This window comes from Corvus hawaiiensis, chromosome 2 (genome assembly GCF_020740725.1).
Source record: "Corvus hawaiiensis isolate bCorHaw1 chromosome 2, bCorHaw1.pri.cur, whole genome shotgun sequence".
NCBI lineage: Eukaryota > Metazoa > Chordata > Aves > Passeriformes > Corvidae > Corvus > Corvus hawaiiensis.
In genome coordinates, this window is record NC_063214.1 from 120,823,756 (window position 1) to 121,108,881 (window position 285,126).

The 285,126-nt window shown below is 44.0% G+C and overlaps 6 protein-coding genes across 14 annotated transcripts; 3 read left to right on the top strand and 3 right to left on the bottom strand.

Moving 5' to 3' along the window:
• Positions 1–1,900: 1,900 nt before the first annotated feature.
• VPS26C (VPS26 endosomal protein sorting factor C) lies at positions 1,901–19,646 on the top strand. Its single transcript, XM_048291200.1, has 8 exons — positions 1,901–2,008; positions 5,715–5,858; positions 7,563–7,712; positions 9,402–9,482; positions 11,316–11,390; positions 12,238–12,388; positions 12,685–12,837; positions 16,860–19,646. The coding sequence occupies exons 1-8, from the start codon at positions 1,952–1,954 to the stop codon at positions 16,940–16,942; spliced, it is 894 nt and encodes a 297-aa protein (XP_048147157.1). The 5' UTR covers positions 1,901–1,951; the 3' UTR covers positions 16,943–19,646.
• TTC3 (tetratricopeptide repeat domain 3) lies at positions 18,139–61,177 on the bottom strand. Of its 7 annotated transcripts, XM_048291149.1 has the most exons (47): positions 61,155–61,176; positions 60,431–60,507; positions 58,012–58,057; positions 55,495–55,627; positions 54,906–54,990; positions 53,990–54,043; positions 53,030–53,153; positions 52,663–52,748; positions 52,338–52,432; positions 51,066–51,128; positions 50,613–50,667; positions 49,808–49,970; positions 49,671–49,716; positions 49,024–49,147; positions 48,116–48,170; positions 43,407–43,467; positions 42,130–42,196; positions 40,713–40,835; positions 40,260–40,397; positions 39,706–39,786; positions 38,872–38,984; positions 36,973–37,099; positions 35,451–35,573; positions 35,200–35,301; positions 34,717–34,809; positions 34,266–34,330; positions 33,539–33,675; positions 32,670–32,984; positions 31,752–32,015; positions 31,491–31,537; positions 30,162–30,218; positions 29,041–29,117; positions 28,786–28,932; positions 27,728–28,589; positions 26,565–26,630; positions 25,984–26,133; positions 25,613–25,752; positions 24,888–24,956; positions 24,504–24,600; positions 24,155–24,255; positions 23,605–23,698; positions 23,087–23,185; positions 21,069–21,481; positions 20,425–20,545; positions 20,114–20,335; positions 19,823–19,912; positions 18,139–19,260 (listed from the first exon to the last, which is right to left on the bottom strand). In XM_048291149.1, exons 2-47 carry the CDS (start codon positions 60,494–60,496, stop codon positions 19,156–19,158), a joined length of 5,961 nt encoding a protein of 1,986 aa, XP_048147106.1. In that variant the 5' UTR covers positions 60,497–60,507; positions 61,155–61,176; the 3' UTR covers positions 18,139–19,155. The 7 variants fall into 7 exon arrangements, with proteins under 7 accessions (XP_048147106.1, XP_048147097.1, XP_048147089.1 ...); XM_048291140.1 differs by having other exon boundaries at positions 18,139–19,912; positions 23,605–23,695; positions 61,155–61,177; XM_048291132.1 differs by having other exon boundaries at positions 18,139–19,912; positions 61,155–61,177.
• A 222-nt stretch (positions 61,178–61,399) lies between these two features.
• LOC125319722 (phosphatidylinositol glycan anchor biosynthesis class P) lies at positions 61,400–65,802 on the top strand. Of its 2 annotated transcripts, XM_048291222.1 has the most exons (4): positions 61,486–61,747; positions 62,725–62,797; positions 63,289–63,407; positions 63,644–64,299. In XM_048291222.1, the coding sequence occupies exons 1-4, from the start codon at positions 61,666–61,668 to the stop codon at positions 63,772–63,774; spliced, it is 405 nt and encodes a 134-aa protein (XP_048147179.1). In that variant the 5' UTR covers positions 61,486–61,665; the 3' UTR covers positions 63,775–64,299. The 2 variants fall into 2 exon arrangements, with proteins under 2 accessions (XP_048147188.1, XP_048147179.1); XM_048291231.1 differs by lacking the exons at positions 63,289–63,407; positions 63,644–64,299 and adding an exon at positions 65,613–65,802 and having other exon boundaries at positions 61,400–61,747.
• Positions 65,803–69,064: 3,262 nt separating this feature from the next.
• On the bottom strand, positions 69,065–73,007 carry RIPPLY3 (ripply transcriptional repressor 3). The gene is made up of 5 exons (XM_048291210.1): positions 72,774–73,007; positions 72,536–72,680; positions 71,668–71,734; positions 70,784–70,851; positions 69,065–69,890 (listed from the first exon to the last, which is right to left on the bottom strand). Exons 1-5 carry the CDS (start codon positions 72,859–72,861, stop codon positions 69,743–69,745), a joined length of 516 nt encoding a protein of 171 aa, XP_048147167.1. The 5' UTR covers positions 72,862–73,007; the 3' UTR covers positions 69,065–69,742.
• Positions 73,008–77,795: 4,788 nt separating this feature from the next.
• Positions 77,796–194,626, top strand: HLCS (holocarboxylase synthetase). 2 transcript variants are annotated; one of them, XR_007200876.1, is made up of 12 exons: positions 77,796–78,000; positions 81,106–81,258; positions 85,400–85,562; positions 87,234–88,138; positions 91,103–91,285; positions 112,633–112,904; positions 172,091–172,158; positions 173,237–173,397; positions 176,498–176,612; positions 179,925–180,138; positions 192,970–193,119; positions 194,381–194,626. XR_007200876.1 is itself a non-coding variant. In XM_048291246.1 (11 exons), exons 1-11 carry the CDS (start codon positions 77,809–77,811, stop codon positions 180,998–181,000), a joined length of 2,595 nt encoding a protein of 864 aa, XP_048147203.1. In that variant the 5' UTR covers positions 77,796–77,808; the 3' UTR covers positions 181,001–184,723. The 2 variants fall into 2 exon arrangements, 1 of the variants encoding a protein (XP_048147203.1); XM_048291246.1 differs by lacking the exons at positions 192,970–193,119; positions 194,381–194,626 and adding an exon at positions 180,832–184,723.
• On the bottom strand, positions 184,805–239,370 carry SIM2 (SIM bHLH transcription factor 2). The gene is made up of 11 exons (XM_048291264.1): positions 238,418–239,370; positions 230,372–230,454; positions 227,656–227,745; positions 221,490–221,598; positions 210,420–210,505; positions 207,421–207,620; positions 203,890–203,996; positions 197,412–197,559; positions 196,190–196,358; positions 195,001–195,412; positions 184,805–189,150 (listed from the first exon to the last, which is right to left on the bottom strand). Exons 1-11 carry the CDS (start codon positions 238,590–238,592, stop codon positions 188,438–188,440), a joined length of 2,292 nt encoding a protein of 763 aa, XP_048147221.1. The 5' UTR covers positions 238,593–239,370; the 3' UTR covers positions 184,805–188,437.
• Positions 239,371–285,126: the final 45,756 nt, after the last annotated feature.

A 285,126-nucleotide genomic window follows, 5' to 3' on the forward strand; every position in this document is an offset into this window, starting at 1 on the left:
AGGAGGCACCAGGATGAGCAGAGGGATGGAGCAGCTCTGCTGGGAGGAAAGGCTGCGAGAGCTGGGATTGTTCAGCCTGGAGAGGAGAAGCTTTGGGCTGAGCTCAGTGTGGCCTTGCAGGGCCTGAAGGAGCTGCAGGAAAGCTGGAGAGAGACAATTCCCAAGGGCTGGAGGGACAGGAGCCAGGGAATGGCTTCCCAGTGCCAGAGGGCAGGGCTGGATGGGAGATTGGGCAGGAATTGTTCCCTGGCAGGGTGGGCAGGCCCTGGCACAGGGTGCCCAGAGCAGCTGGGGCTGCCCCTGGATCCCTGGCAGTGCCCAAGGCCAGGCTGGACATTGAGGCTTGGAGCAGCCTGGCACAGTGGGAGGTGTCCCTGCCATGGCAGGGGTGGGGCTGGACGGGCTTTAAGGTCCTTCCAACCCAAACCATTCTGGGATCCTTTCTTCAGAAGAACCACGCGGAGGGTGCTGAGCTCTCACTCCGGAGACTGGACTTGGACACAGATGCCTCAGGAAGCCGGGTGCTCCCTGGGTTTGTTTGTGGGATCTGTGTTGCCAGGCAGAGGGGCAGCTCCTGCCTGCACCAACAGGAGCTTTTTCTGGACATGAGGTTCCTAGAAATGAGTAACTGAAGTATCTTGGGAAAAGTTTCCCAAGAAAAACAGCTGATTGTGAAAGTGATGGCAAAATAATCTACATGCTCAAAAGCAGCGGTGCTGTCCAGGCTTTTATTTTCCTCTTTCAAGTTCTCTTTGGACGGGGTAAAAAATAAAACATAAAGATCCCTCTTTACCTGCCCCACAGTAATTAGATACCTGAGTCCTGCCAGTAATATTCAGTAATCCCAGTTAAATGCTCCTTTCTTTTTACAATGACCACTTTCCCCGTCTTCCCTGAAATGTGGGACAGCTTTGATATCTCACTTTTTTTCCCCAAAACAGGAGTGTGCACTGGGTTTTGCCAAGTTTTCCATAAGCACTGCAGGAGGAAGGGACATGGATGGGTTTCAGTACTGAAGGGGTGAGGAGGAAGAGGACAAAACCATCTTCCAGGTACTGCCAGCACTGATAAGGCTGGGCTTATTTTAATGATGTGAATCTGAATAAAATCTACTTTTAGTGAATAATGTGTGAAGAAAGAGGTGAAAATAATGACTTGGGAAAGCAATAAAATTCAGAACTCGACTAATGCTTTAGAGATTTCCTTCAGGACTTGCAATTCCACCGATGGACAACTCCTGGTTCCGCTGAGATCACGGGAATTCCGTCTGAGGCCACACATGGAAGAGATAGAAGCATTTCCCCTCAGCATTCGGACATTTCCTCACCGGGCGTTTCTGTGCCTCAGGTTTTTAAGGCGAAATTCCTCACTGCGTATTTTGCAAGGCATTGCCTTCCTGAATTTATCGGACAAGTAGCGGGGAACTCTGGGGACCGAGGCCGGGCCGTGTTTGGAAATCCAAAGCGATGAATCGCGTGCGGATTAAGAACACAGACAAGTTCGCTCGTCGTTTATATCGGTGCTTGGGGCTGCACAGTGTAGTCAGAGGGATAAATTTCAGTACAGCGAAGCCTTTCCCAGGCTCCCATTGCCACCACCCTGCTCCGAGCGCAGCCCCACAGTCCTGATAAGCGCCATTCGCGAGCTGCGTAACGCAGTGGCGGCCCTGCCTACAACTCCCATCAGCCAACACGGCGCCCCCCGCCCGCAGCGGGCGCTGCCGGCGCGCAAAGCACGCCGGGATCAGTAGTTCCCAGTGGTTACGACCTTGCGTCATTCACCCCGCCCCGGCGTTGCTATGACAACCGGGAAGTGGGCGGGGCCGCGCGGGAAGTGGCGTCAGCGGCTGGGAAGTGACGGGAGAGGACCCGGATGTTGTGGGGGCGCGGCTCCCGCGCTCCCCACCCCCCGTCCCGGGTCACGTGATCGTGGCGGTCACGTGACGGGAGCGATGGGCACGGCGCTGGACGTGCGGGTGAAGCGGGCCGGGAAGGTCTATCGCGATGGGGTGCGTCTGTCGCGATAGTCACCGCGGGGATCGCGGGGAACAGCGGGGCACCGCGCGGGGCGAGCGGCCAAGGAGGCCAGTGGTGTCCTGGGGTGCAGTGGGAAGAGCATTCCCAGCAGGTCAGGGTTATCCTGCCCCTGTGCCCAGCCCTGGAGGCACCTCTGGGGTGCCGTGCCCAGCTCTGGCTCCTCAGCCCAGCAGGGCCAGGGAGCTCCTGGAGCGGGGCCGGCGGAGGCTGCGCAGCTGAGGAAGGGCCTGGAGCAGCTCCGTGCCCAGCACAGGCTGAGGGAGCCGGGGCTGCTCAGCCTCGAGAGGAGCCCCAGCTGAGAGGGGCCCTCAGCCCTGGCTGTCCCTGGCTGCAGGGAGGGCTCAGGGCAGGGCCCGGGCTCTGCTCCGGGGCCCGGCAGCGGCACCAGAGCCACGGGCAGGGCCTGAGCCCGGCAATTGCCCTGCACAGGAGGCAGAACTGCCTTCCGTGGAGAAAAGGTGGCAGAGCCCTGAAACAGCTGCCCAGGGAGGGCCTGGAGTCTCCTCTGGGACATCCCAAGCCCACCTGGATGTGCTCCTTTGTCACCTGCTCCAGGTGACCCTGCCTTGGCAGGGAGTTGGACTGGATCATCTCCAGAGGTCTCTTCCAACCCCACCTATTCTGGGATTCCGTGAGGGTCTGTCGGGGACGCTCGGGGTCTGTCGCGACCCGGCCCGGCCGCGGGTCCTCGCTGGGCTCCGAGGCCGTGTCCTGGCCCGGGTTTCCCGCTGGGAATGGCCCAGGACCGTCCTTGGCAGCGGGGATTGCTCGGGAAGCGGAGTCGTTCGCCCTCTCCTGTCTGTGCTGCCGCGGTGTCGGCGGCTTTCCCTGTGTCCCAGAGCTTTTTCCCTGTATCCCTTCCTGGAGCTTTTCCCCTGCTCCGAACTCTCGCTCTGTCCCTGCCCGGAGCTTTCCCGATCCCGGCACGGCTTCCCGGTGGCCTCCCGTAACCAGCAGGTGCTCAGCCCCGGGCTTTTGGGCGTTGCCTTTGGGATTAAGTGTTGCTTTTTGTGTTTCCCCTTTTCCTGGATACCACTGGAAGACCCCGACCCCGCTCTGCAGAGGCCGATGTGGCTTGAAAGGGAAGGAATATTTTTAATTTTTGTCGCTATTTATCTAGAAATGCTGTTCAGGTCTCTCTTTTTTCCTTACCATCCAGCCACACACTTGTATCACAAAAATCCTTTCCATCCACCGAAATTCCATTTACTGAATGATTTTAATGCTGGAAAACTGGATTTGAATGGAAGGGCATGCAGCATCTGTCCTACAATTGTCAGATTATCTAGAGAATGGCTTTGGCAAAGCTCAGTTACCTCCTTTAGGAATAGCTCCATAGTGATAAATAGAGTCTGTGTCTCACTTTCACATCATTTTGTGCATAATAAAGTTATAAATTATTAGGATTTTGTTTATTTGTCTATTTCAGTATCTCACTGCTGTGCCCATTTTCAGTTTGACTGAACTTGACTTGCTTTATATCACTTTTAGCTGGTTATAGTTTTTTTTTTTTTTAATATGGGAAAGGGATGTTCCCTCTGTTTTAAACTGAAATTAGGATACTTCTGGTCAGTCAATCTGTCAGTTTTGTTTGTAGCTTCCACTTCAACTCCATGTGGAAAGGTTTGTAATTTTAGTTCATTAAGTGGGACTGGAATTTGTAAATCTTGAGATGAAAACACAATGATGAAAGAGCTGTACACCAAGGAATCCAGCGTGGATTTTTAGTAGGAATCTTGTAGGGACAGCAAGGAATGGAAGAGACCTTAAAGCCCATCCAGTGCCACCCCTGCCATGGCAGGGACATCTTCCACTGTCCCAGGCTGCTCCAAGCCCCAATGTCCAGCCTGGCCTTGGGCCCTGCCAGGGATCCAGGGGCAGCCCCAGCTGCTCTGGGCACCCTGTGCCAGGGCCTGCCCACCCTCCCAGGGAACAATTCCTGCCCAATCTCCCATCCAGCCCTGCCCTCTGGCACTGGGAAGCCATTCCCTGGCTCCTGGCCCTCCATGCCTTGGGAATTGTCTCTCTCCAGCTTTCCTGCAGCTCCTTCAGGCCCTGCAAGGCCACACTGAGCTCAGCCCAAAGCTTCTCCTCTCCAGGCTGAACAATCCCAGCTCTCTCAGCCTTTCCTCCCAGCAGAGCTGCTCCATCCCTCTGCTCATCCTGGTGCCTCCTCTGGCCTCTCTCCAGCAGCTCCACGTCCTCCCTGTGCTGGGCCCAGGGCTGGGGCAGCTCTGCAGGTGGGCTCTCACCTGGGCACAGGGGCAGAATTTTGAGCTGTTTTTTTGTTTCTGAAGAAATATTGAAAAAAAAAATTGATATTTAACTTCAAGTCATCCTTCCCCTTCCTGCTCCCAGGACGTGCACCCTTCCCACGTGGAGCTGTGTAGGCAGCAGCTCTGGAATGGGTTGTTGCTGTGTGACAGGAAACTTCTCCTTTGTTAAAGCAGTTCACACGTTCACAGTTGTCCTTGCTTCTCATAGTTGAGCTGGACTCATTTTTTAAAGCAATAACCTAATTGCTGGTGCTAATTAAGGCCCTTTAGCAGAGCAGTGCAGAATTTAGGTCAGCTTTTCTTCGCTGTCCTTTTGTGCTCGCGCCTCCTGTTCCGGCATTTCCCACTTGCTGCAGATCCTCTTTCCAGGCTCTCAGGATGTCAGCTTTGGTTGGGATGTGGATGTTTTCCTGCTCTTCAACCCCCCTGACCCATTTTTGCCATCCTGCACCACCAGGAAAGACAAAAATCTGCCAAAATTCCCAGTCTCCTGGAGAGATCCTGGTTTGAACTGGTCGGGTGCAGGGTGAGCAGTCGGGATTTTCCCATGGTTGGAGGGAGCTGTTCCTCAGGGCCTGTTTGCCTGGGGAAGGAGCAGGAGAGAAGGTTTATCCCCAGGGGACTCTCCAGTTCTCCATCACCTGCTGCCCTTTCCAGCTGGGAATATTTCAGGATTGAAGCGGATTCTCCAGTGCGGGAGAAAGGGAGGATAAAGCATGGAGTGGGTGAAGGGAGTTGTGTGTTGCTCTCCTGCAGTTCATCAGTTTTTCAGTGTTAAAAAGTCTGAGTTGACGCTTTGAGGAGGCAGCATTTTTGTGCAGAGGATATTTTGTGGACAGCACATCCTTCATGGGATGAATGACAACATTCCTGGAGTCACACAGCTCCTGCCTTTCATTCAGATTCACTTTGAAACTGTTTCTTTGTGTTCATTTTTGTATTTTAAATCTCCTCTGCTCCACTCTCGAGGTGGATCTCACCTTCAGCTGGGCCGTCCCTTTCCCAGTTGTGCCTTCTCTTCCCTCTCCCGTGGCCAACCATCCCAATTTTCATACAACAATTCCTCCTCAGAGTTTATTCCAACACATCGAATGGAACTTGGTTGTTAGCAGCTGACCCAGTGAGAGGGTTTTTCATCTTCCTGGACAGGAAAATCTTGAAACTTTGGGAAGAATTTGAAGCTCAGGTTAATACTTGTCAAGAGGAGGGTGATTTTTTTAAGGAAAAACCAAAAATTCAGAGCTCTCATCCTAAATTCCTTCATCAGTGTTTGTCTATCCTGACAAGGTTACACCATTCTTTGGCAACAGGGTTTTTTTGAGTTTGGAGATCAGTTCCACACTGTGTGGCTAACAGCTATGAAAAAATGGATTTAAACAGATGTTTTCCTCTTTCCTATTAGGAAATTCTTTCTGGAGTGGTGGTCATAACCAGTAAGGACACGGTGCAGCACCAAGGGATCTCCTTAACCATGGAGGGCTCAGTGAATCTGCAGCTCAGTGCCAAAAATGTGGGCGTGTTTGAGGCCTTCTGCAACACCGCCAAGGTAAGACCTGCACAGGTGAATATTCTTAACACAAAAACCTCTTTTTTTTTCTCAAGAAATCTTTCCTTAATGGCTCTAAGGTGGTCAGAGCTGTTCATGGTGTGGAAGTGATGGAAAGCACAGAAATGCTCAGCTTCATTTGGAGATCACAGAATCCCAGGATGGGTGAGGGTGGAAGGACCCTGGTGCCACCTCCCTGCTCCAGCAGGGCCATCCCAGAGCACAGGGCCCAGGGTTGTGTCCAGATGGCTCTGGAATATCCCCAGGGAGGGATATATGAGGACCTTTTGAGGAAGGAACTTGCACTGATGGGAGAATTTTCTTTCAGGCTGAAACACACTGCCATAAATGGTTAAAAAGGGTTAGTGGATGATGCATTGAAGGGCTGGGATTTAAAGAAAAATAATGAATTGTGTGATGTTATTTAATTTGTGTTAAAGTGACCAGGTTTAACTGGACTTCTGTGCCAGCTCAGTCCCTATCACAGTAATTCCTGTGGGGGCCATGGAGGGGTTCCTGGGCATGAGACAGGACTTACCCAGATTCCTCTGCAGAGAGTGGGACTGCAGAGCTCCTGTGCTGCTCCCCCGGTTTGGAACTGTGGGGTTTGGATCCCAGCAGGGCAACTTATCCCAGGCTCCACAGGGACAGGGCTATGCTGATGGGAGCAGGGCAGGCTGTGTCTGGAGGCAGCTACATTGGGAAAACAGTTTGGTTAAGTCAGGATGGCCTTGAATCAGGGAATCACAGAAGGTTTGGGTTGGAAGGGGACCTTAAAAATCATCCATTCCCACCCCCTGCCATGGGCAGGGACACCTCCCACTGTCCCAGGCTGCTCCAAGCCCCAATGTCCAGCCTGGCCTTGGGCACTGCCAGGGATCCAGGGGCAGCCCCAGCTGCTCTGGGCACCCTGTGCCAGGGCCTGCCCACCCTCCCAGGGAACAATTCCTGCCCAAGATCCCATCTAACCCTGTCTTCCTCCAGCTCAAGGCCATTCCCTGGGTCCTGTCTCTCCATCCTGTGTCCCAAGTCCCTCTCCAGCTCTCCTGGAGCCCCTTTAGGCCCTGGAAGGGGCTCTGAGGTCTCCCCAGAGCCTTTTCTTCTCCAGGTGAACACCCCCAACTTCTCCCAGCCTGGCTCCAGAGCAGAGGGGCTCCAACCCTGGGACCAACTTAGTGGCCTCCCCTGGACTGTCTCCAGCAGCTCCACTTCTTTCTTGTGCTGGGAGCCCCACAGTTGGGGAAAATAATGGTAAAACTGCAGAGAGAAAAGAAATGTCATCTCCAAGCCACGTCCCCAGTCAGAGCAGAGTTAACCCTCATTCCAGGGAGAGCTATCCTAAATAATAAAGTTTAGTGTGAGAAAGGGCCAGGTGGAGGTGGGAGCAGACAGCTCAGTGCTCAGCTGCACAGGTTTGGTCATTCCTGCTGCTGTTGAGGGTCATAATTTAGGAAATGAAGCTCCACTTCCCAAAGCTGGAGATGCTCCTGTTGAGCTCCCTGAATATGTTAGTGTGATGCACCCATAAAATATAAATTGTTCTCTTGAGCAAAGTAATAATACTTCTTTTCATTTTAAAGAAATATCCAGCACTGTGTGTTTAAAGAGGTCCCTGGGATTCTGGAAATCCAGGAATCCTGTTAGAGTTTAGATGTTGTTGGTTCTCTGTCTCAGCCTAAACCTCTTCAATATTTATCCTTGCAGCCTATTCAGATTATCAACAGCACCATTGAAATGGTGAAACCAGGGAAGCTCCCCAGTGGCAAGACAGAAATTCCCTTTGAATTCCCACTGCAAATGAAGGGCAACAAAGTTCTGTACGAGACATACCACGGAGTCTTTGTCAATATCCAGGTGAGGAAGCCCTGTCTGGAGAGAAAAGAGGAACTTTTATCTGCACAATGTGTCCTAGAGCAACTCTCAATCCATGGAAATGGAGGATGAAGTTTGGTGGTGGTTTCTTTTCACGCTGACTGAGCCTTCCACGCTTTTATCCAGTAAATCTTTCAGGAATGATGGCACAAACCAGATGTTTTGCCTGAAATACCTCAGCAGAACAGCTGTAACCTAAATCTGAGCCATCCTGATGTTGTAGGCAACTTTATCCATTCCTTTCCTGAAAAAGAAAAAAAACAACCCAGCACCACAGTGTGGTTTTATTCCAAATAAATGTGGAACTTCATAATGAAAACTCCAAGTGTTGAGAGCAAAACAAATCAGGAATTGTTTGCTGGGGAGAGAAGGAGTAACATTCTCTGCCCAGATCTGTATGGAATGCCTGCTTGGACACAATCTTGTGGAAATACAGTTTTGAAATTTGATCTTTTTTGGTTAAAAACTGCCTTACCATATGTGGGTTGGTTTGTTTGGGGGATTTTTGGTGGGATTTTTTAGAGGGAAAGTCTTTCTTCAGCCATCTCTTGAAGGTAAATACTGTGTTAGACAATGAGCTTTTATGTCACTGGAATTAAAAAAACAACCTAATAAATTAAATCATCCCCCAGCAGCCTGTCAGAAGTAACTAAAAGAAAAAAAAATCCCTTGTTTTTTGTCTATATTTGGATATTTTTTAAATCCTTTCCATGTATTTGCTCAGTTTTGGCTTCCTCCCTCATGTAACAGCTGTTGTTTGTGGTAGAGATGTCAAAAATGGTGCAGCACTGGTTGAGTTACTTCCCATATCCCAAATAACTCAATCAGTCACTTTGAGGTGCACTTTAATGGGGAATATTTGTTTTATTTTCTCATTCCCTCTCTCCTTTGTGTACCTTTTCTTGCATAAAATGCCATTAAAAATTAATGATTTAGATCTCAGCCAAACTTTGAGAGTCCTGCTCTCCTGAAGAGGGAAATGTAGCACTGAGGGGCTGGTTAAGAGACACTTCCTAAACCTCTGGGCAGTTTAACTGAGCCTCTCTTTCTTGATTTGGGGATTAGTTGTGGGTTCACACTCTCTTCTGATGCAGAGACCTTTAATCAGACACTGCTGGGGGGTCGTGGCCATGAACCAGAAGTGAGGAGCCCAAATCCCTGGGCTGAGGGAGGAATTAAAAATCCAACAAACTAAACAAGAAATGCCCCCATCCCAGCAAATTCCCTGTCCTGAGGGACACTGAGAGGCTTTGTTGGAGATGCTGAAGTGTAGGGTTACTGGGATAATCAAAGTCTTCCTATTTTTAGCCACTGGTTTATGGCTCCCATTTTAGGGCAGGCAATTGGAAGCAAATTCACCTCATTGCCTGATTTTAGTGCAAGCTGCTGCTTTGAGCTCAGCTGTGTGGCCGAAGAAGTTCTGCATTAAATATCCCAACAACTATTCCCACTGTAAATCCCACGATAAAATCAAAATTAGAAGGGCTGTGAATATGTTACATTGAAAATCCAAAGTAGGATGAAAAGCAAGACCATGATCACCCTTAAGTGGATGTAACGGCAACAACACTCTGCACAGAGGCAGAAAGGAGGTGAAAAGTTGGGAAAGATTGAGGAAATCTGAATTAAGGCTCTTGTTTTGTTTTTTCCTGTGTCATCCCATTCCCCCAGTACACCCTGCGCTGTGACATGAGACGCTCCCTGCTGGCAAAGGACCTCACCAAGACTTGTGAATTCATTGTCCACTCCCTGGTGAGTGTGGGTTGTGTTCACTTTGCAGATAATTCATTTATTTGGATTTTTCCCCCCCCCCACTTCACTTAAAGTTTGGCAGTAAGGGGAAAAAAAACCCAAATAAACCCATGGAAATTGGGATATCGAGACGAGGGATCATAGAAGTGTAGAATCAGAATATCTGAGTGGGAAAGGATCCACAAGGATCATCGAATCCAACTCCTGGCCCTGCACAGGACACCCCAAAATCCCCCCCTGTGCCTGAGAGCTTTGTCCAAAATGTAGGAGTAAAGGAAATCTGCCCCAAACCAAAACCACCCCGAAGAGCTGTTGCTTCTGATTAGAAAAACCCATCCCTGTTTCATTTTAAAGGACAAAGAGGAGTTGGATTTTCAGATGTTTTTACAGTGCCCTGAGTTCTCTTTATTCATCCTTTCAGTTCTGAGACAATGGGGTGCTCACATAAATACGATGTCATTTCTCCAAACACTGTTTTGAATTATCCCAGGAGTTCTCAGCCAGAGGTTCCAAGCTCCCACAGTCCTGGAAATGGGAGTTGGGTGGTGAAAATACCTGACTTCTGTTCTTCACATGAGGAGTAATGAGTTAGAGCCCTGACTCAAAATATCACAGCTGGGTCTGCATCAAGGTGGAAATCATGGAATTTTCAAGGTGGGAAGAGCCCTTCAGGACCACCCAGTCCCATCATCACCCCAAACCCTGTTCCCAAGGGCCACATCCAGACTCCTCCTGAGCACTCCCAGAGACTCTGCCACTTTCCTGAGCAACTCATTCCAATGCTTGACCGTTCCTGCAGGGAAAAATTGCTTTTAATCCTGATCCTTGTGGGAGGAGGTTGGATTCCCAGAAATGCTTTGCTGGTTGTTACAGAAGTTCCTGTGTAGGGTTTGGGGTTGGTTTAGATTGACCTGTGCCTGTCCTGAGGACACACCTGATGAAATGTCCCTTTTTCCATCTACAACGTGCTGGAACATCCTGCTTGTATCATTCCTTTGAACTCTAACAGGACAGTAAATATCAAAACATTTAGTGTCACTCAGGACTAGTGGTGGAAATGTGACTTCAGTTCAAAAGGACCTTTTTAAAAGATTTAGTTTGGTGTTACAAACAAGTTTCCTGTTGGTAAGATTTCAATATTTTCTGAACTATGTGATGCTACATTTTATTGGGCCATTATTACATTTGTAAGTGAGCCACACTTGTCAGAGGAGTGACAAATCACATCTCATGCAGTTTTCCTGGGTTTATTTCTCGTTCCCACTACAGCACTTCTGAGCTCACAAGTCAGTAAATCATGAATCTCTCAGTCAGGGTGAATTAATGAGGTTTTACTGAACATATCATTCTCACTGTCAGTGCTCAATGTACCATTCCCTTAAGCTTGTTCTGTGCCAGAATTTGTCATTTTGGGAAAATGCAGCCAATCTTTTGCTAATCTCTTCCATCTTGCAGCTGGGCAGCAGCAGCTATTTGGAATTCTTGAGCAGTGAGGGCAGATCCTCACTGAGAGTTCCAGATCAGCCCCTTGCTGGTGGAGAACAAGAGGGAGGCAGAGTTTTTATAAAGCAGGTTTGAAGCCATGGACACAAATTCATTTAGAATCTCCCCATCCCAAACTGAATAATGAAAGGAAACATTCCAAGGGATGTGTAAAATGAAGTTATTTGTACATACAGAAATGGGAAATTGAACTTTTTTCCCCTCTCTGCTTGAGATGGGGAGTGTATTCCTGCTTTTCCAGGTGGTTTAGGGCAGCCAACTGTTGTGGTTTCTAATATTGTCTCTGTGTTTTGGGGATCAGTTACAGTTTAACCCTTTCATTCCCTGCAGTCACAGAAAGGGAAGCTGCTGCCGAGCCCCGTGGACTTCACCATTACTCCTGAAACTCTGCAAAATGTTAAGGAGGTAAAAGGATTTGCTTATTATTTCATTTTAAAATGTAATGTTTGTGTGATTGAGTGAGACCAGAGGAGTGATTAAATTCTGCTTTGTAGATAATCAGCTCTTTTTTTTTTTACTTTTCCATTTTCTTTTTCACTTTTATAAGCAATCAAGTGATTCTGCCTCTTCTCCTGTACTGTGGTGACCTGTTGGAGGTGGAATTTTCCTCAGAAGTGGTTAAATATTTTTATCCTTTTGCTGAGTGAAGGATGGGAGTGGAGCAAGGGAAAACATTTCTATACCATGTACAGCCAAGAGCCTTTAAAAATGTGTATTTTGAGCCTTGGTTATGTCTTTTTTTACAGCCCCCTGTGGCTTTGGGAAGCCTCAAGGAGGGCAGGGTTAGATGGGAGATTGGGAAGGAATTGTTTCCTGGCAGGCCCTGGCCCAGGGTGCCCAGAGCAGCTGGGGCTGCCCCTGGATCCCTGGCAGTGCCCAAGGCCAGGCTGGACATTGGGGCTTGGAGCAGCCTGGGACAGTGGGAGGTGTCCCCACCTCCTTCAGCACACGGTTCCAGCTCCTGGATGAATTCTAACAGCCAAGTTCTGTCAGTTCTTCCCAGGTGAAGTCCATCCGTGGGGTGGATGGAGGAGCAGGAAGGAGGCATGTCAAGGGAGAAGATTGTTGGAGATACCCTGATAGAGACAGAAAGAATTAAATTTAAGCTACGTGAGGCATTTCTGAACTCTTGAGTTCTCAACTTTGGAACTTCTGGAGAATTTCCTACTTCTCTTGATAATTTTCCATAAGGTTTTATTTTTGCTTAGTCTGCTCTTACAGTGGCATCTTCTCCTCCCTCCAATGTTTCCAGAGAGCCTCCCTTCCCAAATTCCTGATCAGAGGGCACCTGAATTCCACCAACTGTGTGATCACGCAGCCCCTGACGGGGGAGCTGGTGGTGGAGAGCGCCGAGGCGGCCGTCAAGAGCATCGAGCTGCAGCTCGTGCGTGTGGAGACCTGTGGTGAGCCTGTGTCCATGGGAAGGGCAGGGAACAGGCTGCAGGAATGCCCTCCATCCCTTCAGAGGGAAGCAGGGAAGAGCATTAAAGAAAGGCCAGAGCATTAAAGCCTTGCAGGGTTTGCACTCTGGAGCAACTCTGTTAATTTAAACCATCTCCATGATCCTTAACTCCGTGAAAACTTGCAGGGCACTTTTCCCCCCTAATCCTGGTGTATCTTCATTGGAAATTGTGGCTGCTGCTTTCTCTCATCTCAGCCCATTTCCCTCCTCTCCCTGTGCCCCTCCTGCCGTGCCCAGGGTGTGCTGAAGGCTACGCCAGGGACGCCACGGAGATCCAGAACATCCAGATCGCCGACGGGGACGTGTGCAGGGGCCTCCCCATCCCCATCCACATGGTGTTCCCCAGGCTCTTCACCTGCCCCACCCTGGAAACAACAAACTTCAAAGTGGGTGAGTGGGGAGGCATTGTCATGGGAAATGAGTGTCCACATTCCCTTTAGATTGGCAGGTGAGGGGATAAATCTGCAGGAAGAGCCCTCTCCTTCCCTGAACCCTGCTGGATTTCAGACAGAGAAAATACAGCCCAAATACTTCCAATACAAACAGTTGTGCAGCCACTAATACTCCTAATAAAATTCCATGATGAAGGGACAGGAGGAGCAGTGGGATGCAGGTCATGTGATTAAACCCTTGAGTAAAAGTCCAAGAACAAAATTCCTTCTTTTCCTCACCGGGGAGAACCCCTCTTCCCATTTCCTCTCTTTTTTGTTTCCCACTCTCCTGCTGAAAGCCCTGGAAGCAGCAGGGTCGGTGTGGGTGTGACTTTCCTTATCTGCACCACGTGCTCCTCCCTGCTGATTGTTGCCAAAACCCAACTTTTCTCTTAACAAAATCAGGGTTTTCCTCACTTGTTCAAATAAGTACTGCAAGAATCCACTTGGTTGGTTTGTATTTCTCCCCTTCATCCTGCTGGAATCTGTTGGCACGGAATCTGTGTGCAGTGATTTTCCCCAAAATAATAATATTCTTTATTTTTTTGCCATTTTTAGCTCTTGAATAGCAATTTGCAGTGAGATTTTCAGTTTATTTTGACTTCTGCTTCCCTTCATTTATTAACTTGGCCTGGCTTTTTGTTCTGTCTCCATTTAGGACTGGTTATTGATCTGACATAGATTTTGGCTTTGAAGGACACAATGTAATATCTAAGGAGTAGATTTGCCTCTGGAATTTTTGTTCCACAGTTTGCAGGCCTGTTGTATTCCAGTATTTCATTTCCTAAGGCTGTTACATGATGGAAACAGGGAATGGGTCTGTCCTGGAATTCTCCCATTCCATGCTTCTAAACACCATTGTGGTGGAGCTGTCTTTCCCAAAACATCTTGCTCTTTGATGTCTGAATCCTGTTTTCCAAAGGATTGTTTGCCACAATTTATCAGTGATAAACCAATCCAGAGGAATCCCAAAGATCAGAACAAAGCAGGAATTTCTAGGAATGGTTCAAGATCTGGGATGCCTGGGTGAGCTCCTGCCTCATCCTGCTCCTAGGATTGAGCTCCCTATGGAATTGGGATAGGATTGCTGCTAGGATTGAGCTCCCTATGGAATTGGAGTGGGATTGCTGCCAGGATTCAGCTCCCTATGGAATTGGGATAGGATTGCTGCTAGGATTCAGCTCCCTATGGAATTGGAGTGGGATTGCTGCCAGGATTCAGCTCCCTATGGAATTGGAGTGGGATTGCTGCCAGGATTCAGCTCCCTATGGAATTGGAGTGGGATTGCTGCTAGGATTGAGCTCCCTATGGAATTGGAGTGGGATTGCTGCTAGGATTCAGCTCCCTATGGAATTGGGATAGGATTGCTGCCAGGATTGAGCTCCCTATGGAATTGGGATAGGATTGCTGCCAGGATTCAGCTCCCTATGGAATTGGGATAGGATTGCTGCTAGGATTCAGCTCCCTATGGAATTGGGATAGGATTGCTGCCAGGATTCAGCTCCCTATGGAATTGGAGTGGGATTGCTGCCAGGATGCAGCTCCCTATGGAATTGGAGTGGGATTGCTCCTAGGATTGAGCTCCCTATGGAATTGGAGTGGGATTGCTCCTAGGATTCAGCTCCCTATGGAACTGGGATAGGATTGCTGCTAGGATTCAGCTCCCTATGGAATTGGGATAGGATTGCTGCTAGGATGCAGCTCCCTATGGAATTGGAGTGGGATTGCTGCTAGGATGCAGCTCCCTATGGAATTGGGGTAGGATTGCTGCTAGGATTCAGCTCCCTGTGGAATTGGGATAGGATTGCTGCCAGGATTGTGCTTCCACAGAATTGGAGTGGGATTGCTGCCAGGATTCAGCTCCCTATGGAATTGGAGTGGGATTGCTGCCAGGATGCAGCTCCCTATGGAATTGGGGTAGGATTGCTGCTAGGATTCAGCTCCCTATGGAATTGGGGTAGGATTGCTGCTAGGATTCAGCTCCCTATGGAATTGGAGTGGGATTGCTGCTAGGATGCAGCTCCCTATGGAATTGGAGTGGGATTGCTGCTAGGATTGAGCTCCCTATGGAATTGGGATAGGATTGCTCCTAGGATTGAGCTCCCTATGGAATTGGAGTGGGATTGCTCCTAGGATGCAGCTCCCTATGGAATTGGAGTGGGATTGCTGCTAGGATTCAGCTCCCTATGGAATTGGGATAGGATTGCTGCTAGGATTCAGCTCCCTATGGGATTGGGATAGGATTGCTGCCAGGATTCAGCTCCCTATGGAATTGGAGTGGGATTGCTGCTAGGATTCAGCTCCCTATGGGATTGGGATAGGATTGCTCCTAGGATTCAGCTCCCTATGGAATTGGGATAGGATTGCTGCTAGGATTCAGCTTCCTGTGGAATTGGGGTAGGATTGCTCCTAGGATGCAGCTCCCTATGGAATTGGAGTGGGATTGCTGCTAGGATTCAGCTCCCTATGGAATTGGGATAGGATTGCTGCTAGGATTCAGCTCCCTATGGGATTGGGATAGGATTGCTGCCAGGATTCAGCTCCCTGTGGAATTGGAGTGGGATTGCTGCTAGGATTGAGCTCCCTATGGAATTGGAGTGGGATTGCTGCTAGGATTCAGCTCCCTATGGAATTGGGGTAGGATTGCTGCTAGGCTGCAGCTCCCTATGGAATTGGGATAGGATTGCTGCTAGGATTCAGCTCCCTATGGAATTGGAGTGGGATTGCTGCTAGGATGCAGCTCCCTATGGAATTGGGGTAGGATTGCTGCTAGGATTGAGCTCCCTATGGAATTGGGGTAGGATTGCTCCTAGGATGCAGCTCCCTATGGAATTGGGGTAGGATTGCTCCTAGGATGCAGCTCCCTATGGAATTGGAGTGGGATTGCTGCTAGGATTGAGCTCCCTATGGAATTGGGATAGGATTGCTGCTAGGATTGAGCTCCCTATGGAATTGGGGTAGGATTGCTGCTAGGATGCAGCTCCCTATGGAATTGGAGTGGGATTGCTGCTAGGATGCAGCTCCCTATGGAATTGGAGTGGGATTGCTGCTAGGATTGAGCTCCCTATGGAATTGGGGTAGGATTGCTGCTAGGATTCAGCTCCCTATGGAATTGGAGTGGGATTGCTGCTAGGATTCAGCTTCCTGTGGAATTGGGGTAGGATTGCTCCTAGGATGCAGCTCCCTATGGAATTGGGGTAGGATTGCTCCTAGGATGCAGCTCCCTATGGAATTGGAGTGGGATTGCTGCTAGGATTCAGCTCCCTATGGAATTGGGGTAGGATTGCTGCTAGGATTCAGCTCCCTATGGCATTGGGGTAGGATTGCTGCTAGGATTCAGCTCCCTGTGGAATTGGGATAGGATTGCTCCTAGGATTCAGCTCCCTGTGGAATTGGGATAGGATTGCTCCTAGGATTCAGCTCCCTATGGAATTGGGATAGGATTGCTGCTAGGATTCAGCTCCCTATGGAATTGGAGTGGGATTGCTGCTAGGATTCAGCTCCCTGTGGAATTGGGATAGGATTGCTGCTAGGATGCAGCTCCCTATGGAATTGGGGTAGGATTGCTGCTAGGATTCAGCTCCCTATGGAATTGGAGTGGGATTGCTGCTAGGATTCAGCTCCCTATGGAATTGGGGTAGGATTGCTGCTAGGATTCAGCTCCCTGTGGAATTGGGATAGGATTGCTGCCAGGATTGTGCTTCCATAGAATTGGAGTGGGATTGCTGCCAGGATGCAGCTCCCTATGGAATTGGGGTAGGATTGCTGCTAGGATTCAGCTCCCTATGGAATTGGGGTAGGATTGCTGCTAGGATTCAGCTCCCTATGGAATTGGAGTGGGATTGCTGCTAGGATGCAGCTCCCTATGGAATTGGGGTAGGATTGCTCCTAGGATGCAGCTCCCTGTGGAATTGGGGTAGGATTGCTCCTAGGATTGAGCTCCCTATGGAATTCTCTTCCCTTTTTTTCCCCTTCTCCCAGAGTTTGAAGTGAACATCGTGGTCCTTCTGCACGACGACCATCTCATCACAGAGAACTTCCCACTGAAGCTCTGCAGGATGTGAACACCCCCAGGAGAACCAGGGAAGGATTTACTGGGAATTCCTCAGAGGGAAAGTGGAACTTTATCTGTGCCTGCCTTCTTGCTGTGGGTTCTTCTTGTGCTTTCACTTCCCTGTTAACCTGGCCAAGACTCTGCCCATCTGGATTTCCCAGTCCAGCAGCGTTGGCAGGATTTCCCAATCCTGCTGCCTTCAACAACCATGTTTTCCCCATTTTTTTCTTGGGGAAATCCTGAAGGAATCATTCTGTAGCTTCCTAAGGCCTGCAGGAGTATGTAGCAAGTTCCTCTCTTGATGCAATTTTGTAATACTCATTCCAAAGTCCTCTGAAGACCCCTTAAAAGTCATAAATCCCATTACAGCCATACTGGGAGAGTATGGGAATTGTGGTATAATGAGAAATAAGGTCTAAAAAAATGGTGCTACAACAGTGGGAGGTGGTGCTGTGGGATCTGTCCCAAGGTGGATGGGGAATGAGTGATGGCAAATCCCACCAAGGAAATTTTGGTCAGTTGGGAACAGGAGTTTGTGTTGGAGGAATAAATGAATGTGTTTGTGACTGTACAGCCTAAAGGAAGAGTAGTTCAGTAAGAAAGAACCTTCCCAACACAACCAGGTTGTGGGGGTTTGATGTTGTTTTAATGGAACAGCCACAACTTGCAGATTTTCTGTTAATTTTCCATGTGGGGTAGAGGCAGGCTCAGTCTGTATTACGGAAATTGGAAGTGTAAAGATGAGCACCTGAAAAGGCAGAATTAAGAGAACTAAGAAAAATCATTTCCTTTGGTTTATCCAGCAGCACTGCCAAGCAGGAGAATGTAATTCCAGTTTTGACCCTGGTGTTTTAGGGGAGAAACAGCTGAAATTTTTATTCCAATGTCTGAGAAGAGGGAGGAAAATGCTGTTGACTGAAACTTCCCACTTCTCCCTAAGACCAGGGGATGGTACAGGGGGATTTGGGGAAGTGAAAGCCACTCCTTGGACTTCCCAGTCTGCTCCAGGAGTGCCAGAAGCTGCCAGCTCCCGCTGTCCCAAGGGATGTGGAAAGAGGGGCTGGCCTTGGGAAGAGCTGCAACCCCCCCAAAATACTGGAGGCTGAAAAGGATTCCAGTGCTGGAATTTTTAGGCCTTAATTCTACAGCACAGAGTAGTTACTCACCCCTAACTCAGACTGAGCAGAAATACTACACACAAACAACTTGTTGGGCTGCAGCAGTGATTTTATTTTTTATTCAAGTGGTAATTAATACACTGATTAACCACAGAGGAGTTTAAAATTTCAGCTGGAGGAGATGTGTGGGGAACAAGCGATCCCTGGACTTAGCCAAAAGCTCCTAATCCATATCATCCTGCCTGTATTCAGATATTTGATTTTCACTTTAAGGTTCTCAGGCTCTGGCCCTCATCTTTTGAGTCTCTGGGACAAACTTGTCACTGTTGAAGGTGCTCTGGCCAGTTCAGACTTGGGAAACAGTAGGAGAACAATTCCCTGAGCTGTTGGAATTCTGCCCCTCCTGCTACTGGTGACCATTCCTGCACAAAATACAGAGGAAGTGTTGCTTAAAAATCCTTTAAAAAATCCTTTTTTAAAATCCTCCCCATTTCAACAGACCAGCTCTTCAACAAGGGGGGAAATTCAAATTTCAACCTTATTTTGAGAATAAAGAATTGATCCACATGAATAATTTAGAATTCCAGTTTCAAAATGTTACTAAAAGTCATTATTTAAATGATTTGAATTCTCAGCTGTGGATTTAGGAGAGAGGAGCTGCAGGGATGAACTGCAAGGACCAGAGCAGGCTTGAATCCTGAATTGTTTGTGCCAGTGGAAGGGAATGGTGTGGCTGGTCCAGTTCTGCTGGTCCATCCTTCGGGTCACCTACTTGTTTGATACTGGAATAAATCTGAAGGAAAAGCCCCCTCTTCACAGGAATTACACACTGGCCTTTCAGATGACATAATTTGGTACTTTCAGTGTCCCTTAGCCAAAAATCCACCTGTTTTGTGTGCTGCCAGCCCTGAACTCCACAGCTTTAGGCAGGAAGCAGGAGAAATCCTTGATCTTGGAACGCTGTGGCTCAATGCCAAGGGCCAAATCCTGAGGCTGTTCCCATTGCCGATAAACCCAGGGTTCTGTCCTGTCCCCCATCACTGGGGTTATGCTGCAGCCCTTTTGCATCTTAGTATAAAGTGTGGAGGTAAAAGCAGGTTCAGCTTTACTTGTTCCATGCAGGAAGCTCAGGGAAATCCTCAGGAAGCAGAGCATGGACACGGCAGATGGGGCAGGTGCTGGAATGCTGCTTGAGCCACGTTCGGATGCACTGCGGGGACAGGGAGAGGGTGAGAGGCAAAATCTGGGAAGAGGAGTCCAGCTGGAGGCTGGAAAGAATTGGCACTAATGGGGAAGCTCTTCAACAAGTTCTACACCACTGAAATTTGGGGTTGGAGAATTGTTGTCCTGCTCTAATCAAATTCGTTCTGCGAGAAGAAATCGGCGTTAAACAAAAAAGGTAAAGGGGAAAAGGCACAGACAGAAACATGGAGTTACTCCAGCATAATCCTGACTTTTTCACTCCCTGAGTTTCCACTATCAGGTGGCAAAATGCAGGGTTTTTAGGGATAGCCCATTCCCTGAGTGTGCTGCCAACAGTCCCAACCAAATTCACCCTCTGAAGAATCAGCTTAAATTCACTGATGAATTATTTTACTTTAAAAAAAACCACGTGAAGCTTTCTGACACAGTCAGGCTGTCTGTGGGGCACGTTTTGGGGGGCAAAGGCTGGAAAAGCAAATTGTGCCCCGCTGTTTAAGCATTGAAGGGTAAGGGGAGGGTAAAGGGGTGGTTTTTAGGAAGTGGAGATCAGGAACAAGACCAGAACTCACCTCCCTGTGGAAGTGATGCCCACACTCGAGCTCACAGGAGTCTCTGCTCAGCTCATCGTGACAGATCGTGCAGGGATCCTCACTGGAGGCCTGGCCAGGAAAGGAATGCTCAGTTATATAAAAACCATCAGCAATTAACCAGCACTTTCTACTCAATTAACGAGGTCACTGACTTTAACCAAGTCTATTTAGGTTTTTGTACACAAAATAAACGAAGCAGTTCTTTTTTTTCCTGGATTATTTCGTGTCCTGTACAAAGCAACAACTCCATAGAAACAGTGGGAAACTTACAGCATTGTCCTGCTTTTTCCATTTGGCTTTAGGTATTGCTCCAGCATTTCCCCAGGGCTGCAGGTTTGGCTGAGGGGGGTTTTTACTGGAGCTGTTTTTAGGGGCAGGTGCTGCCCGGGGGGAGCCGGGGGCGATTCCTTCCGCAGGCACTTCCCGGCTCCGCGCTGCCGCCGGGGGAGCAGAGTCCAGGGAATGCACGGCCCTGCCTGCTGGAGGTGGTGCCTGCACAGGGATCACAAGGAATTGTGTTCCTTGGGGCTGTGCTGCTCTGCTTTCCATGGGGGGAAGGGGAGCAGCTCCAGCCCCAGTACCTTGAGCCGCTGGTCCAGGATGAGCTCCGTGACCCGTCTGAGGATTTCTTCCGGGCTCAGGCCTGCCAGGGTGTTCCCATTTCTCCTCTGCATGTCCCTGATGAAGCCAATGAAGTCTGAGCTGGAGGGACAGGAAAGGCAGGGTCAGAGATGGCATCTGGGGGGCACTGCAGGCTCTGTGATCCCAGCAGGATCAAAAGACACCAACTTTTCCCATGAACTGATGCAAGCTCCTGCTCCCAATAACTCTCAGTAACCAGAATCAAACCCCTAAACAATCATCAGAATCATGGAATGGTTTGGGTTGGAAGGACCTTAAAGCCCATCCAGCCCCACCCCTGCCATGGCAGGGACACCTCCCACTGTGCCAGGCTGCTCCAAGCCCCAATGTCCAGCCTGGCCTTGGGCACTGCCAGGGATCCAGGGGCAGCCCCAGCTGCTCTGGGCACCCTGTGCCAGGGCCTGCCCACCCTCCCAGGGAACAATTCCTGCCCAATCTCCCATCTAACCCCACTCTCTGGCAGTTAAAAGCCATTCCCCTTTTCCTGTCCCTCCACCCCTTGTCAGCAGAATAAAATCAATTCCTCTTGCACTTCATCCCTGGCTGTTCAGACTGTCTTTCACAGCACTCCTTCAATCCATACCTGCTGTAGTTTGGGAATATACTCTGGAGCTGGGCAATAATATTTTCAATGGCTTTTGGAAGCTTTTTGTTGTTTGGAATTCCAGGCAGCCTCGGCTGCAGAGCGGAGGGATCTTGGTGGCTCTGGCTGGCCTGGACGTGCTGGGTGTTACTCCCAGAAATCCCTGATGGGCGGGATGGTGAGAGTTTATTGGAATGTGATCCCTCTGGAGCTTTGGGATGCGTTTTCCCAGCTGCAGAAGAACCCTCAGAGGTGGCAGGTGCTGGCTTAGCTCCGGTCTGTGCTGGGAGTGAAGGCTGGGCTGGAGCTTTTCCATCAGAACTCAAAAATGCAGGAAGGGGACTGGGATGAGCGGATGCCGAGCAATAGGTGACAATGGCAGGATCACTCATGGGAGGTCTGCCTGGTATTGTCTAGGAAACAAACACATTTCACAGGAAAAACAGTGATTGAAACAAATCAAGTTGAACTCTGGAGTATTTGCAGTTTGAATTGTGACAGGTTTGGCTGTGCCCAGGACCTGGAAGGTCACAGCAATTTATCTTAAGAACTCCCTAAGATCAGGGCAGGTGTCTGACCCCGTGATTATTTCTCTTCTAAAAGGTCACTCTGGTGTTACTGCAGGAAAAATAAATTCCAAATGCAGAACAAGGGGCTCAGGAGTTGCTTTTCCCCAATAAATTGGTGGTGATTAAGTTGTCTCCATGTTCTGTGTCAATAAATAGAAAGGACAGACCTAAAAATAAGTGGGGAATTATGCAGGAGAGGAACTTGCAGAAGCCCAGAAAAAGTGCAATAACAATCTCAAATATTAGAACAGAGCCCTGAATCTAAATTATACCCAGAACAAAAAAAAAAAAAAAAAAAAACAAAAACACAAACAAACAAACCAACAAACCCCAAGATTTTCTGCAGAGAAAAAAAAATATATATTAAAAAAATAAAAAGGACCAATCAGAAGAAACTGCTGAGATTTGAGCAAGGCATTGGTGGAGCTGTTGGCCCATGAGAAAACATCTGTGAACAGCATTTCCTGGGGCTGCTCTCATTCCAGATGCATTCCCATAAATGGCTCTGCTCCACCTCGTTCCTGACACGCTGGGCTGGGAGCTGAGGTTGGTGTTTGTAATCAGTGACACACGGTGCTGTAGGAATTTCTTCAGGGAAGTTTCCCCATGGAAAGGGAGCTCAGGCCTTGGGAAGAGCTGCCCAGGGAGGTTTGGAGTGCCCATCCCTGGAGGTGTCCCAGGAAGGGCTGGAGGTGGCACTCAGTGCTCTGGGCTGGGGACAAGGTGGGCATCGGGCACAGCTGGGCCTCCATGGGCTGGGAGGGCTTTTCCAGCCTCAGGGATCCTGGGATTCTGCATACTGGGGCTTGTCCTGATGGATTTTGGGGCTGTTCAACCTGGAGAAGAGAATGCTCCAGGGAGCCCCTTCCAGTGCCTGAAGAAGCTCCTGGAGAGCTGGAAAGGGACTTGGGACAAGGGATGGAGGGACAGGACCCCGGGAATGGCCTTGAGCTGGAGGAAGACAGGGTTAGATGGGAGATTGGGCAGGAATTGTTCCCTGGCAGGGTGGGCAGGCCCTGGCACAGGGTGCCCAGAGCAGCTGGGGCTGCCCCTGGATCCCTGGCAGTGCCCAAGGCCAGGCTGGACATTGGGGTTGGGAGCAGCCTGGGACAGTGGGAGGTGTCCCTGCCCATGGAACTGGATGGGCTTTAAGGTTCCTCCCAACCCAACCCATTCTGGAATCCCAGGATTTTGGTGCTACAGGAACCCCACTGAGTACAAAACTCAGTGAGGAATCAACTTTGAACAGCTTGAGCCTCTCACAGGAGTTGGGAATGTGCTGCTCCCTGGCCTTCCCCAGGCTCATCTCCATCCCCTTTTCCTCTGGAGCTGGGATTTTGTGTGTCCAAGGCTGCACATTCCAGTTCTCCCTGGACACCTCCCCCCACTGCCAGCCACGCTGAGGGAGATTCCAAGCACTGGACCTGCTGTGGAAGGTGGGATACTCACAAGAACTCCCTGAGGATAAGGAACATCCACGATTTCCACTTTACTGAGGCAGTTCTGGGCACCATTTTTCACCAGCTCAATTTTTTCGTCATACTCAGCCTGCAGAAGGAAAACCAACCAAGCAACCATCATCTTCCTCCACATCAGCATCCACAGAGCTCCCTCTTCCTTAAAGATCACATTTTACATCGGAATTTCTCAGAGAGTTCCCTGCTGGCGTTTTTTTAAGAGGTTCCATGGATTTCTAAAGGTCACGAACCCAAAAAACCGGATTTCTTCATGTGGGATGCAATGTTGAATCAAGTGTGTAAAGGACAGATTTCTGCCTTTAAAAAATGAAATATATCCACTAGAAATTAACAACCTGGACTCCAAACTGTCTCTTTTGTAATTAAAAAAACTCCCCTCAGCATTTGGAGGACAAGCTGTTGGTGTTTTTAAAAAGAAATGCAACGTTATTAAATGTTTTCATTTCCAAAGTTCAACTTAAAAGCTTGTGGAGAGAAATGAAGTTTTACCTCAACTTTTTCCAGTTGTTTCTTGACATTTGCAATAAATATTTCCCAGGAATCAATCTGGGACTTCAACACAGGAGCTGCTGAAGCTGAGCTGCTGAAATATTGAGGATTTGCAGTTAAACTCCAACATTCCCATAATTTTTGAGACCAGTGGTGTTGTCCCAATAGTTCCTCCCTCAGCAATTAATCCCAGTTAAAGTTTTCAAGGGGTTTCAGGTTAAAATCAGTTACACTGCAGCCCTTTTCCAGGGATAACTGGAATTATTATTACCAAGATAATCTGATTTTCCCAGCTCAGAAAGACACAAGGATAAGGATGAGACTCAATTTCCAGCTGAATTTTGATTGGGGAAATACTATTTACCCCCAATCCCGTGCACATTTATATTATAATCTAATACTTCTTATAAATATTGTATATTTTACACAATTACGTAACAAAATAAAAAATATTTTATATAATAATACAATATAAAATAATTAGAATAATTAGAAAATTAAATAATTAACAACCAGGAGTAGTGGAATTCCTGGTGGGAACTCCCAGTACCTGCTCAGTGCCTTCAGCATCCTGAGATTTCCTTCTGCCTTGGCAATGGTGCCTTTGAGCTTCCAGATTTCAGTTTCCTTCCAGGTCTGGAGCACTGAGACCTGGAACCAAACAAAAAATAACAAAAAAAAAAAAAGGGATAAAACCTTGAACTAGGATTTTAATAGGAATTTAAACAAGAGTTTGGTGGTTTGAAGTGCACACACAGTCCCTACAGTGAGGAATTTCAAGAGGAGTTTCCATCCCTGGCACTTCCAATATTTTTGGTATCATTTCTCCACCTCCAATCAGCACAAACGACCCCAGCTCTTGAAAAAAAAAGGGTTTTAAGGATTTTTTTTGTTTGTACCTCTGCTTTAACAGCTCTTTTCTCACACTCCTGGCTGTTATCTTGACTCTTTTTTATCAGCTCTTCCAATTTTCCTTTCTCACTAGCAAATTTATTACTGTGAAAGAAACAGAAGGGAAGTATTTGAGTAACAGTCACAGCAGAGCAGTATTTAAAATTTATGCCATTTTAGAGGTTTTTTACAGCTACTCAGTGTCATGTGATCAAGGGAAATGTATGAGAATATGATTTTTATTCTTCTAAATATTAATATTTACTCATGGTAAGTAAAAGCAAACTAACTCAGAGTAAGAAATACGTGTTAAAGTGCTTATATTCCCCTAAGCCTTTACCCAGAGTGAAGCAGAAAAATGTAAATATTGCTGAAAGGGACACGAGTTTTACCTGGTCTCCAGAAATGTATTTAAACACTCATTATATTGCTTTTCCTTGTCATCAATGCTCTTCAAATACCTACAGGAATCAAACATTTATTAAGCTTGTTGTGACAAAGGTTTATTGGCAAATCTGGTACATGTTCCTCTATAACCACCAGGACAATCTGTAGCTTTTAGATGCTGTTTGATACCACAGGAATTATGGAATTCCCAGCCCTGGAAGTGCCCCAGGCCAGGTTGGAGCAGCCAAGGATAGTGGAAGGGGCTGGAATCAGATGGTCTTTAAAGTCCCTTCCTACCCAAACTATTCAGGGATTCTATTCTAAATACATTTAAATTTATTCCTAATAAATCAGTCATTAATATAAAAACTGGCTGATGATTTTTCAAGAGAGATTTGGCCCAAACTACTTAAGACTAAAGAGAAAACAAAGGCATTCAAAGTCTGGGCTCTGTAAACTGAGAGGACATGAAAATACAGCAGGAATTGTCAAATCTGGTTAGAAGAATTATTACTAAGTGGGTTTCATCAGTTACCTAAAAGCTAGTTTAGATGTTTACCTGTAATTTGCCAAGAAATACAAAATAAGGAAGTGGCCATGTCCATATTTCAGCCTAATACTGGGAGAAAATGGCTGGCTGGTTTCACAGCCAAGGATTAAATTTGCTTAAAGATTTCTGAAGTCTTTAGACTGTCAGAATGAGGGGATGCAAATCTATTTCCAATCATACCTTTCACTGGTGTCTGAGTGTTTTTTAGCTGTGCTCCTCAGGGCTTTTAAGTTCTCCCGACTTTCCTTCTTCTCCTGCTGCCATTTCTTCATTTGCGTTTCCGAGTCTTGGTGGAACCAATCCAGCTCGTTCTGGGAGACCTGGAGGCGGGAAAGAAGAGAACTTTTATTTCTGAAAACAGTGGTTTATTCAAATAAAAGTTGGAGCAGACTGAGGATGTTTACGAGCAATCAGGGAATCCTGGAATGCTTTGGGTGGGAAGGACACCTTCCACTGTCCCAGGCTGCTCCAGGCCCCGTCCAAGCTGCCTTTGGACACTTCCAGGGATCCAGGGGATTCCACAACCTCTGATCCATGGGGAAAAGCTTTACCTCAGTCTCTTCAATACTTTTTTTCAGGAGCTCTTCCAAAGCACCAATTTCCTCCACGCTTCTGCTTTGTAACTGCTCAAATTTCTCCTCTGCTTCTTTAAGTTGTTCCTTTAATACCTGGTGCTCCTTCTCCATGCGCAGAAGATCTCCCTGAAAATTAATCAGTTACAAAAACCAGTTTGATTTATACCTGTTACCAGTTCAAAGGCCACATTTTCTCACTTTTTATCTCCTGGTACAGACATAAACCTGCCACTGACACCACTCTGAGCTGTCTCTATGCCCAAAGGGAATACTGAAATCCAGGTTTTGAGAGAGGAAATAGCATTTCTCCGAAACATTCAACATCTGAAGAGCTACAGAACAAAGCCATCAGAACAAAGCTCAAAAATCATCTCCTTGTGGGGCTGGGTGATGTTTCCAAGAACATCACAGAACACAAACAGCTAAACAACCCAAACCACAAAATATCTGTTAAAACCTGTTGTTTTCAGAGAGTTTTTATTTCTTCACTATTCAGTTTCTGGGCATTCCTTTAACCTCCTTCAGGAGAAATGCAAACCAAGATGCAGGGAACTTACTTGTTGATTTTCATATGGATGGAAAGGCAAAGTATTGGTTTCCCTATCAGCAACTTCCTGGTTTACCTAGAACACAAAAAAAAAAAAAAAAAAAACCTAAGAGTTGATTAAAAAGCTTCTCTCAGTTCACAGATGAGCTGCCCTGGCTTGGAGCTTTTGCACCTCCCCTATGGTTTTACAAATCCAGCTCTAATCCAGGTCTATAAATGATGTAGGGAAACATTGGGGAGCTGTTTCTGCAAGGGGTTTTTTTTTATCTTTCCCTGATTTCATTCACCACAAGCAATTCCAAGCAGTTCTGTCAGTCTTTAAACAAAGCCATGCTCTAAATGTCTGAAAATTCAAGATTTGCAGGAATTGTCTCACTCTCCTGTCAGGGAGTTGCAGAGAGTGAGAAGGTCCTCCCTGAGCCTCCTCTTCGCCACAAATCCAAATCCTCAGATGTTGTGGAAGTGAAAACAAATCCCTGAACTAATCACAAAAGGAAAAATAATGACACAGAAGGACTTGGTTTCCTCTATAAAGTGAAGGTGAAACTGATGTGTGGCAGCTCCCTCTGAGACACCCAGGGCAAAGAGCTGCAAAAACTTCAGGCTGAACAAAATTCAGCTACCAGCTCTGGAGAATCACAAATGAAAAATGAGTCCTCACAGAAAGTGGCAGCAACTTAAACAGAAAGTTCTCAGGAAGCATGGAATGGTTTGGGTGGGGAGGGACCTTAAAGCCCGTCCAGCCCCACCCCTGCCATGGCAGGGACACCTCCCACTGTCCCAGGCTGCTCCAAGCCCCAATGTCCAGCCTGGCCTTGGGCACTGCCAGGGATCCAGGGGCAGCCCCAGCTGCTCTGGGCACCCTGTGCCAGGGCCTGCCCACCCTGCCAGGGAACAATTCCTGCCCAATCTCCCATCCAGCCCTGCCCTCTGGCACTGGGAAGCCATTCCCTGGCTCCTGGCCCTCCATGCCTTGGGAATTGTCTCTCTCCAGCTTTCCTGCAGCTCCTTCAGGCCCTGCAAGGCCACACTGAGCTCAGCCCAAAGCTTCTCCTCTCTAGGCTGAACAATCCCAGCTCTCGCAGCCTTTCCTCCCAGCAGAGCTGCTCCATCCCTCTGCTCATCCTGGTGGCCTTAAAATCTCCCCAGCATTGTTCTCTTCCCATTCCTTACCTGAACAGCCACCATCCTCGTGTGAGGATTGCTCGTCCTCCCAGGTTTATTCCTCCTTCCCATTTCCTTCTTAACCCATTTACTCTGTTCAGCTTCACCAGAACCATTTGGAAAAGCAGAATCCTCCTTATCAGAGTTCTCCGAGTGGCCCCAAAGGCCTTTGTACTCCTGGATTTCAGCTGGCACAGAACCTCCAGGGATGTATTTCCTATGTGAAACTGCTGATTCCTGACTATCCTGATGAGCTGCAGGATCAGCATAAATATATCCAGGCTGAGCCAGGGCAGAAGGCAGAGGCAATATTCCATATTGATAACCCCAGGAGCTCTGAGGCAAGAACACAGCAGGGCCTTGGGACTCAAAGCCCTTTAGTAAAACACCTGGAAACAGCGACTCGTTTTCCATGGAATAAACACCCTCGTTCTCCAGAGGACTCCCAGGTGTGCAGGAAGCAGGGAAAGAACAGGGCAAATGCTGTGGAGTCTCATAATCTGTTAAATTAGCAGGTGCTGATAAAGGGGGTTCCACAGGGTACGACAGCGGCTTGAATTCCTCAGCATAGGGATTCAACTGCAGCTTGCTCTGGGAGGAATTCCCTTGGAATTCCCCACCTATATAATTTTCCTCTTTATTTCCAGTCTCATTTCTGCTTGGATTTCCTTCCAAAAGGACTGAGTGCTTCCTTAATCCAATCAGATTATCCACCATAATGAAACGAAGGGATTTCAGCAGGAAGGGTTCCAGACCCCCTTCATCTTCCACCACCTTCCGAGTTTCCTCAGGGAAATTTTCATATTCCCCAACCAGTAACTTATTATTAATTTCCAGAGGGCCATGTTCTTCCAAGATTTGAGAGAAATAACTTGGGGAAAAAAAGAGAATTGTTATTATTAATCGAAGTTTTTCAATGTAATTCTGAAATTGTATTTCACAAACATCAATCCACTCCTTCCTGGCCATACCAGACCCCCAGGATTCCAATTAATCCAAAAAATTATTCAAATGATGAAGTAAAATGTAACCCCCCGAAGCTGCTGAGCCCAGGAATTTATACTCACTCATATAAATTCTCACTGATTGGATCTGGATTATTATTAATTTGATAATTGTTACTATTTGAAACATTATAGAGAGCTTCAAATTCGGCCAGTTGCTCCTGGAGATATTCTGGGATTACAAATGGTTCATTGGTAAAATCTCTGTACCTTAAAAATCAGCAGAAAAAAATAAAGTTAACCCAGCCTTGGTGTTTGTAAGGGATTCTTCTCCAGCACTCTGGAGTTTGGGCAAGAAAAGCAGAATAAAATACTCACAAATTATTTTCTTCTATAAATATCTTCTCTTCTTCTCGTGGTGCTGTACTAACTCCACTGGATAATACTAAAATAGACTAATTGAAAACAGATTTCTTTTAGCTTTTACCTCACAAAAAGCCTGTGGAAAATAATCCTGCAAAGACCAGGAGTAAGTTATTTACACTGAATTTTGTCCTATAAATTCATCGTGGCCACCATGAACTGCAAAATTCCCAGGTAAAATTATCCGTGCTAAGCCACAGCAAGAAAGTTTTTAATTTAAAATTACTCATTTCTTCTTCAGAACTTATTTAGGAAAAAGAAACTGGGATATTCAGCCCCAAATCCCTCTTTTTTTACCAATTTCATCAACATTTAATCAAACTTTCTTTTACATCTGAGGCTGTAACAACTTCACCACAAGCAGGAATTATCCCTAATTCCACATGCTTTGATGTGACATTGATTATTGTCCACACCACTACAGACACTTCAATTGTCTTAATTTTTATTATCTAATAATTCAGAAATACACAAATAAATGCACTTAATTCAGAAAAAAGAAATCCTGGCTGATGAGAAGAGGAAAAAATCTAAAGTTTCCTCTTGAAATTGATTAAAATGATTAAAAGTTGGGGGCACCAAGCTGGACCTGAGGCTTTCAATAAAGCAAAATCCTCCAAAAGGCCGTGTAAGACTCAGGCAGAAAAATATTCCAATAAAATCTATAAAATAATGAATCATTAATAACATTTCTGAGCATTACAGGGAACTTTGGCACTGAATTCACTTCTTCCCACTTGGCAAATTGAGATCACAGCAATAATTCAGGATTAGGCCAGTGGAAGGTGACTCCAGTCAGAGCCAAACTGAGTCTAAATAAGTTTAAAAATAGCTTTTATTCTGATGCATTTTAACAAAATTACACACTTGGAGTCTTCACAGCTTAATTTTACTTCAGGAAAAGCTACTTCACTAAGGATTCTCCTCAAGGTATTGAGGAAAACGGCCCCTGTCCACCTGAATGCCAGAAATTCTCAAAAAAAAAGCAGTTTTTAGGATTTTTGGGCGGGTTTTTAGTATTACAAAGTGCTCTCTGCTTGGTAACATCTGTTTTAGCAGCTTCAAAAGCTACTGACCTTTGACTCTTTCAAATTCTTCTTCCTGTTTTTGTTTTTAACTTTGATTTCATTATTCTGAAACAGAAAAATGCAACAAAGTCACGGCAAACGTTGCTTCAGTTTTCCAAGCTACACAAAGCTGAAGGAACCAAAATGTGAATTAATTCTTATTAATTCTTATTTTATTAATGTGCACATTTTTAAAATCTGCATTTTATTAATGTGTGCATTAAAAAAATCTGCATTTTATTAATCTGTACATTTAAAATCTGCATTTTATTCCTGTGCACATTTGAAATTCTGCATTTTACTAATGTGTACATTAAAAATCTTTATTTTATCAGTGTGTACATTAAAAATCTGCATTTTATTAATGTGTGCATTAAAAATCTGCATTTTATTAACGTTTACATTAAAAATATCTGATTTTTTATTAATATGTACATCAAAAATTCTGATTTTTATTAATATGTACATCAAAAATTCTGATTTTTATTAACATGTACATTAAGAATTCTGCATTTTACTAATGTGTACATTAAAAATCTGCATTTTATTAATGTGTGCATTTTAAAAATCTGCATTTTATTAACGTTTACATTAAAAAATCTATTTTTATTAATGTGTACATTCAAAATTCTGCATTTTATTACATGTACATTGAAAATTCTGATTTTTATTAACATGTACATTTAAAATTCTGCATTTTATTAACATGTACATTATCAGTGCATGCATTAAAATCTGCATTTTATTACTGTGCACATTTAAAATTCTGCATTTTACTAATGTGTACATTTAAAAAATCTGCATTTTATTAACGTGTGCATTAAAAAATCTGATTTTTATTAATGTGTACATTAAATAATAAAATGCAGAATTTTAAATGTACACATTAATAAAATGCAGATTAACGTGTACATTTTTAAATTTGCATTTTATTAACGTTTTTAAAAGCTGCATTTTATTAGTATGTAAATTAATTGACTCTAGAGCTTTATTCTGAATCAAAAGTAAATCCTGGATTTGTAAAGGTAAATTTAACTGCAGACAAGAACTTTAAATGTGAGTGCCTCAAACACAGAATTAACTGAAATACAGAATATATTTCTGCCAGTTGGGATGGATTTTAATGATGACACCAATCCCAAAGTGATTCAGAATGAGGCACACTTTAATAATTATTATTAACTAATGCAAATATCAAATAATTTAAGAAAAGGGAGCTACAAGATGAGATTAAATCTCTATTAAGTCTGAAGGATGAGGCTGCAAAAGATTTCCTTTTCTAAAATACCAACAAACTTCTTTCTGAGCTGAGACCAAACACAAATGAAGTTCACTTACTGATAAATTTTCATTTCCTTGCTTCTTTAATATAATGGTTGGGTCAGCTGTTGGAAGGAGAAGAGCCCTGGTGATTCATGGAAATAACAATATTTGATCTCATTTACAATTTAACTGGGAAATCACAGCAATTATTGTGATAATCCTTCATCCACCACCACCACAGCAGCTCCAAAACTGCAGCTGCAGAACTTTTCTGTTCAAAACGGAGCAATCAATGTGAATTTTTATTGGCAATGTTTGATCCCTTTGCCTACTCACCCATTTTATCAAAGAATTCATCTAAAGCTTGATGGAGGCCTGGGAAATGTGCTCTGTTTTCTTCTAAAAGCCATATAAAACATCGGGTTTTCTCTAGGGGGGGTTTGAGGAAATAATCCCAAATCTCTTGCTTTTCACCATCAGCTGCCACATAATCAAATTTACTGCCATATTTCTGGTTCCACAGTGGGATTAAAATAGAAAGGTCAAGCTCTTGCAGAACTTGGCCATATTGTAGGAGGAAGTTTTTTGTAGCTGTCAGACCTGAAAGAGATGGAAAAATCCCAATGTTGCATTCCAGCTTTAAATTTTTAGTGCTTAAAATGCGATAGTCCTCTTCAAAAGGGGAAGAGTTTGGTCAAGAAATTAAAGATACAGATGATGTCAAAGCTTTTGTGCCTCGAAAATGCAAACAAAAGAATGAGAAATGGGGTTGGTATAAATTCTACTCTCACCAATTATCATTTGTATAATAATATTTGTATGTTATTATGAATTCTTGGAAGGATATGGATGTGATAGAGCAGAATGAAGAACCCCCCAAACCCAAAATTCCACCTTCCTGCAAGTACAAACCCAACAGGAAACTGCAGAGCACCAACATGAAATTATTTCCAAGTTTAATGGCAAAACCCCACCATTATTTACTCTCCAAAACCAGATTAACTTCCAAATCTCAGCACTGAAGCCCGTTCTGGAATTTTAAGGCAATTAAAAAATTAAATCTGTTCCATTTTCTCCTTCCAGCATGGCCAAAGCCCTGCAGAGCCCCTGTGCCACCCAGGCTGGATCTCCCTGTCTAGAATGAGGGAAAGCAAAAGGAGGAGAAGTTTCATTTTGCTGTTTAAAAGAAGGGAAAGTGGAAAAGAGGGAATTCCTCCTCTCCTGTGCTGCTGCTGCTGCTGCACAGGAACCCACCCAGGTTATCCAGGTGCTTCAGCCACTTGTGCACTTTGGGATCCACCTCTCCCAGCTGGCTCAGCACATGGAGAAACCCCCTGGTCTGCACCCGGGATTTTTCCTGGATTAAGGAGTTGATGAGCTGCTCCAGCACCTCCTGGGAAGTGCTGCTACTTCGGGAATAGGAGGTGACATCCTCCTGACTGACCACACCCCACAGCAGTAACTCCTTCAGCAACTTGGCAGCGTCGGGAACAGCAGCTTTGATCTGCTCCGAATTGCGACGGATGTGCTGCAGCACCTGGTCCCCAGCACACAAGTACTGCCCATAACCTGGGAAATTAAAAACAGGGAATTAAAAAAACCCACAAAATGAGCAGGAGCTCATGTCCCTGCCACCATCAAAACCAACTTTCAAAAACAGGTGATTTGGATTCAGTGGTGTTTTGAATGATTTGCTTTATCACAAGGCTGAAAATTACAGGATTTAAATAATTATAGGGATTTCTACCATAGAGCCTGAGCACTATGAATTGGATCCAACACTGATTTACATTTTTGTTTAAAGAAATAAACACCTTGCCCAGATTTTAGGATGAGCAGTCCCAATGCCACAGTGACCTGCAGTGGCTCCAAGGATCACAACTGAAGATGAGCCAGAGAAAAGGAGAGAGCCAAGATTGAAAACAAAACAAACAGGGAATAAATGAAGGTGATTTTACAAATCCACAGGGAAGCCAAAATCTCCCAAATGATCAGGGTCTGCCATTGAACAGGGATCCAGAGAACTCTGAGTGTGACATGTATGGGGTAAAAAAAACTCCAAACCTCCCATTCCTGACGACTCTTTCCATGCAAAAATGAGAATAATCCACATTTCCACACACCCCTGTGCTGACTGTCCTGGGATTGCTCACTTCCCTCCTGGTTTTCCTCAGTTTTCTTTCTGGCAGAATTCCGGGCCTCTTCTCGCGCTCGTTTTCGCCGCAGTTTTTTTTCTTGCTTCAGTTTTATCTTCCTAAGACTGAAAAAACCAATTCAGCAGCGAGCCAGACATTAACTGAGATGAAAAGATCACACTGAAAAGTACAAATAGAATAAAAGTGGTCTTCATTTAGAAGCAGAGACCACAAAAGTTCATAAAAATATCCATGTCCTCAAGACGTAATAATTTTTACTCCCATTAAAGATGTCTGAATTAGGATTGGCTTCAATACTCTTATTCTTAGTTTAAAAGTCAGCATTTTGAGGCAAATACTAACATTTTATTCCTTTCATTTTTAAAAATCTGTTGTTTGTCCTCTCAGCCCGATTCCTCATTATTTAAAGGTTACTTGACCAAAAAATTGCAAACTCAGTTATATGAAAGGTCTGGGTATCAATAACTGCAGCAGCAGCACTAAATACATTTTTATTTACATTTCCTAAACAGTCACACCAAATAAATTCTGTGGAACAATTCAAATGCTTTTATAATGGGATCACAATGGATTTTACCAGATTTGTTTGGCTTCTCAGGCCAAGGGCAAGCATAACTTTCCAAAATCTTTGTAAAAAGGCATGAAAACCCCTCCTGCTTTGCTCTGAAGTGGAGTCAAACAGTGCAGATCTTACCTTGAACATTTCTGTTTAATGCAGGCCCTTGGTGGTTCCTTGGGTTTTGGAATTTTTTGTTCAAACTACCAAAAGCAAGGGATGAGACAGGAATTACATTTGAGCTGTGACACAACAAACCCAACACTCATTTCTGCTTCTCTCAGGTCCATTCTGCTCTGGGGAGAATTCATGATCTGGGGAGAATTCTTTATTAATTCTCCATCTTCCTGTGGCTCTGGGGAGTTATTCCTGAAGGATTACTGAACTCCAGTCCCCACCCATGAGAATCTCACCAACACCACAAGGCAATTCCTGCTCCACTAGAACAGGAAATTAATATTCCTAAATAATCACCACGTTCTGTAATTAAGGCAGCACAATTTTTTTTTTTTTTTGCAGTTACATTCCCATCCTCCCTTTATCCCCTTAATATTCTAATTATTTTCATAAAAAATATGACCATACTTACTTCACATTTTACCAGCCCAGAAGAACTGAAAATAACTATTTTGGAAATAAGGCCTTTACAATCAGGAGTAAAACACATTTCCTTAAGAAAATCCTGCAGGAGAAAAGGACACACACAACAAAGGGATTGAAATCCACACACAATTTATGTCCTCACACAAATTCATTTCTTAATTTGAGGTGACCAAAGCAATTAAAGGAAGCACAATCCTAAACTCTTCCTGGATGCTGGCTGAGAGCTGACTTGGGAAGGGCTGAAAATCAAAAATCATGGAAAATCTGTTGCATCTTTTATTCCCAAAGCTCCCTCCTCCAGCTTCACACCCAAGAGCCAGCTTCCAGAATACTTTTAGGAGTTCCCATGGTGCCTGACGATTTCCCTTCATTTTATCCTGGCTGCTGAATTTTGTGAAATCCCTTCACATATCTCAATACTGGAATCTTGACAAAAATTTAAAAAATTCTGGTCTGGGAGAGGCCTTACCTTATCATTTTTATCACTGTAGCTTGTTGTTTTCAGCTTTTTCCAGCAGCTGATGTGGAACTCCACTCTGCACTGCTGACAGCAAATAACACGTATAAAACCCTAAAAATGAGAAATGGCAGAAATGGAACCAAAAACAAATCAAAATCAAACCACAAGAGAAAGCAGAGCTCAGCTTAGCAGATAATATAAAAAGGGGCAGAAAACACATCAAGTTTTACTTCTCAACCCTTTTCCAACTGAAAATTTACCTTAAAGTCTGGGTCTGTAAAAAATATTTGGATTTTGGAGTAGCCATGGCACTGCTGATATCGACAAACAGCATCTGGCTCTGGAGGGAATTTACATTCCTCAATATAATTCCTTAAAGCCATCTGGAAAACACAGAACTACGTGAGACAAACTGCACAGAAATCAGGGAAAGATTCCACTTCTACTCACAAACTCCTGGGGACTGCAGTGAAACACAACCGTCTTGGAAAAGCAGTGACTGATCCCAAAAAAACCAACTCTTTCCTAGTGACAGCCATGGAAGATTGGCCTTTTATGGCCAAAATATTCCAGGGTTTGTTGGAAGTGCTGGAAGCTGTGAGCACTCAGCTCCACACACAGAGAAAAATGCAGGTTTATCCTGAACCAGTGCCCCACATCCTGAGCAATTCCAAAGGGTGGGAATTTTTCCATTGTCCACATGGTAAAACAGATCACTCAGATCATGGGACAAAAATGGGAGTTTTTGGCTCATTTCTGAAGATTCCCAACATTCCCAGAGTGTCTCACCAGAGATCTGGGCTAAGGATCAAGCTCAGACCCAGCCCTGGGGAGCCAGGGAGGTCTCCCACGATAATTTCTGAGGGAAAAACTTCAGAGTGGTTTCATGTGGAGTCAGTACAGGGCTGGAATTGAGCCCAGATCAATAAAACATCACCAAGAACAGAGCCCTGACAAACCCTGGCAGGTATCTGCATTATCCAGAGTTCCCAGAGCACGGATTGCTGTATCCAGGTTGCTGGTGGAGGTCTGTGAGAAATCCTGAGGTGGGATTCTGGTAGGAAAAAGCCCAGAAGTGCTGCTTGTACCACAAACTCAGCAGCTCTGGGGACTTTGGCCAAGCTCATCCACTGAAAAACCTTCAGAGTTGTGCTGTGCCAAAAATGCCTCTGTGCAGAGCAGCTCCTGGTGCCAATTTTTCCAGTCAAACAGGGAATTTTACCATGGAAATCCCAATGTTTTATCCAGGAGCTACATGGCCAAAGTCTCCTATTTGGTTTTAAAAGCAGCAGCTGCTGCAATTTTCAACTTCACATTTTTGCCAGTTCAGATTTCGAACCGCTCTCTCCAGAATTCTGCTTTGAATTGACACCTGAAAGTTTGGGAGCGTGCAAGGAAGAGAACCAAACATTATCCCAAAATCACTGAGGCTGGAAAAGAGCTCCAAGATCCCACTGTGAACCATCCCCACCTTGCCACTGAGTGCCACACCCCGGCCCTTCTTGGACACCTCTGATAAATGATCAATGATCAATGTCTATGCCTGGTGAGCTCACACAATGCTTGTTCTCCCAAACCACTGGCCTGTGGGAACTGCACAATTCCCACTGTGGAAGAAGGAGAGCTGGAATTTCTCACTGAATCCTCAGCCAGGTCACCTTGGGGTCTCAGAGCATGACACAGAGCTCCTGTCCACGGGGTGCTTCCCATCCTTCATTCAGCCACACCTTCCTTGGATCTTGGCAAGGAGGAGGAGGTTTGGTTCCTTTTTTAGTAACATACCTGTAAATTCTCCATTCGTGTCTCCTCGATGACCTGAGCTGTTCCTGGCCAGGTTAAAACTCCAGGGATAATCTTGAAATCAATCATTAGCTTTGACCTCAGGAACTGGTCGAGGGCGTAGGCAAATCTGGAGTTTGGAACAGGTAAAGCACACTCAGATCTCCTGGGAGGATCTCCCTCACAACTTCAGGAGTCATCTTATCCTCCCAGGAGCAAACAGTGGCAAGTGAGAGGATGTGGGATGAGAGAACACCTGGCTCCTTCAGTGTTCTGTTCATCTCCGAGATGAAACGCTCCAGGTGTGAGGCAGGAAGGGGCCCAGCACCCAGGCAGGGATGAGCCTGTGCTCCCAAGGGATCCATGGCTGTGGGAATTCGGGGTGAGGACATGGGGGACACGAGTGACCTTCAGCTGCTCAGCCAAGGAGGGGACACAGACTCTGCTGCCTGGATTTGGGTTTTCCCTAAGTTCAGGGAGTACAGGCATGGGAATGGCTCTGCCTGGATTAGCCTGGCTGGCCAGAGGTGCTGTCACCTGTGCAGGGACTTTTTTGGGGTCAAAACTGCCAAGGAAATGAGCCACAACCATGGGAATGGGATGCAGGCAGCTCCTGGGACACAGACTTCAGCCAGGAAGGAGGAATTCCCTCTGAGCACCCAGCACCCCCTGAGCAGGTGCTTTTAGACATCCCACAGGAGGAGGGGAGAAGGTTTAGTATGGAGTATTATTTATTTGGCATTATTTTGGCATGGCAAGGGTGGGCAGGGAGGTGGGGACCATTCCCTGAGGAATGGGAGAGGCCCAGTTCCAGCTGGATCCAACAAACCCAGCCCAGGGCACAGCTGGGCAAGGCTCTGGCACCTCAGGGAAAGCAGGGATAAAAGGACAAAACCTCCTGCACAGCTGTGAGGAGCAAGGAAAAAAGCTCCCCCATTCCCCATCCCTGTGGGCAGCTCAGAGGGAAAAGAGTCAGGAATGAGGGAGTGAATTCCAGCCTGGGATAAAGGAGGGAAGGAAAAAGGTGGTTTTGGTTGTTTTACTTTTGTTTCCCACTCTCCAATTCTATTTTAATGGACAAGAAGTTGGTTTTCCTCCCAGTGGGTCTGCTTCCTATGAGGGATTAGGAAGTGTCTCCCTGTCTTTACCTCGACCCCGCAGCTTTTCCATGGAATTTCTCCCCTCTCCCGCTGAGGAGCAGGAGTACAGCTGGATGAGGAACTCCCAGCCAGCCCAGCTCAGCCCACCACGAACCTTTATGGGGGATTTTGATCCCACAGAGCACCAGTGCCATCCTAAAATCCCTCCACAAGCTTCCCACCGCTCCTGCCCCCACAGCAGCCGGGATTGCAGCCTCTCCATGCTTCCCATGGGGAAGAAACTCCAGCAGGAATATCACTGGGAGCAGCTCCAGCCTTTTGTTCTCAGTTTGTTTCTTGGCCTGTCCCTGCATTCAGGCTCCCCCCATCCCTCTGGGATGTGGCCAGCTCAGGAAAACATCCCTCCTTATCTGCTCCAGGGAATTTGTGACTCCCTGGAGCCGCCTTATCTCGATCCAAGGTCACACTCCAGCTCCCCAGGGATGAGATAAATTCCTCTTTCTTCAGCATGCATTTTCCCCCCAGAACAAAGGGGTTTTGTTCTTCTCCCCCAAGCTCTCCCCCACTGCAGGGCTGTGCTGGGCAGGCCTATCCCTGAATCCCAAATACTCCCTCAAATCAGCTCAATTCAGCAGTTTCCATCAGCTCCTGAGCAGGAACAAACTTCCAGCGGGACCAAATCCATCTGATGGATGAATTTAGTGATTCACACAGAACAACTAAAGCCTCACCACACACAACTCCTCAAATAAAAAGATGATTTTTTTTCCCCTCAAACCCTGAAATTTTCCATTAGACCAACCTGTTTTGCTTGAGGTAAACCCTTCCAAGCCCGTAGTGTGCCAAACAAAAACAACTTTCCTCTGGATAGTCCTCCACTATTTTCTTAAACTGAACTTCAGCGTTTGCCAATGCCTTAAAAGAAAGGTGAGACACAAATACATGGAGTTTTGCCAGAGTACTTCCACTTTCCCTGGGTTTTTTCCTCCTTTAGAGTGGGTCAGTGTGTGCTATTTGTTGATCAGTCTGAGGAACAGTAAATGGAATTACACAGCCCTGTGATCACAGGCAAAGCTTCCCTCTCTTTTTCTAAAAAACCCAATTTATTCTGTACACACAGACTTGCTGTAAAATAAAGGAATTCAATGACTGAGCTCAGCTGTGTTTCAATTCCTTGCAAGACACTGAAAATCACCAAACACTGCAGGAAGAAACACCCAAAAAAACCCCGACCCCCAGTGCTGATTTTTGCATTTTCCAGAACCCAAAGCAACCCCCACCTCTTGTTTTAGGAGCAGAATATCTGGGTTCAAAACACCAGCTCAGAGCCACGTTACAAAGCAGAAATAAAAACTATTCCTATTTCTATAAAATTTTATAGAAGCTGTAATTTCTTAATACTTAGAATCTCACTTGAAAGCTTGAAAAGAAATTTTATCTGATAACCTAATTCATCAAAATCATCAAGGATTTAGTCCTAGATATTAAATTCTAAAATGTGGCACAAGGTTCCTTCCCCCCTCATTCTCTCTCAGTTAGGAAGACACAAAAATGGATGGGAAACTGCCCGAGCTAAGGCTTGGAATGAAAACAGTACTTAAATATAAAATAAATTAAAATAACCTTCATGTCCTACCTCAGGATGTCCCAATCCCAGGAGGGCAGTGGCATGTCCATAGATAAGTATAACATAATTAATATTAAGAATATTCGCATACTGCAAAACAAAAAGAGTCAAATTATAGCAAAAGCACAGCAAAAACATGGTACAAATACTGTAAATTAATTTTAAAAAATCCAGGATGACCCTGGGGTTGGGGACTGATTGGGTACCAGATACACAAACACCAAATTTCAAAGAATTTGCCATCAAAATCCTTTTTACCCTTCATTGTTACGAATCTGACAATCACAGAATCACTGAGGCTGGGAAACACCTTTAAGCCCAACCAACAACGGAGCTTTTTATTAAAAAAAAATAATATTTGAGCCAAACATTTGGTATGACTCTTCTAAGAACATTATTCTGGAATATTTCGGAAACGCAGGTGCGTGTGGAACATTCCCAAAATATCTGCCAACAATCCAACACAACAATGATTCTTTTGGGGGAGGGGAGGAGGGGCACAGGGTGTGGGAAGGCAGAAACCTCCATCAGTGGCCCCAAGCAGGGAAGTGCTCCCAGTTTACCGTCAATTTGGAGGTGTAGAGGAGGCTCAGGAGCTGGGAAAAGGCTCGTTCAGCTCTGTGGCACTGCTGCTCCAGCAGGGCTCTGCAGCCATCCCGAGCCAGGGACACCACATCCTCTGGCAGACTGTTGAAATCCACCTGGAATGTGCAGGGAAAGGGAAAGTCAGCCCAGAAGAAAACTGCATTTTCCTTTTTTTTTTTTTTTTGTTTTTAATAAATAATAGTATTTTGGCAAATATTTTTACACTGCACCTAAAACTCTTTTTACACTGCCCCCCCCAAATACATCCTGTATTGCTGGGTTGGTTTTCCACCCTGTTCTCACAATTAGCAGGGAAACACTTGGCCCTGCAGCAGCAACTCGAGGATCAGCCTCATTCTGGGGGAAGGGAGGAGCTGAATGGATAAATGTGAATTTCTGTAAAAATAACCAGGTTATTTCTCACAGTTTACCAGGAATTCTGGAGTGTTCAAAGCTCTCAGCAGCGGCAATAAAATGGGTTTATCACTGTCCAGCAAGGCTGCACCACGCTCCAGCCCAAAGGATTTAACATCTGGCAAGGGACTGAAATCCACCTGGAATGTTTGGAAAGGCAGTAAGTTCAAAAGAAAACATTTTCTTTGGGTTTTTTTTTTTTTTGCTTTCCAAAGCAAGCAAAATACTTGCTTTGGAAAATAAATATTTGCTAAAATACTTCTCTGACAGCCAAGTGGAAATTCTCTGCTTCCTCCTGAATTGTTTTACCACAATTTCACTTTTCAAGCAGCAAACGAGGTGCATTTTTACCAAACTCCTAAACTAGATTTTCATGGAGCTTCTAATCTCTTAAAATTCCAGTTTTCATTCCAACTTTCTCTCCAGAAAGCTTCACCTTTAGTTCAAGCATCATTTTAATTCTTCAAAACCCCAAAGCACAACCCAGACTTCTGCTTTTCCTCACTTCCACACTCCCATTTTGCATCCAAATGTTTTTGGAAAAGCTGGGAATTGCTTCCTTCTGCAACACTCTGCATCCAGCTCAGCTCACACTGGAAGGCTGCAGAGTTCATGATTTTACTGTGTTATGTTGTTATTATGTTATCAAGTTGTTATATTTTCACTACTGATACTTCCTGAAATCCACAGGAATTTCCACCAGGGAGACTGTAAATAATGCAGATTTATTTTAACTTCCTAAAACTACTGGGTTAACGCTGTCCCATGTAGTTACAGACCAGAATAAATTATATTAGTTAAATGGTAACTTGCACGACAGATGAAGCTGATTACATTAATTAAAATGCTCCTTCCAACACCAGTATTGAATTAAAAACCAAAAACAGGTATTTGATAGGAAATAAAGGGTCTTAGGGCAGGTAGAACCTGCACCTTCTGAATTCAGCTTTGTCCCGTGAGGTATTTAATCAGAATTGAGATTTCTGGTGTTTGCATCCCCAATTAACAGGGATGAAAGGATTAATTGTGTGCATTCCCATGATTTCCTTCAAGAATTTATTGATGCTGAGCCCAGAGAAGGAGAATTCTCCCTCAATGTATGAATTTTACAGCGTTTCCCACAGCCATCCCCTAAAATGCTCTGTGGTTATTCCCAAATGTATCCAGCACAGGAAAACATTTAGGCAGAATTTTGGGAAGGGCTTTATAAAGCCCTGAATGATTCCCAGGCAGGTTTTACAGCAGGAGAAGAAACAGGAACCAGAAGAGAACTCCAGAATAAATCAGTGTAACCACAGAGTTTCTGCCTCTGATCAGAGCCATGCAGAGCACAGAGCGTCCAATTTCGGAATAAACCGAGATTTTTTTGCAACATTCCTGAAAAATGACAAATCATTTCCAGTTTAAGGCCACGAGCTGCTGAATTCCCATTACCTGTGGCACAGCACTGCAGCCTTTATCCTCCATGGCTTTAGGCTCTCTCTTCACATCCATGTCATCCCTACAAAAAGCAGGACAGGAACACCAAGGGTTTGTAAAGTCCTTTAAATCTAAATTTATTTTTAATAAACTGTGTGATTTCCATCAACTCCCCCAGCGGAGAAGCAATTCTGGAGCTGGTTCAGCTGCTTTAAAGAGGATTTGTTCCAGAGTAAATGAAAAAATTTCCTCTCCTTATAGTGAAAGGAAAAGGAAGCCAGTGCTAATTCAGCTGAATGACATCAGTGACCTCTCCTGTGGCAAAATTTCAATTTTCCTACCTACAGGGGTACCCAAATAATTATGGGGGAACAACAGGATCGCACTGCAATAAACACTGATTAGAAGATATTTGGGTTTGTGGTCACACTTAGATTAGGACTGGGAGCAACCAGGTTTCCTAAAGGCTTGGGCTCTTCTGCACCAGAAATGTGCCTTGGAACAATTCTCTTTAATGGAAACGTCCCTATTTCCATGGGAAAATCTGATTTTGCTGCACCCTCATGTTTTGAGCCATCCTAAACACAACCAAGAATCTCTGGAGCGTGGCGGCCCCAGCACCACTGGCAGCAACGATTGCCTCTGTTAAACTTTGTTTTAAGAGGAAGCATAATCATTATCCATAAAACCTACAGTGCTTTTCACCTCCACTAATTGAATTTCAGCCCCAAACCACCAAACACAACCATTCACACTCCTGTTCTACAGGAGGACCACTGATTTAAAATCTGACTTTGATTGTGCTTTAAGTGAAAATTGGAGCCAACAACCAACCAAAGGATTCCAAGTGAAGTTCTTATCAGAACTTGTATATCTTTGTAAGTATAAAACTTATAAAACCAAATTTCATCTTTTTCCTGAGCTCAGGAAGTGTCAGAGTTTGAAAAATGATTTGGTGCAAAGGAGGCCTTGGAAATGAGGTAACAGTGAGTTGTGTCGTGGTGTAACTTTGGATGTAACAACTGAGACAAAACTCCTGTTACCCCTCTGCTTTAACAGCAATTATTCAAATTATGCCTTCATTTATTAAAATTCAGCTGGGCATGGAACATGTTCAGTTTTCAAGTAGTAACTGTGGAAAAACTGGAATTTTGGGGACATTACCCACTATCAGGACATAAAAAAATGTACACAAAGCCACAAGTAAGAGGCAAGCAGCACATCCAAGTGACATTAATCTTCCATAAAATAGCTCACAGTAATAACCAATTTTAAAATAAAGTCTTTTTTACCTCATCTTTTCATAGTCACAAGTTTTGGCTTTTGGCCTTCGTTTGTTTTGCTGACTTTGGTCTGTAACAAGGGAAAGGATTTTAAACAAAATGATCATTACCTAAAACAAGCAACCAAAAAAATGCACTGGGAACTCACCTTTTGCTCTAGAAATTGCAGATCTTAAAAACTGACCAGGTCAAAACTAACACAACCAAAAAGTGTTAATACCATGAATTTGGTTTTATTTTGGTTCAATAGTATAGGATTTTATGAAACCTAAAAAGAGGAAAGATTTCAAACAAATAGAAGAATCTAAAAATCCTGCAAGGTGTGATCTGACTCCACAAAATTGAAATTATTAAAGTGGACTCCAAGCTAGAGAAATCAGTCTGTCCTACAAAAGCACAGTTGATATTATTGTATATATATAAAATAATCATTATTATATAATTATGTATTATTAAACATATAATACATTATCTTATAATGTATTATATATTATATATATTATAAATTATATGAAAGTGAATAATACAGTATATTACAGTACATACATTCTACATTATGTGATGTATTATAAAGTAACACTGTGCAATATTTTATACTAAAATTGTTTGGGGTTTGGGTTTGGTTTTTTTTTTGTTATACTATCAGTGAACAATCAGAATTTTCAAAGGGAATAACAGATCCCCATGGAAGTTCAAGTTTCTCTAGAAAAAAATGATGAGGAAGACTTTTTTTACTTCAAAACCCCTGAGCTAAAATTCAGTTCAACCCCTGTCAATCTCAAATGCAAATAACCAGAGACAGATGGCCCTGGCTACAAAATAAATAAATGCGACAGTGTGGAAATGCTGGATGACAAAAACAAGGCAGGATTTATCAGGTGAGACCAATTTGTTTTTAACTCCCAAATTTCACATCAAAGACCTCACACAAAGTTCACTGAGGCACTTCCCAACTCCAGAGATCCAACCCTGCTGTGGAACAGGGACTGAGGAAACAATTCCTGAGCAACGAGGAAGGAGAAAATGTGTTCTAATACTTTACTGTGATGGGCAAACGCAGGAATTCCTGCCATTAACTGCAAAATCATCTTTTTTACTGGACACAGCCATGGGAAAAACAATCCAGCACCTGGATTGTGACTTTTGGGTTTATTGTTATGCTCAACTACTGGAAAAGTCAAATTTGAAAACAGGAGAAGGAGATATAAATGTTATACATGAAGTTTTAGCAACCATCTGTGCTTAAAAATGATACTCAGAGTATTTTAAACATGAAATACTGAAAGATAGCAACTGTGGAAAGATCCAGCCCTGAGTGCTCTCCCTCCAGGCAGGGGAGGTGTCCCATAAACATTCCGCAGGTTAAATCCTATCCGTGGGCACTTAGTGCCTCATCCCAGGAGCCATTTCTCATCAAAAGCTCCTCAATGACCTGAAATTTAAAGGAGTCAGCACAAAAATCAAGAGTCACAAAGACTGAACGTGTTCAGACTTATTTCATGAACCACTCCTTGAGTGGATGTCTGCTGGAACACATGGGAACTCCAAAGCTACACCGAAAATCACCACAAATTCCTCTGAATAGAGATACTTAAACGATGGGAAACAAGAATCCTCCTGAGAAGCAGAAAACACCTCCAGCACATCATCATTTAACCATCCAGAGGCTGAGATATTTCACCTTCTCTTCATTTTATGTGTTGCTTTTCCTTAAGGAACCAATCTAATTCACAACAAAACCTTAGTGAAGAGAAACCACCTCACCAGCAAAGGAAGAAATTAATCAGCATTGGTTTTGCACTGAATGATCTAATTTCAAAAGCCATTCAACAAAAATTACTCCAGAAACAATTCCCATAGAAACAACTCCTCCCCTACAACACCCAACTTCAAATGCTGCTTTCAGATTAAACAAAAAAGCTTCGGAATAAAGGTAACAAGCAAATCCAGCTGATTTACAGTCGAAATACTTAAGGAAATACATTAATTCCACAGAAAACATGATTTACTTACCCCACCAACACTTAAAAATATTAGGAGAAGTAGTATTACTTTTCCTAGCACTTCCCATTAGGAGTGACCAAAGATATTTAATAAAAATATACACAAGCTCAAAGAAGCAGTACACGAAGACCAAAAATAGGAAGTAGCACGAAAAATAAATCAAAAAGGCCAATAGCTTTACAATAATATAATGTGGCATTAAGTTCTTTTCCATTAAAACTCCTGCAAGTTCAGGGAACAAAGGCAAAGGGAAAAAAAAAAAAAGGCTCTTCCTCCCCACCCACAGCAAACTGGGGCCAGCCAGTCACTGGCAGCCTCCTCCTCCTCCCTTCAAATCAAATATTTTGCTCTGCAAAACGAGGGGGAGGAGAAAGGGAGAAGAGAAAGCGAAAACAAAGCAGTGAAAATGAAGAAGAAAACGTGGGATGAGCACGAGTTTTTGGAAATTGCTGTGTCCAACACATGTGGTGGTCTTTGGCCTAGGACTGTCAGATCTCTGCCAGCATTATCCCTCTTCCTTCCTCAACTCCTCCGAAAATCAGCCACCCTTCTCCAGCCTCTCTGTGCCAGGGTCTCAGCCCTCTCCCAGGGAAGAATTTCTACTTTAATGCCCAGTTTCATCCTGTCCTGACAGGCAACACGGAGAAGGGGAATTTTCAGTTCCCCTGAAGCTGCTGGATAAGAGCTTAGAGAGCACCTTGCAAAGGAGATAAAGGAATGTCAGAGAGGCACAGGGGATGCTGAACACAGCTGGGAACTGGGGAGAAACAGATTGCTCAGGGAGGAACACAGGGGGGGTTGTGGCAAAGTTGTGCACCAAGAAACAACAGCACACGCCCAAAGAGGAGCTCGAGGAAAGGAAACCCAGAATATCGGGGGCTCTCAAGTGAATACAAGCCCAGAGACCCCTTCAGACAACCCTCCAGGGCCACGAAGGGACTCCCAGGAAGAGGTGGATGCACGGAAATGAATTCCAGCAGAAGTGATGTAGAAGTCTCTGGATGTGTTCAGCACTGAGGGTAAGGAATGGCTGCTTTCTAAGGCTTCAGATTTGGTTACAAAGGTTGTTTCTAGCTGGTTTCAGCACCACCTCCTTCAGCTCAAGGCCATTCCCCCTCATCCTGTCTGTCCCTCCATCCCTTGTCCCAAGTCCCTCTCCAGCTCTCTTGGAGCTCTCTTTAGGCCCTGGAAGGGGATTTAAGGTCTCCACCTGGAGCCTTCTCTTCTCCAGGCCAAAAAATAGTCATTATTAAACTATTGCTTAAACAAACAATGCACTGAAATATCAGTTATAACCATTTCTATTGCGTAATAGGTAACTCTGATTAAAATCCCTGACTCTAATCGGTATCACCACCAAGTGAGATACAGGATTTATTTTACCTATATAAATATATTGGGTTTGCCATCCTTAATCCTGAGGGACAAACTCATAGGAAGGATCGATTACACCCAAATAAATCCTTGGACAGAAACCAGTGCCCAAGTCTGTCACTTAACCTGGATCCAGTCACGCCCACACTCCTCCTGGAGAAGGGACTTAGAAAGCCAGGGGTTCCACACCCTCACAAGGAAGGATTTTTTCCCAATATCCCATCCAGCCCTGCCCTCTGGCACTGGGAAGCCATTCCCTGGGTCCTGGCCCTCCATGCCTTGTCCCCAGTTCCTCTCCAGCACTCCTGGAGCCACTTTAGGCACTGGAAAGGGCTTTAAGGTCTCCCCAAAACCTTTTCCAGGCTGAGCAATCCCATCTCTCCCAGCCTGTCTTCACAGAAGAAGAAAGTCTTCATTCTTTTCTCCATTATCCTCCCACGTAACACTTTTCCAACAAAAACATCTCGAGCTCTCCTTTGCAACCTTCCCCGCATTTTCCATCTCCCAAGAAATCCTTTCATCCTTCAAGACGCTCACAGATGTCCGAAGCTCACAAGGGCAGGATCACCTCTCCTACTGCTCACTGAAAAATAGGATTTTCTAATACACCTTCAGTGGTTCCCTGAAATCCGATTTTCAAGTGCTCTGTGCTTTGCCACCTCCTCAGGTATTTAAATATGCCAAGGAACAGGCATCAAAGACTTCAGACAAGTGAGAGCAGGTGGTAAAAATCCCAAGGAAAATTTAAGGAAAGATTTCCTTTTGAAGCTCAGAACTGCCTGAACTCCACTTTCCCTGCAGAAAAGTAACTCTGGCACTGGGGGAGATTTGGGGGGTGGGAGTTCTGTCTATAAAATGATTTATTTATTCAAAAAAAAGCCCCAAACATGAACAATCAATCACACTTAAAACTCGCAAAGTCTGCCGCTAAAGATCTACTCTGCCAAATATTTTATGGCCTCTTTCCTCTTTACCTGCAGAATTATTTTCTGATGGAGCTTTTATTAACCACAAATTAATTGTAAACACTGAAATACACACTCCTGTTAAATTTAAATCCTTTCAGATCCTGGCTCAGGGGGAAGGAAAGCACTTCCAGCCTGTGACTCAGATTTTACTTCTTAATTCCAGTTTCAATCCTGAATTCAGCCATGTCAAGGAGATTCAAATTACTAAAGCATCAAGGACTTACGACACAACTACAGAAGTGTCTAAGAAAGAAGTAAAAGATGATTGGTTATTGTTGTGAAAATGACAGGAAATGCACTTCTAATTATTAATTACAGTAGCAGCAGAGGAAGAAGTGGCTCTGACTTGATAAAGAGCAAAAATAAACTCACTTGGAGGCTGCTCCAGCGTGGAAACTTTGCCTTCTGTTCTCTGGGGCTCAGTCACCTGATGACAAAAATATCAGATTACAAAACCCAAATCAGTCGCCCTCACTGGATTTAAACAAAGCAAAAAAACCAAAAAAAGCAAGCCTTCAGCAACTAAAGAAATGAAAATGTGCTGAATTATGTTCTTAATCAAGAGGTAAAGAAAAATAAGTTGCTTTTGTAATGATTTTCCCCTCAAGTTCTTATCAGTTGATATTAGCTACAAATCTGACACACACCAGCCTTTTCCACTGAAACATTCAGCCTGAGGGAACACAAACTTGCAGCCCTACAGAGAGATTTTCATGGCATGAAAACAGATGAGAGTTTTCATGAGAACATAAATCTGAGCACTTCTAGGCCTTTTCCCAACTTGTTTTTCTCTGCCAAGAAGCTCCAAAAGTTCCATCTCCTGCCCTCCTGCTCTGGTTTCATTTTCCCAGGGCCACGTCACTGCCCAGGGCCCTCCCCCTGCTCTGAGAGCACAAACAGCTTCCCCACAGCTCTGCCGGAATTGTCCTGGCCCAGCTATAAATTCACATTATTCATCAGCATTTTCTGCATGATGCAGCTTTTTTATAGTGCAATCCATAGGCTAAATCAGAATATATGAATTATGATTTATTATCTTACAAGAACAACAGCGAGGACAACAAAAATGTCACAAATCATCTCTTTAGATCAGTAATTCGTGTAAAAACATGACACTGGCCATCTCCTCCTCCAAACAACCACCTCCCACCTCCTTTAAATCCCAGTTTGGCAGTGACCTATCCCAGGAAAAGTGCCCAATTGCTAAAAGAATTGCAGAATTCCAGGCACAGCACTGAGTGCCACATTCCAGGCAGGAGTTCCTGCAATTCCAGCTGTACCTTGGCATCACGTTTTTGAGGACCATGGTGATGTTTGGGCTCAGCCTGGGCTCTCTTCCTGTCTTTTTCTACTTCTTTCTTTTCTTGGGAGCTTTTTAAAGGAGATTTTGAAGAGGTGCAGTCTCTGGTGTGTAAAAAGAGAGAATCCCTGTCCTTTTCTCCATATTTAACACATGTATAACATGAAAAAACGGACAAATAAAGGAGTTTACCCCTCTCAGAGGTGTAATTCCATAAATGTATTTAAAAGATTTCATCAGTCATTTTTATAGTTTCAAATTCCACAATCCAAACTTGTGCAAAGATACAGCAACAACAACAAAAAAATCACATTTTCTACAAGAGGGACTGCAATTGAATGATTACATTTCTAGTTTTTTAAATTAAATAATTAATAATGGCAATTAATAATTAAAAGTACCCTGGCCCTGCTGCCCACGCTGCTTTGGATACTCCAGGTAAGTTTATTTAGTTCTTAGAAATCCTCTGTACTCCTTATCAATTTATTACTTCCATTTTTATCTACTGATAAGACAACAAAATTGATGCAATATCTACATTATGTATTAGTTCAATGTTATGGTAAGCATTGCTACTTACAAAAAAACCCCCAAATTAAAAGCAAAGCCAACTTGCCAATTCCTTACTTTTTCTCAAGCAGAGGCTTCCCTGCCTTCTGTTGATGTTTAGTACCTACAGAAAATGAAATGAGGGAGGAATTAAAATAAAAACTGAGCTGGTTTCAAAGCAAAGGTACCAATTTTGCAGTCAGCAAAAAAATTACCGTGGATTTCTTCCAGGGTCTTCTTTAATTTTTCATGCTGCTGGATGAGTTCCTTGAGCCCCCCAGGGTTTTTCTTGCAGAGCTCCTGGGCTCTCTCGTTGGCCTCCAGGGCCTCCTCAGCTTTGCCCAGCAGGGACAGGGCTTTGCAGTAGTGGTGGTGACCCTACAGGGACAGAAATGGGGATTTCGAGGTTTCACCCACACCGCTGAGAGAAGGATTTATGTCCCAAGCAGCTGCAGTAGGCAGCAAAAAGTCAAAGTTTGTATCATCCAGGAAGGGAGCTGCTCTCTGCTGATGGATAATCAGTTTTGAACTGCTCAGCACGCTGAAACAGAGATAAATCACTGGGAAGAGCTTTGGAAATAAAGCAAATTTGCTTTTTTCCTGCTTTCTCTGCTTTGGAAAAGAGCAAATTTGCTTTTTCCTCCTAATCTCAACCACTTTGCAATTTTCTAAGTATCCGTTATTTACTCTCGTTCAGGCCAAGAATATTGGGAAACACCTGCTGGCCATTAATCAGGACTTTTGAATATATTCTATCTACATTTATTCTTTTTGAAGCACTGTGACAACTCCCAGCATAATAAACATTTTCTCTGTCTTTACACATGCCAAGCACCTTGTACCAACACTGACAAGCAGCTCAAAATAACATTTTAAATACAAAAACCCAAGAAAATTGTGCACTTGGCAGAATTCTCAGTCCCCAGGGCTCTGTGTTCATTCATTAGAAATCAGCTCTGGGTTCTCATCTTGCTTTAAAATGCCAAAAAAAGACATTTTTGGAACATGTAAGAAACCAACCTTTGGCCAATCAGGCTTGAGAATAATGGCTCTTTTTCCATCAACTGCAGCTCTCCTGGAAGGAGAGAGAGGAAAGAGGAGGGATTTATTATTTGTACCTCAGAAAAATCTACAGGCTGGTGTAAAAAGTATAAATACAAATAGAAGAAGTAGAATATGAAAATAAAAATTGAATAGAACAGCAGTTCATAGAATTATGGAATAGTCTGGGTGGGAAAGGACCTTAAAGTTCACCGAGTTCCACCCCAAAATGGGCAGGGATACCTTCCACTGTCCCAGGTACTCCAAGTGCCACCCTTGGGACACTTCCAGGGATGGAGAATCCATGGATCTCAAATAACTGCAGTCCCATAAACACAAATAATTCTGTATTTTAGCTTTAAAACGACTCTTTTCTTACAAATGTGCCCGAGTTTTAATGCAGCTCAGCCCAGCACCTCAGGGGTTACTCACTCGTACTGCCTGGTGAGGATGAAGCACAGAGCTCGGTTTCCATACAGGAGGTGGTTCAAAGGGCTTAAAAAAAATAAGATTACGAAGAGTTAATAGTGGGTATTACTTCTGGAAGCCCTAAGGAGAAGAAAAATGAAGTTTTCACAAGAACTGCCTGCAAAAACTCCAGCCCCAGCACACACAGAAAGCCCCACGGATTTACAGGTTCTCGCTGGGAGAGTTCATTTTAATTGTGGGATCATTTGTAAGATCTGGGCCCATTCAAGCAACTTGCAACTAATTCAGATTCTTCTCAGCCTACTCTCCAAGAGCAGCTCAGCCCTGCAGTTCCTGGAAATCACATGACCTCCTCTGCTCTTTACCAGCCACAGGATTTCCTGTGTTTTCCACTGAATTCTGCTCCTCCCTTCAAGGTCTTGACACGAGGGACTCCATTTTCCAAGAAGGCTGAAACCAGCTGGAATTTGAGACCAAAACCTATCCTGCCACGTGGCCTTTATGGGAATTTAGTCACAGAATATTAGGAATTAATTGATTAAATTGAATTGTACACGATGAGACCTCGGTCTGGGTAAAAGGGAGCATAAATAAACCCAAAATGCTGAACCTTTTTCCAGGGTACAGTTATAAACCCACAGCCCTCAAAATGAAAAATCCAACTCTCTGCACAACGTGGTTTTGTGGGAAGCGGGATTTTATCCATTTCCCTGGATTTTATAGACACCAGGATGAGTAAAATCAGCATTTTCATGACCACAACACCCGTGGTGAACACACCAACCCTGCTGACATTCCTGTGGGAGGGGGAAAACGCCCTAAAAATTCCCATTTGATCTCCTTCTCCCAGGAAAGTGTCCAGAGCCTTTCAGGAAACACCTTTAGGGAAGAAATTGAACAAGGCTTACAAAAGGAAATAAAGCCTAAGAGCTGCCAAAATCTTTGGTGTTTATTCCTTTTGCATCATAGCTGATAAATATTTGCACCACTTGGAAGAGTATTTCGAGGGAAGACACCCACAGTGGCTGTCCGTGGTTGTTCACCCCAAATAATTCCCTTTCTTGCAGGTTTGTTCCCCTTGCTCTTGGGTCATTTTAAACCCCAACAGGACTTTAGGAGCAGTAAAAGCACAAAACCCAGCAGTAATGGGGGAAAAATGGGTGATAGGGTTGGGTTTTTTCTTTAATTAGGCATCATTTGGCCTCTAATTAAAGTGGCTGATGCAAAATTGTCCAAAATGAGGATCAACGTGAAGAAGGCGAGTTCAGTTCTTACCAAAACTCGATGGCTTTGGTGTAGGACACAATGGCACAGCTCAGGGCTCCTTGGGAAAACTGAGCATTTCCTTTCTGTTTCATGGCTTCACTCTCCTGCGAGAGCAAGGACAAACAATTCAGCCCCCAGTGGGGTTAAACTCAATGAATTCAGCAGGGTAAAGGTAATTATTTCGTGTGGTAAAGGGAATTGTTTCTGCCAGCACAATGAAACACTCGAGCTTTTGAAACATTTCTCTTTAATCACTTGGGGATTTTTACAATCCCTGATAATCAGAAGCCCACCCCCAAAACCAACCCAAACACATTCAGAGAGCTTCTCTCACCCTCCTGGAGCTCTCAGAGGTCTCAGCTTTCAATTCTTCCACTAAATCACAATCTTCCAGTGCCACTCTGGTGATGGAACGTTTCCCTGGAGACAAAATCCAGGAAAACCCAGTGGGTGAGGGAATTTCTCCGAGCCATTAAGGGTTTATCCTCTGCCACTAAAACTCCTGCTCTGCTCCTGCCTGACAGCAAAACCTGACACACAAGTGAGGATCTGCAACAAATCCGGCAACAGGAGCATTCCAAAATAATTACTTATTACTGGAGAGGCCCAGAATGAAAATAATGACGTTAATTATTTCACCGTTTCTAAGAGCAAAGTGATTTTTCCTCATTTCTGGCCCCTCCAGGGGTGTCCATACTCACACTCAGCAAAAACAAGTGCAAGTTTGACCCGACCACAGTCCCCAAGCTCCTCCAGGCCCTGCAGAACCTTGGCACCCCCCACGCATCTGACCCAATCCACGGCCTCTGCAAGGTGAAAGAAACCCTGTTTCAAATGGGAAAAAAAAGAAAAGAAAATCAAGAAAAGGTCATTCATATACAAAGCAAGGTGTTCGTAAACAGAGGGCAGTGCTGGAGTCCTTTCTCTCTGAATTTGTTCAGGGTTTTGCTGATTTTTGAACTGACAACAGCAAAAAAAGACAAATATCTGGAGACCTCGAGCACAGGACAGTCAAAGAATCAAACCAGCCGTGCAACAGGAGGCAGGGGAAGCATTCAAATGCTAGAATTTGATTTAGAAACGTCTTTGTGATGACTGAAATGATTAAAAAAATACTATAAACCCCTAAAATTTGATTTAGAAACTTCTGAAATGATTAAAAAAAATACTATCAACCCCCTAAAATTTGGTTTAGAAACTTCTTCTTATGACAGTTGAAAAAGAATATAAAAATCCACATGACTAAGACAAATATCCCCAAAAATCCAGCAACTGGATAATCCAGCAGTGACACACAATTGTATTTATTCTGGTTTTCCTACTGCTGCTACAAGCTGCAATGTTGTTTTTTAAATTCACTGCTTGTCTTTTAGCTCTTGCACGGAACATCCAGCAGGCCCCAGACTTTATTCCAAGTGTGGAAAAAAGTGATTAAACACAGGGAAATTCAGGGATCTTCACAGCCCAAAGTTTACAAGCTGGAAAATTTAACGGGTTCTGTTCTACGAGAAACTGAATTCTGTTAAAAAAAAAAAAAAAAAACAACAACAAAAAATGGATCAAGGAATCTCCCAACCCCATTCTGCCTCTGCCATGCCCAGCACTTCAGGCTGAGGAGGTGTCAGTTCCAGGGAATCTTCCAAACAATTCTGGAAACTCACATTTTCTATTCCACTGCCAATCCTCAGGATGCCACTGATGAAATGTGGGATGTTCTGGAGCAGGGAGAGAAAACAAGTACAAACTGAGTTCTCAAGATGTGGTAATTCTAATTTCTGTCTGCTCAGGTTCAACCCAGTAACATTTCCTGCTCTGCTGGAATTCCCTATCCCTGGGGCAGTTGCTCTGGTCCATTCCAGATTTCTGTTGAAAAATAAATGTTGGCATGGGAAAAGAGAATTCATGGGTGCTGTGAGGTCTGCTTAGGAAATTCAGCCCCTTGAACCACTCCTGCAGCTCTCTGAATACTCAAGGACCAGCTGAGACATCCAAAGAAACCATCCCAAAATCTGCTCCTCCAAATCCATTTCACTCTGGGATGTAAACCCAGTCTTTTCCATGGAGGAGAAAAAGGCTGAGGGAGTGGGAAGAGGAAAGCAGAGGTGTGGTGCAGAAGAGTGTAGCTGGGGTTGAGCAGGGGATTTCAAGGAATGAAATAAGAAAAATGTCATTACCTAATTAAAAAAAAAAAAAAAACCCCACAACAAATCCCTTCAGCTGCTGAGAATATTCCTCATCTCCTCCTCCCCACTGCTCCGCTTCCGTTTGAAGTCAGCAACAACAGCAAATTTAAAATCTCATGTGTTGAATGAGGGAAAAATAAGTGAGGAGGGGGGGAAAAAAGTCTTTAAGTCATTCATCCATCAGCTTTATTGCTGACTGCAAATATTTCCTCAGTTATCCCAACTGGAATCAAGCCTAGGCCACAATTTCTTCCCAGAAAGCTGCAACTCAGTTCTCAAATAATGTCTTCACTCCAGCAAAAGGCAATAAAAATAATCCCAAGATGCTTAAGGGTCAGATTGAATTAATTCATTAGACTTGAAAACTCAGATCAAGTTAAAGTACAGGACTTACAGCAACTTTTTTAATTGAATCAGTAAGGTCTTCCAAAACATTGCGCTCACAGATTGGCTTCATGTTCCAGCCCAGGAACTGCACACTGAGGGAAAACAGAACAAGTTATAATTTAGACAAACACCAAGGTGTTACAGGGTCTCAGTTGTGACTATTTAGGGGGATTAGATCTAAGGAAGAGAATGTTTACAAATTCAAATCGAGCCCTTCAGAGGAGGAGGGAGAAAAGTATTAATAATAATCAAAATACTCATAATAATCAAAAAAAAGAAGAGCTGCAAAGGTTGTGGTGCTTTTCAAATGTCAGGCTTCTTAAATACTGAAATACCCCCCAAACTTCAGCTTCCCAGCTTCCCAAAGATCCCAAACTCTGGACTCGCAAAGACTCCAACTTTCAGAAACCCATCCTTAATATTTTTCTCCTATGAATTCAAGAACTTCTGCCCTCGACCAGCTCAGCCCCAACTGGGAACCCCACCATCCCTGCAGCACTGTGAGCCCTGCTGGAATCACAGAAGGAACTTCCACAGGCAACAAAGAAAAGTGGGAGGATTTGGAGGAAATCCCCTTGGAAAATGAGGATACTCACCCACGTTCTTCTAGAAAGGAAACGCTTTCCGTGGTGTAGAACAGAGTCCCAAAGATCCTGATTTTCATAACGTTGCAATATTCCCTTAATCTCTCCACAGGCAGACTGCACCACACCTCACAGGGATCAACTCCTCCAAGGGGAAAAAAATGGGAATGACACTGCACAGTCCAGGCATTACAAAGTGCCAATAAACATGAAAAGCACTGATTATTTCCAGCCTGCATCCCTAACGAACCAAAACAAGGAAATCTGAACACTCTCAACTCACCTGGCAACTTGAGGGGGGTTTGAAATGGAAGGGGGAGAGGGGATTCAGATGGAATTAAGGATAGGGATCTGCTGGAAGTATTTGCATCCCTGGGTTCTGAATTAAGATGAAAATGCAAGAAGAGAAAAAAAATGGAAGGAAGAAGAGAAAAAAAATGGAAGGAAGAAGAGAAAAAAAATGGAAGGAAGAAGAGAAAAAAAATGGAAGGAAGAAGAAGAGAAAAAATGGAAGAAGAAGAGAAAAAAATGGGAGAAGAAGAGAAAAAAAAGGGAGAAGTGAAAAAAATGGGAGAAGAAGAGAAAAATGGGAGAAGAAGAGAAAAAAATGGGAGAAGAGGGAAAAAAAAGGGAGAAGAGAAAAAAGGGAGAAGAAGAGGAAAAAAAGGGAGAAGAGGAGAAAAAAATGGGAGGAGAAAAAAATGGGAGAAGAAGAAAAAAAAATGGGAGAAGAAGAAAAAAAAATGGGAGAAGAAAAAAAAATGGGAGAAGAAGAAAAAAAAATGGGAGAAGAAGGAAAAAAAGGGAGAAGAAGGGAAAAAAAAAGGGAGAAGAAGAGAAAAAAAAGAAAAATGGGAGAAGAGAAAAAAATGGGAGAAGAAGAGAAAAAAAATGGAAGAAGAGGAGAAAAAAAAATGGGAGAAGAGGAAAAAAAATGGGAGAAGAGGAAAAAAAATGGGAGAAGAGGAAAAAAAATGGGAGAAGAGGAAAAAAAATGGGAGAAGAGGAAAAAAAAATGGGAGAAGAGGAAAAAAAAATGGGAGAAGAGGGAAAAAAAGGGAGAAGAAGGGAAAAAAGGGAGAAGAAGAGAAAAAAAAGGGAGAAGAAGAGAAAAAAAAGAAAAATGGGAGAAGAGAAAAAAATGGGAGAAGAAGAGAAAAAAAATGGAAGAAGAGGAGAAAAAAAATGGGAGGAGAAAAAAAATGGGAGAAGAAGAGAAAAAATGGAAGAAGAGAAAAAAAATGGAAGAAGAGGAGAAAAAAAATGGAAGAAGAGGAGAAAAAAATGGGAGAAGAGGGAAAAAAAGGGAGAAGAAGGGAAAAAAGGGAGAAGAAGAGAAAAAAAAGGGAGAAGAAGAGAAAAAAAAGAAAAATGGGAGAAGAGAAAAAAATGGGAGAAGAAGAGAAAAAAAATGGAAGAAGAGGAGAAAAAAAATGGGAGGAGAAAAAAAATGGGAGAAGAAGAGAAAAAATGGAAGAAGAGAAAAAAAATGGAAGAAGAGGAGAAAAAAAATGGAAGAAGAGGAGAAAAAAAATGGGAGAAGAGGAGAAAAAAAATGGGAGAAGAGGAGAAAAAAATGGGAGAAGAGGAAAAAAAATGGGAGAAGAGAAAAAAATGGGAGAAGAGGAAAAAAAATGGGAGAAGAGAAAAAAAAATGGGAGAAGAGGAAAAAAAATGGGAGAAGAGGAAAAAAAAATGGGAGAAGAGGAAAAAACAATGGAAGAAGAGGAGAAAACAATGGAAGAAGAGGAGAAAAAAGATGAGGAAATGAATGTAAAAACTGATAAATGCAGCCTCTGTGCACATGAGGAACTCACAAGGGCTGTTCAGGGGCTGGAAGGGAATGTTCTTTTCCAGGGAAAACATCAGCCTCTTCCACCTGCATCCCTGCAATTCTCAAGGACAATAAAACCAGGGCAATGCTGCCCAGAGCAGCAGGGCACAAAACCATCAGGGTTTGTCCTCAAAGCCACGGAGATTCAGGGCTCTATTCAGCTCCTCTGGAGGAAATGAAAAGGGGAATTAAGTTTCTTGGAGGGGTTTCAGGTGCTCTCAGAGCAGAGCAGCCTCACCTGAGGGTGTGAAAATACACAAAAATTCACTTTGCACAGCTGGTTTGATCTGTTTATTCCCACAAATTACAGCTTTGTGCAGCAAATGCAATTCTGAAGAACCTGAGCCACCTGCTTTTCTGTAACTGGGAATTTTTGGTTAATTATTACTGCAAAACCTTCCCTGCAAAAAAAAAATATCAACTTGAAGCTGTCTTTAGACCTACATTGCTAAAAGCACAAGCCTTGAATCTCCATCCTCACAGCACTAATTGCCTGCATTCATGTAAATATTACTGATTATTTCAGTTATATTAGGAGAAAAGGATGAGAATTGTTCCCGAATATAACAATGCTTCTGGTCAGAAATAACAATGAACTCATTTTCAGGCAAAATAAGGAAAAAAATAAAATCAAATAGCAATGCAAAGATCCACAAAGCAATAGGAATGGAAGAATATTGATTTTGTTTCCATACCTGTTTTACGATTAGGCAGCACTGGCTGTCCAAAGGTTCCATGACCCTAAAGATAAACACACAATTTACATATTTACATGTCATATATTTAGATATTTACCTTTTCTTCTACTGCGCAGCCAAAAAGCAAACAAAGAAATCAATAGCAGAAAGAAAAAAAAAAAGCCTTTTGCTATAGTTATTTAACAAAATGGTTTAGAGAAAAAACAGCTTCTGTTTACCTGCATATGCATTAAAAAATGTCCACAGGTTAATGGTTATGAAGGGACAGGAAAAGCTGTACTCCTTTAAACAATATTTTTAATCACACTAGAACAGGATTCTAGGAATTGAGAACTCCAAAATCAGGCAGCAAAATCATGTCCAAGACTACCTGACTAAACTTAAAGGTTTAAGAAGGTAACACAGCTTTTTTAAAAAAAATAGTAAATATTTTTGAAGAAGTTGTGACAGTTTAGGTATATTTCAATAAAGCCATAAATAAGTGGAGTAATTGATTTAGTATTTCTCGTTACTTTTAAGGGGTTTAAACCCTATTTGAGCACCTCAAGCTGAAGAAGAACTGGTTTATTCTGATTTACAGATCCCTACAAAGTCTGTTGTTTTAACAAACATTGTAAATGTGTCCTTTAATAAGCACTCTGTATCACAGCAAATGCTGCAACTCAATTATCATTTCTGCTTTATCATTTTACAGAAATGCAGAGCTGCTTCTAAATTACAAAATTGAAGCATTTAACAGGCCAGGACACACAATAACAAAGAGGGAAAAGAAAAAAATCAGCTGTGATTTCAAAGTCAGCTCATCTTGAAAGAGAACTGACATCTCTTACAGAGCTTTGTTTTGGCAGCAGCAAACACCCAAAAAGTTCTTGACTGATATAAATAAATTCTGAATGGGATCATGGCTCTGCTGGCACCAGTCCCTTGTAAAGGCAGAGCTTTACAAAGAAGAAATTCAAGTTAGATAACTTGAATTGTACTTTGGGGAGGACAATAAGCCACAGCTTGGATTTCACAACAGCGCTGATAAATAATTCCTGCTGAGCTCTCCAAGCAGTACAAATATGGATTAGCACAGGGATTTCTGAGATTCCTTAAGCACAGCAAGAAGGGGAAAATAAATAGGCAAGGGAAGTATTCTTGGAAGTATAGAAGCAGAAGAGCAGTACAATTCATCCAGAAAAAGCACAACACTAACTGAGAGGGAAAATTCATCAGGAACTGGAGCCACAGGACCCAGGGAATGGCTTCCCAGTGCCAGAGGGCAGGGCTGGATGGGAGATTGGGCAGGAATTGTTCCCTGGCAGGGTGGGCAGGCCCTGGCACAGGGTGCCCAGAGCAGCTGGGGCTGCCCCTGGATCCCTGGCAGTGCCCAAGGCCAGGCTGGACATTGGGGCTGGGAGCAGCCTGGCACAGTGGGAGGTGTCCCTGCCATGGCAGGGGTGGGATGGGATGGGCTTTAGGATCCCTCCCTGTTACAGTGCAGATACTGCAACACGATGTATCAAACCAGGAGTCCCATGGAAAGGAAACAGATGTGGACAGATTCTGACAGATGTTTCAGAGCTGTTTATTTCCCCAGCCATGGCCGGGGCTCTGCTGAGGAACCCTCACAGCCCCGGGCCCGAGGGTCCCTCCCGTGCAGGGAACACGAACCAACCAATGGGAACGAGGCTGCCCAGGGCAGGGAAATCCCGTGCCACCCCTCAGGGCCCCTCTCCCAGGGCAGGGGGAGGAGACCCCCACACCTCCCAACCCAAACCAGTCCGGCATCCTGTGATTAAAGAAGCACAAAGAAATGGATGAAATTGGAAGAGGTAAGAACAAAGAAGGGGCAATGCTGCAGTCACTGTGCAGAGCTGAATGAAATCCCACCAACCAAGAGCTGATTGCCCTGCAGTGACAGGGACAGAATCTGTCAGGCTGAGCTGCAGCATCCCAGGAATGGCCACAGGACCAATAGGTTGGGCAAGTTCTGCTGACAGGATCTGCACCTCAGTGCCTGCCCTGGCCCAGCGGCACAGTCAGTGACACCTGCTGTGGGGACACACAGGCTCAGGGCTCTGCCCCACTGTGGGGTTTTTGCAAGGGAATCAGGCACAGTGTGAGGTACCTGTAAGAGAAGCTTGAATCAACATTGTGAATGACTCTGTAGATCTGATCATAGAATCAGAGAATTCCAGAATGGTTTGGGTTGGAAAGGACCTTAAAGATCATCTCATCCCACCCCTATGCCATGGGCAGGGGCACCTTCCACTATCCCAGGTTGCTCCAAACCCTATCCAGCCTGGCCTTGGACACTGCCAGGGATGCTGCAGCCAAAGATTCTCTGGGCACCCTGTGCCAGTGCCAGATCCAGGTATAAATTCCCCTGGAACATCCTGCAAGTTTCCCATCTATTTCCAAACGCACTTACCAGTTCAAAGTAGGATGGATCTCCAAGATGAGCCAAGGTCACAAGGTCGGAATCGGACAGAGCCATGGCACATCACCCTGAAAGGATGGGAAGAGGAGAAATACACGAGAGGAAGGCAAGAGGCAAATGACAGGTGCTGTGCAATACTTCAAATGATCACATCACTAAATCTCATTTTGCCTGGGTTCTGTGAAGGCTGTGGCTTTGTGAAAGCAGAGGTTAATGCTGAAAACAGTAATCCTAACCCCAGCTTCTGACATCGACTGTGTTCTACACCCCTGACAGGACCCCGGGGCGCTGCCTCACCCCTGCCAGGCACCTGAGGCACTTTCTCCCTGGCAGCTCAGGGAGCAGCATCTCCAGAATCACGGCCGCACCTCCGGAATCACGGCTGCATCCCGGGATGCCGAGCACGCCGGGACAGTCCCCGCCCCGTTCCAGCCGCTCCCGGGCTGCCCCTCCGCCGCCATCCGATCCCAGAAACCCCTCGGCTCGCCGCTCATGTGTCTTATCCTGCCGGCACAGCCCTGTCCGTGCCGGTGTTCCAAGAGCCCGGACAGGCTCACGGTACCGCGCTCCGCCTCGGGCGGACCGGGGGCGCGTCCGTCACCCTGCCGGACACAAACCGGGCGAGCGGGGAGTCCTGGGCTGGGCGAGGCGCGGGGGAAGGCGGGCGAGCACTCCGCACTCCCTCCACCCATCCCTGCCCGCATCCCGCACTCACCGCTCCCGCTCCGCTCCGCTCCCGCCGCGCGGCCGCCGCCGCTCCCGCCGCCCCGCCGCGCCCCGCCCTCCGGCCGCACCGCCCATTGGCCGGCCGCCCTCTGACGTCACGGGACGCGTCCAATCCGCGGGCCGTGCGCCTGCGCGCGCGCGCGGCCGGATGCGGGCGGTGAGGAGGCGGATGCGGAACCGGGGGTAGGGAGCGCCTTCCTCCCCTTCCCCCACCCTCCTCCTCCTCCTCCTCCTCCTCCTCCTCCTCCTCCTCCTCCTCCTCCTCCTCCTCCTCCTCCTCACCCTCACCCTCACCCTGGCTCCGGAGAGCAAAGGCGCAGAGCCGGGCGGCGGGGGGTGGGGTTGCGGGCGGAGGAGAGAAGGAGGGAGGGTGAGGGAGCACCCAGGGTGCCCAGCACCCAGGAGTACAGGGGGGTCCGCCCACAACTTCCCGGGAAATCTCTGATAGCCTCGTCTGCCGTTCTCTGCCCTCCCCACGAAGTTAAAGGGAAGAGCCGAGGATGGTGGAAAACTCTCCGGCCCCGTTGCCAGAAAGGGCAATATATGGATTTGCGCTTTTTTTAGGATCGTGGTTTGGCTTCAGTGAGTATCCCGCAACTGAGTACATCACCCCGAAGTGTTGCTTTGCTGCATTCTCATTTGAATCAGTTTGTTACTTGAATCACATCCGTTTTCACCTTCACTAAGCGCTGTAGGTCGCTGTAGTGTTACCTTCCCCACCAAAATACTGAAAAATAAATTGAGTCAATCTGGTCAACAGCAATGGAGAATTTTTTGGGTTTATCAGTTTTTCTCTGCTGGTGTTGATGGCTTCTTCATTTCACTGGGGATCCATCTCAGGACCAACGTTTGAGAGGGTAGACAACACTTTCTGAACACAAGAAAAGGTGCTGCAGATACGCTTTAGTCAAGCAATAAACCAGGATCCTGCTGTCAGTCTTTGCCACCCTCGGGCCGTGAGAAATGAGAGGGAGTTGGGTTCAGTTCCTCTCCCAGGAAGCTGCTGTGGTTCTGTCTCTTGTGTCACTGTTTGGGTGCTGACCTCAAGTTCCCCTCAAGTTGTGTTAAACTTTTCTCTCAGTTTGTTGTTACAGAGCACGATTTCTGGGTATTGGTTTTGTTGCCGTGGAAATGATGAACTTGGCAGGAATCAGGAAGAATTTTCAGTAATTTTTTAGAACAGTCCATCCAAACACTGCAATTCCACCTGGTTTTCTTCCAGTTAAATGACCCCTGGGAGATCATTTTCTGCTTTAGTATTATCTCCATCCTTTGGCCTCTTTTTATTGAGGTGTTTGGGGTTTTTTATTTGTTGGGAATTTTTTGTTGTTGTTGTTCTGCAGCTCAGCTTGGAATAAATTCTTGTCTGTCTCCGTGGGAAATCAGAATTTAACTGTTAAAGCAAATACAAAACTGATCCTGTGTAACCAGGATTTGTGTGAGAGGCACCTCCTGCAATCTTTTGGGAGAGGTATTTTGGTTTAGAGAGTGTAAAAGCAAAATGTAGGAAGTGTAAAACAGCATCAGTCTTATTGTGGCTTTTTAATTCTCTTGTGCAGTTTTGTACCTTATCTGGGCTTATATTCCTGAGACTTGGCTGTTCTCCTTGGGACTGACATACTGGCCTCAAAAGTAAGTTCAGCCAATTGAACTCTTTAATTTGAATATGTTTAAGACACCATTAATTATTTTTAAATAATAAAACTTTTTTTTTTTTTTTCTAAATAGTGGCCTTGCATTAAATCAAATTTTCCCTCATGGTAAAGGGCTGCAGTGCTTGTGAAGCATTTTTTTACGTAGCTGTGGTGAAAACGTTTCACTGTGTCGTGAAATAAATAATACTGAAATGTTTTATGATAAATTTGGCATTTTGCTGATGGAAACACAGTAAACTTGAGGCCATTATCAAAAAATAAACACCTTCTTTAAGGAATTTGTCTGATGGTTTGTACCAGTAGCTCCAGTGGAGTCATCAATCTTGGGAGAGTGCAGGATCCATAGGCAGAGGTGTTGTTTCTTTTCCTCTTGGAGAAATTCCTCACAGATACAAAACCAAGGTTAAAACTGATTTATCATTAAGCATTTGCTATTCTGATATGTACAATGTGTGAACTTTTCCTCAGATACTGGGCAGTTGCTTTGCCAGTTTACCTCCTGGTGGCTGTGGGAATTGGGTATATTTTGCTTTTTGGGATTAACATGATGAGCACAGCTCCACTCAACTCCACTCACACCGTCACAGGTAATTGTACTGCTTATTTCAGATTTGGATCCTTCACTGATAATTCTGGAAATCCATAGAGAGCAGAACCCAAATTTTAAGCCTTTAAATATCTGAGTGCTCAGAAGTACTGAAAGAGAGCAGGGTGGGGTTTTCAGCATCGTTTAGAGTAGCTGAATTGACAGTGTTGCATTATATAACATTTCTGGGGAGAAAAGGATCTGGAGGCCATGAGGTGTTCTCCTTATCTTTTGTAGATAACTACGCAAAAAAGCAGCAGCAGAAGAAATTCCAAGAGGAGGCAATTCCAGCACTGAGGGATATTCCCATCAGTGAAGTCAACAGGATGTTCTTCCTCCCTGAGAAAGGGATCTGCAATAGCAGATAGTTGTTCTGAAAATCTGGTTGAACAAAGGATTAATCAAAGTGTTACAGGAGGACAGTTAAAACCTCTCCAAGCTAAAAACCCCCAACTCTTGTAGCTTTTTTTCCCCCCTGAATTTCTAATTAAATTGATATGACCACATTTTATTCTCGTGCACTTTTAGTAAGGTGTGTAATAAAGTATATTAATATAATATAAAAGAATAATAATAATAACAAATATATTTAGTAATAATTATTATGCACCTGCATTGCTATGAGAATTATGTCCTAATAATTTATCTGGTCATTCTTGTGGGTTTAAAAGTGTTCTGCTACTTTCTGCTTGGAATTCCCCTCTGAGAGGGAAAGAAGCAGCTTTTGGACAGAGTTTAATTCTATTTCCCTTTGAATTCAGGGAGAGAAAATGTGCCAGTCAAACACTTGATGATCTTTTTTTGTTATTAACTGGAAGCGTGTGCATTGTATATACACTGTTTTCCTTTGTAAATATTAATAAAATGTGGCTAATTTTGCCATGTTCACCATTTTCCTGTGGTTCTGGGAGATTTCTCCTGGGTTAAGGTGTGTAATGGTCCATCTGCCTTCACACAATTCTTTGTTCAGCAAAATACATTGGTCCCCCACCCGCTTAAATTATCAGATTTACTGAATTCCCAAGAATACCAAAAAATAATAAAGGTGGGTTGTGAAGATTTGCTGAAACAAGTCTGGAAATTACTTTTTTTAAACTATTTTTAAGGATACTGAAAACTAAATTCAAGGAAATAGCTGGAAATACAGGAACTGACAGCTCCACGTTGTTACAGCCCAAGGTTAAGTGGTTCAGATGTTTTTTAAACAGTCAATTTTACTTTTTTTTAAATTTATTTCCTTTCTTCCAAGCGTTACAAACTCAGTTATCTGCAAGACTCAAGATTATTTAGGTTGATTATAAAGCCCAGTGAATAGAACCTCATTATTTATTAGGCCTGTAACCAACTTCAGCAGAGAATTGAGTTAAAAATGTTATTATTTCATTAAAATACAATAATTTTTTGAGAACTTGTGTGAGAAATCTTATACCAATCCTTTAGAAATCTATCAAAATGATCATCACTTGATTTGGAAAGTTATAAGACCTGCTAATAATCACTTTGGTATGAATATAAATCTGTAGTTGGTTGGGTTTTCTGCCTGAATTTGAAGGAAAAATCTCCGTGTTCAGTATTCTAGATGGGAGAAAAATACCTCCTTAATGAAGGAAGAAGTGCTTTTCAACATTTCACTCTGAAATGCTGCATTTTAGGTGTATTGGCGTGTGGGGGCATGGTATAAAATTGAATTTGTGTCTAAATTAGAACAATACTGATTTGTGGGGGAGTTTTAGACTTATTAATGAAGTTTTGGGGTTAATTTGCTGTTGTTTCTCACCCCTGCCACCATCCTGTCCTTTTGTTCATTTTAATTTTCACATTTAGGCAGCCACACCCATAAAATCATGATTTGATGGCCAGCAGACATGAAGATGTGTTTGCTCTTTTGTCACTTCTCTAATCACGTTACAGACATTGAAGTATTGACTGTAATCTCTTTTTTCCCTGTGTGTTTTCCACCCCTTTTGCTTCCCAAGAGAGCAATTCCATTTGGAATTCAGACCTGACAACAAGTGAAGGCCACGTTCCCAGCATCATTTGATGTAAGGATTAATTCAGTCCCTTGTTAAGGATGCCCAAATCCTTCCAGGATCAAGGAAAGCTACTGGAAAATGCCCTCCAGCCCTGAGAGCACACAAATTAAAGGACTGTAAACCTTGGGCAAAGATTGGATCAGTGATGAATCTGCCATTTCATTTCTCTGCAGACCCCACAATTATGGGAAAACCAACAGTGAGGAGGCCAAGGGGGCTGTTTGTTTAAGGAAAACTTGCGGGCATGAAACTCAATCTTTGCTTTTCTGTCACTGCTGCTTCCAAGGCACCGTGGTGACCTTTCCTTCAACTTGGGCACGTTTGACACTTCAGAAATTGCCTCTGTGAGCAAAAGAAAACCAGGTAATGTGAGGTTTGGGGGCTAAAATATGTGTTGTGGAGAACTGGGGATCCATGGTGACTGTGATTGCAGAGAGGATACACAGCTCTGCAAAGAGGAGAGGAGATTTTGTTTGCAGATTCCTATAAATTTTGCCTTAGGTATTCAGGGAAAAAAAATCCCCCTCATGATTGAACGGTGGTGCCTCTCTTTACAAAACATACCTGGGTATCAGGTGTCCATTCTTCTCAGAGACTGAGGGGAAACTAAATAAATAAAAGGCAAAAACCTAAATTTGCCCTCATTTTCACCTTTCTGACTTATTGGTGTAGCACAACCAGGAGAGTTCAATCAACTGCATTGTCCATGCTGGAATAAACCCAGGGATGAAACTTCCCCTTCTTGGATTCTCCTGCAGGTTCTTATCCTGTTGGAGATGGATGGGATTTTACACATCTTGCTGTGAACATCATCTTGTGAGGCAGAATCCCCCCAGGTGGGATTGGAAGGAATCTGTGTGTGAATATGTCACGATAAAATAACAGAGGTGCCTGGATTCCAATGGAATGGGGCTGTGCCAAAGGGAAGAACAGAGCTGTGGCTGCCAAATTTGTGTCTCTCTCTCCTTTTCATCTTAGCTGGAAAGGGAAGGGTGGTAAAAACATGGACCATGAAGATGCTCCAAGGGTCCTTGGAGCAGCTCTGCTGGGAGGAAAGGCTGCGAGAGCTGGGATTGTTCAGCCTGGAGAGGAGAAGCTTTGGGCTGAGCTCAGTGTGGCCTTGCAGGGCCTGAAGGAGCTGCAGGAAAGCTGGAGAGAGACAATTCCCAAGGGCTGGAGGGCCAGGAGCCAGGGAATGGCTTCCCAGTGCCAGAGGGCAGGGCTGGATGGGAGACTGGGCAGGAATTGTTCCCTGGCAGGGTGGGCAGGCCCTGGCACAGGGTGCCCAGAGCAGCTGGGGCTGCCCCTGGATCCCTGGCAGTGCCCAAGGCCAGGCTGGACATTGGGGCTTGGAGCAGCCTGGGACAGTGGAAGGTGTCCCTGCCATGGCAGGGGTGGGATGGGATGAGCTTTAAGGTCTCTCCCAACCCAAACCATTCTGTGCTTTTCCCTGAGTTAAGGAAATACACTTTTGCTGTTACCCAAAGCATTGTCCAGACCATTCCAGAATTATTAGGCACATAAGGAATGCTGTCAGCTCGATTGGTCCATTGGTCAATTGGTCCCCCACTCTGGTTGGGGAGGGGGAGAAAATGAGCAAGGACAACCCAAGCCCCTCTGATATAAAATAGAAAGCTGTAATATTAAATGTTTATCCTGGGACACATCTGTGCTAGTGGGTCTATCAACATTAAAAATGCAACAAGTGTCTGTGAACTTCAGTTTCATTTGTGGGTGGAAATGATAAAATGTTTCTGCCTTAAAAACAAAATACTTGACTGATTTTGTGTAAATAGATTATGTTCATAATGCACCTTTCTCATGGGCACTTGATCCTGAGTTGCTAAAATGTTTAATTCAGAGTCCTGCTTGCTGAGTCCTGTTGAATTTCCAGTCAGCTTTCACCCAGCTGGGATGAATGGGGGGTTTTGTATCCCTCTCTTCAGGAACTGAACTGTATTCTGAGGAGAAAGTTTTGGAAGGGTTTAGTTTTGTTCTGCCAGTTCCCTTCCAGAGGGGTTGCCAGAGCCAATTTTGTTGGTGTGCTGTGCTATGGGTGAACTTAAATCTCAGCCTCCTGCTAAAAGCTGATAGATGAAGCCAGTGCAGAATAAATAACATTAAATAGGAAATATTTCAGTGAGTTGGGTGGATTTTGTCTCTAAAAGTCATAAGGCTGCTGTTGGGAATATTGCCTTTGTTCCATTCTGCTGCTGTTGTCATTCTCCCTGTATAAATGTAGTTGGGGGGGAAAAAATTCCTGTTGTGGTTCTTTTTCTCTTCATCCAAATTAATCCTGCATCTTATTTAGAAAAAACACATTTCTGTGGCGTGCAGGGATATGCTTCCCTTGGGTATTTGTATCCTCAGAGCTTGTCTTAAAAGCTCTTGGAAGCAGAATTCAAGGCTGTTGTATGAAAATAAGCCTTAATTATGACTTTTCATACAACAGAAATCTGAAATTGTAGAGGTTCTGTGGGGACTTGTCCAGCATCCCTGTCCCAGGGAACAACAAGTTGCTTTTTACTGCCATCATTTTGGAGAATGGAAAATGAAAGCAGCATTTACTGGAAGTGTTGCAGCTGCTGAATTCCCAAGGGAAGATTTTTGTGGCACAGAGACCTGAGCCAACAATTTCATCTGTTTCCAGCCTTGCCTTTGAAGTTCTAAACTCATAAACAAACTCGTTTCTGAGATGCTTTGTTACCTTTTTCCTGTAAATGACGGATGATTCTGAGGTCACGGAAAACTTTGCAGGGTCGGATTGCAGATCAGGTAACAAATCAGAAGTGGAAACTGAAAGTTGCCTGCAGCTGAACCACTGAGATGCTGCCTCAGTTCACCTTGGGGCTTCTCTTAATTATTAACAAGCTGGGGAGGGATCTCAGTGCACTTTTGTGTGTGCAATGTGTCATCACAGACCAGTTGAATCATCTTGCTTTTCTGCTTGCTTTTGCTCCAGACTAAACAATGAGGAAGCTGGAGCGTACATCATTTTAGGGTATCTTGTGAAATAGCTTTGAATTATCTGTATTTTAGTGCCAGATGTTTGGAAGTGGAGGTATGGAAATGATGAATGGGTGAAATGTGAAAGCTGAGATGTAAAAGCTGAATTTTCCTTTGTCTCTCTGGGGTTTAAATTCCAACTGATTCTTGTCCTTCCCTATATGACAGGATGTTGTCTCCTTGTGTAAATTTAATTAAAGGATCCTCTTTTGAGTCTGCAAGTGGAGATCTTCAAAAAATCCTTCATTCTAATACATTCATTCATTTGGAATCCCAATTTTCCAGACTTTAACTACGTGATACTCCCTTTGTTTGCCAGCACACGACTGAGAGGAAGAGCTGCCACACACTGGAAGGGGTTCTGAAAACTGTCTGACCTTATCTCACAACCACCAGTGGTGCAGGAAAGGTCAAGAATCTGGAATTCTGCATTTGCTTTGTCTCTGGGGAAAGTGTGGCAGTTTTGGTTGGAGTTAAGGCACATTAAACATCATTTTAAACATAGTGGGGCTAAATGGTTAATCCCTGAGGTAATTAAAAGCTGCTGGTAGCAAGGCAAGTGCTGAGAAACTCTCTGAGCCTACAAAATAGTGTGGGGAAGGCAAAACAGGTACCACATAATGCAAGTTTTAATGTGTCATTAAATGAAATCATGGGTTTAAATCAAGGCTGGGTTTTTTTTCTGGCTGGCAGAAGATTACAGGGGGAAAAGTCTGATAACAAGAGAATGGCAGCACCCCAGAAAATATCTCAACTGCGTGGGTTGTACTGGAGATGGATGAGGCCAGCTGGGCATGCAGCATTTCTGGCAGAATAAATACATCCCATGGAGCCAATAAGCAACAGTCTCTGCATTTTAAAGAATTCCTTGCTTAATTTCAATGTGTTTCAAAGCCTTTGGCTTCTTTTGGGGCTATTTATTGTATTATTCAGCCTCGTAATCAATCCAATTTTTACTTTATCAGGACTGCAGTGTTTAAAGTAATGAGTGACTCAGTCCAGTGCTCTTAATGTTCTTTATCTGTGTTACTTAAACCAATGTGATTTAAATCTTACAATCTTTTGTTCAGCTTCAGGGTTTTATTTGAAAGTCTCTGAAAACATGACAGGATTTCCTTCCATTTTCCAGTGCATTGACTCATCATTCCCCTTGGAAAGAGAATTATAAATAGTTTTCTTTTGGGCATTGCTGTATTTCTCTGCTTGCTCAGATGTTTGTCCATCCATTCCCAACAGTTCTTTTTTTATCTCTTCACTTTTTTAATGTGGATTTGGTGTTTTTCAGGGCTGTACCTCATTAGGGTGAGCTTGTCTTTTCTTCCTCTTCCTCAGACTCAGCATCATCATTGTAGAAATGAATTGTGGCTTGCACAGGAAAACTTGCCAGAACCTTCTCTCCAATGTCATCAAGAAACTTCTGGGATTTGGACTTGGGCAAATAAAGTCTGAGAAGAAAACACATTTTAAGAGGAAAAGTAAAAGAATGCAACACTTGTCCATTCAATCTAGCTTGAATATTAAAACTTTTTTTTTAATTAATTAATTCTGGAATTAACATTTGGATACCAGAGTTAGATTGGGGTTGGTGGCCTGAGGGACAGAGGTTGATTTTAGTGAATTTTGTGTCTCCATGTGGAGGAGGAGGAGGTGGTGTAGACTGATTTATTTATTTATTTTTTCATTTATTCATTTATTTACTTCAAAATCCACATTGGTTTGTATTAAAACCATAAATTGCCCCTCTTGGTTCCACTTTGACGAATTTCCAATGAAATCTCACAGTAACAAAGGTCACACAGAATTTAAGATGCCACACCTTTTGTAACAAATGCTTGTAAAGAAGAGGGCTATTCCATTGACTTTTCCTCCTCTAAATGAATACCCCAATTAGAAGTTTCCTAATTAAAGAATCCAAACGTTGGTGAAAACTCTTATCAGTCCCCCAAGCTTCAAAAGCTCTGCCTGGTGTTCAGCTTTTAATCAAGAGCAAATAAAAGCAACCTCAAATCTGTACCAAGTCCTACTCCATTAGCAGCTGTTCCCATTAATTAATTGGGCTTTGTGAGCTTGTTATCATAGCAATAAATGTAAATATAAATTAGATGAGGCAAAAAAACTGGGGTTTTAAGATTACTTTTTCCTATTTTCATGTTGTTTCAGGCTCTGTTCAGCCTGGGCATCTTTCCTGAGAGATAAAAATCCATGCAGTTTGGTGAGTAATTAAACTGGTACTAAAATGAGATACTCCAGGACCAAACTGATCCTTCTCCTGAGAAGGAATGAGTTTCATCTTGGAAAGTGTCACTTTTCCTCTGTCAGTTGACAGGATTTAACTCACCTCACTGGATGTTGGAATCCCAGGGCTCCTGTGGCTCTACAATTTCTCAGCTGACCATCCAATTCTGACTGGAAAGAGACACATTTATTAATTAGAATGGGCTCAAAATGAAGATTTCACTTATTCTCTTCAGGTAACTGTAAAATTCCACAGTAACATTGCTTTGTTTGCTTTTCCCTCTAAGTGGAATTCTTCAAATCACCCCTGTGAGTCTGTTCTCTCATGTGAATAAAACATCTGGACCTTTGCTGACTGTGCCTCAGTCTCTTATTTTTGTTCTTTGAGCCTTCCCACCCAAGCAAGTAAAACCAAAAATCACAGTGCATTTCAAAGCCAGTAGGAGTTACTTTTAAATTCCATCTTCTGTTGATTTCCTCAGTGGTTTGCTTATAACACCACCTCTCCCAAAAAACCCAATAAATAAAATTCTGCACCTGAAAGCATGTTTTTAAATTTAATCTTAAACTCATTTTCACATAAACTCCTTCTATGTACAAAATGTCACATCCAGACTGCGCCTGGAGATTTCAAATGGAATTGAATTCAAACTGAACTGAAAAATATTCTTCTTTTTTTAATTAAACAAATATAAAGGGCTGTTAAAATGAGGGTTGTGTGGAGTAAGCAGCTGTTTCTGCAGCTCTTGATAATAGTCAAATATTATATTAATAATATATTAATAAGAACTGATAATAATACTTTTATATCTGCCACAAAATTAGAGATACTCTCAACCATCACCATGTACAGAACACTAATTTAAACCATTATTCCAACCCTAAAGAAATGCTTGCAAGAACAAATGAAGAAATGACCAAGTCTCACTTCCCATGTCCAATTCCTGCTTTTCCACAAGGATTTTTCTCCCCAGCATTTGCTCTCACCATTGGTTGGTTCTCCGTGGCCTCCCCATCCCTTGCTGTGAGCATCCACGGCCTCCACAAAGCAGGGCTGCAGGAAGATTAGGATACAATGGAATAATGGAATATCCTGAGTTGGGAGGGACCACGAGGATCATGGAATGCAGCTCCTGGCCCTGCACAGACACCCCAGCAATCCTCCCCCATGTGCTTGAGAGCATTTTCATTTGGTAAATCTGATTTCTATAGCAATTTTTGGCTTCTCCCCCCACACCAGCCACCCTCCTGCCCATTTTTCACTAAGGGGTCCTTTTCCTTTAGGATTTCACAGCTTCAAGTGAACTCGAGATGGTTTAAATAACGCTGAGATGTTTTTATTTTTGCAGAAACCCCCCGAACTACCTCTCCCTCCCTCTCTGACAGATTCACTGTGCTCACTGAGTGCCTGGTTATTTATTAAGGCAGCAACTCCAGCATTAATCCAAGGAGGACAATGTGATCCAATTAGCCCAGGAGAGCAGATGGAGTGGTGGGTGCTGTGTCTGCCTTTTGTTTGGTGGGGTCACCATGACTCTGGATGCTCTTTGCACCAGTATTTTCCATCTCTGTTGCTGTGCAACAGATCCAGCTGGAGAAATGGAGAAGTGTTTTCAATAAACATAAAAATAATAATAACAGTAAGGTTATCACAAGCTTAATTTTAGTTCTGAAATCCTGACTGGAAAGGATGAAGTTTCAGCATAAATAAAATAGCGAGGAACATTTTCACGAATGTATTTTGCCCTTTACTCCTGAAGTTGACAAATGTTTTCTGTTTTCTATTCAATGGAATAATTCCATACTCACAGTTGGAGATTCCCAAGCTGGAAAAGCCTCCCTGTTCCTGCCTTACCTGCCCAGGTGCTCCTCTGGCCGGGGCAGGAGCTGCCAGGAATCCCGGGAGCGGCTCCCAGCTGCTCCCTCCATGGATTTGGATGCTCTAAAACCTGGGCCAGGCTCTGAGCCCCTCCTCTGCGTGAACTCCCAAAGGACCTCACCTAAAACAAACACGGTAAAAGCAGGGAGATGTCCTTAAGGAGACTTTTTTTTCTTGAGGAGCAAAGGAGTTCAAAGGTAGGACGGGCTCTCACCTTGGAGGCCATTCCAGGGAGAGCAATCGCAGGGAAACAGAGGCTTTTTGTTAGGTTTGGTTAGCAAATCCCATGGGATAGAACACATATATATCCAATTTATCTTTCTGTTGCTGTTCTACAGGATGTGAATGTGCAGAATGATCGGAATTGTTACAGAATCAGGATTTGCTCTTTATTAAATACACTCCGTAAAGGCACTTCTGGCGTGTCCTGGGAAAACTCATCCACGTCCTGTCCTAAAAAAAGTGTAACAGAAATGCAAAGAGAATTTTAAATGTAACGTAATTTTTTTAATGACTGAAGTATTTTTTGTGTCCCGGCTTTTAAAGAGAAAATAATACCAAAAATAGGGAAAGTCAGAGGATTTAAAGCCAAGCCCAGTGACTTCCTCAAGACCAGAGGGATGGTCCTTTGATTTGATTGCAATTTGGTGGAGGGAGGAGAAAGGATTAATTTGTCTATCAAAGAATAAAGGTTGTGAGTTCCAACACTTGGTGGAATCTTTTATTTGAAAGTATTCAACAGAGAATTATGGAATCATGGAATGGTTTGGGTTGGGAGGGACCTTAAAGATCATTCAGTTCCAGCCCTCTGCCATGGCAGGGACACCTCCCACTGTCCCAGGCTGCTCCAAGCCCCAATGTCCAGCCTGGCCTTGGGCACTGCCAGGGATCCAGGGGCAGCCCCAGCTGCTCTGGGCACCCTGTGCCAGGGCCTGCCCACCCTCCCAGGGAAGGATTTCTCCCCAGTAAATGCCTTTTTCTTCCTATATACATTTTAAACCTATGACAAATTAATAGAAACCAACTTGGTTTCTAACATAAACTTTCTTCCCAGAGGGGGAAAATAATTTTATTTACTGACCACAGAGTTCCCACTGATTATTTAGTGTGAATTGGGCACCTTCAGTCTAAATCTACTCTTTCCTGTGTTTAAATACCTTGTGACAAATATATTTAAATACCTTCACAATCTGAAATTGTAAATAAATAAATAGTACCCTATTACAAATTAAAAAACACGTGCACAGTCTCCATTGCTTTAAACATTTCTGTATCAAAATCAGTACAATTACTAGAATGAAGAACATGGTGAACTATATTTAAGAACCAAAATATTTGTTAAATAATACCACAGGTCCTGATGAAAAATGGCAAACTTCTTAAGTGACCTGAAGTGTAATTAAATATCTTGCTAAATTACAGTCTGACACACACATATTTGATTTCAGAGGCTTGGTTTTATTTAGTCCTGATTTAACTTGAGAGTTGAAAGGGAAGTTTGTTTTGCAGATGTGATATCTGTAATCTTGCAATCAGATCTGTGAGGATAATTGATTTATTCCTCTGCCAACATGGATACTAGTGCAGGACTAAAGCCTGAACTGCTGACATGTAACCCTCCAGAAGATGCAAAGTTATTCTCAATTAAATCTCATGATAAAGCCCTGCATGACCCAGTTTATTTCAAAATTATTGCAAATATAACTTTTGTGATGAAGCTGCAATGTAATTAAATATAGTCAGGTGTAGAAAAAATGTGAATATTCCATTATAGTACTAATCAATCAAACCACACAACTTTAATTGGCATTTTCATGGATATCATTAAGCAGAGTCAGGTTCCTTTTTGCAGTACACTGAATTTTAATGTAAGGTGCTTAGTTTTGGTGTTTGGTGAAGAACACAGAATCAGAAAAATTTTCCAAGAAGTCAGGGGAATTTTTCAGATCTCTTGACATTACCTGGGAATAACTTTGACTGATTCAACTCCAACAGAGAGATGAGCCCTGAGCTCATTATTTTGTGTTAATTGAACGAGGTTTTTATCTTTGTGAGAAATGGGTTTTATGCAGTTTTCTCATTAAGGCAATTGTGCATTTGCAAGAAAAAAGGGTGCTCAATAGAAATTGGTGTATTCAGAGGAACAGAACACCTCTCCAGCATTTATACTTTTAAATGTAATGTACTTCTTCTCACAGATAAATCCTTGGAAAAACTTTTAAGGAGCAGAGGGAGAAGGAAACAGAGCTGGTCACAAAGCCCAGCAAGGCCAGTCTCAAAATATTCCTTTAATGTCAAAAAGAGCAGCTCAGCTATGCTGAGGTGACACAGTAGAGCTGGGATGTTTCATGGCTGACATTACTCCCTGTTTTTTTCCAAGGCTTCCTTCCACCCACCTTTAACGAGGAACTGCTTGGCAAGGTTATTTCAGAAAACCTATTTCAGTAAATTCCCTGGTGCATGCAAGGCCTCGGTTTCATAATAAAAATAATAACAACAACAACAGAATGTCTTCCCACCTAAAATGCTGAACTTGTTAGTCAAAGCTTGTCATGATAAAGTCTAAGTTACACTGTAATAGAAACGTAGAAAACCTACAGCAACTTTACAGCTCTAAATTAATTCTGTGCCAACATATACAGGAGCTCACCTTGAAACAGGGACTGGTTTTGCCTGTTCTGCTTTAAATTCCCTTTCATGGTGAGGTTTTGGTTCCGTTTTCTCATTTACTCATAAACTTTTCTAGGGTAGGGGAACCTCAAAAATCAAAAAATGATCACTGTGGAGCTGACTGCATTTGATTTTAAGGATTTTAAGCAAAGCACGTTCCTCTCTGTGGAAAGGTTACACAAACAGCTGTGCTCTGTGCAGGCTCTGAGGGTCAGCAGTGCATGTGCTGTTCAACTAACCCGGAGAAAGTGAATTCCAGAGTTGAGAGCTTTCTTTGGAGATTGTATCCTTTGCTTGTTTTCTTTCCTTTGATGTGCCCAGGCAAGTATTTGGACTTCCTGCACAAGATAAAGTCACACAAAGGAGCAGTGTAAGGTGCCAGGTGAGGAGCGCTGGAGATTTGTTCCTCTCTCTCCAGGGCAGGATATGGCAGCAGCCCAAGGTTGGTGTTTCTTAAGCTTGAGATGAAGGAGAATTACTTAAAATATTTGACCTTGCACTGAGATTGTGATGTTTGTGCAAGGAAGGAGGTGTTCAAGGCCAGGTTGGACAACCACAGAATCACAGAACCATCAAGGTGGGCAGAGCCCTTCAGGATCACCCAGTGCCACCCCAGCAGCACCAGCATCACCCCAAAGCCTGTCCCCAAGGGCCACATCCAGACTCCTCCTGAGCACTCCCAGAGACAGTGACTCCAGCACTCCCTGGGCAGCTCATCCCAAGGCCTCACCACTCTGGCAGGGAAAAAAACTTTTCCTGAACATCCCCTGGCACAACTTAAAAGTCATTTCCTCTCCTCTTGAAATGTGAAAGCAGGGCCAATTTGTTCCTTGTTTATCTACAGTGCCAGCCTGCTGCTGCTGGAGATCCACTTAGGAGTAAAAATTGTTATTTTAGAATACCTATTTCACTAAATTTCCAAGTGCAGGACAAGGCCTTGAGTTCAGAATAATAAAAAAAAAAAAGATTGTGGCTTCCTGTCCTTCGTGTTCAGGAAACAACTGTCACATATCAATCAATGTTGGTCTTGGCTTCTTTCTTGTAGCCTTGCATTTTGGATCTTTTTTTAATCTTCTCTTTTCACTCACACACTAAATGTCTGCTAGGATCAGACTGATCCACATTCTTTTCCCAGAGCTCAGTGTTGTGCTTACTTTCCCTATAAAGTATAGAAAATATTTGATAACTTCTGTGCATAGACATATTGGAAGAGTAAAGGATAATTTGTTACCTGTTGTATATTCTGAAGGAGCAATTTGTGTTTGCAGCACACATGGCACATGCAAATCCTGCAGTTTTATACCGTCTCAGGCTGATCTTCACCCTGATGTCAGTGTTCAGCCCATTCTCGTTTGGTGAATCCAATGAATTGGCTGAAATTAAATGCTTTGCATTTGTGGCTTTGGTGGCTACAGGGATGGGACTTGGAGTCAGGTGTCTTCTCCTAGTTCTGTGCTGGGATACTGCTCCTCTAGGATATCATCAACCCTGGAACACGATCAGGTCACAGTGTGGAGACATTTCTGAGGAAAACAGGATCCTTTCCTGTTAAGTGTTAGCTTTGGAGAGCAGAAGCTGCAGGATTTATCCTGGGCTCCATCACAACAGGGTGTGAGCAGCAGGTGAGGGGGAGATTGTGCTCCTGTGCCCCTGTGCCCAGGTGAGAGCCCACCTGCAGAGCTGCCCCAGCCCTGGGACCAGCACAGGGAGGACGTGGAGCTGCTGGAGAGAGGCCAGAGGAGGCACCAGGATGAGCAGAGGGATGGAGCAGCTCTGCTGGGAGGAAAGGCTGCGAGAGCTGGGATTGTTCAGCCTGGAGAGGAGAAGCTTTGGGCTGAGCTCAGTGTGGCCTTGCAGGGCCTGAAGGAGCTGCAGGAAAGCTGGAGAGAGACAATTCCCAAGGCATGGAGGGCCAGGAGCCAGGGAATGGCTTCCCAGTGCCAGAGGGCAGGGCTGGATGGGAGATTGGGCAGGAATTGTTCCCTGGCAGGGTGGGCAGGCCCTGGCACAGGGTGCCCAGAGCAGCTGGGGCTGCCCCTGGATCCCTGGCAGTGCCCAAGGCCAGGCTGGACATTGGGGCTTGGAGCAGCTTGGCACAGTGGAAGGTGTCCCTGCCCATGGCAGGGGTGGCACTGGATGGGCTTTAAGTCCCTTTTAACCAAAACCATTCCGCGATTCCTTGAGGAGCCGAATCGTGGCGCCGGGGACGAGAAGACTTCGCTTGCTCCTCCTCCTCTTCCTCCTCCGGAGCAGGGCTACATCTAACCCGTTGCACAGAGACAACGCCCCGAGCCATTTTTAACGATTTCGAGCGATCTTTATTCCTTTTCACACGTTCTTTCGCCGCAGAACTGCGCATCCCCCTCTGCGCTCGGTCGTGAGGCGGCGCCGCCGCGTTCCCCCCAACGCCGGCGCTGAGCGCTGAGGGGAGGAGCGGGGAAGCGACGGCGCGAAAGGGGCGGGGCGCCGCGCGCGCCAGGCCCCGCCAGCCAATCAGCGCTGGGAGCGGCGCCCGCCCCCAGTGACGCACGGCGCTGCGATTGGCCGGGGCGGCCGGGGGGCGGGGCCGCGCGCCCGCCATGCTGATCACGCTGTGCTATCTGTACCTGTGGGCGCGCTGGGGGCCGCGCTCGGCCGCGCTCGTCCGCAGCACCGTGCGGAGGCTGCACCGCTCCCGCTGCTCCTTCACCTTCTGCGCCCGCCAGCCGCACCCCGAGGAGCGCGTCTGCCTCCGCGTCGGCGGAAAGGTGTTCTGCACCGGCGAGGCGCAGGTAGAGCCGCGGGGATGCGCGGGGATGCGGCGGTTGCCGCGGTAACGGGGATGCGGCGGGTGCGCGGTTGCCGCGGTAACGGGGATGCGCATCCCCGCCCCGCGGAGCTCCGGGAATGGGGATCGCGGATGGGGCTGCGGTTTGTGTTTGGGGATTGGTGGCGGGCAGGGATTTGGGATCAGGAAAAATAATTCCCCCGCGCTGTCACAGCCACGGGGAAGGAGGGGGGGAGATCCAGGTGGTTGCTTCGGTAGGAAATGTTAGTTCGGGTGTGGTTACCTCTCCTCGCTGCTTGCTAGAGCGTGCTGGACTAGGAAATGGGCTGAGGGATGCTCTAATGTGCTACATGTAGATATTTATATGTGCAGGTACATGTATATGTATGAAGTGCAGGTTTGCAAGGACAGCAGTGGTTATAGGAAAGCTTGGCTGGGAGAGCTTGATGGAATTTCATAGAATCACAGAATGGTTTGGTTTGGAAGGGACCTTAAAGATCACCCAGTTCCAACCCCCTGCCATGGGCACAGAGCCCTGTCCAGCCTGGCCTCGGACACTTCAGCAGCCACATCTGCTCTGGGCACCCTGGGCCAGGGCCTCCCCACCCTCACAGGGAAGAGGTTCACAGGGAAGATTTTCTTCCCAGTATCCGTCTAAACCTGCTCACTTGCATTTTAAGGTCATTCCCCCTTCTTCTGTCACTCCATGTCCCTGGGAAAAGCCTCTTTCCATTTCAGCAATGTACTTTGAGCACATATAAGGCTTTAGTCTATAAATTTATGCTGTGTTTGTGTGTTCAAGATTCATGTCAGGGGTTTAAAACGTTGCTGGATCTGTCCTGGAATGTGAACTGAGCCTTTGGTTACTGAGAGCTGTGGTCTCCTCCCCATACAAAACGTTGTTTTAAGCGAGGATAATGAAGCAAAAAATGAAAATCACAGTTTTGGACAAATGAGCAGGGGTGGGGGAGGCTGTGGCAGCCGCTGGCAGTGGAAAAATCCTATGCCTGAAGCAGTTCCACTTGGCAGTGCTGGCAGCAAAACTGAAAGTGAGCTAGCTTGACTTTCAGGATTAGAAGTAGAACTCCCCTGGCACAGCCCTCAAATAATCTGAATTACTTAAATGAATGTTGGATTTGTCTAAATTTGTCACTAAATGCCAGAATTGGTGTGGGTAAGGCTCTTCTCGATCTCTGCTTTTTGCTGATGTTGATGTGTGTGTGTTGGTGGGAATTATTTCGGTTGTTCCAGGCATTGCTGGAAAGGGATTTATGGAGCGTGTCAATGGCTAAGTGCTCTTTAGGAAGCAGAGAAGCTTTTCATAAGTTTGGTGGGTAAAGAGAACGTTTGCAGTGAGGGAAAACAAGATTAGAAATGCTGATGGAGTTGGTTCTATTTAAAACCAGGGGTTTTTGCTATTTAATGTACAGATTATTTCGCACTTAAGAGCGATGGTGGCAATCTCAGAATCTTTCACAGCCAAGTTAAATGCTTAGTTCACATTCCAGTAAAGCTCTTAAAAACCAAGCAAAGCTGTGTTTAGAGGAGTTCTGCCTGAGTTGCCCTGGATTATTGTTTTGTGAAGAGGATTTCAGCTGGTTTCTGCTGATCTTTGCTCCACTGCTGCTCATTTCTGAAACAGCTTCTCCTCAGTCCTTGCACAGCAAGCACATTTTTTTTCTGTCTGCAGTGCTATTCATGCAGACTGATTTTATAATCTGCTTGGTTTATTGGTGTTTATTGGGAGCTGGGAAGCCCTCTGGGGAGCTGCAGCTTGGCATGAAGTTTGGCATAGACTTGGGGCTGTTATTCAATAAGTTTTTGTCTCTTTAAAATGTGTGATGACAGTGTTTGAGAATCCCTGGGGCAGGTCCTGTCGTGCTGCACCTCGGTGTGAGGGCTCTGTCCCTGCATCACTGGGGAGCTCTTTGCATCATCTGTGTAGAGATAAAAGCTTAACTAGTATTTTTTAGGTTTTTTGGCTTCTGGGCAGCCAGCAAAGCTCCTTTGCTGTCTCAATAGCTTGAACTATGATCAGTAACTTAAGATACCAGCAGGTCATAAATCATAACCTGTAAAAGGTGCCTTTTTTTTTTGTTTGATCTTTAGCCAAATCAGATGTTTAAGATACTTTAAAGCTTCCTGAGTTCAGTTCACTTTCCCATGGGGGAAATCAGTGTTTGCTTGTGCAGCTTCTGTGCTCACTAAGGGTGGTTGGATCAGTGAACTGCCCCCAGAGCCTCAATATTCTGTGCTTTCATTTGGGATGTGCAGTGATGAACACATTTAGTGGTGGAATTTAGTGCCAGAGGGGAATTCTTTTCTGTTTCTGTATGGAATTACTGAAGGTGTGTGTTTGTAGTATGGCAGCAGCAAAAAAAGGTATTTCTAATGTTTGCCACTTTTAAAATACGACAGGCAAATCAGGTTCAATGCAAAATCTACATAAAAATTAAAAATTGATGGAATATTTTAAGAGAAGAGATTACTGAGAAGTTGTGAGGTGTCTCCAACGTGTTTGTTGGTCTGCTGATTCGAGCTTTTGAGCTTAATTTGCTCCTTGGTGAGGGCAAGAGAGGGAATCTTTTGTAATTTAATGAAGAAAACATTTGTCCAATGGTTTGCTGAGTGGTGGATAGAACAACTTGCAGAAAAATTGATTCTGAATAAGTTATTTCTTTACATTTTATGAGTTTCATAAGGAATGAGGAGTTTTGATGCAGATGCATGAGGATTCAATATTCAGTGTGAATGGGAGAGGAGGATCAGCTGAGTGAGGGATGCTGCCAGTGGCAAATGTCCCACAAGAGTCCCAGTGCCAGTGGCTCAGTGGTTTTGTGTCCCACTCACTCTTCCTGTAAAACTGAAAGCTGCAGTTTGAGTTGGCTTAAAAACGTGGGTTGTCACTTTTGGTTTTACTTTCAGTGTTCCTTTGTAGTGGTTGAGAACTTTATGCCTTTTTTGGTCTCATGGGGAACGTGAAAACATCATCACCCTTCCTGTAAGGCTGGAGGGTCAGATTTGAATTGAAGCTGAGTGTAATTTAAAAAGAAATTCTTAAATCAGCTGCTTCCTACACAGACTTATTTTCCTTTCCCGTTTCTTGCAGTTCCTTGATGACTTAAACAGGTGGAGTGTGCTTCTCATTTCTCCTTTTATTTACCCTGAGAAGTTGCTCACAGCAGAACACATAGCTTTTGTGACAGAAAGCATTTCTGCTCAGACAGAGAACGTGCAGAAAGGACCTGATTCTTCGAAGGAGGTGAGCAGCTCTCTTTGCTTCTTGCGTAGAAGGGAGTCCAGATGGATTGTAATGTTCTTGGGAATAAAAAGGGAATTGCTTCATTCAAATCCCTGATAATAATTAAGCTCTGTTTTATGTTTCAAACAGACCCAGAGACGTTTTGTTGAGACTTTCCAGTAGCATTTTTCTCTGGCTGTGGGTGGGAATTGCCCCCCTGCTCTGGAGTCAGGATGGGAGAAGTTGGGATTCTTCAGCCTGAAGAAGAGAAGGCTCTGGGGAGACCTCAGAGCCACTTCCAGTGCCTAAAGGGGCTCCAGGAGAGCAACTCTGGACAAGGGCTGGAGGGCCAGGAGCCAGGGAATGGCTTCCCAGTGCCAGAGGGCAGGGCTGGATGGGAGATTGGGCAGGAATTGTTCCCTGGGAGGGTGGGCAGGCCCTGGCACAGGGTGCCCAGAGCAGCTGGGGCTGCCCCTGGATCCCTGGCAGTGCCCAAGGCCAGGTTGGACACTGGGGCTGGGAACAGCCTGGGACAGTGGCCCTTGTGGAAAATCCTTCTCCTTCTCTTTTTTTAAGCCCCCTTTAGGCACTGGAAGGCTGTGAGAGAGGAGAGATGGATCCCATTGTCTCCAGGAAAGAGGAGAAAAGGGAAGATGTGCATGTCAGGATGTGTCTGTGCAGGCTGTAATAAAACATCTGGGCTGTCTGCTGGGATTCCAGAGCTCTTCCATGAATCAGGCTCTGCCCCAAGCTGGGATCACCCCTGGGGCCATGGATAAGGAGCTCTCCTGAGTGCCCCTGAAGGGCCATCTGTCACCCTTGTTTCCTGGAATCGGGTTTCAAGCTCCTTCTTGGCACATCCACAGGTGCTCGTGGCCTGTCTGCTTCCCTGGAGGAGGATCCAGTGTTTTCCAGGTCACTTGTTCTGGGAGATGCTCCAGCAATCCTCTGTGCAGTGAACATGGGGAGCAGAGGGCTGGGTAAACAGATTTATCTGAGGCAGGGACTGGAGGACAGGTTGGGAATGGGCTCAGCTCCAGATTTGGGGCTGCAATCAGACTTTGAGTGCCTCCACCCTCTGCCAGTTCCAGAACAGAGCACGGATTTGGAGCATGATAGTCAGGAATGATGTCCAGAAGTGCTGCATCAGGGAAAATCCTTGGCTCCGTGGAGCTCCAAGTGTGAGGAGGCACCCAGAGCTTGGTGGGACCTTTTCTCCTCAAATCTTCTGATCCTGCTTCCCACTGGGCACGTGTTTCCTTGGAGCAAAGCTGCATTAGCTGCTTTGGAAATGGCTTTATTGCCTTTGATGGAATCCATGCAGGTGGGCCCTGCTTCTGAGATAAAGGAGCTGTGCCCTCCTTCTTGTCTCAGAGTGCACCTGGGCAGTGCTGGGCCAGCTCAGATGGGAGATTTTTATTTTCTTTATATTTTTTGGAGCAGAAAGATTCACAAAAACATCTGCATTGAAGTTCTAATTATCTATTCTTGTGGGATTTATTTTTTTTTTTTAATCTTCTTGGGTTTGCTTTAGTTTTCTTTAAGATGGAAAATTTTGCATTCTTATGTGGACATTAATAATTAATTTGATTTAACAAGTTCAAAAGTGATAGTCCAGGCAACAAATCAAAACTGAAGAGGAAAAGGACTGCTGGATTATTTTGTTTACTGTTTTTCTGTGTAAAGTGCTCTTAATTTTGGTACCTCTGGCTGTCACCATAGCCAGGGGCTGTGGGAACACATTGCTCCTGGGAGAATTTCTGGCCAGAAAAGCCATTTTTTGTAGGACTGTCAGTGATCTGTGACTGTGAAAATGAAGTGGACTTAGAAAACAGAGTAGGAATAATTGCTCATCTCTTGCTAAGAGCTGGCCTCTCGTCCTTTATTCAGAATTTTGGTTTCGAATCGTAGTAAGAAAGCTGGAAAATATTCCCTGAGAATTTTTGCTTTTGCTCTGGAGCAAATGGGTTGTTGCCTGAGCAGGATTGCCGGGTCATGTGTTTTGGCAAGAGCTTTACTTTGTGAGGTACTTCTGTGTGTTCACTTCATTTGCACTGTGCAGCAATAACTACATTCTCCATCGAAGATTTTACTTGGTGTCACAAAGAAAAGCTCAGGAGCTTGGGGCAGTTCTGGCTGGACTTGGTCACAGACATCCCCAGAGTGAAGTCTCACTGATCCCATCTCCAGGGATTCAGATGGATCATGGTCAGCTGTAGCTGCTTTCCCAGCAGGAGATTTTGTTCTGCTTTAGAACTGGTCACTACTGGTGTGCCCTGAAATAAATCCCATAATTCAGGGCTGGCGTTTCTGTGTGGTCCAGTCCTGGGGATGAGCATTGAGAAGGTGCTGGAGGCAGGAACTCGCTGCTAGAGTGACTGGTTGTTATTCCCAGGGGTTCAGGACCCCAGTGGCAAATCTGTCATGAATTTTTGGGCTGGTTCTCACCAACTGTGGGCTCTGGCTCAAACCTGTGACATGCTCTGGTGTCACAGAGCTGGAGTTTAACCCTGAAGTTAAACCATGCAGTTGATCTCATGCTAAAAACCCACACACTGCTCCCCTTTTCCTTTTGGAAAGGGAATTTTCCACCAAGGCTCAGCGTCAGTCATGGATCAGAAGATATCCAGATGGATTTCTTGTTAGATATCCAAAGGCCAGAAATATAAATCTGGATTGAGAGCCCACCTGCAGAGCTGCCCCAGCCCTGGGCCCAGCACAGGGAGGACGTGGAGCTGCTGGAGAGAGGCCAGAGGAGGCACCAGGATGAGCAGAGGGATGGAGCAGCTCTGCTGGGAGGAAAGGCTGCCAGAGCTGGGATTGTTCAGCCTGGAGAGGAGAAGCTTTGGGCTGAGCTCAGTGTGGCCTTGCAGGGCCTGAAGGAGCTGCAGGAAAGCTGGAGAGAGACAATTCCCAAGGGCTGGAGGGCCAGGAGCCAGGGAATGGCTTCCCAGTGCCAGAGGGCAGGGCTGGATGGGAGATTGGGCAGGAATTGTTCCCTGGCAGGGTGGGCAGGCCCTGGCACAGGGTGCCCAGAGCAGCTGGGGCTGCCCCTGGATCCCTGGCAGTGCCCAAGGCCAGGCTGGACATTGGGGCTTGGAGCAGCCTGGGACAGTGGGAGGTGTCCCTGCCCATGGCATCCCATGGAATGGGATGAGCTTTAAGGTCCCTTTCAACCCAAACCCTTCTGGGATTCTGTGACTGAATGGTCTCATTCGGGTTGTGCTAATCACAAACTGCCTTTGAGAGTGGCTTAGGAAGGAGACAGAACCATTAGGGTTGGTTGTTCTTTCTTCTTGTTCCCTTGGGAAATACCACAGAATCAAAAGATGGAGCTGGATTCTTTTGGATGTTGTATAAACCATTTAATTGCAGTGAATAAAAAGGTAAATTTAGCTGATAGTCTAATTATGAACAAGTGGGATAACTGACAGCTCACCCTCAGTGTGTGCACTCCCTGTGAGTTTCTCCTTTGAGGTCTTTAATCAGTGTTTTACATCTGGTGTGTGGTGATAAAGTGCTGCAGCTGTTCTGTGGGAATTGCACTTTGTCTCCCAGCTTCTGGAACATATTCCATGGCAAGGGCTGATTTTTTTTTAGGCCATGAAGGCAGGTGCTGCTTCGTTGTCCCTAAATTATTCCTTCATGGGAGAACAACAGGTTTGTGTATCCAATTGTGTCTCCTACTTGTGCAATGTTTCTTTCCTGGAGAAAGGAATTTTTGATGCAGATAAGCAGCTTGAACCCTCGGGGTTTAGTTAATGCTTCTGATAATTATTGTTAAACCCTTGTAGTTTACTTTTGTTCTTTTTATCAGCGTTCTTGTTTGGAATTTGTGCTGAAGGAAATAAATCCAAATAGATTTTTTTCTTCCAGAATGTGCCAATGCTCTGCTGCCATTTTGTTGCTTGAAACTTTCAGAGCCTTGATCTTTGGGAATGGTTCCTTTGTACTCCCAATTTGCTCCCAACACTTGGTGTGGACGTTGTTCTCTTCCATCAGGGCTCAATCTTTGCTGCCTAAAGCAACCCTTCCTCAGTAAATTCTTTGGGTTGTATCCAATTCTCCTGCAATCCCTCTTGCAAAATCACAATACTGTTGCTATTTGGGTATTTTTCCATAACCTTTTCCAACTGAAAGCCATCCATATGCTCTGTTCTAGATTGTGAAGTGGTCAGACTTTTGTTCACCCTTGGCCTATAAACCTGGTGAACCTTTTAAGTTAATTGCTGAAGCAAGTGTAGATAATTTCAGTAGCCTTGGAATAGCCTTCCTGGAAGACAGGCTGCAGATGGATAACGGGATGGTGCCACACAGGATTGTTTGTAAGTATCCTCCTGATCATTTTTAACAGCACAACATGTTTGGTTTATGGCTCTTTCAGGACTTTGCATGTAGTCTTTATACCTACCTGAAAAATTGGCATTTATTTTGACAGAGTTTCCTTCCTGTTGGGATTCCAGGCAGTTGATCCCTCTGTAGCTCTGCTTTCATTTTATAGGAACGTGGAATGGTTTGGGTTGGAAGGAACCTTAAAAATCATCCATTCCTACCCCAAGGACACCTTCCACTATCCCAGGGTGCTCCAAACCAGAAGTTAGAAAATATTTTCTCCAAGTCTTGACTGTTAGATTAACAAATCTATTAAAAAAACCCTAAACCAACCAAGAAAAACCATGAAGTTTTTAGGCAAATGTTCCCTTTTTTCCCATATTTGAAATGGAATTGTATTCAAAGATGAGCATGGATTGACAACAATTTGGGGGTGGGTTTTTTTGGGGTTTTGTGAGGGTTTTATTTGCTGGGGTTTTTTAGTGTAGATCAGAGTGCACTGGCAGAAATTAAGGAATGACAAAATCGACAACGTGTAGCTGGAGTGCAAGAGGGTTGGAATATTCTCCCAAAGGAATCTGATGGGAACTTCTGTCTCTTGGTGCTGTTCTGCACAAATATTCCCCCAAGGAAGGGTAGGAGCTGAGAGTGCCTCAGTCACTCCCTTTTTAAAATGTTTTCTGCCTCCTTTTGCTTCCAGTGCTGTGTGGAAGCTGCTCCAGGACAGGCTGGGGGAGGCTCTAGATGGAATAACATAGGTTGGAAGCTGTGAAATTCTCTTGGGATATAAAAAAAAAATGCTTTTTCAAGTTTCTGCTCCAAAGGGGATGTAGTTTCATAAGGAAGGGGATTGAACTTGGATCTGATGTGTTGTAACAAAATGTTGTTAATCAATTTTCTCACTGAGTTAAAAGCCTAATAAATTTATTTGGTTTTGTGTGAGTGGAGAAGGATTCAGTAAAATTTTTCAGACTTTGATTTGAAGTATTTTCATGGCTCAGCAGCTGAAGAAACCCTGCCTTGTGAAGTGTGTTTTTGCTCTCCTCTTAGTTTGCTCTGCACGTCATGCTGTCAATAATCATCTTTGCTCTTCTCAGTTGGATTTGCTACAAATTATCTTCGCATTTCTATCATTTTCAGGGAAAAAGGGGAATTTGTAACAGTTCTTCATCTTTTCTTGTTTTCCCTTGGATTCTTAGCTCCCAAACCTTGCTGTGGGTGTGTCTCTCTCCCTTTCTGCAGACTGAAATCAGTTCAAATATCTTTTGACTCCCTTTTCTTGTGCCAAACCTTTGTCTGCAGCCTTCAGCAGTGCAAGAGACATGGTTCAATATCTGTATCTTACCCAATACCATCACTTTATTAGCTTATTTCAAAATAGTTCATTTCAAAACAGCAGCAAGTGATTTTAAACCCTGCCCTCTTTAAAAGAGCAGCATTTTTCCAGAGGTTGCTTTGTTTTGTCTTTAGATTTGTGTTATGAGCACAAATTCATGTTGTTCTGGGGGGAAATTGGATTTGTTGTGTCAAATAAGTGAAATTCTTGCTGCTACAGAGTATTTGTACTGAAATGAAATGAAATTCTTCTGTGTTAGTGCTGTTCATCATAACTCTTTCGATATCATTGTTCTAACCCCTTTTTTTGTATCCTTTACCTTTTCCAGCTGTCTATTTACAGGAATCTGCTCTGAAGGAGTTGGCCCAGGAGGCACCATCCGTGAAAGAGCAAAGTGCAGACATGGATGCAGTAACTCCTGCTGGGAAATCAGGATTAGGACGAGGTGAGGAGGAGAAATCCAAGCTGGAGGAAGGAAGGGAGCATGAGGATGAAGTCACCAGCCGGTGTGACAAGGAGCCAGGAGCTGGGGAACATCACCACTTGCACCTTTCCAGCTGCCACGAGTGTCTGCAGCTTGAAAACAGCACCATCGAATCCGTGAAATTCGCCTCTGCAGAAAACATTCCAGAGCTTCCTGATGATTGCAGCAGCAAACTGGAGGAGAAGGAGGATGAATGTCTGGAAAAAGGAATAAAGAGGGTAAACCTTGCTGGAAAACCCCCTAATATATTGATCTACCTGGGCTCTGAGACTGCCAAAGAGAGGTTTGAGCAGGTGAAATCAGTCCTCAGGGAATGCATCGATGCTGAGAGCTACACCATCTACCAGCTGCAGCAGGAGCAAGTGCTCAAAGATCCCTGGATTGAGAACTCCCTGCTGCTGGTCATTGCCACAGAGGAGCCCATTCCTGAGGGGAGCCACAAGCAATTTATGAAATTTTTGTCTAAAGGGGGGAAGATTCTTGGGTTTTCTTCGTCCTTCACCTTTGGGGGCATGCAGATAAAGCGCAAAAACAAACTGAGGAAGGCTGTGCATGAGCTGGTGGTCTCTAAAAAGGACAGCCCTGAGGTGAAGTTGAACCTGCTGGTCAGTGGCTGTGTTTTTGAGCAAGGGATGAAGGAAGATGCCAGCAGAGTGAAGACATTGAGTCGATTAAACAATGCTGATGAAGACACAGTTATTGTGCATCTGACTTATGGGAGCAGTGGAGGAGAAGCCGTCCTTTCCCAGGTACTGTGAGCAGGGAAGAATTCATTTCCTCCTTGCTGCATGCTGTGCAATCCTGAAAATGTTCCCTTGTCCCCATGGCATGTTCTTGGGGATTCCTGTCAAGGAGAGGTGTGGAATCATGGGATGGTTTGGGTTGGGAGAGACCTCAAAACTCATCCCATCCCAACCCTGACACCTTCCACTGTCCCAGGCTGCTCCAAGCCCCAGTGTCCAACCTGGCCTTGGGCACTGCCAGGGATCCAGGGGCAGCCCCAGCTGCTCTGGGCACCCTGTGCCAGGGCCTGCCCACCCCCTGAGGTGTAAATGGATGTCCTGGATGTACAAGGAGTCCAAATGCACGATGGTTTCACTTGCCCTTAGAGAATGGGAATGTCACTGCTGTTCCATTTCCTTGTTGTCACCACAGAGCCAGGCAGGTGTGGATCCGGCAAGATCACAGAGAGGGGTAAAACAAAGAACAGGTTTGTGTAGGGAGCAGGAATTTTACTCATCAATCCATGGAAGTATCTCCAAGAGGTGCCAGAGGATGGTGCCAGACTTCCCAGTGGTGCCCAGTGACAGCACAAGGAGCAGTGGCCATAAACTGAACACAAGAAGTTCCCCCTCACCATGAGGAGGAATTTCTTTCCATGGAGGTGACAGAGCCCTGGAACAGCTGCCCAGGGAGGTGATGGATTCTCCCTGTCTGGAGACATCCCAAGCCCACCTGGATGTGCTCCTGTGTCACCTGCTCCAGGTGACCCTGCCTGGGCATCTGGAGAGTTCTGGATCATCTCCAGAGTTCCCTTCCAACCCCAACCCCCTCTGGGATTCCGTCATCTTCCAGAGCAGAGCTTTCCCTTTCTGCCTGCTGGAAGCTGTGCAGGGATACAGCTTGAGCAGATTTTGGGAGGTGGGAAATACATCCCACAAAATCCTTACAAAAATATGAATTGTGGCCAAGCAAGAAGTGTAAAATAAACCTTGCTGGGAACTTGATTTTTTGTTTCCTGAGTCCATATCCAGGCTTTAAAGTTTTAAATGTTTAACATTCTGCACCTACCAAATAGCTCAGAGCACCTGGGGGATGGAATTGGGGGAGTCTAGGATGAGCCAAAATCATTCATTGCACTTAAAAAAAATATCCCAGGAAATAGGTGCCTCTCCAGTGTTACAGTGTTGTGATCTCTGGTAAAAAACCACCAAAACAGCCAAGCAACCCCCTCAAAAAATTAAACAGCAGATCAATTAAAGTGTTGATAACATTTTTTTCTTAGTTTTACTTTCTGGATAATGGGTGAGGAAGCTTCCATGGAAAGATCGGTATTGGTCACTGATAATTATTTAAATTATTTAAATATTCCCAGCTAAAGTTTTAAGTGATGGAAAGGCTGATAGGAGGTACTTTATAAAAGGTTGGTGCCTTTTGCATTGGAAGTTTAGGCTGTTTCTAATACTTCTTATTTAGAAAATAAATCTGCCAAACACATTGAGAAAAGCAGAGCAAGATTCGTTTCCCAGTGGTTAAGTAGATGAAGTTAAGGAAATTAACAGCCAGATGAACAAACTTTATGAAAGGTTCTATTTTTACCAATATTCCAGGTAGAGAACTTTCTCAGGAGCCCAGAGCACTGACATTGAACTGCTCAGGGATCAGATATCACCACTCTTGTAGCAGTTACAGAGCTCACAAATATTCAGGGGTGTCTTAGAAGTGATTTGTCTCTTACCATCTTAAATCTGCTGGATTTTTGGAAACTCTGTTAGACACAGTAGGATGCTTATGGCTTTTTTTGTAGGCAGCTCTGGCTCCCCTGTGCTGGCTGCTGCTGCTAGAAAATGGATTAGACACTGTTCCTGCAAGTTGTGCTTTGCTGCACCCTTTAAATTGATCCTGTAGAACTTAATGCTCCACAGGTTTCCCCCAGAAAAAAAAAGGTATTAGAACACAGCTTCAAAAATCAGATTAAAAGGATTAGTGTGACATTTTCTAATTCTAAATGACTTCCAGTCTGGATTTGAAAAGCCTTTTTTGTTTTCAGGGGACAGGCAGTGATGTCAGCCATTAAATATTCTGGCAGATTTGTTCCCCTTTTTTCTGTGCTCTCCTGGTGGGTGGGTGTGTCCTGCTTCATTTTTAATGTGTTTTTTACAATCATGGAATGGTTTGGGTTGGAAAGGACCTTAAAATCATCTCATTCCACCTCCTGCCACGGGCAGGGACACCTTCCACTATCCCAGGGTGCTCCAGCCTGGCCTTGGACACTGCCAGGGATGAGGCAGCCACATTCATTCATATCCCTGAATTTCAATAAAAAAATATAAAACACAAAGAGTATCATGAAATTTTGCAAAATGGAAGAAATGAACAAAAATAAGAGCTTTATTTAATAGCATTAAATGAATCTGCAGAGAGTCCAAGGGCTTTGAAATATCTTGTAACACGAAAGAAAAACCAGACAAAAACGAGCCAAAAAGGAGGTGTGTGAAGGATTTTTTTTTTCTCTTGCATTTAATTTCAACTTTTAAGCATCTGCCTCAGCCTTGAGGAGTGATTTTTACCAGGTGAGAAAATAATTTTTTCAGACAGAAGCATTTCGTTATCTCTGCTGATTTCCTCTTAATTCATGTGACTTGCCTGAGTTCTCCATATCTTGTACAGCTTCTAATAAAGCCCTTTCAATTTTAATGGAGTTTCAATTTTAATGGAATTTCAGTTTTAATGGAATTTCAGTTTTAATGGAATTTTAATTTTAATGGAATTCTTGTTCAAGGCAGAATTTGCCCAACTTCACTGTTGGTTCTGGCAGACCTGAAAAGCAGAAGGTTAAATTTAAGTTGGCAAATGCAAGTTTGGTCAACTCCTCCAGGGGAAGCTCATTAAGAAGGGAAAGTTTGGGTAGGTTTCAGAGGAAATTGTGCTGTATTGTCAGCTGTGATTCCTGATTTGGAAACTGATTTTTTTTTTCTTTAATATCCTGCTAGGCCCACTTGGAACTGGACAGCAATTCCATGGATGTGCAAACTGAAGAGGATTTTAATTTGCTCAAGATGAGCAATTCCAAGAGATACGATGTTCTCAAGGAGATCCTGACATCCCTTGGGCTGAGATGTGAACTGAGTGAAATTCCTGTGTTAGCACCCATTTTCCTGCTCTCTCCAGATGAGGTAAGCCTCCTGGGGTTTACCCTGCCAGGGAAATTCAGTGTTCTCTTAAACTCACCTTGCTTCTTGTGTGTGTTTTTGTTTGGAGAGTTCTCAGCAGATACTCCAGGTAAGCAAAAAGTGTTAATTTTTCATCCATCACTGTTTTGTTCCCTGCTGGAAGGAGTTCTGAATTTCACTGGGGGGGAATTGTGCAGGGTTAATTTCACTGTATTTCTCTATATTGCTGCATTTCTGTTTGCTGTATTTCTGTTAAGAACTTTTTGATGCTGTTCATTTTGAAGGCTGCAGCGAGCTGCAGAAAGAACTGCTTTAAAAAACAGGATTTCTTTTTCTTTGAAATCAAGGTAAAGAATTCTGCACAGGCTGGCAACAAAAGAGCAAATGGAAATTGTGAGGAGCAGAGCAGAGTGAGTAGGGAGGGGGTAGGATTGCACAGGGAAAACTTTGATTCCTGAGGATGTTGTTGTATTTCCTGGGAATATTCGTAATTCAGTTGTCAGCTCTCAATGCTGGATCCCTGCCTTTGAGACACTGCTCTGAAGAATTGTGAGGAATATTTAAAGCAGTGATTTTAACTTGTTTTCCTTTAAAAATGACTTCAAAATTGTGTTTGAATTGAGTCTCTATTTGTGTGGCAGCCTGGAAACAAAAGTAAAAGCCATTTAACATTTTTCACTAATATTAAATGTGCTCCAGATACAAGACTTGTTTATTGAACTCTTCCTATTTTTGTTCTCCTCTTTCACTCTGTTTTTTCATGGTTGTTTCTATCCAATGCTCTTGGACTTTTCAAACGTGCCATGAATTAAAATTCAGGTAATTTCTATCCAAACTTGCCATCTAGTGGCATATCCCAGGGTTGCAGACCATCAAGTAAAGATATTTTAATTATATTTCCTTTAGTTAAAGTTTATACCGCAATTAGTTTTTAAATTTTTACTCATAAATTCTATTAATAAATTGTTTTATTCATACAGTTAATCAGTTTTTAATGTGGTTTAATGTGATTTTAATTGTTTTATTTACATATTCTAATGGTGTTTTGCTGGGTATAGTCATTGTTTCAATGCCTTTTTCTCTAGCCATGATATAATTGCAGAATCTTGTGTAGGAAATTGCAACTTGTGCGTAACAACTACAGTTCCAAATGAAGAATAAAAATTAAAATTGACAATTAAAAATAAAAGATAAACATTGAAATAAATAATGAATGTGTAATAATTTAGCTTTCTCACAAATTATTTCTTTTTCTCCATCCATCATGTTGTCCATAGGTCTCCTTGCTTTCCCAGAGAGCCAGGAGATACCAAAAATATGAATTATTTGAGGAAATCCTTGATTTTATTGACAACAAGGGATTTTGGGATGATTTTCTTAGCCTTCCCTATAATAAAAATGCCATAATGAGTCAATTAATGATAAAAGAAGCTCAAGGTCCTGTTAACAGATCCCAGAATAATGATGAATACTTTGTTGTTCCTAAGACTTGGCAGCTCAGGAATGATTCCTCACCCCCAAACTGGAGTTTCCATTGTGTTTAAAAACTGCTGGTACCCCTCACCTGCTCAGATTTTCCGAATTCATTTTAGGAACCCCAAGCTCCTTTTGCTTATGAGGAAAAAACAATAATCAGGTTTGCTCTGCATTTCCTACTCCATTAAGAAAAGATAAAGCTGAGGGGGTGTTTTGGTCATTTTAAAATTCTTTCCATTTTAAGTGCTGCTTTGGTGAGTTTGTTCTTCAATTTACAGCAGAGCTGTCCCCCATTCCCTGGGATTCCCTTGGTGTCTCTTGCACCTTTTATCACTTCAGAACTTTCACCAGACTTGTTTTCTGCTACCTTGTGGGCATCAAATAAAATTCTCAGCTTTATTCTACAAACAAATATCTCCTCCTGATTTTTCCTTTGCTTAAATTCCTGGACAATCTGTGTTTTTCTGCATCATTGTTGAGGTGCTGTTAATAATCCCATCAAACCTATGCTGCTGATTTATATCAATCTGATTATTAAGAATTTCAGATCTTCCTCTCCCTCTGTGGGTCTTGGTTGGTGCTTTTGCAGTGGAATTTTAAGCTGTTTCCGAGGGATGGTTTGGAAATTCTTTTCTTTTCCTCCTTAGGATTCCCATTTTGGAGTTTTAATTTCCAGTTCATGTGGTTATCACGTACCTTAAAAACCACAGTCTTGCTGCATGGGTTTAAAAAAGCCAACAAAACATGAGCAGAACTGGAATTACTGTATTTTAAATTCAAATAAAAGCTCTGCTATCTGAATAATGGATGGCCATGTCCATCTTTAGGAGGTTTAAGGGGGAATTTTGCTACAACAGCAGCAAAGGCAGTGTTTGAATGAAGAACAATTGAAATGCTGGTTGAAAGTTTAATTAAATCTACACAACTTGATGCTAAGTGTAATTTTCGAGGCCAGTATTGATACCAAAACACAGCACCTTTGTCTTTTCTTCTTGCCTTGCTGGGCTGCAGAGCAGTTGAGCAGATTGTGAGGGAAATTCCGTGTCCCTGTGGGGAGGGGGGACTCCAGTGGCCAAACCTCTGATCCTGTCGTCTGGCACCCACATGTTCAGTGGCAGCTCCAAGCACAGAGATCTGATTTTTTCTGCAGCTTTGCCCCTAAACTCTCAAATATTTGCTCTTTCAGCCACCTCCAAGGATAATTTTTCAGACGTAAATGCCAGGATTGTGTTTTATTGCCGGGAGTTTCAGTCTAACATCTCCTAAGTTTCAAACCAAGGATTTACTCCTTGAAGAATGAGATTTGTCCCAGTGGTGATTATTCCCATTAGGAATTGTTACACCCACACATTTGCTCATCTTAAAACTTGAGTAGAAACTCCTCAGGCTCAAAATTCTTTGTGTATTTGAGTAACTCAGTAGCTGGAGCAGAAGCAGCTCAGTCAGAGCAGATTTCCATGTCTTGATTCTGGGGTGGCATCGTCTGCTTTTAAATTCCAGGTCCATTATGTCAGCCAAGAAAATATGGAATTACTTTATCCTGAATAAATCTTCCTTTGAGGGTGGGAAATTTGAACTCTCAGCTAACACTATAATGAACCCTGATTTCAGGGTACATTTTGAGACAATTGTTTCTGAAATGTTGCCATGCATATTCATGGGGGTTGTAGGGCTTGAAATTCAACTTCAGGGAAACTTGAGGGTTTTTTTAAAATTTCCAGTGCTAAGATCAGGGGTAGTTACACTGAAACTCCAAAGTTGTTGTTGCTGTCCAAGTTTTTGGTTTACAAGTGAACCAAAAATGTATAATCTACAAAATAGGAGATTTGCTTGTTTTCTCTTATCCTCAGAGCATGAGATTCATCCCTGCCTTACAGGCAGTCGAACAAAAAACAAGAGCTCTTTGGAATTAATTATTCCAGAAAGGAAATTTGCTCTTTTCTCTGGCTCAGAAGTAACAGAAGAGCTGAGGAAAATGTTGAATGAACAGACTATGTGAGAGACCTGAATTAATCACTGATGAATCATTTGTGTCTAATGTTTTTTACTTTTTTAATGTATTACATGTATTATTTGAAGTAAGAAAAAACCTTTGTACTTGAAAGCTTTTCCCAGTTTGTCTCTTGGCTAGAAATGAAAATATCTTTCAAGGCAAAGTTGCTTGAAAGAAAAAAAGATGAGATAAAGCAGTGTGAATGCATCTGTACCAGTAAAAATGTGTCTTTGCTGAAGCACCTTACTGGTTTTGGGGAATGGATTTGATGAATGTGTGATACTTTACCCAAGGACTGATAACAGTGCTGTCAACTAAAAATATCTGTAATTGAACTCTGTGGATTTAGGGCTCTTTTCCATAATAAATTCACTTGGGTTGCAAGGCTTTGAGTTGCCTGTGTGGGCGGGGAGGGTGGGTTTGCATTTGCTTGGTTTGTGTTCTTCCCTCTCCCCTCCTCAGATTCACTTTTGTTGCTTTATAACAAGAACTTCCAAACCCAGAAGGGATACAGAAACCAGAAAGCAAACTGGTTTCAGTGTTGTCATTCGTGGGAAGTGTCAGTATCTGGATTCTGATAATGATTCCTGCTGTTTGCTGGTGTTGGAGTGTGTGGTTCTGAAGGGAATTGTTCTCCAAGAATATGGTTTTTGACAGTCTGTGCTTCATTTGTTTCCTCTTGTTGCTTTATTGGCACTCAGGATAATGAAATTACGTAGGGATTGTGCCCAAACTCAACAGTTCAGAGCTGCTTTGGTCTGGTTTTTGTATCTCAGTGATATTTCCTCTTGTACCCCAGGGAACATTTGTAACACTTGTCCCACGGTCCCATGGTAGAATAAATTCTGTGTATTTTAGCACATATTTCTTTTTCTTCACAGTTTTCTATTACTCTGCACACCTTTATTAGTGTAGTTTCCTCATAGAATTGTTGGTTTGTGAGTTAAATTAGTAAATTTTTGGGTTCGGATGCTTTTCACAGGTAGCCTGGAGCAGAGGAGGCTCAGGGGGGACCTCACTGCTCCCCACAACTCCCTGCCAGGAGAGGGCAGGGAAAGGAGGAGAGGAAATGGCCTCAAATGGCACCAGGGGAAGGGCAGATTGGAGATAATAAAAAAAGTTTTCCCTGCCAGAGTGGTGAGGCCTTGGGATGAGCTGCCCAGGGAGTGCTGGAGTCACTGTCTCTGGGAGTGCTCAGGAGGAGTCTGGATGTGGCCCTTGGGGACAGGCTTTGGGGTGCTGCTGGTGCTGCTGGGGTGGCACTGGGTGATCCCGAAGGGCTCTTCCAAGTCTGGATGATTCCGTGACATCAGGAATAGCAACAGTGACTGTAGATCAAAGGCATGGGGAAGAAGATGGTGGGGCTGTTGCAGTTAAACCATGAGACACGGGCACAGGAGACATTCTTAGAAAAATTTTCCTGGCTCTTTGTTCAGAGGCAATTTTTTTTAACCAACCTTATAGTGTAACATGGCTGTGAAACTATAAAAGGCTTTTTACTGGTTTGTGAGGTGAAAACTCAGGTGGTCAATTGAGAGAGTTCATCCTGGTGGGAAACAGGATTGGATTGACAAATGAACTTTGTTCTTGCTGCCTCCTGTAAATATGGCTTTAAGGTGAAGGAGGGCAGGGTTAGATGGGATTTTGGGCAGGAATTGTTCCCTGGGAGGGTGGGCAGGCCCTGGCACAGGGTGCCCAGAGCAGCTGGGGCTGCCCCTGGATCCCTGGCAGTGCCCAAGGCCAGGCTGGACACTGGGGCTGGGAGCAGCCTGGCACAGTGGGAGGTGTCCCTGCCATGGCAGGGGTGGCACTGGATGATTTTTAAGGTCTCTTCCAGCCCAAACCATTCTGGAATTCTCTAATTATTAGAAGGCTGGATTATCTCCTAATTTGTTCACTCTCAAAACTTTCTCCAGCCTTCTCCCTGGAGCTGTTTTTTGGGGAAAGGCTGGCATGCTGCAGGTATTTCCAGTGCATTCACCAGTGACTCCAGTACTGACCAGCGTCCCTGCCCAGCTAAACCGCGTTAGTGTTGGCATGATACTAAAATCACTCTGTTGCTCCCCAAGCTGGATGCAGTTGAGGCTGTTCCTACAGCTCCTGTGGTGAGGGGAAGGTGTTTGCCACCAGGGGACACTTCTGAGCTGGATTTCGAGGGGAAAACCAAGGAAGGGATGGAAAGCATTTTATGCAGAGTGTGTGTGTACATAGATTTGCATTAAAATATCTTTACATGTTTGCAGCCACTGCCCTGTATAATATTTCCTCGGTTTTAAAACAGCCTTTGAAATTCCACAGGAATTGATGGCATGTAGTGTCAGAATACAGCAAAACATTTCCAATTAAGAAATCTTGATGGGAGATGAAGGGAACTCCAAATGTGGAGCCAAGTAATTCCAGGTGGTGGTTAAAGATACCTTTCCCTTTTTTGCTGTTTATCTTCAGGGAGTATTTCCCATGTATTTAGGGGAGAGGGAAAGGGAAATCTGGCAAACGTTCCCTTTATTTTACACTTCTCTACTTCAAATTTTGTTTTGCTTCTTGCAGGATGGCAGCAAACATGCTGTTCCTGTTAAACAAGCATGCAGCACATTTGTAGGCACATAATAATGAACAGCATTCTTACTTTGCATTCTGGTTTGTAAACAACTTTTGGGCTATGTATTGATTCAATAAATGTTTTTGAGGATCATTTAGAAAATGTAGGAAGCTTTGAGGAGTGAAAGAAAATATGTTGTTTGTAGCAATCTCCATAAAAAGGGTCTTTATACTGCTGTGAGAACTAGAAGTTAATGCCTTTTGTACCGAGTAGCATTTAATCTTTCTGTGGAGCTAACTCTGATACGAAATTATGATGTGCTGGCATCTGACCAAAGTGCCACTCATGGAATTGGATTCTCTCATGTTTCAAGGCTGGCTTCGAGTCAGTGTGCATGATACTTCACAACCACTTTCTTCACCAGGCGTGTTCCTTCTGTACTGGAGAGAATGGAAAATGTCATTATCCCCCCAGAATGGCTTATGTAATATATATTTAAAACATTTCTGATCTTGGGCTGCTGCTGGCTTCTCACTCTTGAGATGACAGAGAGCAGCACCAGGGCTGAGCATTTCTTGAGTACAGGTTACCCAGCAGAGTGGTGAGGCTGAGTTTTCTTAGTTTCAGTTTTATCTTGGAGTTTATAATCGGAATCTAAATTTAAAGTCAAACCTGTGGTGGCAGATTGATCCAAATGGAGGCGTCACATTCTGCCTTGGTGTGAAGGCCATAGTAAAAGTGGCTGGGTGGGGATTTTGTTTCAGCACTCCTGATAAAGCCTTTGGAGCCAGGGCTGCCTGGAGCAGATGGGGGTTTGGAGAGCAGGAATCCCGGACTTGTGACAAACGCTGCGGATCCGCGGCCATTTGGCACCGCTGCGCCCGCTCTGACCTCACTGCTAAAGATCTGACAAAAGTGGAGGGTTTCCAAGCATAAAAAACCCATCAAGATTCCCTGACTGTCCATGGGCCCTGCAGCTAATTTATGGAAGTGAGACTGGGAAAATGAGAGCAGGCTTGGCATCAGCTGGAGCCCGGCGAGATCCTCTCGAGTTACCATTGCTCAGAAGTGACGCCTCCTTTCCACAATGGGAAATTGTTGTAGTGGTTGTCTGACAATTTCATTAGGGCTCCTTTTGTAGCCTCACTCCTAAACAAATTATGGCCAGAACATGTCTTTAATTAATAGAGATTTTAATTACAGGGACAAGTTGAGTAAATATATAGATAAATAAATACATATAACTGAGAGGAAATAGAGGCATCTTCTTATATTGCTCTTCAAAAAAGATAAAAGTGCAAACTTCAGCTGCTTTTGGAACACTGCATTTGCAACATTCAGGTCTTCTGAATATGTATTTTATTCCTTTGACAATTCAGTTATGCACTAATGTTATCAGAAAAATAATTGCCCACCACATAAAGGTGATTATTTATGTTTATCAAGCTGGATTTATTCTGTAGAATTAAGATGGGAGTTGAATTGGAGTTAGCGAGTTAAAAGACGCTGTGGTGTTCTCAGAGTTTGTCACTGGACAAAGACTCCAAAAAAAAGTTATCAGGTGTGACTTGTGCCAGCAGTAGATGGGGAAGGGACTGCCTTGGTGAATCTGTCATGTTTATCCCTTGACAGTTCATTTCCAGCAATGATTTCTGACATGTTGAGGAAATCATGAAATTCCAGGTGCAAGGGGACTGGAATTTGGCATAGGCCTATCTGGCTGACACGATGCAGTTCTTAGAGTGAAAAGCTGATTAAAGAACAGCTGTCAGCTTAAATCAGAAAGTTTGCTGTCGTTTCTACTGCAACTGTCCTGTGAAAGCTCTTTTTTTGGGGTTGCAGTGGGTGTTCCCAACGAGGAGAACGTGTTACAGTTTAATAAAGCTCTGTACTCACTTGGCACTTGGGACTGGTGACATGAATGACAAAGGATTTACGGGAATACCGAGGCAAGTTTTTCTCAGAAGGAAGAAAATAAAAAGGGAAGACATCTTGTGCTGTCTGTTTTCATGGTACATGTATTTTTCTTCTACCAGGAAAAGTATCCTGTGTAAAGGTCCATCAGGGCAACTTGTATTTTACAGTTAGATCATCCAGAGCTGCTCTTCACAGGGTGACATGGTTTCATTTCAGGAATTTCAGCTGGTCAGAGGTTTATCTCTGCCAGCATTTCCTAGAGGGTGCACAGTAGTGATGAACTGTGGTCCTGCATCTGTCTAATTCCATAATTCTATATACGGGCTCGTGTATGTGTATAGGTGTGTTAATATGTTTAAAAAATACATAATTATTTAAATGTGTATAATTTTATTGTGTTAGCCATATTGGCCACCTCAAGTTTCAGAAATTATCTCCTTTCTTTACCCATTTCTTCCTAAATACACAAGATAATAAAAACAAGTCAAGTGCCAGAGGCCCAGAGGAGACCAGAGAAGTGCTCCAGCCCTGAGAAAAGTTGGGGTGAGAGTTATCCATGCACTGTGTAAATCAGAGCATGCTCCTTGACTGATGAGGATAAGAACTTTTTTTTTTTTGGAGAGAAAAAATGCAGGAGGAAGAGCTGGTGGATCTGGTTTGATAGCAGATGAAAAAGCAGAGGCTGTGTGGGAGGAGGAGAGAGGGGAATGGGGCAACAGCTGAAGAGCAGAGGTAAGGAGCAAGACTTGAACACAGAGAAAATAACCTTATTATTGCATTTTCTAGCATTCCCTACAGCTGCTACTTGTTACAGACATATCTAATAATTTTAGCTATAAAAACTGTGCTACTTTGGACTGATGGTTTCACTAAAATGTGGGACAATGTTGGATTTTTACAGCTTGTTTTATTGAGAATCATTTCCCTGATCTAGTGTGTTGTTTCTCAAGTCTGTACTAGATTGTGCTGCTGAACTTAATCTAAGAAATGTTTTAAGAACTACTTCAGAAAACATTTCAAAATACACTTTTTGATTTGTAAAAACAAATAAATGTATCATTAAAATAATAGTAAAAGCCAAGCCTTAGCAGGATCAGTATCGAGGAGATTTTAACACGGAAAAGGATCTTTTCTTCAGTTTGAGAGTATTGATTGTAATAAATTTACGATTTTTGCACGTGGTGAGAACTAAAATTTGGAGTTCAGATCACCTAGAAACCAAAATGTTTCAAAGTGGGTTCACAGATTGCTGAGTCCCAAAACATTTGCTGGACAAACAACCCACTTGTGAATTTTTAGTCAGCTTCTTGCCTTCAATATAGACTTAGAGAATTCCATGTCTTTACACCTTCAGCCAGAGAATCTAAATAAAAATAAGGCCGTTTTCATTTGCTGAGGGAAGGGAAGAGAGATGCTGGATATAATGTGGATTACTGAGCAATACAATTATGGCTCCTTTTTTTTGTGATAGTTTTTTGATGTTACACTTGCAACAAAGAAATGAATCACAGTTTCTTTTGTCATTTACCATTCATCTGATGAATAGGTCATAACTTAAGTAGAAAAGGTTACATTGGTCTCATTGTTAAAATAATTTAAAGTCAGAGCAGCATTCAGTTGGAGAAAGTGTCTCAGTTTCAAGAGCTGTGCCTGGATGCTCCCCACCTATGGAATAAAGTCAAGTTTCAGGAACTGAAAAACATCTTAAGATCCTTGAGAGTTCAAAGAACGATTTTGTGCGAGCATGTCTCAGCATTTCCATGGAGTCAGAATCGATGAAAATTAATTCCAGGAGGTATTTCTGAAATTCTTCTGCAAGATAAGGAAAAATAATTGTGTTTTGATGCACGATTGTCAAGATCTAAATAAAAAATTGCATCTGGCATGTTTTGACTTTAGAACTTATTACATGAAGCGAGCAATTACCCGTGCATTTTTCTGGTCTGGAAGACATTTCTTCTTCCCAAGATGGAATTGTTGGTTTTAGGACTAGTGAATGTACCACAGCTCCTTGTCAGGAGCAGCAGCTGCAGACAGAACTTTTATCTGGTTACTTTTCCATTTTTTAACTGTATTTTGGGTGTTGGTATCAGTACAATTATTTGCTGATGGAAAAGAAAATACAGTAGCTGAAAGCAAATGCTAATTCCTACTTTTTTGCTTCCTTAGAGAGAGAGGCACTTTCCCAACGTTACCATAAGCAGTAGGAGCTGCAAATTATTATAAAGATTTGAATTTCCAAGGTTTTGTTAGAAATACCTGGAGACACTTAAAGCTGGACTTCTGTCTGTAGAATATTTCTGTCATTATTATTATTATTATTATTATTATTATTGCTTTTTGCAATTATGGGAAGTTTTTCCTTCTACCTGTTTTAGCCATAGGCAGCATGTGGGAGGGTAAATGTTGGATTTGGTGTTTCAGTCCAATGGTATTTCTGAATAGACAGAAAAGATAAGGATTTGCTTTTGGTATCTCTGCAGCACTTTTGGAGGTGGAAGTGGACTTCTCTCTAAATATTTTGAAGCTTTTTTCTATCCTAGACAGTCCACTTTAATTAGCAGCCCAGGATTAGCAAATTAGACATTTTTGAATTGCAGTAAACTTTAATATAATTATTGCTGCCCTTATTGCTCCATACAAAACAATTTCTCCATCTGTTCAAGGACATTTCTTCCTTTTAGAAGCATTTGGTAATTTGCTGGTAGAATTTCACTTTCACAGCCACTGTCACAATCCTCTTTTTTTTTTCACAAGTTTGACAAACTGGAAGGCCATATCAAACTTTAAACTCAAAATTAAATAATAATTGTTTCGCTTTCAGTCTTCTGTTTCCCCAGCAAATTATGTTCAAGAAACAGACCCAAACTGTGCTTATTTAACCAAGGCTAAATTAATCACTAAATGTCACGTGTTGATACGGATTTTGTCTGCTTTGAGTGCATTAGTTTGTGTGCAACTATTCTGGAAGTGCATTTTAGACTCCTTTTTTCTGCATTTTAGTACTGATTGAAGTAATCCCTGAAGCTTTTTCCTTCAGGACAATTTATTTTTAGAAGTTACCCCTTTGGTTTGGGACTATTAATTATAACGTAATAACTTTCAGCAAAGTTGGTTCATATTTAATCAGTTAAAAGTTCATCTTTGGAGTTGATATGTGGTAGAATATAAAATTTTTGATCCTTTTGTGACACTAAAAAGAAAAATAACCAAGGTCAGGACAGTGTTTCAAAAGCATGGACGGAAACAAAAACACTTCTGAAGTCAAGAGAACCTGGACAGAATGAAGTGAAAAGAATCCTTGCCTGGATTAATATGTTAAATGTTAAAATGTTAATGGGAAAAATCTTTTTCAGGCGTGCAATTCAGATGAGTCTCAAAAAACAAAAGTGAGAGATGTTTGCATGCACTGTAGTTTGATTTTAGTCAATTTGAGTTCTGTCTGGGCTGTGTTCTACATGAAGTGTTGCACTTTGGATTAACTCCTGTTTCACAGTTGGTGGAGCACAAATATCTGCAGGGGCAGAAACAGGTGGCTGTCCTCAGAAACAAGTCAGGAGAACCCAAAATCCTTCGGGATAAAGAATGTGCCATTGTCAGAAATGCTCCTCCCTGCCTCTGTGTGGTTCTGCAGAACAATTCTCATGCACTGCCTCAGCCTCAGGTCTCTCCTTGTCTGATTCTTTGAGTGCCTCGTTTCCCAAAGCTGCTCCCAAACCCCTGAATTTCAGTCCTGAGCTCTGACTTTGGACGTGGAAATCCAAACATGGCCTTGTGGAGTAGGAGCTCGTGGTGTGTTCGTCTTGAGGCAAACCCTGGGTTTGTTCCATAAAATTTGGCCTTATTTCTGTGAGGGTTAAATAAGTTTTATGTCCAGCTTTACAGGACAGATTATATTTGGGGCATTTCTTTCCCCATTTCTCCCTGACCACTGCAGAAATACTTTCAGCTCTCTCCAGAGGCTCTGGAACTCATTCTGGGTCCCTAGATCCAAGGTGCAGTGTAGGATTGGATCTCCATCTTCCTGGGTTTCTTTTGAGGGAAAAATTTTACCCCTTTGCTCTGAGCAAGGTTCAATCCCAGCAGGAGAAAGTGTTAAATCTGAAAAGGCTGAAAAAGGAGGAAATAATTACAACGGGTTAAAAACCACACGGCTGGGATAGCTGTAAATGGGATTTGGATCATCCACTCTCACAGCTGAGTGTTGTGTGAATACTGTGTTTAAATACTCTATTTTCAACCGTGTTTTGTAAGAAAAATTTATTAATTTCTGATAAACTGGACATCGGTGAGGCTTCTTTCAGGGTTCTCCATTTGGTATCCAAGTTTTACATTGCTGTATATGTATATGATGAAGCATGAAGCTTGTTTGATACTCTGCTAAATAAAAAGCAGATTTACTTTTTTTTAAACTTTTTTTTTAAACTTTTTTTTTTACTTTTAAAAGAAATAATCCCTGCTGTCATGTTAATTTTTTTGAAATATCTTTGATTAGCAAAGAGATCTTAAATGAAAGTTAGTCAGCGTTCGCTTAATACTGGGTTTCGTCTTTGCAGTAGGTGTTTATAAATAACAGACCAAGCGTATTTTTTGCCATTATAGCATATAATTTCCGAGAAATTCTTCCTTTCCAAGATGTTCCTTTTGTAATTTATAAAGCACTCTGTCAACCTGAATGTGTTTTAGAAAGGAATATAAAATCCATGGCCCATGTTGAACATCAGCCGTGCAGCTTCAGGGACGGGGCTGTGTTGTAATCCCCGAGCCGTGGTCCACGTGAAAACGTGGTGTGGTTTCACCTTAATATTTCACAGGCATTTCTTTAGCTCCAAAACCCCTCCAGTGTGACAGAGTGGGGAGATTTTTTTTCCTCAGAAGAGGCAAAAATGAGGTCCAGCTGAAAGCTGGTCGTTGGAGTTTAAAGCGTATTTGCAGTGCTAAGAGGAGAATCTTTGGCTCCTGTGCTGCTATTTCATATTCACGAACACTAAATTCATTCACATTTGATGTGTGTAACCCTGCTGAAAGGCAAAACAAACCTGATGGAAAACCCTCAGCTAAGAATTGTGTATTATCAGTGCGAAGAAAAAATATTTTCTTAGGTTTTATTTACTTAACTCATTCTACTGCTAATTCCAAGATTTTCGACAAACAATTTTGTTGTTAGTTTTAAAAAAAAAAAACAAACAGGTTTGGTACCAAATAAAAATAGTATTATGTGATAGCTGTTTAAGAGAACCAGTTTTAGCTGCTGGATATATTGCATCTAATTTATTGCCCTATTAGCTGAGAACAAAATTCTTCTGTATTTTTTTCCTAGTCCATACAGAATATTTTTGAGAGTAATTTAATATATGTGTGTACAGCATTTAAGGTTAGATTTATATCTTAATTTATTCTTCTAAACATGACTTTGATTATATAATTTAAAAAAAAAAACAACCCACTTTAATATGCATAATGCTCAGATTTTAATGCAAAAGTGGAATGTCTTTTCCTTTCTGCTTGCTTTTCCTAGGCTTATTTTAGCCCAGTTGCACATAGGCTCAATTTACTGTACACTTTCCCTTCAGAAAAATAACAATTCTGTTACAAAGTAGGTGTCACGAAGAATTAAACACCCGGCCCGTAATTTCTCACACCTTTTCCTGGTAGGATAAATCACCACCTCGCAGGCCTCTGATTTATCAGCCTTTTTGTGAAGTGTTACGTGGTGATGTTGTGTCAAAGGTGGACCTTGTTCCTCTGGGTCCTTCCCCCTCAAAGGCAGATTTATGGGCTGGGGCAGCAAACGTGTCCCAATTACGGGGCTGTTGTGGGACCAGTTCCGCTCTCAGAGCTGCTCATGCACTCTTTAATTTCTGAGATTCAAAGCTGCAGGCTGGTAAATGAGATTTTCTCCTGTGATTTTTGTATCCTTTACTTTAAACTAAAATTTTATTATTGACTGATACCGAGCCTAAACTTGGTTTTTCGTGTAACGCATCGACGGTGCGTTTGTAATCAATTAGAGAAATCCTTATTTTATTGTTGTGTGTGGATATGGAGTTGGCTTAGCTTTGATAAAACATTTTGGATTGTTTTCACACAACTCCCTTTTGCTCTTTTTCACCACAAGACACAGACTGATCAGCAAATTCCGTTCTTAGCAGGAACCTCGAGTAGGCCTCAAAAGCAGCGCGAGCCACGAGAAACGAGTGCAGTGTTGTAAAACCCTGCTCCATCAACCTGAGGAGTTTTTAAGTAGACTTTTGGCCTTTCAGATGGAATATGCTTCCCTTCCCAGTGTCCTGGGCTTTTTTTCCACATGCGTGGACGGCCCCAGGATTTTTTTTGCCTTTTTTTTTTTTTTACAGCTACGCTTTCAGTTCTGGATGACGTTTAGCCTTTGACCCAGGCACTTTCTTACAATAAACAGTTTGTTGATGAGAGCAGCTGCTGGGAAGATTGTTTCCAGACTGTTCTGCCGCAGCTGAGGAAGGAAGGGAAGCAAAATCTGGGATGCACCTTACGGCCTCCTCCCCGTTCCTCCCCTCGGCTCTGGTTTGTGCTGAGCAAACCTCCAGCACCTATTCCCATCCTGCTTGTGCCTTCTGGTATCCCAGCTCCCAAGTGGAGCACTCTGCTAAAGCCAGGAGAGATGCAGAGATAGCAAACTTGATGTGAAGACCATAATTAATTTCTTTATGGATTATTTTTAACCTATTGACTCTCATTTGTCATTATTTTCTCAGCAAAAAGGAACATCCTGACTTATTTTTCATTATCAGTGAATCCTGACCTGGGCCCTGCTGCCTGTTTCCCAGGATGGGCTGCTGCCCGTTGGATAAATGAATTTTCTGCCTACACACAGTGCTTTTTAAAGCTAAATTTAATTCTGGATTCAGATTTAGGCAGGGATTTATGAGCAGTTGCTGGACGTGTAGTGCGGGAATGGGTTGAAATCTAAGATGCTTCGTGTTCAAAGCAATGGGGCTGCAATAAAAAGGATAAGGATACCTTGCAGCACTTTGTTAAAAATCTTGCCCTTTTTTGGATGAAGTATTCCACATATCAGTTGGGAAAATGGATCCACTCCTATCCATGGCTGTTTCTGCTGGGATGATGCACTGTGTTTATGTAATGCAATACTTGTTTTTAAAAACACACTGAAGAGTGGAGACAAAAATAAGGCACTTGACTAAGTCTCTGGAATGATCTTTCAGAAATGATGAGCTTTTTCTGCCTCCCTTCAGAAAGCACATCATAGACTGAAGTAACCCAAACCACTGGAGACTCCTAAAAATCAGATTGGTTGGGAATTGAAAAAGTTGCCAACCCTGCCATCTTTCTAAATGTTCTTCTGTGCTTTGTGCAGTCAAAATCTCCTGGTTTGCACCGTGTCTCAGTTTAGGAAATATAAAAATATTATTAATAAACTGAAACAGATTTCCAGGCTGTGCAGAATCCTGGGAATGCACAGCAAGTACCAGCCAAGTAACTCCAGTTCATGAGAACATGAAATGAAAATGTGCCTCGGTTGTAGGACAATAAAATCTTTATGAAGTTCTTCAGGCCATGGGGAAAGGAGGGAGTCGAGAAATGGGGATTTCTCTCCTTCCTAAGGTTTTTACCCTGTGAACTAAAACACCACCAGTGAAAATAATGGCCTGAAATTAATTGTAAACAGTTAATATTAAAGGAGTTTTCTAAATGCTGCCTAAAAACTGGATTAGTTTGAGTACTTCTTGTATTTCCAAACAGATTTTTAATGTGTTGTAAATAGGTTTTGTGTTTAAAAGTTGTTTGTTCCCTTTGTTTCAGTTGTTATAAAATCCCTCTCCAAGCTTGCACTTCCTTAAGTCTGGAAGGGCAACACTGAGGACTCTAGGTGTGGATGTGCAGTTTGGGAATGTTATTAAATATTAATAACATCAGCATTGAAAATATTATTATTATTATTATTATTATTATCTAATGAGATCTAATACCTGTCCTGCATCCTCTCCAGTTCCTCTGTGATCACCAAGAGATGATCTTTCCTCCTTTCTCTATCAAATTTTTGTGGTTTGCTTTTTAATTTCCCTCTCATTTCTTCAAACTTTTCCTAAAGGAAAAGTCACTGCACTTTGCTTTTAAGGGAAAACGATGCATTTTAATGAAAGATTGAGGCAGTAAGCTTAATATATAGTATTTTACAAAGCCTCATTAAAAGGTAATGTAGACATGGTAGGGTTTGAAATGAATAAAGATAGGAGATAACATCATGTGTATTTAAAGTAAGGAAATAAATATTTATATATTATATGTTATATATTAAAAAATTTTTTTTTGGTGATGTAAAATATTTTTTCTCTTGGATTCAAGAGATGCTATGGAAGCTCTCCCGTGGTTAATTTAAATTTAACACCCTCAAACCTGCAGGGCTGTTGAGCAAAGCTGTGTAAGACAAGGAGAACATGGCTGTATTTTTGTCTGTATGTGTCTGTGCAGGTGTGAATGTTTATATTTAAATTGAACTTCAAGCCCAACTCTTCATTAAAATATGTCCTTTTCTATCAGTGTTGATAGAGAATCCACGGGGATGAAATATATACATTGGAGATCCTACTTGAATTGTGTAATATTCCTTTGGGAACAGGCAATTCTGATAAAAAAAAAAAAGGCAGATTTTAGTCATATTGAAGGTGTGATGTCTGGTTTTGCTCCAGACAGGCTCCTCTAAAAGTTTGGTGCCTGATTCCTGTGTAATCTTGGTTTGCTTGCAGTTTACAAACATGAACGTGTAAATAAATAAATAAATAAATAAGAGATTTAATCACTCTATCAGCTGATAATTCCATGGATCAGTGCACCAACTGCAAACTCCTCAAAAATAGAGGTAGTTCATTGGAAAACATTAGATTTTATGCAAAGGAAGGGGGAAAAGTTTCTAAATCACGTTCTGTGTCTCCAGAAAGTGAATATTTGGCCTTGCTTCACAAGCACAGCTAAAGTGCAATATTTTAATCCCATTATTGACTGTTCAGGTGGAGCATCAGTGGTTAAAATCATCTCCTTTCCCTCACATGAGAGGAGGGAGCTGATGGGAAATGTTTGGTTCGTGGCATTGTGTTCGTAGCTTTCATTTCATTTCGCCTCCATGTTTTTAATAGGAACCAAATGAATTTAGGCTGTGAGTGAATTTTGTCTTAACAAAGATTTCCATTGATAGAGAGTTTCGGGCCCATCGTTGGAGTTTGGGAGGAAAGAGCAGCTCCCAAATCTGCCCAGTGAGAGATATTTGAATTAATCTGTGTGTGTGCATGAACATAGAGATAAAAAAATACATCCAAATCCTATCTATATAAACAGATTGTAAGAATAAAGTCTTGGATTTGGGTTTATTTTCAACCATTATAACTGGGAGTTTATGTGCTCGGTGCAGAACTCTCATTGTTTGACAGAGCCCAGGTGCAAATAAAATCTTCTCCATCAGGAGCTGTAATTTTGTGTTATTTTATACTACAACAGAGAAGGGTTCATATGCAGCTGGTTTTTGTCTCCCTCTTTCCTCCTTGTTCAATCTCAACCTCTAAGTGAGCGTTAGGGAAAAGTGAAACTTAATGGTTATGAAATTAAAAAGAATTTTGAACAGCAAAAGCAAACTTCTGTTACGGAGCAGTTTCTGCCCACACCTGACCAAACTCTTAAAATCATAGAAAGCAGATGTGAAATGAGAAATAAAATACAGCTTTTGCTCCTCCTTCTTTATGTTGAGATTACCACAACGAGCAATTTGTGCTGGTGAGTGGAGGAGCTGAGGGTCTGCAGTGTGCAGTAGCTTAACTTTGGATTTCTGGGAATTTTGGGAATTAATGTCCTCTACATCTCCCTTCTTGCTCGGAACTTTTCATTCAGTGCCACTCTCAGTCTGACAATCAGAATTCTTCTGGTGTGTCCCTGGGTACCAGATCAGTGCTTGGAAATTCCCAATCTCTCCTTGCTTCTCTTTAAAGGATTTAAATTGACCTTTGGAGTGTGGAGAATTTATTAGTGAGAGGTTTTGGATAGTTTTGTTGGTGCAGTTCTTTTCTGCTTCTGGTAAGTGCTTTTTTTATAATGCATTGAAATTACATTTTTTACCATTTAAAATACGGGTAGAAACATTTTCTCCTTATAAATACTAAACTTGTAGATGAATATTTTAACTCTGAAAAGCCGAGTAGGTTTTTTGTCACCGAGTTGTTTGGTTGGGATGTCAAATTTAATTCTTACTTCGAGAAAGAAGGGAATATCTTTGCCTATGGGAATGTACACGTGAAAAGTGTGACTGGAAGAAAAACCCCGCAGTTTTACAGGAAATAATGGCCTTAAGATGAAAAAGGACAGCATTAAATTAGGAATTGGGAAGAAATTCTTGGCTGTGAGAGTGGGCAGGCCCTGGCCCAGGGTGCCCAGAGCAGCTGGGGCTGCCCCTGGATCCCTGGCAGTGCCCAAGGCCAGGCTGGACATTGGGGCTTGGAGCAGCCTGGCACAGTGGGAGGTGTCCCTGCCATGGCAGGGGTGGCACTGGATGATCCTTAAAATCCCTTCCAACCCAAACCCTTCTGTGATTCTGCAATTCTACGAAATTAAATTTGGCTTGACTTCAGTTCTCCTGCCCAAGCCTGATGAATATCAGTTTCAGAATTTATTTGTGCCGCCCTACAACAAGTTTAGTTATTAAATGCACAAAGTATGTCGCTGGGAGGTTGGGAAATCCAGATTTTCCATGATTGTGTCTGTGAGTAGCTGCAGATCCTGTCAGAGCCTGAACACGGAACAGCTGCAGCTTCTGGGATTCCACAATCCATTAAAGCTTGGAGCAGCATCCTCCACGATTTCCAAAAAGGCCGGGGAAAGGCGTGTCCAGCAGTTCGGGTGTTCCCTGCCCTGGTGCTGGATGCCTGGGCTGCTCCCGAGGTGTCCAGCAGGTTCCTGAGCCAGCACTTGTCGTGTCAGTGGCCACCAGAGGCTGCTGCAGAACGGCGGATGCTGCTGGAATAGGAGAGGTTGGGAATTCCAGCCGGATCCTCGGGTTAAACCACACAGTTCTGACACGATTATATTCCTTTTCAATGGGCTTGAAGCAGAGATTAACGCTGACTTCATATATATGTTAATTTCATTATTCGATAATGTTGTTTTTGCTGTGCCAATATAATTTGGGGACCACAAGGCACCGGTTCAGCATCCCTGTCCCTGGAACTTCGTGTGAAGGAAGTTCTTACAGTAAAAAATCATTCTTCCACTGTGACCAGCACTTGAAACTTTGTTAAACGTGTAAGCCATGTTTTCTTAGGAATTTGTAAATATCCCCATCCTTGATTATGTGTTCTTCGTGTTTATATTTTTCATCAGCTCAATAAACCCTTGGACGTTATGGGGGGAAATGAACTTGAGAATTACACACATACAACAATTCTTAAATGGTTCAGTGTGTGTTAGAAGCAATGAAATCAAGAAGTTTGCCTAAAATCTATGGGGAAAAATCACTTGAAGTAATACACTCAGGAGGGTAAAAGGTTGGAATTGTGTGGCATATTTAGAATAATGGAGCATCACACAGGAATAGGTGCTACTTTGTTCTTTTCAGAAGATATTCTGAGCAAAAGTACACCAGAATTTCTGACACAGCCTCAAGCACTTTAATGATTTGTTTACGATGTCGTCACACTTTAATCTCCTTTATTTTGTAACTTAATTTCTGTAAGACTGTAAAGCCATCCTTAGGTGAGTTAAAATTATGTTTCTGAGCATAGGACTCGCACACCCAGTGCTGCTGAGTGAATTTCTGGGTTTGGAAAGCAATAGGAAAACACTCTCTGATTAAGCAGAGTTTTTCCATGTTCTCCCTGACAGAAATGAAAGCTGTAATTTTTCTAAATATCAGTTACAGCCAATCAGTTACTGTGGGTATGTAAAACAAGTAGGATAATGTGTAAGGAATTTATTTAGTCTGTCAGAGCTCTGGTGTTACACTGAGTGAAGGTGCAAGTCAAAGAAATGCTCACAAAACCTTCAGTCATCATCACATCATCATTTATGATGCATAGCAAAAGATAAAAAAAGAGGGGAAAGGAAATATTTAAAGCATATTTTATCCAAGAAGTTAGACAGAAAATATTCAGAGGCAGCTTTAGAAAAGCAAGAAATGAGAAGTAATTTCTCCATAACTAAAATGTAGCTGCTGAGTCTCTCTTAGGTTGTTCTGGGGCTTAGAAGCGAGTGCCTGATGGAATTTGGGAAAAGTTGCTCCTTTCTTTGTGTCCTGCTCTGCCACTGGTGCTGCAGGGCTGCAGAGCAGCCCCTCTGCTGGCACTCAGCACAGGCAGCAAAGTCGGTGAAATTTGAGAAAATGCCATTTCTGGGGGTGGAAAATCCAGAGAAGGTGTTAGGAACAAGAGCACTTCTCTCATTCCTTCTTCAGGTAGAACAGTGGGATGTGGAAAAGAGGAGTCATTCCTTGGATAGATAACTGTTTATGGGAAGTTTGCTCTTCTTTTGTGGGTTTTGAAGAGTTGGGCTGGAGCTCAGAGATGTCTTGTTCAAGGGCAGGAGAGCTTAGCCCTGCCTTCAGCACTCACGTAGGAAATGTGTTCCAGTTCCCAGATACAGCAGTGATGGGAACGAGGGGCATGTGCTTGGTTAGAACCTTTTTATTTAAAAATCACATCTCTTCCTCCTGGAAATTTGGGGGGCAAGAATCATGAGTGCCTTATTTCCAGTCGAATTGGAACCACAATTTTTTGTGGTTTCATTTATCACCTAAAAGACCGCTTCAACTCCCCAAAATTTAAGCTGCGCACTGAGCAAAAAGTCCCAGAATCTGTGTTTGTGGCTGTTCCTAAAGACATGGCAAACATTTCATATCAAACCTCTCAAAGGAGAATTAGTTACCTCCAGCAAGAGTGATGTGTAACATTCAGAGTGTCACTACATGGGTACTAAGGGTAGTAAATCATCCCTTAGCTGAAGGCATGAGCCATTTTAGCAGAAATTCCACTGAGAAATCAGTAAGTGTTTTTCTTAGCTGCTGGTTTAGCCTTTAAATCGAGTCTTAGTGATGGACTAAAGGGCTTCTTGCAGCTGAGGATCTGAGCACGTTGAGAATCCTGCAGGATGCAGATGAGTGTGTGCACTCCATGCTTCAGGATGGAGGAAGACCACTGCAAACCCTGCTACAGAGACAAGTGAAGTTTAATTAATCTGCAAAGGAGCGTGGTCTCAACTCCAGGACAGTGTTGAGTATTCAGGCCAGGCTGGACCAGGACAAGCAGCAGAGCTTACTTTTTGAAGAGAAATGGAGTTAATGTTCCTGTTTTGAAGTAGATGATTGCTTGAATAAAAATGGACTTGGAAGAAGGTTTGTGTGTTTTCACGTGGGGCGATCTGTATTTCTTATTTTATTGCCCTTGCCCGCAGGAAATCCATCTTGCTTTCCTGAAATGGCTGGAGGGAAACGTGGATGCTGAGGGATTAAGGGCATCCAGCAAGGTGTCTCTGAAATTTGTTTCGTCCTGTGAGTCCAAAGTGGAAGTGACTCCGTCCCTGATGCCAGTGGTCACGGAGGTGGGAAGTTTCTCCTCAGAACATTTCAGCCTGAAGACCTATCAGGAGCATCTCCAAACCAAGAAGCTGGGAAAGATCCTTCTTTTCACTGAGGTGACCACGACAACCATGGATCTTCTGGATGGGTAAGATGGGGATCCAGGCCATCCTGAATTAACTTTCTGATTGGGAATTCATAATTATGGTAACACACAATGTTCTGAAGGAAACTGGACACAAACCAGAGAACTTTGTGTTCACAGGATGTTAATTGATAATATATAAAATACTGAGCCATAAAGGGTGGGAAGAGATGAGTGGGTTAACTTTCTCTTGGTAGTGGAGTTTAATCTTTATTCCTCTGAACATCACCATAAGGAAATTTAATTTAATAAATATTCATATTTAGGAGATGAAATACATTCTCTAGTGCAAGTTATTTGCTAAGCCTGTTACTTGAGAACAGTGATACCAAGCAGATTGTACCCCTAATTTTAACATTCCTATTTTCTCTCATTTCTTTTGCTGAATATTTCACTAAAATGCTCTTTAGTGCTTGGTTTGGGTTTTTAAAACATGGATTAGGGTTCTGGTAGAGGTGCTTTCATCATCACACAGATGACCCTTGTGAATGAGCTGTGGGATACCTTAGAGAAGGTTGTTCATGAGAGTTTAAATGGGATTAAGTGATAGGAAAATCACAGTTACTAAATCTCAGCTTGGAGTCTGTGTACAGAGGCTGTACTGTTGTGTTTAGTGGAAGTCTGATGGAAAAAACTGTCTTTGGGAAGTTGTTGCTCTTCAGGACAGAAACTCTTAAGCCTGTTTCTACCTGCAGCTGTAAATCCTTGTGGCAGCTACTTTTGAATGTCAGGGTTCATTTATCTGCAGAAACTGCAGATGAATTTTACAGGTGAAAAATAACCTCAGGAATTTAGTTTGGGATTTTTTTCTTCAATCGAGATTAAATTGTCTGGAGTGTTGTTGTCACTGATGAGTTTAACCAACAATAATGGCTTCAGTTCTCAGCCTGGGAGCCTAAACTGGGAGACTGATAAAAGTTACAGAATATTTTTTCTTGCAGGTAATAAAGGTGATTTGTTTAGAATATGTGCACACAAAGTCTGTGCACATGGGTGCATTGTAACAGTGTTTAATTAAATCACTTTGTAGTCTTGCAGTGACACAGTGACAGAATTACAAATGGTAGATTTTGCTAGAATATTGCAAGTTAGGGACAAACACAAATTTCAATTCCAAACTATTCCCAGTGTGTGCAAACACCCACACATTAAAATTGTTGCTGTCTAATTTTGCCAATCCTCTCCCCTGGATTTCCATCCTGCAGCTGATTTTGCAGTGGCTTTTGGAGAGATAGAGACTTGCTAGTTTGGTAAGAGGCCACAAAGAGTTATTTTATAGAAATACAGTTATTTGTTGCATTTGCTTCTTCATTTTTCATACTCACAGCATGTTCAGCCCACAGGGTTGAAAGGACTGTAAGAAACTGGTGATAATTCAATAGATCAAGAGGTTTCTTCCCTCCCAGTTGGTTTTGGTTGTCAGTAACATTATTCCTATATCTCAATAAGATGAAGTGTTTAATTCCGAGTTTTGTGATTTGATTTGGATCAAGCTAAATAGAATCTGACCAATTTATGAGTGATTAATTATCAAGGCAAGGGAGATAAGAGAACTGGTCTTGGTTTTTCCGATGTGTTTAAAGGTTGCTTTTTTATTTTAAGTAATCCAAATACAATGAAGTGCTTACAGATGTCAGTCTTCAGGATTTCCCCCATCATGATGAAGCTTAAATAGTTAATTTTCAGGTAAATTGTAAGCTACGTCTCCTAGCTCCATGTGTCTTCTGGTAGGAAGATGGTCCTAGGCAGATCATAATTTGAATTATTAATTTTTAAATAATCTATCTGAGATTAAATTAATTTTACAAAAAGACCTTTGTTTTATGAAGTTAAAATATTTTTCTTAAGTATTATGGGTGATGCTGTAAGTACTTGGTTGTCATGGGTAATAGAATACTGTAATCCTTGTGACTTGCAGTCCAGTAAAGAACCTTGAGATTTAAATGATAACATTTCATAAATCTCTAGAAATTGATGCAGAAATTCGGTAATTTTTATTGAGGGACAAAGTTGTCCGGTCTTAAAGCTGCTTCCAAAGGAACCAATATAAATGTTAGGATATGTGTGTGGTGCTTGGTCTAATTGCCAGCTCTGAATGAAAGGAAAACACATCTCAGGGAAAATAATTTCCTTTGCTTGAAGAAAAAATAGTTACTTATTGATCCTTCAGGATTCCCAGAAAAACATTGCACCACTTTGCTTATGTAATCAGGCATTGCATGAGGGACTCTGTTAGGGACTCCCAGATTTGACTCTCTCAAATTTTACCAAGTTTTGATGGTTAAAAATATGATACAGACACCTCAAGAACTTAATGACTGGGATTTGTCGTAAAATAAATTGTTTAATTAGTGGCTTATCAAAAAAATTCAGCATTTAACTTTTGTGACTTCCCATTTTTTTGTACTCTGCCACCAACTGGATGCCAAACTTCTGTCTCCCTTGTCCACTTCCCCAAACCTCCATACCCCCCAAAAATGAAGAGATGGAAGGGGGAAAAGGGGGCTGGAATTAATTTAATGGCTGAGCAACCTCACAGTAGAGAAACAGCCGGAGCCTAATAGGGGCCTTTGTCTGCATTTCCACCCTGGCTGGGAACGTGCCAGTCAAAAGTCAGGCAGGAGGAACAGGTGGGAACTATTAGACCTGTCATAAAGTTTGAAAAATTGATTCTGGAGGCTGAGGGAATAGATTGGACTTGACAGTGTTGTCCTAAAGATTCTAAGGGAAAGTTGTGTCGTTTAATTTGGGATCCCTTGATTGTTCATTAGCTCTCCAGATGGCAGGGCCTGGTGGTTGAGGCATTTGGCGCTCACTGTACTGTCCCTGGCCTGAATTCGTGTGTCCTGAGGTCACAGCAAAGTGGGAATTCACCTGTAGGTGCCCAAAATTAAATGGCATTGGCCTAATTGTGAAATAAAAATTCCTTCAAATGTCATATGTTGTTTCAAACGATCAAAATTCCTTCTGTGATTTCGTGGTAGAAGTACTTTCAGTCTGTTTTTTAAAGCATTGCCATTTTTATTTCTCAAACTGAACTCCCCAAACATTAGAACCTTGGGGATTTTTTCTCTAGAAGGAAATGCTTTCTGTGAGTTTCAGAAACCTCTCCTTCACGGATGTTTATCCTAATGCCACCTGACCAGGTTAACCCTGCCAGAAGCAGTTCCACTTTCTGTGTCTCCTCAGAGCATCCCTGGGAGGGCAGGTTTTAAAATGAAGCCATTGTTTTTGAGGCTGTGTCTGGTGTAGGGATACAAGTGTTACGTTATAGAGACACACTTACTACACTCGTAAGACTTGAGATTAACAAAGAAATATTCCTATTTCTAATGTTTCTGCCTACCCTAATTGGCTTGGTTACATGAGCATTTCATTAAAATTAAATTAATTAGATATAAATTTCAGTTTTATGCTTTATCTTAGATCCTGTTTCAATATTTTAGTTGGCAGAAAAGTTGATTTACACATGACTAAGCCAGCATGGGATATATTCTGTATGAAATGCCATTGTGGATCCCTTTTCCCCAATATTTAAGAAGCACAAAGTGCCATTGTTAGGGAAAATTTGACACAAAAGTGGTGAATTTTAGTGGAAGTGAAATGTTGGCTGGGGTTCCTTTCATAACTGCTGCGTAGGATATTTAAATAAAATGTCAGTTGAGAATAAACAATTTCCAAACAGCTAAAAGCTTTGCAGAAGAAAATATTTTCCTTTGTTGGTGCCCTTTTACTTTCCTAGATTCATATTGTTGAATGTTGAAAAATTGAACTACAGTTCTAATTTTGGCAAGTGGGCATGAAGACTCATTTTATTTGAAAACTCTTGGTTTACTTGAATTGAAATATGGATGGTGCTGATGCAGGTCTGAGTTAAGGAAAAACAGTGTGTAATTGAAGGAGATGGGAATGGCACTTCAGGGGCAAACAAGCTGAGACTGACAAACTGTGTTATGGACTGGGGGAGGTTTAATTTGGTTTTCAAGTCTTTGTGATGTTTTACTCTGGGTTTGGTTATTCCTTGCACCTTGGTGATCCCCCTTATTCTCCACTGAAACTGTATTTTTACAAAACTGAATTAAAATCAGGGAGATTGTGGGGAATGGGTTGAAATGACACTTAAAGGTAGAAACTTGGCAATTAGTGTAGGCTTTGCAAAATATGTCACAAAGTCACCATGCTGCTTCTCATTTCATGGGCAGCTGGATCCACCATTCTTCCCTGGGAGGCTGGGCAGGCCCTGGCACAGGTTTTTGAAGGAAGCTGTGGCTGCCCCTGGATCCCTGGCAGTGCCCAAGGCCAGGCTGGACATTGGGGCTTGGAGCAACCTGGGATAATGGAAGGTGTCCCTGCCATGGCAGGGGTGGCACTGGATGAACTTTAAGATCCGTTCCCACCAAAACCATTCCATGATTCCATGATAATGTTTGTATTTTAGCATGGTGAGACTATCCTGTACATTTTCAGTCTGCTAAAAATGAGTATTTTATTACCCACATTACCAGTTTGTATAAATTAACCCCCTACACCCTCCTCCCTCAGGAATTTTGGCTGGGGAGCTGGGGAATACCCTGGCATGCAGGAAGGATTCTTCCTTGCAGGAAAGGCGCCTTTCTCTCAGGAAATTGGAAATTTAAATAGGAAATTTTAAAACCCTGTGCTGTTCAAGAGGTTACATGCATTTAAACACTGTACATATTCTATACTCAATCTTTTCTGCAGCTACATAACCCAAAAATGTTTTGTCAGTTTGGATATCAAGGTCACAATAGTTCATACTACCTTTAAAAGCTCAGATCCCTTGATTTTGTTAAAGTGTAGGATGGGATAGGAATGCTTTGCTTGGCTAATGTCTTACTTAAAATCCAAAGTTAGATACTAAGAACAATAGACCTGCTCTTTAGATATAGGAATATATGTATATATATATATATGTATATCGTATTTCTTCATTACTTACATCACTTTTATTACTAACTTTTAAACTTCCATTTCTTAATTTATTTATATGATTGAAGGACTTTTTATCCTCAAAACAAAAATTGGTGTGTTAAATAGCTGCTTCTGTGCTTTTCTTCCTTAAGGGTGTTTTTTATATTCAGTATTTTGTGCCTTCCTTTGGTGCTGAAGATCAGCTCAAATAACACAGTAAGGTTTGTTTCCCTTAAATCAAATCAAATTAAGTTCAACAGTCGGGGGTTTTTTGCTAATTTAGTTTTATATGTATAATATTTCATACTTTATTCTGCCATTCATTTATGGGTAGTGATTTGCACCAGCCAGTGCTGGAGAAAGCTCAGCCTGATAACAAAAGATCGTGCAGGAATTCTTGTGACACAGCCAAGAGTCTGTTCCCTCCCTCGCCTGTAAAAAGGGAGGAATTCGGAAGTTTTTGGCACTGATTTGGTCCTGTGCCATTCCCAGACTCTTCCCATACCATTTTCCACGACACACTTGCTGAAAGATTTCTCTATTGGGATTTGTCGTCTCCTTTGCGTCGATTTTCCCTGATTTTCTTTCCACCTGTTGTGCACCATTCCTGAGGGCACCGAACAATCAGGTCCCTATTTTCCTGTCATGCACCTTGTGTGCCTGATTTTCCATGGAATTGAAGGCAAAATGTGCCCTTCTTTCTTTTTTTATTGTGTAAAATTAGTGGATTTTCTTCCTGTTAACGGAGTGGGCCCCCCGCTTGCAGTGCAGAGGGAGGTTTGGCATTCCCAATGGGAATTGAATCATAAAAAAAAGATACCCTTTTTGCAGAGCAATTAACCCGTGTTGAACTCTGATAGGAGATTGGATTTCCCTGCTGCTGGAAGTTCCTGAACAATCCCCATTATCACAGGGACACGAACACAGCCTCGGAGCACCCTTCAATCTGAGGGGAATCATTCCTTAAATCTGAGGGGAATTGTTCCTTAAATCTGAGGGGAAAGAGTCGTTCCTTAAATCTGATGGGAACAATTCCTTAAATCTGATGGGAACCATTCCTTAAATCTGAGGGGAATCATTCCTTAAGTCTGAGGGCAATCATTCCTTAAATCTGAGGGGAAAGAGTCGTTCCTTAAATCTGATAGAAACCATTCCTTAAATCTGAGCGGAATCATTCCTTAAATCTGAGGGGAAGGAATCATTCCTTACATCTGAGGGGAAACCCTGGAAGGCTGCACAGTTAAAACAAGAGTGAAGGAATGGTCATGGCAGGGCTTCAGTCACATTTTGCTGGTTTGTTTTACACGGTGCTGTTTTCATGCCCACATTTTAAATAACAGGAATTTAGTAATAAAGTGAAAAAATTGAACGCTGAAGTTTCAAATCATCACAGCTTTTTGAAGAGGAGGACTAACTTGAGGCACATGACTCACATAACAGAATACAATATGCCATAACAAATATGGTATCTTGTTATATGTAATATTAAATGCAACATACTATGTGTATATTATTGCTATTGGTTTGCTAATTCCATGGCTGTCAATTTTGCTCTTGAATTCTAACTTTATTTAGGAAGAGGAAATGTTGCCTAAGCTTAAACTGCCCAGAAGTACTCAGGGATTAATATTTGTACTTCATTGAGAAAGATATCCTTGTCTTCATCAATAGCCATCTTACTGCCTTTTTACATGAGCTCAGATCAGAAAATAGTCTTAAATAAAGTCACGTGCTTCTAAAAATAATTTTAAGACCTCAAACCCAGGCATAAATCAGTGTAGGACAGTGTATGGACTTAAAAAGGGGAGGGCATGGCATAGAAAAATTAGGTATGTTATTAATGACAGAAACATTGAATGGTTTGGGTTGGAAGGGATGTTAAAGATCAGCCCATCCCACCCCTGCCGTGGGCAGGGACACCTCCCACTGTGCCAGGCTGCTCCAAGCCCCAATGTCCAGCCTGGCCTTGGGCACTGCCAGGGATCCAGGGGCAGCCCCAGCTGCTCTGGGCACCCTGTGCCAGGGCCTGCCCGCTAATAATATGATCAACTTCCCCACTCCCTAATTAACCTCAAAGAGTAGCTTGGACTTTGGACAAACCCTGGATTTGCATTTTTCCCCCAAACATCTTCATTATAGTTGTTACAATCATTAGACTAATAAAGGAGTATATCAACAGTGTTGCATTCAGATAAAACACAATAGGAGTTAGACATCTAAGTGATTTGATAATGTGTTTGATTAACAGATTGCTGCCCTCATTATGGACAGGGGCTTTTGTAGAGGGATTTTTCACAAGGGATGGAGTGACAGGACAAGGGGGAATGGCTTCCCAGTGCCAGAGGGCAGGGCTGGATGGGAGATTGGGCAGGAATTGTTCCCTGGCAGGGTGGGCAGGCCCTGGCACAGGGTGCCCAGAGCAGCTGGGGCTGCCCCTGGATCCCTGGCAGTGCCCAAGGCCAGGCTGGACATTGGGGCTTGGAGCCTGGCACAGTGGGAGGTGTCCCTGCCATGGCAGGGGTGGTACTGGATGATTTTTAAGGTCTCTTCCAACACAAACCATTCTGGAATTCTATGAAAGATCCAAAGGCTGAGCTACAACCAAATGCAGTTGCACGAAGTCCGAATGATTCCTTGGAGATTTCAGGCTCTCTTTGTGACTACGCCGGGAAAAGAGAATCAGATTTGTTAGAAACTCAAAGTTAGATCGCAGCTTCCCGTTTCCATTTTGCACATCTCCATCTCTTTGCCCTTATTAGATTGAAATACAAAAATAAAAGAAAAAAGAGAGGTTGGGTTTACTATGGAAGCAAAGTAGGAGCTGGGAAACTTAAAGCACCTCTGCCTGGGGAAGTTCACACAGCACCTGTTCTGGTGTGGTTAAGAATAAGGACACTGATTTTTGTTTATTCTTATGCTGCCAGTCAGAAGAGAGTGATTTAATTTCAGAATTGATTTGAATTGCTTGTTTCCAGAGCCAAAAACTCTGAAAGCTTGTGTAGTTTCTAACTTAAGCAGTAAACTTAGAAAATCCCACAGAATCTGAATTCTTGCCCTAAATCCCACTGGCCTAATTTATTTTCACTTATAGTCCTAGTTAAAATATTTTAAGAATCTGTTTGTATTCAAACGAGGGCTTGCATTTATCACACCTCATATCATTTAGCCTGAAATGTCATGGCCTGGAGAATGGTGTGTAAAAAAAAGTGAGGTTCCCCCACTGCAGCTTTGTGATCCCCAGGATTGCTATAAAATCCTGTACCTCATGTTGCTCTCCAGAAATTTACTGGCATTGTTCTTGTTGCTGAACTGTTAAACGTAGATGAACGTCCAAAGTTTTTTTGTAAACTTGAACTGACACTATTTTTACACTGCTTTTACTGATGGTATTATCTTACCTCAAAAAAAACCCCCGAAACCCAGAAGTGTTTTACAGGATTCTTTGCAAACACAAAGCTTTCATGGCATGTTGCATTAAGGAGTTGTGGGATGCAGCTATGAAGTGTCCCATGGATATTTTTAATTGGATTTATGTTCAAATGCATCACCAGGCTGTCCATCCACTGAGGAAGATGAAGAGGGATGCTGAAGAGAAAACTGGAGGAGGAAGAAAAGTAGGGAGATGGAGCTGGAACCACAGAAAGGAGGAAATAAAAATTCAAGGGAAACAAATTTTTACTGATTATTCTTAAGCAAATACTCCAAGCTTGAGGTAAAATAAGTGGGATATAGGGAGATTGCAGTATTAATTGGGGAAAAATCGATATCAATGCTCTTATCAAACCAATTAATAATGATCAAAAGCCCGAAACTCCCCTGTTCAGTTGGCAGATTGTCAACTGAAATATAATTTGCTCAGTGTTTAGGTTGGATTTTTCTGAAGTTAAAGACTGGCAAGAATTCCAGTTAAGCACGTGGTGGCTCCATTCCTAATTGTTTTGTTTTAATTGGGAATTGGGGAATGTGAGGAAAGAGGAGCACCTTTGTTTTGTTGCCACTAAATTACAACTTTGCTTGTGGTCGTAACCTTGAATCTGCAAATGATGATGTCCTGCTCTGCTGGTTTATTTTTAATCATCCTTTTAGTCTTTCCTACAGTCATAACAATATTTAAACACCTAATCTGAATCCCACAGATTGCTTGTATTTCATGCTTTTAAAAATGCAATTTGCAACATACCACATTCTACTTTTTGGATAAAAAAATATTAAAAATATTCACCGAATTGCATCTGTTATGTGACAATAGAAAAGCTTCAGAGTTCAGATGATCCTGAAGGCCCCTTCCAACCCAAACCATTCCATGATTCTATGATTTTATGATTTATTAGCAACAGATAATGTATAAACTCTGTATGGAGCGTGGTGCCAGATGTGAGAGATAAAAGGAATTGCTGGTGGCCACCTGCTTTACTGCACATTTCAGCTCTGCTGTGGTGGTTGATGTCATGAAGAATTCATGTGATAGACAGTCATTTAAAGTTAGCAGACCATGGCAGGTTAGCAAGGAGTGATGCTTGAGGAATGTTGACGTATCCATCTGTTTGAAAAACAGAACAGCCACCTTTTGCCAAGGTTTTGAAGAGCAGCTGTGAGTGGGTATTTGGGTTTTTCTTGTGGTAGGGAAGAACCAAAGAGCTTGAGTGTGAAGCTGTTGGAAATTCAGGGCAGTGCTCACGTTTGAGGTGGATAAGGTATAACTTCCTGTTGCTACAGTTTGCTTAATTAGTGCCAATTATTAAAACTAGAAATTGCAGAACTTAAGTCTTTCTTTTAAAAAAATATAATCTCTTCTTAAAATAATTCCAATAGTTGCTGCCTGATAGGTGAAAACCAATAAATCAGAAGAAATCGATCTTATTTCAGTTAGAAACTCAAATCTTGGCTTGGTATATACTAGAAAAAAACCTTTTTTTTCAGCTATGGGTTGCAGAAATAGCAATTTATGGTGGATTTTTTTCCCCATGTGTTTTATGCAGAAATAGGAGTAGACAAGAAGAGGTACAGAAATGCCTTTTTGGGGTGTCTGCAAGGAGAGCTGTAAAACACTGTACACTTAGTGCTAATTGACTTGCCAGAAATTCAACCCAGAATTGTGTGGAAACCAGAGAGTGAAAGGAGCATTGAAACCATTCACTCTGAAGAGTTTTAGTCCAATTTTTTGGAGGAGGATGGAAGGAAAGGGGAATTGTATGGGAGAAAAATGGGAATTTTCTTATTTTACAGAGTCCAGATTGGTCACTCAGCAGATCCTGTTCCATTCAGGATGTCTGCAGGTCATCATCATCACTGCTGGAGGTGTGAGGCTCTTCCACACTCCTCTGGTTTTTATTCCAGCATGGCATGGACAGGGAATGTCTGGTAGGAGTGTGTGGGAGTGTAGATAATTGGAATATTAGGACCCTACCAAATATCCTGTTATTTATCTAATGCACTGTTTGGATGTTTCAGCACTCAGTGGTCATCAGAACAGATAAAATTATTCATTGATGAATTCTCTTTCACCAGTAACTGGGGAGCAGCTGGATAGAAACTGTAGCCCTTTCCCTGTGAGGAAAAAGGGAATATTCTCCACTTGGCCAGGGCTGTAACAGGGGGTGTTGATGACAACAGAATTATATTGGTTTGGAGGGAAAATGGTAATCTGCTGTGAGGCCTGAGCTTAATAAACTGGTGTGCCAACAGCAGAGGTTAAGAAGGGTGAAAATGATCTATTTTGATGCTTTGCCAAGGTAAGTAGTGAAATATTGTGAGCATGAACCAAGTGAGATGGAATGTTTGGGATTTGGAGCCCAAAATCCCAGCCAGGGAGTGACAATTCTTAAGTGCTGGAGTGCAGCAGTAGATGAATGCCTGCCTTCCTTCCTTCCTTCCTTCCTTCCTTCCTTCCTTCCTTCCGTCCTTCCTTCCTTCCTTCCCTCCCTCCCTCCCTCTGAGGTGCTTATTTTAAAACACTTCCTGCCTCACCTCTCTGCCCATTCTGTATCTCATCTCTCATGCCAGATGTGCCACATGCAGATTAGCCACAGCTCATAAAGTGTGGTAACCCAGGACTTCCCAACATTTTGGGTGTCAATTTTCCTTTTATTTAACTGTCTCTTAACTTGTGTCAGGAAGGCTTTCTAGAAATAGAGTGCTTACAGCTCTTTTATTTAAATCCTCATTCTTCCAGTGTTTTAAACACACACTTCATTCAGCTCTTTACAAAAATACCTTCAAATGGTGTTAAAAAAAGAAATGTGAACATAGGGGTTGCATTCACTGGATCGAGAACCAAGTTCTCTTCATTATTTGGCTACGTCTGCATTTATCTAATATCCAGCAAAACCTTCTTGGAAATAGGGATTAAGTTTTTTTAGTGATGGTAACTATACAAGGAAAGCCTAAGCTAAATTTAGATTACAAAGGATTAGATCAGAGATGAGTAAAATATAAAAAAATAACACCAAGAGTCCAACTGTGCTCTAATTCCTTTTGCATTTTCCTTGTGCTGTGAGATGATTCAGATGAGTTTTTTATGCCTGTGTTTATCTGTACCCTGTGGTGGCTTGGGAGACTTCACAGATGAATTTGGTTGGAGATGAAATTGGGGTGTTTTTTGTACCACAGTGCTCCAGGCTCCCTGCTGTGGGCTTCCCAGAGGAGATGCCAGGCAGTTTTGTGGAGCTGCGAATGCTCATCCATCCTGGCTGGCTGTCACATCCAGCACAGGCCTGGGGGACACAACTGAACTGCTCTCCACCAAACCAGGATGGTTTTTCCTTTATTTAACAAAATCAGTAAACATCAAATTAAAAAAAAAATCAAGTTTTGCCCAGTCTGTACAAACTTTGACCACATAATTATTTTAAAAACTTCATTAAGGTTGTGTATTATGAAATATCCTTTAATTTTTTTTTAAAAAATCACTGACTAATTGTTTTGTTTTCAATCTGTCATGTGCTCCACTCTTTCTGAAGGTCTTTTTTTCACTGTGTGATATTAAGGTCACCCAGGGAACGTGCTGCAAGGCAGAAGTATTTGCCTACTCTGTGTTTGCAGTTTTATGTGTTCTAGTAAAGCTGAGGTGCTTCCTTCTGGTTGTCAGGTTTTCCAAACACATTCACCAGCTCAGCTCAGTGGCTCAGACCCACCTCATTCCAAGAGGGGTGGGAATCTGATCCCTAGATGTGGTTTTCCCAAAGTAGGTGATTATTGGGGTGTGTGCCATCGGTGCCTGGCTTTTGCACCAGACCTCAGAGGGGTTTAGCTCTTCCCAGCACTGGTTCCATTCACCTTCAGGGGTTTTTTTTCTGTGTGAACACGTTCTGGAGGGTGGAAATGCTGCTGGTGGTGTTAATGGGATGTGTGTGGTGTCTGCACTGCTGGCCAGGGATCTCAGCTGGGTTTGGTTTCAGAAAATGGGAGCTGGTTTTGTGTCCACCCTGACTTCACCTCTGCCTGTTTTGGAGCCCCAGCTGTGGGGCAGATGCTCACACTGAGGGTTTGTGTTTCAAGCAGAATCAAGAAATTCTCAGGGTACCTTATTTGCTTCTGCTCCAGAGTTTTCTCCTTCAGAGTCAGCCAGTCCATAATCGTGGGTACAGAACTGTTGGTCTTTTGTCAAAATCTGCTGCCTGGAACCTGTTTCCTTAAACTTCCCCTTTTCTCTGGGCTGCTTCTCTTCTGCCAGACCACAATTGGTGAGTACGACCCACAGTGGAAAAGAAAATCTCTTCTGCTTGTTCACCTCTATCAACTCCAAATTTTATCACTACCTGCAAGAAACTCTGATAAATTTATGTTTATTTTGCTCTTCACTATATCCATGTCCTTTATTTTGATTATTCAAAGGTCCAGGCTGTTGTTTGTTGGTCTTACACACCTTGTGTGAGTCCATGACAAATGATCTGGTCCCCTAAAAACAGCAAAGGTCCTCATCCTGTCCTTCCTTTGCATTTTTTGCTTTGTTTCTGAAATTAAAATCCTCTTGCCTTAACCATTCCCCTTTTTTTCCCCCCCTAACTACAGATAATAGTTTAAAACCTTATTTTTAAGCAGTTTTAGGTGGAAGGGGACTCACAAATGAAGGCCAGAAGTAGCACTGGCCATGAAGTACTTGGTATAATATTTTCCCTGCAATATTCCTGCTGCTGCTTCAAGATTCATTTGCTTGAGTTTTCACTTGAATATTCACTCACATCACTTTTTGTGGAGGGCTCTGTGGGGTTTTAAGGGTACTAAAAAAGTAGATTTTGGTACAGGAGTGGGGCTTAACTTTGCCTGTCATATTTATGCCATTTTCCAAGTTGGTTCTTTGTGTCAATTTATAATTGTTTTAAACAGGCTCTAAGTATTCAAGTCAAAACTACAGGCTCTAACTGAAAGTGTCATTTCCCTAATGTGGGAATTTAACAATCCTCCCTGAGTTTTCTTGGGTAATTCCTTCTTTCTTCTCCACGTGCTTCATAACTTTGCTTCCAGAACAAAAATATTTCTTTTTATTTTGTAGGTATTAGATTTTTGACAAATACACCTATCCAGAAGGGTTTAGAATGTGCTCAGGTACACTTGGGTATAGAAATGAATTTCTAGTTGAGAGTTTTAAGAACTTAAGGAGGTGAAGACTTCTGAAAGGAAGTATCTACCTCTAGTCCTTTATATGCTAAAATTCAATCTTATGAAGTAGTTTTGTAATGTTTCAAGGCAACCCTTTCATGCATTTATAGGACTAAGTTAATAAAAAAATTTGTACTCTGATTTCTTTATTTGAGAAAATTAAAATGTACTTTTTTCCTCATCCTTTAGTTCCCATAACTCCCTGCATCACTGGTTCAACAAGGTTTATGATAGGCAAAAATTGAATTTTTTGTGGGAGTTCTTGCTTGTTGTGTTGACAGAACACAGTTTAAAGAACTACCAAAGCAACATTTTATTACAGCACTTAGGAGGCTTTGAATGGTTCGATTTCATTTTCAAAAGGAGGTAAAAAAATAACTAAAATTAATTTTGCATCTTAGATCTTGAGGGAGATCGTAAGTTGCCTTCTCTGTGGGGGATTTTATGTTATTTGTTATAGGATGTAGAATCAAAGCTGCAAAATGAGGCCCAGAATAAATATTTGGGGGGAAAAAAGTAATTTCTTGGACGGTACCATGTCACAGAGATATGACAGAGGCAGAAAGCCAGAGGTGCATCCCTTTATATTTGAATGTAATGGACAGGGAGCATCTTTAAATTGTATTTATGTTGTGGTGCTGCACATGTAGAGCAGGGGTTCTGTAAGGAACAGACGTGGATCCTGAGGAAAACAAAAGTTTATGTGAATGTCAAGGGAGTAACTCTACAGAGGATGGTGAAAAATGGGTGACAGGGAGTTTTTCTTAGTAGGATCTGTACTTTTGTAGACCCTTCAGCACTGTGGATTCTACAAAATAGCACAGAGAGGATTTTTAAATTTGGAACATAGGAGATTTTGATGATTTGCACTTCAGTGTCTGCAAAAACATCGTGGTACTGTTGATAGAAAGGGAATATTTGTGTCCTGAGCAAGAAGAAAGCCTTGGAAGCTCAGCCAGGAATACAAATTGCAGCCTTTGACCCAGTCTTCTCCTAATTGGAGTGGGTTTTCTGGTAACAGGTTCTAATTTAATTCCACACCGGTGCCACACAAACTGCTGCTGCTGGAACTGCTTCTGCAGGCAGCAATAAATGAAGCTTTCCTCAGGTATCCTGTGGGTGCCTTTGGTCATTCCCAGTATCTTTTTAAAGCACAGAACATTGTTAGGTCTGGTTCAGCCAGCTTTAAAATTTTGGTCAGGAATTATCCCCTAAATCCCTCAAGTCGGGCAGGACAGCACCATGAACATTTTCCTGAGGGAAAAGGTGAAATGTCCTCCAGGACACTCTGTGGGCATTGAGAAATGATGCCTGAAATGTTTTTGGTTTTGCCATAATATGCCCTGAAATGTGCCCAAATAGCAACATTGCCTCGAATTAGGGAGAAAGTCAGTGGCTGCTGCACGTGTGGCAAGTGGAGCTCCCACTTGGACACATCCCTACACGTAGGAAACCGCTGGATAATAAAGCAGAGCTCCCCAGAGTGCCACGTTTCAGAGCCCACAGTTGCTGCCATTCCTTGTGTTTGTGTTCCAGCCTCTGCCAAGCACTTCTGGCAGGTTTATGGAAGCGTGAAGTGCTTCAGCAGAGACCCTGGGAAAGAATTCCTGCAGGGAAACAATATTTCCTCGCTGCGGTTTGGGGCTGGATGGCTGTAACCCACTGTGCAAGTGCTGCTTCCTGAGGGTGGCTCCTTGGCTTGTTTTGGTAGGGATGCAACATTTCCTTCGCAGGCACTGCTGCCCCTGATAGACAATTTAAAGGTTGCTTTGTGACAGCTCTTGTTTATTTAATATGACATGAACGGTGTCCTTTTTTAGGAGTGAGTGTCACAAGTGAGGGCCACCATTTTGAAGTACTTCCCAGTAAAAAAATTTCCAAGGGAACCACTGGTCTAATTCTCTGGGAAAACACAGCTAAGTGGACAGAAAATGTTTTTGATGTCAGATACAGCCAGTGTGCTTTTTTTGTGGATAAACACATAGGACTGATGGTGTTGAGTTGTGTCTGAGAAGAGAAAATTCTGAGAAATTCAGCTGCTAAGAAATTCATAGGAGAAGGTCACATTTCAAAAGGCACAAAGGACAGCTGGTGGAATGAGTTAAAACTGTTTTCATCATCTTAAATGAAGTGTGTTGCTCAAGGGAAGCTGATTCCTGCTTGGAAGATGTTGCTGACTCTTTCCCAGTGGAGATTCCTGGGCTGGATTTTCACTTCAGATGTTTCAACAGTCACAGGTTGGACTGGATGACCCTGGAGGTCTTTTCCAGCCCCAATGATTCTGTCTTTGCATGAGCTTCTGAATCTGGATACCTGGCTGGGAGTCACCTGATGGTACAGAGACTTTCAGTGCCTTGGTTTTGGTCAGCTTCAGCAAGAGTAAAACTTCCAGCTGAGGTGAATTCAGTTTTCTTGTTCTCAGATGAGTTTGTGCAGGGAAATTTGAACTAAAACTTGAACACAAATGAAGGTGAGAGTGGAGGACTCTGTGCCCTATGGGGCAGGGGAATGAGGGGGGAAAAGCCTGGTATTTTTTTCCTTTTCTTCCACCATTCACAAATGTCTGTGATCTTTCGAGCACTACAGTTTTAGCTGCCATTTGTCTCTCCCCTGGCTGTGAGTTGGTACAAAGGTTTGTGTATTGGAGAAGAAAACGTGTGGACACCTCAGAGCAGCTTTCCAGTGTCTGAGGGGACCACAGGGAAGCTGGAGAGGGACATTTCATTGGGAACTGCAGTGACAGGACAAGGGGGAATGGCTTCAAACTGCCAGAGGGCAAGGTTAGGTGGGATCTTGGGCAGGAATTGTTCCCTGGGAGGGTTTGCAGGCCCTGGCACAGGGTGCCCAGAGCAGCTGGGGCTGCCCCTGGATCCCTGGCAGTGCCCAAGGCCAGGCTGGACATTGGGGCTTGGAGCAGCCTGGGACAGTGGGAGGTGTCCCTGCCATGGCAGGGGTGGCACTGGATGATCTTTAAGTCCTTTCCAACCATCCTGTGCTTCTCAATAACAGAGAAATTTGCCTTCCTTGCATTAGTTCCAGATAACTCCTCGTCGTAAAGTTTTATTCAAGAAGCTGCCACTCTTACAACCATGTAATTACCAGAGGAGCAGAGCTGTCGAGATGATTTCTTTTACTTGGATTGGAGCCATGCTGTTTTCAAACAGTAAAAATAATAAAAGTCAGTAGCATTTTCACTCCATGTCTCAGTGAGCTGCATGAAACCTGGTGGCTGTGTGGGTGACAGCACTGGACAACTTCATTTAAAAATTCAGGCGCTTATTTCAAGAATTTGAAGCAGAGCAAATCTGTATTATGGCTTTATGATGAATTCTCTGTTTTAAAATCTGTTGATTTAGTTCCTATTAAATGTGTGCTGACGTGAATAGTGCCTTGCTGAGAGGAGAGAAGGGGGAAAAATATATATAACAACAAGAGAAGAGCAAATCAAAAGATTCCTCATCAAAAATGCCAACATGAGGAAATGCTTTATCTGCCTGGCCAAGGATATATTTCTGTCTCACCTTTAAGCACAGTTTTCCTCAAGTGGAACCTAACAGTACATTAATTACAACATTAAATGTCCAATCACCCTTTCTCATAACTGGGAGGTGAATGTGTGTGGATCTGCACAAACTCGGAGATTGAGAGGGGGACATAATCCCCCAGCCAGCTTTCAGTGGGTTGGGTCCTGTTTTGACTTTGTAAATCCCACTTAGGAATGCAGTTTCAAACTGCACAAGATGATAGTGGAATAGCAGAGTCCAAAAGATGGAAGATTTTAACCGTAGAAAGTGGTTGTGTGTCTGCAGTGGTGTTTATACAACACTTGTGAAAACAAGAGGTTACGTAAATATTTGAGTTTTCAAAGATCTGCTACAATCTCTCTTAGAACTTAACTTAAATGTTTTATTGCCCAAATTCGTGTGCGATATCTTGTTTCAGGAGTGGTACTGAGTCTGTAAATGGCAGAAATGTGGATTTGTCACATAAGTAGTCATGGCTCTCTTGCTTCTTCCTTGGTAAACCCAGCCTTGCCAGGAGACGAGGCCAGATTATTTTTGTGCTGTGGAAATGGTTCCAAAACAAACCCTCTCTGTAGTTACATTATCCTTCAATGTAAGGAACATGTTTGGCTTCCTTATTGCTGACATCTGCCAAATATTTCTTCACCAAGTGTTTAGTGTAATTTGCACTGAGCTGGTGAATACTTAATGGTCTTTGTAGAACTTCATCTTTTATGTCTTCCTCGGCTGAAGCAAATCCTTTCATCATCAGTGTTACCTTTGTGCTGGGTTTTTTTCTGGGTAGATCCTTGCATTTCCCACACCCCGTTTCTTGGGGATTTCTGGGATTTGATTTGGAAGTAAATGCTTTTTTTTTTAATTAACTGGTACTGAGTACTATCCAAGGAATATAAGTGGTATAAGGAAGGGACATGTTTTTCATTTAACTCCTAATAAAATGTAAGGACTTTTCCTCCTTTGGCATCCTGATTTAAGTGGCATGAGTGAAGTTGAATCAGGATTGAAATGGGAAATTTTAAAAGCTGGTAGAAGTGGTAATGATAGTTTTACTTCTCTCCTAAGTCCTTGTGTCTAGGTGCTCCTAGTTCTGTTTTCATGATGAAATATTACTCCTTTTCCTCTCTTCTCACTTCCTCAGGCAAGAAAAATACCCAAATCAGTTCAGTAAAAGCAGGTTAGACCAATAAAATCAGTTTTGTGCCATAAATGGTCTGAATTCTGAGGGGAAGGTTGGAGATGGAGTACTTTATGGCATCAGTCTTTTCTCTTTCTGGTTCTGAATGGACCTGGAGTCTCTGGAATTGCCACAATGGAGTTGTAGGTTTTTAGAAACAGTAATGTTAATTCTATTACCTATTCAATCTCGGTTAATGATATTCTGCTCAGCTGAGTTTAAGTTGAAGATAAAACCCACATGAATCCAGAAGTTTCGTTTACAGATTATCCATGGTAATCTCCAGACTCCACAGCCCTACAAAATGAAGCTAGCAACTTCCTTTAGAAGAAATAAAGAAATCCACAGTCCAGTTAGACTCTTCTAATTGCTGGCTGAAGGAAAACTGGCTTGGAGAAAATGACATAAAGACATTGAAAATATCCTTTCTAGTGCGAGAGAAGATGGATTGGGTGATAAGTTTTTAAAGCAGGCAATATTGGGCCAAGCTGGGCAAGGACAAGTCTTTATTGATGGGAATGTTTTCTGCAAGCTCTGATGTTTGCTGTCAGATTTAGCTGTTGTTTGGACAAGGAGGACTCATATGACTTTTCCAGATCTATATGAACACAGCTTCAAGGTTGCAGAAATAAAGAACTTTTTACAAGTTTTACACTTTCATCTCTGTTATACTGAATTCATTTTAAATAATTTCAACTGGTTACTGCTACTGATAGTAGAAGGTGAATACCTTCTTAGTTTAGTGTTTATTTCCTGAGATGGATTTTCTTTAAAATGTGCACAAAAATTGCTTAAAGTGGAATCTTTTTCACACTTGGTGCAAGCCACAATATTCAGAAGCTTTAAATGCTGTAGAATCCTTAATTTTCTTGCAGTGAATTCTAACAGGTAGTGATAGATTCTTAAATTGCTCATAAATATTTTTTTCCCAAATCATTAATTTTGATTTTTAATAGATCAGCATTTGCCATCGCACTGATCAGCTTTCTTGAAAGGATGAAGGCTGTTATTTTAATCCTGTGAATTTCTCTACATCACAGCATTTTTCCTTCTCCTTTTCATAAATAGATTCTGAATGTGAAAATCTTTCAGGCTTGTGTATTGCAAAGAGTATCTCCCATGTATTGCCAGTATGGTTCCAGGTGGAAGATGGGTTCTTGGGAGTGTAAAGGAAGTGATTCAGGAATCAGTTGAGCTGCAGGTTACTCACGGCTGGGCCCTTTGCACAGAGGGTCTGACTAATACACATCTGGTTTAATGCAGAGTCATGAAATTATGGAATGGTTTGGGTTGGAAGGACCTTAAAGCCCATCCAGTTCCACTCCTGCCATGGCAGGGACACCTCCCACTGTCCCAGGCTGCTCCCAGCCCCAGTGTCCAACCTGGTCTTGGACACTGCCAGGGATGGAGCATCCACCTTGTCCCCTGGTTGGTTCAAGCTGTAACTCAAACCAGCAGTTTCACTGTGTGTCCTCTACAAGAACCAGTCTTGAGAACTCCAGCTCAGGTTGGTATCCCTGAATTTTGGAGAGCTAATTAAAATCTGCAGTAGAAGCACTGCAGGTCCTGAGCGCTGTTGCTGGGTCCAGGATCAGGGGATTTTGTCTGGAGCAGTTCATCAGAAGATTGTTACTGGATTGTTCCAGTTTGAGGAAGGCTGATGAAGAGTGCTTTGAACTGAAAGAGAGCAGGGCTGGATGGGAGATTGGGCAGGAATTGTTCCCTGGGAGGGTGGGCAGGCCCTGGCACAGGGTGCCCAGAGCAGCTGGGGCTGCCCCTGGATCCCTGGCAGTGCCCAAGGCCAGGCTGGACATTGGGGCTTGGAGCAGCCTGGGACAGTGGAAGGTGTCCCTGCCCATGGAACTGGCTGATCTTTAATGTCCCTTCCAACCCAAACCATTCCATGATTTCCAGTGTTTCAGACCTACTGAACATCTGTGTTTTGTTCTGACACTTGAAAGAATAATTTTCATCTCGTAACCATGCGTTGTAATCAAAACTCATTTTTCTTTGGTTCAACAACTGAAGATTTCCTATCAAGATCTATAATTGGTGTTTAAAAGTAAAATCAATCATTTCTCTGTAATTGCTCAATTTATAACCTTTCCTTTACCTCATGGAACCGTGGCAGTGTGCTGTAGGTAAAGAGGAAAAAGAGGAAGGAAAATGGGTTATTTGGTGAAGCACAGGGCATGCGATTGTTGTTTGTTGTTGTATGAAATCACAATCAAAATTGACACAAGTTGCTATTAAACTCTATTTCCTGTGTTAAAAAAAGTCAGTATTAGCTAAAAAGAAACCTGCAGCAGTAGATTTGCACATAGACCTTAATGAGCCCAATTGACCTTCCGTGCTGTATTTACAATTGCCTTAAAATTGTAAGCAGATGTTTGAAAAACTTTTGTTAATAGGTCCCTAACATCTGTTTCACCAGAGATATTGCCCACCAAAGCAGCTGTAATTAGTAGAGCACCTCGTGCAGGCATCTTTTTCTTATTGGTGCAGATGATCGTGTTTCTCCCTCGGGTATTAAAGTAAAATCTTATTGGCACTTTTGTTTTCATACATTCTACAACATCTCTTTTGTGAGGAGGAAAGTTTTTCCACCAAATGTAAGAGTTGTTTTTTTCCTCCTTGTGAAATCTTAAAAAAAAAAAAAAATAAGCTTTGCAGCAGTGATACATCACCAAACAATATGAAATACTGTGTGCAGCTGAAACTTCTGATGGGCTTTGTGCTGCTCAGGTTCATGATAGAATGCGTGTTCCGAGTGGAAAGAAAGGCCAAATGAAAGGAAGAAAATCTCCAACCCTGCTGCTGCTGCAGGGAAAAAATAAAAATCCAGTGTCATTTGCCCATTAAAGTTCTTTTATGGGACATAGTTTCCATTTGTTGAGAACACAAAAACCTGTCTGCTTGCTGAGTTTACACAGCCCTGCTGACAGCGGGCAGGGGAAGGCTCAGCTCTGCCAGCTTTCAGAGCTTTATTCTTTTTAAATAAACTGCAATTTGGGAGTTATTCTGTGACTCCTGCTTTGTAAAATGGAATATGGAAAATGCAGCTGGGGGCGGGGGAGGGCTGTGCAAAGCTGCCAGTGAAGTTTCCACTCGGTTTCCAAGCAGATTTCTTTGGAGATAAGGCACTGACACAGGAATAGCCCCTTTTCCAAAGAGAGAAATCCTGTTGGGAATTTGGATCCTGCTAGATCCCAGAGCAGCCTCTCCAAAGCACAGGAGCTTTCCACAATCATCCCCCACGTCCTTTCAAAGGTGGGAAATGAGCGCTGTGTTATGCAGCAGTCGGAGTTGGTGTAAATAGATGGATTTTAGCCCCGTCCTTTGGACAATGCCATAGGTGCAGTGCTTCCAGAGGGTAAGGGAGGGAGGAATTTTAGGAAAAAGGGTTCTGATGGTGCTACAGTTAAACTGTGGAATATAACTTGGGGTGCAGGACTGTGTTACTACAGGCATTTGCTGCCTGAAATGTTAAATCAGTGCTCAGATTGACGTTATCAAACTCTCCAGGGCATGATCTGACGCGCATTTCATGGAATCATGGAATGGCTGGGGTGGGAAGGGACCTTAAAAGTCATCCAGTTCCACCCCCTGCCATGGCAGGGACACCTTCCACTGTCCCAGGCTGCTCCAAGCCCCAATGTCCAGCCTGGCCTTGGGCACTGCCAGGGATCCAGGGGCAGCCCCAGCTGCTCTGGGCAATTCCTACCAGACGTAGAAAAGAGTCTAGGATTGCCTTTTCCATCCAAGGAATATCCAGGGCTGCCATTAATGAGAGTCCTTCAGTTTTCTCCTTGTGTTTTTGGATTGAAAACAAGGAACGAAAGGAACTTTTTGCATCTTCCCTTCCCTGAAGTCTTTATCCTTGTAAAAAATTAGGAAGAGAGCACAAAAATGTGTTACTTATTCTCAGAAACTTTCTACCGTGTGTTGTTTTTTACAGAAGCTCATTTTCCACGAAAAAACTTTTCCTCAGGTCAGCTGCTGTGATGACTGTGCAGAGGTACCATTACTTCTTTAAAGAGCTTGAATAATCTCTCAAGTCCCCTTTTCATTCCAAGCCCAAAATGCAAACCAGCTTATTTCCTATTCTTCATGTGCCCCTGAAATCCTGGGTAGTAATGAAACAGGTTTTCTCTGAAGATGCCAAAAAGAAACATATTCGATTTATTGAGAGACATTTTTTATTATTTATATAGACAAATGTAAAAATAGAGAATACCATTATGAAAAGCAGCTGATACAGAGGCACTTTTTTTACTACTTTAAGTCATTTCCAGTGTCTCTCCTTCCTAATTAAAATATCTTTCCAAAGTAAGCTGTCAGGCTAAAAAAAGTTCCAGGTAAAAATGTGCAGTTCAGCTTTTAAAACAATTTATTTCATTGTTTCAGTGGAAAAAGCCACATTTTTTACCTGCTGGGTTTTTCAGCCTTCTGGTTTGTACTGGATAATCTAAATTTAATCCAAATTGCCAAGTAAATCATGCTTATACTTAAAATAAGACTGGAAACATTTCTGTTGTGAAAAGTCCGAGGATTTTTTTAAAGTCTGAATTCCATGTGGTTTTGCAAAGTGCTGCTTCACTTTGAGGTGTAGCCTTTTCTGGGGGATAAATCCTCAGTAAAGTCAGACTCACTCAAAGGAATTATTGGTTTGCAGCTGATATTTTGCATTTGAGTGTATTTGGCACCTGTGAATTTATGATGAAACTCATTTGAAATGTCAGTTTTCTGTGAAGATCATCAGGTTTTAAACCAGGGGACAACACACGGAAATATTCTTTGGAATTCCACAAAGATTTATCAAATGTTTCCTTGCTGGGTTTGCACAGAGCCATTGATAAATGGAAACTTGTGCTGTGCTGATGCCAAAAGGAAACATTCATGGAGTAAATTAAATTCCTCTCTGCTTTGATTTTTTTCTTCTTTTCTTTTCCTTTTTAAGGGAATGTATTTAAGAACATTAAACTCTTTTGATAAACACCATCAGCAAGTGATCACACTCCATGGACGAGCCAGATTCTAATCCAACAATTCCACACTTTTTCTTAAAGATAAAACACCGTGGACATCCTTTAGATCAAATATTCATCCGTTCACCTTCCCCTCCGTTAATCCTGAAGGTGAATCAGATTTTTTTATATTTAAGCTTTTATTTTTTAGATTACTGATAAGTAATTTAAAATTATTGATGCCCTCAGGCACCTCTTTGTACACATGAGAAACAGTGAGAACATCACTGTGAGATCATGTAGGTCACTAAAGATCCTGCCAGGGTCATCATATTTTATAGATTTATATTAATATTTATAATATATTTTATATGGTTTACATAAAAACATAATAGATATTATTTTATATAAAGATATATGTTTGTATATTTTAATTTATATTTTTTAAAATTTATATTTTAAAAATTTTATATATATGCATTTTTATATATATTTAAATACACTTTTTTTTCTTCACCTCTGGCTTCTCTGGGCACTGAAGATGAATTTAACCTGTTTCTTCCTTTAGGGTGAAAAACTACTGGATGCAGGCTTGAGAGTTCTAAAATTATTTAGGGTGTAAGAACTATTTTAATGTTCAAAAATACAGTTGTTGCCAGAAAAATAGCAGAAACAGGAACCTGTTAAATTTGAAATAATGTTTTTTTAGATGAGATTGTTTACAGGTTTCCTTTACAGTTACAGTGTTACTGATAATTTATATTTCCAATACCAAGTCTTAATGCTCAGCTCGCTGTGGCACAAAAAATTCCCCCAAAATCTTAAACTACACACATAAAATTCATGATTTTATTTTGGATTTTATTTTGTTCAGGACTTTTTTTTGGCAATAAGGAACAGCCAAATGAGGTTAGGCCAGATTTAAAGCAATTCCTGTTCTTATTTGTGTGATAAGAAAAATGTTGAGTGCTGCACACTTATTTGATTCTGAGATATTGAATTCCCATTGGAACCAAGTTGCCTTTATAGATTTACAAATACATCAAATCAGGTGACATCAACTTATAACATGAACTTGCTTTTCCTCCAGAGTCAAACAAGAGCTTAAATATTATTTTAAAAAGCTGGGAGGCTGTGAAGTACATCAGTAAGGAATATATTTGTGTTATGGCTTCAGACAGCTTGTGCTTTTTTAGGAGGCAATTAACTTTTTTTGAAAATTTATATGCTGCTTTTTTAAGGGAAAAAAAAAAAAGGAAATGCTGTAGAGGGAATAAGCAGCAATTTTGAGTGTAGAGAGTAGAAAGTCTCCCTGACTGTCTAGAATTTCATGGCCTCATGTATGGAAAACAGTAGCATTCATTATATACCTTGACAAAATGTTCCTGATGGCAGCTGACTTGCAAATTTCCCCGAAATTGCACTTCTGTGAGCAAACAGCTCTTGCAATGTGTAAAAATCCCCATCATTTCTGTAGTTCTGACCTCTGCTGATCTCACTAATTCTTAGTTATTCTCACATGTTCTGCTTTGGCTGGGAGGAAATGTGGGATGTAAAAACGTTTTCTGTTCTGTCCGAGATTTGGGGAGATTTTGTTTCAGAGCAAGAGTCAAGGTAAGATTCAATTCCAGTTTTTAGCAGAAATCTTTGAGAAAGCTTTAAACTTTCAGCTCCTTCAATTGCAGTGGAATTTGAATGTGCCAGCCATGAGGATTTTCTGCACATCTTTAACCATTAGCGCCAACATTTGGTTAAATATTTTTAAAGTTGCTTGGAAGAATGATCCACTTCCAAAACCAGATGGGGTTGACTCAGTGACTTCCCTGAGTACAGGTGGCTGCTGGAATAGCCCTAATTTTTGGAAAACTTCAGCTGTCTTTTAGGGGAACCTGTAAATTGAGTTATAGCTGAATATTGTATTTATTTATGTCAGTTCCTGTTAAGCTTTGCTGTTCAAACTGGTTTCTTCTCATGAAGCGAATGCCAAAGGATCATTTTTCCATATATTCCTGTTTTTCCCTGTGTTTGAGGATCTCAAATGTCATGACAGGGGTTTTTTTGCTGGATTTTCATAGTGTGGGATCTGTTGTGTCTCCAGGCCTGTCACTTCCATTATTTGGGGCTTTGTAGAAATGACTGCATAGAAAAATCAAGTGGGGTTTTCTCCCAGAATGAAAGAATTGAAATATTTCTGCATTTCTGTGTGAAGTACATTGAGCTGTTCTAAATTTCCTTACATTAGTGCCATTCTTTTAACTGCCTTCATTAACACCATCACTCCATAATTTTTGAAGTGGGGCCATTTCAACTTTCACCACAAAACTTAGAAATTGCAGGTAAAAATGAAAGTTTGCATCCTTTTAACTCAGCACAATGTTGTTACCTACAGCTAGAAAAAAAAAAAGGTGAAATTTATTCTTCCTTAAATCTCCTTTTTTAAAAAACTAAATACAATATTTCACTCCCTGTTATTTCCGTGCTTCAATTATTGTTAATTAGCAGCACTTACTGACACAGTTTCAAGTCTCACATTCAACACCAAGGGTTGATTTAACCAGTTTTGCCCTATTTAAAGCTGTCAGTTAGGGCTAGGATTTATTTTTTTTAACCAATGGAGTTGTCTTGATACAATTCCTAGAATAAATAGACTGAAATAGGTCTGAGGATATATTTCCAGCAATTTTTCCTATTTCCTTTTCCTGTCTAGCAGTACAGCTTGGTGGATGGATAAACTCTTAGGGAAAAAAAAACCCCAAAATCCAAAATCTTGAGAGGTTATTGCCCTGTTCTGTATTTTTAATTTCCCTCAGTGTCAGTCCCATTTCTGTGGTATCCAGAGAATTTTTTTGGTTGGTTTGTTGTGAAACTGTTGAAGTTCTGGTATCCCTGTGGCAACACAATTTGGAATGAGAGAATTTTCCTTTCCTGTCCAAACGCTGATATGACAGCTCTGAAATTTGTTTTTATTGCTAAAAGCAGGATTTTCACCTTCTTCTATTTGTGGATTATGCTTATGGAATACTTTAGTAAACAGGATTTACTCAATTAATCAAATTTACAGATTAGCTTATTGATCACAACTATTTCGTGCTGGGGATCAATGCTAATGTACTTCAAATCTGTAATTGTTAATCCATTTCTGAATTAACATTGATGCTTGTTGCTATAATCCCTGCTCATTTGATTTTTTTTTCTTTTTTTGGTGGAGTGCTAAAAAATACTTTCTTATCCATTAAGGCATTTAAGGGAAGAAAAGGACAAATGCAAACAATTCATTTTCTGTCTATAATTGAGGGTGCTCTTAGCTGAGGAATGTTTGACATAATAGCTTTTAAAGTTATATTAAGGTGTCTTGTATTACATTTTATACAGAGAGATATAAAAGATATGGGAGAAGTAGTAAAATATTTATTATTGAGGGCTGAATTTATTCTCATTTTAATGAAGGTCGGTGTTGTCTTGATCACTGTAAGCCATTGCTGCAGTTCTATAATGGGAATTATTATCTCTGTCTGGATGTATTAAAAGTACAAAATTAATGGTTTTTTTGCAAAACTTACAGCAGAAACTCAGGAAAGGTGAGTTAGAGACACTTTTGAGCTGCCTTGTCCATATAAACTAGAAATAGATCGTGCAGGAGCTTTGAGCATGTTCCTACTTTATCTGACAATTCAAGACACAATCTCACACTCCCACTAATTTTTCTGAGGTAGGAAAATGAACTTGGAGGGGATCAGAACTTAGACCAACAACATCACAAAACCCCAATGCTGTAAGATCTGTTTGAATTTCTTTTTTTTTTTTTAATAAATAAACTCTCTGGGCAGTCATTTACATACAAACTTTTTAAAATGAAACTCTAAAAGGGGATTATTCAGATGGCAGAGTCAAGCACTTTGGTTAATAGATCCCACATATGCTATTTATTGCATACTTGTGTTTATTGCTTAAGGCACTAATTCCCTTAAGTGAAACACAGGATTTTTTAGAATAAAATAAAATAAATGATTTCTTTACCCACTTTTAATGTGTTAAGCAGAAAATCTCTCTAGCAGATGAACGTTCAAGATGCAGCAAATGTAGTCATTGGTATTGTTATTGCTAAAAGCTTACCCATAATTTAACTAACAGCAAATATCGGAGTAAAGGCAATTTCTGTTGCATTTTCACGTGTTTCAGCATGGAAATGGAATTTCTGTGGGGTCAGGGAAACAAACAGCATCCTGTGCCAGCGTGTGGAGCTGGGGGTGCAGCTGCTTCACGGGTTGGGAAGAGCCTTCCCCTCGCTTCCAGAGGGACCCTGAGGGTCTTCAGCCCCTCTGCTCGGGAGCTGGGGGTGTTAAACCTGGGAAAGAGAGGGATCCAGGGAGACTTTGGAGCCACTTCCAGTGCCTAAAGGGGCTCCATGAAGGTTGGAAAGGGACTTTTTTCATGGTCACGTAGTGAAGCTTCGGGGTGAGCTCAGTGTGGCCTTGCAGGGCCTGAAGGAGCTGCAGGAAAGCTGGAGAGAGACAATTGCCAAGGGCTGGAGGGCCAGGAGCCAGGGAATGGCTTCCCAGTGCCAGAGGGCAGGGCTGGATGGGAGATTGGGCAGGAATTGTTCCCTGGGAGGGTGGGCAGGCCCTGGCACAGGGTGCCCAGAGCAGCTGGGGCTGCCCCTGGATCCCTGGCAGTGCCCAAGGCCAGGCTGGACATTGGGGCTTGGAGCAGCCTGGGACAGTGGGAGGTGTCCCTGCCCGTGGCAGGGGTGGGGCTGGATGAGCTTTAAGGTTCCTTCCAACCCAAACCCTTCCATGATTCCATGTGTAACACAGTGAAGGTGTGTTGGAATGCACAGAGTTTATTCCTGCACCTCAGTGTATGAATTTCACAAGATCCCAAGCACGGGAGCCACTCACACACCTAAAACAGTGCACATGTTTGGGTATTTCAGTGCACAGGAGCAGTTTCAGCATGGTTTTATTATCATACAGCCAAGTGAATTTCATAATTCTTTCTGTCTGTTGTTCTTCTATATCTAATATCTAGATCTAGTATCAAAGTATTACATCTAATTCTCCTTTTAAGGGCCACAACAAACACAGCGTGGGTGGACCTGCTTAGACTTTTATTCCAAGTAATTCCAAGACAGATGTTCAACAACATCCAGAAAACGCTGCTTGATGGATTGAAAAGCATTTCTCTAAGTGGATTAAAAGACTACAAGAGTCAAGATGTTTCTATTTGTGCTTCACACAATTATTTCTGTAAAGAGACTGTGTTAAAACTGTTACCGTGGTGTCTGCATTCTAAGGTTACATGTTGACAAGTATGTCATTAAAAACCAGCAGACACCAGTGAGAATCTGCTCCTGATCACCCCAGTTAAGCTCGTTTGGAGAGATTGTTCTGCCCATGTGTTTAGCACATTCAATTCCTTATCTGCTTTAAACAACACTCATAAAAGGCTTTTTCCATGCAGCAGCATAAACCATATCAAAAAGGTATCAGGTTTTGGCCATGTTGCTGTTTAATAACTGAGCACCAAAACAAGCAGCTTTATCTGGCAACATTTATCCAATTCATCAGCAGTCTGACACTTCCACTCAATTAAATCCGTCCTACAACTCCAGCTCTTAGAGCAAAAACCTGTTTGGTTTAGCAGCAAATCCTTCAAAATAGGAAAATCTTCCAGCGGGATGATGAGGAATTTATATCCAGGAGGTTAATACCAGCCTGGGCAGGTTTGGGGCAGGAAAGGAGTAGATCCCTCTTTGTGGCACAACGGGAATGTGCTGTGGCAGCTGTGGATTGGGGGATGTTCTGCACAGATCTTGTCTTTCTGTTCAGTTTCAAAATCCTGCAGCCACGTGGGGATCATTGGGAAGGTGCATTCCATTGGCAGGGACTGTTTTTACTTCCCTTTGGAGGGCATTTGGGTTTATGTGGGAACAGGCTCTCGTGTGCAGCTGGGAAAGGCAACAGAGATTTGAGAAGTGGCCCAGGAGAACCTCGTGAAGTTCCACAATTCCCAGTGCCAGGGGCTGCTCCTGGGTCAGGGCAATCCCAGCCATGAGCATGGACTGGGAGGAGAATTCACTGGGAGCAGCCCTGTGGGGAAGGACTTGGGGATCCCGTGGGTGAAAAGCTGGACAGGAGCCATCAGTGAGTGCTGGGAGCCCTGAAATCCATCGGCATCCTGGGCTGCATCCAAGGAGGAGAGACCAGCAGGGAAGGAATTGGGATGGTGCCCCTGTGCCCAGGTGAGAGCCCACCTGCAGAGCTGCCCCAGCCCTGGGGCCAGCACAGGGAGGACGTGGAGCTGCTGGAGAGAGGCAGAGGAGGCACCAGGATGAGCAGAGGGATGGAGCAGCTCTGCTGGGAGGAAAGGCTGCCAGAGCTGGGATTGTTCAGCCTGGAGAGGAGAAGCTTTGGGCTGAGCTCAGTGTGGCCTTGCAGGGCCTGAAGGAGCTGCAGGAAAGCTGGAGAGAGACAATTCCCAAGGCATGGAGGGCCAGGAGCCAGGGAATGGCTTCCCAGTGCCAGAGGGCAGGGCTGGATGGGAGATTGGGCAGGAATTGTTCCCTGGCAGGGTGGGCAGGCCCTGGCACAGGGTGCCCAGAGCAGCTGGGGCTGCCCCTGGATCCCTGGCAGTGCCCAAGGCCAGGCTGGACATTGGGGCTTAGAGCAGCCTGGGACAGTGGGAGGTGTCCCTGCCCATGGCATGGGGTGGCACTGGATGGGCTTTGAGGCCTTTTCCAACCCAAACCATTCTGGGATTCTCTGAAATCAGGGACATTTTTGCCAGGCATGGCATAAACAAAGTGCCTTGATGGCCTCTCAGGTGACATCTCCTGTAATTGGGACCATGCTTTTACCAAATGCAGCTCAATAACCCTCCCTAGGATGGGCTGACCCCCTTCTGCACAGTGATGGTGGCAGTTTATTTCCTGTAAGTGGCTTATCTTCATAACCTGATAATAATTGATATTCCAGGATGGGAAAGTAAGTGCAAAATGACAGGCAATGCCAAAAGATGAGTCTTGAAAATTATGAGACCATTATCATCTAGAGACTTTTTAAAGTACAGACTTGAATTTCCCTGAAATAGTAGAAGGGTGAAAAAATTAAATTATGTTTGTTTTCTATTTCTCTGTGTGTTATATATATATTCATTTGTCTATCATGCTGCTTGAAAATCCTTTTCCATAAAAGATCAGTCTTTCTGTATATCCATGATTTTTCTGGGGTGGATTATTGTGGGCAGTACCCCCTAGACCTGCTTTATCTTCTCAGTCAATGTAGTTCTTACTTCCTCAGTAGCAGCACAGCCTTTTCATTCCTAATTCCATCCAGCCCTAAGAGTTAGGACTTAAAAATACATTGCCAGTTTAGCACTGTCACGTTCCCTGCAGCAGGAAAATTCCCTTCATAATCTGATTTTTCAGTCCAGTTGTACAAAATCACCGATTTTTCTGCAGCACAACCTTATTCTGTAAGTCCAGGAAAAAATTCACATTCCGTGTGTGGCTTTTAGGCTGTGAGAAAATAAAGCATTTCCCATGAGCTCCCTTTCCAAGGACAGAGTGCAGTTTTTGGTGGAATATCAGACTTATCTCAAGTACACAATGTAATTTCCATCATATTAATACAAATTATTCAAAATACTGTTCCCGTTTCTACTTCTTTGCCTCTCCCTTACAAACTCAACTTCAGAATAAACAGTATTTTATTACAAGACATCATTTCTATTCCTTTTTCTTTCTCTTTACTTCAAACTTTAGACTAAAAGGCTCCTAATTATTTCTCACTTATTATTTCTCACTTATTATTTCTCACTCTTTATTTCATTTTAGGGGTTGTATTTTACAGCTTCAGTGCTGCCCGAAGAAAACTTTTCCATATTTTCTTCTCGCGGATTTTTTCAGCTTTTCTCACCGTACTCTTTCACAATCACATCTCATAAAAGTTGTAGTTTCCAGCTTGGTATCTTTTATGGAAAGAAATCGATGTAAAAGATTTTGCAGAGCCCAATTCTTACCAATTTTCTTTAGGGGTATTTTAAGGAAAGCTGGTGTACACATGAATTACATTTATTGTTCTGTCTACTTTTGGTCAGTATAACCTTTTCAGAATTCTTCTGACAAAATATTAAGGATAGGATCTGGGAATTCTGGAAGATTGAGAGATTAAGTTTTTGCCTAAATATGGATAAATCTATATGAGCATAAACACTGCCACAAAAACACCTACAGCACAAGGAGTGATGAATTGCAGTTACAGGATTTAGGTTTTTTGTCTTCACTGAGAATTCCTTAAGGTTCTGTAATAAAATTGTTTAAAATGACCAGAATTTTGTCACGTTTATAACTTTTTAAAGTTATAAAATGCATCAACAATGAATATATGAGTAAAATGAGAAAGCCATTACCTTGTTTTCTTGGTGGGAGTGTTAAGAGCTATTCAGCTGTAGGATATTCAGTGGAAAGCCAGGTCTTCGTTTTTAATAGCAACTCTGAATCCTAAATCAACTCTTTTTTTAATTTTCACTTTTTACTTAGTTGTTTTTAATAGGCTTTTTGTGGTGGCTCTTTCTCATGATTCAGTTATTTCAGTGAGCAGAGACTTCATCGCATTAAACTCAGGCCAGCTTGGGCTGGTCCATTGCATTGTGGAAACTGTTTGGTTCATTTCCTGGGATTTCAGAGCAGGAGCCATTTTAATGTCAACATTGCCATCTTCCTCTAGCCCGTCAGCTCCCTTTTTGAAAGGACTAAATGGACATCATTTTTGTTGAGGGGGGAAAAAAATGCATTAAAACACTTTTATTTTCATCTCTAAGTAGGTCAGTTTGTGGCAGCGTAGAAAATAGCGGAAAGTACTAGTTTGGATTTTCCATCTTCTCCTAAAGTATCTCCACGATGGTGCTTGTGTGCTGATTGCAGGATTATATCACAAAAGCAGACCCGAGTGAAAGTGAGTTGTGGTGTGAGGGCTTAGCAAAATGTGGTGGCACAAATCTCTCCCTGCCTCGAGTGGGAATCGCCCGCCCGGAGTCGCTCCCGGAATCTGTTTGCGCGTCGATGTCAAGGAGGCATTTTAATGAGCAGTGTTCCCAAAAAAGCAGCGAGATGAGGTATGATCTCGGTCATAAAATGCTTTTTGCCAGAGTCTTTTGGCCGAAGGGAGTGAATTCCGTTCCCGAGTTCAGGGCAGCGGAGCTCCAGCAAAATCCCGGCGCGTCGGAATCGCCGCCGTGCAAGGCACCAGACACGGGCGGTGAGGAGTCTGTGGGAATGACACTCAGCTCACTTGGCTTTCCTCAATTTATCCCATGTCAGATTGTAGCAGTTTACAAATGCAAGGGGACCTTTCATCCCCTAAGATTCATCCTGGGACCTGATAATCCAGGAATATTCTGTGGCACGCAGTTTACTTTTGAGTTTTATGATGTGGATTCTTTAACGAGGAGTGAGGGGCATGAATTTCACTTTCCAAACTTTGAGATCTAGAAAAAGTAACAGAAAATAAGTTTTTAATACAGATCTCTGAAGTGTTTTGTGCTTTTTTGTCACGCTTCCTGCTGAATCCTTACATTCTGGTGTCACCACTGCACACTTTTTAACCTGCTTCTGTCATATTTTACAAGCTGAAAACAGCAAAAGATTCTCGACCTCCGGAAGGCGAAGGGTTTTGCTTTTGGTTCTCCCAATCAAATTTCAACTTCAATGACAGTAAACAAGTTTGTCTCCTTTTGGTATCCTTTTCGTCTTGAAATGGGTGGTTTTGTTTTATAAAGAAAGATTGACACCATCTATTTTTAGATATTATGGTGCCACTGCCCTCTCATAATTACTGAGTGGCTTTGTGTAGTGGGAACTATTTCTGTCTTCTCTTGGTCGCCACTTTCTTTTATTCTCTGTCTTTACTGATGAATAAGGACTCTGCTTTTGACTTTTGAGACTTTTGATGTGCTGCTCAAAAACAGAAGATATCCAGATGATATTAAGCCTCTTCAGAGATTTCTTTGCTTAATTTATGCTGATTTAGATACAAGATTCAATTAAAAATTCTGCAAATTGAATATCTGGATCATGGCACACAGATTGAACGTGCCTTTGATGTCACTGGTGTTTGTAAAACCCAGCATGGGTGTATGAGAAGTGCCACATTCCCAGGTGATAACTTGATAATTAATTTCTTTCTGGGAGTACAAGCAAACAGAATTTGATGTTGTCTCACTGTAACAGGTACTAAGTAAGTTTTGTGTGTAAATATTTGCTTAAAGGAGGCTCCACTGTCCTCTTTTTGCAATGTCATGGAAACTGACAATTTCTATTTACATTAATACAAGTTTAATTTTATTTGCTGGGGTTTTCAAGAGCTTCTAAGAGGTGAAGCTGTGCGCAGGTGCCTCCGAAAAGACGCGCTGAGCAACGCAGGTCTCTTCTCTGAGACCTTGCACTTTTAATGAACCATCTCATTGTCACCCCTCAGCGTCTCTCCGTGCGCCTTTTGGTGACGTGGCTGAGAATTTTAATGCATTTGAGTTCTCATTCGGCACGGCCTCTGTGCTCCTCACGGGAGGGCCTTTAGAAATGGGATTAACTTCCAGAGGAATGCATTAGGCATGCCCCAGAAGTAGGCAAAGCTCTAACCAGCCTGATAGATTGCTCCACGCTCCAAATCCTCCTAACCACCCCCTCCCTCCTTTTATTGACAGCTTCCCATTGAGCGGCTCGGGGCATTAGCGTGTTTAGGAGTTGGGCTGTTTTGTAGGAGCCCAGGGCTGATCTCATATTCGCTTTCTGAAATTAATTCGACACTGCTTTACATGTTAATCCGCAGAGGATTGATTTGGGGAAGGTCAGAGCGGTGCAGCCTCAGAAAAATGGGAGAAAAGCTCCACTTAAAACAGCTCATTTCAGTTCCCAGCCATGAGCAGAGCTGCCTTTTCTTTGTGGCACTTGGCCAGCTGGAGGGGACTGGGTCCTCTGACAGAATACATCAAATGGTGGCGTTTGATGGGATCTGCAAGGAAGTTGAGCTAATTAAATTTACCTTCATTAACCAATTGCATCTTGCGAATGGCACAACTCTACTTTGGGAACCTGCAGGGTGGCAAAAAATATTCCTGCCTTTCTTTAAAGCGCCGACGGAACTCTGCAGTGAGAGCAGGCAGGAACACGGCGTCATTTGATTTATTTTTTCTCTTACTTGTGGAGTCTTCAGCGTTGCTAAAACAAAATAAATACACATGGAAAAAAGCTGCCGTTGTGGGATGTGCTGGTGTTGGACCATTATGGATAAATCGTATGTTTTATTTGGATCTACACAAAAGGGCAGGAGACTTCAGTGGGGAAATGTTATAGCAAGAGCAGGATAAGGGCATCTAATAAAAAAAAGTATTGCAGATATTGAGAAGGTGTCGCTGAGTTGCAGCTGCACCTTGCTGAAATGATTCTTTTAATTTGAAAACAAACCTCTGATGGTTTGGTAATAGCTTTTGGTATTTAACAGCACGGTGTGTTTGTATGATTTCAAAAAGTCAAGCACAAAAATGGGTTTTTCTTACTGTGTGGATTAATTTAAAATATATATTGTCTACTTTGTATTAAAATGCATGAGAAATTTTAATTGTAATCCTCTTTTTACTTGTGGGTTCATTAAACCATCACAATTAAAAATATCAGGAAATTAAACATTTTACAGCTATTCACCTTTTCTCCTTTAACTTTCATGAGTACAATATGCATATAACGATTTTACAACAATAAAAAACTTGGATTCACTTTTGGATTGCAAGAGTTCAAACTCTTTCAGATAGAATTTGTCCCCCAAAGCCTATAAATGTCGAAATTTGACTGCACTGCTCCCTGAAAGAGTAGTGAAGTCTTTTATGGAGTTCAGATGTGCTCTAATTTTGGAGGTTTTCCTTTCAGGAAACTTGCCTTATGTAGTAGAATCTTATGAATCCAACTATATATATCTATACTTTGAATATTTAATTTAAATGTAGGTGTTGGAGCTGTCAGGAATGAATGTAGTGTCCTTATTCAGCTGCAATATTTGGTCTGAATCTAATAATAGCTTAATATAAAGAGAAAAAAAGAAATTCACGTTTAAAACTATTTCAGTTCATTATCTTTCGTGGCTCTGCTGCCAGGGAACAGGGACAGGAGGAGAGGGAACGGCCTCAGGCTGGGCCAGGGCAGGCTCAGGGTGGACAGCAGCAGGAATTTCCCCATGGAAAGGGAGCTCAGGCCTTGGAAAGAGCTGCCCAGGGAGGTTTGGAGTGCCCATCCCTGGAGGTGTCCCAGGAAGGGCTGGAGGTGGCACTCAGTGCTCTGGGCTGGGGACAAGGTGGGCATCGGGCACAGCTGGGCCTCCATGGGCTGGGAGGGCTTTTCCAGCCTCAGGGATCCTGGGATTCTGTGACTGAGCCTAAAGAAAACCAAAATGTCTTGAAAATAAATTAAGAATAGTTTAGAGAAGTAATTTGTAATATTGTGACAATCCTGAGCTGTCATGGCCTGTGTGTCTCAGTTAGAGTAGACAAAAAAAGGCAGAATCTCTCATTAGACCACTTATTCTTGAACTTCGCAGCCTTGGCCCCCTTGGTCCTGTATCCCTCCCTCTTCCTGGGAGGTGGCTCCCGGCACTCCGCAGTTTTAGGGTTCTAAATGTTCTTTTGTGTTGGCTGTTGAGCAGCTTCTTCTCACCTCTCACATCATTGTCTTCATCTCTTTTTGTTCTGCAGCTGAAAGTCTCTTCAGGTGTGAACATAATTGAATAAAACAATTGTACTTTTTATCCTAATGGCATGTTATCATCAGAAAAAGTGCTTATTCTTGGAGCAGCCTGGGATAGTGGAAGGTGTCCCTGCCCATGGAACGGGATGAGCTTTAATGTCCCTTCCAACCCGGCCCATTTTGGGATTCTGTGACTGTCAGTGTGTGAGGAACCAGCTTCAAAGGAGACATGAGGGATTTATAATGAGCATTGTGTGCATATAAAGTTTACCTTTTCCGATGACAGAGTATGTAAAGACATAAAAGTTGCTCCTTAAATGCAATAAAATCGCTGCACAGATGAGTTCATGGGAAAGAAATCCATCGAGGGTTGTTATATGGAAAGACACTGCCTTTGATGTAGGAAGGAATTAAAATTTCTGCCTTCAGAAGAAATGAACCTTTCACCAGTCGGATCAGAACCTGATCCTTTAACTGTGGCATTGCCACTGGGCAACAAGATTTAGTATGGAAATTTTCCCTCAGAGTTTTTTTCTTACTGTGTTTTTCACACATAAATAATTGAAAAAAAATCTCCCTGAATTTTAGAGAGAGAATTTTGACACCCAGGGATCCACAGTGAGTTTGTCCACTGCCTTTAAGAGCTGCTGGTTTTGCGTTGGTTTTGTCGCCGTCCCTTCTGGTAGAAATTAATTGATGAACTGAGGCTGTAATTATTATTTAATGTGGCATTCTGACTGTGAAAAGTGTGTGTGCCAAGTGCAGCAGGATGCTCTAACACAGGCCATGATATGGAGTGCCGCAGTTTCATCTGGAATGCTTTTCTGGAATAAAAAGGCTTTTTTCAATCCTCTCTGTGAGCCCTGGGCCGTATTTTTGATGTCTGCCACTCTAGCCAGGGTCTGAATTTTTCCTTTTGGAATTCCCTACCTCTTATGTTTGTGCAGAAATCTTGTTTTAAGTCTGTTCTTTCTTGTAACACTTCCAGGTTGTGGAATATCCCTTCTTTTAGCCTGGATGCAGCTGTTTCCCATCGCAAAAGGAATGACTGGTTGTGTGGGGAGACTTGAATCACCTCCTTCCCAAAACTAACAGATGGCTTAAAGATACCTTTAATTGAGCCTTTGAGCACTTAGCAGTTGGTGATTTTGGAAAAAAGGGTGTGTTTGAGGAAATTGGAAGCCCACTATGACACATAATTATGCTCCAAACTGAAGGCCTGAGATGCAGGGTGCAGCTTTCCCTTCCCCCTTTTCTCCCATCCAGAAAAGGTGGAGGAGTCATAACAAATAGGAGACATTTCCTAAAAGTGGTGGAAAGTGGAAAGGGTATGAATGAAAGTTCCTTGTTAAAAGGTGATTTATGTGCACTCTTAAACTGCAGTTACTCAGGGTTCAGTTATAATTACTGTATTCCATAAGCTGAGGAGGTTTATGGGGGAACCAAGGTATAAATATTCCATGCTATGGAGTTGAGTTTGGGATATGAATGGGAGAGAGAGCAGCTTCTAAATCCAGTGGAAAACCTTGTACTGAAAGGTGAATATTATGATTAATGTGGATGCTCTCTAAATATGCTGACCCCTGAGGGAGGCATCCTTAATCTTAGTTTAGGTTGAATGTTGGGTTACTTTCCTGAAGTAAAAATCATCTTGGAATGAAAAAATTAAATAATAATTAAAGGAGGATGTACATTATGAACTTTTCAGTCCCATAAACCATGTGCAGTTTACATTTCTTGTCCATGTGCCCAAGTATTTGTTTCTGCTGATATTTGCCATGCCAGTGAAACACATGAAAATATGTCCTTCTGCAGGCACTTCATGAAAATATTTCCTTACTGTTCTGATTTTCACTTCTTTTTAAAGTAAGCAAATACCTTTTGCCCTCTCTCAGATTTTTTTACCAGAGCTACCTTGAAGTTAAGGCTTCATACAAGATGTAACCAAAGGCAGGGGGTGGGAGGGGAGAGAAATACAAGGACTGAATTGTTTTAAAATGCATTTTTTTAACTGAGGGAAATGATTGTTTCCATTCATCACAGCCTTTTCACATTTTTTTGTCATATCTGATTGATAGTGTCTAGAATAGAAGGGTGCACTCAAGCACTTTGCATAGGTAATTATTTCTGTATGTGGTTATTTCTAATTGCTGCTTAATTAGAAATGGAGGAATAGGGAATAGAGAAGTGATTATCAGGAGCAGGGCAGGGATTGTCCCTCTGTGCTGGGCACTGAGAGGCCCCTTGAGGGCTGTGCCCAGTTCTGGCTCCTGCAGGAGAGCCCTGGAGGGGCTGGAGCGTGTCCAGGGCAGGGAAGGGAGCTGGGAAGGGGCTGGGGAATCAAGACTTCTTACAAGGAGGAATTTCCCCAGGGAAAGGGAGCTCAGGCCTTGGCAGGGGCTGCCCAGGGAGGTTTGGAGTGCCCATCCCTGGAGGTGTCCCAGGAAGGGCTGGAGGTGGCACTCAGTGCTCTGGGCTGGGGACAAGGTGGGCATTGGGCACAGCTGGGCCTGGCTGGGCTGGGAGGGCTTTTCCAGCCTCAGGGATCCTGGGATAGGAGCCAACACTGATATGAATATTTCGAAATATTAGTAATTATTCCGTGACCTCCATGTGCTTCAGCTCTTAACAACCAAGTTAAGGCAGGTGCTGCCATTGCTCTTCCAATGTGCTTCATGCCGAGTCTTCAGGGAGCCCCTGTGCAGGTGGGAAAATCACGGTCACCTGCAGGAATGGCGGCAGAGGTGGCAGGAATTCATTAGCCAGTGCTGGACACTGCAGTATTAACACTGAGGGGGAGTGGATTGTATTTTATTTGTGTTGTTTTAGAGGGTAACCAGTGCTGTTTGTACACGTGGAACGTTCCTTTTGAATATTACAAAGCTGCACTGCTGAACACATCCTAAAGATTTAGAAGCAAAATACCAAATCAGTTCTAACAACCTGCTTTTTTTCACAAAACCTCCTCCAGCTTCAGCTTTTGTTGTGAAATTTTCTGTCAGTAGCCTGATAGCTGAATAATATTTATTGATTTTTGAAAGCCCTGAGAACAGAATTATATTTTAGCCCGCCTAATAAGATAATTCTTACCGAATTATTCACTAATAATTTTGATTCTCAGTCCTCCCCCGCGATTCTCAGCTCTGCTCACAGGGTCCCCAGCTGCGTTATCTATCCCCAGTGCAGAAAATTAAGTCAATGTAAGAGTATACTCTGTTTTTTAAGGAGAGGTCACGAATAACCTCCCTCCCCTTGGTAGCTACCAGCGTTCTCATTACGCTTCATTTCTGTGCCGGGAGGATTGGGGGGACCCAGCTGGGCCCCCCGTCTGCTCTCATCAAGAGTTAATTTCTGCAGGAGGTGCTGCTGGCATGAACAAGTGCAGGAGGTTCTCTGGTGGTCCTGCCAAACAACGAGAGCTCTTAATTAGCAGCGATGTTCAATCAGGCTCCTTAACGCGCCGCAGCGCCAAGCGGGTCATGTTCCTTCCCCGCGCGCTCAAAGGCGCCCGAGCACCCAGCCCAAATATTGGGATTTTTAAACGCAGCCTTGCTTTCCAGAGGCAGGGAAGGCGAGGTGTGAGCTGTACTTGAGAGCTGTCAGCAGTGGGGTGAAATCTGATTTTTTATGAAGGATGTGGGGATTTCTGCTCGGCAGGTTTTGAAGGGAAGATACTTCTCATCGTCATGCTGAATATGAAAATTCGTTGACTTTGTATGGTCCGGGAGTCCAGTTTTTTATAGAAGATTTTTTTGGCTACAAAACCAAAAGCAGAGGCTTTGCAAGTGCATCCTTTGCTCTCCTCGCTGTGATATTTGGATGTTTCACTGTTGATGATGTACCAGGCACAGTTCTGTGTCTCTGGAGGGAGGTTTTTGGGAGCTGCATGGAAGCCTCGAGTTGTAACATAGAGCTCAGGATGTCAAGTGCAAGCTGAGGAATCCCTTTAAAAGTTCCTAATTATTATATATAAATTACATGTCAATTGCTGTATATAATTGCAGGTGCTAGAAGTATTTTGCAGGTTGAGGATAAATGGCACGTGCACAAAAACCCCAAAGTAAACAGTTTATTGCTGCATGACCAACTCTGAGAGAGCCATTAAATAGACCAAAGTTTAGAAAACAAGGCTCAGCAAATGCCAGAATATAGGAAATAATAGTTTCAAGAAAACTGACCACATGATCCAGTGGAAATGCTTGTTTGCCCTTTTCAGTGGCAATCAGGAGTTGAAATAAAAATAAATAAAACAAATAACAAAGCAAACAAAGTTAGGCCTGAGCCAGATCCCAAGCATTCCTGTATTTTTGTTCATTATTTACATTTGTATTTAATTTACATTGATTATTCCAATTGATGGTCCTTCCTCTGTAAGGATTTTGATTCATAACTGGGGGGATATTTTCAGGTTTTTTTATTCATTTTTTTCCATGTTAGTCTTTAAAAACTGCCACACGTGATTGATGAATGCTCATTATCAATAAAAAAGGGGGGAAAAAAGCTGAGGCCCCATCTTCAGGTGCCAGTTTCACATTGAAAAGTATCTCATTTCTACCCTCTGAAAATTCCATTTTTATTTTAAATATGTTTGGAATTACAAATATGGGAAGAAAGTTTTGTTTGTTTTTTTAATCTTTCTGGGAAGTCTCTTGGAGAAGATCCTTTGATTTGAAGGTATAAATGGTTGCTGTTTACTGTAGAGGTGTTTTTTTAGGTTTTGTTTTAATTTTTAACTTAAGCCTTGGGGGTTTAGGACAGCTGTCTAAATTAGTGATCATCCCACTATTTTATAAGTAGTTTAAATTAAAAGGACCTTTTCATGTATCTCCAGTGCAGATAGTTGCATATGCACAATCTAAGTCTTCACTAGGTCAGAAATAACTATTTTTAAAATGGGTTCCATCCAAAATGAAGTGAAATAATAACATGAACAGAAGAGCTGTTATCTTGTAGGAAGAAAAGAGTTGATTGCCACAAGCCCCTTTTATAAGATCTTTTCCTTGGTGGGAAAAACCTGGCCCAAAGAGGTTTCTTCTGCTGGAGATGTGTAGATGAAGAAGAGTTTATTATATATACACCATTTTTACAGTCTTGTTTCATCTAATTACATCTGTTGAAAACAGGACCTTTAATTAATCACTAAAAGCAAGAATGAGTTCTATAAACAAAACATTATTTGAATGTAAAAAATGTGACTTTTTATTTTTAACTTTGTAGGGAGGATTGAATCCATGGTGTTTTTCTATTTGTTTCATCACAAGATTTAAGAAAATAAAAGGATTTTTTTTTTTACTTTTATGATTTGTGAGAATAAATAGATTTAAAGCAGACCAGGACACGTTACTCAGGATTTCTTCTTCAGCAAAATTTGTAGATCTTTGTGCCCTTAAAATTGTCATTTGTCTAACAGTACATCTTTATAAGTTCAGATTCTGAAAGACAAGGATTGGGACATGTAGGTGGAACTGAAAATAAATAATGTCACTGCTGAGCTAAACAGCTTTGTAAATCTTTACATTTAAGCCCTACTTTTAGTGGAATCTACCCAAATCTTACAACAGTGGTGTTCATTTTGTTCACTCTCTTTTCCTAATTGTCACTGTAGGCCAGAACATGTGGGACAATTAGATTAGGATAATAATTCCTTGTAAAATACAGGATTTCAGATGTCAAGCCTAAAAACGGAAATCAAGATTTAGTGGGAGGTGGCAGGAAAAAGATGGTAAATGTTGTATGGGTCAACTTGTTACCAAAAAAAGGGATGGAGAAGGAAAAGTATAATTTGTAAGGTGCCTCTTATGATAGAAGATAAAAAATATGTTAAATTTGCATGTAATATTTCGAGTCTTGTGACTGGACCTGTGTTGAGGTTTTGACCACTTTTGGTCTCAAGGTCAAAGTCTTTTTAAGCCTTGAAGTCTTTCAGAAAAAGTTACTCCTTGTTGGAGTAATATGTCCCTTTAAAAATCAGGTGCAAATTTCTATTTATTCTCTTGAATAAAGTGAGATTCTACATTTTTAAAATGAATGAGAATATTCCTTAAATATAAGTGTATCCAGGCAAAAGTTCAGTGTGGAACATGCCCATTGCCATCACTAAATGCAACCCCACTGCAATTTTAGAGAGGCAGAAAGGAACTGCACGGCTGGCATTTAGCCAGGAACGTGGCATCACTGCCCTGGAATACCAGACATCAATTATTTCATAGAATAAAAATAGAATAATCTGTGTATTGCAAAGCACTTAATGGGCTTCAAAGGATATTTGGACTGTATCATGCCCACGAGTCAAAAATAATTAAAACTTCAAGGCCTAAATGTCTCTTAGAGCTCTGCACAGAGATAAACCTCTGGTAAATTCTCTCTGTAATTTCCCAGACTGGAGGGAGATTTAAGTGTTTTTTGCAGTGGCTGCACATGTTTTTTTCATCAGCACATTGGGGCTGGGTTGTGTGTCTTGGAATGCACTTGAAATATCTTGGGTGGTTTGCAGATGGCCTCGGTCTCGTTTGCGTCATTACAAGGAGAAGAAGTCAAAATAATTCTTTGAAATTTGATTTGATGAGCAGCGCGTTTTAAAAAGGAGAGAGTGCCGTGAAGTTCCCTGCTTGGATTTTTCAGCTTGAAGAAAATTATTGAACATTTCATTACTAACTCCCATTTAAGGCGGGGAAAGCACAACAAAGTCAATCATTTGCTTTGTGCTTGTGTACCATTAAATGTATATTTTAGCTTAAGCTGTTTTGCTGGAATCAATCTTTTATCTCCTGTGTGTGGATCCGAGGTCTGGGTATTGTGTGGGCATCACCTCCAGGAGCTCAAAACCTTCAGAAACTTCCTGTGTCCCTTGCCTTGGATTCTGGGGATAACAAATGCTGTCCTTTCATGCCACTATCGCATGAGCAGTGAAATATTAGTTGGCCACGGGTGAAAAATGAAAGTCTGGGTGACAGAGGCCTAGAACAGAGGCCTAGAACAGAGGCCTAGAGGTTGTAATTTCTGATTTTGTTCCAACAGCACTTTCCACGTGGAGCAGGAGCTGAGTTTGTGGATAGGCACTTGATGCCTGTGGTTGTGGGAGAATGAGAGGTTTTCCATAAAACCTCTTCCTATAATAATTTTGCAGTCATTTGCACATCCACTGCTTGATTTGTTTCTCTGGCACCCCGGTGCTTTCTCCCCCAGCCCCTGGCTGTGGGATAAACATGGTTGGTACAACTCAATCTCAGATCATCCTGCCGTTTTCCCTGATTTTTAGAAATACTTGTTGCTGATCTGTGTCATTTGTAGGATTAGAAATAATAATAATAATTCCAGGACTTAAAGGGACTCCAAAAAAGCTGGAGAGAGACAATTCCCAAGGCATGGAGGGCCAGGAGCCAGGGAATGGCTTCCCAGTGCCAGAGGGCAGGGCTGGATGGGAGATTGGGCAGGAATTGTTCCCTGGGAGGGTGGGCAGGCCCTGGCACAGGGTGCCCAGAGCAGCTGGGGCTGCCCCTGGATCCCTGGCAGTGCCCAAGGCCAGGCTGGACATTGGGGCTTGGAGCAGCCTGGGACAGTGGGAGGTGTCCCTGCCATGGCAGGGGTGGCACTGGATGGGCTTTAGGGTTTCTTCCAACCCAAACCATTCCATAAGTCCATGATTTTTTCTGCTTTTATGGCATCGTCCCTGTGTGAATTTTGAAGTTCTTTGCTAATAGTTATCATTCAGCTTTCCAAGGTCCCTTAGGAACACCAGAGATAAATAGTAATGAAAAGTAGTTTCCTGACACTAACATGGGGAAACAGAAGCTCCAAAATGATGATTTTTGCTTTGGATCCTCCAAAGGCACATGAGAAAAACTGTGTATGGGAAGATCCCATACTGTCAAAGGGATAAATGGCAAGAAGTGACTTTTTAAATCAAATAAATTTTATCTAAGAGTAGTAGATTGAAACCAGAGGTTGAACATTCTTTGCATGCAAGCTTGAATCATGGAATGACAGAATTCCAGAATGGTTTGGATTGGAAGAGACCTTAAAACTCATCCAGTGCCACCCCTGCCATGGCAGGGACACCTCCCACTGTCCCAGGCTGCTCCCAGCCCCAATGTCCAGCCTGGCCTTGGGCACTGCCAGGGATCCAGGGGCAGATTCAAAACTACTAAAAAAGGGGGACTTGAATCAAAATTTTTGTGTTACTCCCCCCACCTTGAGTGACATAAAATTTTTCTAATCAAGTGCAAACTGTTACTGATATTTTATTCATCTTCATTTCTGTGATTAAAATAATAACTATATATATATATTTATTATTTTCTCTGCTTATATAAGTGATGTTTAACTCTGCCATGCTCGTGCCATCCTGATGGGATATTCCCATCCCCAGCCCTAGCTCTGGGATACAGGAATGCTGTGCCAGGACTGAAATCCACCAGAAACTTAATCCCAGTTTTTCTGGGAAAGGGGCAGCCCTGGAACAGCTGCATTTCATGAGGCCTCATGGCAAACTGCCTTCAGATAATGTTTTCACTAAGCTGCAAGACACCAAATCCGTTCAAATAAAGTGCAGGGATGTTGGTCAGCCATGCAGAGAACTTTATAATATTATAATAATGTAACTTCTTTCAAGTCCTTTGGTTTGCAGTGTTAAACTGAATTAGCAACATTTTTTCACTAGAAAAAGCTTGTGGGATTTTATTGATGTGGGAGTGGCTTAATTTTGACTGCAAATATTTATTTGTAGCCAGAATGAGTTAATTTTTGTGTGTTTAATACTACAAATACCACATGGATTTGGGCGCTCCTCTCAGTGTCTGTTCTACCTGGAAAGAAAATGTATTTGCTTAATGAAAAGGGAAAGAAAGCATTTTTCTGCTGTCACATCTTATATTTTATGATCTCCTTTCTCAAGTTCAGTCATGTTTTCTTTCTGGAAGTATCCTAAAAGCTAATGAATACAAGGAAATTCAATTAGAGGAGCTCTTCAATAACAAAAATAAATGTTCATGTCCAAGGGAGAGATAGAGTGTGATAAATAATCCAAGATGTATTTTATGGTGACTTGCAGGAAATTTTTTTGACAGTAGGGTTTAAAAATAGCATTTAAAATTGAGAACCTGACAATGCATTTCATGATTTTGGAAGCCACCTTGCCTTATGTGATACTGAAATCTAATAACATAAATTGGAGTATTATATAGAAGTTGGAACAATAATAAGTTGGAATAATACTATTATATATAAGTTGGAATATTATATAGAAATGTAAGTTTTATCCCTTGGAATGTGTAATTTGAAGGAAGAGTTGTTTGGGTTTTTTTTGCTATTAAAAAGATTCTGTAGCAGCTTTTAAAAATGGACAGTCAAATACAGAATTTATTTAAAAATACACTAAGAGGCAATAAGCAAGTGTAAGTTGACAATACCCAACTATTCAGTTGCTGCATTAAATCTGAAGGTTTTGGTTGATTAAAAAATTAGATTTTTATCTTCTGGTGTTGCTAAAGCACTGAGGATTTCCAGGTAGTGTCAGCCTGTAAATGTGTGGATTTCCAGGGTGAGAGTTCCACTCCTTTTGTTGCATTTGGCTTGTGCCACTTGGTGTCTCAGCTTTCAGTGTCTGCAGAAGGAAAAGCCCTGCTGGAGAATAAAGTTCTCAGATTGGCAGGGGTTTAATTGATCCTGGCTGTGTTTGATTTGGGGATGGATGTGCCAGTTCCTGCAGCCTGAGCGGATCTGATGTGGGAAGGACTCGGAGCTGAGCCCTCGGTGTCTCTCTTGTGTGAGCTGAACTTGTTCATGACAGGAACCCATGTACTGGGTGATGGCAAATTCATTTATTGGTCTTAAAAGTCGGTTCTCTGTGTCTGTTCCGTGTGTGGAGAAGGGAACGGAGCTGGGAAAGGGTCTGGAAAATGCATCCTGGCAGGAGCAGCTGAGGGAGCTGGGAAAGGGGCTCAGGCTGGAGCAGAGGAGGCTCAGGGGGGACCTTGTGGCTCTGCACAAGTCCCTGCCAGGAGTTGGTAAGAGTGAAAGGATGAGTGGAACTGGCCTCAAATGGCACCAGGGGAGGCTCAGGTTGGAGATTGGAAACAATTTTTCCCTGCCAGAGTGGTGAGGCCTTGGGATGAGCTGCCCAGGGAGTGCTGGAGTCACTGTCTCTGGGAGTGCTCAGGAGGAGTCTGGATGTGGCCCTTGGGGACAGGCTTTGGGGTGCTGCTGGTGCTGCTGGGGTGGCACTGGGTGATCCTGGAGGGCTCTGCCCACCTTGATGATTCTGGGATTCTGCCAATATTGGCAGGAATTTTGTGTGTGGGACAGAATAGTTTTCCTGTGATGGATGGACTGCAAAGATCTGCTCTGTGATTGTTGTATTTCACCTGTACTTGGCCTTTGAATTCCTTTCGTTGAATCATTTGAGCCACCCCCAGTGATACCTCAGAGGCCACCAGGAGTTCCACAGACACAAAATGAAGGTCCCTGACCCAGAATTTACAAATTGTGAATGAGAAAAAGACCCCCAGGGACAGGATGACTCTGGATGTTGGATAGAATGACAGCAAAAAGGGAACACGAGGAGTTTGTATTTGCTGCAATGGAGAGGTTATCCCATAAAACAAGGGTGATAGGAAAATCAGTTTTACAGGTTTATTCTGGGTGGTTAGGAAGGAGTACAGTGTTCTGTTATGTTAGTCTGATGTCCATGGTTGAAAAGTGAAAATTATTTATGGAGTACTTGCAGAAAAAGACATTTTTAAAAAAAATACGTGAAAGGAAAAGTATTTTCCTTCTCAGTTATTTTCAATGCTAAATATATTGTGCAAGGTGGAGGAGACAGCTGCAGATAGTTGACATTTACAACTGCAACTTTATTAATTCTGTGAAGAGTTGCTTGTTAAAACTCTCTTAGTGGAGAAAAGGAAAGATGATCATTTTTTTCTTCAGTGATCTCTTAGATGCTTAACTCCTTTGTGTCACAGCTGAAGGGTTTAAATGCCATCCTTAAATCTAAGATCTTAAATCTAAGATCTCTTTCTAGGCCAGACTGCTGAGGCTTCAGATCTGCCACAGCTTCAGCACAACTCAGTCCTTTCCATTAATAATTTGGATGGCAGAACTGAGGGTTTCCCTATCAAAAACTCCTCTTTGTAGGAAGAATCCATAAGGTTGTAAAAAGGTGGGGTTAAAACTCAAAGCTTGCTGAATCAAAGTGTGGCCTCAAATAATCAGATGCAAATCATTAAATGGAGAGAGGGTGGTTGAATATCAGTTTTCGTGAGAGGTTCTGGAAGTTTGAGTGAGCAACTGAAGGGAGGTTAAAAATAAATTCCTGTTGTAGCAAAGGAGGTGAGGACTAACACTGAAATTCATACAAAGGTGCTTAAACATGTGCTAAAAATGTCCAGGCTAATCCTTCCAGTTCTACTCAACGCTGGGAGGGCTTCATTGGAGTTATTAGCTCAGTTTTCAGCACCAGGCTTCAAAAAGTGTGGATTTGCTGGGCGTGGTATAAAGCAGGGAAAGGGAATGATTCAGGGTGTAGGAAACACGATTTCTTAGATGGGGAGAGTGGGGAATCAGAGAATTGTGTTTCTTTCATCAAAAGAACACAAGAACAATGTAAAGAAACTTTTACCCAAGTGAGGGTACAGGCAGAAAATGAGTGAACATTTCTCCATTTTCAGTGGGTATGGGACAACATTTCAACACAGAAATGCAGATGCAGGAATTTTGCCTTTAAAAATTGCTAAAATAAGGAAGTTTGCTTAACTGAGCTGGTTTTTCTCCATCATTGTGAGTTTTTATGAGTAGGGCAGAGGATCCTTCCAACACTCTGTGACTGTGGTGTGAAATTGTGTCAGACTTATTCTGTCCCTGTCAGAACCAACTTGATTTTGGAATGGGATTTCAGTTTTCTCCGTGCAGCTGGGGCTCATTTTGCCGTGGATGCAAATCCATGGGAGGTGCTGGAGCTGTGAATTTTTTACTTCACACAAATGTGAATAACTGCAGATTTGTTTTATTCTTCCACATATTTATTCCTTTTATTAATTTCTGACCATTTCCTAGCAGTTTTCTGTGGTGCCTTATCTGTGTCTGTGACTTCCCATTTAAGTCATTCCCCCACATTTTTCTCCTTCTCCAGCCAAAGGAATTCTTTGCTACATAATGCCCTAACCATGGATAAAACGTCCCTTTTTCGTTTAAAATAAAATACCACCTCACAACACCTGCTTTTTTAGAAGTGTGTTGGTAAAGCTGAATGAGAAAGTTCCTTTTCTAAGCCTGTGTTTTCCTTTTGCTTTACAGCAGAGTAGTGCACAAAAAAAAATAGGTGAAGGAGGACCCTGAGATCTGTCAGGAGGTTCAGAAATTGTTTTCTAATTTCAATTATTACTCCATGGGTATTGATTCCCCTTTGTCCTGTCCCTCCATCCCCTGGAAATAGTTTCTTTCCTGTTTCCTGTCAGCTCCTTCAGGCCCTGCAAGGCCACAATGAGGTCAGCCCAAAGCTTCTCCTCTCCAGGCTGAACAATCCCAATTTTTTCAGCCTTTCCTAGACCTAAAGATGGTTTAAAGTGATTTAGAATTAGAATTTGACATGCTTTTTGTCAGTATTTGGAAGCAATTCCTGGGTTTGGTGAGGTAATGCAAGAATCAAAGGCATTTTTTTCTTTGATGCTCTTTGGGATATCCAGACTTCATCCTCCACTACGTGCAGATGTCATCAAGCAGAAAAGTGTCAGGATACCAAAATCCAAGATAAATTTATCTTCCAGCCCAAACCTTCTGTGATTCTGTGGTGACCCATCCACTGCCTCTCAAGATAAGAATAATTTGTACAAATTTTGTTGTTTCTGGGCATATTTTAACCTCTCAGAAATAGGAGCTTCCACCTTTTCTTGCTTGTGAAGAATTTGTATTAACAAGGTTACCTGAGGACCTTTGGGGAGTTTTTTTTGCCCACCCTGCCAAAGGAAATCCCCTGATTGGGGCTTTGAGTATCAGCTACATTTTGTGTGAGTCTGTGGTTAAAATCCACATTATGATGGCTGTTTCTGGAGCCTGCAGAGGATGCTGTGGCCAGCAGAAAGCAACTTCCTTATTTTGAAATCCATTCTTAATCACCCATGAAATGAACTATTGGGAGTCTGCCTTCAAGCTGGCACAGCCCAGTCGTGAGGGGTTTTCAAAATATTTAGCAACATATTTGGAAACAGAACTTTTCTGTTCTTCATTCAGACACTTTCGAGTGCTGGCTCTCGCATGAGAAAAGCGCTGTGGGCTTTAATACTGAATTTAGAAATCTTGTGGTTTCTCTTGGCCCTGGGAGGGATGAAACTCTGGTGCTTGATGAGAGCATTTTTTGTGTTTTAATTATCAGATATATGAATACAGAGCCAACTGAGCTCAGCTATTGTGTTTATTGCCTTTCTTAACTCACCATGAGAAAGGCAATCATTTTTCTGGATTGTTATCTCTTAACATGATCTGTGACTTGATATCGGGGAAAACAAAAGCTGGAGTCTCATCTGTTCTTTCTTCACAAGGAAATTCTATTTAGGGACGTTGGATATAATGTTCACTGAAGTGTTTTAAAGGAAAAATGACATTGTTCCAGACAAATTAATTCCTCCTCTTAGAGAACAGCAGCTTTTCTGAATCTCTCTTTTCTTTGAGAAATTATATATGGTAAACATCCCATCAGGTCTAATAACACCTTTAAAAATTAATATTCTAAACTTTGATGGGTCTAATCCCAACAGGTCTAATAACACCTTTAAAAAGTTAATATTAGAAACTTTACTTCCCAAACTATTTCAAATGATAGCTGCAATTTTAGAGCTCAATTGCCATTTCCTGAGAATTTATTTTAAAAGAGAATTTCCAGAGAATTTATTTCAGCTCTCACTGAAACACTTTGAAACAAAAAAATACCTTCCCCCCACCCCGTTTCCATTAAATTTTTCCTTGTGTTAATCTCTTACATTGTAATTTATATTTACATTATTTACAGTATACATTTCTCAATGTTACACATCTACTTTTTTATTAGAGAAGGATTAAAAACCTGATACTTTGTCTGTGGGAGTTTTTTGATTAAATTCTGGCCTTATTAACGTGGAAGGAACGGGGTGTTTCGATTGCTTTTGCACAGCAAAACGTTCATAATACTTTTTTTTTTCCCCCCAAAGATTTCATGTATCACCATTCTTAATGGAAAAAAACCCATGCAAGTGAAATAATTGTGCTTTACCTGCCAATTTAGGAAGCCACAGTTGGGAAAAATTAGGAAGATTTGATTGAATGCCAAGTAATGTGTCCAATAACCACCTTCATGATGATGTTTGTACCATACATGTCCCAAAAATCAGAATATGCAGCAGCATTTTGAACTTTCAAGATGTTCTGTGTGTATTTTTCAATTAACTGGCGAGAGATGAGAATTTGGAAATTGAGGCCCACTTGTTTCACCAAGGAAAACAGAGGTAATGGAGAAATTTGCCTGAAATTTTAGTTAAATGTCTTTCACATTTAAAATATTTTTTCAGAAAGAGGGTTAAACTAACTGGCAGGACCACAAGAAATGGCAATGTGAAAACGTGCTGCCTCTTGTTTTAGTGTAGGAAAACTGTTGTGTTTGCCTTCAGAGAGAGGAGGAAAATTAAAATTATTTTTCCATTAACAATGGATTAAGAAAACTGGGAATTTTCTGCATCCTTATGTTTACATGAGCCAGCAGAGCCTCAATTTACAGCAAAATGGATGCTGCAGGCAGAAAATAAAAGAAATTAAAGCGAATCATGGAAAAAAATTCAAAGGTTTTAGAGGGTTCTCCTAAGTATAAATTACTTCTCTGATTTTAACTATTGATGAAACTTTCAATAGTAGTAAGATAAAGGAAAAATTATTCATTTAAATAAGGAGAATAAATGTTATTACTAATTTTTTAGGTCTTTTACAGTTCCTTAACAAGGAATTGATTTTTTTTTGTTGTTGTTGAAAGGTTTTCGTTTTTCCCAGTTTGCAAAGCTCTGGGAAGGATCCTGGAAGGGCACCTCCCACAATTCTTATCTGTGCTCATTTTAATTTCCGTGACAAATCCAGTGTCTTTTGTTCTACATTAACCCTGTTTGAGTGGCTGTTTGGGAATAACTTCATCACTTCTCTGGTCAAACATGGCAACTGTTTAACACTCTCTGTGATTTGAGACAGGAAATGAAGTGATGTCTTTGTAAATTGCACAGAAATTTTCATAAGGAAATGTAATTACCCAGACTAGAAACTGGCCAGAATATCAGTTAAACGCGTTGTGTTTGCAAAAAGTCCTCAGTTGGCTTTTTTATCTGAGAGGGAACTAAAGAATGTTGTATAAATTCACCTTCACAATGGATTACTTCTGAGATCCTCGTGTTTGTGATGCCTCACACTGTGAATTAGTGAATCCAGTGCTGATTTAAAATAGATTTGCTACTTTGCTGAAATGTTTCTTGCTCTACTTTATGGGCTTGTTTTGAGGCTTCCCTCTGACAGTGACCATATTTGAGCAGTCTTAAGGCATCTTGGAATCATGGAGTGGTTTGGGCTGGAAGGGACCTTAAAGCCCATCCAGCTCCACCCCTGCCATGGCAGGGACACCTTCCACTGTCCCAGGCTGCTCCAAGCCCCAATGTCCAGCCTGGCCTTGGGCACTGCCAGGGATCCAGGGGCAGCCCCAGCTGCTCTGGGCACCCTGTGCCAGGGCCTGCCCACCCTCCCAGGGAACAATTCCTGCCCAATCTCCCATCCAGCCCTGCCCTCTGGCACTGGGAAGCCATTCCCTGGCTCCTGGCCCTCCAGCCCTTGGGAATTGTCTCTCTCCAGCTTTCCTGCAGCTCCTTCAGGCCCTGCAAGGCCACACTGAGCTCAGCCCAAAGCTTCTCCTCTCCAGGCTGAACAATCCCAGCTCTCGCAGCCTTTCCTCCCAGCAGAGCTGCTCCATCCCTCTGCTCATCCTGGTGCCTCCTCTGGCCTCTCTCCAGCAGCTCCACGTCCTCCCTGTGCTGGTCCCAGGGCTGGGGCAGCTCTGCAGGTGGGCTCTCACCTGAGCAGGGCACAGGGGCACCATCCCCCCCTCACTGTGGGGTTCTGGGCTGGGGCAGGTCCAGCTCTCACCCACAGCACCCCCAAATCCTTCTCCCAGGGCTGCTCCATCTACTCATCCCAGCCTGGACTGATCACAGGGGTTGCTCCATCCCAGGGTCAGGACCTTGCACTTGGTTTTGTTGAACCTTTTGAGGTTCACACCATCCAGTCCCGAGCCTGGGACTCTGCTGAACGGGGATGAAATCACTGCTAGAAGTGGCATCACCACAGCCTGCAGTGGTCTGGATGTTCCCAGTTCTCCCTCCGTGCTGTTTTACCTCAGACAAGAAGGGCTGGATCTGGTTTTGATCAATATGTTTATAACTTTTACTCCAGCCCAAAGATTCTGCTCTTACCATGTTATGATAAATGTATTTCACTGCATCCTGGTAACTCTTTATTTCTTAAATCTTGGCACTGGAGTTCTATTTCCTAATGAAATCTGTTTCATTCCCATTTGTCCCATGTTCACTTTTGGCTTCAGGTAGCTTTTTCAAGTCAAGAAAGGCTGTGAATTGAAAAGATTACTTGTTGGAGGGGAAAAATGAAATAAATTGTTCAAAACAGGACAAGTTTTTGCTTTTCAAATTAAACATTGAAACAAACTCCTAAATTCTCCTCACATCTCCCCTGGAAACGCCCTCCTTTACTGTAACTTTGTGGTCTTGATGATATTCACAGAGAAGCTGATTTACTGAATAAAGAAGTCCTTCAAGTTTGCAGTTTTGGAACATGACCAGTGTGTCTGAACCCAGGTTTCAAATTTTACTGGCATTTTGTTGGCAAACTAATTTTTTGGAGCCCTTTCTTATTTGGGTATGTTTCCTGACACCTCTGCCTGTATGGTACTGTGTTTTAAAATTCTCTTTTTCTTTCTTTCTTTGTAAGAGGAAAAGCCTATAAACATAGACAAAGGACTAATTATAAAAATACCAGGTATAGAAGTGGAGAGACAAGAAAATGACCAGCTGAAAAATGCAGTGAGCAGGGAAAAAATGAGGATTTCATGGTAGAGTTCTCAAAGCAATTCCACCAGCAAAGCATGAACTACTCCCAGGCCTTAATACCATAATTTAAATCAAGCAGAAGCACATGGGTGGTAAAAAAGAAGTGATTTAGTCTTCCCTTCTCTCCCCTGGCATCTTTTGCTGTCGCTTCCCCTTTGCCAACAGCAGCTCTCATTTATGGAGAGCCAGATGAGAGCTTTGAGCCAGCTGAAAAACAGCTCAGGTGGCTTTGCCCTGCTCACAGCCCTCCTACATCCTGCATTTGCCCTGAAACTGTATTGTTATTATTGCCCTGCTCAAGGATTTACCCCCCCAGCCAAAGGATCTGTGAGTTCCTAACCCACGTCATTCGTTCAGGAGAATATTCCTTGCTGGAAATGTCATGTCTAGTTCAGGACAATCTTCTTTTTGTAGCGTTTATTGAGGTGAGGTACAAGGAACCAGCTGTCCAAGGTTGCAGTGCTTTTTTAGCTTTCCCCGTGGCTGGGATATTGTAATCCCTTTAATGCTTTTTCTCACTGATGCAGGACTTGGGTGTATCCAAGGAGTTCAAGGAGAATTTGACATTAAATGGCCCTTTCTGTGCTAACTTTGCTGTGGGGAGGAAACCCACTAGAAAGTGAAAGGAGCGATGAATTTTTGCGTTAGAACAGAAGAGTGCATTCATGTCACAGGGTATTCTGGCAAATGTTTTTGCCTGCTGGATTTAGGCACAGTTTTAAGTGAGATTCCTGTCATTTAAACCAGCCTCAGCAGGATTAACAGCTGAGGTGTTCTACTTGTCTCACCTGGGGGGGGTCAGTCTTCTGTGAGCCCACAGGTAGCACCTGGTCGTGCATAAAATGCCTCATAGAAAGTGGAGGATGGAGAAATGTAAATATTTAGGCTTGTAAGAGAGTGTGAAAATGGCTTTAGGATCCTACCTGGGAGATGGGATTTAGCCTTGGGGCTAAATCACTGATTTAATAGTTACAATGGCTAATTTCTGACTGATTGCGACCAAACCTAAATGTCTGCTGCAAACACCAGAGATGCCAAGTTTCTGTACCTTTTCTGGAGTCAAGAATCACTCAGAACCCCTGAAGGTCTCTAGTCCGAACACTTTCTTTTAAGGAGGATCAACAATGAATTCTGGCCAGCTTGCTCAGGACTTTTTTCAATCAGATCTGGAAAAACTCCACATCCTATTCCAGTGTGTAGTTATCCCCACAGTTCAGTGTTACTCACAAGCTGGATGGATGTGTGTGCCCTTTCCTCCTATATTCCCTCCCTTCCTTCTCCTATTGCTAAAGACATTAAGGTATTAAATAGGACAAGTCTCAGGACGAACCCCTGAGGATCTGCAGTTGTATCCAGCCCACAGGTGGAATACAGAGCATTATTTTCAATCCCAGAATCCAGACACTTTCTGCCCATCTGGTAGGGCGTCAATGGCTTGGCTTGGATACAGGGGTGCTGTGAAAGAACACCTTGGAGACGTTTTCCCTCTGTCTGGGACTACCCTGCTGTCCTTGGCCACGAGGATGGGAGACCTGGAAGTGCCCTCAGCCAGCACTCTCTGACCCATCCCATCTGCTCTCACCAACTTCACCGAGTCAGGATTTCTCAAGAGATTTATGAGATCAATTCTTTTCTACTGTTGGCGTTTCCTCTTCTCCTTGAGCGCTGTGTGTTTAAAGTCCTGGAAGACTTTGTTGGTGCAGACCTGGGCAAAGAATTCCTGGAGTAACTCAGCCTAAGGTGTATCCACTGAGCTTTAGCCTCAGTCAGCTCTGAGCCCACATTTTCCTTCTTTATTTTTATCACTTTGCAGTAGAAGTTCTTGTTGCCTTTTTTCTTGCCAATCTCAACTATAATTGAGCTTCAGCTTTCCATTCTCTGGACAATATTTCTGCATTCCTCCTTCGTAGCATTCCTTCTTGCTTCCATCTTTTTTTGTACATTCTTTTACGCTCTTGGATTCCCTTTTTAGCCAAACCAGACTCTGTTCATGTCCTTATTTTCCTCAGGATTGTGACAGGGTTATTTTTTTTTTTGGGGCGGGGGGGGGGGGGTTTGTCTGTTAAGACCAGGTCTGTTGAGCTCCTTTGCCTTTTTTCAAAGATGCCACTCATAAGATCCCATCTATGAGGTGCCTGAATAAACTGAATCCAGGGTTTGTTCATCCTCAAGACTTTCCCACATGGTTTGATGGCCTTCCCCAGGCTCCCAGCCTGGTGTCACTCACAGAACCTGCTGCTCTGTCACCCACTGGAGTCTGGCTCAGTAACAATGAACATTTATTTTATATTTGATAGAATCATGGAATGGTTTGGGTTGGAAGGGACAACAAAGATGATCTAATTCCAACTCCTACCACAGGCAGGGACACCTTCCCCTATCCCAGGTGGCTCCAAGCCCCAATGTCCAGCCTGGCCTTGGGCACTGCCAGGGATCCAGGGGCAGCCCCAGCTGCTCTGGGAAATCTTTTCCAGGACCTCCCCACCCTCCCAGGGAAGGATTTTTTCCTGATATGTAATCCAAACCTACTCTCATTCATGGTGTCTTCTCCTCTGACTGGGGCCCACCAACCCAAATGATTCTGGGATTCTATGATTTGACTAAAATTAAAAGGGGTTTCTTTTTGTGTTGCTTTTGCAATATTCTCTAAACAATCTATTTGAGAGTGAGATTTTCAGGCAAGGAACTTGAAGGGAAGGGACAAATGTGGCCATAACTCACCCCCTTGTGCCCAGGTATTTTAACATCTGGAGTGCACTGCTGCCTGTGGTAATGCCTTTGCAATACTGTAACACAGCAGGATGCTTTAATGAGAGTTTCAACCTTAAACCCACAACATCAACGAAATTTATAGTTGTTAACATTATTCAAACGTAGTTTCGGGGGTTTCAGTTCCCATTTTATGTTCATGTAGGATGAAAAGTCGTTGTGTTGGCTGGCCAGAGTCCTCCTTGCACTTGGAATTTCTATAAAATAATTAAATATTGTTTATTACTCTTGACAGCACTCTTAGTATGCACTACAGAGTGGGGAGGAGGGTATTTGTATAAAAACTTGTGCTAGAACCTCTCTCTCACTATTTCAGCTGCTTTAATGTTCTTGAATGCCAAAAGTGCCTTGCTCACATTTTGGAAAATACCACAAAAATGTTCAAGAAAAGGAAAAATTTACATTAAATTCCAGTATCATCTTCTGTGATCATAGAGATGCCATCTGATATTCTTCCAGATGGGTAAATTTATCTTCAGACATTTCATGTTTCCATAATCTTCTATCTCATTGTGGTCTTTGGAATTAATACACAGAGCAAGACAGTTAAAGAGCACAAAAAAAAAAGAATGGAGAATTTCTTGAGGGAAAAAATTTCAGGGGGAAAATGTGGTGAGCACTGTGATTAAGCCACTCTGCAGAAAAACGAAATTGTTAAGTCTGCAACTGATTAAGTTGAAAGAAAAGAAGGGAAGTCAATATGTAAAAAAGTGCACGTACAGTTAATCTTTCTGGTAAGGAAAATCCAAGTTGTTTCTCCCAGAAAAGAAAAAAAGCCCCACCAAACTAACAAGCACACACCATTTACAGAGCTCTGAAGTTGGGGTAAGGCAGGCAGGAGGCTGTGGGAAGATTTTTATTATCATTGGCTTCATGTTAATTCCAGCACCATCTCAGGAAGCAGTAAAAATAAATCTGTGTGTCTCTTGCTCTATCAGTCTGGGAATTAACAACTTCCCTATGTTGTGTCCTTTAAAGAATTTCTTCATGACCCCTAAAAGTCCAGCCTCAGTCTCTCCATGTAATAAGTTGTTACCTGCTGCCAAGTCTCCAAGAGCTGCATCATCTGTTCTCTAAATTGCATCTCTCTGGTGTAGAAGCCTGTGTTTTGGATTCCTAATTAGCTTCTTTCCCGCTCTGTTTATTTTCCTCCCCTCATGGCAGCACATGAGGGGTTTTTTTTATTTTTTTTTCATTATTTAAAAACAGATACGTGAATGGAGAAGCAAGAGAAATCAGTGTGTTCCAACAAAGCCTGTAATCTCTTCCTAACTGTGCATCCAAACTTAAATTAGATTTTCATGTTGTAAAACCATGGACTTGGTGTTGTAATCAGGCTGCTCCCAGAAGACAGGGCTGAAGCCTCCTGAGCTTTGGGGGATTTTCTCCCTGAGGGGCTGGAGCGTGTCCAGAGAAGGGAACAGAGCTGGGAAGGGGCTGGAAAACACATCCTGGGAGGGAGGAGCAGCTGAGGGAGCTGGGAAAGGGGCTCAGGCTGGAGCAGAGGAGGCTCAGGGGGGACCTCACTGCTCCCCACAAGTCCCTGCCAGGAGGGGCAGTGAGGGGGGGTCGGGCTCTGCTGCCGTGTGCCAAGGGAAAGGAGGAGAGGAAATGGCCTCAAATGGCACCAGGGGAGGCTCAGGGTGGAGACTGGAAACAATTTTTCCCTGCCAGAGTGGTGAGGCCTTGGGATGAGCTGCCCAGGGAGTGCTGGAGTCACTGTCTCTGGGAGTGCTCAGGAGGAGTCTGGATGTGGCCCTTGGGGACAGGCTTTGGGGTGCTGCTGGTGCTGCTGGGGTGGCACTGGGTGATCCTGGAGGGCTCTTCCCACCTTGGTGATTCTGGGATTTAGTGATGAGAAGAGGTAAAATTTCCTGCTAAGGGTGGTGGATAGGTGTTCCTGGTCTCAGCTTGTTATCCACGGTGTGCAAAGGACACAATTATCAAGGTGTGTCTCATGGAAAGTGACTGGCAAAGAGATTTTCTGGCTGTTGGCCTTTGATGGCATCTCCCTGACTCAAGAATAATGTGGGAAAACTCCTGCTGGTTTGTGTGTCCCTGCCCATGGCAGGGGGTGGAACTGGATGATCTTCAAGGTCCCTTCCAACCCAAACCATCCCAGGATTCTGTGATTTGTCATTAGCAAAGGCTTTTGTGATCCAGACTTTGCCTGGGCCTCCTATAACCTGCAGTTCTGATCATCATGAAAGCGAGTCAGGCATTTGAAAGATGCTCTGAAATCTCTGGGTTTCTTGCATTTTGGTGCTGACACAGTCCCAGGAGTTGCTGGTTTTTCAGCATGTGGGTGGATGTTTGCTCATCTTGTCACCAGCACAGACATTGTGTCCGTGGGACACTCACAGCTGGTCCATGGCCTTCCTCGATTGCAGAGCTTGAAACGCCTCCCAAATCCATCTGAAATTCAGGGGAAATCATTTTCAATGGTACTTTTTTCTCTGATTTGGGCTGCTCTTACCCCCGAGACAAGATTGCTTTTATAGGAATGAACAACATCACGTTTGTGCCCGTGGGAGAAGCAGATTTGTGGGCTAGACATCACTTTTTGGGCTTACCTCACAGGCAGCATCTTGAATGTGTTTTATCTCTTAAACAACTGGTCCTGAAAACGTGAAATGGAGGAGGATCATGGTACAGCTCAGATCTGTTTTAAAGTGGCTTGAACAAAGTTCTCACAGTAGGGTTTTTTCTTCTTTTCTTTTTTTTTTTTAAGTGCAGCATTGACTCATTTGGTGGTGTTAAAGTGCACTTTCTACTTATCCCCAGAGGAAAGTTAGTATTCTTTTAAGTGAAACTATTTTAAAAGCAGAACACAAGCCTAAAATAAGCCAGTGTTCTCTAGAGCTCTCAGAAGGTGTAGATTTATTTACTGTAGTTAAATCATAATTAGTTCTCAGGGGATAGTGTATCTTTTAAACTGCTTTATTGCCACCATATTGGTTTTCTAAATAATCAGAAACTGCTGCTCTTATATTTTGTAGTATGAACAAAAATTCCCTGTAAGTAGAAACAAATGTTTAGAATTGCTGGTTGTCACTTGCTGAAGATGGGGACTCCAAAAAAAGGAGCACTTCAGGAAAAAGTGAAGAAATCCAAAACCTGTGTTATCAGCACTTAAATGAGCTATGGCTCTGACTTATTTCAGTCTAACAGATACAATAATGTTTTACATTATCTTTTTTCAGTTAATCTTTTTTTAATATTTAATGGGTTTGGGTCAGGACTAAATGTTCACTGAAAAAATGGAGGTGCAACGTTAACATAAAATATTACCTGATATTTAAGCCTTGATTTTCATGAATGTAGCTTAGTGTTGCAGCTGATAAGCATGTGGGGTTTTTGGTTTTTTCCCTTAATTGGCAGGTTAATGTTCGAGTTGCCTGAGGAGATGGGTTTAATAGCGGTGGCTGTTCGACAAACACAAGGGAAAGGTGAGTAAATTTCCTTATTTTACTAATAAATGTGTATTAAAGTCACGAAATAGGACATTTTAAGATGCATTATGAGCATTTTTGATAATATAATCCATGGAATAAGCATGTCCTCTTCTCCTCCTGCTTAAACTGTGGATTCAAGCTCCAAACCCAAACGTTAACAAGAGACCAAAGTAAACATTTTCAGGATGTTTGGTGGCTTTTGTAGAAATGATTTAGTGGTCTCCTGGTTCCTGCCAAGAAAGTTTCACCAGTCACGAAAACTGCCATCACTACACTCAGTGTAACGCAAGTCAGAGCTCCAAATTAAAACTAAAACTGGGTTAACTGGAACAAGACTGGGGCTTGACTTGCTCTGAGATTGAGTCTGCAGGACCTGCCTGAGCAGATAAATGTAAGCAAGTCGTGTTTCTTGCCCAGAAAAATGCTGGCACTTCTTTGAAAGCCACATTTATTCTACTGGAAGAGCAGAGTGTGTGGCCCAAGAAGCTTTTCCGAGCACAAATCCATGAAAAGATGATCTCCTGGCTTTCAGTGCAGGATGGTTCAGAGTGTGGATGCATTTCTGGATGCACACAGAGCATCTTCACAAATGCTTCTCCACTTAACCAAGCAAGATCTTTTGAAATGTGTCTGTTAGCAGAGACCAGGAAAATCCTGGAAGCAGGGGATTTAGGACATGCTGGGAAATTGAGTAGCAGCTTGTACACTGGAATCACAGAATAGAATTACAGAATGGCCCAAGTGGAAGGGACCTTAAAGATCATTTTGTTCCACTCCCTGGTGCACCTTCCACAAAACCAGGTTGCTTGGAGCCCCATCCAACCTGGCCTTGAACATTTCCAGGCATGGGAATATTAAAAAACTTCCAGGTTTTTTGAAGAAAAAGCTTTGCACTTTAACCCTTTTCCTTTCAAACTTAGTTTGGAAACTCCATTAAAGGACTTCTGCTAGATTCTTGGATGGATACCTTTAAATCTTTCTCTTTAGTTGTTATTTACATTCACAAAGTGATCTCTTTTTATAAATATTCTTTTCTTGAGTTGAAGTTACCTTTTCTCCTCTCCCTGCCCAGGTCGTGGTGGAAATGTTTGGCTCAGTCCCGTGGGCTGTGCCCTGTCCACTCTGCACATCTCCATCCCTCTACATTCCAACCTAGGCCAGAGAATTCCTTTTATCCAACACCTGGTGTCCTTGGCAGTGGTAGAGGCAGTCAGGTCAATACCAGGATATGAGGTATGTCCTTCTAATTTATCTCAAAAATCCTGCTTCCATTTTCATTAAATTCAGATTTTAGCTGTGTCTTTTATTTGCAGAAGGCTGAATGCATAATGCAGCATTCAGCACCGAGATAGTGGTAAACTTCACCTTGCTAATGTTTGATTATTGATATGTTTGAAGAAATCTCATTATCCATATGTTGAATATTTTTTTACTGAGCTGATCAAGTGAACTGCACTCATAATCTTATGAAACTTAAGCCTCAATCCTCGGCAGTAAAGAAAAAGTCCATTTTGCTTGCCCAACAGCAGAGTTAATTTGTTTTGATTTTGAAGGAGAAGGAGGAGGAGGGAAAAATGAATAAAACTGACAAATCCCTTTCTGCTTTTTTGTTGGTGCTGTTTCAGTGGTCACTTTATCCCTTTTAAAGGATTTTTCCAACCCTTGTTTAAGGTTGAAAAACTGATTTCTAAAGCAAGAACTTAGGAGAATTGCTCTCGAGAGGGAATCAAGTGTCCTGTCATCAGTATTAAAATGAAGAACCAGTCTTCTTCATCACCTCATATATCTCCTTTTTAATGTTACCATTTCCTAATATTTGCTAACTATAAAACTTTGGTATTTTACAGAAGTAGTTAACTAAAGCATATGTTTCCTATATTACAGAAAATCAATGACTTATACACATTTACACATGAACTTTATTATAGTGGCACTCAGTAGCTTTGCTGGAGTTTAGGGTCTGTCAGCCTTTCTATTAAAACCTTCGAACTTCAGTGCTTCATAACCTGACTGTAAAACCAAAATGCTTCAGGCTACAATTTGCAATATAAAATATTTGGCTGGAGTGGATAATTTGACCACTTTAAAACGAAGGGACAAGAGTTAGTTTTATAAAATGCGGGGCTGACTGGGGAAAGGAGCTAATTTATGAATAGAGGTGGTTTTGCTTCTGTGTGCCTGCCCTGGTGTAGTGTGGCATTTTTTAATTTTATTCCATTCAGGAGGAAAAAGGTGAGTGAAGTACCAAATATTGTTGTAAAAAACCGTGGATCAATAATGTGTGTACTGCGCTGAGCTTTGGGAGAGTAAAGAGCTTTCTGTGACCGGGACAGATCTGCTGAGACTGAGGGGACATCAGCCCTTGGCAGGGGGGGAAACCAGAGTTAAGGGTCTGGATTCAAATACGTTACAGCAAGAAAATTCAAAAATTTATCAAAAACTTGGTGCTTAAATTTCCCCTTTAGACTCAAGTACTGCAGAGCTTTTCTTTATGTCCATATCATGCCAACTGCAGCAGCCACAAACAGTGGGATAATCTACAGAGTCATGGAATCCTGGAATGGTTTGGGTTGGAAGGGACCTTAAAGATCATTCCAATCCCTGTGCTGGGCCCCAGGGCTGGGGCAGCTCTGCAGGTGGGCTCTCACCTGAGCACAGGGGCACAGGGGGAGAATTTTCTCTACCTCTTTGCCACACCAAAGGTGATACTGCCAACTGCTCCTCATAATGAGAATCCTCCTGAAGTGCTCCACCAATGCTACTGAAAACTGAACCCTGCTTGAGGAACCATGCAGGAACCAGCCAGGGAGACAGTGACATCCTGAATTTCAGAAAGGAAATTCAGCAGACAGGAGAAATCCCAGTTCACAACCACATAAATACTTCAGAAATGTCCTAAACCTCTCCCCGCTTTCAGAAACAAAAACTGTGCTGTGTGACAACATCCCAGCCCTGTAGAGCAGCTTTTGTTGAAACCACAGGGCTGGGCTGAACTTTGCACTGGCTACTTAAACACAAAAAGAAAGCAAATGTGCTTCCTGCAGTTTGAAACACTGCCCATGACTGCTGCATCCCTAGGGGCAAATTATGGGAGGTGCTCCAGGACTGCAAGAGTCGCATTCCCTTCTATTGTAGAGGATGAAATCCCTTTACAGGATGTGTGAAAGCTGCACCTGGGTCCGTGTCTACTTTCCTGACAGATTTAAAAGCCAGGGAGGAATCCATGACACGTTCACTGACAGGAAATACTACCTGATTGTGCTATCAAAGCATTCTGAGGGAAAGTATCACCAACTCATATTCGTTATGGAAAAGAACTTGGCTCCTTGCGCTGGGGAAAGGTTTGTAGGAGACTCTGGAGACATGGGAGGTATGACAGAGTTAAATGGTGTTATCAGTGATAAAGGGGGAAACCCACATCTGTAAGACACCAGACAGTAGCTCTGTGACTGAAGTGACAACAAGCAGCCAGAACAACTGAGTCAGTTGGGTGTTCTCATGACTTGGCCACAGAGTGGATTCACCAGGTACCACACAAAATATCACAAAATACGCTGGAAGTGCAGCGTGTTCTTCTCTTCCCTCACTAGAGAGAGATTCTGCTGTTCTCAGAATGGGAGAGCAAAGCATTCTCTTGATTTAAAGCCCATTTGCATCCTCAGCATTAACATCTGACAGTGGAACTTCCAACTGAGCCGTCAGATCTGCTCTGGGAGGACCAGAACAAAGGTCCTGCTTGCTGCTCGTTCAGCAGAGTCAGTAATTGTGGCAATCCTAAAAACAAGGACTGACTGATGAGCTGAGACAGGAAGGACATGGACCCTTGGAAGCCAGTCCAGAGGAGGCACCAGGATGAGCAGAGGGATGGAGCAGCTCTGCTGGGAGGAAAGGCTGCGAGAGCTGGGATTGTTCAGCCTGGAGAGGAGAAGCTTTGGGCTGAGCTCAGTGTGGCCTTGCAGGGCCTGAAGGAGCTGCAGGAAAGCTGGAGAGAGACAATTCCCAAGGGCTGGAGGGCCAGGAGCCAGGGAATGGCTTCCCAGTGCCAGAGGGCAGGGCTGGATGGGAGATTGGGCAGGAATTGTTCCCTGGCAGGGTGGGCAGGCCCTGGCACAGGGTGCCCAGAGCAGCTGGGGCTGCCCCTGGATCCCTGGCAGTGCCCAAGGCCAGGCTGGACATTGGGGCTTGGAGCAGCCTGGCACAGTGGGAGGTGTCCCTGCCATGGCAGGGGTGGGATGGGCTGATCTTTAAGGTCTCTTCCAACCCAAACCATTCCAGGATTCAGAGTGATGAATGAGCCATAAATGTGTCTAAATGTCTGTTTTTGTTTCTTCAGGACATTGAGCTGCGAGTTAAGTGGCCAAATGATATTTACTACAGTGATCTGATGAAGCTCGGTGGAGTTCTGGTCAACTCAACACTCGTTGAAACAACGTTTCATATTCTCATTGGTAAATGTCTTATTTTGAAGCTTTTCTGTGCTGCTTTTTTTGCTGGGGGATTTTGTTATCAATGTCTGTGTCAGTAAAAATGGCAACGACGAGAACAGATAATGACAGCGGGCATAAGGAAATAAAGCACAACCTTAAATCCAGAGGAAGCACAAAGAGTAAATGTTTTCATTCTTCTTAATAATTCCATATGCTTGACAAGGAAAACACAAATGCAAGCATCTGGATTGGTGTACTAGAGTTCAAAGAAAGAGCATTACATGGGAGAGGGAAATTGTCCTCCTTGATTTATGGCAAAACCAATGGAATAGACTGAAAACTCCATCCTTTTTTTCCTATTTATGTGTTTTTTGTACCATGACAAATAGTTAAACGAAGAACATGCCTTTTAAATCAGAAGAGGAAGAGCTACATACACAGAGCAATGTCTTAATTTTTTAATTATCGAGATGTTTGTATCATCTCTAGTCTAATAATCATCCTGCTATTTGATAAGGAAGTTTTTCCCCTAACCAACAGCATCCCAGATCAGCTTAGAAACCTGCCAGAGTCTGGTTCCAAAAATAATTGTCTCTTCTGTGTCTAAAAAATTGAAAGAAAATTCCTTAGCAAGTGTAAAAGGTTAAAGAAAAAGATGACAACGTTTGATCGATATTTGAATGTAGCACAAGTAAAGTATCTTGCGAAGATGGAGTGGTCATGATGTTGTTTCTGTCAAAGTTCTGTGTTTTTAGAGGTGCAAACAAGCAAAAGAGTTGAAAAAATCACCTTCTCCTGTGAGACATGCCCCGACATGACATTTTCTGTTCAATTTATATCTTCATTTTGTAAGTAATCTGCATCAACAAAATGGAAATTGCGCCGAAATTTAAGAAGTCTCTCTGTACCCCATCAACCATTTACAGCTTCCATGTTTTTCTACAGCCTGGTTAACACAAGGAAAGCAGAAACAGACCCAAAATAGTTCATTGTATCAAGTATCTCTTAAGCACTTTACATGTTTGTTTTGGACCTTGTATTTCTTACCCTAAACACCAAAACATTCCAATTCAAATGGAGACTTTCTGTATCCGTTCTCTCTGATATCCACAGGAGTGGTAGGTCTGAGGTATAAATAAATGTCCATTTCCATCAGTCTGTTTTCACCTGGGAGCTTTTAAAATTGCAACCTCCTTGTTCCATATGAATCCAAGGATCTTTTCCATCATTCCAGTGGTGTATGTCATTGGGAATACTAGAGGGGACTCAGGACAAGTTTTTGTATGAATAGGAGTGATGGCATTCAGCTTCCCCAGCAGGAAAGGTGTGCCAGACCCATCACACCTTTTCTACAGCCGTGCAGGATCCTTAGCTAGACACAATCCCAGAATCCCTGAGGTTGGAAAAGCCCTCCCAGCTCATCCAGTCCCAGCTGTGCCCCATGCCCACCTTGTCCCCAGCCCAGAGCACCGAGTGCCACGTCCTGTCACTGAATTCACTCTTTCCATGGCATTCCTGGAAAATCTCCCATAAATGAGGATAATGATGAAAATCAAAGATCATCTCTGTGGCTTCACTGCTCCAAGAAGGACCTCAGGAGAATAAGATCAAAGACAAACGTGCAGATGACACGCTCCATGCCGAGACTTTTAAACACGGTTTTAAAAAAGCCCAACCAAAGAACCTTTTTTTTCAACCTGAAATTTCAAATTTAAGAACTTTACGGTGTTGGGACTTTTGGAAGAGGAGTTCTGAGAAGAATATACACCATTAATGTGAGGGCCAGACTCGGAACAGGCGGAGGAGCCAAGCACCAGTGGAATGCAGGGGACAGCCAGCGAGCGTGACCTGCGAACGCTCCTCTGCCTCTGCTCAGGCACGCCCGGATCCTCATGGATCCACCACTGGAACATCCATCAGCCACATCAGCACTGCAGGGGCGCTGCTGAATGCTCAGTTCTCACATGGACACTGCAGAGATGCCCCCAGAGCCCCGAGCACCTCATGTTTCTCAAATTCCCTGGCTGCCTTTTCCTCACTGTGTTCACTCCCAGGTTTTGTGCCTCAGCAGAGCTCCTGGTCTCAGGGCGTGTGTTGTGTCCCAGTTTTTGGATTGCTGAGTGGTGATCCTGAGGCTGCTGATGGACCCCATGGCCCTGTGACCCCCTGCCAGGACCAATCACAGCTTAATGGCCAGGGTGTCTCTCTTCCCTTGTGCTGTACTGGAGTGCAAAAGGCTGGGTTGGGATTTGCTGGCACAGCTCGTTGGATTTTCCAGTTCATTTTCCTTTATCTCTTTCCAGTAACCCATTTCAGCTCATTTCCACAGGACTGGTGTGTTGGGATCACTGGGCCTTGTTTGTGTGCACTCTCTGACTTGTTAAAAATCAAAAACTCCTTTTCACTGAAGAGATCCTTCTCCTCAAAGTTAATACAAATTACCTCCATATATGAATTATTAATAGCAAGTTTACAAAACAAGGCACTGCACCTCCTTGCAGATGGAGCTGCATCGTGTCCAAACCTGATTGACAGACAGGGAGGTTTTATCCCAAATGTCTGAGGAAAGAAAAAAACCCCAAATTATTAGGAGAAAAAAAATAAACAGGTAATACAATATATTTCTTTACATCCCTCGAAGCCTGTTCCAGCAGGCTGCAGAAAAGGCCCCAGGAGCCATATTTAAACGAGGGAGGCATTCTGCCAACATTATTCCAGCTGGAGAAATCTCAGTGAGAGGCTTGAGGCTTCTAAAGGATATGCTGTGGTGAGATAGATTAGGCAAACTGGAGTCTCACAAAGTTAAATCTTCTGGGCTTTGCAGAGCAAGCCAAACAAGGCTTAACAGCCGAGAGAAAAGGCTGGATTTTTGGAAAGGGCACTCAGCTCACTGCAGTAAACGGAAAGGTCTCTGAGCTAAATGTTAGACTGGAAGATAAAACTCCATCTTACAGTAGGATCAGTTGTTCTGTGAGTGGGCTGAGGACATGCCAGCTTCCAGGGAGTAAAAGAATGTCTCACTTGGACGGTTTTGGAACCAAGGTGCAGGTTATCCTCTTCCCAACCCTCTCTGATGGGGTGGGGTGTGGTTGAAAGGCTGTCCTGGATTTGCTTTTGTAAATCTGAGGAGGCATTTTGAGGGCAAGGAGCAAAATGTGAACTGAGAACTGTAATTACTGGAGTAAGAAGATTCAAAGGTGTAAGAGACTGAATTAAAGCAGCTCTGAAAGCCGTCCTGAGGGATTATGTATGGAGCAGGTGAATCAAGTGCTGGCTGTGGTGGTAACAAAGAGTTTGTCTCTTTGATTGTGTCCTTCTCTTTGTCTTCTCCAGGCTTTGGCTTTAATGTGAATAACAGCAACCCCACCATCTGCATCAATGATCTCATTGCAAAGTTTAACAAGGAAGAGGGGACAGAGCTGAAGCCTCTGAGTGCAGACTGTCTCATTGCAAGGACTGTGACTGTGCTGGAGAGGCTCATAGAGATTTTTCAGGAGAAGGGGCCCAATGGAGTTCTTCCCCAGTACTACAAGTATTGGATACACAGGTAAGAATTATGTTCTTCTCAAACTTTCTTTTAATAATTGGTGGAAGAACTCCCGAATATTTTGTCTTTTTTCCCACTAATTTCCCTTTAATACGGGTGAATAATTAAAATACATTCCCAAGCAGGATGCACATTTTTAAGGGAGAATTAAAGTAGCACATACCAAAATGAGTAGACTAGCATGAGTTAAAGAAAGCTTCCAGGTATTTTACATCTATCATCTCCAAACAGAGGGAATTGGGAATGATTTGGTTTGAGATGGATGAAGCTGCTGTACTTTTAGGGGGAAAAAAAAAGGACTATTTGGATTTACTCCAACTCCATTCGTTCCACAAAAGGAAATCAAAGCAGGTAGAAACTGCTGCTGAAAGTCATTCTGTGTGAGGAGCCAGTGAGGTGGGGAATCAAATACTCTGTTAGAGGGTGAAGCCTTTCCCATGAGGGTGGCGAGGCCCTGGCACAGAGCAGCTGTGGCTGCCCCTGGATCCCTGGAAGTGCCCAAGGCCAGGTTGGACAAGGCTTGAAGCAACCTGGGATAGAGGAGGGTGTCGGGAATGGAATGGGAGGATCTTTAAGTTCCTTCCAACTCAAACCAGTCTGGGATTCATTCAGTGATTCTGCTGAGTCCTCTGAGGTGTTCTGAAGTGCTGGGTGTCCACGCAGGAGCTGCTGACAGAACTCTCTCCGTTGCAGCGGGAAGCAGGTCCGTCTCCGCGGTGAGGAGGGCCCGCTTGCCTGGATCGTTGGGATAGATGACTATGGATACCTCCAGGTGCATGAGGAGGGCAAGGGCGTCGAGTCTGTGCACCCAGATGGCAACTCCTTTGACATGCTGAGGAACCTCATTGTCCCCAAGCACTGACAGCCCTCAGGGAGCTCTTTAGTACTGGGCACCGTCACCTAAGCCTGTGCAAGGCGGGAAGGGTCACTGAAAGTTTCATTTTTTCCTTCTGATTTTCTGCTGTCTCTGTGTTTGCCATGGATAACTTCAGCAACTGAAAAGAGGTTGTGGTCTCGTAGCTAAAGGCCTTTGTTCTTTTTATTAACCTTAAAGCACACCTATGTTGGCATTCTTTGTAAGGATCTTTGAGAGGAGTCTGACTGCAAAGGAGTATTTGTAGTGAACAGAACTTTCTCTTCATTTACACCCTGTAAATGGAGAGACAGAAGTGGATAAATATTTCCTTTTTTTTTGTTTCTGTGGTTTTATGATACTTTAGCACAATGCAGGACAATATTTACTTTTTCACTTCAGTTTTTTTTTAACTGAATCCTGCTTTTTGTGTTGTCTGCACTAAAACCAGCTGGAACATCACATACTCCTGAATTGCTGGGATCACCACTGTGCTTAACTCCAGGTCTAAGTGAAGATCCTTGCTGATTTGGTTCTTCTCTCTGTAGACCTCTACAATAATTTACCAACCTGTGCTTTGATCTCAGGTCTGCAACTCTTAATGGCTGCCTTGAGTTTTTGGGAGAGTGTTCCATCAGCACTTAGGAGCTTGGTTATCCAAGTGACTTGCTCTCCTTAGGCAGTTGGATCTGAGTAAATCATCTCACCTGTCCTTTAAATCATGGTTTTCCACGAGGTTTCAGCCCCTGGAAGAAAAGCCCACTGGAGCAGTGTCACACCCAAGTTATTGCAGAATCCCATTATCAGGGGAGGGAACCTCTAATTAATTTAGAATTTAGTGGTAATTATATTATGATCTCAGTGAAGTTAAGTGAATGAATAAATAAAGAGAATAAATGAAATTCCCTGCTGCAAACAAGTACTCCAGTGAAAAAGAGAAATCCCACCGTTCCCCCATGTCCAAATTCTCTTCCATAGTTCTGTTGTCACCCCCTTTCCCAAGCCGCTGTCTGGATTTGCTGCTAAGCACTAAAAGCAAGAGCTTTAACACCTGCTGACTTGAAAGCAGCTCATTTTGGGGCTGCCTGCACATTTCCAGGTGGGGGAACAGCCTGGGAATTCTGGAGCAGCCACGTGGGAGCTCCGGTGCCTCGGCGGGGTTTTCTCCCAAGGAGACTTGGCCACCACAGCTCCCCAGACAATTCTGTGCTAAGCAGGTTTGTCCCAGGTGTGATGTGGCTGCCTTCTTTTCTTTTTTTTCATGGAGAATCAGCCGAATTGGTTTCCAGAGAGGAAACTACTGTCTGCCAGCCAGAAATGGGGTTTTTAGGTTAAAGTTCACCTCATAAACAATCCAAACATTTTAGGTTGTTTCAGCTACAAAGCCCAGAAGTCTTAAAAGAAGGAAACTTGTCTGTAATGGCAATTTTGACCAATCCTCACTTATTAGGGTTTAGGTGGTTTGGCAGCAAGAGTAGAAATTAAGTTGTCCCTGTTACATTTAGGGTTTCATGCTCCATCTCACAGATTTGTCCTGATTGTCCATACCCTGCTGGGGTTTTTTTCTCCCGTGATCCAAATCATGTGAAGCTGCACACCAGCATCTCCTAGAACTGCACAGCCAGCTGTTAATTGCCATAATTAAATTTATACACCAACGTTGGCTTTTTTCACACCAGATGCTTTCAAAACTGCTTCGGGCTGAGAACGTTTGGCAGCTACCTTTGATTTCAGAATTCAATATCGATGCCTGTTGTAATCAACTGAAACTCCAGCCTGGCTTAACAAAGCTTCAATAAAGAGAAGAACCCATATATTTATATAGAGATCTATAAAAAATGGGTGTGCACGTGCACACTCACATCTTCCTGGTGCATCCTCACTTATTTTCTGCCTTTTCCTTCACGAGCAACCTGTGCTGCTGCAGGACAGCTGAGGACAGCAGAGCTCTGGTGCCGCTTTTCCAACCACAGAGTGCTACAAAACTTCACCTTAACCCAGAATTTGTAGCTAAAACTGTCTCAGCTTTAGAATTTGCCTGGAGGGATTGAACAACCAGGTCATGCCTCAGGCTGGGACTTGAGTGGCTTCTTTAAAACACATCCTCCCTTCACCAGGGACAAAGACAAAGATGGGGAAAAGGATAAAACATGGGAATTTCAGAAGGGCAGAATGGACTTGCAAAGCTTCAGTGGCTGAGCAGCAGCAGAGGGATTTTTTAATAGCAAAATGCTGCCACATTTCCTGGTTGCTGTTGTTTAGGATTCCTTTGTAGCTGCCTTAATGATGAGCTGGTTCTGTTCTCACCTGGAGTTGTCAGGTTATTCCCAAAATTTTTGCACTGGGGAGAAATTTAGCGTGGAATTTCCTTCCCACAAGGGAGAACTCCCCAAACCTGCATGTGCCAGAGCACAGGGGGTGCTGTGGGAACCACTTTGCCTTTTCAGTGGCCTCTTCTGCTGTCTCAGGCTTCCAGCCTGGGTTTGGAGGAAGGGTTTGTTGCTTTCCCTTTGGAAGAACCAAAGACAAGGAGAATTCCCATGGGACAAAGAGCAGCTGGATAAAGTCCTTGTGGATGAGTCCTTGGAGAAGCCCCTGACCTCTGTCAGGTAGATGGGAAGCACAGGAGTCTGACTCTTCCTCTGCCAAACTCGGCACGCCCACAAAGCCACAACATTTTTGCAGGAAAATCCTTGTTTTTCTTGTTCTTTATGTGTGACAGACAAATGTGGTGTGGGGTGTCCCTGGATGTGGGGATGGAGAGATCCAGACAACTCCAGGCCCGGGAATAATGCACTGAAAATGTTTCATTTCATTCAGCTGTCTGGATTAGTAAAACACCTCTTCCATTGTGAGGCTGAGGTCATATCTTAAACTATTTTCTTGATGAAGTGCTTTCAAAAAACCCATTTATTACGCTGTCCATATTTCTGTGACTTCATTTTTTTCCTGCTGGCCTCTGCTAGAACATTTCTCATGGTGAAAACATTTGTGGGGGTTGTTTATTGATAGGAAAACCTCTGGGTGTGTTGGCACGTGTGCATGTTCAGGGTGGGTCGTGCCCAGTCAGCAACAAAGCTGCTTCCAAAGATTTGAAAAAGTAATAATGTACTTCACATTTCAGAGCTCAGGCAGCACATCTCGCTTCTAGTAAAGGTTTTATAAGACTTCAGAGGGTTTGTTTTTTTTAAATATATCCAGCAAATCAAGGGCTATTACCTGGAAATAATATTAAAGCATTTAATTCTTTCTGCTGCTGCTTCACTGGACAAAAATTCATTTCTCCACTTTCTCTGATTCAGCTGCATCAGCAGCCTAAAAAAAAAATTGCTTTTTGCAACTCCTTGGGAGCTCTCTCTAATCAAAATATCTGTCATGGGCAAGATTTGTGCTGCTTCCTGGGGGTGACTTGGTTTGATAAGAGCATTTGCATGTGTAAGTGGTGCTGGGAATGCACTGCCTTGGTCAGACACCAAAGAAATTAAATCTGGGCCCAGGAAAGAGCAGAGGTCAAAAAATGATGGAGAAAAGAGAACTGCAGGGAAGAATTGTCAAGTATTGAGTATCTCATTAGTGATTCTGTGTTATTTGCATCCTCCAAGTGTCTTCATTTAAAAGGCAACGTGGCAAAAATACAATAAATTGAGAAAAAAATCTGTGTGTTTTCTAGGACATTAATTGTCAATTATGGAACATGGGACTGCTGAAATAAATTTTCAAATCTGAACCATTGCCCTTTGTGAAATGCTTTGTTTTGTAGTTAAAAAAAAAAAAAGAGAAATTCAACAGAGTTTTCCTTTGGCTACAGGATTTTATTACCGTTTTAACCGTTTTGTTTTACATAATAAATAAGCAAAAATGCTTTATATTTTCAGGGAATACATACATAATTCTGAGCATGAATAGGTTGGTTGGGTTGCGTGCTTCTTCACCTACACTTGCCAAATAGCTTTAATCTGCATCATATTAAAAAAAAAAAAAAAGAAAAAAAAAAAAACAACAAAAAAACCCCAAACAAAAAGCAAAATCTAACATTCAGGGAAAAAATGGAATAGTAACATTTCCTCTGTGGCGTTTTTGGAGTGTGATTGAAATGCTGAAAAAAAAGAATTTATGTCCTGCTTTGAGATTTCTGGAGAAATTCTGGCAGATTTCCCGTTCATTTGCACGTTCAGGGATGAATTCCCCAATTTTGCACCCATTGTGCTTCATTTCCTTAAATTACCTTTTTTTTCAAGTCACAGGGTACAGAGACCTGGGGACAAATCTGTGCCCTTGTCACCTTATTTTATTTCCATTGCACTGCTGCTGTTAGGAGGATGAAAACTGGGAGACCTCAGTCTGGGATTCACTTCTCCAGCTTTACTTTGGTCTCGTGGAAGATTCCCTGACTGGCAGGGAGTTGGAACGAGATCTTTAAAGTCCCTCCCAACCCAAATTTTCCATGATTTTGGTAAATTATTCCCTCTCTCACTCTCCTTCTCCCATTTTCCATGATTTTCTTGCCAGGTCTGGACTCCCCTGAGAGTTAAAATCCTGAGGAATCTCACGACAAAGGTGTGGCTCAAATACTAAAGAGAAATGAGGTTATTTTTCATAATATATTTCAATTCACACTCCCCTTCAGTGCCATAATTTTTTTTAATTATTAAAAAAATTATTTTTCCTTACTGAAACCATTTTTCATTGTTAAAACACTGCCCCTGTGATGTCAGTGCCCTGCTCTGCACTGTGTGCTGAGAACATCTGTAATTTAACTGACCAAAAATCCTGGTTTTCTCCCAATATAATTTACTCCCAGATGGGAGCACGGGATTCCTGTTTAAATTTTGGAGTGGCAGGAAAAAACATCTTTCACACATTTGCTTTTGCCATCTTTTCTGAACCTCCCCCTGCGTTATCAGCTGTGAGTTCATCATTGGTTCATTATTGCCTCACGGGGAAATTTCCTGTGCCTGGGCATCACCTCCCCTAAAACACCTGGGGGAGAATGATGGAACACCTCCTCTGCTCAGGCTCCTGGAATAAAGCCTGGAAGTGGGAGTAACAAGGTGGAAAATACTGTGCTGAAAAATATCAGTGGCCTTTTTTTTCAACCACGGCCTAATTTTTGTGTTTCCGTAGTGAGCAGGACTTCCAGGAACACCGAAATGCAGCAGTGCCACTGAGGGAGAAAGTGCAGCAGGAGGGGTTGGGCATCAGGTTTCTTTTTAATGATGCCAGCAATGCCAGTGGCTCCTTTGTAGGGCGTGGGTTTCATTTAATTGATCACAATTAACCCAGGAGTCTTTGCATAATTATCTTTGCAGGAGGTGGGGTCGTTTATGAGGAACAGGGGCTGGGAGGGCTCTTACCCACAGCCGCTGGAAAAGCAACTGGTGTCTCCTGGCTTTGATTTATGGGGTCAGCAGGATGATAATCCACATTTACAGCTTTTCTGGAGGCTTGCCAGCCTCTCCAGCATTAAACAAACCGAGGTTACAGAGGGAGTGACTCTGCTGGGTTGGTTCTGGTTTGGGTTTTTTTTGTAATCAATGATTTGGCTTTTTTTGTTCTGTTTAGCACAAAATGTATTTTTCCTGTAATTGAAAAAGTCAGACAACTGAGAGTGTTCAAGCTCACTTGCAAGTGAACATTAACTTAATAATAAAACCTCTGTTAACCTTTAATAGGAAGCAATGAAAACGCTGAAAATTGTTTTAAAACATTTGCCTTTAAAGTATTTTTGTGTACTCGTAGCAGTAAAAATTCATACACAGAAGGAAATAACTTTATTCCTGTATTCTGATGGAAAGTTCCCTGCCCATTTCAGGGGGTTGGAACTGGCTGAGCCTTAAGGTCCCTCCCAGCCCAAACCATTCTAGGATGAATTACTGCTGCATAGAAAAGATGGGGAATTTTTAGGACTGAGTATTGCATTATGATTTTTCTGACAAGGTGCAATCCATGAGCAAGTGGTTTTCCCATACTACACAAGCCAGGCAGGAATTTTCTTCAAAGAATGATGGAATGCTTTGGGTTGGAAGGGACTTTAGAGATCATCCAGTTCCAACCCCTGCCATGTGCACCTTCCACCATCCCAGGGTGCTCAAGGTTTCCTCAGTGAAGTTCTCTTTAGAGTCTGATGAAAGAGTTTGAAAAATTCTGAATTAGGCTCGGATTGGGGTAAGAAAGGAGCTGAGTGGGATCTACAGCAACATTTATTGTTTAGGGAGTCTTCTGTTGTTTTTTATCCACTCACAACATTTGGGGAAGTGGGCTGAGTGTTGTCAATTAAACTCACACAGATCCATCCTCTACAAAGAACTAAAAATAAAGGGGTGGAAATCGATTCCTGGCTGGCTGGGCCAAATGTGAGTGTTCCAAATGTGCTGTTTGGGATTTGTGAAGTGCTCAAATCGGGGAATTCCAGCCCTACCTTTGTGCTGACAACAGGATTTATGCTGGAGGAAGTTTGGTGTATTAAGAACTGGACCTTTCAAAGCTCACAATTCTACTGGTAAGTTCAAAATAAGGCATAAACGTTCATTATTCTCTTGGCTATAAAGAAAACATTTCTGGTGCTGTTATTAAGATATATTTGTGACTAGCTGGGTTGAAAATCTGCACAGCCTTCCCCCAGAATACTCAGGGAAACACAGGATTTAGGAGTTTCCTTTTCTTATTTGTGGGGCATTAGTTCCTGCTCCATAATTTGTCCCAATTTGCCATGACAAGACCTGTAACCCTGTAATACCTATCTTTGTACCTATTAATTTGTCATATTGTCCCTTGTCAAGATAAATGGTGGTGGCAACAATCTCAGAACACTGAAATCTGTGTTCAATAAATCAAATTTAGGCTTGATTTATTTAGTTTTAAAATTTTTTGGTAATTAATAAATAAGATTTTTTTCCTGTTTGGGGAGTGCAGCTGTGTTGTGGTCGCTCAAAATCACCTCTCTCTCAATAAAGTCCATTTGTCAGGGGGTTGGGTGGAGAGTTGATGCGAGGTTTCACACAATTTGTCAAAAAAACCCTAAACTAGAACGCGTATTTTATGATAATTATTTAAAAAAAGAAATCTTGAGTTTATTTTAAGGAGGGGTTAAGGAAAAAAAAAAAAGTTCTTCATATAAACCTCTGCATATAACACCTCTCATTTCCTTTTGTTGCACACTATAGAATAATAAAAATAAGATCTGGAACTTGGCTTCTCCCTGGCACCAGAGCTTTCTCTGGGACACCGAAGCACGGCAGGGGATGGAGGGGATTTTCCTGACCACCACAACTCGTGGCCTGCCAGGAACTCACCAGTTTGTCCCAGTTTGTCCCTCACTGCCCTCCAGCTTTGCTCAGTAAATGTCACCATGTTTCCTCATGCTTTTTTTTTTTTTTCTTTTTTCTTTTTTTGCAAATCATGACAGTTTGGCTTCTTAATTATACACAAAACCCTCCTGAGCTGCCGTCACCTGCCGTTGGCAATAATGACAGAAGTCCCAATATAATGGGGTAGTGCAGATTCCTTGTGGGTTTCTGGAGAAGACGCTGAGGAGGGGCTTTGGTTTTTGTAAATAAACGTGTTGACTTCCTCAGAATTGTAGCTGTAATTTTCTCCCACGTGTCCTGTGGCTGTGCAGGAGGAAGTTTGGAAAGCTCCATGTTTGGCCAGCACGTGGTGGTAGTTGAGGAGCACGAAGGGGACTTGCCCAGAGGGCCTCACATCCATCAGCCGCTCGCTTTCGGCCTCCTGGTCGAGCTTCACGCTCATCCTCTCGCTGCTCTCCAGTTCCTCCAGGCTCACTGGGTGGTGGCTGATGTGCCCAAATTTGGGGTCTTTGACACAAATCCTCCTGCTTTGCTCGTAGACCGAGGGCACGGGCAGCAGGTGGCTCAGCTGTCCCATGGCTTTGGCCTGGCAGCACTCGGATTTGGGCAGCAAGGAGTTGGAGAAGGAGCCCTCGTTGATGCTCATTTTTTCTTGCAGGTCTCTGTTAAAAGGCAGCTTGTTCTCCTCTTTGATGAGGTGGGGAGGGGGCTGGAGCCTGGGCTCTGTTTTGTTGTGTTTCATGATGCCAGATTCGTAAAGCTCCTCTTTGTACCTGCCCGGCACGGGCGCGGTGCAGCTCGGGAAGGCCTCGGGCAGAGCGTCCTGGCTGTACCTCCTGTTGGATAAGGGGACTGGCAGGGAAGAGAAAATGAATTAATTACTGACAACGAGCCTTTGGAGCAATTATAAGTCACTGACATTATTATCACAATTATATCAGGGGAGTTAAACCAAAGGAATATTAGGAAATATGACCTGAAATCAAAAATCTTCCCCTTAAGTAAGCTCTTTTCAGAGATTTATCAAAGGATTTACTAAAAGCTGGATAATGTCGGTTACTATCAATGATTCCATGATTAAAATAGTGGAATTATTTTAATCATATAATAATAAACAGAATAAACAGTGGGAGTAATAATAAACAGAATAATCACTGTGGGAGTGCACTGGACACTTGTCCTTGCAAAGGAGAACATCTCACTCATAGGTTGGACTCAGTGATCTCAAAGGTCTTTTCATTTTACAGAATTCTGTTGATTCTGTAATTCATGGTATTTATTTGGGGTGTATTTGATATGTGAATTAGATTTTAGAAGGTGACATGTCAGTATCTAATTAAGGAAATCTCTTTGGGATACCCACAGCAGGTCATGTTAAAGACTTTGCTCTTTCTCTTTGAAAAACTGACATCAGGTATTAAAAACATCTCTTGAAAAGCAACATAAACATCTCTTCAGTAATGCTGTATCTCTGTTTTTGAGATATTAGCATGTAATAAAGATAGAAATATAAATAGAAGTTACAACATGCACCAAGACTTTGAATGGGGGAGAAAAAATTGGCCATTCTCAGAGAAACAGAAGAGAATCACACGAATTTATCAAGAGTGTGAACCTAGGATGTCTATTCAGGCTTTTCCTCTAAAATATATTGGGCAGTCTCAGTTTTGTTCTCAGTTTCTGCATGGCAGCTGAGCTCTTGAAGCAATTTGAATTGTTTTGATCATCTTCAGCTTGGCTGACGAAGCTTTTCCTTTCTGTACACTCCTGTCTACAAGTGGTGAGAGAAAAGGCCCCTGCTTTGCTCCTGTACCCTGTGAGTCATCATTTTTTTGCACTCTCCTATGAACGGTTTGTGAGTTAAACAGCTCCTCCAAGGCACATTTGGAAGTTTTATGTTAAAGGAGAAATGACACACTGAGCAAATTTCTCAGGTTAGACCCAAACTCTTGTTTTGTGTGAGGTTCACTGGAAGCTGTGGCCACTTAAGTGCCTTTCTTTAAATGGATTTTCTGTTTTTCTAACGATTTTATTCAACATCTTAAAAGTTTTGGAGCTCCCCTCTATTGGTTGCTGATGTAACTGTGCCCATTAATAATTAAATATTCCCTGTGCTGTAATAGACTGGCAAAGCCTTCATGGATAACAGAGGAAGCAGAAATAGCTCAATTGTTACCTTTTTATATATATATATATATGCAGAGCTCCATTAATTTCAGAGGGAGTTGCACCACGTAATTGACACCAGAATTTAAACAGGAATCTGGTTCCAATTTCTTCTTCACCCTCCTAGAAACAATAACCTTTCAAGTTATTCTTTTCCATTTCTATGTATATATTTTGTCCCAAGAAGTAGAAGCTGAAGGAAGCTGAGTTCTCATCAGCTGTTGAAAAATGGCCCTTTCAGATCCCAAATCCAACCAGGGTTCAGCCACGTCCTTGAGAATAGCTTGGAAATGTTACTGGTGTAGTTCCCTGGGCTGATTTGAACTCCACGTTTGGTGTTTTTCCTGTGAAATAAATATAGATGCTGAGAGCTACTGAAATATAAATAATATGGTTGAATGATCAGGTGTTCTGGGCTTAAGATGTCCACAGGAGGGATGGGTTTGTCCTCCTGCCGTGTGAAGTGCTTTCATTTTAGGGCTTTTCTCTAATCCCTGAACAAAATATTGTCCTTTTCCATATTTAGAGCCCAAGAGAACCTGGAAGAAGCTGAAGCATCACAGTCACCACTTGGCCTCTGCCCTGTCACCTTTAATTTTCTAATCTCAAATCCTGCTGGGCTGAGCATGAACCATCAGGTTGTAAATCACAGAATCCCAGAATGGTTTGGGTTGGAAGGGACCTTAAAGCCCATCCAGTGCCACCCCCTGCCATGGGCAGGGACACCTCCCACTGTGCCAGGCTGCTCCAAGCCCCAATGTCCAGCCTGGCCTTGGGCACTGCCAGGGATCCAGGGGCAGCCCCAGCTTCACCTGTGCCAGGGCATCCCCACCCTGTGGGTAAAAAATTCCCTCCCAATCTCTAATCTGACCCTGCCCTCTGTCAGTTTAAAACCCTCTTCCCTTGTGCTGTCACTCTCTGCCCCTATAAAAAGTCCCTCTCCCTCCTGTTTATCCTCTGTGTCAAACAAGGCAAAGATAGAAGAGGTCTGAATACAACCCCTGCCCATGAAAAGAGAGTTTTTAGGCTCTCTCAGTCTCTGTGCTGTGTCCTGGTCTGAACCCTAATTTCAAATCATCCAAGGCATGGGCTGATTCTTCTCTGTTATTCTCCCTCCAGAAACAAAGGTGAGACAAAATCATCTCCCAGACCTCTTTGTCTCCAGTGGAATCCCCTTTGCAAAATGTCATTTATTTCTTCCAGCAGGGACTGGCTAAACCTGGGGAGTTTTTTCATAGATTTTCTCTGTCTTTTCCCTCATTTCCTGAGTTTTTATGATTAGTGCCACAAAGCTTCACACAGGTAGTTCAGAAGGGCCAACAGCACCAAGGGACAAGTGGGTCCCTGTGGTGCCCACAGCAGAATTTTCTCTATTTCAGGGTACAAAGGAAACTTCTGACTAAGAATACAGTTGCCTTCACTCAAATGATTTTTTTTTTTGATGACTAGGCCAGCTGGGAAAAAGTGGAAGAAGCTTCAAAACCAGATCCTGAAGCAGAAACATCTGATTTGCAGGCAGTTGTATTTGCTACGTGCTTCTTCAGAGCTTTGATGGCTTGGCACCATCATCCTCCAATCTCTGATCTCTCCAAAAGGAGCTATTTTCCATGGAGAAAAATGTCTTTGGCCCACGGCATTTTTGGCAGATGCTGCCGTGGATGTGATGTGGAATGGCCCTCGCATCCAACCCGGCTGCCAGATGTCATATTTGGCATTGCCTTTGGATCGAAGATGATGATGCTAAGCAGATCCTCCCTGCTTTGAAGCTCCCTGGCTGTCAGTTCTCCAGTGAGCCACTGGAAAAAAGCAGCAGTTGACAACCTAAGGGAGATCAGATGCGATTCCCAGCAAAAGAAACATCATTTCCAAAGGTTCAGAATTCAGCAGAAGTGCAACAGTGCTGACTCCACTTGAGGAGGAAACGAGGCTGCAAAAATTGGATGTAAATCCTCTCTGTAGGGGATGCTCTGTTTTCCTTTCCCCTTTTGCCATCATCTCTGACCAGCCCTGAGTTTGGCCATATTTTTTCCTCCTAAATAATGGAACTCAAAGTGCTTCTGCAGAGAATTGATTGTAGCAAGCCAGCTTTCATCAAATGCCCAATAAAGATCCAGAATAAATATCCATGAAAATGCATCAAACCGCTCAAAAGAGAACCCACATATCCCAACTCCAGCAGCAAAACCTTCAGTAGAAGCAGAGTCAGAAATGACAACTGCTGGTACTGCAGCTCTGTTTTCCTCCTGAAGAGGAAATGGTGATGTGGAAAGAGATTGAAAAATAGCAGCAGTTTCTTGCAGGTTTTTTATTGGGATTTTAATTTTTTACCCTATTCCTGCACACTTAACTGGGGATATGCAGGATTTACTTCAGTCTTTATCCTTATCCTCAAAAGATGTAGGGTTGTTTTTTCATTTTTTGGTTTTCCCCCCCCCCCCCAGCATCTTTAGAAAGGACAAAACCATTTCCTATTTTTGGTCTAAAACTCCTCCTTTTCCCCTGCAGCCCACAACAGCAACCAAAGGAAGCAGCAAATTAGAGGAGCACAAGCTGAGGAAAAGCATTTAACCTGCTCTAGGCTGTGAGAAGAGCTTCACTCTTGCTCATTTTCAACCTAAACACAGAAAAGTGAAATAAAAAGCTGCTGTCAGTGAGGTAAGGTCCATCATGGGTGAGGTCAAACCATCCTGTGAAGGACAAAACCCTGGGCAGAAATTACTTGCTGCTCTGTGGGAAGTTTGATACCTGATATCTGATTTTTTGATATCTGATCCAAATATTTTGATATCTGATCAATCTGAAATTTGATATCTGATACCATCTTCTGTCTAATGGAGCGAGCTCAGGTTTGAATGTCTTAATATTTTAATATCTTTGTATTTTAATATATATATGTATTTTTTTTTTTAATATTCCCTTTGAATCTTGGATATCCATGCCCGTAAGTGAATAAATGATTCTGGTACTCAAGAGCCTACCTTGAGGCTACTTAATTTTTTATATTTTGAATTTCCACTACTGCCTCCTCCATTCCAAGAGAGGAGGGTTTCTATCTGACTTAAGTGCTTATCAGTGATTTTTAATTAATGAAAATGGTGTATGCAGAGAGATGTAGATGAGATCCAAGGATTGGCTCTGGATTGGCAAGGGATCAACAGGAGTGCTGCTTAAAGGAGTTTAATGAAGGGTTTCCTCTGAGTTCTGTAGCAGCTGATCTGAATTCTGCACATGTTGATGTTCTCTGACATTTTCAGATACACTTTAAATCACAAAAACCCCTATATTTAGTATGAATAAACTAGGATGTGGTGGGGTTTTCTATTTTTTTTGCATATTTTTGGAACAGGTTTTTGTACAAACCTCACAGTTTCTGAAAGTAAGGTGGGGAAGAGGATGGAAATCCAGACCAACCAAGGCTGTTTTCACTAAAATCAGCAGCAACCTGAAATCTCAGCAGCACTTTTGAGGCTCATTCATGAGAGCAGTTAAATTCAGATTTGTGTTTGACTTGAAGGGGAAGCTGGATCAGGGGAGTAATTAATGCTATCAATTGAGTTAAAGATATGCTTGACACCCTCCCAAAATAGCCTGAATTGCCAGAGTCTGGTTTGTCCAAATATTTTTGTTTCTTTAGCTGATTTACTTTGTTCCTTGCCCATCACAACTTGATTCTGGTTTCATTTTCGAGTTGGGGCAGCTGTGAGACCAGGAGTGTTTATAATGAGAGATCAGTCTCTGCCAAAACTGCTGCAATAAACCCTGTTCTGGTTGAATACGGGGGAAATAAATGGGTTGGACAAGATGATCTCCAGAAGTCCCTTCCAACCCTAATTATTCCATGATTCTGTGATTAGAGGGTATTTTGAGCATCTTTACATCTGGTTATTTTATGACTTTTCAAGGTTATTTCTTACAGGTTTTCACCTCAGAGAAGTCAATGCCTACCTTCAAAGCATTTCTATCCCTGACATCTGTACAGGGAAATAATGCAGGTGATGGGAGAAATTTTCAACTTCAGAATTATTACCAAGTGAAGCAGAATTATTGCTCTGTAAGGTAAAGACATTCGGAGTGGCTTCATGCTGAGGAGAGGACAACCTTCAATTTTTCTGGAAGTAGATGGTGCTTATTTTAATTTCTGTATTAAAATTATCAAAAATTATTCTGGAGCTGAAGTACATTTTGTTTCAACCTGGCTTCAGCCATGACTTACCTGAGAAATTCCACTTGAATAACTCTGAGAGTGCAAAACATGAGGGTAAATTGTGCCCGTCTTGAAGGAGGAGGTCTCACTGTGCTGCTCTCTAAGTGATTCTGGTGAGTGCATTTTTGCAACTGGCACTTTGATAATATTCCCAATCAAGTGCTGATGGCAATGGGAAGAAGGAACATGGGAATCCCATGAATATCATGCTTGTTACACTTCACTGCCTCTGCTTTTCTGTGTTCCCTAAACCCATTTTCAAACCGCAAACACAAATCCTCCCCAGCCACCGCACGGCCGAGCTTTTCCTCTTTGCTCAGAGCGACACCCACCTTCATAACTCTGGGCAAGGTTGTGCCTGATGATGTTCACTGGCTGCTCAGGAAGGGTTTTGGATGGTGACTGGCTGCTGGGCACCAGGGAGTTGGCATAGTGCCACTGGCACTCGCCGTTGGTCTGCAGCGCGCCCAGGAAGAACCGCGCCACCTCGCAGGGCGCCCCTTGGGCCTGCCCAAACTTTGCAGGCAGCATTTGCTTCTTGCCACCAAAGACATGGGAATCCACAGGGAAGTGTCCATAGTGGTAGGAGAAGGGCAGGCTGTAGGGAGGGGCGTACAAGAGTTCGCTGTTTTCTGAATGGAAGTTCTGTTCCTGAATGGCGGCGGCGGCGCTGGCGGCGGGGCTGGAGCGCCAGCTCCCCACCTGGCTGCATTCCAGTTTGTCTGCTTGGAATGAGCTGTATTGCTGGGGGAAAGGGGGGAAAAAAGCAGGGGAAGAGAGTTAAAGGAGGCACTTTAATAGGGAACTACAGAACATAGTGGACAGGCACCCTGAGCTGGGCCTCGCTGGCTCAGGGGACGGACTGAGCGGTGCGGTTAAAGTTCCTCTGGACACAGCTTGGCCTTCACGTGGGAACAAAAAATCTGCTTTGGTTTGATAATTTTGGCTGTTCCATTTTACAGAATCACAGGATTAAGGTTGGAAAAGCTCTCCCAACCCATGGAGGCCAGGCTGTGCCCAATGCCCACCTTGTCCCCAGCCCAGGGCACCGAGTGCCACGTCCAGGCCTTCCTTGGACACCTCCAGGGATGGGCACTCCAAACCTCCCTGGGCAGCCCCTGCCAAGGCCTGACCACCCTTTCCAGGAAGAAATTCCTCCTGACATCAAGAACTCCACACACCAACAGTGAATGACACACGTCCTACACCAGCACAGATTTTCAGAGCACAATTCCAAGTACAGGATTTTCTTCTTTTTGCCAAGTATGGACTTTGTGGTTAAAGTGCTTTACACACTCCATGTCCCAAAAGTTTTACATCACTTACCAGAGCTGGTTTGTGCTACCTGTACTTTCCCCCCCAGAACCAAAAGGGTCTAATTTTACCCTGCTTTATGAGGGATTTCCTAGGGCAGACAATCCTGTAGTTTGTTTTATAGTAAATCCAGTCCTGGGTTACCTCTACACTGTCCCAAGCACTCTTTGAGAACAACTGGCAATCAAATATCGCTGGAAAATTTACCTGTGGTGGGTAAGGTGTTGTTCTGAGTTTTGCCTTCATTTTATTACTTTTGGGTTTTACTATTTTCCTTGTTTCCTGCGAGGTAGGTACTGAGTTTCTGCATGAAAACTGTGACTTGGAAATGGTAACCTGGTCCAGTGACAACTGAAGTTCCTTGTACTCAATATCTCTGCAAAAGAACAGCCCACGAAATTATACAGAAAAATCCAAAATAGCTCCTGTAAAAATACATGCTAGCCTTCACAATGCTTTAATGTTCACTCTTCCAAGATTTTCTGAGTCTGGGGATGTCAGGAGGCAGAGAATCTTATGGGGGGACCCCATTCCCATGCAAGTCTATCAAAAAATTCCACTGGGAATCACATTAATGCCTTTGGATGAAGTGTTCCCACTCTCTGAGCCTGAGCTCTATCATCTTCCCTCAGCCATCCGTGGCTCCCTGTGGTTTGGAATCATGGAAAGACAGAGATCAATTAATCTGTCTCCAGCTCAATCAGGAGTTGGTTTCTGCCCTGGTTCTCACAATAAACCCCGAGGAAAGGAAAAGGAACAACGTTCCTCTCCTTGTAACTAAACCACACAAGCTGCAGTGTTGGTTTTGATCAAAAGAGACCTTCAAGCTCTTCCAGTCCCACCATCACCCAGCAGCACCAGCAGCACCCCAAAGCCTGTCCCCAAGGGCCACATCCAGACTCCTCCTGAGCACTCCCAGAGACAGTGACTCCAGCACTCCCTGGGCAGCTCATCCCAAGGCCTCACCACTCTGGCAGGGAAAAATTGTTTCCAGTCTCCAACCTGAGCCTCCCCTGGTGCCATTTGAGGCCATTTCCTCTCCTCCTTTCCCTTGGCACACGGCAGCAGAGCCCGACCCCCCCTCACTGCCCCTCCTGGCAGGGACTTGTGGGGAGCAGTGAGGTCCCCCCTGAGCCTCCTCTGCTCCAGCCTGAGCCCCTTTCCCAGCTCCCTCAGAAGACGTTTCCCAGCCCCTTCACCAACTCCACTGCCCTTCCCTGGACAAGATGAGGATTTATACAATAATGATAATAATTGATATAATAATGTTTTCTCTCAGCTAAAGACGTGGGATCATATGAACAGAGAAAGCTACAACAGGCGAGCACAGAACGACACTGGAAGACACCAGCAAAGAAAACTTGGTGGATTTAATCATTAATGACTCAATTAGTGATAACAGGTAATGGTACAAAGTATTTGGACTTACGTAAGGACATAATTGACACTCACTATGCAGTGAGGCCGTGACGAACGGCTGTTGTGCACAATCGTGGCGTAGCTCTGCACCCACACCCAGCCTCCCTGCTTGGACAGCAGCCGGTAGTACTTGGTGGTCACTTGGCCTTTCACCAGCACTGTGAACACAAGAAAAAGAAAATTTTTTAAAATTTCACGGTTTTTTGAACTTATGACCACTTCCTGGAGAGGTTGGTTTGCACATCAAGGACTTTTCTCCCTCACAGAATCACAGAATTATCTAGGCTGGAAAAAACCTTTGAGATGATTGAGTCCAACCTATGTCCTAACACCTTCCTGCCCTTTCCTGAAATCTCCTCCTCCCACCAAACTTTAAATAACCCCACTGCAGAATTATCTATCCTGCCCCTTTACATGGATTCATAACATCACATTATTATTGATATAAAATATGTCGAAAACTCCTACGTTTTGTCTTCCTTCTTCTCTGGGTCACCTATGGCCACATTCTTCACAAAAACTGCTTTAAAATTTCTAATTGCAAAAGAAAAGCTCAAGGCAGCAAAAGTATTTTGAAGTGGACACGACTGTTGTGGAAGGAGGAGAGGAAATGGCCTTGAATTGCACCAGGGGAAGGGCAGATTGGAGATAATAAAATAATTTTTCCCTGCCAGAGTGGTGAGGCCTTGGGATGAGCTGCCCAGGGAGTGCTGGAGTCACTGTCTCTGGGAGTGCTCAGGAGGAGTCTGGATGTGGCCCTTGGGGACAGGCTTTGGGGTGAAGGTGGCACTGGATGATCCTGAAGGTCTCTTCCAACCTGGATGTTTCTGTGATTTTGAGATTTTTTTCCAGATTATTTGGAAACACTTCTCTCGTAGCTTGACAGATCATCGTGTATTTTGCAATGTATTTTATTCTGTGATGGATTTTTCCCTCTGTAAGCTCTACCTCATGAAGGTTGATTTAAAGGGTAAAATTAAAACTCTCTTTGGTTGTGAAGCACCCAAACAAAGACAAGGACAGAGAGGGGAATCAGATATCTGATAAATTCACCAGACATGTAATCCTCCCTGAGCTATTTTGGATCCTCTGTGAACAAGGATGTTTTGGCAGGAGGTTATGCTGTAACAGGAGTTGTGCAGCATCTCTAAATATTTAATCCAGCCACAAATATTTCTGGTTCAGTGCCAGGCCTTTATCTCAGGATTCACTAGAAGATAATGTCCAGGCTTTGAAGCTGGCTCTTCTCTTGTGTGGCCTTGGATCATTCCTCTGGGAAACTCCATCTTCTTACTCTCCTATGCAGTTATTTATTGTAAATTAGGAAATCATGGGCTGAGCTCGCTGTACAAATTATGTTCAAAAAAAGTGAGCAATGGCAGAAATTCCTTTATATAAATGTGGTTAAGAAATGGAATCTAAACCTGCTCTCTGTCAGTTTAAAACCACTCCCCTTGTCCTGTCACTTTTTGCCCATTTAAACAGTCCCTCTCCCTCCTTTTTTATCCATTACCTTATGGTACTGGAAGACTCAGTGAAGTGTCCCCAAAGTCTGGAGCACATGGACCCCCTCTCTGAACTGCTTCCTCTCCTATCCATTGCACATCCCAGCATATTTAAACTTTCCTTCAAATCCAGTTTATCTCCCAAAGAAAATCAGGCTCTTATGAAATGGACAGGTCTTTCTGGAAGTGTCAATTCTTCCGTTTTAGGATGAGGTGCCTGTTTGTTCAGAAGGCAACAAAATGAACAAAAACATCTACAGCTGTCTGCAGCTCCAACCTCTGCTCCCTGTGACCTGACAGGACCCAGGGAGCGGCTGGAGCTGGGCCAGGGCAGGGTTAGGTTGGATTTTAGGGAAAGGTTCTTCCCCCAGAGGCTGCTGGGCACTGCCCAGGCTCCCCAGGGAATGGGCACGGCCCCGAGGCTGCCAGAGCTCCAGGAGCGTTTGGACAGCGCTGCCAGGGATGCCCAGGCTGGGATTGCTGGGGGGTCTGGGCAGGGCCAGGGGTGGGATGAATGATCCCTGTGGGTCCCTTCCCACTCAAGATATTCCATCATTCCATGATCCTGCAGAATATCCAAAAACCCACCCTCCATGTCACCAAGCCACTGCTGTTTGGGGTTTGAGATCCCTCTTAGATGTCAGCTTTTTGCCTCCTCCTTGCTGGTGTCCCTTTTCACTCCTACATTTCTACATGGAATTCCTTATGGGATGAGGGTGTGCAGATGTAGATACATTAAAGACAACCATGAGGAGTGTGTGTGTAAATAAGTAAAAACACCTACAAATATAAAACCGTTTGTATTTTTTAAGTGGAATTTATCGCTGCAAGTGGAAAGTCTTGGAGGGGCTATGCAAAGATTCAGTCTGACAACATCAAATAAGCCTGTTCTAAAACTATTTGTTAATAATCAGCTCTATGCCATGGATTTACTATTCTTTGGTGCTCTATAATTGTGCATGGTGCCCTGTAGTTGTGCTGCCCCATCCCTGAAAGTCTCCCAGGCCAGGTTGGATGGGGCTTGGAGCAGCCTGGGATGGTGGAAGGTGTCCCTGCCCATGGCAGGGGTTTGGAATGAGATGATCTTCAATATCCCAAACCATTCCTTGATTCTATGATTTGGTGATTCATTCTAAAATCCAAATGGTCCCGTTCCAGGAAATGATCCTTACATTTTAGCACAGGCCATGTAACAGGTAATTTTTTGGAATGTGGTCTGGGTTTTTCAGAACTAAGTCTTTGTGCTGGTTTAATGAGAACATTTTCCTTAAGTTCAAAATGCTTTGCTACACTCAGTCTTCCGAAAGAGAAATTAATGCTGTCATGGCTCACTAACTCTAACAAAGTTCTTCCATGTGCTTTGGGACTGGTTTTGGCTTTCATCCTCTCTCACTGATTTTTTTTAAATCCCTGTTTTAGCTCTGCAGTTAAGACAGTGTTTGAAAAGATGTGAAAACCACTGAGGGCTACAGCATTCAGCTTTCCTTCCTAATTATATGGATTAACCAATATTTCTCCAGGGATGGGGGAGAACTCTGTGCATCCTGCTTTTTTAGCAATCTGGGGGAAGTCTGACTTTGGCTAAGGGACAGTAACTGAGACAGTAAGTGAGGTCAGCTTCCATCTGGCTCTGTGCTCAACTGCCCTGTTTGATGCTGAAAAGGAAACCTTAGGAATGGGAGTGAGGCAAATTCACCACCCAGACAATCTGTGCAGGCTCAGACTTCTTGGTGGCCTCTGCTGCAGTCCAAGGGGGAGGATTCCGTGGCTTTAGCCCTGGCCCTTGGATGTGCCCTTTGGAACTGGGTGTTCCAGTGCTGTGGCTCGCTGCTGGTTTCCAGCAGGGAAGCTGGAAAAGGCGCTGGGCTGTCAGACAGGACTATTTCAAAAGGTTCCACCAGGCTCCCGGGCATGTGGCTGGGAGTTCCCAGTCTGCACTGAAGGATACCACTCCAAGAAATGGATTTCTTGGTTCCACACTGGCAGCAGATCCCGTTTTAGCTGCCCTGGTGTGTCATGGGCCCAGCCCCTGGGTAGGGCACGGTGCCCAGCAGACCCTTTTTTTTTTGACCTTCTTAAATCTGGTGCTGCTCTGCCAGAAGGTTTGAGTGCTGGGGAAGTAGAGGCAGACCCAACACCAGAGATGGTGGAACTGTGCTTTGCTATAAAATAAGCCCCATAAATACACAGGGTGACTTCCAGGGAGCAGGAGGAGGGTTTGATGGGAACACCAGCTGGGCTGGGCCAAGGCACAGAGGGCTGAATCCTGTTAAAGTTCCTGTGGGAAGAGCAGGGATGTTGCAACACGTGGGATGCACAAAATCCCCCTCACAATGGCACAAACGAAGGGATTTCTCTGAGGGCACAAAGATATTTTGTCTGTTCTGGAACAGCCTCTCTTGTCCTGCAGTTTAGAATGCAGGATCCTTGGGCAGGGCCTCCTTATTTGTGTGGCCACTTTTCAGGGCACACACTGTGTGTATTAATGGGGCTCTAGAAATAAATATCACCGGTTCAAATGCCAGAAGTGTTTTCCTGGAGCTGGAAGCCAATCAAATGTTTCAAGCAGGAAACTGTCTTTGCTGCCAGTACACCTTCGGCAAATATTCACATCTACATTTCCCCCCACAGCTTGATGTTCTTGTTATACCCCTCCCAGCTTGTTCCCCTCACTGTTTCCTTTGTTTTATTCTCTGTGCTACCTCACTCAGAGTTCAGCTGCTGCAGGTCTTGAGTTTGGGACTTTTTTTTTGCTCTTTAAAAAAGCGAATGGTTATCCTAGTTTAGGGTTGCTTATATTTTTTTTTTCCCTTAATACCCTTATTAGGTGTAAGCTGTTTCTCTTTGGATTTCAGCATCAGGTGACACTTCATCATCAGATTGCTTTACAGAATGGTACAACGAACCTGCCAACCTTTTACTGTTCATGTTCCTGAGACATTTGCTGGTGGATGCTGGGGGAGCTCTCACGGTGCTCCCCAGAGGGACTTTGTGCACTTTACATCTGGTTTAATAATTCCTATTACTTGGTATTCCAACCATGACCCTGCACTGTTCCCACTGTTGCCCAAGCATTACTCATTATTCTGTGCTTCTTGGGATTTATCTGCTTTCATAAATTCCTATGCATGGCTCACATTTTTTCTTCTGTTTTTAAAGTTTACAGTCATTTATCTTTAATCTACAGAACTGCTCTTGGTATCTTATTTGGCCTAGGGTTTTTTTTCCCTCATGGAAGGATGTGGTGGGTAATTCAGTGAACATGATTTGTCTCTTCATTTAAAACTCCAGTGGTACATGGATCAAACTGGCAGCCACAGAATTATCCATCCTGCTGCTCTAAAATGGAAAACTGTTTTCCAGAGGTGATTGTGGCTCTAGTGGCATAATCTCTGTGCTGGTTGATGAAGGTATTTCAAATAGTCTGGTGGAAATATTGAGTTTATTTTGTCCCATCCAGATGCTGATGTCACCACTACAAAGAGGGTGCCCCTGACAGGATATTCCACGTGCCCTGGTCATTCTTTCTTCCAGATCTCAGTGGCCCAGAGTATTCAGAGATGTTTTGGTAAATCTGAACTTGCTGTAAAGATCAGCTTTTGCTTTCCCAGGTGTAGCATACCCTGGCACCGGTGGAATTCAGCACTTGGAATTTCAGCTCGGACTTGCCAAACACAGCTACAACCTCCTTGATATTCCAGCTCCTCATGAATAGCACACACTAATGGGAAGAAGGAAGCCTAAAAGAAGGATTTGACTCTGGCTGCTTCCAGCCTACAGGAGCAATCTGGAAAAAAAATTCCCTGACATTGGTTTTTGGATGTCATCTTTGCCTCGTATGGGTTGCAGCAAACGGAGCCAAATCCAGAGTTCAGCCATTCCCTCAATTTGCTTTTCAAATTAATGTGCTACTGAATGAACTCCTTCCCAGATCCAGATGTTTGAAGATATGATTAGTGACTCTGTTGGAAGATGGGAAATTATTAAATGTGTCATTTTTTTCCTGACAATCCATTCTCCGAACCTCATCCACATGCTATTAATGAATGTCCCTCTGAGGAGTTTTTGGGATTGCATTCCCTTCAAACACGGGATGATTATTACGAACATATTTCAGAGGAATGCAGAGCTGCTGCGTAGTTTTTGTTTTAACAGCAGAGGCTAGTAAAGTTCAGATTTTTCCCCTCTCACTCACTTGATCTTTTGGTTTTCTTTTCCTTCAAGAGATCACAATCCAGAATCAACTCCAAATTTTCAAAATAGCCTGGATCCCCTAAGATAAAACTGGCCAGATAAGTTGGTTTGGGTGGGTTTTCTTTTCAGAAGCACAGCATATTGAGTATTTATACAATTAATGGTTTCCTAAAGTGATAGCCAAGAACTTTCGAAAATCTGTCTCCAGTCAAGATTTGGGAAGGATTTTTTCTGCTTTCCAGCATGGTGCTTGTTGCCTGCAAAACTTCTCACTGTACCCAACATATTTCCTAGGATCACAGAATGGTTTGGGTTGGAAGAGACCTTAAAAATCATCCAGTGCCACCCCTGCCATGGACAGGGACACCTCCCACTGTCCCAGGCTGTTCCAAGCCCCAATGTCCAGCCTGGCCTTGGGCACTGCCAGGGATCCAGGGGCAGCCCCAGCTGCTCTGGGCACCCTGTGCCAGGGCCTGCCCACCCTCCCAGGGAACAATTCCTGCCCAATCTCCCATCCAGCCCTGCCCTCTGGCACTGGGAAGCCATTCCCTGGCTCCTGGCCCTCCAGCCTTGGGAATTGTCTCTCTCCAGCTTTCCTGCAGCTCCTTCAGGCCCTGCAAGGCCACACTGAGCTCAGCCCAAAGCTTCTCCTCTCCAGGCTGAACAATCCCAGCTCTCGCAGCCTTTCCTCCCAGCAGAGCTGCTCCATCCCTCTGCTCATCCTGGTGCCTCCTCTGCCTCTCCCCAGCAGCTCCACGTCCTCCCTGTGCCTCCAGCCCAGGTACTTACACAGATGGTGAGCGTATCGCAGGTGGAAAACGTCACAGCCGTGGACGTGGTGGTAGAGGGTTTTTTCTATCAGATCCTGGGGTTCATATCCAGTTAATTCCGTGACCCTGGAAAAGGAAGAATGTGTTATAAACAAAATCTCTAGGACTATTCAGTTTCATGTACCTAACATTCGATTGTGCCAACAAATCAGGTGCCTGGAAGCTGCGGGATGAAATGTTAGTTTTGGAAACAGAAACCTCACCTTTACAAGAAAATAAACCCTTTCAGCCCAGCCAAAGCAAGGTGCAGCTTTTCCCTGGTACACCCAGGCAGGAAAAAGAGCTCTTTTACTGATTTCCACCTTGGGCTTTTGCCATTGCCGTGCAGGATGCTTCGCACAAAGTTCCACTCGAGGAGCTGCTCATGAAGCAATAAAACCTCTCTTGTGGGCTGCTGACACATTTTCATTTTGCAAAGCTACGAGTGTAGAAGGTGTGTTGGGCCACAGGAGCTGTGATCAGGGCCTGAGAATAAGTTCAGGCTGGTGCCTAACAGGAGTACAAAGCAGGAGCTTATTCCAGCTGAGAACGTGGAAAGACAAGGAGGTGTGAAGACCACAGGGTGAGGAAAGGAAAGCTGAGGCAAGACTTCCAAAAAATATCCCAGAAGTAGAAGAATGGAACGAATTGGAAACAGCAGCATCTCTGCAGATGTTAAAGAACCAGATACAGAGAGCAGACTTACATTGGGTCAGACCTGAAGAGTCAAAATTTTATTTCAAAATGGACTTTTGTTTATTTAGTTGAGGAAAAAATAGTCCTTGAAGTACAACGTGCCACTCAGCCAAACTGTGGCTTGTTCACTCAGGGTTGATGGGGGTGTTTTGTGCTGTCCTGGGCTTTCTTTGCCTAGAAAAGGCAGAACAGTGAGGAATTCACAAGTGACACAGTCCCTTAGCAGGTGAGCTGACAGTGAAATTGCCCCTGCCGAGGATCTACTTCTGCAGCAGCAGATGCACCCGCACATTTCAGTTCCAGGAGTTTTACCTGGGACTAGCTCTAGCCTAGGCCTGTGGAGCGAAATCTTTTATTATAGTTGGAGTGTCCCAGGGGTTCTCTTGGAGGTTGTCCTCCAGTTCAGATTGAAGGAACCCAGTTTAAATGCCCCAAGCCTCTTCATGCCATGAGCTGAGAGGGGATGGTCAGGACATGGACTTCCAAAGGATGTTCCTGGTCTGAACTTTCCCACTGGATGCACAGCACCAGGGAATAACACAGGAGTGTCCACAGAAATGATTAGGGGGTCTCAAGCAACACATGGCATTGTGGGATTGCAGATAATGTACATTTTGACTAGATTTGGTTTTATTTTGTGACTATTATGCATCCTCTCTACTCATACCCTGACTCTAACCAGCCCTGTGGACCCCACAGAGACCGAGAACTTCCTTCTTGAGAGGGTTGAGGGCTCGGATTCTTCTGAAGGACCACAGCATCAAAATGCCTTTGAGTATGTGTTTGTGTTTCTCCTCTGCAGTGTGTGCTCACCCCAAATCCTCACTGAAGCCTATCAGGGTCACAAAATACTGGGGGAAGATCCTGATCAGATTTCAATTCTCCTTCTGACTTCAGCACACTTAAAACTAGAGTTGTAGCTCCATCCTGCCCCATTGGTGAGTACAGAAACCGCTCATCCAAACCAACCAAAGCACCATAAACCCAAGCCAGGGGTTAACTTTCCCAGAGGTGCAGTCTCACTTTGAAGCTGGTGACAAAAAAAAACATTATTGACAATTACTAGGACACCAAAATTTCAGAAAGGTTTGACTCTGGAAAAAAACTCAGCTGTTTTACTTCCTTAACATAAAATCAATCCCTCAACCAGTCTGGGCTCTCCAGGTGGTGCTTTGCAGGTGACAGGACACACAGAAGGAAGCAGAACTCACCCCAGTGATCAATTCTGGCCTCTTGAGGTCTTTAAAGTCTTTGTAAGCCACCTGGCAATGAATGCACCACGAAAATCAGAGTGAGCAGCTCACTTTGGAGGGAAATGATTGTCTCCTTCTTCCAGTGACCTCTGGGAATGAACTCTTGCATGTTTTATGTTGTGTCAGGTGTCTAGAAAGGGATTTTGAACTGCTCCTTCCCATGGCTTTCGTGCTCTCTGCTGTGACTGTTACATCTCAAGATCCATCCCCTTGTATGGAAACCAGAACCAAGCCTGAAACCATTTCTTCCTAACTCCTAATATGCCCGTGTTCTGAGCAAATGCAGTTTGGTTTGCTCAGCTGGGAGAGCAAAAGGCTTTGGTAAGGCTGAATTCCCCTGCTTGTCCCCGTGTGCGGATGACACTCATCTGCTCCTCGGTAAACAGAGCTCTGCAACAGCTCTGGGTCTATCCCTGCTCCTGTCAACACCTCTGCTTGTTCTGTGGCCTTTGAAGACACTTCTGTCTGCAGGCAGTTCCTCCCAGGCACATCATTTCCTCTTCTCCACATGCAAGGACGTGTTGCTAAACCCCTCGTGCTCCTTTGTAGCCGCTGCGCGAAGCAACGCGTGCCAAAAACTGAGGAAGGGTTCCAGAAACAACGAGTTCTTTGTGTCCCAGCAGCCGATGGAGCCACTGTCTCCTGGGCTGAGCAGGGAGAAAAGCCTCTTCTTGCATGGTGACTCCACTCTTTCGGGTACAGAGTCTTTGTCACACCTTCACTACATGAATATATTCCCTGCAAATCCAGGGAAATGGGGAATATGGGACACACAGGGGGGGATTTCTGAGGAGTGATCATCTTGTCAATACTTTGTGTATTTGGGATTTTCCCTTCAGGGTTTGCACTGGGCAAAGTACTGTTGTATCCTACAAGGTACCTGCTTCAAAAGCAGAGAAATGAATTTCAGTTCCGATGCTGTGCTCATCTGAGCTCCATCACCTGAGAGTGGAGACAGGGCTCTCTTTGCTCAGCTGTTTCTCCCAAAATTTTGTTTAAGAAGGTCTTGTTTTCATGTGTAGTAGCCAATGGAATTAATTTCCATTCTAACAAGCCCATCATTAGTGTTGGTTTCATGCTTAAGGCATTACATTAAAATACAGAACACTCTTTCCTTACTGCTCTGTCAAAAGCTTTCTGGATGACTCCAGCAAGTTGTTTAATCTCAGTATTCCACTTTTAGTCTTGGTTTTTAGGTTGGGTTGGTTGTTTTGGTTTTTTTTTTTTGGTACTTCCTCATTCCTTTTGCTGGCTTTGTATGTTTATATCCTGTCAGGTAAAAAACATATCACTGCTCCTGTGACCAGTCCTCCCAGCAAAAACGCTTTAGCTGGCTCTAAAAGTGCAGGTAACTCCAGGTTAAATTGGACAGGCTCTTATTTCTTGGCATTCCAGACAAAGTCTGGTCTATCCAGCTGCCTGAAGGGCTTTGAAGGCTCCCATGGCCTTGGAGTTCTAGATCTATTTTGGACTGCTTGATTTTTTCACGGATGTTTTGACCCGTTCGGAAACCACGGCAGTTTATGTGAGCGCTCGGCTCTGGAGATGAAAGAGCTGCTTACCTGGAATCGAGGAATATCAATTTTAAATCCAAACTGGCTCTGAACATAAACATGTTACTGTGGAGCTTGATCTCAGTGATTGCACTGGGAGGTAAAGATTGACCCACGGCCACCAGCCCAACGATTTGGTAGCAGGAATCATACAGGGACATATCCAGCATGTACTGACGGATCTTCAAGTAGCCACTGCAGTGGATCACCTGGAAAAAGGGGAAAACACACTCAGAATCTGCTGGAAAAGCCCCAGATCTGCTGCCCACCCAGTCCCAATGAGCTTATAGAGATTTAAGATTAAATTCTGGGTAGTCTGTTGATTGCAGTTAATTTGTAAATGGAGATTAAGACTCGGTAAGCGCAGTTTTGTGTTTGCTGACAGCGTGATTAATCCAGTGTTAAAGCACCTCCTCTCTGGGGACTGTCTAATTGCTTTCTAATTAATACTTTAAGCTCCTTGATACAGATTTCTTGTAGATACAGCCAGAATTCCTGTTCATTGACCAAAAAAAATCTGGAAGTTGTTTTTTTTAAATGTCCATCTCTCTCCCACATACACTCAGAGAGGAATAAAAACATTTACATTATAATGAGTTATTATTCCCATGTAAAACAGGCACTTTAAAAACCCAGTGGGTATTGATGCATCACAATGCAATAAAAATTACCTGATGTTTATGCAAATGCACAAGAAATGAGTTTTAAGTTCTCTGCTCAAGTTCAGAGGGTATTTTTTGCCAGGTGACCAAGCCCAGGCTCCCGAGATCAGATTTCGGGATCCCTGTATACAATTGCTGCTCACAGAGGTGATAATGACAGTGTTAGACTGTAAAAATTCAGTGTCAGCTAAAGAGGAGGGGGAAATGTAACCTGGGGACTATTCCAGGCCATGAGATTTATTTAGTGTGGTGCTGGTGCTCAGGAATCATCAGTGCCCCTGCCAATTTTCTGCTCCAAGCAGCAGGAGTATCACATCCTTTATCTTAATTTCTCTGTCTGTTTGGCTTTTAACTGTGTCCTGTGGAAAGGAATTAATTGTCAGTGTATTTAGTGCTTTGAACAACCCACCAAACGTCACCTGTAAATAGGTCCCTCCTGTTTAACCTTCCTTCCTTCCTCTTTTCCAGTCATCCAGTGATTTGTTTAGCAAAAGTACAGTAAGAAGATATCTCAGCAGATCTCAATTCCCACATCACTTGCTCCGTGAGTTTTTCCTGTGCTCCAGCTAATGAGGTGATGTCTTAAAAATTAAGTCCTGACTTTAAGCACAGTCAAAGGGAATAAATTTAGGCCAGCTGAAAGAATCCTTTACTTTTCACTGTGCAAACTTCTAATAGTGAGCCAAAGAAAGTGATGCCCCTGATTAACAGTGATAATTGGGAATTTAAAAAACCCAAAAAGCCCCAAAGCCACGCAGAGACACCACGACTGCAAGCTCTGCTCTTTTACCTGATTTCAGATTCAGCTTTGGGACAGAACCATTTTTGCTGGGGAGCAGCTGAGCAAACAGGGTTCAGTGTAATGAAGAATTATCAGTGCAGCCAGGTAGGGAAGAGTGTAAACAGCCAGATCCATGTCTGCACCTTGAGCACATTCCTGCAGAGAGCTCTGCTCCTCTTCCAGGCTTTGCTTTTTGGGTTTTGAATGACTCAAAATGAATCCCCACCAGAATGAATGGGAATTACCCTCCCTGATGGAGGCAGAGTTGTGCTGGGCAGATCAATGAGCAGCAAATGCAAAGGTGAAAATAAAAACTACTGCAAAGTTGAAAATAAAAACTACCTGCAAATCTGAAAATAAAAACTACTGCAAAGCTGAAAATAAAAACTACCCGCAAATCTGAAAATAAAAACTGCCTGCAAAGATGAAAATAAAATCTACTGCAAAGCTGAAAATAAAAACTACTGCACATCTGCAAATAAAAACTACCTGAAAAGCTGAAAAACACTACCTGAAAAGCTGAAAGTAAAAACTACTGCACATCTGCAAATAAAAACCACTGCACATCTGCAAATAAAAACTGCCTGAAAAGCTGAAAATAAAAACTGCCTGCACATCTGAAAAGGAAACTGCCTGCAGATCTGAAAGTAAAAGCTGCTGCAAAGTTGAAAATAAAAACTACCTGCAAATCTGAAGATAAAAACTGCCTGCAAAGGTGAAAATAAAATCTACTGCAAAGCTGAAAATAAGAACTACCTGTAAAGATGAAAATAAAAAGTAACTGCACATCTGGAAGTGAAAACTACTAAAAGGCTGAAAATAAAAACTACTGCAGATCTGAAAACAAAAACTGCCTGTAAAGATGAAAATAAAAGCTACCTGTAAAGATGAAAATAAAAACTAACTGCATATCTGAAAGTGAAAACTACTGCAAAGTTGAAAAGAAAAACTACCTGCACATCTGAAAATAAAAACTGCCTGTAAAGATGAAAATAAAAAATGCCCAAAGGACAGCTGGTATTCTATGACTCCAGTGTTTGCCATGGCTTCTGATTTCATGTCATAAATAAAAAACCCATACAAACTGTAAGGTTTATAAACAGATTTAGTGGTTTAGTACAATCTACCCCGAGGTGATGGCAATGGCTGGGATTTTTCAATGTTGAGGCCAAGGAGGTGCCTTGTGCAACCGGGTGGGATGTGGAAAATTTCCAGATTCCTGTGTCTGGGTTCCTGCCTCACCTGCCTCCAGTTCCATGGGGGAATAAGACTGAGCTGTGTGCTCTCCTGGCAGCTCCATGGCTGGGCTCCAGGGAATTCCCAGGCTGGGAGAACAGGGACCAAGATGAGGGAATGTGCCCCAAAATTTAGATTTGAATTACTGAGGGGATCTGTGATCAAGTGTGGTATTTTTGGAATCTTTTCTGATTCTTTTCGTCACAAACTTTGCTCTCAGCTACACATACGTAAAAAAAACCCCAAAAACCAAACACCTAAATAAATAAGTTTGTTTATTGTCAATCATCTTGTATTTGAGGGGTGGAAAAGGAGTTTAGATGCATTACCTTGTAGCCACTGCATGTCAGCCCTGCATTCCTCTTGGCCAGGACACACTTCATCCTCAGGAAAAAGGATCTCTCAATTTCGTATTCTGAAAGCACAAAGCACACTGCTGATTTATTCCTGAAGGTTTCAAACCTGCCCACAACGTTGCCTTTGGTACTTTGGGCAGAAACAGAAATCAGCCCTTCTCCTTTCCCACTCCATCCCTGCCCTCAGGATTTATTTCACCTTCCTGTTAGGATTCCCTGAGAAAGTTGGACAACTCAGCACAATTAGGTCTCCAAATTTCTGGTTTTACCACCCTTCAAAGGGCAATTCCCTGGTTTCTGAACAGCTGACACCAGTCCCTATTGGAAAGGGAAGGAAAAGTGTCCTTTGGAGTGCAGGGAAATGAAGGGAATCTCCAAAATAACAACAGAACGGGAAACAAGGGAATTCAGTGGGTTTGGAATAATTTGAGTGCACGTAGCTGGTCATGCCCTGACCTTCTGGGCTCCACGTGCAGTGTCATTCCCTGACTTCCAAAACTATCTTGGGAGGTTGTTTTTAAACAAATATCTTCATGGATAACCTCCAGAAAGGGTTTAAAGTTCATGGGGTTGTTTGCTCAGGTACACACAGAGTTTCTGCTAAGAATTTGAGGCAGGAATATTCTGATAAGAATATGATATTATTATCTGTAGTGTTAATTACTCTCATTAACAGTTCAGACACCATGAATAATTCTGATTTTTTCCTGAAGGTTGCAGTTTGGCAGAGCTATTTTAGGACAAGAAAGAAAACCCATTTGGTGCACCTGTGAATAGGAAAATCAGGGAAGCAGAAGGGTTCTCAGCTTTGTCCTAAATCCCCACAAGGATTCATCCCAATTCCACTGTCATCAGTTGGGATCTTTCTTTAATTTGATTCAACTGCTGAGTTTTACTCCTGATTTTTGTGCCTCCATCACCCAATTCACCCCTCCTGGCCACACACTTGCAGTGGCTTGAGCCTCACACCCCTGCCTGGATCCAACACGTTCTCTGTATTAAATTCTGGGTTTAAAGGTCTGAAGACACAATGGCAGAAAAAGGATTCAGCAAGGTGGAAAAAGAAATTCTTCCTGAGCATTTGAATTTCCCTTTTATCTTCCTAATGCAAATTAGATCCCTATGGGGAAAAGCTGGCACTTGAAGGAGCTGACACAACCACTGCAGAGTTTTAAATACCAACTTATATGGATGGGGGGAAGGCACACAGCACAGATTTGCTCATCCCATGAGTCAGGAATGGATCTGGAAGCTGGGAACATCCGTGCAATTCATGGCTTCAGCAGGAATGACCAAACACCAGCACGGGAGGGACACATCAGGGCACCATCTTGTGCCCTGTGCTCTGGGATGGCCCTGCTGGAGCAGGGAGCTGGCACCAAACCCCTCACATAAGGACCTGGATGTGCAAGACTGTGAATTAATATTCATTACAAATTAATATTCATAGTAACTTCACCAGTGTGACCCCCCCAGTACCCTCGAAAGTAGCAGAAATGGGCAGCAAAGCACAAAAAGAACTAAATTAAATTTGCAATTGTAAAGCTGATTGAATGGGAAAGAGAGTCCTGGAATCCTGCTGGATGCTGTCACATCCATCAGGATAAAGCAGAAGTTAAGATATCAAATCCAGGCTGTACCTGATGCAATTAAGACTCTCCACTCTGATGAGGATGGTGTAGAAAATGGGGTACTTAGAGGTTTAGCAAACAAAGAGGGAGACACTGAATATTCAAAGAGGAGAAACCACAATTAAGTTTTGAAAAAATTAGAAAAAATAACAACATGCAGCATCTAGACTCAGTAATAAAATTATTGATTTCACTGGGGTTCTTTCAAGCAAATGTGTGAGCCCAGAGAGAATCTTGGGCTGTCAAGAAGGTAAAAGAGGTTTGAAACAGAAAGAAATCCAACAAAGTGCTGCCAGTTCTTAAAGGTCAAGAGATCGCTGGGTGTAACCCAGAGACAGGAAAGTCAAGAGAGAAAATAATGAAAAATGAAATGTTATGAATGAATCACAAGATAAGAAACTCTGAAGGAAAATAACCTTCTTACTTGTTAGAGAATATTCAGCTAATAAGTGAAGCTTGGCCACTGTATTTAATTAACCAGGAATGTTAACTATCTAAATGCATCACAGGAAGTGATCATTTGATTGAACACCTTTCCTCTGAGTGTTAAGAAATGCTAAAAATTCTGTGTATAAACTATTCTATTCATCATAGAGGAAAGGTGAAACCAACAGGTTGCAGGCATCAGCTGATGAAGGATGAGGAACAAAATGATACTGGGGAGAGCAGAAAGTCTTACAGAGATACTCCAGCTGGAACTGGGTGATTCTTGTAGGTCACTTCCAGCTCAGCTATTCTGCTCTATTCCATTCTATTCAGTTCAATAATTGTGGATTTCCCATCCCTGGCAGTGCCCAAGGCCAGCTTGGATGGGGTTTGGAGCAGCCTGGGACAGTGGAAGGTGTCCCTGCCCGTGGCAGGGGGGGCACTGGATGGGCTTTAAGGTCCTTCCACCTCAGACCATTCCATGACTCTGTGATTCCATGAAGTCAGAGCTCACATCCATGTCCAGGATGTTCATTTCAAATGCACCACTGTTCATTTTTTACCCAAATCCATGTTTCCCTTAGCAAACTCATGAAGGTTTTCCTATTCTAGTAATTACTTCTCTATTGCCTGCTCAGCTTACAGAGCTCCCTCCCTGAACAGATGGAGCTGAGTAGATTCAGTAAAAGCTATAAATGAGGCAGAAATTCAAAGGCTTCATTCAAATCCCAGCCCAAATTTGTCCATACAGAGCTGACACGCAGCGACCTGGGAATGAGAACACAGAAAATCCTTGCTGGTGTGGACATACAGAAGTTGTATTTCTTTCCTGGAGCACCATTTCTACAAAGTGTCACCTCTCCATTAATCCCTTTCCTTTTATTAGCTTATCCTGCAATACAGTGTGACTTTAAGGCAAGAATAAACCAGTTTTTTTCTATTTCCCAGATTTGTATTTTCATACTCTCATAAACAGGATCAATTCCATGGTAAAGAAAAGGAGTCTTGATATTTCAGATAAAGAACTTGTGCATTTGTTCACTCCTATTGCACGACTGCCAAGCAGGATTCTCCGAGCATTTCTGGGAAATTATGGTTGGCTTTATGGAAGCCAGGACTGTCCATCCCTAGGGGAGCAACTCTGAAATTCATCTTTGCTTTCCAATCCATCTTTGATCTCTTTTGACAGAAAACAGCCACAGAATCCTGTGGTTGCTCAGTGGATTGAGAAAAAAAAAGATCACCATGAATTTTTTTCCCCACAGCTTCACCTCTCATGCCTTTGTTTTCTCTGAGGTAAAAGCTGCCCTTTTATCTCCCACTTCCAAGTTTTGACATTAGCAAAATATCGCATTGCTCTGTTGCAGAACCACTTTGTAAATGAATATCCCTCAAGCTGCCCATGTGCTGCTTTAGCAGTGGGGCATCTCATCTGTCACTACACAAAAAAATGTGGAGAAGCATTAAAATTGGGAGCTCCTGATGCAGCCGGTGATTTTTGTCTGCTCCGCACGGCAGCTTGAGTGCAAAACCAAATTCCAGCTCGGGTGTAGGGGATGGAAGATGGAAAAGGGAGTGCACTTTTAGAGCAGTGCACTCGTGGCCACCTGATTCCACCTTCCCTCCCGTCCACCTTGTGCCTGCCTCGAGCTCCTGCACCCCTCTGGAGATAAGGCCATGTGTGATAAGCTGTCTCCGTGTCCCTGCAGGGCTGTTCTACCCTGGGAACTCAGATACCACAAATCCATGTCTGGATAACGCCTCACTGCCCATCCCCCAGGCACTCTGCACGTTTTTGTCCCTTTTAGTTGGTTATTTTTGTTGTCTCTGCTCCATTCTGTGAAGTCACACGTGCTCTGCTGCTGTTCTGGTGGGATCTGCAGAGCATCTGGGTCCCACACAGCCCAGGGCTCAGTGAAAGAGCTCGGGAGGACCTTGGCTTGTCTCTCATCAGCACGAGGTTATGGATTTGTGAGAGACAGAATGCTGGAACCCCAGAATGGTTGGGTTGAAAGGACCTTAAAGCCCATCCAGTGCCACCCCTGCCATGGACACCTCCCACTGTGCCAGGCTGCTCCAAGCCCCAATGTCCAGCCTGGCCTTGGGCACTGCCAGGGATCCAGGGGCAGCCCCAGCTGCTCTGGGCACCCTGTGCCAGGGCCTGCCCACCCTCCCAGGGAACAATTCCTGCCCAATCTCCCATCCAGCCCTCCTCCAGCTTAAGGCCATTCCCCTTTGTCCTGTCACTCCATGCCCTCATGAAAAGTCCCTCTCCAGCTCTCTTGGAGCCCCTTTAGGCACTAGAAGATGTTTCTCTTCCCCAGGCTGAACAGGATATAGGACACCACAACTTCCATCCCTTAATTCTGAACGAGGGTGACACCAAATTCTAAACCAAGAAAGAGGCGTGGGGCTCAGACAGAGGAGATGCCTGCAAAACACAATTTTAAGCTAATCCTGGAAGGTGGAAACCCACGATTGGCAGAAGGGGCTTGCAAACACCTTGATATTCCTTGGTAAGGCTTTGCTGTGGTAGAAAATCAACTGATTCTGTTGTCAGCCCATCCTGGAGTTCCAAACTTGCACAAACTGCCCCAATTTCCTCCCCATTTGGGCAGTTTGTTCTATTTCCTGCCTGTGTTCAGAATCCTGGCAGCGCTGCAGTGGGGAAATTGTCTCTATTATCATTCCTATCATATCCAAACTCAGCCATTTACTGACATTTGCCTGAATTTTCCTTAAAGTGCTGTTTCCAAAATTTTGTTAGAGAAGAAACTCCACACAGAACTGGTCAGGAAAGGAAAATAACAGCTTTTACAGCCTGAGACTCTCTGCTTTGGTGTGTTTTACTGTTAATTACCAATGAAAAGAGATGTTTTAATGAGTTGTCAGCAATTTGTCCTCTTTGCCGCTTTTGTACATCAAAATTTCTAATTATAATTTCGAAATTATCATTTATAAAATTATTATTTCTCTGTTTCTCAAGTTTAAAGTAACCCTAACAAACAGTGGCAACAGGATTATGATACATCATTACCCCTCAGTAACTTTTCTTCAATAAAATACTTTCAAATTAATGAAAAATAAAATTCCTCTCAATGTTTGTCTTTTGCACAGGTACCACTAGAAAAAAAATCCTTTAAAACTTGGTGCAACAAACATCTTGCCACATGCAAAATGTTTCTATTCCCTTCTTTAAAGATGAGGTTTCTGCATGTAGGGAAGATGTAGGAAAAGTCTGCACGGAGATTTGCCTCTTGGCTGAGGGAAACAGAGCCCTTAAAGCATCAAGTGGAGTGGAGAAAGCCTGACATAATGTATTCCACATTCCTTGTGCAGCTTCCATCAGGTTGTAACTCATCATTTAAGAATTATCCAGTTGTTAGCAGAAAACTGGGATGGCTACAGGAACTACCACATTTCTCTCCCTGCTCTGGGGAATGTTAATAAACTGCTTTTAGCACGCCACGCCTCAGCACGTGAGTCAGCAAAATTTGGGAAGCTATGGATGTGTTTTAAAGGTTTCAAATCCCAGGAAAAGCATCCGAAACCAATCAGAGACACACAATGTCTGCCTGCAAACGCACATGGAAGAGCAGCATTGATTAATTCCTTGCCCTGCTTAACCTGCAGTGCAAGTATTTTTTATTTTGCTTGTTTTCTTGCTTGCAGCAGCCGCCAGGACAGGAGATGGATGGTTTGGGAAGTGTTGCTGCTCTGCTGCAAGCCTTAAACTCTGTGTTGTGAACTGTGAAAGAAAGATTTCTGCATAAATAGTTGGTACAGGGAGACAGAGCAGCAACCTAGTTGTTCTGATTGTAACATCATTTGAGGGCTTAAGGTCCTGGTTGATCACAGCGTGTTCATCCCAGCTTGTGTTGGTATTCCATGGTTTTCCCTTCAAAGACCCTGCTGCTGGGAGCTGGCTGTGATCAGTAATCCTGGAGCAACCTCAGCATCCAGACCCTGAACTGCAGCCCCTCTTTCAGCCTCATTCAAAGTGCTCATCACCCCTGCAGAGGGCACTTGCTGGCACCGAGTCACAAACCCCTGCCAGCCTCGTCCCCTCCCCATGCCAGTACCAAAAAGCCTTGCTGCTGAGCCCTGGCTGCTTAGACTGGCCTGGAGATTTAGATTTAATATCTGTGTGAGGAGAGGAAAGGGACAAACTCCTCACAGGCCTGCAGGGAGTTCTGGAGCTGCTCTGGGTTGCCAGCTCTGAGCTGGGTGACCTCGCCCCGAGTGCTGGGGGTGTTTTGGGTGCCACGATAGAAGAAAGATCTAAAAGTGTTAGAGAGCACCCAAAGGAGGGACACAGAGATGGGGAAGGGTCTGGAGGGGCCACACAAGGAGAGGGCACTTGGGATGTCCAGCTGGAGCAGGAGAGGCTGAGGGGAGACTCCTCAGGGGCTGCAGCTCCTCAGAGGGACAGGGACAGGACTCAGGGAGCAGCTGGAGCTGGGCCAGGGCAGGGTTAGGTTGGATTTTAGGGAAAGGTTCTTCCCCCAGAGGCTGCTGGGCACTGCCCAGGCTCCCCAGGGAATGGGCACGGCCCCGAGGCTGCCAGAGCTCCAGGAGCGTTTGGGCAGCGCTGCCAGGGATGCCCAGGCTGGGATTGGTGGGGGGTCTGGGCAGGGCCAGAGGATGGATTTGGATAATCCTTGTGGGTCCCTTCCCACTCAGGATATTCCATGATGAGCCAGAATTTGACAGGACACCACAACCACCACCTGCCAGGTGTCCTGCACTAAGGAGGAGGCCCTGAGTCTCCAGTCAGTCACAAACATAACTTTGCGGGTTTCCAGGACTCAAAAACTGCTGTTATCTCATCCTGGTTTAGGATAGAGGCCCAGGGATCCTGATCTCAGCCTATGCAGCAAACACAGGTGGCACAGGGAGTGTGAAAGTCAGGTTTGAGTCTTCACAGGCACCAAACCAATCCAAAGCACACCAAGGTGCTGCAGAGCAGAAATACTTAAAGCAATACTTGCAGTGAAGTCGTCCGAGATCTGAGCACAGCCAGCACTCACAATTTGGAACAGAGAGCAAAATATTTTCCTCTTTTATTTATTTACCTCTTTCTTATTTTTTCTGCTAACCCACCCCAGCTGAATAGAATGGATTTGTTTTGTTGCTGCAAATTTGACCTGAAGACTCACACGAGGTGGTTTGCTGAGGCATTCCCTAATTTTAATGTGTGTGTGAGGGAGATTATTCCTTCTCCCCACCCAAAACACCCTCAGAAAGAGCCCAGCTGTTGGCTTCTCTCATAGCAAGGGATCTGTACCTATTGCTTTACATTTTCTGTGCTGGTCATGCAAGTAAAAAGCAGCTTAAAGACTTTGTAAGTTCAGACTGAAATTCTCCAAAGCCTCCACAGATCATGGGGTTTATGGCTTTCATGGAGTCATGGCCTGGAGACTTAAAATCCAAAGGAGAATTAGATCAGAGGAGTAACCTGGGCAGTTCAGGTCATTAAATATAAATATTAAAAGGGTTTTACTCCTGTGCTGAGCTCAGAAACTTCTCTCTGCCTAAATTCTGTCTTCTACAAAGACAGCCAGCCTTGATCTGGAGACATCAACACTGGAAGAAATCACTGCTTCCCTCGGAATATTTTTCCTGTGGCTAATCAAACTCCCAGTTAAAAACGTGTGCATTATTCTGATTTGAGCTTTTGTGGTTTCAATGCACAGATGTTGGTCCTTGAAATGGGTTTTCTCTTCTAAATCCATCCTTTAGTCCCCAGTATTTTGTTTCTTTGGAAATCTGTACACGTGGTAATCAAGGCACCTCCTGATCTGCTTTCTGATAAAGAGATCCCAGAATCCCAGAATGGTTTGGGGTGGAAGGGACCTTAAAAATCACCTCATTCCACCCCCCTGCCATGGGCAGGGACATTTTCCCTATCCCAGGCTGCTCCAAGCCCCATCCAGCCTGGCCTTGGACACTTCCCAGGATCCAGGGGCAGCCACAGCTTCTCTGGGCACTTCCCTCCCCAAATCTTATTACCTTATTCCCAAATCTTACTACCTTTAATATTGCTACAAAGTCCAAACTTCTGGAATCATGGGATTATTCAAGTATTTCCCCTGTCTTTTAGAAAAGCAAGTTATCTACACTCTATGTTTGAAGCTGTGCCTTGTTCTACCTGAAAAACGAGCAAGTCCAGGGCAAACTTAAAAAAATAAAATATAATAATTTAAGAAAGTTTATGCTTTATAAATAATATGTCCTCTTTTTTTTTAATACCAGGGTGATTTATCTGAAGAAAACAATGTTACAGTGAGGACTGTGTAAAGAAATCCACACCCTGTCTGATGTTATGTAAAGCAATAATTTGCATTTCCCTAAGAAATAAATAAAAAATTTACATCCAAATTTACAAAGACTGTAAAAGAAGAGGTCAAAACCAATCTATGCTCTGGGCTATTTAATACCAGTAACAGAATATCACCAAGCACAGGTATTGTTGACATTTGTGCTTTTATTTCTCTCAAAACAGATCTTAGCCAGCTACAACAGCTCGACTGAAAATGGATGTAAATATCTGAGCTTTAGCTGAAGGAAACATCTTGAGCACGGCAAGTTCCGTGAGCCAAGCTGGAAGTTTGGGATATAAAAGTCTGTGTCTGCAGTGCAATATTGATTTTACGCCTAAGCAACGCCCCAGATTGGAGAAATCTATAACATAATGAAGTTACCAAAGGAAATTTTTTATTCCACCCAGTGACTTGATGATCCAGATGTGTTTTAAAAGATTAAAAGAGAGAAAATCAAACTGAAATGGCAAAAAAAAGCTCTTTAAAATAGTCTGGTTCCCACTGCCCTTTAAGTTATTTGTAGAACTCCATGTTTTATTTAAATATTGAAAATATCTACTCAGATACAGACAGAAGTTTCTTCCTTCCTGTCATTTATGAAATAGTTTTTAAGTCTTCACTGGATTAAATAAAAAAACCTGCTTTGATTATTGCAGGCCAGGTGGTTTCAGGTTATACCTCAAGATTTTAATGGATAAAACACTACAGGAAAGGGAATTACTGGCACAGGGAAGACAAAAATAAATAAATATTTGTTCATTCTGATCATTTAAAAACTATTGAGCTGTATATTCTGTACATTTAATACACCCACTCCACACAGACACAGAACTGAGATAAACTAAAATGATCCCTAAACAGAACACAGCTGAATTCCTTTATTTATCTCCTCCAAGCCTGGGAATCCCAAGACTATTCTATTACTTCGAGGTTTTTATCAATTCATTTCCTCTGCCACACAAAATTTGATACAAAACACACATAAACGGACCAAAATGTGAAATAATTCTCCTTATTCCTATCCTAAATTTCCTTATCAATGTAGGATGGGGCAGAAAGCTGCAGAGAATGAGGAATTTATCTGGGAAGAACTGGAAGAGCTGTGAGATTATTTGCTTTTGACCCAGAAATTAATCCCAGTCAGATGCTCGTGGCTTTAAATTTGTAAAAATCTCAAATAAGGAATTTAAAAACATTTAAGTTTTGAGAAAAACAGGAGGCTGTTGCCATTGCCAAGCCAGCAGGTATAAAAATATCTCATTACTAATTCTGGATCCCTGCAAAACTGCACAAAAACTCACGGATTTCGCAGAATTATTGAGGCTGGAAGAGACTTTAAAAATTATCCAGTCCCACCATCAAAATCACCCTGAAATCATTTACACCAGAGGTATCTCCTCTATTTATCAGTAAGGTGGAAAAAGGGAAAAATGTTGGGGTTTAAAAAATATCAATTTTTTTTAAAATTCTGACAGAAGAATGAGCAAAGCATGAAATAATCATAGAGAAGAGTCTGAGAAAAATAAGAGTTTGTTTTCCAAGATACCAAGGGAGGATTTTTTTCCAAGACAACCTGTTTGGGGAGGAAGAAAATAGAAGGAGGCTGAGATAATTCTTCCATTTCCAGCACTTGGAGCAGTCCAGGTGCTCCCAGACACAACATTCCCTGAATTTAGAGGGAGCACAGTTCTGCTCTGATGGAATCACAGAGGCCAGAACCAAGCACAGGCACCAGAACTGCAAAAAACCCCCAAACCTGATCCTAAACAGAATTGCAGCATGAACCCAAAATTCCTCGTGGTTTTTAGGAGCCTTGAAAGGACTGACAAAAGCTGGCAGGATGGGAGCTCCAGCTGATAAATCAATGATGAATCACAAGTGGAAGCTCCATTGTGCTGGAGCCAGATTAGTTCTGATCTTTTCAAGTTCAAAGGATTGCCCTCGAGGAAACACAAACTACCAGAATGTGAATATTTGTGTTACTGACACAGGAATTGCACCACTGGGGTAACAACTTCACACTCACAGGGTGATGCCAATATTTCTGTGGGTGGCTGAGCACGGCCAGGGTGACAGCAAGGCAAGAGGACATTAATTTCCTCCAAAAAATCACTTTTTCAATGAGATTTTCTAACCCCAAGTCCTTTACCAACCCCATTTCTGCTCTGCCTACAGAGGAGAATATTAGGTCTGTTTTTTTGTCCAAGCTTTGAATTTAACAGTTGTTTTGAAAATATTAAAGATGCCCTTCAATTTCCCAATTACCTGATGTTCTGTTAGTTGTTCTTCCACTCAGGCCATGCAGCTGAGCTGTGCATGGCCAGACCACCACAAGATTTCCACGGCCTCAGCAATGATGACAAAATAAAAGAGATCAAACAGCCACTGGGCTAAAGCTAAAAACCTGTTCAAAGCTTCATGGACTCCATGGGAAGAAAGGTATTCTTGAATTTAGGGTGCCTCATGCCCTTTAGTGCAGCACTCCAAAATCCTGGCTCACAGTTTTGAGCTCCTGCTACTCCTCCATTTGAGCTTCAAGCAGGATAAATATGAATTTATGGATTCATGGGATGCTTTGGGTTGCTATTTGTTCCATTTCAGCCTGGGATTGGGTTTTTTTTTCACTTTTTTTGCTATATTTTAATGCCAGATCCCACAAATACCTTGCAGGAGGTGAGGATGAAGAGGCTGGTGAGCAGTGAGGACAGCAGTCATCTCATCATGATCCGAGGGGTGGATGTACTCGTAAATGCTGTTTCCAGTGAGCTCCACCTGGGAAAAACATGGAATAAAAGCAGCTGGATCATTTACTGTCCTCAAACACTCCCTGCAGCTGGGGTACCACGCTCCAGTTCTAAAACACGAGCTGGGTGTATCAAAACCATCTTCCAAATCACAGCCATTAATCCAAATGAATTCTTTCCTCAGCAGTGATTTGTACTAGAGGGGTTTTTGTAGGAATTTCTGGTGTTTCATCAGAGGCAGAAGAGCTCCTGTTAGAGCTGGAAATGAAGCGATAAATTAGAGCAGCTGGAGAAATGTTCAATTGCCACAAATGGGGTCAAAAACTCGGAGCTCTATAAATGCCTCTGAAGAAGACAAATATTAAAACAAAAATAATGTTACCTCCAGGTTGCCAGAAACTCTCACCTGCACCCAGCTGGCAGCTGAGCCTTCAGAGCCAAAGCCCTGCTCTCACACAGTTCCTTTGTGTCCTCCCCACCACCAGCGGGGCGAGGGCTCTGAGAGAATCCCAAAAGCAGATTTCCATGGATTCCCAGTGCTCTGAGCAAACCCGCACAGTACAGAGCTGCCCTGAATAGCCGTGCATTCCCTGTTCTCCCCTGAGCTCTGCCTGCGGCAGGATGTATTCCTGCCTTTCCCACTGCTAACAGCAGCGCAAAACAGAAAGAGCCTCGTGCTCCGCGGGTCCCCCGTGCCAGCTCCGCTTGCCACGGCCCAAAGCCCCGACAGAAGTCCCCAGAAAGCTGCAGGGATGGATTGAAGGGGTGAACCACCACTCTGAGCCCGTGCTTGAAATTAGTGTCAGGCTGGCCGATTGTTCTGAGCGGCCTTGGGCCCCCAAGATCAGAGAGAGCTGAGAGGTGAAGTAATTGAAGCCATTCTTCGGAGCCAATCCCGCTGATTTGCTAAGATGTGTGAGTTGCCTTTTCTTTGGAATAAATGAAGTTGTCTGCCCCACAAAGCCATCTTTTTTTTTTTTTTTTTTTTTATGAAAATGTTCCTCATCCTTCCATTTTCTGCATTATTCATGGAATGTCCCTTCCCAGGGCTATGCAAACTCCCTCTCTTTTTTTTGCCTAACCATCTCTTCCCCACTGCTCCTTTGCAGCAGCCCCTCCCTGCAAACACAAAAACATCAACAGTGATGTGATATTCTAAACAGACTGAAAATCACTGAGGTAGGAAAAAGAAGTGGGGGAAAAAAAAAAAAAGAGGAAAAAGGGAAGGAGAGATGGGAAGAGAATAAAAGAAAGAGAGAGGAAAGAAAGAAAGAAAGAAAGAAAGAAAGAAAGAAAGAAAGAAAGAAAGAAAGAAAGAAAGAAAGAAAGAAAGAAAGAAAGAAAGAAAGAAAGAAAGAAAGAAAGAAAGAAAGAGAAAGAAAGAAAGAAAGAAAGAAAAAGAAAGAAAGAAAGAAAGAAAGAAAGAAAGAAAGAAAGAAAGAAAGAAAGAAAGAAAGAAAGAAAGAAAGAAAGAAAGAAAGAAAGAAAGAAAAGGAAGGAATTCGGAAGGAATTCAGAAGGAAGGAAGGAAGGAAGGAAGAAAGGAAGGAAATACAATTTTCTCTAAATTTGCCCTTAAAAAGCGCTGGCTGCTCCTTTTCAGGCCAGACACAGGTGGGGACTTTCTGCAGGAACACCCCATACCCCAATTTTTTTGTCAGAGAGGAAGGAAAACTCAGAATCTCCCTGTGAGTCATGCCTGGAAATTCTTCTGTTCATTTGTAATTACAAGGGGAGAAGCATCCTGCAAATGTCCAGAGGTGTCTTCATAAATATACAAATCACCTGCATTAAAAAAAAAAATCTAAAAACTCTTATGGTGATGGACATTTCCTTGTCAGAACATGACAAAAATTGCCACTCTGTGGTCAGTGTTCAAACCAAAAGGAGCATCACAACCCTCTTTTTATTATTTTATTTTTGGCTAAGAGTGATTTTTTTTTTCTCTGAATGTTTTGCCCTTGGAATGAAAACGTTTTTAACAGAGAATTTACCTTCCAAAAAAAAAAAAAGAAAAAGAATTAATGGGTGGCTGTGTGTAAACAACTTTTCCCTTAGATATAGAGACTTTCTTACATAAAAAACACAAGCAAGCTAACAAATCTCATGAAATGTGGTTGATATTTTCTCTTTAAAAGTGTGTCTCATGGATATCTCTTGCTTTTCCCAAAATCATCACCTTTTTAAAAACTATTCCTCATGGAAATGCACATTTTTCCAGAGGATTCACAGGCCCAAGGTCACGGTTTTATCCAGAATTTCATTTTTATCCCAGGGTTTATGTCTAAAATCCAAGCCTAAAATTCTTTGTGAGATAACGACTGGTTTTCCTCGTTAGATGCACAGAAAAGTGTTTTATTCTGATAGGTTTATTTGCAAGCCCAGGAAAATCAGCAGGAGATGAAGGTACAACACTGCCCCCAAATCTGACTTCAAAAATTGACTTTAAAACACAAAGCCACCAGCAAGGAGATGGGGGTGCTGAGCAAGAGTCAAATAACCAAAATACAGATCCATAATTTGGGATCTCACCCCCTATCCCCACTAGGCAGGGCACACTCAGGCTCTTTTAAAGCCTACAATGAAACCCTGAAAACTTGAAAAAAAAAAAATCAATTATATGGTTCAATTCATCAAGCTAAAATCCCATGCCTCAGGTTATTAAAGCAGCTTCCTTGATGCAGTTTTTAATAGCTGTAAATACCAAAAATCAGCATTTCCTACTAACAGGGGGTTTATGTGGAACTCAGGTATTTTTTTCCAGCCATGGAATGATTCCTAATAAACACACAGGATTAAGTAGATGGAATCTAGAGCAAATAATGACATATTTGACCTCTCATAGACTCATTTGGTGAAAGCGAAATAAACTCCTGGAAAAGTTCAGGTGTTTGTGGTTAAATAGTTCAAGATTTATCAAAAGTCAAAGATAAGTCTGGCTCCCTCACGGATCCAGAAAATTGCTGGAATAAGCTCCAGACCTACAAAATAAAATTAAAAGATGTCTTTCCCCATTGTTTCACGAGCAGATTTTCCTCTCCTTTTTTGTGCCTTTGGGCTCTGAGGGGAAAAAAAAATATTTGGGGAATTTGAAGCTGTTTGTTATCCATGGAAAAAAGAGGCAAGGAATTGGCTGTCCCAACCAGTACAAGTCAGTTCATCCCTGGGCTGAGGCCAGCTGGGATGAGGTGGAGGAGGGGGTCCTACAGCAGAATTTACCATTTTTACTGCTGCAGCTGGGAGCAAATCAAACTCCAAACCACAAATGAAGTGGCAGGGCCACAAATGAAGATGTAGATTTTCACAAACTCCGTTTCTGAAACAAAGTCATGCTTAAAAACAATCCTTAATGCTGGTTTTAAATTTGCAACTGGTTTAGCCACCCCAGCTTTTTCTCAAGCTCTAATTTCTTCCTGCTGAAGTTCAATCCAGCACCAACCTGAAGATAAAGGCCACTGTAGTAGGCCCCCAAAAATAGCCTGCAAAAATATTTTTAAATGGCTTTTTTATTTAGTTTAAATATATATATTTTAAACAAATGGCACTTGAGCTGGAAATGGATGTGTGGGCTAGTTAATTGTCAAGTTACTTCATAAAAAGGCTTTTCTGTGCCCACTCTAAGAGATTTTCTGCAATCACCACCACTCTGCTCTCAGCTTGTGTTGGCTGCCGCTCTATGAGAGCACTTGTTGGAAATTCAGTGTGGAATTATGGCTGGGGGAATTTCCTTCTCCTGCCCAATCCCATTCTTGTTGATGGCAGTGGCAAAAATCCCAGTGATTTCCAGAGGAGGGGGAACAAGAACTCCTTCAGAGGCCCTGGAAGCTGACAGGAATACCCCAGGGCGAATGGATGAATGTCCTGGGTGGTGGGAGCAGCCCAGTGTTCGTGCTGGTGCTGCTTGAAGTGAAATGATCCCTTCAAAAATGGAATATTGAGGAAGAGCAAGAACAGACTGGTGATAAATCAGGATGAGTAAAGGGGAGGAATCACTCCCTTGGTAACTGGGGTTCTTATTTATAAATAAAACCTGTGCATTGTGAAATTCTGTCTGTTGAGAAGCCCTGACATTTCAAATCCCACAGCTTTCAAGCTCATTTGTTTACAAACCTCTCCTGAAGTGGAAGGTTTGGGATTTTGCTGGTGAAACTGCCTTCAAAAAGCGACTTGACCAAACCTTCTGATTTTCCTCAGCACCTCCTGCACTGAGGGTTTGTGCATATTTCCTTGCACATGGAATTCAGTCAGTGCAGATGACCAGGAGGGATAAAAAGGATTTAAACCTTTGTGGCACTCCCACTCCACTCTTCCTGCATGTGCCAAAGTCTGTTTACTGTCCCAGTGATCCCATAATTCTTTAATTTCTCCAAATAACTGGATAATACCAAGATCTACAAGATCTGGTGGCTCAATATTCCTCCAAAAAGAACAATTTCTGGGCAAAACCCGGAAGATCAGGGAGCAAACTACACAGGACAGGGAGTTTCTGCCCCAGGATGGGTGGATGGGAACCCTCAGTGCTTTGGAATAATGGCACTGATTAAATGGATGGATTTTAATCAACAGCAGCCTGGATCCTTGCAAAAATTCAGGGTGAGAGAAAGCCAGGTTGAAAAATGAGTAGAAAACAGGGCCATTCTGTAGGGAAGTTTATTTTCAAACAAAGCAATATTTCAAGGAAGTTGAACATGAATTAAATGGTATGAAAGAACTAAAACTGTACCACAACAGAGTGAACTGAACAAACTGAACTAAGAATGTTTCCTGCTCATCTTTTTAAAATTAACAGGTAAAAAAAAAAGTATCTATGCTGGCTATTTATTCCCAAATTGACTTTTTTCTCAAGATATTAGAGAAAGAGGGGCTAAGAGATGGAGTTTGAGTTTATAGCCTTGTTTTCTCAACCTCTTGAGTTCTATTTTCTCTCATAGCCACTAATTCTAACAGCACTGTTAATAAACGCACATGCAAAGAACTTCACCTTGTTTTCAATTAAAAATATTGATTACCACCAAAATTAAAGCACACAGACCATCCCCACCACTAAAGTCCCCTCTCTCTTTATGGAAACAGCCACAGGATAAATGAACCAGGTATTTTCAGAATATTCTCCTCCCTCTCCCCTTCATCTCCTCATTTGTCTCCCCTCTGCTGTTTAGTGTTTATTTCCCTTTATTTATTTTTTTATAAGTGTTTGATACCCAGCTGAACACTCCAGTTTCTTGCAAGTCTCATCCAGGGCCTGCTGCAATTAATGAGGAATTTTTTTAGGGGACTTTGGCAAACTTTAGGTCAGGTGCTCCCAGTGAATTTCAGTTACAGACAAAGGTATGGAAAGCTGCATTTTACAACAAATTCAGGCTCTTTGCCCTTGTGTCTATCCCAGGAAGGCAAAAAAAAAATTAGAAATGTCCATCTAAGCAAAAAAAAAACCAAAACAATAAAACCCCCTCATAGTTCTGGTGCAGAACAGTAGTAAACTGAGTTTTATGAGTTCTATCACAACCATATAAAACGCTTTACTGAAAAGACCACTGAGCTGGAAAAACTCAGGAAAAACTACCCTGAATTCCATGTGAACACTCATAAATCTGCCCCCCTTTTCCTTTTTATTTTTTTCCACATTTACCATAAAACTCTTGTTCCACATCAGATTTCCTCTCCCTTTCATAGGCAGCCTCAATATCTTACACAATCTAAAACTCCCAGACTCCGATTCTGAGCTTTATTTCAGCCCTATTGCTCTGGGCTTGGGTTTCAGGCCCTGCCTAGATCTGCAATTTGCAATATCATATTATTTATGGCCCTTCTGAAAGGTAATGAGGAGTAAAATACAATGAACAAGAACAGATATAAAGACAGCCATGATGTGGTGGCAAGTCAAGGAAATTTGAGTATTTTACCGAGGCTGTTTTCAGGGAGAAAAAAGCCAAACCCTCAAACAGCCCTGACAAAAAAAAAAAAAACTTTGTATAAAGGCAAGGTACCAGTGTGAGGGTCCAAATTTGTATTTAGCAGGTTCCAAATTTGCATTTAGCAGCTTTATTTTATTTCTGCTTTAGCTGGCAGAGCACACCCCCCATACCTGGGACAAGCCAAGGTGCACAGATGCTGTTTCAGAGATGTACATTATTTTGCCATCGGACGCCACGACGAAAACAAAGCCATCCAAAGTCTGAAAGAAAGAGAAGTGCACAGGGTAAGAAGTAAGAAATCAGTTTAAAGCATTTACAGTGAAAACCAAATTGTTTTGGAGGATGATTTCTGTCTGATTTCAGCAGCAGCACACAGCAAAATTTAAGGAATAGAAACCTTTACCTGACTTTGTTCCTTAAAACTCAGGGATGTTGTGAACTCCACCTCATTCCCCTGAAGATGCAGCTTTGCTGCTCCGCTTTCAGGGAATATTTTGCTGTTGATTCAGGGTTTTTTTAGTGCTTAGCCCAAATCCTGAGCTCTGTGGTGCTCAGGGGGAAGTCAGGCCCTTCGTGAGCCATTTTTTATGGCATAATTGGCAGACCCAGCTCACTGCTATTTGCAATTTATTTAATGGCACCATGAGCAATGTTTAAACTTGACTGCACTTTCAGTAACATATTTCTGAACAGAGGGCTCTCTGCTCTGAAACTGTGGGAACATCCAAAAAGAAAGCAGAAAAGGTCAGCATCCAAAACTTTATCACACTTGAAGAGAGATGTTTGTGCTTATTAAGTTTTATCCCTGCAGTCTGTAAACCAATGCAAACTTGAGATCCAATCCTACAAATTCTTCTTGGCAGGGTATGGGCTGGGAGGCAAATCTTGCTTGTGTGAGTAAAAACTGAAGTTTGATTTAGTCAGATCTTATCGTATGAGAAAAAAATAAATGCTGTGGTAAAGCTGAGCTAAAACTGGCCATGATTTGGAAATCACAAAACCTCTCACTTTGAGGGGTCCTTGATTTTTCAGTGCCCAATTTCAGGCTTTTTTTCAAAAGTATCTGATATCAAAAAGTCTCCATTATCTCTACCTAGTGTAGAAAGCTTTGATCAACACAGGGCATGTGAAAAGTAGTGAATATTCACTTGTGTGAATATCACTAGACAATAGATTTGGAAGAGAAAAATGATTCTTACAGTACTTTGGTAAAGCAAGCACCTGTTTTAATCCATTTAAAGTCACTCAACTGGAAGAGATGCAATAAAATCCTGTCTGCTTCATGCACCTCTAGTGCCACCCTAATAAGAAAATATTCCAAATTATTCTCTGGCCTACTAATGACTCTACAGCATGTAAGTGAAACCAGGTTACTCTTTGCCTCTTTTTTTTCCTTTTTTTTTTTTTCTTTTGGAATATAAATTAGATTTTGTAGAAATATTATAATGGGAAATAAATTACTGCACACTTAGCCATAATTTTACTTTAAGCACTGTTGTCTTGCAATTGCTTTAGCCAGTATCATTAACAAACTTGTGTCAGTGCTGCTGTTACTGCAGCACATCCCAAAATTTCATTCACAGGAAAGCTGAAAATCCAAATGTAAAGTCTAAGTACCCTAAAAGAAAATTTTAAAAATGTTTTCAGTAAATGAGAGTTTATTAAAACCTTCAGCATTTGTCATTCAGAATTAACTGAACTGTAAAATGAGAATTACAGGTGGTCAGCACTTAATTTTGTGTAAATTCACTTAATGCCAGACAAAGCCGGGAAGGAGGAGGAGGAACAACAGTGATTTATACAACTCGGTCTGTATTTCAATATATGCATTATATTATGCACATAGAGTATTATACAGAACTAAATCAGCATTTTCAGGTGGACTTGTGGCTCTGGAACAGCTCAGAGGACATCAGCTACTTGAATTAAAATTTCCAAGGCTGGAAATGCCTCCCCAGGAGACAATTTTGAGCTCTGGGTGCGGTCAGTGCCTCCCGCTCCAAAGCAGCCTCCCAAAAATCTCTCTTTTCCCCGCAGGAGAGCGGCTGATGCTCTGCGGGAGCAAATAAATCACTGCGCTCGTCCTTCTAAAGGTCGGAGCCGGCGACACCGCGGCCGCGGAGCCCGAGCAGAGATTTTCTGTGAAGGTTTTTGTCCCCAGCCGAGCGAGACGGTGAAAACAGCCCCAGCTCTGTGACCAGGAATTCACCTCCCGCAATAAACCCGCCCGTTAAATGATTGTGGTTTACTGGCTCTTGAAAATCGGGGGAGAAAACCCGCGCTGCGTTAAGTTCACGTATTTAAAAAAAAAAAAAAAATTAAAAAAAAAGAGTCAAACGCAATTTAATTTTTTTTCCCCCTCCTGCTGGCACGCTCGGCCCGGCTACGCCTTCCTAAACTCTGAATTCAGAGGAGTTCCAGAGCGGATCACCGGGACTGGGAACAACGGCATTTTCAGGGGCTGAAGTCCACGGGAGACCCAGCCCAGGTGTTCTCCCCCCTCGCTCCCTCCCGGCTTTCCCCTGCCCCGGGGGCTTCCTGGGGACATCCCCGGCACTTCTGGGGCGGCTGATGAAAGCATTTAGGGCTGGGGGACACTGCCTGCACAGAGGGGATGAGCGCCTCTTGCTTCCGCCAGTATCAGAGGCGGAAAAAGCAAAATAACGGGAATACAAGTGGCTGCTGTCCCTCTTTCTGCTCTCGCAGCCCGGCAAGGCTCGGGAATGAGGTGAAGGGTTCAGCCAGGCTCCTGTAGTGGTGCGGGGGTGAAGAGCAAGTGGAGGAGGAGGAGGAGGAAGAAGAGGAGGAAAAGGAGGAGGAGAGGCAACACCTCAGCCCCAGGTTTCCGATGCCCAGCGCGTACGGGAGGAGGAAGGGGTCCGCTACCTGAAGCAAGTGGGATCCGAGCTCCATGGCCACGTTATCCAGGGGCCCGATCCTGCTCGGCTGGCCCCAGGCGTCGCCCAGACCTGCAAAAGAAACAAGGATTTGGTAGAGCGGGAAGCGGAGCCGGGTCAGTCCTGTCCTCCCGAGCGGGACCTGCGCTGCCCGTGCTCCCCCTTCTCCCTCGGGGCGCGGGCCTGGAGGTGGGAAAGGCTGAGTCCCTTCTACACGCAGGCTTTGGGAGGGAATTGTTCTTTTTTTCTGGAGCAGAGCATCCCCGCGGATTCGCTTTCTCCCTCCCCGGAGAGCCCCCAGGGACGCGGCAGCCGCTCCCGTCGCCCGCCGGGCCCGTCCCGTCCTTGCAGCGGCACCGTCCCCGTTCCGCCGTCCCTGTGAGCGGCCACCGCCGCGCTGCCCAGAGAGGAGGATGAGGAGGTTAAAGAGAGCCGAAGCTCGATCGGGGATGAACTGCCCCGACTGCCCCTTCACCTGCGCACGGACGGGACCGACACAGCTTCGGCCCCCCCTCCCCATCGAGCCCTGACCCCAGAGCCCGACCCCACAGCCCGACACCGCCCTGGTGACAGTGGAAGCTTTGTGATGGAGCTGGCTTGGGGCGAGGAGGGGCGGGTGGGCTGGGGTTTGTGTGTTCATTGGTTTGTTTGTTTGTTTTTCTCTTCCTCGGTGAAAAGAAGCCTTTCAGCAGCTCCCCGGCGGAGCCCAGACCGCCACCGTGCCAGCCCAAGAGCTGGACACTCCCGTGGGCACCTGGCGGCAGAGGGGCCACTGCCCGCGAGGGATGGAGGGGAAGGGAAGGACGCGACCGCATCCGTTTAGTGCCTCGTTTTTGGAGAGAAAGGCCAACCCTCGGCTTCGGGGAGGCCGCGGAGCCCGGAGGGCGCTGCGGAAGGGCCGGTGGCCCTGGATGGAAGGCGGGGATTCGGTGCTGCCAGCCTGGAATTCCACAATCGCCCCGGCTCACGGATGCACCGCTATGAAACAGAGCCCCGTGTTCTCCCCCGGTGCCCTCTCTCCGCCCAGGTGCTTCCAAAGAAACCTCCCCACTCCCGGCTGCGGCGGCAGCCCCGCTCGGCTCCGGAACGGGAGGGAAAAGTTGGCAGAAATTCCTGCCCTGAGCTCCAGCTCTGTGATTCCGCCCCTCCTGAAACCCTCACGGATCCGTTTGTGCTTTGGCCACTTAAATCTGGTCTGGAAATGCTGGGGGATTTCTCTCCCCTCTTTGGGCATCCCTTGGGATGGGCAGGATCTCCCACCGGAGGGACGGGAGGCGGCGGGGCGGACGCGCCTGCCCGCGGTGCTTTTCCCAGAATTTAGATTCCCTTCCCGTTGCCAGCGGAGCCTGGCTCCGTGTCCTACTCCCTCTGGGAAAGCACTAAGGAGCTTCCCACGCCAGGCAGGGGACACCGGGGACCTTGGCCGGCCCTGACGCCTCCTTTCCGCCGTCCCAAGGCAGTAGCAGCACCCAAAAAGCGGAGTTTTGATCCCCACCCCGTGTCCATCTCTCAGGGTCTCTCCAGACTCCGGGAATTCACAGCGGGTGGCTGCGCTTTCCCGTGGGAAGGGGAAGGACACCTTCCCTACTCTGAAAGAAGCACCTGGAAATTTGCTCGGAAGAGCCAAACGAAAACTCGCGCTTTTCTCTGCCGTTTCCCAATTCTCCGCTTGGAAAAGGCTCCTAAACTTCCAGAGACACGTCAAAAATATCCTTTCTGCTGAAACGCTTTTTCGTCTGGGGAGAAAAGTTTGGGAATCGCGGAGTCCTCCTGCAGTTTCTTTCCCGAGGCAGCAACAAATGCAAGCTCAGGAGCCTGTCCCTGTGCCGCGAGGTTTGCCCTTATTTCGAATTCCTAATTACAGATCTCGAAATATGAGACTGCAGCCCTGCAAAAGGAGTCACACACAGCGGTGTAAAAGCTGTCCTGAGCCCTTACATTCCGAAAGACGAAGCAGATTTATTTCTTGAGCTCTCACGAAGCTCTCCAAGAACGAGCCGCGTCTCTGCCCCACCCGTGCGAGACAATTCGCTCCGTCCTGTCCTTTCACATCATCCCAAAATCTGCACTTTCTAGGTTCTTTCCTAGATCTGGCAAAAAAAAAAAAAAAAAAAAAAAAAAAAAGCCACTTGCTCAGATTTGCTCCCTTTGGAATTTTAAATTGGAGTCGCAATCGCGAACGCGCATCAGACGTAAACACGTTCGGTGGATCAGCCTGGCATTCGTCTGAGCTTATTTTAAAGCCGGTGATTTTATAATTTAATCCGCCAGCAGATCGCTTTAAAGGTGAAAACGAAACGAATAAAACCTTACAGTGGAATAAAGGACCAAGGCCCATTAACTTCTCTTCGGAGAGATTTGCAAACGTGTCCTGTAAACATATGGATGCCATAGGCTCCGCCGGGCTGCTCCTGCCCGGCCAGGGAATACCGCACAAATTCGCTCACTGGCCTGGAGCGAGGCCAAAATCCCTGCCGATACACAGCGAGCCTTTCCTGCACCGCTCCTTCGGGATGGGATTTTGCTGGGATGGGAAGGGATCCTTGTCTGGGAGAGCTGCCGGGTGTCCCACACGGCTTTGCCACCGGACGGGTCGTTTGGAAGGAAACATTTCCAAATGCTCCCTCGTAGCAGGAATTACCTGGCCCGGGAGAGAGAATTCCCTGCGGGCGGGCAGCTGGAGCATCCCCCCGGCAAAAGCCGGGAGCACCCGTGGGGGTGGCCTGGCCCCGAGCGCGGCTCCTTTGCCGTGCTGGAGGGTCACGGATCATCCAGATCCAGCGACCGGGGGGGACTGGGCAGCGGAAAGCCCGGAAAGCCGGGGCTGGGCTCGAGCGGAGCTGGCACGGCCCAGGGCCGCCTGCGGGAGGGTGACCCGCCAGTCCCAGGCTCAACCTTCTCTTTTTTGGCACCCGCCGCCAGCAAACATGGGCGGGATGAGCCTCTCTCCTCGTCTGCCCGGCTTTTCCTGGTGTTTGTGCCGGTGTCAGTCCCCCCCGGGCCCAGGGCCGTGCGGGCAGGGCAGGAGAGGGATGCCCGGCAGGGAAGCCACCGGCCCCAAGGGCAGCTGTGCCCGCCGAACCCCTGCGGGCACCGGGCGGCAGCTCCGGCTCCGACAACGGCGGGCCGGAGTCACAGGGGGTTTTACACCAGCACCCCAAAGTTCTGGCTGCTTTTGCCGTCGAAAAACCGGGGGGTTTTCGCACAAACGCGTCCCCCTCCCTGTGGCAAACACGGACAAAATCCCTCTCCGTCTTTTAACATCTCTGGCTGTTCCTCAAAGTACCTCAGCACTGACTTTGTACCGTTTCCCAGTTTCCAGAGAGGCAGCGGGGTGAGTGAAACTGTAATAAGATCTAGAAATATTTGGGAACAACTCCCACCTTTGCTCTCGGCATACGAAAGTTCGTCCACACACACATTTGAAAGCCCGGTAGCTTTTCAGCTTGGGATTCTGCTTAAAAGAATCACTTAGCGATGTATTATGTTAAGTATCGGGTTGCCCTGTAACTTGGAGTATTTCCTTTGTGTCTGCTGGGCTGTTCCCCGGCTCCCCCGGAGCGCAAGGTCCCCCACCCTTCAGAAGGAACCTCGGGACAACGACAAGTCTCGGGGCTTCACCGCCTATCCTGGTTTTTTGGGTTTTCCCCAGCGCGGTTGTGCCTCCCTCGGCCGGGAGAGCCCCGGGGAAATTCCCGGTGGGCGGCCCCTGAGCTGCATCGAGATTTGTGCCCCTCGTTGAGGCGAGGTCCGAGGCTCTGCTGTCACCCCGTGAGGAGGGGGAGGCAGCGGGGCGAGGGCAGCGCTGACACCTCGCCCTAAGCCCCGTCTGCAGCGGGGGGCCAGGGGTCTCAGCCCCACGGCACCGCTGGATCCCGGGGGCCGCGATGGGTCTGGAGCCCGCGGGGAACCCCCGAGCCCGGTCAGGGGAACCTCTGAGAGGGGGGAAGCTCCCAGGTCAGGGGCGCTTTGGGAAGGAGCAGGGCTGGGCAGCGATGTGCCGAGCCGCCCGCTCCTCTCTGCGGGCTCAGCGCCACCGGCCGGGAAGGCGGCCGAGGGCTGGGTGTAAAAATCAAGATTTCTATTTTATAAAAAGAAAAAAAAAAAAAAAAGAAAACCAAACCAAAACAAAAAAACCAACCAACCAACCAAACAAACAAACAAAAAAAAAACAAAAAAAAAACGAGAGAGAGAGGAAAAAAGTCAAACTCCTAGGAAAAAAACCTAAAAAAAAAAAGTGGGGAAAAAAATACTCTAACCAATCTGCCCCCAGGACACCCGCACAAACCCAGCTCTCCTCGCCGAGCCAAACCCACCAGATCGCGTTAAGAGGCCCCAAAGCGGGCGTCCTACAGGCAGGGAGGTCACGGGCAGACCCAGAGCTCTCACGACAGTGACCCCCGCCCTTCCTCTCTCCCCCTGCCGTCCTTCCGTCCCCTCCGGCCGGGACAGACCTGAGCGACCCCGCCGCCCGTCCCCGCACCGACCCCGCCCCGACCCCGCCGCCCGTCCCCGCACCGCGGGGCCACCGGCTCCCGCCGCCTGGGAACGGCCCCAGGAAAACCCTAAAAAAAAAAGCACTTTTGTTTTAGTAAGACCTTTAATGTCGCTATTAGCGGTTAGTACAATAGGGGCTGCCTTTCCAAAAGGGATTACTCACGCCTCGCGCTTTATTTATTTATTTAATTCATTAATGAACCTTTTCCGAGCGCGCGTGACAACCCGATGAAATAGCTGCGATTCGCCTTGATTTTCTTAAAATATACAATTCGTGGCCAGGTTTAAATGGGGACCGAAGACTGTGAATATTCCTGGTAATTTCTATTGTCTGCCTCTCGGAATAAGGAAGGTCTGAGATCTGCCGCTCAGTCACTTTATTCAGATTATTTCGTATTGCGCACATCATATTTTGGGTCACATAATAATTAGCTCGCTCCCATCCGGTTTAAACAACCATAAATGTCCAATTTTATAATCAGTTTTGGATACTGCGTCGGGGATGGGGGAGGGAGAGGGCGAGGATTTAACCAGTCTCCCATCACCGGGGGGCAGAGAATCGCAGTTTTTAAACGCGATTCATTCTCGCCTCTCTTTCTTTCATTAGTTCCTCTTCAGAAAAAAAGATAATAAAAATAAAAAATACTGACAGCCGAGACAGAACACGACCGGTGGTGTATTTTTGTTCTACAGTAACAAAGCCGTGGCGACAACAACAAAAAAATATCAAAACGCGAGAGAAGACGGTGTTAGAGAGCGGGAGCGCGGGGGAGGCTGGAGGCTGCTGTGTCCTGACTTTAACTCCTGAATCTCAAGGTCGCAGCGATACCGCAGGGCACAGCCTGGGCTATCGGAGCACAAACTTGTCCCTTCCAGGGCTTGCACTGCGAGGCCGAAAGGAGCTGGGGTAGAAATCCCCTTTCGCTGTCGCTGCTTGGAGTCTGATCGGGCGCTAGTGCGGGTTCAGTCCATCTTCGGGAAAAGCCTGGCCGGGCTGAGCAGGAGACCTGTCCCGAGCCCCCGACAAGCCCTGTCGGAGTGCTGGGGTCAGTCAGCTCGCTGAGGGTCTCAAACTTTTCCTAAACTCTGTGTCAGCTCGCTGTGGAAATAAGGGGGGAAGCCATCCACCGAGGGTTTTGAAAACACAGCCCTCTGTCTGCCTCTCTCTCTCTCTCCCTCCAGTCTAGACAGAGCTGGAAGCCAGGTCTGCAGTTGAAGAACGTTTCTGGTCGCGCTGGCCGCAGCTACTCCGGGCCTAGCACGCGTCTGGTGCCGCCTCAGACCTGTCCCCCCCACCCTGTCACCCCTTTAAGCCTTTTAGGGTGACGGCTGGGGCAGCCCGGGGTGCTGGACCCCCGCTCCGAGGACAACTCCCTTGGGAGCGCATCGCGGCTGCCCTGGGAGCAGAGGCCGGGGCTGGAGAGGGGGCCTGGTACGTACCCACCTTTATTTCATGCCCCAGAATCTCGGATGGGGGTGCCCCGCACCCATCGAGTCCAACCCTCTCCACGGGGCTCTTTCCCCAGGTCTGGCTGCCCCAGGATTTAAGCTGGGAAGCCTTTCCGGGCTGTTGCTCTCCCCGTTTGCCCTCCCAGTAAAGCCAACTGGAAACCAGTAGCCGAGTATGAGGAGGAAGGAGGGAGGGCTGACAGACCGACGGAGGGATGGGGACCCCCTCCTCTCCTTCCACGGGCAAATCCCGAGGGAGAGGGAAGTTTGGGTAATGCGGGACTGTGTGGAAGAAAACCCCCCCTTACCCCCCCAAAAAGTCCTTCTGCAGCCGGCGCTGCCCGCAGCCGCCTCTCTCCGGCTCCCCTCTTTCCCCTCCACCCTCCCAGGCACTAAACGCAGGGCTCGGGGACCGGAGGCGGTAATTCCCCCGGCCTGTCATCCCTGGATGCGAAGCTTTGGTTTTAAATGTATTTCCACCCGTACTTAAGACGATGAAAGATCAGGAATTCGCTGTATGCATTTAAACGTTGCCCTTAATAAGCAGAGTGTGCGGAAGCGCACGCCCGGCCTGTTTAGGGAAGACAGACACATAAAACACACCCGAGCTGTGAGTATAAACCTGCTCTCGGGGTCGTCTCGTTGCTCTTGAGGAGCAGCAGGGCTGGAAAAGCCAGGACGCATCCAGCAGCATCTCGAAACGTGCCGCTTTTCCTCCCTCCTAAATCAAAGGCGTTCGGGGACACGTTCCCCAGGCACGGCCGGCGAGTGACCCCCCCTCGAAATTACGACGCTCTATTTCTCCTCGGGAAAATTTCCCGGTGGGGAATAATGGCTGGAAAATGCGGCGGAGCAGAGCCTCGCTTCCCTTGCCCCGTGCCTCGGGAGCTCACGCTAAAGGAGCCCTGGCTTTCCATAGCACGGCTGCTCCGCGCTCCCGAAATTTCTCAATTAAATGGCCACAACGGTAAGCTTTGCTCGGGTTGGGAGGGGGGGTTTTATTCCGCACCCCCCTCCCCCTATTTTATTTTTTGGTTGTGTTTTTCTTTTTAGCTTTTTAATAAAGCTCCTTAGAAACCGCGACGGAGAGCAGACCTTCCCCTGCGGAATTTGCTAATTCCTTCACCCTGCTCCCAGTCCGGAGAGGCACAAACAAATGACAAAGCGGGGGAGCTGGGCTTTATTTAGCCACCCGCAGGCACTGACCAGCGCTTCATTCCACGGCTCCCATCAGCTCAGCGGCCGCACGGACAGCATGGGCGGCCGGCGGCTCCCCACGGCTGCCGGCCCGCAGCCTCCCCTCGCCCCGGGCGGCCCCAAGGGCGCTCGGGGGGAAGGTGAGAGGCTCCGGGGGGCTGATTTTCCGCAAACCCCGAGGGAAGGAGAGATTGGTGCCGGGCCTCGCTGCTGGGTGCCCCCGAGAAGAGCCGCGGGAGCCACAGCCCCGGCCGAGGTGCAGCGGGGGTCCCGGCCCCGCCGAGGCCGGGCTGGGCTCGGACCCTCCTTCCCCGCTCTCCCCGGCCCCACGAGAAGGAGCAGGGCCTCGCTGCGAAGCTGCTGCGCCTTCATTCCCAGCCTACTTCCCTAGCTTCAGAAAACTCCAACCAAAACAAAATAATAATAACAACCACACAGTTTTTTTCCCCGAGGCCGTGCCTGGACGGGAAGCGCCGCGCCGAGGGGCCACCCCGGGGGCCGGGCGGGCTCCTCCGGGGCTGCAGACACGAACCGAGCCCGCTCTCATCGGGACGGTCCCCCTGAGCCAACGGAGCTGAACCGGCAGCCGAGGAGGAGGGGGAGAAAGGGGGGATGAACCGGCCGGCTCTGCCTCCCACCGCCGCCGGCTTTGGGGCAGCGCAGCGCTGCCTCCTCTTCCAGGGCACACGGGTTCATTTCCAGCCCGGCGGCTTTTACCTCAATCCCCGATCGCTCTCCACCGGTTCCGGGACTCCTGCAGGCATCCCCTCCCTCCTGCCAGGACGCCGTTGGGGTCGTACCCACCCCAGCACCCCGTCCCCGCTCTCTCTCGGCCCGCGGTGCCTCCCCGTCCCTCCCGTGCGGGCTCCCGGAGCTCCGGGTGTGGTTTTACCTTCGGGGAAGACGGCTCGCATTTTCAGGTAGCTGGTGGTGAGGCGGATGATGGACGCCTTGTCCAGCTGCGAGGTGATGGCCGAGGGCAGGGGCAGCAGTTTAGCCAGTTCGTAGAATTCTCCATTTTCTTTTTCCCGTCTAGTCTTTGCCGCGTTCTTGGATTTTTCCTTCATCGCGACTGCTGCAAGGCGGGGATGTCACTGGCATATTAGACCCGATTCTTCCGAATGGCAGGGGGCATGGATTTCGACTGCAGAGTTAGTATTTTCGTTTAAGGAAGGGAATTTACCCAAATCAAATCAAATAATTAGTAATAATAATAAACAGAGGGAAAAAAGAAGACAAAAAGGGGAGGGAAAAAAAAAAAAAGCCAAGCCAACCAACCAAAACCAACACCAACAGAAAGGGTGCGAGGAGGGGGGAGGCGATCTCTGAGCCACAACCAGGACAGGAAAGCGGCTCGGAGAAGGCAGTTCTGCTCTGATCCTGCAGTGGCGAGGGCTTCGAAAGCCAGACTGAAAGACCCACGGCAACCTTCGTCCTCTGCGTGCAGCTGGGAATGGGATCTTGATCTTCTCCTCAAAACGGGGAGCAAACCGCTGGGTTCCCTTCACCGAACGATTTCTTCTACTCAATCCTTTCCCGTCCAAAAATAATAATTAAAAAAAAAAAAAAAGAAAGAAAGAAAGAAAGAAAGAAAGAAAGAAAGAAAAAGAAAATAGAGCGTCCGTGCAAGAAATCATTGGGCTAAGCAGGCTGAACCATTTTTGGACATTTTGTCTCTGAAGGAAAAAAAAAAAAAAAGAAACCGAACGACCGCGCTGCTCGTTGAAGGAAGTGCAAAATGATCTGGTCCCGGAGCCCGAGATGCCGAGGACACGACGAGCTCCCCGCTGAATCAAAGTCAAAGCCGGTGCGGCGGCAGCTGATGGCTGGAGGGCTCCGGGATCACCGGCGCTCCTCTCCGTGCTCCGCTGCCCTCCGGGCGCGCTGCTCCTGCGGCTGAAGTGCGCTGCTCCTCCCGTGCCCGAGGGGCTCCAGCAGCGCCGGGGCGCGGGGGCCGCCGAGCCCCGCTGGCTGCGGGGGCTGCGGGGGCTGCGGGGCTGCGGGGGCTGCGGGGCTGCTCCTGCCGCTGCGGCCGCTGCGCCCGGCTCCAAATGTGCTTCTCATGCGGAGTCAAATTAAAGGATCCGTTTTCCTCGGGACCAGTGCCACTTCAGCGTTGTCTCTTTCCAAACAAGTCCGAGCGCTGGCAAAGGCGCGGGGTTGATTTTGTTGCTTTTATTTATTGGTTTGTTTTTTGATTTTTCCTCCTTTTAAAGAAAAAGAGTTTGCAAGATAGGAATCGTTTCTCTCTCTTTTCTCTCTCTCTTTTTTTTTTGTTTCTTTTTTATTTGTCACGTATTTCAAGAGCGAAGCGGTGACTCTTTGGCAGAGACATGCCTTTCAAAGGCAAGGGGAGGGTTTGCTACATTCACCTCCCGCAACGAGCAGCGATCCTCACCATTCGGCAAGGATCGAAGGTAAAATTCCCCTCCTCTCGGAAATCACAGCCGCCACGCTCCTCGTCTGAAAGCACCGATATCTCCTCTTTTTTTTTTTTTTTTTGTTCTTTTCTTTCCTCGCCTTTTTTATTTATTTATTTTTTTTTGTTTTCCCAGGGCCAGAAGGAGCTCTGAAGTGGACCTCTCGGTTAATTCTTTAGCAAAGGCTGCAGAAAGCCAGGAGAGCCTCAAGAGGGGAGGGGATAATGTATCCGTGACGTGTCCTCTCGCGCAGCGCCCTCCGAGGGACCCAAATCCAGAAGAGCCAGCGCAGAGCCGCAATTAGCACTTGCGAGGGGACGGGAGGCCGGCCCGGGGGGAGCCGGGGGCGGGGGCCGCTGGCTGGGGCAGCCCGAGCCCGCTCCCCCCGGCCTCCCCAAGCGGCCGGCGGAGCCCCTTGCCCCTCGTTGCCCTTCTCGGTGCACCGGCCGTGACCCCGAGGGGGCCCTTGTCCCCCGTGCCGGGGCGCAGCTGCCCGCGGGAGGGGCCACGGGGGGGGTGTGGGGCCGGGACACGCGTGGGGCCCCCTTGCCCAGCCCCGCGGCACCGCCGGGAAGCCAGCCGAGACTTTCCTCCGTTGTTGTGGCGCTGGGTAAAGCGTACCTGGGTACTCGCGCAGGTATAGACACAGCGCGTATTTATACTGTATATAAAATATGTATTTTGCGTATTACACGTGTATGCACGCACACAAATATATTCACAGACGGCCTCTCGTACATGCAGAGGAGGGGGCCGAGCTCCGCGGGAGCTGCCCGGGGCCGCCCCGCCGCCCTCCCCGCCGGCAGCCGCTGCTCATCAGCCCCCGCTGACCGGGGCTTAACCCCGGAGCTGCCGAAGCAGCGCTCGGGGAGAAGATGAAGCAAATCCCCGAGCGCCCAGGCTATGCCGGGACCCCCGGGGCCACCTCCCTCGGAGAGCTCATGGGGCCGTGACCGCAAGGCTCGGGGCCACCTTTGCTGTCGTTGTCACAAAAGCGATGCCTGGGTCCCTTATCGTGTCCCGAGTGAGGGAATTAAGCCCAGCCCGGGCAGGACTGAGCCGTGCCCGGCCAGGTTTAACGCGGCCCCGACCCGACGGGAGATCTTGGGCAGCCCCGCGCTGCTTTTGGGGACAGAAACCCGCGCGTGTGTCCCTGTCCCACTCGCACGGGGACACAGCCCCGGCCCCACGGGCAGCCGGCCCTGCCCAGCGCCACTTGCAGCGATCCGCCCCGGACACGCGTGGGGATTAAAGCAGCGAGGAAAGGAGAGAAAGGAGGCACCAGCAGAGCCCGGAGAGACGCGGCTCCACATCCAAGGGGGCCGAGGGGGATGGGAGCGCCCGTTCGCAGGACACAATGCACCGGTCCTTAATATTAATCCCCGGGAGAGGCCTGGCCGGCGGGCGAGTGTGTTTGCTTAAGCTCGCCCGCCCCTCCGTAATTATCCCATTACAGCAGAAAGAGCCCGGCCCGGCCATGCCGAGGGAAAGGCCACGCTCTTTAACCTCCCCGCGGCCGGGACCTGCCCGGGCCACCGCTGCCCGTGGGGTGGCGAGTGGGGACACTGCGGCACCTCCTGCCTTCCCTGCTTGAGATGTGGGGCGAGGAGCCGGCGAGTGGAGCCCTGAAGGGTTCCAGGACATGCCCGCACGGCCTCTGGTCCCAAATCCATCCCCTTCTGGCTCAGACACCGGGACCGCGCCCGTCCCTCGGCTGACGCGCCTGGGACAGCGGCTTTTGTAGGGAAGACAAACAGGGAATGGGAACAGGCTCTGCCGCGCCGTCCTGGGTGGGATTTAGGCTGGAGCTGGCTCCCAGGTCAAGGAAACCTGAGCGAAAGCCTTGCACCGGCGGGACCGGGAGATGTGTCCCGTTTCACCCTCCCGCATTGCCCTTTTTACCCGAAAATAGGAGCAGCTCCGTGCCCCTCTCTATGGGGACACCTCTCCTGGGCACATTGGCAACGCCAGATTTAACCCGCTGCTGTATTTTTATTGTTACGAAAGAGTGTTCCGGGCTGGGACTTTTCTCCGAGCAAAACAAACCCAAATTAATCTAGGGGAAAAAAAAAAAAAAAAACAAACAAAACCAAAAACCACCCGTCGAAAAGAAACTTCAGCTTTTCGGGGAAATTCTCAAAATTCAATGCAATCTCCGCCCGCCGCCGAAACTGGACGCATGAGCAGAGGTAAAAAAAAAAAAAAAAAAAAAAAAAAAAAAAAAATATATATATATATATATATATATATATATATATATCGGGGAAAAATATTATATATATATATATAAATCAATATATATATTTATCTATTTATTGCTGAAAATTAGCTGTATATCAAGGCAGGTCCTAACGGGTCGGACACAAGAAGCTCTGCGATCGCTACCCCCGAGAAGGAATGCTTATGGGACATTTCCGTGTCCTGTAAACAAAATAGAGGGACAAACGAGGTGCAAAGGAAAGCGTGAGAGGAGCGTGTTGTGTTTCTAACAAATTGCGGTGGTCCGGAGAAAGGGCAGGTCTGCGAATGTTTTCAACAGAATCCCGACAGAAAAAGAAGAATCTCGGTACTACAAGGGTGGCCCAAACCTATCGAGGTGGATTCGCGATGTGCAGCTCGGTGACTCCGAGGTGGCTGCAGGGGCTTCCCTGCGACCCTTTTCAGAAGAAACTCCTCGTCAGGAGGAAAATAAATAAGGAGAATAAATAAAGCAATTTATTACTTCAATATTCAGATCGTGTTTCCACGGATCCGTTGTTGTTGAATCCTAAACCGGGCACGCACAAACCCCAGTATTATTTAACAACATTTCTCCCTTGCTTGGAGGGGAAAACCCTTCCCCGAGCGGGAGACACAGAGAGAGAATTTCTTCCCCAGGTGAGCTGTGTTGCAGAGGAACATTTCCAACGTTTCCCCTTTTTTTTTTTCCTTCCTAGGGGTTTCAACTGGAGACGGAAAACAGAGAGGAAACCGAGAGGTGAGAATAACCCCTCTGCACCCCGAAATAAACTCTAATTGCAGCGCTCCGGGGTTTGCAGGTGGGTGCCCCGTGTCTGGGTGCCTCTGGGGACAAGCCCGAAGCTCCAAGGGATGGGGTTCAACGCCTTTTTTTTTTTGGGCAATCCTGCATCTTGCAGGCGGGGGGCTGCACACCCGGGACCTCCGGCACACCCGGGACCCCCGCCCGGGATCCAGGGGCATCCCCAGGGCCGCTCCAGCCGAGCTTTACAGGGGCAGGCGGCAGGACGGGGGTTGCCATCCCCACTCCGTGTCCGTGAAAGTGCCACTCTTGCCCTCAAAAAACTTGGCAGCGCCGCGATTTTGGTGTTGGTGGAGTTTTCCTGCTTTTTTTTTTTCCTCGGTGGACGCTGGCGCGGGAGAGGGGGGGGGAAATCGGGGCTGCAGATCCCAGCACAGAGCGGGGCTTAACTTTAGTCTGAGGTGCTTAGCTGAAGTATTAACTGTGAGAAATACCACCAAGTTCCACAGGAAAGAAAATATCGTCAGATATTTGAACATTTACAGCCTGCACCATCAGCACTGCTCCGAGCCCGAGGACCAGCAGCGCTTATCGTCCCCGGAGGAATCCCCCGGATTTTTTTCCCCTGTAACTACTGCTCCCAAGTGTGGCTGTACACACACAGCCGCTCTCACACGCAAATCCTATAAATGCTAATAAAACAGATTCCTCGGGATTTGTTTAACTTGCCCTGGCACCGCGATCCTATATTGATATTCAATGGGGTCACTGGTGTGCGGGAGGATTGCTGGTGAAGCGTAAGGCTTTGGGATCAGCCTTCCAGGGTGCCACTCGGCCACGTCCTTGCAGACAAGGTGGGAGCCACAAGCGTTGGCAGTGCCATGAATTTGCACTGAACACTTGAAAGGGGAAAAAAGGAAGTGGAATCTTGGTGCTGGAATTACGAAGCTATGCAGAATCGAGGCCTCCCGTTGCAGGGGATCGTTTTCAGCTCCTTTCTGGAAGCTGTATTGCTGCTATTGTCCAACCTTTGCTGGCCACATGGGACACGTTTGGCAATAGGACAGAAAATTATTTCTACTGGGCATGAACTGGAAATATCCAGCTGGGGCATGGATCCCATTTCTAATCAGAGTGGAGGGAAGGAAATCTCAACTCTCTTTCTTGTCACTCAGACAGCGTTTGGAGAGTTGGTCAAAAGCTCCTACCCAGAAAAAATACGGCTGTTTAAAAATGAAATAAGGCTTGTGGGGTTTGGGTTTTTTTTACCCTTTCCACTTGTAAATTTTGGGGTTTTATGTTGCTGCCCATGCTGCAGAATGGGGTGCACGCCGTGTGGAGTGGGCAGGGATAACACAGGCGTGCAGCGCTGCAGGAGCTGTCAGAGTTGATGGACTGATCCAAATGGATGATATTTGCAAAAAATACGCCCAAGTTAAAAACCCGCAGTGCTCATGTTCGGGTCGGGTTTTCGATTTCAGTTTTCTAAGGAGAATAAAGTTGTTTTGTTAAGGTCAACTTAATTTTTTTTCCCCCTCACAGCCGGAGCTGGAATTCGGTGAATTTTCCGAAAGTTTTTTCATACAGCTCTGATAATTGGTATTAATTATGACACCCAAAGTTTCGTGACCAAACATTTGCTGCTGCTCAAATAAGCTGCAAATCGTATTTCTTTTAACTACAGGAGATAGTTTAAAAAGCAGAAGCTGGGAATAGGAGAGGGAGTGTATCCATCAGGGAGAGGAAGCTTCTTGGCTGGAGAAATTGGAAAAAACCTAGTGGGAAAAGCACACACTGGATCATTTTTACTCGATCTGTCTGAAATCTTTGAACATTACGAAAGTCAATGTTGAGAATTTTTATTTACTTTTTCAAAGTTCTGTTCAGAGATTTGTTTTCTCAGTGGTCCTTGGCTTATATGAGCAGTGTGACTAATCTAGTGGAGATGAATAATGGATCTGTGAGGAATAGAGGAATTCTGATTCAAAAACATGTCCCTCTCTTTTTTTTTTTTTGGTGGTATTTTATGCTGCTTGGCGTTCAATATGTTATATAATGACTGTCAGAAGAACTTCGGTAAAACTTGATGGTCAAGTTTATAAATACTTTAGTCATGATTTAGAAATGATGGATGGAAAATGTTATTTATACATAATGCTATTTTGTGCCTAATTATGGGATGTTTTACTCTGTTCTGAGCACAGGAATAAGCAAATGGATGTGCTGTCATTAACGACGGCACCTTTGATTTCTAAATAGGTTTTTTACCATGGACAGGCAGAGAAATTTAAATAAAGAATGAGCTTTTCACATGGGACTGGGATTTGAGGGGCAGCACAGGGGCAGCTCTGATCTCTGCTCCCTGGGACAGGGATGGGACCCAGGGAGCAGCTGGAGCTGGACCAGGGGAGGTTTAGGGGGATATTTAGGACAAGGTTCTTCCCCCAGAGGCTGCTGGGCACTGCCCAGGCTCCCCAGGGAATGGGCACGGCCCCGAGGCTGCCAGAGCTCCAGGAGCGTTTGGACAGCGCTGCCAGGGATGCCCAGGCTGGGATTGGTGGGGGGTCTGGGCAGTCCTGGATGATCCATGAGGATCCCTTCTGACTCAGGATATTCCATGATTATTGCAAGGGAGAGGGGATGGAGAAGGGAAGCAGAAGTGCTGGTCAAGGTCACTTTTGAGAACTCAAGACCTCAGCCCTGCAAATGGACCTGGATCAGCCAAGGCTCCAAGGCAGGAGCTTAAACCAGAGTGGGATTCCCACAGTGCAGCCTCAACAAGGCAGGAGAAACACAGGGAAGGGAAGGGAAGGGAAGGGAAGGGAAGGGAAGGGAAGGGAAGGGAAGGGAAGGGAAGGGAAGGGAAGGGAAGGGAAGGGAAGGGAAGGGAAGGGAAGGGAAGGGAAGGGAAGGGAAGGGAAGGGAAGGGAAGGGAAGGGAAGGGAAGGGAAGGGAAGGGAAGGGAAGGGAAGGGAAGGGAAGGGAAGGGAAGGGAAGGGAATGCCTGTCTCCTTGCTGATGTCATCAGGCTGATTGGGAAGGTCCAGCATGGCCATGGGAAAAGTGGGAATGTACCAGAATAAGAACTTGCTGCTTTTTTTTCATTATTGTTTCCAGCTTTTCTTGCCTTTTTCCTGTAGTCAGAGTTTGTGTCACCAAGGTTTCCGTGTTTTATTATGGGAATTTGGGATAGGTTTGATCATAACTGAACAAAGACGACCCAAGTTCAATCTCTGTCACCGTTGGAAAGACATCCAGAAGATGCTTCCCTCTAAAATGATCTGTTTGACCTTTGCACACCGATCCTGAACTTGGATCCCCAAAATCCACCAACACCAGGGAATCAGTGAGGAATCCATCCTGCAAATGCACTGAAAGCTTCTCCCTCTCCATTGCCAGCAGCAGGAAGTTTTACACACAGGATCAGCTGGACGATGAATATCCAGGCTCAACGCCCTCCTTTCTCCCAAGGGGTTCAGCCATGGCCTCTTGTGCTGGGTGGGCCCTGACTGGGTGCTGGACACCCCCCAAAGCCACTCTGTCACCCCCTCCTCAGTGGGGCAGGGGGGAGAAAATATCATGAAAGGCTCCTGGATTGAGACAAGGACAGGGAGAACGCTCAGGAATTGTTGCCATGGGGAAAGCAGGCTCAGCTTGGGAAAAAAATTAATCTATTTCCAATCCAACCAGGGTAATGAGAAATAAAAAGTAAATCTTTAAAATCACCTTTCCACCACCCCTCTCTTCTTCCTGGGCTCAACCTACTCTCAATTTTTTCCAGTGGCTCAGGGGGAGCTCCTTCAGGAACTACTCCAGCATGGGGCCCTTTCCATGGGATCAGTCCTGCAGGAACTGCTCCAGTGTGGATCCCTTTATCCATGGGGTCAGTCCTGCAGGAACTGCTCCAGTGTGGGTCCCTTTATCCATGGGGTCAGTCCTGCAGGAACTGCTCCAGTGTGGGTCCCTTTATCCATGGGGTCAGTCCTGCAGGAACTGTCCCAGTGTGGGTCCCTTTATCCATGGGGTCAGTCCTGCAGGAACTGCTCCAGTGTGGATCCCTTTATCCATGGGGTCAGTCCTTTAGGAACTGCTCCAGTGTGGGTCCCTTTATCCATGGGGTCAGTCCTGCAGGAACTGCCCCAGTGTGGGTCCCTTTATCCATGGGGTCAGTCCTGCAGGAACTGCCCCAGTGTGGATCCCTTTATCCATGGGGTCAGTCCTGCAGGAACTGCTCCAGTGTGGGTCCCTTTATCCATGGGGTCAGTCCTGCAGGAACTGTCCCAGTGTGGGTCCCTTTATCCATGGGGTCAGTCCTGCAGGAACTGCTCCAGTGTGGATCCCTTTATCCATGGGGTCAGTCCTTCCGGAACTGCTCCAGTGTGGGTCCCTTTATCCATGGGGTCAGTCCTGCAGGAACTGCTCCAGTGTGGGTCCCTTTATCCATGGGGTCAGTCCTGCAGGAACTGCTCCAGTGTGGGTCCCTTTATCCATGGGGTCAGTCCTGCAGGAACTGCTCCAGTGTGGATCCCTTTATCCATGGGGTCAGTCCTGCAGGAACTGCTCCAGTGTGGGTCCCTTTATCCATGGGGTCAGTCCTGCAGGAACTGCTCCAGTGTGGGTCCCTTTATCCATGGGGTCAGTCCTGCAGGAACTGCTCCAGTGTGGATCCCTTTATCCATGGGGTCAGTCCTGCAGGAACTGCTCCAGTGTGGGTCCCTTTATCCATGGGGTCAGTCCTGCAGGAACTGCTCCAGTGTGGGTCCCTTTATCCATGGGGTCAGTCCTGCAGGAACTGCTCCAGTGTGGATCCCTTTATCCATGGGGTCAGTCCTGCAGGAACTGCTCCAGTGTGGGTCCCTTTATCCATGGGGTCAGTCCTTCCGGAACTGCTCCAGTGTGGATCCCTTTATCCATGGGGTCAGTCCTGCAGGAACTGCCCCAGTGTGGGTCTCTTTATCCATGGGGTCAGTCCTGCAGGAACTGCTCCAGTGTGGATCCCTTTATCCATGGGGTCAGTCCTGCAGGAACTGCTCCAGTGTGGGTCCCCTTTTCCCATGGGGTCAGTCCTGCAGGAACTGCTGCAGTGTGGGTCCCTTTATCCATGGGGTCAGTCCTGCAGGAACTGCTCCAGTGTGGATCCCTTTATCCATGGGGTCAGTCCTGCAGGAACTGCTCCAGTGTGGGTCCCTTTATCCATGGGGTCAGTCCTGCAGGAACTGCTCCAGTGTGGGTCCCTTTATCCATGGAGTCAGTCCTGCAGGAACTGCTCCAGTGTGGGTCCCTCTCTCCATGGGGTCAGTCCTGCAGGAACTGCTCCAGTGTGGATCCCTTTATCCATGGGGTCAGTCCTGCAGGAACTGCTCCAGTGTGGGTCCCTTTATCCATGGGGTCAGTCCTGCAGGAACTGCTCCAGTGTGGGTCCCTCTATCCATGGGGTCAGTCCTTCCGGAACTGCTCCAGTGTGGGTCCCTTTATCCATGGGGTCAGTCCTGCAGGAACTGCTCCAGTGTGGGTCCCTTTATCCATGGGGTCAGTCCTGCAGGAACTGCTCCAGTGTGGGTCCCTTTATCCATGGGGTCAGTCCTGCAGGAACTGCCCCAGTGTGGATCCCTTTATCCATGGGGTCAGTCCTGCAGGAACTGTCCCAGTGTGGATCCCTTTATCCATGGGGTCAGTCCTGCAGGAACTGCCCCAGTGTGGGTCCCTTTATCCATGGGGTCAGTCCTGCAGGAACTGCTCCAGTGTGGGTCCCTTTATCCATGGGGTCAGTCCTGCAGGAACTGCTCCAGTGTGGGTCCCTTTATCCATGGGGTCAGTCCTGCAGGAACTGCTCCAGTGTGGGTCCCTTTATCCATGGGGTCAGTCCTGCAGGAACTGCTCCAGTGTGGGTCCCTTTATCCATGGGGTCAGTCCTGCAGGAACTGCTCCAGTGTGGGTCCCTTTTCCCATGGGGTCAGTCCTGCAGGAACTGCTCCAGTGTGGGTCCCTTTATCCATGGGGTCAGTCCTGCAGGAACTGCTCCAGTGTGGGTCCCTTTATCCATGGGGTCAGTCCTGCAGGAACTGCTCCAGTGTGGGTCCCTTTATCCATGGGGTCAGTCCTGCAGGAACTGCCCCAGTGTGGGTCCCTTTATCCATGGGGTCAGTCCTGCAGGAACTGCTCCAGTGTGGGTCCCTTTATCCATGGGGTCAGTCCTGCAGGAACTGTCCCAGTGTGGGTCCCTTTATCCATGGGGTCAGTCCTGCAGGAACTGCTCCAGTGTGGATCCCTTTATCCATGGGGTCAGTCCTGCAGGAACTGCCCCAGTGTGGGTCCCTTTATCCATGGGGTCAGTCCTGCAGGAACTGCTCCAGTGTGGGTCCCTTTATCCATGGGGTCAGTCCTGCAGGAACTGCTCCAGTGTGGGTCCCCTTTATCCATGGGGTCAGTCCTGCAGGAACTGCTCCAGTGTGGGTCCCCTTTATCCATGGGGTCAGTCCTGCAGGAACTGCTCCAGTGTGGGTCCCTTTATCCATGGGGTCAGTCCTGCAGGAACTGCCCCAGTGTTTATCCCTTTTCCCATGGGATCAGTCCTCCCGGAACCGGCTGCTCCAGTGTGGATCCCTTTATCCATGGGGTCAGTCCTGCAGGAACTGCTCCAGCCTGGGGCTCCAGTGGGGTCACAAGTCCTACCAGCAAACCTGCCCCAGTGTGGGCTCCTCCACGTTTTTTGTGGAGAAGATGGAGATTAAAGTTAAGTTTGAACTTCCTCAAAGACAACTGAACTTTCCCCTCAGTTCATCAGTTCGGGATCACTTCATGGTATGGCAGGAAAATGAGGGAAAATGGTGTTCTGCTCCTGAGTTAGAGCTTGAACTGTGCTTTCTTTTTTGCTTTTGACTTTAAAATCCCAAACCTAAACAAAGAAAAAAACCCCAAAAAACCTAAAAACCCAAAACTCAACAAAAATGAAATGAAAATTCCAGCCGGGAAATGTCAGGATGAGGAAGATGTTGAAGTCTGAGGTGGGGAAAAGGCTCTAAGAACCAGCCCACTACCCCCTTAAAATCTCCCTGCGACTTCCTACTGCTCATTTTTTTTTGCATTCTCCTTGGAAGAGCCCAATCCCAGAGCAATTTATGAGTTTGGAAATGATGCTGTGATTTGGATTGTTTGCAATAAAATGCAAAACCTAGTTTTATGTCTCCAAAATAATTTTTGGGGCATTTTCCTACCTAAGAAAAAAAACCCCAAAACCTAAACAAACAAAAAACCTCCCATCCCAACCCCCAAAAAACCCCAAATAAACAAGCAAGCAAGCAAACAAGCAGGAGAAAATTTCACATTGCTATAGATAAATATATGGAATTATTTCACTGGTTTCTCTTACTACTTATAAGGAATTTCCAAAAAATTCCTGGAATTATCTGTTCTCATACAGAGTTCTCCACAAAACCAGCCCCACCAAATAGGATCCTTGGCTCTAAGTCTCCCAATACATTTATTTTCTGAGGGAAGAAATCAGTAGATTCCCTGCACCAACACAAACTGGTCCAAACTGTTGTCTCCAAACCTTCTTTTTGTCACTCGAGTGGCTTCAGAAAAGCTTTTATTTCTTCACCTCCTGCTAAAAGACGAATTCTGAATGTGCTTTTCTCCTCTTTGCTCCCTTTTGAACCCGGAGCTTGCTCTGTATTTATTTTTTTCCCCCAGCTTTCTCTGCTGCAGCGTTTTTCCAGCACTGGAGAGGTGCCATTAGCATATCTTGGGAAAGCTTCCTGCAGTGGGGATTGGCAGAGAAATGTTTACCCTGAATAGATTGCAGATATTGGGCAGTGCAAATACAGTGGGATTGATTCCACCGATGCCTCTGACCCTCTGAAAATGCAGCGTGGACTGGAGAGCTCAAAAAAACACCAGAGAGGATCTTAGAATGAGCTGGATTTGTGCAATTAAAATGAGAGAAATATTCTCATTTTAATCATTCCCAGTGCTTTACCCACCATCAGTGGGGAAATTTGGGCTCTCAACCCATAAATGTGGGGTTTCAGGCAGGTCAGTAGAACGGGATTTAAAGCGAGATACACAAAAAGCAAAGTGACGGAAACAGGAGCATGAAAAACACAGGGAATATTATTTATCATGAATGCCCCAGAGAATCAGCTGGAGAGCTGAACTGAATTTAGGAGGAGATAAAGCTGACAAGATAAATCTCAGGCAAATCTGAGATGAGAGCCCAGCGTGGTCGGAGGAATAAAATAGATGTGGTGGTGAGAGCTGCTGGAGGAGGAGGGGAGCCCTGCACGAGTTCAACCCCTTTTTCAATAAGAAGTTGGATCTTTGGGGATTACTCAGCCAGAAACTACAACTCCCCTGAGGTTTGCCTCAACACCAGTAAAAACTCCCAGGTCTGATGCTGCAAACAGGGGTTCTGTGAAGAGGCCAAACTCCTCATGAATCACCACCGTGGTCTTCAGCGGTAACGTGGCTTTTCCAAGTGATGCAATGTTTGTAACTCGATATCCTGCTCTGTAATCTCAGCCAGCACGGGGATATTGTGGATTCAGGACAATCCTAGAATGCTTTGGGTTGGAGTGGACCTTAAAGATCATCGAGTTCCACCTTCCACCAGCTCACGTTGCTCAGAGCTCCATCAATTTTGATTCCCTGTGAACTTCTGGGGAAGTGGTTTAATAATTTCTCAGGTTCAGCACCTGGGACACCCAAATTGTCTCCAGAGCCTGATGTACAACTGAGTGAATTCAGACCTGATGCTGAAATAATAAGAAGGAGACTTTAAACCCCTGTGCTGGACCAGTAAATTAATGAAGGGAATACTCAGGCTCCTTGTGTGTGCACATCTATTTCCTTGATGTGGGACTTTTGATAACTTGATTTTAACAACAAGCCAAGTAAAGGACGGACTCTCAACTCTCCACTCTAAATTTCCTGGGTTTTGACAGATTAAATCAAATCCTTAAGGCCATTTTATCACAGCTTTTTTTCTCTCTGTGCCAGCGTGTGATTGATGCCCCTCTTTTATTGCATAAACCTTTGTCTCAGCGCTGTTTGATTCAGTCCACTAATGGCCCTCAGCTGATTTTATTTTAGGAGCTGCAAATTTTTGCCCACCGAGCTGGACAAATGGGGTGCAGGGGTGAATGAAATGCTGGAATCCAGTGCAAAACAGCAAATTCGTGAGAGAGCAAGATTTTAAGTGCTGATCCAAAGCAGCGCTGCATGTAAACAATGGCTCCTTGGTGTTTACTGTACATTATCTGCCCAAATCCAAGGATTACTGCTTCCTCTGGAGCAGCCACTGGCTGGAGGTTCTCAGTGGTAGCTGTTATTAGTAGCAATGACATATTAATTGAACTTCACTGCTTCCAGGTGTGTGGCACACTCCGGGGTCACGCAGAGCACTCCGGCTTCACGTGGATTCAATTACGGCAGCGTTATGAAGGAATGCGACATGTCATGCATTAAAATGTCAATTAACCACTTTTTATGGGATGCAGGGGGAAAAAAAATCAACCCATCAGACTCTTGGCAGCATCACTTGTGTCTGCTTGGGTGCTGTCTTTACCTCCTACTTCATCTGTGCAATTAGAAAAGACAGAGAAGTCTTTAAAAGACTAAAAGAAGTACCTTTAAAAAGATGTTATTAAATTCCTTTAGTGGCTCAGATGGATCATTGGGTGTTGTGATCAGTGACACAGAAGCATGGCGGGGGTTGGAAGCATTTAGGTCCTGCTTTGAGATTTCTGGAGAAATTCTGGCAGATTTCCCGTTCGTTTGCACTTTCAGGGATGAATTCCCCAATTTTGCACCCATTGTGCTTCATTTCCATAAATTACCTTTCTCAAATCACAGGGTACATCCATTAAGAGGATGAAAACGTGGAGACTTCAGTCTGGGATTCACTTCTCCAGCTTTACTTTGGTCTCATGGAAGATTCCCTGACTGGCAGGGAGTTGGAACAAGATCTTTAAAGTCCCTCCCAACCCAAATTTTCCATGATTTTGGTAAAATATTCTCTCTCTCACTCTCCTTCTCCCATTTTCCATGATTTTCTTGCCAGGTCTGAACTCCCCTAAGAGTTAAGATCCTGAGGAATCTCATGACAAAAGTGTGGCTCAAATACTAAAGAGAAATGAGGTTATTTTTCATAATATATTTCAACAAACACCTTGAAATGTTCCTCCAAAGGGAAATGCCCAGTGCTGTCAAGGTGTTTGTTCTCCCTGAATAGTTTTTTTCCCTGCTGCCCCTTTAGACCTGCTATTTTTGTCAGGAATCACTTAAAATCCAACCTTTCGGATCAGGTGCAAAGTGGAAAACTTTCAAAGCAAATTTTAGCTAAAGGGGATGGAATAAAACAAAAAAAATATTTTTTTTTTCTCGTGGTGCACTTTCACATCTCTAACTGTGTTCCATGAGATCTCAATCCTCATGCTCTTTGCTGGCAAACTATTTTTAGATTTCCTTGGAAAATTCTTTGTTGGCTGTGAAGCAGGGTTTGGGGAGTGAACATTGCCAAGCCCCATGGGTCAGCTGAATCCTTATCAGCAGCATTTTTTTGGTGTGGTTGCTCAAGGCTTTTGTGAGTCAGATTCATCCGGAGATCCTCGTGAGGATCAAGATAAGAAAATTCCTGAATGAAGGCAAAGATCTACTTTAGAATTGAAAATGAGGAGCTTTTTGTCCTGTTTCTGTGGAGGTTGGGAGCTGACAAGGGTAGGAACTTGTGCACTGCTGGTGAGGACACTGGAGCAAACTCCTACACCCATGATATCCTGAAGAAACACTTTAACTGCTTCTATCCAGACATTTCAAACCGTGGATTTTCTATGGAAGCCTGGGAACAATGGAAAATAACAGGTCTAAAGTATTCCTGCATTCATTCATGGTGTGCTTTCTACACCATTAAATTCCAGTTAAATATGTTCGCCACAACTGCAGATTTCACCTGTGATTTCTGACGTCCTTATTGACCAAAAAGGCTGGGACCACAAACCTGCAGCAGATCCAAGACTGGGAATGATCACTGCATTCCCAGAGTCTCTCAGGGCCCCCATTTCCCTGCTGGAAATGGGCTGGGAGAGAGAATCATCCCAGGGAAGCTCCTTATCTGTCAGACCAAAGGATTCTGTATCCGACTGCAAGATCAGCCAAGGAATAAACCAACTTTTACCACAGAATATGATAAATTTCCAGTAACTTGAGGCTTTTAAAGTGGCATTGCATCCCAATCCCACATGGTTAAACATAGGCAAGTCACAGCCGTGGCATCTCATGGCCTGGATCCTGCTCTAGATCCAGGGATATTTCTGAGAAAGAGAAAATTGTGATGATCCTTTCCAATCCTAAAATCTACAAAATTGTCCTGGATCATGTAGGAAGAGGTTTATAAAATTTTTCAGTCCTCTCTTTTAGCCATAATCGCATACAATCCCTACTTTCTATTAGGAAAAAATATAAATATATCAATACATATATAAAAATATAAATAAATAAATATATATAAGCTAACTAAACACGTCTTGCCAATTTTAAGGGGAAAAGGAAGTTTCAAAGAGCCCCCAAAACACACAACAGTTCTTAAAGTCCCCCAGTGTCAGAAGCAAATTTATTTTAATGATTTCTTCAAAAGGGTGCAGATGCCTGAAGGATTGTGTAAATATTTCCTGTTGTGAGCAGCCTTTTAAAGATTGAAGGATAAACATATTCCCAATACATAAAAATATCTCTGCACATGCATGAGTGGCCGTGCAGAACACCAAGCTGCACATCATTACTTTCGAAAGAGCATAAAATGGCTCTTTCTGATCTTTGTGTTTGGGAAAAAACCCAAAGCCCAGCAAATTCGAGATCACACAGCACTTAAAGCTGAAAGTGCAAAATATGGGCTGTGAGCGTGTCTTATTTATAAACATGTGCTCTGAAATCCAGAGCGGGCACTTTATTTTTAAAGCCAAGGCACAAGGGGACATTGTTTCTCAGCAGACATTCAAAGTCGCTGTCGGGCAAGATTAATCCTTCAAATGACCAATAATACAGATAATTTGAATAGCTCCATTGAGAGGGAGGCAGCTCCGAGGGAGCCTCTGGCTCTGCCCCGTTGTGGGGAGCTCTTTGATAAAGTTATTTATTGCTGACACTGAGGATGATCCTTGTGGGTCCCTTCCAGATTGGCTTGTTCTGGGATTCTGTGGAAGATGTGGCACATCCCCTGGGGGTAGGAGAAGGCAGAGAAATCTTTGGAAACAGTTCCTTCCCTCTTGTTTGAGGTGTTTATCCCAGCTAAGGAAGGAGTGTGGGTGCCCATATGAGCACACTGCAATTCCCCAGAGCACCTCACGAGGGATTTTCCTTGAGATTCCCTCTTTCTTTCCAGGGATGAGCCTCTCCCTCCCCATCTCCTTTCAGACCCTCCAGCAGGGAAGTTTTTCTGCTCCATTAAATATCTATTCCATGCCCGTGTTTTGGGAGAAGACCATCCATCCATTAAGAGCTGGGATGAGAAATGCTAATGTATTTTGGAGTCTGTTGACTGAGGCCTCTGTGCAGGCAGAAAAAAATCCTAATTTTAAGTGGTCTCCCCACTGCTGGGACTGCTGACATGATTAAAATGAAGCGCAGGTTCCAGGCCCTGCCTGAATCAAAGTTTAAACGAGATTGGAAATGGTTGCTTGACTTTACATCACATTAACATTAGCAATTTCCTGGCTATTGTTTTTCTTTCCCCACAGTGGTGACTTTTCCAAAATAGATCCCTCATCTGACTGTAAAGGTAAATGAAAATCAGGCCCATTAAATTTACTGTCTGTAAAGCACTAATGCCTAACAAACAGTATCTTTACATTTAGATGGCATTTTTATCCTGAGGAATCTCAAATCACTCCATAAAAACTCTGACCTCGATCCTAAAGTCATTTCCAGATATGAGCAACTTTTATATTGAGTATTGAACAGCATTGCACAAAAAAATCTATAATTACTTACAGGCAGATTGAATTTCTTAATATACAAGTGTCACTCTGAGAAATTATTATTAATTGTGCACTTTATACATAAAAATTAATATGTTAAATGAAGGATTCGGCCAGATTTCACGCTCTTTATCATATACCAAATAATATTTCTGGTCTGCATCCTCGCAGCTGTTGCCTCTCCCCTTTTTAAAGGAATGCCAGTAATTCCAGGATTTATTGGCAACTGTCACAGGAAAAGTGTTAATGAAAATCAGAGCTGCCAGTCCCATAACGAGGCATCATCTCGGGGTTTTTCCCTTTTCAGTCTCGAATACTGGAAATGCCAGATTAGAATGCACTAAGCATGTGATGACATCTGGCTGCTTGGCCAAATTTCATCGTCCTGTTATGTGCACTAATCTGATGAAAGGTAAGTTGAACAAATCCAGAACAATATCACTCGTAGCTACAGCTCCTATAAATTCTCCCTGACTGCAGACTCTACTCAATATCCAGGCAAGGCATTCTGATTTAGAAAACAGCTTCTCTCGGGGTGTTCCTAAAATTATTATTATTTCTTGAAGTTTTGCAGCATTTTTTGAAGTTCACCGCCCTCTTGGCTGTAGCTCTTGCCCTTCTACATAAACTACAAAAACCCTGCTTTTTTTTTTCCTAATTCTATATTTTTTTCTAATTCTAATTCTAATTCTAATTCTAATTCTAATTCTAATTCTAATTCTAATTTCTATGCTAGAGGAACACAGGATTTAAAGGAATCTCTTGTATCAGAAGGCTGAGCCTTTTTTCTTGCAGACACTGTCATTCTGCAGCCTTTTCACTGCAGCACCAATGCAGCCAGGTCTGGTTTGAGCCCATTTTCAATGTCCCAGTCCTTCAGACAGTTCCTCGTACCTTCCAGGCATTTACCAGGGAAACAGTTCCTACATGCCAGGCTCAGAGGGAATTGCCTTGTAGGCAGCTGTTTAAATACATTTTTAAGGGAATAATTTAAGAAAAATACATTTTTCCATATCTGGGTCCTTTTGAATTAGCAAATCTCCCATCGTGAGCTAAAATCCTGGTCAGGCTGTGCAACACTTGATGTTCTCACAAGAAAAGTCCCGACTTCATGATTTTTAAAGCAAGATATAAAAGACAGATTCTTCTCTCTTATTGTTTTCATTCATCTTGACCCTTGACAACGCTGCCTCTGCTGGGCTCAGCGTGGGATTTGCTGTTTTCCTCTTGTTGCTCCTGCTGGGAAGGATCCTGAGATGAGCAGTTTGGAAAACAAACACCTTTCCCTCCCTCTCCTTTCCTGGATCTCTCAGGATTTTGTCCAGTGCCACACATAACCCAAATAATGTTCACAACATCAAAAGTTTGTCTTCCAGAAATTCAGTGGGATGGAATTTTTTTCATTATTTATTGCATAACTGAAGATGTACTGGACAACAGGAGCACTCAGGCTTTTATTTCACTAAGCTGTTAAAAAAATGCTGGTTTTGTTCAGGTGAAACATTTGATGGGATTGCATCCTTTCTATTTGCTTCAGCAGAAAGATTATTTGTCAGAATCTTCCTGATAAAAAGTCCTCTTCATTTTCCTTCTACCCCCCCGTATTTCACACACCACATAAAACCCACTCTTGTGTCTGCAGGGTTCTGTCTGTGTTCAGCCCTGGCACAAGTGCTGGATAAATGCTGATTATTCTCCTCAAGCCCTTCTCATTATTCTATTTAAGTCCTGATCACTCAGCACGGTGTGAAGATAAGACAAAAATCAGCTTTATTTCTTATTCTGAGAAAAGCTGACATCAGGATCAATAAATCCTGACAGAAGCTATTAACATTTTAATGAGTTACTCAATAATATTCTAAAGATGTGCTGGCAAGTCAAGCCTCCTTTGATTAAGGACAAATTTCTTAGACTACTGTAAATATATATTTCAAGGCCCAGAATGCAAAGCTGTCACTTATCAATCAGGAAAAAAGGGCAAAAGTCAGGGCTAAAGGAACTGGGGAAGGGGCTGCCCACATGATTATGATGATTACTGTACATGGTGGAACTTTTTAAGATGCCATTCATCTTAAGCAAACAGAGCCAAATATTAATTGTGGGGTTGTGTGGTTGTCACACAACTGAAGGGACATCCATGGAGTCCTAAAACGTGTGGAAACCCCACAAGATTGGGAGCAGTTGGATGTGGTTGAGTGAGAAGATAAATGCAGGGGGAAAATCAGGTGAATAGGGAAAAAAAGGGTCTGTGCAAACCCTGCTGAGCCTCAGGCAGCCATCAGGGTGAAATGTTCTTGTCCAAGGGTGAGTTTTGCCCTTTAATTCCACTAAAATCAGGATTGAGGTGCTGCCTGACAGGGTGTCCCAAACTGCAGTAAATCTGCTGTCAGGATCATGCTATTGAGCACAATGCCAATAGCTTACAGGAAAATCCTGGCTGGGATTCCATGCTTGCAGAATATTGACCTGAGAGGCATTTTAATAAACAAATATGAGCCTTTGGACACCAAGTCAGAGGTGACTTCTCTCATGGAGTCAATCCCACGGAATCCAAAGTGCTGCAACAAAGCTGGGCACAGGAAAGGGGTGGAGGAATCGGGAATTGGGGAGAGCAGGGTAGGGCAAAAATTCCCAATAGCAGCTCTTCCCTGCAAGTTTGAACATATAGAAACATGAAACAGCTCCTCCTGGCTCACAAGGAAAGCATTCACTGATTTCAGGAGGATTGCTCCAAGCTGGAGATGAAACTCCTAAATCCAAAGGAAAAGCACAGAAGTGGCAGCAAAATTTTGTGTCATCGATGATAAACTCCTTGGAGATGGCTCCTGATGTTCTGACAGCTGAGTTTACAGCTTGTAATGAAAGAAATACATGCATGAGCTGCAAAAAAATCCTCTTTCTGCACCAGAAAAACCACAGGATCAAGGGTCTGGAGTTTGATGACCACAATTCTTACAGTTCCTAAAATATAAATTTAAATGGAGACTCAGAATAGTCTCATCCAGCATTCTGATGCTTCGCAATTAAGAAAAATTCCTATTACATAATTAAGAAAAATTCCTGTTAAAGAGAACAAAGAGTAGAAGGAAAATTTTTGAAAGGGAGAAAAAAATTTGGATCACTTGAGTAATCTACACAAGTTTTTCTCCCTTGCAGTTGGCCATATTTAAAATGCTGCCATTTCGAAAATGCTCTCATCAATCATCTCGTGGTAACTTCTCACAGACATCCTGCTCTGAAATGAGGAGTGAGAGGACTCCACACTCAAGGAGGTCATGTGGCTCTTGAGTAAATTGAACCCCATCAACTGCAGAGGGAAATAGTCCAGATTTCTCCTCTTCGTGCTTTCTATATATAAATTACACCTCTAATGGGTGTGCATGTGCATAAACAAAACAGAAGAGACCCCAGGATTCCAGGAGCAAAATGAATAACGTTGGCATTCATAAATAATTCAACAACTGAGGCTTTGTTGCCACCAAGTTGCTGTTGGCACTCACTAATAGACAGGACATTTATTTACCTCTCAGATGGCCTCGGTGCCTCGTGACATAAACCAGCATTTATGGGGCTGAGCCTCGAAAACAAAACCTCTGGGGGAACCCTGAAAACCACCTCAGTACCTTGGGCAGGTGGCAAAGAGGGGATGCACCCAAACCCGCTGATACACTCTTATTTTTAATTTATTTTTTGAAACTTTGGTCAGGCATTGCTCATAAATATCAACAGTCAGTAATGATTTCGCACACAGCTGCAGTTTTTTAAATTGTTGTTTTGATTGAAAGGATTGTCTCACAGTCTGTGCCGAAGATTTGCTTGGGGAAGTTTTGTGGAGGTTGACTCTTTTTTCCTATTGAAGTTCATGCACTGAGCTTCATCCACATCATCCACAGGCGAGAAACCAGTTCATGGAAAGCCTGAAAATTATCAAGTTTGTCCCCATATCAGTTGAAGGATTTTGAGAGCCCTAAAATCCCTTCTTCTGCAAGTGGCCAGAGTGGCTGCCAACCCCTCAGAGCTGTTCAGGTTGGGTTCAGACCCTTCCTGGGAGCTGCTGAATAATTTCCTCCGCTGCAGACACCATGTATAATGTATGAGTCCCTGTGTTCCCGTGTGAGGAGCACCTGATTAGAACATCCCAGTCCTTCTTAACCCACTCTTGAAGGCTTTTTTTTGTGTGCATGACCCGGCAAACAGAGCCCCAGCGCTGGCTCTGTCACCAGGGCAGCGTCTGGGCAGCGCCTGGCACAACCTGTGAGCTCAGAAGTGCTTCAGCTGCTGAATTGGGGCACAAAGGGGCTTTGTGGGCACTGCAACCTCTTGCTCTTTTTGAGCCGCGGTGACAAAAGGGGAGGGTGACCTCTGGCTGTGTCAGTGAAAGGAACAACAGCCTGGGTTAAGAGCCTAAAGCCCCCAAAAGGAGCCAAATGCATGACAGGCTGCTCTTTAAAATGTTTTTCACTCCAGCAGCAGCAAACTGGGGAGCCAAGAGAGCCAGGGCTGGACCTGAGCCACGAGGGAGGACAGAAAAAGCATCTAAAGGGACATCTCAGGTGTTTTTTGACATCCAGGTTAGACTCAGTTTTGATGCAAATGGACTGTGGTGACTTCACCTGGAAGCACAGGTAGGAATAAAATCTCGTGTCCCCTCACAGATTTATAAGTCCTTGTTAAAGTTGTGTTTTTCAAAAAAACCTCTTTCACTTCTGAGGAAGGTTCAAAGGAGATGAGTCAAAATCTTCCTCTCAAAATGTTAAAGTTCTCTCAATCAGGTGGGTCTAATTTAGCTGCTACAAGTTTTTTTAAAAAAATAATTAGAAATAAAATCCCGATTCCTGTTAATGTTAACAGGCCTTGTATGAACGACTTAAAAGGTTGAGAGATTTAAAGTATTATTATGTTTATTTCTATTTTTTTCCCTAGATATTATTTCCAGGTTTTCTTCTCCCATTAATTCGATCTTTTCTTCCCAGACCCTGCTTTCTTTATCTCTGGTTATTGACATTCCTTTTTTTTTTTCTGAATTCCCTCTAACTGACTCCTTCTGTGGTGGAGAGGATGGATCACATCCAGGTGAGCAGAGCAGGCTCTGCTCCCATCCAACCCCTGCTGATGTTTGCCTGCTGCTGCTCCATCCCTGGCAGTGCCCAAGGCCAGGCTGGACATTGGGGCTTGGAGCAGCCTGGGACAGTGGAAGGTGTCTCTGCCCATGGCAGGGGGTGGAACAAAATGATCTTTCAGTTCCCAAACCATTCCATGATTCCATGATTCCATAATTCTGTGACATTTGCATTTCCACTAGCCTGTCCTCCAACAGATCCACCTGCTCTTGGAACCCTCCAGAACTATCTCCCCTCTGTTCTCAACACCAGGAAGCATTTTTGTGCCATGTGCTGGGACTTATGAGACATTTTGTACTCTGGCAGGGTCCTGGGTCCGTGTTCAATCCTCTTCTGCCCTCTTCCTGTGGCACAGAAATAACTGAGAGGTTTTGGCAAGAGGACATCGATTTTTTACAGAATTTCAGGTACAATTTAATGACTTAAAGTTGGTGAAGCAAATCAATGCTCTGTGCAATCTTTGGGACTGGATATTGTCTCAGGACAGGGAGCCAAGTGAGCATTCCCTGCCTGTGTTTTTCTGCATCCAATATAATTGGTTTCCAGTGAAATCTGCATTTCTCTTGTGTCTTGGCCTCCCTGACTTCATCACTGCATGGTCATGCTGAGTTTCTGTGCTCATCTGGAAGTTCCTGATCCAGCTTCTAACTTGTGTTTCAGAGCTGTGAAAAGAACTCACAATTTACCCATCTTGGTCTTCTCTACTCCATTTCCCATTCCTTGGGTTTATAGTGCAATTTCCTTAAGGATCTTTCCCACTTCCTCGAACCAATTTCCTGGGAGATTGGTCCTACAAAGCTTCTGACACAGAAATCATGGAATCATAGAATATAGAATGGTTTGGCTTGGAAGGGACCTTAAAGCTCATCCCATTCCACCCCTGCCATGGCAGGGACACCTCCCACTGTCCCAGGCTGCTCCAAGCCCCAATGTCCAGCCTGGCCTTGGGCACTGCCAGGGATCCAGGGGCAGCCCCAGCTGCTCTGGGCACCCTGTGCCAGGGCCTGCCCACCCTCTTGTTTCTATTTTGGTGCTTTTCCTTCTCCTTCATTGTGAGCTCTGGCATTTCAGTCCTCTTTCCTCAATTTTCCTTCTGTGTGAGCCAGTTCCTCCCCAGCCCCTGGAATTCCCTCAGGGAAAATTTCCTCCCTAACAGCTTTCTTTGCTCTTAAAACAAACACATTAAAAAGAAAAGGGACAGCACTGTGTCCCTCAAGTTTTCTGGATGGATGATTTGCCTTTCTCCCCCAGAAGATGTTTGGTGTTTTTCTCTGCTCTTTCTTCAGAGAAGCAGCTGCTGTCACCCTGTGCTCCTGTTTGAGAGTGGCAGTGATGAGTCCCATGGTCCTTATGGGCTCATACTGAAAGAAGGGAAGTTTAGGTTGGATCTTGGGCAGGAATTGTTCCCTGGGAGGGTGGGCAGGCCCTGGCACAGGGTGCCCAGAGCAGCTGGGGCTGCCCCTGGATCCCTGGCAGTGCCCAAGGCCAGGCTGGACATTGGGGCTTGGAGCAGCCTGGGACAGTGGAAGGTGTCCCTGCCCAATGAATTTGGAAAATCCCAATCTACCACCTGGGTCCGACCTCTGGCTCTCAGTGGTGCAGGAGAAAAAACCTTACAAAGCTTCTCTGCTGAGACTGAAGGGATTAAAAACACCATTTGTAAACCAGCCAAACAAGGTGTGATCACTGAAACAATATTTATTGGACAGCAGCAGGAATTTCCCCATGGAAAGGGAGCTCAGGCCTTGGCAGGGGCTGCCCAGGGAGGTTTGGAGTGCCCATCCCTGGAGGTGTCCCAGGAAGGGCTGGAGGTGGCACTCAGTGCTCTGGGCTGGGGACAAGGTGGGCATCGGGCACAGCTGGGCCTGGCTGGGCTGGGAGGGCTTTTCCAGCCTCAGGGATCCTGGGGTTCTGTGATTTGGGCCCAATTCTGTGGGTAAGTTCATGAAAGCCACCAGCACTTCAGCTGCATTGACTGATGAGCTGATTCCTCTCTCAGAAACCACTGCCTTTTAGGACAGAATGAATAAATAAATAAATAAGCAAATAAATAAATAAATAAATAAATGAGTAGTCCAGGAAAGGCTTCAGTGTCCCAGAATTACATTTCCCCTTCTCTGGCTGCTGCTCCCACTCCTTGCTTCCTTCCAGAAGGGCTCTTTGCTGGTTTTTAATGCAATAGCTGAACAAACACCAAGCTTGCAGTGAGGCAATGGGGTGGGGGTTACTAAGCAGCCTTTGTGAAGAGTGGGCACTGCTCAAACGCCCTCCCCCTTTTAGCTCTTGGGTGCTATCTCACAGCAGCCCCTGTTGTATGGAAATTCTGACACTCAAACACCAGCAAACTTTCCATTTCTGCTCCCCTATTGTGCTTTTATCACAGCACTTATTTTTATCACACCACAAAATCATGGTGATGATTCTCAAATGAAAAGACCCAGTGTGGGCTATCAAAAAAAAAATCTAACAAAAACATTAAATACGTCCCAGGAAATAAAATTTATAGTGCAGGAAAGGTTTAGTGACTTCATTGCTCAGATTACCAGCTGGATATCAGTTTCATCAGCAGCAAGCTCCAATTTCCTGTTGTGCTTATCACAGAATTACTGTTTTCTTTTTTTAATGTTTGCACAGCCCATAAGGCAACAGCTACATTAAGAGTAAATACAGGACTTTTCTTTTTTTTTGGTGATAGATTAAATGCCATGGCTGTTCTATGATATTTTAAGACATAATAATGCAAGAAAAATCAGGAACTGAATGTATATAAAACACAAATAGTTCTCGTATGTTTTCTTTTTTGCTCTTGGAAAAAGGATGATTCATGGCCCTGGGTGCTTTAGGATTACAGAACCACTGCTGACTTGTGCCCTGGAAATGGCACAAATTTTGTGCCGTTTGGAACAAAAAATTGGAACTGTTCCTTCTCACTGACCAGTAAGTGCCACGAGAACTCTGGCAGTCCATAATAATGTTAAATATTCCTACAGAACCTTGTTTGCCTCTTCTGTCCTTACCTGTATGAATTAGACTCTCGTCTCTTTGTGCTTGAAAACTTCCCTGTTCATCTTAAAAAAATCACCCAGTTCCATCCCTTGCCATGGGCAGGGAACCTTCACTATCCCAGGTTGCTCCAAGCAAAAATGAATTTTTCATTTGGAAAAAAAAAACCCACACTGCAAAAGATATGCTGAGATGCAAAGCCAATATTAATGGACAAAATAAATTCAGCTTCATGACTACATTAAGAAGCCATAAAAATGCAGTAGATTTGTAAATGGAGGAGCCTACAGCAAATGTCTCCTGTCCTCCTGCAAGCATCAGAATCTGCTGGCTGAAAAGTAAATATTAGCTAACAGACATTCAAACTAAACCAATAATTACCTGTGCAAGTAATTGTTTCCTATTTGCAAGACCTGACTTGTTGGCTACTGAAGCAGTTCAAATACAGTTGTGAGGTTATTTTTTGTTTTTTTCCATGGAGAACAATGCAGCAGCACTCCGAAAATTTTCCCCTGTGTAGGTGAAATTTAGTTCACAAATCCATTTTGCACAGAACTTCCACATTCTGCAGTTCGGGAAATCAGACTCCTCTTTTTGGCATTTAGACCAGGCAGGATCAAGAAATTTTGAGTAGAAGTCCAGTTAACATCATTCCTTTCTCCCTTCCCTTCCCTTCCCTTCCCTTCCCTTCCCTTCCCTTCCCTTCCCTTCCCTTCCCTTCCCTTCCCTTCCCTTCCCTTCCCTTCCCTTCCCTTCCCTTCCCTTCCCTTCCCTTCCCTTCCCCATTAAAGCCTTGTAATAAATTAAATTTTTGGCCTGGAGTGGGTTTAGAGCAGAACAGGAGGAGTTTTTGTCACACAATTTGTGGGATCAGGTGTTTGACACCAACAATTGCTGTATTTGTAATATCACTGTGACTCTGAAAATGTTTTATTTATCTAAGTGAAATAATGTTTAATTTGTGGAATAAGGCACTCTAAACAGATTGTAAAATTGTAAATATGGATCTAAATATGTGGATATGAACAGGTAATAAATTGTTTGGAGTAACAAATGTTGTTCCTGACTAGGAGTTCTTAAAAGCTTTCCCCAGAAAGAAATTTGTAAAAGTCCAGGGCCAACAAGCTGCTCTCAGCTTTTTGGGGGGGTTCTCTTGTTTTGGCAATTAATAATAATAATAGTAGTAGTAATAATAATAATAACAATAATAGTCATATTCAGATGGCATGCTAACCTTAAATTTCTGACTCTCAACAAAAAATATTGCTAAAAATCACACTTTTTTATGTTTTTCCTCTTCTTTCTGCCCTGCTGAGCAAGGTCCTGAGGCTGTGTAGTTTTTCAGCCTCATGAAGAGGAAGATTAACACCAAGGAGTAAAAAACTTGCATTCACAGCTTGGTGCTCACTTCTTTTTTCTTCTGCTTCACCCTTTTGCTGAGTGGTACCTGCTTAATTCCAGATAATCTGTTTTCCTGAATTTTTTGGCAAGTTTGGAGTGTCCAGTGTTAATGCACAGCCAGTAGGGGAGGAAAACCAGAACCCACAATGATTCCAGGGCCATGAAATTCATGTTCAGTGCAGGCCACTGATGGGAGAATCTTCTTTTTAAGCAGTGCTGAATCACCCTCAGAAATTTCCCCTCTACCTATGAGGCAAAATAGAATTAAATTATTTTCCCCTCTGGTATTTCAGTGCCCAGGTCTTTCACAGGCTCTGAATTTTCCAGCTGTGAGAGGAGGAGGACGAGATGCCAAAGTGACCAGGAAATACCAAAAACCTCTCAAGAACTTGCCTGCCTCTTCAAATAACTTGAAACTAGATCCAGGCATCAAAACACCGCTTGTGGTACACACCAGTCCACACATTTATTCAGTAGCACTTGGATAATCCAGATTCTGTCCCAGAATCCCAGGATTAAGGTTGGAAAAGAGCTCCAAGACCATGGAGGCCCAGCTGTGCCCGATGCCCACCTCGTCCCCAGCCCAGAGCTCTGAGTGCCACCTCCAGCCCTTCGTGGGACACCTCCAGGGATGGGCACTCCAAACCTCCCTGGGCAGCTCTTTCCAAGGCCTGAGCTCCCTTTCCATGGGGAAATTCCTGCTGCTGTCCACCCTGAGCCTCCCCTGGCCCAGCCTGAGGTTTTTCCCTCTCTCTTTTGAAGAGGATCCACACCTTGCCTTGGTTCCTCTCATTCTCCAGCCCCAGACTCTTGGTGGGAAGCCAACAGCACCCTCAGATTGCTTGGAAAGAAAACAATTCCCATTATTTTGAGCTGCCCACACGCTCAGACACCCACGTGCTCCCCAGGATCTCCCCATCAGCACAGCCTCTCGTGCTCCTGGGCTGTATTTTATTTCAACAGGTGCCTGTGGAGCAGAGCAGCAATTCAGGCAGCACTCACCTCCCATCAGGGCACACGTCTGCAGCCCTGCAGCTGCTTATGCCCAGCCACATTCGTCCTGCTCACCACATATCCCCACCTATTCCTGCTGCTCCCTGCACATTCAGCTCGTGTTTCTGGGAGAACTTACCACTGCAGAAAGTTCTGACAAAGGCTTCTTTAAAGCAGCCCCATCCATCCATTGTGTCCTGGATTTCACTCACACGTTGTGAAATGAGGCTGGGGGAAACGCTCCTGGGCCGGCAATTCCCGCGGGAGAGGCACGGCAAGGCCGCTGCTCGTTCCGTGTTGTCGTGAATGAAACTCCGAGTTTCACGTGTCAGCCCTCCAAAGGAATCCCATGGGATTCCCACTGGTTTCCTGCCCCTCTCAGCTTTAAAGTCACTGCATTAAAACTGGGAGTATTTATACATTGAGGCATAACACGCACGCGGAGCAGGGAGTGCTGCTCCTGGAGCACTGAACTACCGAAAAATTGGCCGTGGTTCAGAGAATGCTCCATGTTTTGGAGACTGTCATGACAGGCAGGGATTAGATTTTACATGAGTGGTGATGAGGATTCCTCTGCTGACATGTGGGGGCCGTGTGTTTTCTTGCCAAGAGGGCTGAGACACGTAATTCATCTTCCTCCCTGAGAAAAGAGCACAGCGGCCACAGAGACTCCCTGTTTTTACACAGGAGCACAAATGGAACACAGATACATCCTGAATCTGGCCAATTATTAATTCTGCCTTTCTCCCTGTTCATTATTTAGAATTTCTTACCTTGGGCAGATGTAGAAACGGACTGGGTTGAGATATTTTAAATATATATTTTATTTCAAAAGCCTTCATCACTTTTTATTTACTCTGGGTTATAAGCAGGCCATGTTTCTTTAGTTTTTCTATAATCACTCCAAAATAATTAAAAAAAAAAATTTCTACTTTTCATGTCTTAGTTTTCTACTTTTTGTGGGGGACAGAGCACCCAGAGAAGTATGGCAGGAGCTGCAACATCAAATACCCCAACAGAAATCAGTTATCACCAGTCGATGAGCGCAGGTTTACAGTGCATATCTGCTTTTAGATGTCTCATTTATGGAGCAGTGAAAATGTGAAAGTGAAATTTCTCTCTTCTCTATTATATCTGGTGGATCACATTACTGCTGATATTTTAAAAGAATTTATTTCAAGGAAGTTGCTGGCAGCATTTTGTTTTTGTAGAGGGCAGTCTGAGTGGACTCGACATCTTTTTATTTTAAATCAGTGCCATTTTTTTAACTGATCAGCCCTTATTATTTTAGCTAATTACACATGAAGCTGGCAGGCAGCTAGAAACCCCTGGTAAGTGTGTTTTAACTTGAGTCACAAGGTGGAATATTTTGGAATATTTTGAAATCTTCCCCCAAGCCATGCGAGCCATGATGGCATTTTCGGTCTGGGCAGCACATAATTGTGCTCATTAGCAATTTCTGTCCTCCCCTCTCTTTTTTTCCTCTTCAGTAAAATAAAAACAAACCTAGAAACTCATGCCAAGCAATAAAAACGTGAGATTAGCAGGCTTTAAAAATGGTATCTGCCATTTCAGCACAGCAATTTTTGGTTTTTGGGTTTGAGTAAGATCACGAGTGATAAAACAAGTACGATGAATGGAATATTTTCATGGTATTTCCAGTAAATCTCACAGGGCAGAAAGATTTCCAGCATACCTGTAGTGGTTGGAGGTCTGAATAAACAGAATTAATTTATTAAAAGTCACTCCTCACTTGGGCTGAGCATGGCCCAGCGATTGTGTTGCAAACGCAGGAGTACCTTTTAAACGACCTTGTCATCTTCAGTTTTGAGTTCGTTGTGCAAATGAAACCAAAACTCAACCCCCAGAAACTCAGCTCTGGTCTTCTTTTGTGGCAGTTTCCACCCCTGGGTAATGATTTAACTCAGGCTTGCTTAAACCTTAGGCTGTGCTTGCCTCAAATTTGCCAAACTGAGCTCAGCAGCAGCAACAAGAGTCAGGAAGCAGCATTCACTGTAAATGAAATAATTCCTATTTGAAGGATTTAAAAATTAATCCTAAACTTCTGTCATTATGAAGGACGGAGGGTTGTAACAGGAGGAGGATTGAATTCTGCTTGGGAAGCACAGGAAGCTTGGAATACACAGGAGAATTTGCCAGGGAGGGTCAGGCTGGGCACCAGGAGGAATTTCTTCGTGGAAAGGGTTGTGAAATGTTGGCAGGGGCTGCCCAGGGAGGTTTGGAGTGCCCATCCCTGGAGGTGTCCCAGGAAGGGCTGGAGGTGGCACTCAGTGCTCTGGGCTGGGGACAAGGTGGGCATGGGGCACAGCTGGGCCTTGCTGGGCTGGGACGGCTTTTCCAACCTAAATAGTTCTGGGATTCTGTGATATTTCCTAAGACAATGAGGCCATGTTTTGGGAGCATGGAACGTTTCCCTCCAGCTCTGGTCACCAGATTTCAGAAGGAGTCAGATTCATTCCAAGTGAAAGCATCAAAAAGGAAAGATCTGTAACCACGAGGACACGTCTGCACTGGGAACGGGGGATTTGGGGCATTAAAGGATCCCCAGCAGCTGCTGTGCAGGCAGGGCAGCCACAGCCACGTATTCCCATTCCCAGCCTTATGGGAACAGGGATTCCTGCAGCGGATCTTTGAGATCCTCATCAGGGAAAGGGGCATTTCTCCACCGTGCAGCAAACTCTGGTTAATCACTGTGGGAAATGGCTCCAGGCAGGGTTTTTGGGGAGGATCCTGCTCTCCTCACAGGGCTGAATTGGAACAGGTCTGCTATTTCTTGCTGTGATGTCCTCAGCAGAATTTTATTTGACACTCAGGAAGAAGAAAGGAGGGAAAGGTGCCTTGAGGAGCTGCAGGTTTCCTCTGTGTTTGGGAGCCTGAGCTTTGCCTTTGAGCAAATTGGAGGCCAAAAAACCTCTGCCTGTTCCAAGAGCTGTTACAAGAGGAGAAAAAAATATTTAGCCACAGGAAAAAGGGGCTTCGGGAGGTGAAGTGCCAGAGAACAGAAGCCTAAGAACTGCTGTCATTGACTCAGGACATGAGCCACTGTAATCCAAAATCAAAGATTGTCCAGTCTAGGGCCAGGAGTTGGACTTGGATGATCCTTCCAACTCAGGGTATTCCATGATTCTGCGGGATTAACCCCAGATCTAGCTGAGACCAAACAGCAGAGATGCTTAGTAGAAGATGATTAATAGAAGATAATTAATCGAAGATGATTTACAGAAATTGGTCCTTTTTTCTTCAGGGAAACCAATAAAGGAGATAAAAGATGTTGGAAAAAACCCAAATGCTTCTGTTCCCCCCACTTAACAGCTGGGAAACTGAGGCACAGAAAGATCAGTTTGATGCACATCCCCTACAGAATCTGCTGCAGACTTGACAACCCTGTCTGGTATTTAAAATCTGGGTCCAGTTCCTTTAATACGATCCCACTTCCCTGCTCCACTGGAGCTGCTGGCGGAGTTCTGAGGTACCACTGCCAGAACAGCTGCCTCAACATGTATTTTTTTATCCATTCATTCATATTTCACTCCTAATTTTCAGTAGGAACCACAGCTCCTCCAGCCCGGGGCTTCCTTTTGGCACTGCAATAACAAACCACATTTTGCTCATCACTTTCTCCCAGTGGGAATATCTGGTGCCGTGCTTGGATAATCCACGTGCTGCTGGAAACATCCTGCTGGAGATGCAGCACTCAGAGTCTGACACTCTCCTCTTATCTCTGTCAGGCTGGGCAGATGGGGGTTGATGGGGAAAAAAAGGCAACCTTTATTTTGATTTCATCCCCTCTGCCCCCAGATCCCACTTCCCCGTTCTTACAGTCCACATGACAGCAGCAGCAGAAGGAGAGAGAGAGAGATTTGGGATGGCTGTTGTGCTAAAAATGAGGTGTCTATAAAAGGAAGCATTTTTCACCTCAAAATATTTGCTGGTGTTGTTCTCCAAATGTGAGAAAAATGCCGGGATGTACTGGAACAACCACAGGCTGCAAGGAAAGGTAACTGGGATAAGGATCCCGTGGAGTTCAACGAGGCTTTTGTGATTTCCAGTGCACTATGAAAAAAATGCCTTCAAATTACCCAAGAAGTATGTTAATAGCTGACTAATGCACAAGCTGGCAGGAATCATTGCTGCCTGAGCACGGCTCATTAATCTTACCATTCATTAAAGAAAAAAAATGCCAAGCTTTTTAATAAACAATTTTTATTTCAGAAGCAACCAGCAGCGGGGTGTGCTTTTTTGCCAGGCAGGCGAGCTGCCTGTGAAAATAAAACACTTATTTACATTTTTGGTTTGCTTGTCGGGCCTTCTTTATTCCATCACCAGCTTTGGAAATGCACTGAGGACTTTCCACTTCTGTAAACTCGCAGGGCTAATTTTTTACTCTTTCTTTCCACCTTCCTGAGCTGAAAACCGCTTGCTGTTGAGAGCCAGCATGAGGGGGGCAGAGTGGCTCTGGTGAGGAGCTGGGGGGAAGCAGGAAACAGAGGAGAGAACTTCTTGGTGACAGAGGGACAAGACCCTGAGTGCTGACCCAAATTCAGACCCACCTGAGGTAGTGTTTCCACACCAAAAAGATTTCTCTGCCTCCCAGGAAATACTGAATTTGGTGGAACAGAATCCTGGCACAGTTTTTCCTGCTGGGGGAAGCAGAAAATACAGGAGAGAACTTCTTGGTGACAGAAGGGGAAGCAGAAAATAGAGAACTTCTTGGTGACAGAGGGACAAGACCCTGAGTGCTGGCCCAAATTCAGACCCACCTGAGGTGGTGTTTCCACACCAAAAAGATTTCTCTGCCTCCCAGGAAGTAGTGAATTTGGTGGAACAGAATCCTGGCACAGTTTTTCCTGCTGGGGTAATTCCCTCCGGGTTGTCTTTTGCCTGTGGTTGTTGTCTGAGAAATTTTAATGGAACAGACGACTCTGTCCAGCTTTATTTTTGGGATCTCTTCGTTGGTACTTATTCAATGAAAAAGAGAGATAAATTCCATTATCACTTGCAGCTACAGAAGCAGGCCTGGCTTGGTGCTGTTTTGTCAGTAAACACTGGGGCAGAACAACTCAACATCAGATGTGAAGTCCTGATTGCCCAGAAAAAAACCATGGAAAACCCTCTGATCAGTGTTATCACTGGCATTTCACATTCACACACATCCCAGTGCACACACAGGCTAACTTTTCTAAGTAAATGCTCTTCCAGCTCTCTACAATATTTTTATTTGCCTTTCAAAACAAGCCAGGCTTCAGGATTTATTAATGCAGCAATTAGTATGCTGATCATGCCCAGCATGCTTAAATCTTTATTGGCTGCGTGCAGCAGCGAAAGTTTTGGTTTTATTAAAGCTGAGCCTCCTCCGTGCTGCTGTTTAGTGTGTGTTACAAAGCTGAGATCAGCCCTGAGTGTAATGTAACCCACATGTTGGATTGCTTGCTCCAGTGACTTCCAGAAATATTTCAGGTAGCGAGTATTTTCTTAGTGCTCTGTTAGAAAAATATGTCAGGCACACAATGTTTGCATTATGCGGCGCTTTTCTGGTACAGAGAGGGAAATTCTGCCCCCCAACCAACCCCCTGTGAGCCATCCTGAACTGTCTTGAACTGCTGGGAATCCTCGTGTTCCAGTGGGTTTGTGGTGAGAAAGACAATGGGTGAAATTAACTTCTATGACCTTCAACATAAATAAATTAGTAAATAAATCCATCACACGCTGCATCCATAAGGCAAAACCTACACATAGGTTGTAGTTTTTTCCTCTCCTGAAGGAAAGGGCAAGCTCAGCTGGGGTTTTATTTTTCCCCAGCAAGTGCTGGGGGCTATAGGGGTTCTGCCAGGTGCATTGATCTTTGTGGGATGTCTTTCTTTCATAGCCTGGAGACAAAAATGGCAGTGGGGTGGAGAAACATCCTGAAAATCCTTGGTCTGAGCCCCTGAAGGCAGCACCATCCTGCCCACAGCATCCAGCTGGTGTTTGCACCATCGATGGCAAAGAGAAAAGCCGGGGAGATGGGATTCTGCAAAAATAACTGCAACAGGTGATGCGGAGGTGGTTTAAAATGTGAATTCCCAAACACCACACAAAGGAGAGGCGATTTGCCAGGTTGGTTCCAAGTTCAATCTGCAGCAATTTCTACGATTAATCTGATTTATAGAGCTGCTCTAAAGACATTCCTAACAACAGCAGCTGCCCCTTGGAACATTCTGTTTGTATTTAGTTCCAGCTTTCAGATTTTAGCTCCAAGGGACATCTCCAGCCATCGATTCCCACTTCATCCCAGGTTATCACCTCCTGTAAAAGGGGAAGAGGAAATTGTTTTGCTGTGCTGCTTACCCTGATAGGACACAACATCTGGGCACCCTGATAAATATCTTCAGTTTCTGTGGCAGGATTTGCCAAAGTTTCTCTGTCCCAGTCCCTTGGGGTGCAGGATTTGGGACTGAGGGCAGATGAAGAGCATTTGCAAAGAAGGAACAGCAGGGACAGTGCAGGGCTCCCCAAATTCCACCAGCAAAAGGATCCTGAAGCCCAATCCCATCACTCTGGAGCCAAAATTCCGTGTTTAAACACAATGCACTTATTTTGTTTTTCCAAAGTAACTGGCAAAGATGTTCTTGGAGTGGGGGAAATAAAAAATAACCCTTGAAGCCAGCAGCAAATTTCTGCTCCATCAGCTGAACCCATTTGAAAGTCAACACACCCGGGCTTTGTTGGAGCTAATTCCAGCACTTAGGATTTAAAGTGGGAATCCCCCTCCCTCGCCCATAAATACACACATTTAAATGTGCTCGTTTGAGTGTTTCGAGTCATCTCAAATTCCATGGCATCCACAGGAAAAAAAAAAAAAAGCCAGTCTAAAGTCAACAGAGCCCACAATGATGTTGTAAAAAGAGGTGCTATTGGGAATTCATTTCTGTTTTCTGTGTTATATCCAGCGGTGTTTGCACAATTTCCAGCCCTGATGTCTTAAAGTGAAATTGGGTTCATCTTCTTTGTTAATTATCAGAAGCAGAAATGCAGTTTTTCAGAGGTAGTAGAGCTCTAGTCAGGCTAAAGAAGTTACAAAAAAACCTCTGAAGGAGCTAAATTTGAAGCAAAACAAGTGTTTTGGGGATTTAGGCACATGTTTTTCTCAAAATTCACAGTGATTGAAATGCAGAGAGGGGCTGCAGACAACACAAACCTGGAGCTGCTAAAACCAGTGGTGATTTGGCTGCCAGCTGGAGCAGGATTTTACCTGGATGCTGGATCTGCTCTCGCTTCAACATCTTCCCTCTGACCCAGCAGGTTTATTTCAGTCTGTATTTCATATCTTTGCTGAATCTGGGCCAGTAACCCACCTTTTTTTCTCCTAGAAAGCACATGAATAACCTTTGCTACAAAAGAATAAATAATTCACATATCAAGGCTACTTTCCCACCCTCCTTCCCACCTCCCCATGGAGCAACAGGGCCCTGAATGCCTCCAACCTTTCCAAAAACTGCAGAGGGGGACTCAAGATAAACGTGAGCTCCTCCAAAACACATCCCAGTGCCTGGAAGCCCTGCCTGGCTGATCCAGTTCTCCGTGGTGGCTGCACAGTGAATAAATGCCTCAAGTCAGGAGGAGCAGCAGCCAGGTGTGCCAGGGATGAGGGAATGCTCCAAGAGCCTGGGAGCAGCTTCCCTGAGGAGCTGAGCTGAAGGAAGGAGTCCAACAGGGGTGGGGAGGATGGGACTGAGTTCAAAAGATGAATCTTCACAATTGTGTAGCTGTTACTTGAAGGATTTGCTGTGGAGGACCAGGAAAAGGATGTTGTCCCTGCTGAGGGGATGCTGGCTGCTGCTGGCCCTGTAATAAAGGTTATGGGATTCTCCCTGGTGTTTTGGGGACTCTGACAACCACAGGCACTGATTTATGTGGAAAACAACCCCGTCGACTTTATCCCCCCCTCATTACCAACGCTCCCTCTCTACCTGCCCTTTCCTTCCCTCCTCCCCTCAAATACAACAGAGTCCAGCCCCACCTGTGTCCACACTTTCATCCTTTTTCTCAGGCTAAAATCCCAGAGTTTTCCAGCTCTCCCTGGCACTTCCAGGACTGGCACTGGCAGGGAGAATGCTGGGATAGTTCAATGATCATTCCCTCGAGTATTTTATTAGACCCTTTTGAGTTTAACACTGAGATGACACTTTCAAGCCTAATACTGCACTGCTTTCATTAGCTTGTGGTTCAAACAAGTTTAGCATTAAAAGAAAAGAATAACAATAAAAAGAGGCATGGAATTGTTGCCACAAACCCATCTGTTCAAACAGCAGCAAGAGGGGAAATCCTGCATTTAAAATAATATTTTCTCCAGCCTGGCATTACCTTGCTTGCTGCAGCAGGTAGGGCTATTGTTGGAGAGTTTTCTTTAAATAAATACAGATTTCTTGGCAGTTTGTGTGAATGAACTGAGTCACATTTAGTGGCTTATCCAGGTTATGCCTGAGTTCTTTCAGGACTCAGGTAGAAGCCAAAAGAGAAGCAGAGTTATGCCACACTCTTATTTTGTTCAATGTGCCTTTTGTCTCGGAAAAACAATTCTCCACCCTCCTCAGCGAGCACGGAGATTTTCAAATGTTTTCTTTGCATCTCTCATCAAACTTTCATCGTGGATTCATCCAAAAGCTGAGCTGACAGAGAACTTCTTCAAAGAGATGCTACTGAAAGTTGAAGGTTGTCTGAAGTTCGCATTAAAACCGGAGATTTTAGTTTCATTCTCAATTACTCTGCAGAATCTCTCTCCCTTTTTTGTCATCAGAGCTGGAGGAGAAAACAGGAGGTGAAAATGTGTTGGCAGCTCCAAAATTTTTGGCTGCTCCTTCAGGAGGGGGCAATTTAAGTCCAGCGTAACAACAGTGAGACAAATTCCTTGTTGGCATCTCCCCACCCCAAAACATTGGCCATATTATAACCATCAACCCTCTTTTATATTTTTTTAAAGAAAATTGAAGTGTTTCTGTCTAATTTTCTTCCTCCTCCTGAGGAGGAGTGGGATTTGAGATCACAAAAAAATACTTCAACGCTCTCCAAGCTTGAAATACCACAGGGGATTTATTCCACACTCAAACACGTGTTAATGGATGAGTTTAAGCACATTGCTCAGCTGGTGCCTAAACCAGCATATTCTCATTTTATTTTTATGAAATTTCTTTAAATAGCCATGCAAATAACTTGGTGAAATTTGAATTCATGGGAAAAAAAAAAAAAAAAAACATTTACTGGAAATCATTTATAATTAAAATCTGAAACCATAATTTTTCATCTACAGATGATGTGCAGGATTTTTCCAGTGGGAATCTGGCATGGTTTTCAGGTACAGAGAAGAAAAGGGGGAAAGGTGGGATTTTATCCAGGAATTGTAGGGAAAAAAGACAAAAGCAAGGGAAACCAGCAGGTTTTAATCAACCAGTATTATAAAAGATATCTCCAGGTTTGAATCAACTATTGCTGGGAAGACAATTCCTGGGAGAAAGAATTGTTTTGTTGCTTCATACAGAAACTTTGGAACAGATTCAGGAAGGGAGTTTTTAATATAAACTGTCCATGGAAATTAGAGTTTCAAAGTGGTGAAGTGGATGTGAAGTTTAATTTGATTGCAAGGCTACAAGAGAGATATGAGAGGTATGAGGAGGTGCGGGATGTTCAAAAGGAGACTCAGAGCAAAGAGTTCCCATCTGTGCTCCAGGGAAATACTCAGCTCCAAGCCCCAATGTCCAGCCTGGCCTTGGGCACTGCCAGGGATCCAGGGGCAGCCCCAGCTGCTCTGGGCACCCTGTGCCAGGGCCTGCCCACCCTGCCAGGGAACAATTCCTGCCCAATCTCCCATCCAGCCCTGCCCTCTGGCACTGGGAAGCCATTCCCTGGCTCCTGGCCCTCCAGCCCTTGGGAATTGTCTCTCTCCAGCTTTCCTGCAGCTCCTTCAGGCCCTGCAAGGCCACACTGAGCTCAGCCCAAAGCTTCTCCTCTCCAGGCTGAACAATCCCAGCTCTCGCAGCCTTTCCTCCCAGCAGAGCTGCTCCATCCCTCTGCTCATCCTGGTGCCTCCTCTGGCCTCTCTCCAGCAGCTCCACGTCCTCCCTGTGCTGGTCCCAGGGCTGGGGCAGCTCTGCAGGTGGGCTCTCACCTGAGCACAGGGGCACAGGGGCACCATCCCAATCCCTTCCCTGCTGCCCACACTGGGGGCTCGGCCCAGGGCATGGAGGCAGCTCCAGCTCTTATCCCCCAAATCCTTCTCCCAGGTCTTCTCCATCTGCTCATCCCCAGCCTGGATTGATCCCAGGGGCTGCCCCATCCCAGGGGCAGCTCCAGCACCTGGCCTTGTGAAACCTCATGAGATTCCTGTGGACTCACTTCTCCAGTTTGTCCAGGCCTCCCTGGATGTCACCCTGTCCTCTGGATGTCACCCTGTCCTCCAGGGGTGTCACTGCTCCCTCAGCTTGGTGTCACCTGCAAATGTGCTGAGGGTGCCCTTAGTCCCTTGGTCTAATTGATGAATTAAGGGGTTAAACAACTCTGGTTCCAGTATAGACCCCTGAGGGAAATTTGGGAGCTGGAATTGTCCATGCCAGGACCAAACAGGATGGATTCTGTCCCTGGGGAAGATTTGCCTGCTCTGGTAGTGGAAGCAACCCCAGTTTTAGGATCAGCACCTCTGAGCTCGGAGATTCCTGCTCCCTGAAAGGCAAGAGCTGCACCTAAGCCACAGGAGGACGTGTGAGGATTAACCCCCTGGAAAAACACTGTTTTGGATTGTGGAACATAATTTATGGTGTATGAGAGGCCCTGTGCAAACAGGGCAGTGACAGACGGGCTGGGACGAAGGGCTCCTGGCCCCAAAGTTTTGGGGCAGGAGATGGAGACAAACAAGTGATGGGAGAGGGACCAGAGGAAGGTGATGGATGGAAACACAAAAGTAGCAGGATATCTTTGGGCTTAACAGCTGCCAAGTGCTCCAGCAGGTATATTCAGCTGGAATAAAAAGCAGGTGAACTCTGCAAAAATGAAGGCAAAATGGTTTAATTGCAATACAAGAATCCAGAGAGATGTAGTTGTAAAAGAAAATGGGATTTAAAGGTATTTTTAAGCTGTTTTAAAAAGCATTTAAACATTCAAATTTAGAGACAGACTTTGGAGGGGAAAAATTAATAAAATCCATGTGGATTTTAGTAATTCCTGGGGACTTGCTCTTTACTCACAGTATCATGGAATATCCTGAGTTGGAAGGACCCACAGGGATCACCCAGTCCCACCCCTGGCCCTGCCCAGACCCCCCAGCAATCCCAGCCTGGGCATCCCTGGCAGCGCTGCCCAAACGCTCCTGGAGCTCTGGCAGCCTCGGGGCCGTGCCCATTCCCTGGGGAGCCTGGGCAGTGCCCAGCAGCCTCTGGGGGAAGAACCTTTCCCTGAGATCCAACCTAAATCCCTCCAGACACAGCTCCAGCCCTTCCCTCAGCTCCTGTCCCTGTCACAGGGAACAGACTCTTCTTTCTCCTGGTGGGAGAGCAGAAACTTTGTGAGGACAAAGATCAAAATGTCTGGGAGAGGGCAGCAAATCCCACGGAGAAACGCCTTCCTCATTCCCTGCGGGTGCAGATATCCCTCCTTCATTTTTCCAGGATGTGTCCTGGTGCCCAAGTGAGGCCAAAGATGAAACTGGCCACTCCACATGGTTCAGGAACAGCACTCCAGAGGATTTCACCAGCAGAAAATACCAATAGGATCAGCACAACTCCCCACAGCCTTCGGGGAAGCCGTGGATATTTTGATTTTATAAGGAAGTTTGAATAAGGAGGAAAGAAGGGTTCTGGAAGAGCAGCCTTGCAGAGCACACCCTCGAAGGGATCTCTGAGGGCTGTGGGGTTTCTGATGGAACTCCCTGTGAATTCCTGTGCTCCATGAGGGTGGAAGGGCAGATCCAAGCCCTGCCCAGCCCATTTCTGGTCCGTGTAGAGGGAGCTGTTACTTGAAGAACTGAGTGTTGAACGTGGCACAAGTGTCTTAGACTGTTTCTTGTGAAAAACAGCAGAAATTGTGCAATTCTGTTTCTTCTTGAATTATCTGCAAGATCTGCAACCCAACCTTCCTGTAAACAACTCACAAGCTCCCACTGCCCCCATCCCAGGAAATTTGCTTTTATGGAGACTGGACTGATGTGTGAAATCCCAACATTGACCCCCAGCACCAGTGAGGAGCCTTGGCCTTCAGTTTTAAAGCTCAGAACTGCCCAGTGCTGGTCCCAAGTGTTCCCAAAGTCCAGTGGGCTCGGCTGCAAGCAGAGCAACTTCCCACTTCCAGACAAAATCCACTCCCCAAGCTCAGCACAGCAAAATGCATCCAGCAGGGATCTCTGCCTTTGGAAGCAAGACCACCCAGGGGCTCCTCTGAAATGATTCTGAGGGAATGTGGCTTGAGTGGTTTAGTACAAGGTCAAGGATTCCAGCTTTTTAGATTTTCCTTTTTTCTTTCTCTTGCATCTCTTCTTCCTTTGTCCCATTCCCCAATTGTGGAAGAAATCCCCCTTTGACTTAAACTGCAATCCCACCCAATATTCCTCTTTGCACAAGGCAAAAAAAGAGAAAATATTTCACTTGGGGATTCACTCAGGGAATGAAAATGCTTTTGAGCAGCAGTTTTATGCACCACTGGGATTTTTTTGATTCGTTTTGAGTATCTGTTATTTTAAAATGTGCCATCTTCACTTCGTTTCTGGTGCAATATTTTTGGCTGGGGATGATTTTCCTCACTGGACTCAACAGAAATCTTTCTTATGACTAAAGGCAACTTGGCTGAATATAAATTACCAGGCATGGGGGATTAGCTGTGGCTTTAGATGTAAGGAATGATCACAGGTAAGAAGTAAAAGAAATATTTTTGTAAGCAAGCTCTCTTGTGGAAAGATTTAAGAAACCCCAATTAAGATGAAAATGAATTATTAAGTCATGTTCTGCTTCAAAAGATGAAAGAGAGGAATACTTTTTCCTGCACAGAAATTCACTGAATGGGAAATTATCAAGTGCAGGGAGTCCAGACAAATTATTGAATTCAGAGGCAGCCTCCTTAACTTCCATTTCCTACAGAACAGGAGAAGCAGTCTGTGGGACTGCAGAAAGATTAATAAACAGCAGAATGAAAGAAGAAAGGGAATAATTGTGTTATTTGGACTGTAAAACATCACTCAGCTACATCTGCTGTCAGATCCTGCTGGATGCATTTTGCTGTGCTGAGCTTGGGGAGTGGATTTTGTCTGGAAGTGGGAAGTTGCTCTGCTTGCAGCCGAGCCCACTGGACTTTGGGAACACTTGGGACCAGCACTGGGCAGTTCTGAGCTTTAAAACTGAAGGCCAAGGCTCCTCACTGGTGCTGGGGGTCAATGTTGGGATTTCACACATCAGTCCAGTCTCCATAAAAGCAAATTCCCTGGGATGGGGGCAGTGGGAGCTTGTGAGTTGTTTACAGGAAGGTTGGGTTGCAGATCTTGCAGATAATTCAAGAAGAAACAGAATTGCACAATTTCTGCTGCCTCAGGACTGCTGAGGTGCAAAACTGGGACCTGGAAACCCCCAGGGAAACTTGCCCTCACTCATATCACAAGTGCTGCTGTTTTCCTTCTCACCAGAGCCCTGGTTTTGAAATGAAAACCAGCATGGAAAAAAAAAAAAAAAGGTAAATATCGGTAAATATCACTGTCTCAGGTGCAGAGCTTTGCATATGGAAACCCCACGGTTTGGGAGCAAACACAAAGTATTTTGATGGAAAACAAGAATATTTAAGCCACTCTTCACTTCACAGAAATGCAGGCAGGACACTTAATTCCAGATATGCAAAGGAGTCACTTTCAAAAGAGCAGGGCGAGCCACAGAGCTGGTGCAGCAGATTTGTCACAAGGTCATGGGTACATCCCCTCCTCTGTGTTTTAGATCTTCAGGTACCAAAAATCCTCAGCAGAGCCCTAAAAATAATAGAAAGAAAATTCTCTCTTACATCTATTTGAGCAAAGGTGAGACTGCAAAGCACCAAGACTGGCACAAAGCAAAGGAAGAGTTTTGCTTCCCACGAAAACTCATTAAAATGGAAGCCAAAAGCTTCTGATCTTCACTGAACACCATATTTGGGTTATGTGTCTATACAAAGACGCTGCCCCTTTTTGCAACATCCTTTTCCTCACCTCTCCTACTGTTACCTTGATTTTTTCTTGCCCTCCCACCTTGATCATCCCATTCCAGTTGTTGTTCCTTATCTGGGATTACAGGGTGGCACCAGCCAGGGTGAGATGGAGGAGAGCTGTTCTTCCCTCTGGAAAACATCCTGAATATGTCAAACAGCATCAAACCCTCCCTCCTGCCCACACTGGAAAGTGCAATCACACCAAGACTGAAAATCCTCGGAAAAGGTGTCCCTGTGCCACCTTTTCCAGCCTCGTGCTTGTCCAGCTGACCAAAATAATAATGAAAAAGCTGGAATTTATTGAGATATTGCCTGTAGATGTCAGGATGCACTTACTTCCATCACCTGTTTGCTTGGTAGGACGAAGCAAACGTGGATTTGATGGGTTTGACGGATTTGATGGGTTTGATGGGTTGGATGGGTTTGATGGATTTGATGGGTTTGGTGGGTTTGATGGGTTTGATGTCATGGCTTCTGTTTGGAAGGAAAAGGTGAGGAAAAGGAGAATTTTTTGCCAGTGCCAGGCAGAGAGGCTCTAACACCACATTAAACTCCCAGTTTGTTCAGACTTCTGGCATTGCACTGCCTCTTCAGGGTGAAAACTCTCCCACTCCAACCTCTGATCCGGAGATCTCATTCCTTTTGTTCCAAATGCCCAGGAAGCTTCTCCAGCCTGGCATTTTCACAGGGGTTCCCTCCAAGTTTTCCCTTTGGTCTTAAGCAGATTTCCCCTCCAAGTGCTTTCCTTTTCTGCTGCCTCCAAACAAGGCTGCCCACTTGCCATGAAGATTAATTTCGGGATTCTATTGCTGGAGGCATCCAGCCCCCAGGCACGGGATTCTCCTGCTTTTCAGGGGCAGGGAAAGCCTGGAAAGAGGCAGCTGTGTTTTCAGGCTCTTTGAACAGTGTCTCTTATAGAAGAGGAGAATAGATAAGCTGGCAGATAAGCTGTCCTGCAAACACTGCTAGGAGAGCCCAGTAATCAGTGTCCAAAAAGTCTGCACTGGGGATGAATGTATCAATTTGCCTCAGGCTGTGCGCTCCAAAATTGGGATTTTTTCCCTGTTTTCTGCTCGGTCTGTATCTGAAATCAAACCACTTTGTCATGATGGGTTTGTTTCTACATTATGGATTTTTCCCCTTTGTTGGAAAAGGGGGTGATGCTCCAAACCTGCCTCTCTGGGGGTTTGGCACCATGAATAAATACATTATTATAAATACAGCATTGCAATATCTACACGAAAGCACTCCTGGCCTGTATATGTGAGCACGTGGAAATATATCCATAAATAAACGAAACAAAATGCAATTCCAAGCTTCCCTTCTTTCCCTTTTAATGTGTCCTTAAAAATCACACATTGGGCAATCCATAGATTCCTTGGCTTGCACATGGATCCTATCCCTAAGGAAGGGACAACATCTGAGAGTTGTAAATCACATTTTATTTGCATTACACCAACATTTGCATCTTTTGGGGGATTTTGCTCTAGTGTTTTAACCTAAAACCTTGACTCTGTTGTATATAAAGCTAAAACCAGCAGGTTGAAAAGTGCTCTGCACTAATTAACCCTGGGCAGACTGAGGTGGGATGAGCACTCTGAAAAAATCAGCTGGAAAAATTAAATTCCTGTGATTCCTATGGAATTAGAGCTGAAAGCAGGAACAAAATCAAGATGCCTGCAGTTGATTTTCAGATAAAAAGAGATTTCACACCTTGTAGGAAGAGAAACACATGAGTGAGTGCACTGAGAGAAGGGAAAAATTCCATGTGCTTCTTGTTCCATAAAAAGAGGAAAAGCTGAAATACAGGATAGAAACCCTCAGGAAAATAATGACAGCGGCTTAAAAGACCAATAATTCAAAGTGACAAATCTGAGAGTATTCAGTCAAGGAACTTCAGCTGGAGACCTCTGGAACTTCAGGGTGGAGGAGGATTTCAATTTATATAAGCAAAAGTAGAAAAGCTTTCCTACCAAAAAGGGACAATTTTCGTAAGGAAGATCTCCAGACCAAAGGGATAAATTCAAATATTGCTTTACAAAATGAGAGTAGTTGCACAGGGCTTCAAGGATGGAGAGTAAAGGGCAGGAAAAAAAGGTTGGGAACTGTCTTTTAAGTAGGAAATGTAAATAAAAAATGACAATTTCTAAGAGTCAAGATGAGGTAAATTTTTGGGGAAACCCCCCCCAAACAAATAGAGAAAGATTCATCCAGAATATCCATAAAAGAAAAAAAAATCCCAGTCAGTGAGAATAAGTCAAGCATTAAAGATCATTCATTTGAGATTCAGGTGACCTTTAATATCCAGCCTCATCTTCTGAGAAATTTGCTGTTGTTGATAACGTGAGGCCACATGGGAAGGCGACTTCAAAATGGAAATGGCCTTGAAATCGTAATTGCAGTGGAAGAAATTTTATCAGATTGATCAAATGAAGGAGTGGGAGCACAAAAAATGGGGTTGTTCTAATGCCAGAGCATCTGTATTTTATGAGAGGTGCCAGGGCGGAGCATCTTTAAATACATTGACCCAATTTCAAAAAGAAATAAGTACAACAGGATATAAAAATATTGTTGTGGAGATCATGCCAGACTTTGAAAAACATCCTGTATTTTGGGAGGGGTGAGTGCTAAAGGTTCTTTTTCTTGAATCCTGACAGGTAAAGAGAAAATACTGAGCAACAGAGGGAGAATATATTTTATGATCAGCCAAATGACAGCATTTTATGAGAAAATTGGATACATTGGACGCCTAAAGCATCTTCTAAGAAATAATGGGCAAGTTGCTGAGACAGGCATGGCTGGGGCTATGGGAGACCCTCTCCTATTCCATATGGAATCATGGAATGGGTTGGGATGGAAAGGACCTTAAAGCCCATCCAGTTCCACCCCTGCCATGGCAGGGACACCTCCCACTGTCCCAGGCTGCTCCAAGCCCCAATGTCCAGCCTGGCCTTGGACACTGCCAGGAACAATTCCTTCCCCAAATCCCATCTATCCCTGCCCTCTGGCAGTCTGAAGCCACCTTCCAGGGGAGAAGAAAGATCTCTGCTCTAAATGATCTCTGTTTTTCAGTAATGCAGATGATGTTTTATTTTCCAACACAAACACTTCAGCGGCACAGTCTGGTGTGAAATCCTTCAGAAATCAAAAATACACCCTGCAAAGCCGCTTTTAAAGAGTGGGAAACAGTTTCCACATGCCAAAGAAATCACTAATTGCACCAAGAGACGAGACCTGTGTGCAAATCTGAGAGTGGAATATGGGAAGGATCATCAGGTTGTCTCAGAATTGGTTCCTCTCTGCTTCTGTTCAGTCAAAATTCAATTTACCACTGGTGTGAAGAGAAGATTTCAGCCTACTTCTGTCTCTTCTGAGGAATTCAACCTCTCCTCTGTGTGCTAGGCCTGATTCTTATTCCAGACTGGGACAGAGTTCCATGGCAGAGAGCCTGAATTTCCCTTAGTCTTGGACCACGGAGCCCTAGAAATCCATAAGGGAGTTCCAGCCATGCCAATCAGTGCATTAATAGCATCCAGCTTGGATTAATGCCAGGGTAATTACTCTCATGAATAAACTTCCTAGTGATTAAAAGATTACACATTTACTTTAAATGATCATCAGAGAGTCCTCTTTGGAATGATCACGCTCAGCCCAAGGATCATTTGGGTTTCTGCTGCTGAAAATGGTAAATCTTAAAAGGGCCAGCACTTCATTTAAACACCTCATTAGCACAACAGCAACAATGAAGCCTCTAAACTGCTCTCTGCCCCTCATTTTCATCCCTTCCACCACAAAATAAAACAGAGTAGGAAGATAAATAAGCTGATGTGGAACACAAGGTCGAAAAGAAAATATCATTTATATAAGGGTGCAGCAATGAAGACGATGATGCTGCAGCTTTTTCCAGGAATATCCCCCTGCCACATCCACATTAAGCCCTTAGCTTTCCCTGCCTGATCTGGAAAGATTCAAAAACACAGCAAAAAAAGATGCAATTTACTGAAACATAACGAAATTGTAAAAGTGAATGATGCGGAGATTTAGGGCAAGACAAGAAACACCGAAAACATTTGGCCTGGTTTTCAATTCAGCTGAAAAGGGAGGTGTTTCTGATAAACCTGACATTTACTCCTTTCACTTTGCATCCCTTAAGGCACAAAACTAGCTGCAAACATAGATATTTTTTATTTCCAGAAGTCGGGTAACTGAAATAAATGAAAATTCAAGGTACCAGCAATCGCAAATAATTTAAAAGCTCTTCAGAATGACACTGATAAGAAAGTTCACCAGTGAAATAAAGGAGCAGTTGAATGAGAACAGCATAGACAGAGCTGGTGGAAATATTTGCACCTGATATTCTACTGATAGAAGTCTGTGGAGCCAGTGGCCATTTTCATCCCACTGAGGATTTGCTCACTTCTTTACATATTCATATTTTTATATATTCATTCAGCAGGGCAGATTGGGGCCTGGGCATTCTCTAGATCGCTTTGGGAGTGTGAGCTCCCAGC

Excerpts from the sequence above, each read along its gene's own strand:
- LOC125319722 (XM_048291222.1), top strand. The coding sequence starts at position 61,666 with ATGGTGGAAAACTCTCCGGCCCCGTTGCCAGAAAGGGCAATATATGGA. Across the intron at positions 61,748-62,724 it reads AGGATCGTGGTTTGGCTTCA|TTTTGTACCTTATCTGGGCT; the intron begins GTGAGTATCCCG and ends TCTCTTGTGCAG. Across the intron at positions 62,798-63,288 it reads CTGACATACTGGCCTCAAAA|ATACTGGGCAGTTGCTTTGC; the intron begins GTAAGTTCAGCC and ends ACTTTTCCTCAG.
- HLCS (XM_048291246.1), top strand. The coding sequence starts at position 77,809 with ATGCTGATCACGCTGTGCTATCTGTACCTGTGGGCGCGCTGGGGGCCG. Across the intron at positions 78,001-81,105 it reads TCTGCACCGGCGAGGCGCAG|TTCCTTGATGACTTAAACAG; the intron begins GTAGAGCCGCGG and ends CGTTTCTTGCAG. Across the intron at positions 85,563-87,233 it reads GGTGCCACACAGGATTGTTT|CTGTCTATTTACAGGAATCT; the intron begins GTAAGTATCCTC and ends TACCTTTTCCAG.
- TTC3 (XM_048291132.1), bottom strand. The coding sequence starts at position 60,496 with ATGGCTCTGTCCGATTCCGACCTTGTGACCTTGGCTCATCTTGGAGAT. Across the intron at positions 32,016-32,669 it reads GAAGCACCTGGATAACCTGG|GTCTGACAGCTACAAAAAAC; the intron begins GTGGGTTCCTGT and ends CATCTCTTTCAG. Across the intron at positions 26,631-27,727 it reads CGAGGATGGTGGCTGTTCAG|GTAAACCAGGAAGTTGCTGA; the intron begins GTAAGGAATGGG and ends TTTGTGTTCTAG.
- RIPPLY3 (XM_048291210.1), bottom strand. The coding sequence starts at position 72,861 with ATGTGTTCTATCCCATGGGATTTGCTAACCAAACCTAACAAAAAGCCT. Across the intron at positions 71,735-72,535 it reads CCAGAGGAGCACCTGGGCAG|CCCTGCTTTGTGGAGGCCGT; the intron begins GTAAGGCAGGAA and ends ATCTTCCTGCAG. Across the intron at positions 69,891-70,783 it reads GGATTCCAACATCCAGTGAG|ACTTTATTTGCCCAAGTCCA; the intron begins GTGAGTTAAATC and ends TTTTCTTCTCAG.
- VPS26C (XM_048291200.1), top strand. The coding sequence starts at position 1,952 with ATGGGCACGGCGCTGGACGTGCGGGTGAAGCGGGCCGGGAAGGTCTAT. Across the intron at positions 5,859-7,562 it reads CCTTCTGCAACACCGCCAAG|CCTATTCAGATTATCAACAG; the intron begins GTAAGACCTGCA and ends TTATCCTTGCAG. Across the intron at positions 12,389-12,684 it reads CGTGCGTGTGGAGACCTGTG|GGTGTGCTGAAGGCTACGCC; the intron begins GTGAGCCTGTGT and ends TGCCGTGCCCAG.
- SIM2 (XM_048291264.1), bottom strand. The coding sequence starts at position 238,592 with ATGAAGGAAAAATCCAAGAACGCGGCAAAGACTAGACGGGAAAAAGAA. Across the intron at positions 203,997-207,420 it reads TTGATATTCCTCGATTCCAG|GGTCACGGAATTAACTGGAT; the intron begins GTAAGCAGCTCT and ends TTCCTTTTCCAG. Across the intron at positions 196,359-197,411 it reads AGTGTCAATTATGTCCTTAC|AGATATTGAGTACAAGGAAC; the intron begins GTAAGTCCAAAT and ends GTTCTTTTGCAG.